This window comes from Amblyomma mixtum, chromosome 8, assembly GCF_055824585.1.
Source record: "Amblyomma mixtum isolate Tamu chromosome 8, ASM5582458v1, whole genome shotgun sequence".
In the NCBI taxonomy this organism is placed as follows: Eukaryota; Metazoa; Arthropoda; class Arachnida; order Ixodida; family Ixodidae; genus Amblyomma; species Amblyomma mixtum.
In genome coordinates, this window is record NC_143019.1 from 12,863,760 (window position 1) to 13,088,137 (window position 224,378).

At 47.2% G+C, this 224,378-nt stretch overlaps 8 protein-coding genes across 15 annotated transcripts; 3 read left to right on the forward strand and 5 right to left on the reverse strand.

Annotated features, from left to right (window-relative positions):
- Window positions 1-3,923: 3,923 nt before the first annotated feature.
- LOC149331374 (uncharacterized) lies at window positions 3,924-4,500 on the reverse strand. Its single transcript, XM_089556492.1, has 2 exons — window positions 4,253-4,500; window positions 3,924-4,197 (listed from the first exon to the last, which is right to left on the reverse strand). Exons 1-2 carry the CDS (start codon window positions 4,357-4,359, stop codon window positions 3,924-3,926), a joined length of 381 nt encoding a protein of 126 aa, XP_089412618.1. The 5' UTR covers window positions 4,360-4,500.
- A 1,461-nt stretch (window positions 4,501-5,961) lies between these two features.
- On the reverse strand, window positions 5,962-27,871 carry LOC149331375 (equilibrative nucleoside transporter 3-like). Its single transcript, XM_089556493.1, has 13 exons — window positions 26,923-27,871; window positions 22,636-22,717; window positions 21,658-21,812; window positions 19,905-19,999; window positions 18,807-18,857; window positions 15,577-15,662; window positions 15,244-15,390; window positions 14,726-14,759; window positions 13,324-13,394; window positions 11,279-11,393; window positions 9,942-10,027; window positions 9,137-9,336; window positions 5,962-7,959 (listed from the first exon to the last, which is right to left on the reverse strand). The coding sequence occupies exons 1-13, from the start codon at window positions 27,144-27,146 to the stop codon at window positions 7,848-7,850; spliced, it is 1,458 nt and encodes a 485-aa protein (XP_089412619.1). The 5' UTR covers window positions 27,147-27,871; the 3' UTR covers window positions 5,962-7,847.
- Window positions 27,872-28,199: 328 nt separating this feature from the next.
- On the forward strand, window positions 28,200-49,097 carry LOC149331376 (WD repeat-containing protein 43). 2 transcript variants are annotated; one of them, XM_089556494.1, is made up of 17 exons: window positions 28,200-28,424; window positions 28,877-29,020; window positions 29,511-29,632; window positions 30,968-31,085; window positions 31,595-31,716; window positions 31,951-32,050; window positions 34,076-34,140; window positions 34,605-34,776; window positions 35,468-35,557; window positions 35,869-35,973; window positions 40,312-40,455; window positions 43,203-43,321; window positions 44,120-44,183; window positions 44,841-44,954; window positions 45,758-45,818; window positions 46,536-46,591; window positions 48,032-49,097. In XM_089556494.1, the coding sequence occupies exons 1-17, from the start codon at window positions 28,200-28,202 to the stop codon at window positions 48,182-48,184; spliced, it is 1,974 nt and encodes a 657-aa protein (XP_089412620.1). In that variant the 3' UTR covers window positions 48,185-49,097. The 2 variants fall into 2 exon arrangements, with proteins under 2 accessions (XP_089412620.1, XP_089412621.1); XM_089556495.1 differs by having other exon boundaries at window positions 28,205-28,424; window positions 34,608-34,776.
- A 26,763-nt stretch (window positions 49,098-75,860) lies between these two features.
- Window positions 75,861-181,628, forward strand: LOC149331377 (equilibrative nucleoside transporter 2-like). Of its 4 annotated transcripts, XM_089556496.1 has the most exons (15): window positions 142,649-143,065; window positions 144,171-144,281; window positions 157,674-157,727; window positions 165,210-165,291; window positions 168,347-168,495; window positions 169,738-169,832; window positions 170,930-170,980; window positions 171,063-171,148; window positions 171,483-171,629; window positions 172,541-172,574; window positions 172,920-172,996; window positions 173,732-173,846; window positions 176,757-176,842; window positions 179,146-179,345; window positions 180,864-181,628. In XM_089556496.1, exons 1-15 carry the CDS (start codon window positions 142,836-142,838, stop codon window positions 180,973-180,975), a joined length of 1,629 nt encoding a protein of 542 aa, XP_089412622.1. In that variant the 5' UTR covers window positions 142,649-142,835; the 3' UTR covers window positions 180,976-181,628. The 4 variants fall into 4 exon arrangements, with proteins under 4 accessions (XP_089412624.1, XP_089412623.1, XP_089412625.1 ...); XM_089556498.1 differs by lacking the exons at window positions 142,649-143,065; window positions 144,171-144,281 and adding an exon at window positions 75,861-76,019; XM_089556497.1 differs by lacking the exons at window positions 142,649-143,065; window positions 144,171-144,281 and adding an exon at window positions 86,079-86,265.
- Window positions 181,629-181,791: 163 nt separating this feature from the next.
- LOC149331378 (mitochondrial import receptor subunit TOM20 homolog) lies at window positions 181,792-190,312 on the reverse strand. The gene is made up of 5 exons (XM_089556500.1): window positions 190,055-190,312; window positions 189,769-189,821; window positions 189,622-189,703; window positions 187,174-187,316; window positions 181,792-184,207 (listed from the first exon to the last, which is right to left on the reverse strand). The coding sequence occupies exons 1-5, from the start codon at window positions 190,194-190,196 to the stop codon at window positions 184,154-184,156; spliced, it is 474 nt and encodes a 157-aa protein (XP_089412626.1). The 5' UTR covers window positions 190,197-190,312; the 3' UTR covers window positions 181,792-184,153.
- Window positions 190,313-190,887: 575 nt separating this feature from the next.
- LOC149331379 (histone H2A-like) lies at window positions 190,888-191,697 on the reverse strand. The gene has a single exon (XM_089556501.1). It carries the CDS (start codon window positions 191,612-191,614, stop codon window positions 191,195-191,197), a length of 420 nt encoding a protein of 139 aa, XP_089412627.1. The 5' UTR covers window positions 191,615-191,697; the 3' UTR covers window positions 190,888-191,194.
- Window positions 191,698-193,235: 1,538 nt separating this feature from the next.
- Window positions 193,236-197,899, reverse strand: LOC149331380 (uncharacterized). Of its 2 annotated transcripts, none has more exons than XM_089556502.1 (2): window positions 197,742-197,899; window positions 193,236-196,780 (listed from the first exon to the last, which is right to left on the reverse strand). In XM_089556502.1, the coding sequence occupies exon 2, from the start codon at window positions 196,640-196,642 to the stop codon at window positions 195,131-195,133; it is 1,512 nt and encodes a 503-aa protein (XP_089412628.1). In that variant the 5' UTR covers window positions 196,643-196,780; window positions 197,742-197,899; the 3' UTR covers window positions 193,236-195,130. The 2 variants fall into 2 exon arrangements, with proteins under 2 accessions (XP_089412628.1, XP_089412629.1); XM_089556503.1 differs by lacking the exon at window positions 197,742-197,899 and adding an exon at window positions 197,235-197,432.
- A 472-nt stretch (window positions 197,900-198,371) lies between these two features.
- Window positions 198,372-209,472, forward strand: LOC149331381 (alpha-(1,6)-fucosyltransferase-like). 3 transcript variants are annotated; one of them, XM_089556504.1, is made up of 8 exons: window positions 198,372-198,642; window positions 199,079-199,191; window positions 199,421-199,615; window positions 203,452-203,504; window positions 203,574-203,745; window positions 204,741-205,514; window positions 207,229-207,379; window positions 208,926-209,472. In XM_089556504.1, the coding sequence occupies exons 2-8, from the start codon at window positions 199,172-199,174 to the stop codon at window positions 209,226-209,228; spliced, it is 1,668 nt and encodes a 555-aa protein (XP_089412630.1). In that variant the 5' UTR covers window positions 198,372-198,642; window positions 199,079-199,171; the 3' UTR covers window positions 209,229-209,472. The 3 variants fall into 3 exon arrangements, with proteins under 3 accessions (XP_089412630.1, XP_089412631.1, XP_089412632.1); XM_089556505.1 differs by having other exon boundaries at window positions 203,577-203,745; XM_089556506.1 differs by lacking the exon at window positions 199,079-199,191.
- Window positions 209,473-224,378: the final 14,906 nt, after the last annotated feature.

A 224,378-nucleotide genomic window follows, 5' to 3' on the forward strand; every position in this document is an offset into this window, starting at 1 on the left:
GTTTTCATAGGAAAATTCCATGATGCGAAGGGCGCAGAGTTCAGCATTACCAGCTGCACAGGTCCCTTGATGGCACCACAGCCGCCCTTTGCGGCAATCCGGTACTGGTGGCTTTCAGTTTGTCGACCTCGATCGGCACAGACGATTAAAGGGACTGTGAGGAGAGCTCTATTAGTATTTTTTTTTTAAAGCAAAATCCGATAGTTCGGCATTTCATGGCTTTGTTGCCACTTGGCCGGCAGTGAAAGATGCATTTATTTCGAAGGAATTTGGATTCGAAGTTGAAAAAGTTTTTCCCGCCGCTCTGACTCAAACTTGGGATTCTCTTATGACGACACAGGACTAAGTGACGTGAAACATGACGTGCACATGACGTAACGCAGACTCCATGATTTCTGGCGGCCAGCAGTGCGGCCTAGCAGCAGCCGAAAAGAAAGCTACCGCCGGCCGCACGTTGAAGGCATCTATCGGCTATTGCGGCCGTCGCTTCGTTTACGTTTGCACTGGCGTTTTGCCAGCGCTAAGCCTGTTTCACATGCAAACGAAAATGCTAGCGAATCTTGCCGCCGCGACGAAAAAAACCCGTTTCTGAGTCGTCGCGGCGATGAGCGGCGAGGTTTCAACAAGTTGGAAATTTTCGCTGCGACGCGTCGCTCAACCGCTCACACGCTTGCATGTGAACTAGCCTTTACGATGAATCCCGTTCTCGAAGTCGTCAACGAAGTTCTCGCAAATAGACACCTTTAGCATACCGTGTACCTTGTTACTGTTAGCGGGGTACCAGGAGCCCGCCTACTGCCGGTGAGCAGGCGCTGATTGGTCCCGATGCTGCAGGCGCGCGCGTAGCTGCCTACTTTAGGTCTCCTCGATTTGGCTACACTTTCTACACTAGTTTCCAAAAGTGCCGTGCTAGTGCAGCGCCAGTTCTTCCAGTGTGAGTGTAGCTCGACACTAGCGCCTTCGGTGCAGCGGTCAAATCGAGGACAAAAGTGTAGAAACGTGCAGGCCTTCGTCTGCTGCGGTAAATTCTTGTACCTATGTTGACGTTTGTTGCGTGTGTTGACATGTGAGCGGTATTGTGATATTTCAACGCTCAGCTTGACTCAGCACTGTACAGTTGGTCAAAATGGCGCATTATTTGGCAGCGGCCATGGAACTCGTTGACTCCGACAGCGATGAAGAATTTGAGTGTGCGCTTTCTGTCGCGCTGTGCAAAGTGGTGCGGGTCGACCGTCACCGAGTCAACGGCTACTTTGAGCAGGTGACAACTCAATACTTGGACTTTGAATTCAAGAGGCTGTTCAGGCTGTCGCGCGAGACATTTGACAGTTTGTGCGCGAGGTTCCTGCAGTCGCCCTTCTACCCGAAAAGTGTCTCCGGTCGTCCGCAAATCACTGCAGAAAAGAGTTGCCTTATAACTCTGACCTACCTTGGAGCGCAAACAAGCATGTACTCGGTAGCTGACAGATTTGACGTGTCTGAATCGTCGGTTGTGCTGTGCATGCAACGGGTACTGAACTTCCTGCAAGCAGTTAGCGGTGAGGTAATATGCTGGCCAAGCGCTGCCGACATGGCCCGCAGCAAAATTGCCTTCCTGAGAAAAAGCGGTAAAGGGCCCCGCAACGCCGTGGGGTGCATTGATGGCAGCCACATTGAGATCCTAAAGCCAGACGACTCCACTGCATCATATATCAACCGGAAAAAGTGGCCTTCAATAATCCTTCAAGCAGTCTGCAACGATCAGAACAGGTTTTTGGATGTCTTCATTGGCTTTCCTGGTTCTGCACATGATGCCCGGGTACTGAGAGAAAGCACCTTCTTCGAAGAGGCTGCAGACAAGTGCGGTGATAATTATATACTAGGCGATTCCGCATACCCCATGCTACCTTGGCTTTTGACGCCGTACAAAGACAATGGTTCCAGTTTTCCGGCGTGGAAAAAAGGATTCAACAAGTACCACAGCCAGCAGAGGGTGGCCATTGAAAACTGCTTTGGCCTTCTGAAGCAACGTTTCAGAAGACTTTATTTGGTCGATGCAAAGACAATTATGCAGTGTTGTCGCATTGTTATGGGAGCATGCGTGCTTCATAACATGTGCAACTCTGAAAGGGATTTCATATCGGAGCTTGCAGACCTGCCTGCTCACGACGACGTTGGCAATGATGAAGAGCCAAGGGAAAGTGACACATCCACAGCACATTGTGAAAGCCGGAGACGACACATAGCCCAGCATCAATGCTGAGCAACATGCGAAAAGAAACTATTTGAACTCATTTATTTGCCTCGGCAACGAGTACAAGAGGCTGCAGAAGGCGCATTTTTTCATCATGCTGCTTCTGCTTTGCAGCTTTGGCATCCTGCATCACTCTAATCAGGCTGCCAATGCATGTGCCTCTCTGCCGACTCTCCTCGATGCTGTCACTGCGCTGCTGCAGGGTGCTGGTGCTGCCTCACCTTGAATGTCGTCAGCAGGACCATTTTCTGGCAGCATGCAGGACACTGTGAAAGCCAAGGGAAGCTAATAGACCAGCACCAGTGCTGACCGAAAAAGAATGCACACAGGAGCAATGTGAACTTGACACTCATTTATTAGCTTCAGCAGCTCGCACTAAGCGCTCCAGGAGACGCATTTTCTCCTCGTGCTGCTGCTTCTTCTGCGCCATCGCTTCTTGCAGCACCTTTACGAGGCTGCCAATTGCAGTCCTGTCCTGCCGACGTCTGCGAGCTGGTGTTGCTTCGGTGCTGCGGGAGGGTACGGCCGGTTCCTCCGCAACATCAGCAGGCCCATTGTCGGGCAGCATGTTTTCTTCTTCCCTATTGCTTTCATTAATAAAGGTTCATTAATTTCAACACAAAAGAAATTGTTTGTTCCATGCTGTAACTATATAAGAGAAGTGGCAGAGAAATTTGCTGTTGGGTAGCTTGGTTTCTCGCCATTCCTGTAAGCAGAGCAGCGTACATAGCATATTTGAGAGCTGGAGAGGTCACTACAAAGCGAAGTAAAAAAAATGAATTGCAGATTCAATAAAGTCATTTACCTAAATTGTACAATAATAAGAATTCATTAATTAGTCAAGATTTCTCTGTATGGGGCCCCACAACAGACACAGGCATGCAAGCATGCGAAAGAAAATTAGAACCACAACTAAAACATGCCAGTTAACATTATGTGAACACAATAAGATGGCACAGCTTTAAAATATTGCATCCTAGAAAAAAAATGCCAAGTTGTAGACTTACGCAACTACTCTTCCTGGTGCAAGCAATGCCACCGGAGTAATATGGTGCTCGACCTCCAGCACCTCGGCGAGTTCGCTGTCAAGAAAATACAAGGTCAGAGATTATCTTTAGAGGATAGCTACTTGAACAAACAACTGAAATGACTACATGCAGGTTGCTCGCGAATGGCCGGATGAACCATTCTTAGATTTGACTTTTTTGTATGCTCTCTCCATTGTTTTCCACTTATTCTCCGCCTGCAGAGGCGTGACGCGGCAGCCGAATTCGGAATTGACTTGCGCCGCAAGTCTCTCCCACATGGCCTTTTTTGTCCTGAGAAAGAAAGATTTCGCCAAGCGTTAGTACCTCACTATTATATAAGTTCTTGCATAAGGATAACACAAGTTACAGCACGTTGCAAGCTTACACCACGGACCTTTGTGCTTTTGTGTAACTTTTAATAACGCTGAAGAGATGACACCGAGAAACAATGAATGATGTGCTTCTAGAAGTAGATAGTAAACATATCCGTTGCCACTACGTCGAGCCCTAACTTAAGGCTGAGAAAACGTGCATCCAAAATTCAGCAACAAAATCAAAGGGGTTAACGCCACAAAGTATGCCTATGGTGCGTTGCAGAGATCGGGCATCTGCGCTATCTGGTGTATAAGCACGCGTCATTACGGCATTTCACACGCTGCGACTTACCTAAAGCCACCCTTTCTGCCAATGCCACGTTTAGCTTCTTTATATTTTGCGATCAGGAATAGCGATTTCCTGTCGCTCCACGACTCGCGTTCACCGTCGCCGGACGGTGGTGGCGAACCACGAGACAGAGGTGACGGCGTGGCCTGCCGAAGAGGCGGCGGCGTGAGCCGACTGGCACCCTCAACGACAGCCGGTGTCGTGGGTGAAGGCGAGCTGGGTGCTGCCACATGCAGCACACTTATGCGAAGGCCGCCTGGACAAATAAAATAACTTGCAGCACATCACAAACGGCGACATAGCCCACGTGCTTAACCAACAACGTTACTCATCTTCAGTCTCGTACAGAAAACCACCATCGCTTTGCATATGCGAGCCGTACTCATCAAGCACGGCATATGCCTGTGTCTCGACGCCGTCTATAAGCACCAGCATGATGGCTGCGGAAGCGTCTGCTAGGTACTTCCTTAAGCGCTTACACGACGTGAACTCGCCGAAACGGTAGTGCAGAAGAAGAACTCGTGTAGCGCTTGGCCAAATCGAGTGCCGAAATGTAGGTGGCGCTGGCTACACTAACAAATCGAGTGCGCGAGTGTAACACTGCCTACAATAGTGTAGAAAGTGTAGCCAAATCGAGGAGACCTTTTATAGCTGCCGGGCACGTGGCGCCATCTGGCGACGTCAAGAAGATTTGCACGTGCATTGGCTGCGCCTCAGTGATTCGTGGCATCTCGTGTCCTAGTGTTTGTTGCTAGAACCATTGGTTCTAGCAACACTGTTTTGTCCTATGACGTCATCACGCTTGTACTTGCGAGTTTGGCCTGTGGCGGCGATACCTGTATTTTGGTTCCTGCTCTTTTCTACGTTACTAGAGTTTTGTTGTCAGTATGAGTGGCGTTTTTGTAATCAGGAGCTGGTATTCTGTCGATAAAAGCCAACTTCAATTTCTCCTCAGTGTCCCTTTAAAGAGTTGCATCATTCGCGGATGAATCAGGTAAGTATCGTAAAACTTGCTACGAGATAAAAGTTACCACAATGCGCAAGCTCTGTGGTCAGTTTTATCGCAAACGAGACAGCGGTTGAGGCGGGCAAATTTTTTTAAGTCTTTACGATAAAGATGCACAATACTGTATATGTGTGTGTCCGAAAAGTTATGCATTTTGACTGCATTGAGAAGTGCAGTGTGGTTCCTGCTAGACTACGCCAGAAAAATGTAACAATTCGCCTTCATTTATTTTTACCTCAGTGGTGAGGGTTGCAGAGTTTGTAGTTTGCCACTTTAATGAATTGAAAAATGGTGCACAGCAAAAAAAACTAGATTTGAAACCACGACTGGCCCTTGAACGGGTTATGGAGTGCAATGTAAGGTCCAACAACATCAGCAGGTTATTTTCAGCACTGTTACACAGAACTTATTTTTGTTCAAATGTTTTCCCTGCCGATATCTTGAATGACTGTCAGTGTATTCGCCACTTTTGCAAAGCTCTTGATGGCTTTGGCTTTCACAAAATTTTATAAACCTTGAAATACTCTTGCCGTTTTTTCCAGGTGTCGGCAGCCTAGTCTTAAAAATTGACATTTGCATCTTTCCTGCCTTTGCTGAAGTACATTACAAACTCGTACACTGACAATTAATTTAAGCATTATCCCCAGCATTACACACCAGGCTTTTGTTCGATAAACTCATTGCACTTTGTCAAACAGTTTCCCGCCTATGCTTTTGCATCTTTTTTAACTTTGACAGGAAAGCACATTTCTAATCTTTTTCATTTCCACTTGCCCACCTATGCAAACAATTGAGACGGCGTACAAAAGTGCACTTGTGGTACAAAATGAGTGCTACTTTTATACAGCAAATAAATCAGTGTCATCAAAGAAAACAAAGCATAAAAAAGCCGGGGAGATCCAAATGCACAAAGTGCACTAGTAATGAAAAGAGACCGAGAGACAGAACGATGATGATGCTGTAAGGCAGGCGGTGGGAAACAATGCAAGAACAGAAAGTCTGTGCACTGTAAAGGCTGAACGGGATTGGCATGAGCATGTGCAATAACCATAATTTATTGTCTCAACCACAGACGTTGTAATCCACATAATTACAACGCTCATCGTTTGCCAACGGTTAGGGCAAATGGCAAATATCTACTTCACATGTCAGGCCCAACATTCAAAGTTAATATACAATAAACCCAGCAAGGGCATAGTCAAAGAGGTTCAGTGGTGCGCACTGTTACATTACGCTGTGCCGTCGGTTGATTGTATATAGTATTAGAAAAGATCACTCATTCCATGATTACAGCTAAATGCACAATGATAAGTACCACAAACACGAAAAAGTGAGATAAGCAATACACGCTACATGCATGCCACCACAGACTGCTTTCAGATAAACAGCCAGCTGTTCTCCCTCGCAAAGAGGTTTTCCAACTGCAGTAAGACCCGTAATAACAAATCTGAAAATATTTTAAGACATTAACGCTGTTGAACACAACAAGGTACATAATTTGCATAGTGCATGGTAGACGCACGTGCAAAAGTAAAGACCTGACCTCTCATTTCAAACCAATTCTTTGCCGTAAAAGGCAAAGTTGCAACGGTTATACACCGCTTGGCAAGCTGTCAGGGAGCATGTAAACCACAGCACAAACTAAAAGGACTTAAAAAGCTCCATCAGTTCGTGTGGATATGCAGTTAAAGACGGGAGAACTGATATTTCACTTTTTCTAAAAACTACACACATAAACTAACCACCTTTAGCCTTCCATGAGCCAGGTAGAAGCTGGCACAAAAGAACAACAAATGCTGTGCAAACACTTTCGCTCTAATAAGAACAAGTTTTTCTAAATGCATTTTTTTGGATAAAAAAAATGGCATCAATGATAGAAAAAGAAATGAGATTCTACAACCTTTACCATAACTAAATTATGTGTTCCTATCCACTGCTTTAAGCTATTTCCACGTGTGCAGGAATCTCCAAAAAGCTTATAAATGCTTCACACCCACAAAAACGCACTCTGTGCCGAGGAAGCATTAGTTCGCACATCACTGTTTCGGCGTGCTAACACACAAGGTGGCCAGAGTGACTCCAAATAGAGTCGATTGAGCAAATAAGCAACAAATAACATGTACTAAAACCAAAATAAAAATAGACAACATAAATAACAATCTCTTAAAAGCTAATCACGTAAAATAACATAAGTGCACAAAAGTGTGCTGTGAAGTTCAATGAATGCCGACGAGTGCAGCAAGCAGCTTGCTTAGTGAACAAAGCTGCTAGAAACTAAAGTTTCAAAAATAAAAAAAAGCAACTCCACACCTATGCCGTGTTGGCGATTTGATTATTAATACGTACACAATCTCCACTTCTGGTATAAGACAAGCAACTATGAAAGTCAACGGGCAGCTCTCGACACATCCGCTCGTTATAGGTTTCATAAAAACAGATCTACGCAGTGAAACACACGTGGTAAAATCTGTCACAAGTGTCAGTGGCAAGAAATGAAAACAACATGCAGGAACAAAAGTCTCTTTTTTTCTCAACACCGTCTCCTGTGATAAAATTATAACGCAGCTAATCCAGATATCCCCACTTAGTGCACTTTGTGCACTCAAAGCAAGCACAGTACGCTACGTTGTCTCTGAACTAAAGGAAGCAAAGCACACGCAAAGAAAAAAATGGGAAGAGTATCCTGCAACTTTCGAACTTGGAATAAAACCTCGGCAAGACCCACTAGCCGTCAATGTTCCAAGATGCAGCGGGAAATGGGACTTTCCGCAGTGTGTGTAAAACTAAAGCACCATTTCCCTGGAGTGCGCACCGAGCTACCGCTGAAAGTGTTGTCCCACGTATGTAACTACAGCAGTCACGGTATCCAAACTCAAGACATGACCGGGTACAGGTGTGGCTTCTAGAGGCGCTGTTCTCAGAGTAGCTTGACCAGCAGAACAGTCAGGAAGCCCCCTATGGTAAGGCCTGTCATAATCGCCGAGCACATGAGAAATCCTGCCTTTTCCTGGAGGTAGCTCTCCACTTTCCTGAAAGAGTGAAACACAAAATGACATGAGTTAGTCGCAATAAATAACGGTATTCTGTCACCAAATGCTTTTAGAATAAGCAACTTCCTTCAAATCCACATCACAACAAGAGCATAAATATTCCAACTGTGAGTTGATGGGCAGATAAAACACAGCACAAAAAAAAGGAACAGGATGAGGCAGAGACAGATTTACAGGGTCATTCTCGGTGGGGGCAGACACATTTGAACCCTGCAATGGTTGGAATTTTTTTTTTTTTTTTGTAGGAAAAATAGGGTTAAGCATGGTTTTCCTCCTGAAAATTTCCCGCTTGGCTGGAGGGGTTGACCACCACCCTTTAAATTTGCCCCTGGGCTGTACCAAAAAAAAAATGAAGGTAGTTGAGCACTGTGGGGATTAAAACTGCAAGAAACACTGCGACACATGAACCAGGGTCCTTCAGTGACGAAAGATGTACAGCCAGCTTGTATGATGGAATACATAAGCCAGTTTGGAAAGGCAAAACACTTCTTTCACTTTAAACATCCCAAACAACTACTTAGTGAACCTGTCGTCCCCAACGCAAAAACTAGTCGCACGACAGCGCTGAGATAACTTTTTCTCTTCCCCCCCCCTTTTTTTTTCACATCGTGTTATGCTGAGTGCACTCCCCCAACTCTTGCGCCGATGTCTGATTGCATTTTAACACAATTGCTGACAGCAGTGTGCCCGGTCATTTGCCCGTTTTGCTCACACCTGTGGATTTCTGAACTGGTTGCCACCCCCAGCAACAAGAGTGCATTGTCCTGTGTCACCAATTTCGTGATGTATGCACATGATTGTAAATAAATCCTGTCATCTGAAAACAGATCTGAGTGAACGCATATTTCCCATGGTCTGACGTGGACGTCCATTTTTGGATGTTACAAATTTCGGATGACACAAACATTTTTAATGACCCCATGAGTTTGGTATCACTGAGATCCTATTCCATTACACTATGGCACCAGTTCCCAGTACACTTTACAACTGCACCATCAGCATGTCGAAGGTGCAAAACGCATTACAAATAACACTATGCATGACATTTCTAAGTTTGCAGCCAGAACTGCATGAATATCAGCAGCAGAATTTAACTGTCGTTACGAAAAAAATAACAGCAAGAACACGGCAGACATTACTGCTCACACCGACTCACCTGGAGACCTGCAGCATGGATGCACAGAGCAGGTATCCATTGGAGAAGGAAAATGTGGCTATCAGCAGCACAAAGGCGATGTCAGAGTCGAAAATGACAGGCAGGTAGTGTCGAGGATGCGCATTGCAGAGCATGAACAGGGGGATGAAAACGGTGCGTGCCAGGGAGAGGAACAACACCACCTTTTCGTGCCTTTCATCCTGGAATGTAAAACATTGCACCCATTTTAAACTTCTCGCCAGTGTACTGCCTAATGACGGCCTGACAGTGACAGTGAAAGCAAAATCAAAAAACACATTTGCATCAGACCAGGTCAAGGGCTGGGAGTTCAGCCAACTGCCCTCTCCCGAGGACTATGTTGGAAGATTGACAAACTCCACATAAAAAGGTCCGCTCCACACAGCCAAGCCACATACAAGCTATAACTGAAGGAAAGGTGGAATCTCATCCTATCCATGACGACCCTCTTTGAGGGATTAGATGTGGTTGCTTTTAAGAGCATTAGCTCTTACTCATCACATTTTGAGATTTTGTGGGGTCTACTACCACCCTGAGATCACAGCGCCATCTGTGGCAGCAACTAGAAAACAGCACATTTCGCACTGAGACTTGTAGTGCCATCTACAGTAGCACTGCAGAAACAATCACCTGCTGTGTGCAAATGATGTACCTCCCTTTAATCTCATTCATATCAATTCTAGTAAACCAAACAGCTAACGCTCGTTACTTCAATGTCTTCCAGACACGGTGGGGGGCTATTTTATTGATTCGAGTTCAAAAAAGAACAAAAAAAAGATGTCCTTACCAGTGGCAAATAGGAGCAAGCAATCCTCCCGCAGAGGTCGCCAGTGTTGAACAGCAAGTAGCAGCAAACAGGAAGGAAAAACCTCCCTGAAAGAGGCAAGAGGAGTGTTAGAACAAAGAGCTCATTTATTCAGTTTGGTATGCTCGTACATACTGCTTGCAGAGACAAAAGCCTGGCTGCTAAGCACAACAGGAACGCACAAATGCTATGTTTCCTTGCAGTGGAAATGACAAAGACACTTAAGCTGACAGAGTAAGTGAACACACTATCCCTTGCTTTCTGTATGGCCTAGACAACAGCAACATAACCTCCACTGTGCAAAGGAAAGACTGGAAGAGGAATGAACACCATATTTTCAAAAGAAAGTCAAGCAACAATATTTGCCCACATGAAAGGTAATCAATTCCCTGCACCCAGAGCAGGCAAGACAGCTCAACTATTAAGTTGAAACCAGCCTTAATGTGCACATCTTGGTGGGGTATTTTCTGCTGTGTTCATCAGGGCCAAAAGAACATAAGGGAGATTTTTTATAGAACACACAATTATGGCACTCGAACAAACTCACAGTTCCTGCAGGACAACAGGTACAAAATGCCACACTTCCACTGCCTCAAGCACAGCATTAGTTTAACATAAAGCCAGTGCCCATAGCAACTATTCAAAGTTAACTGTCAAGAGTATGTTAGATGTTTTCATTGTGCAGTAGAAGCTCAAAGCCCCAGAGCTGATTAAAATGTGAAATAGGCCCACATAATTAATGCAAGCAGCTATAAAAACCTGCAGAACATGTGTGCTTGTGCGTGCACAAGTGTGTGTTCAGAGAGTTGTCTTTTAACATTCTTAATAACATTCTTGCCATCAAGAGGTGAAGAAGTCCAGAAAATAGAAATATCCCAAGAGCTGACTGCATCAGTGCAGACAGACTGGATAACACAAGTGCTCTAGAAACCTGAATGCACAGCCTGAATGCACTCCTCTGACAACCGTGCTTCTCGAGAACCTCTGCATCATAAGCTCTGTGGTGAGTCCTCCCGTGAGGAAGCTACACATCATTATGAACACAAGTTATCCTACGCACATCCAAAACCACATTTCCCTAAAATCATGAAAGGATACAGCTACCCTGCAGGGTTCAGTACATGGGCTCAGATGAGAGAGAGACAGAGAAAGAAAAGAAGGAAGGTAGGTGAAAAGTAGAGGAGATTGTTGAACAGCACGGGGACATGCAGAGAAAATGGTGCAACCTGGCTTGCAAAACACCAAGCACCACAACCACACGCAAGCTGCTCCAGGTGGCTACCTCACCCACTGAAATGCATGCTGCCAGCTCGACCTACCAGTCCACAAGGACCCAGACTCGACGTTCGATGAGACGACGAGGACTGTGATGGCTGGGAAGACTGCCTGGGTGACGCACAAGATGTACAGGGCAGACATAGCCTGTGGCCAAACCTGAAAGCAGAAAACAACATTGTTCGTAATAAACACCGTCCTAAAAAAATCTCTGCCTCTCCCGTAATCGAGAGTAGAGTAAGCATGAAACGTTTATGGGCATAACACATTGGTTGTAGATGGTACTAGTCAAAATCTTGAAATGGGTCTAGTGTTCAACACACCACACTCTTCTTGTTGCTTCGAAGCGATCACCTGCAATAGTGCAGGCTTAGGTAGGCAGCCGCGAACCATGGCGGCCTTGTCGCTTTCGGAAGCGGCCGCATAATCATGGCGATGTCGGCAGGGGCGAGCAGTCTTCTGCTGTGGCGTATCACTCACAAAGCGATCGCTTTCCGCAAGACGTTTCCTACCTCTCCTTTCATCAGGCTCCATTGCTCGGCTTCAGCAAGCAGTTGTGACGGTGGTGGTATTGGAATGCAGGACGATGCAGAAGCGTACGTGGACACGATGAGACGCAGGCCTGACAAGAATGCATGTGCAGCGCGTTCGAATACTCCGCCAGCGTGTATACATCTGCCTGCCAAAGGGGGAAACGTCAAGAGCTGAAGGCCCAGCGGCCAGTCTTTTACATGCGTGAGTGCGGGACTGCAGCGCCATCCTTGGGGATGGCGCGGAAGCAGTTTTTCAGCCAAAAGCCCTTCTCGCCCTGGAACTCCCCTCTTGCTCTCTTCTTGTTTCGTTAAATCTCGTACGGTGCCCGGATGTTCTCGTTTCAGTGCCCGGATGTTGGCTCTTGGTCTCGGCGTGACGTCACCACACTGCCGACAGCGGGAGCTAAAAGCATTTCATGCTTAATAACACAAGAGAAAACAAATACTAGGCAGAGCAAGACAACACTCCCAGACAATTTGTACAGCAGCCACTCCAGATGTCATGGCACTCCCCCAGTGGCACACACTGCTTCTGTAAAAATATGCTACATCAAATGGCTTGTACAGCACAGCAAAACCTTTTCCATGCATTTGTATAACTCAAACACATAACTAGATATGTACTTAAGGGAGGTGTAGGTTTCTCCCTGCCTCCGGGTACGGAGATACGGGGTACGGAGATGGAGATATGAGGTAAGGAAGTGCGGAGGAAAAGTTCTGTTTTCTAAAAATCAAAGTATTCGCTCGTATGACTCGTTTCCTATGCTGTCTCGAAGTTTCACTGCTGAAATCTATTGGGCAGTATTCCAAAAAAAATTGGTTTATTAACAGTCGTGTTACTTGAAGAGGTAAAAAAGGCATTTTTTGAAGCCAGGTATCCCTGAAGTGCCGCGCAAAGATATCGTGACAGCGCGGTGCTGTCTTTGGCCCAGCAGAAAGTTGGTTTCTTCATGTTCAAAACTGGTGCCTCAGCTCGATTCAACACACAGAAGCAAACACGTGAAAAGTAAAAGTTTCAAGGTCTGAGCATGTGACATCACACGTCTCAGGGACCACTAGATACTTCAAACTGCACCACACTATTTTAAAGATAACGGCAGGTATTACACTGCACTTGGAGCTACCACAATTCTGTCCAATTCTCTTTTCATAGCCCACCACTATGCACAGATAAGACGCACTTTTTAAACAGTTTTCTCCTTCATGATTTGGTATAAGGGATGACTGGTTTTATGGAGAGTTTCGCTCACGAAACAAATTAGCCATATTAATGAGACACGACTGCGATGCAGTTCGTCTTAAAAAGACGTCACGCTTTCATACACAATAAGTTGAAATTATTTTTTTTTTCTCCCAAATAGAAAAAATTTGACACATTCAGAAAGGATGATGTCTACCGCTGCCCTCAAACTCGTGCTTCTAAATTTGGGGCGAACTTACTCAAAGATGGCATATAGAGTGCTCAGTTAGAAGACAGCTAATGAAGAACTTACACTGAGTCACCTAGCTACGGCATCGGTGGAGGGTCTAATAAGCGAAGAAAGGAAGACACTTGCCTTTCTTAACACCAAGAGAGGTGAGACTGTAATCTCAAGGTCACTTAATGAAACCAAGTTTTGAATGCTCGCTGAAAACAAAGAAAGAGGAAAGGTAGTTAAGCAGCAAAGACCATGAAATTATGATCCAGAACAGAGAAGTGTAAAAATTCACAGGGACACTTAATTACATTGTGTGTTGGCAATGCGACCACATTAAGAGGTGTTGATGCCTTTACCGAAAGCGAGATCAGGTTCAGTCTGGTGAGGTGTCTTCCCTACAGCCAACCACCGAATTTTATGTCCGATGGACACATTTTTTCCCCCAAAGAGGCTTTTAATACTATGACATCAAAAATTTTCGGCTTATGTTGCACACAGCGCCCACAAACTCCCAATCTTCACAGTTGCTGTCACTTCTATCAAAGTAAGTGGTGCCTTTTAGTGATTACTCTCAGTTTGGGGGGGGGGGGGGGGGGATCAGTCTCTTATTGAGCCTACTCTGTTACACGTTCCATATCTTTTGTTATAAAATGCTACCACTCACTCTCGCTGACACACACACCACTACACTTCCACATGCCCAGCCAATAAGTACATCAATAGAGAGTTCAGTAGATCTAAAACAATGTTGAACACATTGTTCATGTGTTAAGTGCATTTTTTAACTACAGTAGGCTAAAACACAAATAAATAAAAGAACTAAAAACATAACAGCAAAACACCAGTACACAGGATGGCACAAACCTAAGAACATGTCCTATTTACTTCAAAACTGCTTTGCAAAGAACCACCAGATATACCGTATAATCTTGTCTAAAGGCCGCACCCGTGTATGAGCCACAACCCCCGTTTTGGGACGATAATTTTTTAAAAAACATACGGTTTTACGTTCCATTTTCAATTAATGCATCAGCTGCACCTTCAAAGTTCACACACGAATTAAAAACACAAAGTGCGGCCCTTACACGAGTTTATACGGTATACCACAGCCTCTGTGAAGGAACACTATAGCTTTAAAACATACCAACACACCAGTAGTTTTATTGATGTATCATAACACAACCTACACACACAAAAAAAAAGAAATACAAAGAATGTGCAAGCACAGTAAACAATACAGTACTACGCAGTTTTCTAGCATTGCTTTTATGTTTCGGTTTCCATAAAGAAAGCATTTTTATTCTGAATTTCATGGGTGATATAGCCATTATATTACTTTATATCCCAGCGAAAAAAATAAGTGCCTTGACATGCTGTCTATATCAAGACGTCAGACATGGACTAGCAGCAGTACACTGAACAGAGCACTCCAATGTTATCCCTTTTCTCCACAGGTGGGCCAAACATATGTTGTCGCCACATATCTGTACTGTCAAAGAGGGCTACAAGTCCGTAAAGCACCGGACTCATTTCGACTCACCTTCAGGATGCTTCATGAAGTGAACAAAGAAGTCCTGCAGATGCAAAGAGAAAAAGGCGAGGAACGAGTTGGTTCTTGGTCAAGTAACCCACTTCAACAGCAGGGAACAACTGAGCACACATAAGGGCATACCTTTTACTCTGTGCAATGAACTAATAGCGAGTTCAAACAACCATGCAATCATAGATGCTCGAAGAGGGAGCCAACACTGATAGCAGGCCAATGTTCATTACGACAAATCGCATTACATAGTTCAACACGTACCTCAGCGGAATTAGGCCACACACCCACCAACCCTTACCCATCTATTCGCTCTTTTCCTTTTTTCCAATTAAGCACTCGCTGGCACTCACATTAAAATTTCTCAAGCTCAGCAGTTTTTGCTCATATATTCACACTTCTACACATTTCAACCCCCACTCACATTGACACTCATTCGCACATGTGAATGGTCCAAAGCAACAGTATAATGAGCACGAGCGTGGCTTCCTAAGCGAAGAGGTGCAAACAACACTCACCGTCGAGAGCATGGCTATGAAGCAGGCCAGTGTCACTACGAAGACAACGATTGCGCATATGAAATAGGCCAGCCCAGCTGCTATGGGATCCGTGTGACCCGTGAGGCAGATGATTTGCAAGACGGATGCGAACAGGCCACCCACAGCCTGGATTCCAAGGAAAGGGAAGCCAAAAGTGCATAGGTGTCATTTATTCCCTATTTAGTTCTGAGAATCGCGCTGTTTACAAACACACATTTAGCTTTACAAAAGAAACTCGAGGCGATACAGCAAGTGGAGATTTGTGACGAAACGTGCATAAACTCCATGGGCACTTGGCCAGTATCCACTTACCATTCCTATGACTAGATTGTGCATGTAATCCGAAGGCAAGAGGGCGGCTAAGCCCATGACTCCTCCTTGAAGCCATGACACAAATGCTAGAGAGAAAAGAAATTCACAAAATTCTTCAGTCAGAAAAGAACACATTTTGGTAGAATCAAACTGAATACAGGCTAGCATGAACAAAGAAACTAGAGCGAGATGAAATATCCTTTCTTCGAAAGCCAACTGGGGTTTGGCATACAGTTTCAAGCAATTCACCTGCAGTTAAGAGCAAGCCCCGAATCAGAGATTATGTTAAGACTAGTACTATAACAATAGGTACAAGTAACGGGAATAGGACAACTACAACAGGAAAAGAGCACTAGGAACTTCATATGTATTAAATGGACGCTGAGGATGACGCCATCTAATTATCGTTCTTAGTAAAAATTTATTCTTTCATCTTGCTGGGGATGTTCATATCTGTCCATTCATATCATAGCACACACGCATTTACAACTGACAAAACTGAATTAAAAAATTTTCCTGCCACTCGATTCCAGCTCGCAACATCTACACCGAAATGGACTTTTTACTGTATTGAAGTCCATGCCAGTCTAGCGTAGCCTACAAGATCCGTGGCCAAAATTCAGCGTCGACACATGCATTTTACTTGAGAAATCGGCCGGTGATGTCAACAACTGTGTTTCGTTTTTTTTTTGTCTTTTCTAGTTTATATAAGATCTCCAATATCAGTGCGAGTGGCCTCTTTATGATCACAATGATCACCTCATAGATCAGGCCTGTGCGAATATTTAGTATTTGATTCGATCCGAATGTTCAGTATTCGAAATCTCGAAATATTCGCTTCAAGCGAATAAAATTTCTGGAATGCACGCTTTGTGTGGTTTCGGTTCAGTGTACCTCCTCAGAGATTGCACCACGGCGCGCGCTCAGCCAAGGCCTCGACTTCACGGACACTTCCTAGGCGCACATGTCGCATGCCTGGACACCCATGTGCATGCCGAAGCTGGTCTGCACATGTGCGCATGTGTATCGCAACCTCTAGCATTCATCCAGAAGTACTTTTTGAAATCCAAAACGAAACAGGGAGGTTTAGACGCTGACAAAAACAGGACCTTAATATAAGGCCCAGACATTCCTTTTTTAAAAAGCAACAGACAGCCAATATAAACATCTTAAAATGCCTTTCAAATGTGTCTTCACAATGAAAACAACATAATGTTCACCTTCCACAGCAAGCAAACGATGGATCACCTTGTACACAAGAAAACAAACAAGAAAATATGCCTCATAAAACCACTGCAATGGATTCCTATGCAATGCACACCAATGGAGTGTAATAATACGCAAATAAACCCTCCGGTTTCGCCAATTTAAAGGGGCTGCGAAACACTGCTTGGGGGGATACCGGCTATACTTCAGGTGGGTTCTTTATGTCACACAGATGCTGATTTAAAAAGAATTACAGGAATCGATGCACAGGAACGGGAGCTATTCAGTGGAGAAATTTCAAAATACAAGCAAACAAAACGCTGCCCTCAACTCGATTTTGGCGGGGCTTCCCACTCCTATTTCTCTCTCCCAATGACGGCACCTGGCGCAACCAATCAAAACAGCCAGCCAGAGCACGTCGCGGAAGTTTGTACTCCATGGTTGCCTGCTCCCTGTAACTCGTTTTTGCTGAGACTGGCAGCGTCGTTTCCATGCCAGAGCGCCCCTGGTGGTGTATTTTTATTTTACTTGCTTTGCAGGGCTTTTATCTAAGACAGACAAGTTGTTTTTGTTGATCTAATATAAAACGCAGACAGGTGCAAAATGTGTCTATTTATTCACACAATTTGCAGTATATTTACTGTTTGTCCGATCATCAAGCTCGCGCCAGGTGATGTCATATCCGCTGCTAAAAACCCGCCACTGTGTGACGACACCATCAGAGCCATGAAGTTGTTTTTGGGAGGACATTAAAATATTAAAAAACGGAACATACGTGGTATTACCGACGCTAATAGCACCATTATAACTCACTGTATGCAATCAACAGGCAAAACAGTTAACTAAGATTGTGTTTCTGGGCCCCTTTAAGCACTCCAATATTGAATGCTTTTTGAAATCCAGATGTCTATGTGCCCCCAATTTTGGGCAGTGCCGCTGACCACTTAACAAGATATAATCTGACCCAGTCTGCCCAGCCCACGTAGGAGATAAGTGTTATCTCACACACTTGCAACACACTCTACTGTAGCATGTGTTAAAATACCCGGAGCCCCCGTCACCATCAACCAACAATGGTGATAACAAAAGCACATTTCTTTTTTTTTCTAAATCCGAAAGACAACACAGATACGCCTCATTGTTTGCACATGCAGCCTGACTATGGATGCAGTTTTCGCTTTCTGGACGACACATTTCGTAAACACGTGCACAAAGTTGCTACATTTTCAATTCAGCTAAAAACGAAACAGTGCCGGTCTTGTCTAAGCCTCCTTTCTGTACGCGTTCACTGCGCTGTAGTGAACAGTGAATATATACAAACTCGCCCAAATTTCTTCACTCATTAAAACTGAAAAAAACTGCAAAATTAGCGCTCTTGGTAAAAATTATTTCTCCTGCCCTTTCCGGGCATGTCAACATTTGACCAGTAGCGGGTTGGTTGGTTTACGGGGTTTAACGTCCCAAAGCGACTAAGGCTATGAGAGACGCCGTAGCGGAGGGCTCCAGAAATTTAGACCACCTGGGGATCTTTAACGTGCACTGACATCGCACAGTGCACGGGCCTCTAGAATTTCGCCTTCATCGAAATTCAACCGCCGCGGCCGGGATCGAACCCGCGTCTTTTGAGTCAGCAGCTGAGCACTGTGGTTATTTGACCAGTAGCAAGAAAAATTATGGGTGAGAAAACTGATTTTAAAAATTTTTCCGCCACTTGGTTCAAACTCGCGACGTCTGTAGCAAGAAGTACTGGTTGCCACTGTTTCGAAGCGAATGGCTCTGTAGCATAGCCTCTGGGATCCGCGTCAGAAATGCGGTGTTGATGCCCGGAGTTTGCTTCCTAAATCAGCCAGTGATGGCGCCACATGCCTTTTATTCCGTTTTTTTTTTTTCTAGCTTATGAAAGCGCCATTTTCAGCGAGCATGATCTCTTTGTGATTAGAAAACAGTACCACATCAACACAGATCAACTTGATTTTTTCTCAGTGTGTCTCCAAGGCACGGGCAGAAAGGATGAGCATACTCACCGTTTAGTAGGGCCACAAGGATTACTGCAACAATGAAGAACTCAACCTGCCCTGGGAACAAGAGAACAAGATGCATTACATAAGCATTACTTGTGTGCGTACAGAGCAAATGCAGTAACTGAAACAGTATAAATACCAAGGGGGAATCCTTTTAGCCCAGTGTAAGCAAGATGAAAGAACCTTGATAGAGAATTCAATACCAGTGCTAGCCATGTAATTAAATTCAGACCACTGTAAATCATTGATAGTGCAACTGCTGAAAAGCATGGATGGATTATTCGGAGAAAAACAAGAAGACGCTAGACGTTGCCATGAATGAAGTAAGACTTTATAAGGATTTCTGCAGTGAATCCCACAGGTCTTAAGGATGCTAAAAGATGAAATACTTTATGTATTATTACCACCGCTATTACCATTATCACCATCAGCCTGGTAAAGACTGCAAAACAAAAGGCTACCCATCTTTTGTCACTTCCTTTGCTCTCAGTTTCTGTGTGGGTAATGCGACATTTCATGTTTCCTTCAGTTTTTTTTTTACAAAGGTTGGCAGGTAATGACAAAAAATTTAGCAAATTATTGTATGCTTTTCATCTCAGTCGAGCATGTTCTGCACAAATAATGACAACATGATAGTATAAAAGACACTTATAACGATTACATGACATATAATTGTTTTTAAATTTTTATTTATTTACACAATACCTACAGCATCCTACTGGGGCATTGTTGGAAAGGGGAATATAAAAAAAAAAGTATACATAATGTACGATTGATTAAACAGACAATGCAATGAATAAGTTCTAAAGAAACCCAAGCACTAAGCGAGCAAGAAACATGGCAAAAAAATCTGCAGAAAAAGACACCAATCGAGGAAGAATTCTGAGAGATGGCACAAGTGTACACTATAAGAATGCATGCAGTACGAACCCACAAGATCAAAAAGATGGAAGGACCAATGTTTAGACCGTTGGCCCTTCCACTGTCCCTGTGGCTTTTGCTCTTTTCAGCACAAGAGAGCAGGAAACCCAGGCTAATCTCAATTTAATCCCAAGTTAATCTCATGACAACAAAATATTCACGAGATGCCTCAGTTCTTACAGTTGTCAGTGTCGACTTTCACAAAGGCCGTGAGTATTGTGAAGAAAGCTATGCACAGGCTGAATCCCAGAATGTTTCGAGTCTTCTGCTTGATCCTAGAAGAAAGAAAAAAACAAGAAGAGAGCATGAGGTAAGTGAAGTGAAAGGTAAGTTGAAGTAGAACTTGACAAGCACCTTTCCCTGATTCATACACAGTACGCCAAAAATAAGGCTTGCCAACAGGAACTGTTACATGTCCCACTAGCGACGCTGGGTGCATAGATTACACTCTTTTTCATGCTTATAAGTAGAGCTAGCATGTCTATACATCTACATTTTCACCCAAAGAACAGTTTGCCATCAGTGCAAAGCAGACGATCCAAAAGTGAGCTGGATCAGAGGGAACAATAATTGAATTTCTGATTAACCTGGCACAGAAAGTATAATTCATCGTAGCAATAAGCATATATACGATATGACAAATGTTTCATTTTTTTATGTCACCATGTTTAACCCTACCTCTAACTGAAGCCTTGAGAAGTAGGAGTGATTTGCATGCTTTTGCATGTGCACTAGTTTATGCACCTTCCATTTCATCCACACTGAATGTAATCTATTTCACTCTTCGCACACAACACACTGGAAGCCAGAAGGTGCATATGGCAACATGTAGTAATGAGGCACTGTAAGTGGGCACTGAAATTTGAAGAAGAAAAGAATTAAAGGTGCACTGAAGAGGATTCTGAATATGTCTTTTTGCCGCGGGAACTCGATCCACACGTTCCTAGCATTGGGGCCGATTTCCCCAATGAAAACGAATTAACGTCCGGCTCCCGCCTTTTTTTTTTAATTCTGCCTTGTACGGTGGGCGGAGTCGACCAACGCGTGAAGCGCCTTTCACCCAGTCCCGTGGAGGCTTTGCCTTCGCTTTATTTTGTTTTTTAGGTTTCCATGAATAAATAGTTTCATTCGCAGATAATATAGCCGCAAAATAAGCCCAAAGAAATAAAAATACGCGCGGACTATTTGCTACAACGGACTACTACGTATTACTCCGCCGATGGCAGAGCGGCAAGCCGCCACGGGACGGGGTGAAAGGCGCTCCACGCGTTGGTCGACTCCGCCCACCGTACGAGGCAGAATTAAAAAAAAAAAGGCGAGAGCCGGACGTTAATTCGATTTAATTGGGGAAATCGGCCACACAGGGCAGTAAATCGCAGTTTCTAAGAAAGCTCGGAACGTGTAGATCGAGTTCCCGCGCCAAAAAGACAAGTTCAGATTCCTCTTCAGTGCACCTTTAAGGGGCCTAACCCTCAACGACAAGAAATGTCAACACTGCAATCTGTCACAAAAGCCCTGGATACAGGGTACAGGATACGAATACTTTGCAATGACCCTGCCAAATCTATCCTACATGCAAGGTATCACAAAGCAACTGGACAGTTTACATGGTGTAATCTATAAGCAGAAAGCCAGCCCCCGCATACAACCCAACAAGTGATGCCTCCTACTATTCATTCGGGAAACTGAACTGGACTTCTCATGCTGACAATGGCAGTTCGTCTCATGCGGGCGCTCGTGCGCTTGAATAGGTCACAGGGCTGTACCATAAACTCTTCTCTTCAATAATTTTTTAATGCGTCGCTATGGTGGAGCAATTGCAGGAAGATTTAAAGCAAGGCTAATCCCACCTGCAGACGACAACATCCAATTCTTAACAAATTGACGGCAGCAAGTACACCCAAGGGCAAGCAATTAGGGAATCTGCTCTCACTTGTGGTTGAAGAGTGTCCCCAGGCAGACAGCTATAAGTGATGGAAACGTGCTGGCCACCGAGAAGGCGCCAAATACGTGGGCTTGCAGCGGCGTCTTGTGTGTGTAGCTGTAGTCATACGGGGCAGAGACGTTTCTGAACTTGTACATCCAGAACTGTTCACAATGAAAGGAGGACAAAACCCACAATTAGAACACTGGGACCAGCCTACACGCTGAAATGAAGACGCATTTATGTCTTTTACAAGTTCATTAAAGATGATCTTAAGTCTGAGCATTTCATTTTCTTAGAACAACTGATATCGAGGATTCTTGCAATTACCTTCTTTTTGGTATGCCATGGAGAGCTTTCTCTCCATGCAAAAAATATGCACCTTAATGAATTAATTTCATTTCTATTTTACACTACAGTTTTTGATGCCAGAATAGCAAACTTGATAACATGAATTCGCATGTCATGACTAAACCATGACTAAATGCATGTCATGACTCAGTCACATGACAACGTGACTGAGGATTTCTGTTTGGTTGATTTTATACTTCTTGTACAACTAATCTGGGTGCCAAGCACACCACTCCAAAAGAAAAATTCCAAGCCATGAAGTATGTTCATATCACAATGTTCTGCGAGTTTAATTTCTAGTCAACCATTTTAAAACTATAGCCAATGAACCTGCTTGCTGCAAAATCATTGCTACTGAGTTTTGAAAAGAATATGGTGAACCTCCACCATTGCTTGACGTTTTCACCATTTTCATCCTTGAGAAGGGTCTGTTTTTGTTGAAATGGCATTACTTGGTACCACATTTTATCACCTCCTTAAACACACACTATGTTGCTCCTATAACATAAGCCGCCAACAACTTGACAGCTTGGATATCACCGAGCAACGCAATAGCAGCAATTTTCTGGCATCTTTCACTTGTCTTAGAAATTGCCCGCATGAAAGAATGAAGCAAAAATATGAACAAAAACTTACATCACTTGCATTCGTAATGAAGTTCCAAGGGAGTATGACGACCACTCCAAGCAGTAGGAACACATTCCTCACAAAGTAATACCTAGAAAAAAAAAAGAAAATAATAGCAATAATATGCCAAGGTCCGAAGTTTATGGTATGCACATCCCAATCACAGCACACAAATAAAGAATTCATAATGAACCGACCGTTCCCTCATATAGTAGACTTGAAGGGACCAAATACTGAACTTTAGGCACCCAATTTTTTACAGCACAACAGAAAGCTTCTTGTCTGAGGTGCTGGATTCCTCCACGGTTTTGTTAGACACGCTGTAGATTTTTACCGTGAATGTTTCAATCAGTGCATGTGCACGGTTTTATGAATCCCGATGCTGGAAACCATGATCAGCGAGCACAATGGCGAACAAACGTCGGCAACAGTGCAGTAGCAAAAATTAATATAAATTTCAACTGCCATACAGTAATTAGACATTTCTAATACACAGTAGCTCAATTTAGTTTCCATACTCAACAGCTGTTACGGCACAGAGATGGATGCTTCGTTGAAGAAAGTTTTAGTTGACCGTGGTTGCTGCTCCATCTAAGAAATTCAAAACTCTGTGGCGACAAAAGCTAAAAGTGCACAGCCAGTGATGCGAAGGAAGCATCGCTTTTCAACGAATGGTGGACTGGAGAGAGCATAAACAATAATAAAAAAAATTACTAACACTCCTGAAAAAAAAAAAAACATTGAACTTAAAACAAGACAGCGATATTTTACCGAGATGTGGTCATGCGATGGGATACACCAATAATGGCAACTTTCTATATAAGATGGCTTTTTATGCTATTTTCAATGCCAAATTAAAATTATAAATCCTCGTTTCTTTGATACTGCAATGCTCAATTCTTAGTCTGAGGTACGATCTTTTCACTTCCGCCATAATCTCACGGCACGTTTTGGTCAGAGTTCGGTCCCTTGAAAGAAAAAATAAACCGGTGATTTTTATCGCAGACTTTCAGCAACAAGAAAAACCGGCCAAGGCCCAAAGCTTTGCAGAAGGGACAGAGCAAAAAAAGAAGGCTAGTAATTTGAGCACTTAAACCAAAACCAACCACAGCTCACTGATTGTTAGGCAATGGACTGCAAAACGCAATCATGGATGCGAACAGCACGAGGACAGGACAGGTCCTCTTCATGCCCATTCCTGTGTTGTGCAGTCCCTTGCCTAACAATGTACGACCGGCTCGCACAACCAATGTGCACTCTCGAACTCACTCCTGTGTGAGTAAACAGACTTCAGCAGAAATGTATTATACAGCTCCCAGTGTATGGTGGTTTTGTAAAAGATCTACTATACTGAGCATTCCCGTGCGCAAAACGCACACGGCCAAGTGTAATGTGCGTGACCAAGCGTCATGTTGATAACAACGGTCGCATAGCATTCTCAGATGATAAAACAGCAATAAACAGCCCTAAAGATAGAGAGCCATATGGAACCCCGTACCACAAAGACGAACAAATGGCTCTCTGCACTGGGAGACCGAAAATCTGGCTTGGTGACATCGTTGAATTTTGAAAGAAAGCAGAGAAAAAGAGTACATTGTTGAATGCAGAAGCTGAATCTACGGCTGCACATTTAAAGGGTTTAAAGACACTTAACCGAATTCCTTGAAATTTTTCACATTTGTTTGACATCAAAAGTGTGATTCTCGCTACACCCAACTCAATATGTGCTATTAAAAGTTGACGAGCACAAACACTTTTGTGGTACTTTTAGGTGTTGTTGTATGTATTTTGGTTAACTGGTAAGGCAGTTCCGGTTCTGTTATGCTCAGAGTTTGTTAGCAAGTAGTGGTGATTTAGCCAAGCCTTCATATATCGATCATGACCCAGACATGAGGCATTTTGATTGATCAGTCATGAGTTCATGGTTAAGATGCTTCTTCTGTGCCCCAAAATATGTGTATAAAAGCACTGACAAACATGTTTGCAAAAAAACAATGTATCAGCTGCAATCTTGTACTGAGTCAATAGGGCCTTCTTCCCCCCCTTTCGAGATTTTTAGATGTGATTACAGCACAGCCTTCGAGGTAGTAACTGTAAACGATGCACTCCACCTCCATACAAGTGGCCAACACTCACCACAGACACGTATATTCGGCTACATGCTGTCCTAGTGTTAGAGCTGGACTTTGCTCCGAGGCATGCAGACTTTGCACACCATAAACGGAGTACCGCATCAGGACATTAAACCCAACATACACTCCCGTAGGCGGAATAAACCATTTTCGTGCCCCTTACTCACCGTCCACACAAGAGAATAAGGAGTGCTGATTTCAACAGTTACAATCACCATAGACAGCGTGTACTGAAAAATACCAGTACCGCTGAAGTCGCAACATGGCACTTGCAGCCTGTTATACTACAGACGATGCATGCAGTCATCACCTGTCAGAGGTGACAGTAAAGCCAGTCTCTGAGCTATTTAATTTCAGCTAAGTCATTGCTAAACCTTCTGCTCTGGTACCTTCTGCAAGAGGTGACTTTAACTAAGGGTTTGTGTCAGGTGCCTGCACAACAACTACAGAAGAACCAATGACCACTTCTTTACAGCTAACTCTGACTAACCACAAAAAAGTAGCATATATCGTTGTAAAAGCACCACATCAAATAAGTGCAGCACGTTGTGACTAGCACAATAGGCACTGTTGCCCTATTACAAGGCACAACATATATTCTAGCTGTTTCAAACGTTGGCGAACACAGTTAACAACGAAGTCTGAACATGCTAAACACTCAGTCACACATTTTAGAAATACATAGCTGGCAATATACGACATGACTGGGTGCATGGATCTCATGTTGAATTTTCACCCTGACTGCCATATTCCCTTTATGTGCTGTGTGCACATTGTGGACGTCACCAAGACACTCAAATCCTTGTATATAAGGCTCTATATGTCCACACACGTGGGCACAATAAAAATGTGCTGAAATTTGAATAAATCTTGCACAGATCCATCTCTAGCTAGGCATGCGAAATTAATGCAAACATCGGTTTTAAGATTGATGCCTGCACATTTCACGGTAGCTTTAGTATAGCCTCGGTGAGAGCATGTTTTCGTTTGTGTGTTTTGTAAACATCAGTACTTTAAAATACTTTAAATGTGAGAAATTTTTTACATAACTTTTTACGACAGAAATAAGTCAAAAGAAAAAGGTAGGAGTTGAGACTCCAAAAGCAGTGTTCAGTCACGATGCATAATTCACCTTCTGAGAGGCTAGGAATTTTTACAGTTCAATCCTTGCACGGTCCTTCCAAAACAAGCACCGATCACATCTGAACATAGAAGCACATTTGTAATCCCCTTTTTTTGTAATGAGGACACTGTCCTGATGAATATTCATTTAATAATATTTACCCACTAAATCATTAAAACTTGCTCCTTAGAGATGGTATTTTACATTTTCGCCATCAAAATTTTGAAGTACAGATTTGGAGTTTTAAAATGAAGCCAGGCAGTTCCATAATCAGAATGTTGAAATGTGCTGAATTATTCAACTACGAGCTGGAGTTCAAAGAGTGCTTTTAAACAGCTTTAGAACCTGTTCAGGAGTAGACAAAATAAAAGGAAAGTGTATAACAACAATGCAATGGCAGAGATTCCAACAGCTGCCAGTCAGTGCGGATATGCTGCAGCTGTGAGCCACAGTTCTGCCTTTTTCCAATTAGAAACTACACGCTCAGACTGAGCGTGCCTTCAAAGCAGCAAAGCATTACTAAAACAAGAGTCATAACAGGAAACCACAACGTGGAAGTACATCACATCTGTTCATAACAACCTCTCAGAGCTTGAATAAACAGCAATATTCCAGAGTTGTGCTCCTACAGACAGAAACCTCTAAAACTACTACATTCATTGCGGCCTAGATAATGAAGCCGGAATTAAATGGCGTATACGGTGGTGAGGTTATGTAAAATTGGGCTGAATACTTAACAAAAGCCCGTTTAGATGACAGCTGTTGACGAATTTTGTGATTCAATCATTACCAGGGATGAAATCCCGAGCAGGGACGTTGCTATTTTCCATTCACTTCAAGTGGAATTTATTTAGAACTTCAAAATGTTTTCCTTTCTTTTGTTAATGTATGTGTGTTTAAGTGGGGAGAGTCTTCGCGCTTGTCAAATTCGGCTAAGAATGATCACCGCCACGACCACAGAGATCCGTCAGCTCTATCGCATCAATTAAAAACACTGCAGGGAAGCCAACGAGTGCTGTTCCGTTCCGACACCGTTCTCACCTATCGACGGGGAGCACGAACGGCGGAGGCGATCCCGGTACAAGCAACGGATCGTCCACACTGCTGTCAACGTCGTCAGCTGCTCGTAGCGTCACATTTCGAGACAGCTCTGGACCGGCGCTGGTTTCAGAAGAAGCGACACCGCGAAGTAGCGGTGCCTTGTCGCCATCAAGCGCTAAAGTGGTGCGGAAATTGCGTCTGTAAGTAGGCACGTCACCATCCATGACTGCGACCAGCACCTTGTGATCTGGTTTACAGGTTCTCCTCTAGCTAGACAAAACAGCTGTGGCAATCGCGCTGACACAAGGCACGCTGGTCACATGAACCATCGAGCTTTCACGGGCCTCTCCGCTAACTGAGCACTGACGGAGGACACAGCACCGTATACACATGCGTACGACGTTTGAGAGCCATGGTAAAAAATTCACAAGCGATCACCACTGCCGCGGACCATCATACACATTTCACCAGCGACTGCTGCGCCCATTCAACGGAGGTGATTCAACCACGCATTCAGCTTATATCCAAAAGCATCACGTGACAATGATGATGGTGATGATAATACAGCTGTTCCTTTCACTACACAGCGCCAGCCCATTAGTGACGTCATGTCCGTCTTCTTGGTTTCATAGCGGCTGGATTTTCAATCGGTGAGGTTCAAGACCACGCTCGCGCCCACCGTGGTCGTGTCACCGCACCAAGGGCATTGGCCCCTGCCATTGGCCACACGTTGAGTTCTTTGCCGCGAGAACTTGACTCGCTGAAGTAACTCAAACGGGAACTTCTCAGCGCGGTGAAGGGCGCCGGAGGCGTTTGCGCCATAACAAAATGCACGCTTCTACGCACGGCGGCCCAAGTGAAACCTGCAAAGTAATTTCACCTGGCTGTCGCCGACCATACAGTACCATACTGCGGAAGTACGGCATAGCTTCGCCAGGTACAAGTATCAAGTGTCAACTAGGTGTCGTCAACAGTATCAACGAGCACAAAAGAAGCACCAAGGCAGCACGCCGCACGTGCAGCACGCCGAATGACGAAAAACACGTCACTGAAGCTACCTTATCGACCAATCCGTGTTTTCAGCCAGTCAACTTCTAAATGCCTCATTTACAATAAAACATCGTTGTCACTAAGCCCTTGTAATAATTACTGCAGAAATTATAACGTAAAAAAATTGATAAAATAAAGGCGAGCAATCTTTGTACGAAAAAAATTTTTTTGAGTGTCGTGAGTATTGGGTGCGAGGGTACACTAAACGAGAGTAACCAATCCAACGCATGCGCAATGCCTTTTTTAGGTTCACGTGTAACGAAAACATGGCGGCTCTCGCGGACCTTGTCTCCGTCAGTAGCAACGGCCAGTATTTAGCACATTCAAGCGCTGATGGGCGCTTAAAGTTATGGGATACCTCTGCCGGCACACTAAAGCAAGAGTACACGCCAAGCGCGCACCTCTCCGCAAAGTGTACATGCCTATCGTGGGGACCTGTACGGCACAACTTCGTAAGTACGGCCCGTCGGTGCGTCACACTGAAAACGTGCTTGCTCTGCAAGTAACGCCGGTAAAGGCGCCGAAGCACTAAATGTCATTTTCAACCGAGAGTTGCATTCAGTGAACAGGGGCGATCGCGGATGCATGCGGCCAGAGATTTACGTATTTGCGCAACAGCGGGTCGATTGTCACCGAAGCCATGTGCTGTCGGCGTGAGCACGGCGCCGCACACATCGGATGCCGATTGCAAGCGTTTGTGCTAAACATCCGAACGCTTGTTCACTGCATCACTCTGATTGGCATCAAAACGGGACCTCGGAAGGCGGTCGTAGCTCTTTCTTTCAGTTTCGCGTGCATTTTGCATTCCCGCACAAGCCCGGATGTTTCCAAACATCGCCACGCAGTGCATAGCTAGCATTGTTGGTGGTACTAAACTCTGCTGTCATCTTCGATTGTTTCGCAGGCGACACCCAAGAAGAAAAAGCGGCAAAAAACGAGCGATGGAGTACCCGATGCTTTATCGGAAGCCAGCCTGCTGGCGATGGGGACCGCAGAGGGAACAGTCTTGTTGTACAGCGCAGCCAAAGGAGACCTACACAGCGAGCTTGTAAGTCTGCGTGTTTGATTGTACCATTTTTATGATTTCAGGGCTACGTTAGGTGCAGTTCAGTGCCCAGAGAAATGGTGCATAGCTACCTGCACTGTGACGCTGTAGCATACATAATTTCTATTTCTTTTCCGGATTGTGTAACAGATGCTGATTGTGTGTATCATAAATTAATTCTTTTGTGAGTCACTGTGGAATCTGCGTGCAGTACTTTCCCTAATTCTGCGCAGCTGTGTCAGTCATTTTAAACTGCACTTACAGCTGTTTGCTTCTCCTAGTTTCCATTAGTCACCTCTGTTCTAACTGGCCTCATTTTTCTGCTGAATCAGTTGTGTGCTTTCGTTTAACTCGCAGATTTTCGCGGTTCCTTTCCATCTAATTGGAATGGCGCCTTTTCAGTTTCTGTTGATTGCCTTCCAACACAAGTGCACATTAGTCTCTTGTGCTGCGTACTGGGCTTTATTCAAGTTTTTGTGCTTAAATCTTTCAGACTGGTGGCCACACAGCAACCGTCAACGGTGTCTCCTGGCATGCAGAGTCAGACTCGCTGTTCAGTGTTTCTGACGACCAACACATTGTTCACTGGAGTGTTTCCTCGTGTAAAGTCAAAAGGTAGGTTGATTGTGGCACGCACTGTTGACATGCATGTCAGTTTACAACATTCACCCTTGTTTTTGAAAATCGCAATTACAAATTCACGTAAAGAATGTGCTGCCCCTTGTGAAGAATGTAAGAATGTGTGTAACCTTTTTCTACAATAGGTAGCTTAAATACCTGTTTGTTTGTAAATTCTGTTCAATTGTGCATCAGTGCAGTGTTTGTAGGCTGTGGCAGATTTGTTATGAATGTTAACTGATACATGTATAAAATGAAAGGAAGACACATATTGAAGAAAAATGTGCACAACAACATATGCAAGGTTGTAGACAAATGCCATTTTTCACGGACAAGTGGTCTGCAGACTGTGGTACCGAGCCTACCTGTTATTTTTGGCATCAATTGTAATTCAACTCGGAATTGCTGTTTCTTTTCCACCTTATTAAGAAAACAAAAAAAATTGCGCCCTTCATTTCACTTCGGCTATCTTCTGGGAAATTTTTTATTTATGCATTATTGGGGTCTAAGAAAGGCTCTTGCACGGCCTGTTGTCGTCTTGGAGTGCATTTGATCAGAACCGAACTTGTTACTCGAGCAGTTTGTTTTTGTTCGAAATATTGTATCGTCGCTGGCAAAAAATCTATAGTTGATGTGCATAGTTAGGCCAAATCCGAAATAGGTGTGCTAGCACTGTGTGGCCATTGTTTTGATTTATTTATCGTCCATCTGCCACTTTGGTCAGGCAACCTTGTGGCATCATCACGGCCTGTCAGGTGTGTGCGCATGTGTGTAAACACACAGCTGGGCAGAGTGCCCAGAACCCGATGGGCATCTTGCCACAAAATAAGCTTCAGACAAATGAACAAACACACAATGGCTGAATGCAAAGAATGGGCACTATAAGTGGTAGTGTGCTAAAAAAAAAGGGGGGGGGGAAACGGTCTTACTTGACTGCATTGGAGGTGGACAAGGAAACAGCCCTACCTTCATCCTGCAACACATTTGTGCTGAGGAAGAAAGTATAGGAGCGCAGATCTGAGAAAGAGCGGCGTGACCGTGGGATTTGTTGAGCAGGGCTTGCTCTTGTTCTTTCAACCCACCTTTGCTGTGTCTCGCAGAGAGGCTCGGCATTCTTACTTTGCATACTTCCTCTGGCATGTTGTCAGGCTGTAAAGTTTGGTTAGGCCAACAGCAGGCAGAGTTAATTACGTAACAGAACTAATTGGTTTGCTCATCAAGACTGTATCGTGTGCATGTCTGTGCTTGCACATTTCTTTTATACTTCAGCTTAATACTCCGGAGATTGTCCTGAATGCGATTGGACTCAGTGCTGTGCTCTGAATCTTGCAGCAAATGGAAGGCCGACCGTCACAGCGTCTACGCCGTTGCCGCCGTCGATGCCAACACAGTGCTGTCGGCCAGTAGCAGCATAAAGTGGTGGAATGTAGAAACAAAAACTGTTGTCATGGTGGGTACCGCCTTTCATATGCACAGTTCAGTGGCTTTGCTGCATGCAGTAGGCTGGCACGCGCTGTGAGGCACCAGAGATGTTCATCTCATGGGCCATCTACTGCCGCATTAGTGATTGACGAGTGCTTTAGCAGTTACCACTAATTAGGCCTTGGAAAGGCATGTTACTCTTAGTGGCAAGTTTTTGTGTGTGTGTGCACATGTGTAATGATTCCATTTCGAACATACTGATTTCCTCAAACATGGCCTAAGTATATGTGCATAGACGAAGTGAAAAGCCGCATGATAGAGACATGTTGTAGCTTTTGGTTGCAAAAAAAAACTGCTCAAGAAACTACATTAGTTCCTTACACTAAATGCGAGGCTACCCTGAACATGGCATCTCCTGCGAGAATTATACAGGAAGTCGTGAAGACTGTAGTCTTTTTTTTTTTTTCTGAAAGAGATGCTCTCCACAAGCGGGTTGTGATTTGCACTGTTGATGCCGTGTTCTCTTTCTCTGTGCAGAAGTTCACAGGCCATGTGACAGAAGTGAGGCAACTTTTACCTGTGTTCGTGCCAGGCAAGACCGGTGATGAGAGGACCTACTTCCTGTCGTGTGCAGTCAACGATCGGCAAGTCAGTGCGTGGTGAGTGCGATGTCCGAATGGCATGGCTGCACGCATTTTTTGGTTTTTAATATGGGAAGCTTACAGTCTAGGCTAATAAGTTGTGTATAGTAAACTTGTGTTTTACCATATATACTCAAGTAAGGGCCGCAGCTTTACCTTGGCAGCCAGTAATTCAAAATATGTTCAAAGTATGTTCTGGCTTCATTGCTAGCATTTGGTGTTCGCCGCTGAGTCGCGATTGGACATTTGCAGGCACCTCGAGAAGGGAGCCAGCACCTCGTCGCTAGCGAACTTCATGCTCTCGGACGAAGCCGTGCACATAGGGGTCTCGGGTGCATCCGGGAATGGGAAGGTACGTGGACATCACCTCGTTCCCGCCTCTGTCTGCCGCGACGTGTGGCTGCTGGCGCTTTCATGTGAGGCAGGTGGCATGGATGGCTCGGTAGAATGCCTCAACGACGAAGGATCCGGTGGGTGAAAAGGGGCGAAAACTGTGGAGCTGCTGTGGTCGCTTTCACGAGGCCACACCTGCTGCAGCAGCAGCAAAGCCCTGAAGTACCGTAAAAACCCGCGTATGATACGAACCCGAATGTAATACGAGGTGAAGTTTTAGAGACCCGAAATGGGAAAAAAAAGTTTTAGCCGCGTATAATACGAGTGACGCGAGCTCATAAAAGACATTTATTCAAATCGCATCCCACACTCCACTTCAATCACTTTCTTCTTCAGTAGTGCTTTCTTCGGACATTTCTTTGTCCGGCAAATCATCCCAAATGTACTCATCTTCCGTGCCATCGAGGGCGTTCAAGATGCCGCGCTTCTTAAGCCCGCTTCAGCCGCCCGGTTGGCGTCACTGCAGGCTCACCTGAGCGCATCCACTCTGCGTAGCACCGCTTGACTGCATCATTGAACGGTTTGTTTACACAACCATCAAGGGGCCGCGAAAGCTTTGTCGCGTTCCGCTGCACGCAAAAAGGGCTTCTTTCTGTCGTGACCATCCACGAATGCTTCCTTCAATGACACCAAACTGCCTCCCAACCGCACCATTGCCAATGTTCTCCACAGCTAAAATCACTTTTCACTTGAAAGCAGCCGGGTACTGTTTTCGAGACCCTGACGTCGTGCTCCCCAAAACAATATCCACTTCACGAAGCATGCCTTACATGCTAGCATGTGCGTTGTCAACAGGCACATGGCACATCCCCCTGGCGCACCCAACGGATCAACAAAGAAACGACGTCGTGACGTAGTTTGTCGAGAGTAACGAAGCCAAGCCATAGCCACGCCGCAAAAACGAAACCAAAACTTCGAGCAACTTCGAAAATTTTTGTTCGGATCCGCAAATAGTACGAGGCGGAAATTTAGGACGCTAAATATGGGGAAAAAACCTCGTATTATACGCGGGTTTTTACAGTAATGAGAAACATGTGGGCTCTAAGAACAAAAAATGTGCAGCCATTTGCTCTGTGTTTGAGAGGGAATCTTAAATTTACAATTTCCATTTCTGAGCATGAATTTTGGGATCTCTTACGACATTTTTCTGGGGTGCAGTTATTACAAACATTCACGATGTGCTGGATGCTTTATGCCTGACACCAAGCTTTGTTTGTGAGTGGGCTGTGCTATAACCCTAAGGTCCTGTACCAAAAGATGTGGTTTCGACTTTATGATTTTCCTGCTGTCCAAAAGCATTCGTACTTGACGTAAGCCCTCCAGCGAAGGGCCCATAACACACTTTTATAAAACGTAGCTGCACTTGCATGGCAAGCGTGCGCTAGAGCAAACATGCAGTTCCCAGGCCTCTGACGTACACGCACGAAAAAAAGATTTCTGGTTGCTGACGTGAGGGGCATTCCTTGTCTGTAGAGTGGCACAGATCAATCGTGCACGTTAAAACCACTCCCAGATTTCTCATTTCCTGGAGTGAAGAAAGAACGGGGGTAATTCCCACTGCGAAAGAAGGGACGATACTACTTCTACAGACCGTACAAACATTACCAGCCACAGCTACCACATTGTTGGGACTGACATGCCCCCTTTATAAAGGACCCCACCGCGGTGGCTCAGTGGTTACGGCGCTCGGCTGCTGGCCCGAAAGATGCGGGTTCGATCCCGGCCGCGGTGGCTGAATTTTGATGGAGGCGAAATTCTAGAGGCCCGTGTGCTGTGTGATGTCAGTGCACGTTAAAGAACCCCAGGTGGTCGAAATTTCCGGAGCCCTTTACTACGGCGTCCCTCATAGCCTCAGTTGCTTTGGGACGTTAAACCCCAATAAACCAAACCCTTTGTAAAGGCTGGCACACTCAAGTAGGCAGGGTTTCTTCCGAGTTGTTTCTGTTTTGCTTTCCTCAAATGTTTTGCCATCGTCTTTTTGCAGATGATGTACCTCTCCGCATTGACCAAGTCCGGCACTCTGCACATATTCGAGCTGCAGCTAAATGGGTAAGCTGCAGTGAGCTCCTCTCCAACGGTGCATTTCAAGCCCCTCTCATAAACTGCAGGCTTGTGTAATGCTGTGTGATGTCGAGACTGGAACATTTTATCTGCATTTGAGTGAGTTGCGGAGCACAAAAATGTCCGTCAAGATATATTCTTCAATAGGAAAGCACTAGTACTAGTTGCTGGTAACCGGAAGTGCCTGTTAGTAGGTGCTCAGCGAAAACGTTGCCTGTTCTGCAAACGTTGAGGTTGTTTACGCAATGCCTCATGACCTCGAGCGTACCAGAAGCTTGGAAAAACGCTAAAATTATCTTAAATCATAAGAAAGGAGACGTCAAGGACTTAAAAAATTGCAGACTGATCAGCGACTGAGCTATGTGGGAGGCAGAATAAGGTTCACGTTTTGTCACAGTGCACAGCATCAAACGTGGCCCCCGCGTCTCCCCTGCATTTTTTTTTCCACACAGAAGGTGTAAGACGCCCCTGCAGCCCAAGTTCACCGTCCAGGTCGTCACGGAGAGCCAGAACGGCCGGGCGCCCAAGCCGCAACCCATCCCCATCCTGGCGGCCGCTTTCAGCCACGACGACTACCTCCTGCTCTGCTACAACAGCTTCCTCAGGCCCAGCTTCGAGCGTCTGGTCAGTGCCAGGCTATTATGTTGCTTCTGGCTCCATGTTCTGACACTGAAGAAAGCCTGCACCTTTCGTTGTGTCTGCATTGTGTGTTACTAGAGTGGGCACCAGCAATGTTACGCACCATGTGTCTAATGCTTGTGAATATTCGTGTTTTGTACAGTATACTGTATGCTTGAAAAAATTGATGATAATGGGGCTACGTGCTGGGCAGTAGACCTTTACATGGCAATATACGGTAACTACAAAGTTTTTCCAATATAGTTAGCGCATTCCTGAAACAAAATTTTTTGACCTTGGTCCATTTTTCTTGCTCTGGTTGGTCAATCTGAATATTTTTCGCGGTCCCAATGACTTCGGATTAACGAGGTTTTACTGTATGATGGTTCAGTATACAGGGACCACTCTCAGAAGTGATGATGGACTGCTTTATTACTTCTCTTTCGGTTCGCTATTTTTTGCATTTTTACGTTGACGCTTGGATGGTTGCGTTCAAATTTCATTTGAAACCGACAGCACAAGGAACGGGACAGTGCATTTTCTTGGAATGGTGCGTGAATGTCAAGGAAGGCTAACCTGCGGCCTTACTTCGGTGTTTACAGAGCCTGCTTCCCTAGTTTCCGTGCCGACTGCTTCCGTCTTTTGATAGAGGTGAAACCGAGGCAGGCACATTGAAAAGCCCTGGTTGTCATTGCAGAACATTGCATCGGAACTCCTGGAGCAGACGTGGCTGGTGCGGCAGGTCCAGCCTCCAGTCTCCTCCACTGTGGAAGACGGCGTCTCCTTGGTGAGTGCTATTGCTGGGGGGGGGGGGGGCAAGGTGTCAATTGGAAGTGAAGCCTGCACCTGCCTAGTGGTCGATCACACAGGACAGGCTTGGCTGAAGTACAGTTTTGAGTCTTTCTGGAAAATTCTGTCGAGTGTCTTCAGCGATGATTATAGCAGTATTTCTCATGCAGTGTTCAAGGCCATTGAGGTCGTTTGATTTTGCATCACATTGGTGTACTGCACATTCGTTGGTTGGCAGACATTGTGAACCTCGAAAAGTCTTGACCTGTTGCAGTTTCTTAATCGCGTGGTGCATGTGATCTCACCCAGGTCAAGCAGCCAGTGGTGCCCTCGAGGGAGGTGACATCGTTGGCGCCCGGCCACCTTGCCCCCAGCATACGAGGGCGCAAGAAGGACTCCGACTCCGTCGACCAGGTGGGCAGCACTTGATGCTTCGCATGTTCTTTCTTGCTCCTTGTGGCGAGGGGCAACACTATAAACTCATTGCTGCTGGAGCTGGCAAATCCCTGAGTGTGCGGTGGTCTAGTTTCAATTTCTTTTTCGAGGAGATATTGCGCGTATCATCAGCGTCAACTGAAACACAGGCTGACCAAAACGTGAGCACATGTATGCAGGAATATTAGGTCCCACAGAAGAAATACAGGCTGGGTTCTTTAAAGGGTCCCTGAAAAGGGTGTTTGAGGTTGCCTATAATACGCTTGCATTATGTAGAGTACAGGCCACCGAGTGGTCATGCTGCATACAGGACCTCAAAAGCGAACCGATTATTTACAAAATATTTTTTAAATTCGCGCTTCCATGCCTTGCGGCGACCTGCGGTGTTGAGCTTTCGCCCGAATCCACAGCACAACATGCAGCTCTTGGCATGTGACTGCGGATAACTCAGCTTCTGCAAAATGCACCAGGAAAATTCTTGCTGGAGGATATTTGTGAAGCGACGTCCGTTAACATCCTAGGCATACAGCAACTTTATTGAGAGCCCCTTTCAGAGCCCCTTTAAACCCCCAACAGGCACTTTTATATACACTGGTCTGTGCACTGTACAAGTGAAAATTAGGTGCACTAGTGTTCATTCTTTTTCAGCTAAAAACTTCTCACTGTTGCAGTCTTCATTTTCATTGTCTTGTTCGTATTTCATTTGAATGCTGGCATTGCATCTCATGTCTAAGATAGAGCTCTCCATGTGTTCAGAGTGGCAGAAAGTAAAACATACCGTATTTACTCGCGTAATGAACCCACCTTTTTTCCACATAGATTGACATAAATTTAGGGGGTGGGTTCATTACGCGGGAAAAAATTTTTCGAAATTTTTGAGAAGGTCGAAATTTCATGTCACATTAAGGAAAATCGCGGTCACAACCTTACCTTTATAGTACAAACACGTACGCGATGAATGTGAATAAAAATACATTTTTATTCACAAGCCTCTGGCTACTTAAGACCTCACTCGGTCTCGCTATCTGAGGAGTCACTTCGACTAATGTCGCTTGCCACATCGTCAGCATCGGCGTCGGCCCACAGTGCGTCGTCTTCAGTGCCGTCAAGGCTGTTTGAGATGCCGGTCTTTTTGAAGCTGTGGATGATGACCTCAGTGGATATCATGCTCCACGCTTCTAGGACCCATCGGCACAGCATGTCGATGGTGGGCCTCCTGATCTTGCCTGCGGGAGTCAGGTCGTGGTTCCCCGCGGCCATCCACTCAGCATAGAGCCGCCGCACGTTGTCCTTGAAGGGCTTATTCACTGACACATCAAGGGGCTGCAGCAGTGATGTAAGGCCACCTGGGATGACAGCGAGGTCCGTGCGCAACTCGGTCATTCGGCGGCGGACATTTTTTTCGAGATGACCGCGGAAGCTGTCGAGAACGAGCAGCGATGGCAGAAGCAGTGCTCCGGGCCGCCGTCCCCAGACTGTTTTCAGCCAGTCGGACATCAGATCAGCCGACATCCACCCCTTCTCATGTGCGCGAACGTGGATACCAGCCGGAAGAGCTCCCTTTGGCAGAGTTTTTCTCTTGAAGATAACGAACGGAGGCAGCTTCCTGCCGTCCGCTGTTATCGCCAACATCACGGTACACCGCTGCTTCTCAGCGCCCGTCGTCTTCACCAGCACACTTTTAGAACCTTTGGTATCGACCGTGCTGTTTCTTGGCATGTCGAAGCAGATAGGCGTCTGGTCCGCGTTCCCGATCTGCGAGAGCAGAAACTTTTTCTCCTCACGGACACGAATAACAAAGCGGTGGAAATCACGCACTTTGTCGTCGCAATCCGCCGGCAGCCGTTGGCATAACGTTGTGCGCCTTCTGAGGCACAGCCCGTTCCGTCGCATGAAACGCGTCGTCCAGCCAAAACTGGCCTTAAATTCATTTGCGGGAATGCCATGGCCTCTTGCAGTGGCCCGCGCGTGATTCTGTATGAGCTCATGGGACACGGCACATCCTTCATTGCGGAGCCGCTTGACATAATTCAAGACTTCTTCTTCCACGCGAGGAAACTTGCCCTGCTTCGGCCCTCGAAAGGCGCGGCGATCTTTCTTCGTCGCTCTCAGTTCGTCCTGCTGGTTCCTCCAGTAGCGCACACGCACGGGGTCCACACTGAAATGCCGTCCAGCCGCACGGTTTCCATGCTCTAAGGCATGCTCCACAACCTTGAGTTTGAAAGCTGCCGTGTAACTAGCGTAACGCCCCATCACACAACGCACAGCACGCACGAAATAACACCAAGGCCGTACACAACGCACAGCAAATGCAGAGGACGCACGAAATAACGCCAAGGCCGTAGCGCGCACTCAACTCCAACAGCAACAAAGCGAAGTGCTAGCGAAATGGCGACCAGCGCCGTTGAAGTGCGTTTGTCTTTACTTCGCACTGCCGCCGCCGCGCAGGCATGGCGCTATAAGCAGAGGTTTCGTTTTCGATTTCATGGAAGCCACTCGGCAACGTGCACGATCATCATCATCGCTATAAGAAAACGATGAATTAGAAAAGTTTGACAAACTGGGTCTTGAAATACAAAGAAAAAATAATAGCGTAAATAGAATAGCGTAATGGAAGCTGCGTCACCCCATTTCAATGACGATGCTCCAGTAAATCCCTTTTGCGCATCCGCCAACGAAGCACGCAGTCGATGCCCGCGTTGTTCGTGTCGCCGGTGCTCAGCATCATTCGCTTCAAAAGATGCTTATCACGGTGCGATCTGACAATTTTATGGTCGTCGACAGCGCCGGTCATTTCCGCCAAGATAACTCGAAGATGCACACACACACGACGCATGGACCCCCAGGGCGGGTGCGCGTTATTTCGGCGACGGAAAAAAAAAATTCATTTCTCGTCTAAGAAAGTGGGGGGTGGGTTCATTACGCGAGTGGGTTCATTACGCGAGTAAATACGGTATTTTACCTGGTTTCATCTGTAGCAAATGATGTCGTGCCCCCCCCCCCCCCCCTTTTTTTTTATAAAGCTGCACATTCTCTGGGCACTTGCATTGCGCTGCATTTTGCTGATAGAGAGGCTTGCTTGCAAAGATACTACTAGCCCTGCATTCGGCCTGTTGCATTGAGCTTGCCAGGCCACATGGAGACTGGAAACTCCTTAGAAAGTTCTGCTGGTATCAGAAGTCAAGGGGGGTGGAAAGAAGGTAAATTTCTGGTGAGAATGATGCTGAGTGTCGGTGATCGATCCAACTCCACGTCTACTGTAGGATGGTGTAGATTGATGCTGAGCCTAATTTTTACTCATAGAATCAGCTGTATTGTGTTAGCACAGAGGAGCTCACTGGGAACTTCTGCCAAGGATGTGAGTCACATCTCAGTACTAGTGTCATGTCAATGCAGGAGGAATGGCGCACTCTGACAAAATTCTTTTCGCATCTTACCACGGCCAATTTGTCGTCGTGTTTTGCCTGCTTTTACAGAGTTTTAACTCTTCGTGCATGTTCCGCGAAGTTCGCTGCAACATGACTGAAATCAGCAGTTGTATGTGACCAGCTAGGCAATTTTTTAAGGGGGGACACTGGTCTTTTGAGACCAAAAAATGACCAAAAGATCGATTTTTAAAAACTGACATTTGTGGAATCTACAGCGATTATTTTCCAACTGTACCAATTTTTTCCTTCAAGAAATCAGCATTTTGACCATAATATTAAATTCAGATCATCCGTGTGGGCTGAATTTATGCAGGCGCAGACAATTTAATGACATGAAAATTTTGGATATCTGGCTGTCTTAGTATGTGGATATCTCAATATCTAGGACAGTCAAAGATGTCATATTGTTTGCTAAGGGAAGCTGAAAGCACAGTGTGTGCAATAATCGAAGCAGGTTTCTTTAATCACACTTCAAAAATTTATAATTTCGCAAAGTTTATCGATGTATTACATTCACACCTTGAACATTGATATTCCAAGTGCTGTAAAATTACTAATGAGGGTAAAATGGAAAAATGGTTTTGATTATTGCACTCTTTACTCACCATACTATGTAGCCATGGATTTAAAATTATTTTTTATTGGGCAGTTTTTTTTGCACCCAGCTACTGATGAATGACTAATTAACATTAATTATCTTGGAAACCGACTAATTTATGAGGAAAGTAATTTCATTGTTGAAATCAGTGTAAAAAACTGAGCAAGGTGGTTCAGTTTCATTAGGATTGGACTAAAAATAAGGAAAATAGGTCTAAGACCAGTGGAGTGGCTGAATTGGGATATGACAAATGGTAAATGGGCATGTGTTGCTCTTTCTTCCTTCCACTAGCTCCCCATGGAGGAGCGCCTGCAGGCCATCGACACAGCAGCCATCACGCGGGCAACGGGGGACAGGCGGGAGCCCCCACGGGTCGACAACCTGTCCCAGCTGTTGCTTCAGGGCTTGCAGAGCAACGACGCCAAGCTGCTCAATGTGAGTGTCCCAAGTATCTTCTTGGCTCTAGCAAAAGAAAGGGTGGAGTAGTGGGTTAAAAGGAACATATCCTAACACCAACCGAGTCCTAATTTTTGCTTCTTCAAGCAGTCGGAATCATATTTCAGCCAGGAAATAGCGTGTGGTTCAGTCACTGAGAGGGTGTGCGTGTTGTGTGGTTGGGTGGGGCAACTTTATTTAGCTAGAGGATTCGAGGCCCGCGGTCCTCCTGGGTCTCCGCACGACCCCACTCACGGTCTAAACATTCGTGTGGGCTATTTGTCGTCGAGAATCGCAGGCTGCTGCCCTTTAGGCTCAAGGCTGCCTATGTTGAGGCAGTATAGACCTCCTCCATGTTTGCAAACAAGCGAGGTGGCGCTGCAGTCGCTGCAGGCTCGCGGTAGGCAAGAGGCCAGGGAGTGCCGTCGAGTTGAGGTGGCGCAGCGCCTGTTTTCAAGGCTTGTAGGCGCGTTTTGAGTTTCTGAGAATCATAGCAATGGTTGACGCTTTCAACTTTGTATTCCTCGAAGTACACAGACTCGCATTGGCCATGTACGGCGTATTTCGCCACAGTGTATTGTACCTAGGCATTGAATAAAATGATAAGTTTTTGACACTCTACACCAGCCTGAATAATTTTACCTCAGGACAGTAGTGAGGTAAGCACTGGCGTTTTTTCGGCAGAGCCGACGTGCGCTCACCATCTGTTGACACACGTGTCGCGCAGTGCAAAAAGTGGGGACAGGGTCGATCGTGTCCCGATCTCATATGGCTCGCGTAACCGCTGTTCTTAGCCGTCAGATCAGGCACCAGCCAGGCCGACTTCTCCCCTTCTTAAACTGGTCGATTTAGTGAAAAGTTTGAATTCCTGAAATTATATTCTTTCCTAGCCCTGGGTCTTTGGTTTTGTGATGAAAAAATATAGCAAAATATTCAGTAGAAATTCATAAAATTACGGTTTTTTGATCTGTGGTCGTAAAAAATTGTGAGGTAAGGGGGTTTCTGATGGTCCTTGCACGTCGCGAATTCTGCGGGTTTCCGACGGCGGAGTACCACAATGGTAGCATCACTACGAAGAGGGATCAGAGGTTTCGTTGATTTCAGTGCCGCATTTCTTTGACCAAAGCGAAAGCGTAGAGGCCATAACAAGGGAGTGAACTTATAGGTTTGTTTTTTGATCTACCACATTTTCAGTGATTGGCATCCCTCCCCCCTTCATAAATTTGTAAATAATGGAAATAGAATGATTATATTTGTCGCGAACGGTTCCGGATACGTAGAGAAGTGCAATAAATGTCCCGATGTTTTTCCTAGAGGAGCAGTAGTATGTTAGTTATTTTTATAACAAAAGTTTTCATGTGACTAAGCAAGCATAAGTACTGATAATCAAATAAAAAAAGAAGTAATACCGCCATCATAGAGAACAGGGCTTTGGGGACATGCTGGCATAAAAACTTTCCGCACTTTATACTTAATTATTCAAGACCCGGGGTGACTTGACGAGGGTGTTAATTGTAATTACCGAAGAACTGTACCAGGTATAGCTGAAAATAAAACGCATTACTAAAATTACCAGAGCAATTTCATATTTGCACCAAATTTGGTTACATATATCATGCATCAATAAAGAAAAAACTTTTCATTGCCTCATCCCCTGTAAATCTCGCTACGTGCTCTTTTGGTAGCCCGCCTGCGGTTGCTTCTTTCCAAACAGGCTTCGCGATGATGTACTACTTCATGAAGCAACTTATGATACATACATGATGCAATGAAAAGGATGTGGTTTTTAGCACACTTAAAGTACGCGGTTCGAAGCATGCCAACGTGACCGCGCAAGATTTTCACAACTTACCTGACTGCTTTCTACTAGAATCAAGTGATCATGTCGGTCATGTTAAGAAATAGTTTCAAGAATATAGTAAATGCCCTAAAACGCGCCATTATATTTTCGTATAACTTCTACACACGTTAAAACATGATGTGCTATCAACAAAATAACGCACTCGTTGATGGTGAATGACCTTGCCGGCGCCCGTGCACACCAGCGCTGGGTGATAAGTACGTGCGCAGCTACATGATTTTTTTTTTCCTTGCGCAGTTTTAAGCGTACCATGCTGTTGTTCATTTGAATGAGCGCAAAAATTTCCCTGCTATGAAGTACGTTGACTGGCAGCGCCTGTCGACACCCAGACTTCGCGCTTTTACTACCGCGGCCCATTTCCTAATGCGGTATTTACATGCGAGAAACCTATTAAGGCTAATCTAATTTTCCGTTTTATGATACTACGTGGATAAACAACGACACAGCTGGTCAGTACATGCTACTTCTGCAGTGCGTAGCCACGATGCAGCCGCCGGTAGCTGCGGCAGCTGCGGTAGGCACGGGCAGGCGGAACCTGTTTTGCCTACCACGCGAAAGTCGCTACTGACATCAGCGCCACCGCATCTCCGTGACGTCGCGGGGTGAAGGAGGTCTATACATGGGGCTGCCTGTAGCTTTTACTGGCAGGATTACCTTCGCCATTACAGTAGGTGTTTGCAGCAAACAAAATGGATCTTTGTTCTGCTTGTTGAGGTGAGATGCTCCTGTTCGTAGCAACAGGAGAGATCTGCTGCATGTGCTCATAAACATGTTAAGCAAGTTTACGTGGTCCCTCCTGCGAGGCGTGCAGGGCTCGTAAGTGGACCAGAAGTTCGAGCCCTTCCTTGTATCTCACAGTGTGTTTTGCTGGCACTGCCCTTTGCAGAGTGTGCTTCAGCGGACGGACGAGACGCTGCTGAGGAACACGGTGCAGCGGCTACCGGTCTCCAGCATCCTGTCGCTGCTGAAGGAGCTGCACAAGCGGATGCACAGTAGAGGATCAGGGTCAGTGCTTGTCTGCACACTTGGGGGGGGGGGAGGGGGGGGGGGGGGGCAAACACTGCTTTGACAGCGGGCGATGTTTTTACTTCTCCCTTGGTTTCATTCAACTCGGTTTTAGTGTCTCCACACAGAAAGCACTTTCCTCGTGTTTGTTAACTGGCAGCACTGCTGAGACCCACCGATAACGAACACGACAGTCATGTAGATTATTTGTTCATTGCATCTGAAGTTGGTTTCTGAAGTCAGTCGTACTCTCCTTTGGGAGCCTGTTTGAATTAACCGAAGCAAGAGTCGTAGCTCCAGGATTAGCAGGCATCTGACGCCATAGACGTGAATCGGGGTTGGCCGGAACTGAGCCATTGGTTCGGATTATTCCAATTTTTTAAAAAATGGTGGCTGAATTAACAGCTTTTTGTTCGTGCCTTTTAATGTGTGTGGACTAAAGAATTGGCTCACAAGTGCTCGCATCTCCATGCATGCTCACATCTCCTTGTGTTGCTTCACTAAATGGGGCGCCAATTGATGAGCTTTTACTGTAATCGGCTTGTGCAACCCTCTTGGATTAGCAGGGGCTTTTTCCTCTTGTTTGCAAGGCAAAAATGTGGTGTCGATAGTTTTTCGAGCTTCTCATTATTGTTGTTATCATCAACATCATAGAGGTGCCAAAAATTAACTAGCTTTGATTGTTTGAGGGCTCGAAGTTGAAAGTTAGGAACATGCTGATGCTTGTTCTAAATGGCATGTGGTGGTGTTGTAAGAAGCCCTCATCTGCAACAACTGACTGAGACCACCTATTTGCAGGGTGTACCCCTACATGAAGTGGACCAAGGCCCTGATCTCGGCACATACATGCTACCTGATGACGGTGAGTGAGTCACTGGCGTAATAAAAATGTAGGACTGCATGATTTAAGTTTGGGCTCACAACTTCAACGGGAGAAAAAATAAAGAAAGGATTCGCAAAAGCAATTGGGGAAAACGTGAACTGAGGCCCCATAATGGAAGGTTGCCGTTTCGGTTGAAGCACCCATGTTGGTGTCGGAAAAGAGCTTCAACCTTTTAACTGTTTGGTCCTAGTAATTTAGTTTCAGACCATTTGGAATGGCTAGTAGGGTAGCCAGTTTTGCTGTGCCTGGCAGCGTTTTGAATCTGCCCTCATATGAGGCTTTACGTTTTTGAGGACTCAAACATTGTGGGGGCCCTAGTAATAGGACTAAATGAAGCCACAGAAAACTGATTCCACAGTTCTACTGTTATGCTTCGTGAACACCTGACACTCGTCCAGGTGAACTGTGAGGGATGAGAAACCATAGATATGCACAGTTAAATTTTTTTAATGAGGTTGGTCTCTGCATTTGCCGACATATTTGCCTTTTCCATAACCAGGATTTATCTGAAATTTGTCTCGGCTGTGCATCTTTGCACTGCAGTTTAACCGGATGTTAAATGGCAGTTTGTTGCCCGTTCCTGTTTTTCTCCTTTGCGCTTGTGAGGCAGTTTCGATTATCTCCTCACCCTTGCAGTGCCAGGAGGCCAGCACCCTGCTTCTCCCACTGCTTGAACTACTGGAAGCTCGGACGGAGGTTTTTGAGAAAGTCTGCAAGCTAAGAGGACGAGTGGACCTCATCATGACACAGGTATGCTGCACTCTGCTTTCTCAGTGACTTCTTGCTGACAGTTGCTGCCAGTGTAGCTAACCGACTCTTATGATAGGTAGGATGACAATTGTACCCTTATTGCATTCTTTTATGTCAAGAGAACCCATAACATACATTTCAATAAGTTTCCTGCAGAAAATTTTCTTGAAAAACTTGCATAACAATTACATAAGGGCTCAAGGAATTGGTTTACATGAAACTAAATGACATATTTAGAATCGGCATTCAAAGGTACACGTTTCCTAAAGGTTTCTTAACTGGCTACATTAATAAAAAATTTCAAGCCCAGGCTCCCCCCTTAAGACGTTTTGTCTCTCTTACTTTATCTTGCATTCAAAATCTCTGATGCAGTGGAGGTGGCAAGGAATGGTTGGTGGGCCACAGGATTTTCTTTTCGTATCTTCACTGTTTGCATTGTGCACTTAGTCCATAGTCTGGCAGATGCAGAATAGGAAGCAGTTTGGTTCTGCAGTTTTTGTAGTTTACATGCATTAGTTCTGTGGGGAGAGATTATAGCACAGTGAAAGCATAACGGGATAGAGAGCACAGGCTCATCGAAGGTTGGGTGTCAAGTGCGAGTGATTCTTTTGTTCTGCTGGTTTTGTGTTCATTCTTATAAGTGTGCCTGTGAAATCTGCAATCTTGCAAGGCTATCTTTGTGTCATCTCGCATAGAATAGATGTTGATTCATGAAGCAAGCATGTGCATGCAGCATGCTAATTTCGTTACTTTCTCCCTTCTTGACGAGAAGAAACAAGTTGTGTATCTACTTTGACCTGCAGGTTGCAGCAAGGCATCGGGAGACGGAACTGCCCTCCGAACCACTGTGTGTCATTCAAGATGGTAGGTTTCTCTTCTTTTGCATCTAGCGTTGAAGCAGTAATAAAGAATGCCAATGAATTCTTCAGTAATAAGAGGATAGCAATTGCTGCAGTAACAGAGCCTTAAAAAAAAAATAATAATTAATGCGCTAGTGCTAGCATGGTGGAAGCAGCAGCAAAAGAGGTTTGCAACAGTCTAAAGAAGAGGTGTTTCAACATCATTTTTACCTGAGAGAAATGTCTCTAGGCCTGTGCACAAACATTCAGTCCTGATGAGATAGATGGTCAGGCAATTCTACTGTGAGTGGTACATCAGATCAGCCGTAACAAAAAACCCCTATGCTGTTGGGGGAAACATCATTTCAGGGACCAGAAAGGTGTACGAGATCGGTGTAATAAATCTGCCTATATACCAGGTTGCTGGCAGTAAAATTGGCGAGATTGGAGTTTCTGAAGGAGTGCCTTTATGATGAAGGGCATCCAAATCCGTTGACCGGGTTGTGGAGGCCAGCCAAATACAGTCGACTGCCAATAATTTGAACTCGAAGGGGACTGAGAACTGGTTCGAATCATATGGTGTGCTAATTAGGGGGAGTCGTTTTAATACATTTCACATTTATGGGGCCAAAGCAATCTGAGTAAACCAGTGGTTCGAGCTCGAGTTGAGGGTACATGACAGTTGCCTATACACGTCTCATTCTTGTTGATCCATAATCCCTCACTTGCCCTTTATTTGCAGAGTCATCTGATGATGAAGACATGGACGTCGACCAGGAAAGTTCTGAAGGCGAAGAGGTTTGTTTTGTTTCATTTCTTTTTGTGTATGTTTGTCCTGTGAGCTTTTGAAGTGAGACCGATGATTACCAACCCGTTGAAGAAAGGTGTAATCAAAGTCGAATCATCTATAGTCATTGGTCATCTGTTTCGGAGTGTAAATTGAGCTGCACCAAGGATTATTCACATTTCAATCACACTTTACTGCAATCACGCTGTCAGGAATGTGAACAGAGCTCCATTCCTAAATGCCAAGGGCTTCCTCTGTGTCTTTGCCAGTGAGACGCAACAGCTGTTGCCCGCCTATCATGGCTTGCATGGGCAACAATGTACCATGCAAATTGTGCTTCAGAAAGGATGTTTCGGCGGTCGCTTGCCTTGCCAGTCATACCTCGGCTCTGCTGTCTCAGAAGTACTCCCGCGGGGTCGCAAACATGATGTAACCTACCTCGGTCACTGCACTCTCGCACGCCTGGGACGGTGGATAATACAGATTTTGCGCCCAGCTCTTTGAAGGCAAATGACAGTGTTCCACAGTACTCATGGTGTTGCTTGCTCCTGCTCTTCTTCTTTATATATTCCATTCATCAACTTAATTCTTCAGTTCTGTTATATAGCTTTAGCTAACAGCTATGAGCTTGATGTAATTTTCTCTATTGCTTTTTCTTGGTTTGCAAAATGCTTGGCTGGCATTGTTTCTTTATTGATGTCCCTCAATTTCTTCTATTTAAGGGGGGAAGCTGGTCTTAGAAAAAAATTTTTGTTAATTAAGTCACAATAATGGAAACTTCAAGAAACATGTATTTTTGCGTGCTGATTCCAAATATATAATTTGATTTTATGTAAAACAGGTCCTTGTGGACTTATATAATATGTTATGTAACTTTTTACCGAGAGCTTTCAGTAAATTTTGCTGCAGGAAACTTGCTAGGATGCATGCCATTGGCTTGTCTTGACATCAAACTATGCAGTAAGGGCAAAATTATTATCCTGCCTTTCGTAGAAGTTGAGTTACAGGGTTTTGAATTTGCCACTTCACAAATGGGAAAAAACTGATGATTTCAAAATACTATAACTCACCTTCTATAGCATGCAGGATGATAATTTTACCCTTATTACATAGCTTGATGTCAAGAGAAACCAACGGCATGCAAACTAGCAAATTCCTTGCAACCCCTTGGCAAAAGTTACCTAACATATTGCATAACTGTGCAAGGACTTGTACATAAAATTAATTTACATTTTTGGAATCAGCACACAAAAATGCATATCCCCCGAAGATTTCATAGTTGTGACTTCATTAATAAAAATTTATTTCTAAGACTCTCTTCCCCCCTTAACTTAAGCAAATGACTGAGTACCACTATCTATGTAACTTCTTATTTGTCTGTTATATAGATAGTTGTAGTGATTTTGACTCGGACCTTGAATGAATTCTTAAAATGAATTATCGTTTTTCAGAAAAACATCTGGGAGTTGTCTGAAGAAGAAGGGAGCCGAAGTGAAGCGGGCGAACGTTCAGGTGCCGAAGACGAAGATGATGACGACAACGACGGGGGAGATTCGGCCATAGAGAACAGTGAAGACGAATTGGACGATTCGGACTCTGCATAACAGTAACACTTACCGTGCCATATGGGCGAAGGGAGAACAACCGTTCATGTGCATCCCGCAGTTTTCGCACCCTCTCTCAGATGGGAAGCACTCTCCACAGGTGTCCGGGGCTACCATACAAAACCACGCACATAGTCCGGCCCCTCGGAGGCAGCGTCGGAAGTTTTACTTGCGGAGCGGTGTAAAGCACAGTGCAGGTGATTGCACTGAAGGCGGATGGACTTTTCACAGGTGGCTGCTTCAGTAGCTGGTGCTGGAGGCTCTGTCACCTTTGCACTTGTTGGTGGCAACCAAAAGTTTTGTAGAAGCCAGTTTGTACATACTGGTTGACCTCTTTCCTGTTTTGTTTTTTTAAATGCTTGGAGCTGCCTTGGGTCTTTTGGCATTGCCTTAATTATGCAAGCTTTGCTGTACATTGTGGAGGCTGTGTGCAGTCTCATATCTGCTTGCCGTTTTTTCCCTAAAGGGAAAAAAAAGAAAACAACAATGGGAAACTCCTATACCCGCTAGCAGAACTTGACGGGCCGGAAGGATATTGAAATATGCCCTCGTGTACTCCTTGATGGGGCAGTGCCTGACACAAAGACCTGTGCTGCGTCATCAGGGAGTGTACAGAGCATCGTGTCATATGTTCATTCTGCCCGCTTAGTTTTGCACGCAGGTGCTAAAAACTGGCACGAGGACATCGGGCGGGGGAACTCTAATGTTTTGCGGCCACCCAGGTGGAATAATGCTTCCAATTGCGGCGTTTTTGTTTGCCTGATCAAAAGAAGAGCAAGTGAATCGCTGGTTGTCAAGCACTGATAAGGAGTGGGGGTGTGCTATGTATAGAGCAAATGCTGTATAAAAATGTTGATTGAAGACATGAACCATGAAGGTCTTTGTGCACATTAAAGACAACTCTTCATTGTCACTTGTTCTCTTTTAAATTCATTGCCATTGTTTCGTGTCATCACGTTGTTGCACTGATTTGTTGCAGCAACAAATTGGCCATCTGGATGATGGTGCGCATTGCCATTCTAGGAAATTGAAGTAGATGCGATTCTAGGAAAGTAAAGTAGGTTACGTTTTTTTTTCTGCTCGACCTCTAAGCTGTCATTGTTGCCTTGCCTGCAAGACGAATGTACTGAATTGTTCGGAACCTGGCAGATGCACATTGAAAAGTGCCTCGTGTATTGGAAATGGAAATGCAACTGACCAGTTGGTTGTGCACTGACGAGGAACTACAGGGTGAAACAGTGTACATGCTAGTGGTACAAATGCATTTCTCGCAATAAAAAATAAATTGAGCTGGGGTTTAGCATCGCTAAGCAAGAATATGTCCGAAAACAGGTTTTTGCAGGTAGACACCACTGCCACATACCTGGAAGTGCTGTTGAGGTGTCCACTGACCCAGGGAACCTGTTAAGTGCCTTTCCCTAAAATCAAGGGAGTCTGCAATGTTGTAAACGCCAGTGAACCCATAGAACGCAGGTGGCCTATTGAAATTGAAAGTGAGTTATTGGGGAAATGGTGCAGCAATTGTTGACACCGGAACCGCGCCCTAAGAGGTGCCGTAGTGGAGGGTTCCGGAATAATTTCGACGGCCTGGGGATGTTTAACGCACTGACATCGCACAGCACACGGACGCCTTTACGTTTCAACTCCATCGAAACGCGGTCGGGATCAAAACAGGATACTCCGGCTCAATAGCCGAGCGCGCTAACCACTGAGCCACCGCAGCGGGTCAAGGCCTATTGCTCCAGTGTCGCGTTTCTGCTAAAACGGCGCGCATCTCTGTCGCTACCGCCACGTAGCTCAAAGAGCGATTGAGGTGTCCACCGACCCAGCTGGTAAGCCAGTCCTGCGCGTTTCCTTTCGTGACTTGCGCAGAGATTGAAGTTGATGACGACGTGCAATGCACAGCACCAGTGTGTGATGGGCTGCGGCGATAGCATAGTGCTCTCGTGCAGTGGCCAGCGAAGCTGATCTGTCGGTGCCGTCGTGGGTTCAGGCAAGCCAAGGTCATCGGCGCCGCAATTTAACCTTCGTGGAGGTGTGGTAGCCACGGGACATACCACGTCACTAGCCGCAGCTGCAACCGCGCGCCGCCGCCTTGACAGCTCTGGCCTCGTGACTCGCCGTTTACTTGGACGGCGCCGCTCTCGCGGTATTGCATTTGCATTGCAGTTCTTGCTATGGACGGAGCGAGTCGGCCGAAGCGTCTACGTCGTCGGGACGATTTCGCTAAACTTATTTCTGCAGGTATCTAAGACTGAAAGGCTTAGACAAACCTCGCGTTTTTCAGGATTTATATAGCGTAAAAAAGCATGCGTAAAAAGTGTGTTGGGTTCCCTTCTCGTGTGTGCCTTTTCGCGACATATCTTCTCGTCAATATCTCTACGTGGCTGAATACGAAGCAAGCAGTATTTCGGGACAACGCTCGCGTCGGGCCGGCTGGCCATGAAATCATTTCATCGCCATCTGTCGTGTCCTGTTCTTCCGGCTTGCTGGCGTCGTGCATCGTTTGTTACGTGGGTTTGGAATCATGGTACGATATGTACTATCGGCAGGCAGAGTAAGTCCACGGAGGCGGATTTAAAATTATTTCTGGAGGCTTGGCATAACAGTGATGGGTTTATTTATTCGGTATATACTATAGGAGTGATCATAAACCGCGTACGCCAGGAGCTCGAGAGAGTTGAGCTATCCAGTAAGGAAACAACGGACAATTTTTCTGGCAATTGAACTTTTTCAATGCATTTACGTGGAGCAATGCAAAAGCAAAACACCCACATACTATATCGACGTCCGTGGCTGTTCCGACTTCCGTGTACTATATCGACATCCATGGCTATTTTGACATCTAAGTGTATTCGCGGTCAATGAACTAATTGCACCTCATCAACCAAATTTTTCCCACGGCATCATTCTGTAACCACTCTGTCACAATCACACTTTCACATATTTATCCTCGGAGAACGAAGTAATCGTGCGGACAAAATTTGCGGAGACTTTTTGCTGACGTGACAGAGCCAAAAATTCTCTCGCATTAATATGGAAACTCGCTGTCCGGTCAATGGACAGGGTGGAAATGTGCGGATTCTATTGGGGCTCATGTATTTCTGTCCCCCTTGGTATGGATAAAGTGTGAGAACAAAATCCCGAGTTCCTCTGACAAATGTCAGCCTTGCATTCTGGGTGCAGAACACCAGCGAAAGGCGGTGAGAAATAGGTGTGGTTTCATCCTTTATAGTGGCAAGGTGTTTCCGTAGTACATGAATGACTGTGAAAAAAAAATTGTATCTGTCAATTGTAAGCCGAATGAGCATAGAGTTCTTGGAACGCGAACAGTCGTAGTTGAAGAAACCATCACACCAAGAGGCTGACCACTATGGCGATGCAGGCGTGCTTCGCCCTGTACCACAGATCATAAAGATAATGGCTATCAAAATAATACACCTGGAGCTTCCAAGATTGCCCGATTTTCACTTGACTGTCCACCACTACGCACAAAAACAGTTAGTAATCATAAAGTCATAAAGCGCTGTTATTTCAGAATATCTGTTTTTGATTTCTTTCTTCATGATTCGTACGGACGACTCGCTTTATGGACACTTTTTCTCGGATAACCAAGGTGTCCATATTAACAAGGCACGACTGTAGATCATTTTCCTGCCGATAGTACATCTTGAGATTGGTAGCCGCATTCCAAGAAGGACAGCGAGATCGAAAGGAATTTCCTGGATTTGTAATAACGCCCCCTTGCACCAAAAAAATCCCCCATATGTTTACTCATGTAGTGCGATTTTGAGAGAAGCTCTCTTCGCTGCTCGTTTAGCAACTGCGTCTGACTCGCTTATCGCGGCAAAAGGAACTGGCCGAATATATTGCGCCACGCTTATGCCAGATTATACAGGGTGTTTCATCTAAGACGTTCTGAATTTTTTTTTTTTTTTCAGAAATAGGCTTTTTGAGTTACAAGACCGCTTTTTCCGGCATAGCACTCTCAGATGGGTGGTGCATCAGACTAAGAGCAGGCTGGTTAACTAATAATGAAAGTTAACTTCGGAACTATTGCTGTTAGGCTATTAATTTATTGAGAGGCGTTTATACCACTGTTAACAGTATCTATATCAGTGTTTAGAATTGCGAAAACGTGATTACCATCGCCGCAGTGACTCATGCCCAGGGTGTCGAACCGGCATTTTTTCGGGTTCGGTTCGGGTTCGGGTTCACGCCTTTCGGGTTCAGTTCCGGGTTCGGCTCCAGAGGGCCATTTCGTTCCGGTTCGAACCGGTTCGGACCGTCCCGAACCGGTTCGAACCGGTTCAAAGGGGTTCAGGACAAAAAAAAATTGAACGCAGATGAGTTTGTCAACCCTGCTATGCGTTTTAATTTTTCCGGCACATCGGTATACATAAAAAAATGCAAAGATTTGTTTACAAGAACATAAAACTGGGCTAGCTGGTAAGAGTTCATGCTTAAGCAGCGCAATAAACAGGACAAAGGAAGACTGGAGACGACACAGACGCTGACTAACAGCTGGTTGTTACATTCTAGGAAAAGTGTATGAAGGCGCAGGACACAGTGAAAAATGCAAAAAACAGAAGAACAAAGATTAAAACTAAAAAAACATACTGCGCATGCCCAGCATAGTCGAGTCATGACATCTTTTGAAACGAAATACGAAGACTATATTCCATAGTAGACAGCAATTCCCTATCTTCTGGACCTCACACAGTTGCCAAGAAAGCCTGACTCCTTCTCTACAAATTGACGGATGGTGAAGCAACACGCCCATCTGCTTCCTTCCTGATCATAAAGGCCTCCACCATGTCCCTACAAATTCGATCTGGGTGAATAAGCAGGAGACTTACTTGTCTTTCTAAATGGGCAAGCAATGAGCATTTGTTCGAACATCACAGATGGGTGAAAAAGTAGCGGTGTCGTACAACTTGGCTTTGCATTGCAGCGAGTGCAACGATTGCTTACCCCGTGGATAAGACAATTGTCGTGTTAATAACCCTGTTTGCATAAGTAGGGAGTTGGTCGAGGCCAATGGGATCAGGAAAGAAGCCAATGAGTGTGTTGCTTCACCATCTATAAATTTGGTAGATACGGAGTCAGGCTTTCTTGGCAACCGTGTGAGGTCCACGAGATAGCGGATTGCTGCCTATTATGGAAGATAGTTTTAGAATTTCGTTGAAAAAAAACGTCATGACTCAACTGCGGTGTGCATGCGCAGTATGGTTTTTAAGTTTTAACCTTTGTTCTTCTGTTTTTAGGGTTGTTCCTTGAGTCCTGCACCTTTATATACTTTTCCCAGAATAAAATAACCAGCTGTTAGTCAGCGCTCGTATCGTCTCCCGACTTTCTTTTGTCGTGTTTACTGCGTTAATTAAGCATGAAAAATTGTTTAATGCGAGATGTTCTCCCTTTACCCATTTTACTTATTGTCCGCAGCAAAGACAAATTTACGGCAAGAGCCGTAAAATGAAATGAATTCGAAATTGATGAAAATCGGCTATGTATACGCTATAATCCACCTTATGAGGTGTAAGGCGAAAAGCCGGTGGATTTAAATCTACAAGACCCTCCTGCTTGAGCAATTTGGGAGACCCCGTTGCGCGAGTAATAGGTCTCTTTTGAAGCTTGAGTCAGTTGGGACTTTCTCGTACGCAGTGTAATTACTGGGCCCCAAGATTGCCGACGCACGCGCGCTCTACGTTCCCGCGCACTACTGAGAAAAGAAACTGCCATGTATCGGTACCTACATACAGACGGACACCTTTCCGTCGCCCGAAACCGACTTGCCAGTCACCCCTCCTTTACTAAATGGTAAGAAAATGTGCGAGAATCCCTCCATCGCCCATCTGTCGCCCAACGAGAGCCTCGTGGGAGCACAGGCTCTCCCTAACTTGCAGAACTTACCAAACATTTTATTTAAATCACCTATTCGACATTACCTTTGTGACTCACGTTATATATCCCGAACCCATATAGCTCAGTATCTTCAAAAACACAGCTAATCGTGGCTTCTCACTATAGTACAGTAAGAAGTTACGACATTGGCTTATTATGATGACGTCAACCTCCTCTCTTCTGATAAAAATAGTATCATAAAAAACGCACGCTTGGATGGGTTGAGAACGCTTCGTTTTTGCACAGACACAAAATGTCAACAGCCACGCCGCGGTGGCTCAGTGGTTACGGCACTCGGCTCCTGACCCGAAAGACATGGGTTCGATCTCGGCCGCGGCGGACGAATTTTGATGAAGGCGAAATTCTAGAGGCTTGTGTACTGTGCGATGTCAGTGCGCGTTAAAGAACCCCAGGTGGTTGAAATTCCCGCAGCACTTCACTACGGCGTCTCTCATTGCCTGAGTCGCTTTTGGACGTTAAAATCAAATAAACCAAACCAAACCAAACCAAAGAAATTGGCAACATGTTTGTTGCGACGTTGAGCTGCAGCATTTTTGCAAGTGCAGCATTGTGCGAGGAAGGAGATATACTTGCACTACATTGAATGTTTGAGACTTTTCCTGGGGCGCTATCAAAGGGAACCTTTGCGTCAACAGAATTTTTTGCGCCCTTGATGGAGTGATAAAGAGTGGTTAATCTGGCGTGCACCATTTGTCCACCAATTTGTTTCACGCATTTAGTTTCAAAACTACAAACAACCCCTTTCTGGCAGCTATGCTTTCTGGGCGTGATCACTAACGCATGCCAGCGAGCGCATATATTTCCGCATTGCCCTTTTGATTATCCGGTATTTAATTTTTTTTTTCTTATTAGTGCATCTCCACCGTTGCCAAGAACCCGCCTTTCGTTGCTTATTTCCGTCGCTGCAAACAAGAATATGTGGATTCCAAAAAAAAAGAAGCTGCACCAATTTATACATCCTCCGTTTGGTAATACTAGTAGTAATATCGCAGGTTTAACGTGTCGAGTAGACATTGAGGCTATAGGATAGACGGTGTAGTGGAGGGCTCCAAATTAACGGAGATCAGCTGGGGATTTTCGGCGTGCGACAGAGCACGCTGGTTTTTGTATTTTTAGAATCAGCAGCCGAGCTCCACGTCATTGAGCCATTTTTTTCTTCCTTGCCCTGCATCGTGAGGGGTTTTATTTAGAACCTGCTGTCTGAGACAATGAGCGCCTACAAAAGTATATGTTGCACTACCCACTGCGGTGGCTCAGTGGTTACGGCGCTCGGTTACTTATTCTGTGTATCCGGGTTCGAACCTGGCCCCGGGGGACACGTTTCGACGGAGGCGAAGCGCAAAAGGCACCGTGTGCTGCGCGATGTCAGTGCACATTAAAGGGCAACTGCGCCACTTTTTGAGAATATCGAGATACTCAAGGATTCAAATCTATATAGGCTGCAGGTAAAACATGCTAAGTTTTTTTGCACTACCATTTAAAATAGTGACGTAATCGACGATTAAATTTTGCACTTTTCAAAACAATGGAGGAGCACGGGGAGTTTAGTGTGACGTCATGGAAGGTATGATTTCGAATTACCGCTGCCGTCAGCCACGCCCTGCCGTGCCTCGTTGGACGCGGCCAAACAACGTTCGGCGGGCTTTGCCTTCGGTGGCATTGGATTTTTCCTTCAAAGCAGGCGTTTATGCGTTGGAAATGTAGCGATACCTCCGATGACGTCATCATGTGTCCCCCACTTAGCGTTGTACGCTGCGGAGAAGCTTGAAGGCCGTCCCAATTTTAATTGGTGATTACGTCAGCGTTTCAAATGCTAGGCCAAAAGGACTTCGCATACTTTACCTGGAAATTTCACACATTCGACCCTTTTTAGCTCGTCGATTCCTAAAACCTATGCAGTTGCTCTTTATTAAGGATCCCCAGCTGGTAGAAATTATTCCGGAGGCCTCCCCTACTGCACCTGTTTCTCTTTTTAAGCATGAAATGCTTTTAGCCCCCGTTGTCGGCAGTGTGGTGACGTCACGCCGAGACCGAGAGCCATCATCCGGGCACTGAAATCCACTCATCCGGGCACTGAAATCTACTCATCCGGGCACTGAAATCCACTCATCCGGGCTCTGAAACGAGAACATCCGGGCACCGTACGAGACTTAACGAGATTTGTTGTTGTTGTTGTTGTGACTGAGAGAAGGATGAAGAGGAAATTGCACGGGCCTGCTACTGGCTCTAGGCAAGCCACCCCCGCTGCAACGTGCAGATAGAGGAGAGTTAAAAGATGAGAGGAAAGAGAAAAAGGAAAAATAAGACGCGCGTCGCAGCAACAACTGCGTCCGCCGGAGCGGACGCTGCTCATAAAGAAGCGGCCGAAGCCGCGCTCGCCGAAGCGAGAACAGCTACTCCATCCCTTTAACCAGATTTAACGAGACTCTCTAAGCCCTCCTACGCGACCGGCATGCAAGCGCCGGTCGGTCTCCAAAGGAGTCACAAAAAATAACTGCTGCCAGTGCCTTCTCAATGTTTACCAAGATATGAGTCGCTGTGCGTTTGATAATGCACGGAATTATAATTTCCCATTTCTAATAACGCGTGCAAAAAAACACATAAATGCCATGATACACTTCGTTGTCATACGTGATCTCTTAGGGGCTTCGCGCATCGAAGCAAAGCCGCGCAGGCGCACAGGGGCCCGGGGGAGAAGCGCTGCGTTCAAAGGGCAAGGCATCGCGCCGAACGGGTGGTGGCGTTCCTCCCTTCCATTACGGTGCGGTTCGGGTGTCCACCGAGATGGCAGAGAATTACTGCGCCATTTCCTTTCCTCAAAAAAACCTTGCGCTCAAATGGCAAGGCATCGCGCTGAACGGGTTGTGGCGTTCCTCCCTTCCTGTACGGTGCGGTTCGGGTGTCCACCGAGATGACATTAGGCCCATAAACATTTCATGCTTACTCTACTCTCGGTTACGGGAGAGGCAGAGATTTTTTCTTTCACTCCCACCTTCCTCCCACTCTTACGGCACGGTTGTGGTGTCCATCAAGAATTGAGACAGGTACTGCGCCATTTCCTTTCCTCAAAAACCACCATCACAACGTTGTTGGATCCTCGCTCTAATATTTCATCTATTTGTGAGAAATAACGCAAATAAAAGGAAGGCATTCTCAATAGGTGCTTAAATGACTATGATGATGATGAAAACGTTTATTTAAGCCACAATGCCTTAGTTGAAGGGAAGGCTGATCGGGTCCCTAGTCCGGCTCTGGCGACGAGGGCTCATTGTTCCTCGAGGTCCGAGCTCGACAGGGCCGCCTCCCAGCCCTCCCGCGTTAGCTGATTTATGATATCAATGCTGTCATTTTTCTGACAAGCCCATACCATGTGGTACAAGTTTGCCTTCTGGCCACAAAATTTGTACTGTGCCGAAAAGGACTCTGGCTCAATGGCGTGAAGCGTAGCTGGATTATTGAAAGACAAAGTTTGCAGCCTGCGAAGGTGACATTCCTCTGATTTACTGAGACCCTTAGCGGGCCTCGGGAGACACCCAGTTTTATTGCGTGTTTCACCTTTCAAATGACGCCATAGATATTAGAACACATGGATCACCGTGTGGTATTCGCCTACTGCCACTAAATAATCTAGAAACTAATTTTTTCTTCTATGCTGTCCCGGTCTCATCAACCGAATGATGGCTGTGATGTGAATAAAGCTAAGAAAGGCTGTGATACGAAGAAAGCTAAAAACTGCCCCAGCACACATGAAAAAATCGGCTTACGAAACTTGTGTGCGGTCTTTACTTGAATATGCTTCAGTCGTGTGGGACCCGTACACGAAAAAGGACATAATGGTCCTTGAAAAAGTCAATAGGAAAGCGGTTAGGTTTATATGCGGAAAATACAAAAGGGAAGACTCTCCCTCGCAGTTAATGATGTCAAATAACATTCCTACACTAGCAATCCGCCGAAAGATCAATAGATTGGTATTTTTGTTTAATAGTTTAACAGGTAAAAATAAACTGAAGCTTCCAGAGTGCATTAAGTGTCCTCTAGTGAGAAGGACTCGGAACGTTCATGAACATTCACTTACTCCCCTTTTCGCCAAAACTCACAGTTTTAAATACAGTTTTTTCCCTAGAACAGTGCAAGATTGGAATTCGGTACTGGAATCTGTTTATTCCTTGGAAAATTTTTCTGATGCGTTAAATCGTCTACTTACCTGCTAATATTGCTTATATGTATGTTTTGTATCCGTGTGCTGCTAATATTGTATAAGTTTATTCTTTTGGTTTTATTCTTTTGGTACCCGTGCGCTGCTAACATTGAATAATTTTATTCTTTTGGTTATGTAACAATGTAAGTTCACTCCTTCTTGGGCCAAGCAGTGGCCTGCAGTATTCTGAAATAAATAAATAAATAAATAAATAAATAAATAAATAAATAAATAAATAAATAAATAAATAAATAAATAAATAAATCAACACTAGGTCACGTCAGGCACGGGAAAACTAATACAAACACTGATGCGTTGTTTTGACTCACTCTAGCACTTAAATCAGCTGGCTTCAAGGCCTATAATCACAACGAACGACGTATCAGCAGTTGTATTGCCATTTTATTGCACCTCACGCGACCTAATTTCCTGTACACGTCACAGCCATCATTATGTCGGTGAAACCGAAACAGGGTCAAGAAGAAATTCAAATATAAATTATTTATTATCTGTTGGTGAAATACCACGCGGTGCTCCGTGTACACCAATGTCTAACGCATCGTTTGAAAGAAGAAAGCACGCAAGCAAAAATTTGGTGTCTATAGTCCTTCATTGAGTTAGAGCAGTGCTAACAATTTGATTAAAGATTTGCGCAAATATGTAAAAGGGTAGAAATAATAGTTCAAGATTTCACATAAACCTGAAGTACAAAGAATTGGCGGTAGTACATTACAAAAGCGTCAATTAGGCATCTTCCCAGGCCCCAGACTTCCTGTAAGTTTGCTATCGCATATAATGGGTACCATTATCGCACTTCCCAGCGCAGACAGCTACGGGTGGTTAAATCTATGCGCCAGATCATCTCATTTTGTCCGGAAACAAGAAGTATGCCGAGATGCAAAAAAAAAAAAAATGGGGCTGAACCGGGTACCGAACCGGTTCGGAACGGTTCCTTTGAATCGTTCCGGTTCGGGTTCAGTTCCAAGATGGCGAAAAAATTATGGGTTCGGTTCGGTTCCGGTTCCGGGCGAAAATTCGGGTTTGGTTCCGGTTTAGGGTTCGGGTTCGGTTCCGGTTCGACACCCTGCTCATGCCATTCGAAATTCGCGCGCCTGCGGAGAGCGAACGGCGGCGTTCATCAAATAGCCTCGCTCCGTGGCACACGGGACAATAGACGCTTTTAGCCACGGCCGGACTGGAGCGGCGGCGGCGCGATTTGTACGGCCTGTGCGGGTAGTACTTGAGCAGGCGCACTGCAGATTATATTGAAAAAAATTAGCCGGGGTTTAACTGCGCTTAAACCGATGTGTGACGTTCGAAAGCGCGGTGCGCCACAGGCGACACCACAGCAACGAGATGGCGCAAATCTCGAAGCTGTGATCGGGGGTGCCCAGGACCAAACTTTGGGAAATGGAGGTCGCCGTGGTGCGGCGCATGGTTAGTTATTGTCGGACATCGATTTTGGTAAAATTTCGGGGATGGCCTGGGCCAAATTCTTGCCGCTTGACATCACAGTTGCTATGGCAATGAGCGACGCACAAGGAAGATTCTTGCTCGGCTAGGACGATCGTATATGAGCGCTTTCGCACTAAATGTGAAGGCTGGCATGCCTGAGGCCGCAGCTGGCCTGCATATGTCGGATGCATTGACCAAGTCATCAAGTGCGCGTCGTATGACGCACACAGCAAGCGCCGAGCACCGCCAATTCAGACAATCCTATACATGTCGTTCGTCTATATATATATATATATATATAGTCACCATTCATGTGGTGGCATCATCATCTGCCTGACTACACCCACTGCAGGGCAAAGGCCTCTCCCATGTCTCCAATTAACTCTGTCCTTTGTCAGTTGCCGCCACTGTATCCCCGCAAACTTCTTAGTCTCATCCGCCCACCTAACTTTCTGCCGTCCCCTGCTACGTTTGCTTTCTCTTGGAATCCACTCCGTTACCCTTAAGGACCAGCGGTTATTCTGCCTTCGCATTACATGCCCTGCCCAAGCCCATTTCTTCCTGTTGATTTCAACTTAAGATGTCATTAACACGCGTTTGTTCCCTCACCCACTCCGCCCTCTTCCGATCTCTTAACGCTACACCTATCATTTTCCTTTCCATAGCTCGCTGCGTTGTTCCTAACTTAAGCTGAACCCTCTTTGTTAGCCTCCACGTTTCTGCCCCATAGGTGAGTACCGGTAGGATACAGCTGTTGTATACTTTTCTCTTCAGGGATATTGGTAAGCTACCATTCATGATCTGAGAGAACCTGCCATATGCGCCCCACCCCATTCTTATTCTTCTAGTTATTTCCCTCTCATGATCCGGATCTGCGGTCACTACCTGCCCTAAGTAGACATAGTCTCTTACTACTTCCAGCACCTAGCTACTAATTGCGAACTGCTGTTCCCTTGCTAGGCTGTTGAACATTACTTTGGTTTTCTGCATGTTAATTCTTAGCCCCACCGTTCTGCTCTGCCTGTCTAACTGATTGAGCATGCTTTGCAGTTCTTGTCCAGAGTGGCTTAGCAAGGCAATGTCATCAGCGAATCGCAAATTACTCAGGTATTCTCCATTAACTCTTATCCGCAACTGTTCCCATTCCAGTCCCCGGAATTCCTCCTGTAAGCAGGCAGTGAAGAGCATTGGGGAGATCGTGTCTCCCTGCCTGACACTTTTCCGTATTGAAATTTTATTGCTGACTTTATGGAGAACTATAGTAGCTGTGCAATCGTTATAAATATCTTCCAATATTTTCACATAACACTCTTCCACACCCTGATTCGGCAATGCCTGCATGACAGCTGAGGTTTCCACTGAGTCAAATGCTTTCTCGTAATCAATGAAGGCTATATATAGGGGTTTGTTATATTCTGCGCATTTCTCTATCACCTGATTGATAGTGTGAATGTGGTCTATTGTCGAGTATCCTTTACGAAAGCCTGCCTGATCATTTGGTTGACTGAAGTCCAAGGTTGTCCTGACTCTATTAGCGATTACCTTAGTAAACACCTTGTAGGCAACAGACAATAAGCTGATTGGTCTGTAATTCTTCAAGTCCTTGACGTCTCCTTTCTTATGAATTAAGATAATGTTAGTGTTCTTCCAAGCTTCTGGTACTCTCGAGGTCACAAGGCATTGCGTATACAGGGTGGCTAGTTTTTGTGGTGGCATATTCATACCGCAGTTGCGAGCAACCTTTTGTCGTACAGCGTTCCGGGTGGTGTCATACGATTTCTCGTTGCGTACATGTGGTAGTCAAGTTGGAGATTATAGCGTGCGACAGGGACTCGAACCGACGAGATATGCACTTTCAATTTTATGTCTTCATACACTTTCATATCGAAATTGTGGTGCAACGGTGTGGTTCAGGTGTCCAGCAAGAAGAGACAGTTACTGTGCCATTTCCTTTCCTCAAAAAACCACTAGTTGGTCCCACAGCGTACCGGATGGTGTCATACGCGCACTTATGTATATGGGTGGTGTCATCCTAAGAAAAAGAAAAAAATGGCTGAGGCTTAACTTGGTTAAGCCTGGAGAATGCGAAGCATCATCGTGTCGCGTAATTTGGAGGCGCACAACCACAGCGACGGCGCGAGGTGGGCCCCCGTTTCTCCACTGTCGTGACGTCATCAAGTCACGTGGTGTGACGTCATGTATCACGTGATTTGGAGGCGCACAACCACAGCGACGCCGCGAGGTGGGCCCCCGTTTCTGCACTGTCGTGACGTCGTCGTGTCACGTGGTGTGACGTCATGTATCACGTGATTTGGAGGCGCACAACCACAGCGACGGCGCGAGGTGGGCCCCCGTTTCTCTACTGTCGTGACGTCATCGTGTCACGTGGTGTGACGTCATGTATCACGTGATTTGGAGGCGCATAACCACGGTGAAGGGCTGAAGTGGTAGCTAAAGTAGTATGCTTCGCATAAAAGACTGATCGCCTGAAATGAACTCAGTTTGCAAACTGCAACCAAACGCGTCTTGCGTCCATGACATGCTTTCGCATTCTCACACCTGAGTAGCCTGAAGTGCCTCTGTCGAATTTTTTAATATTTTGTGTGCAGGGTTATGGCGACTATTAGGTGCATTCTCGCCAATGAGATTTATCAAACTTGAGTGCACGGAACACCGCATGATCATTTCTGCCGCTACTCGTATACAAAGGTCCCACGAGATATTATCTGTGTGCCCACATGGGATCCAGTACTCGCTGCGTAATTTAAGGCGCCTTCTCGCACAGTTAGGCATATACATCCCCCTGACACCCGAAACGCATTCCTGCATGCAACTTCAAAATAAGGCCAGGGTGCTTTTCGTTTCCTACGGAACATCCGCGAACGGAATATTGTCATTCAGCAGCCTCATTAGTCGGTTGAATGTGGTAGTAAGCTGAATAAAGGTAATCATAAATGAACAAAATCCGTCAAACGGCAAGGGTCCTGGACACCTTACCCAAATGTTGTCTAGCCCATTTTCCGCGTGCACAGAGCACAACTTGAAAGCCCACACATCGCAACCCAAACCCAAACATCGCATCTCGCTCGTACATTTTACTTTGGGGTAAACGGCGTAGGTGTATGGTGTCGTATTTACCATCGCGTTGACCTGCCTTCGAAGGCAGTGTTGCCCGCAAGGTCCAACTCTGGTTATGTAGTCCTACTGGTGCTGGGGGCGAGGAATGGGATGTAGCAGACACCTCGCATATCGCAAGTTTGCTCTAGTAGAGCATACAAAAACAGGGACACCTAATTCCATTATTTGCTAGCAATGCGACAGCATTCGAAGTTGTTGATATGTCTGCCGGGAGTGATTGATGCGGCTTGTTAGACCAAGGTTGTTTTTCCCGAGTTCTTCCCGTACAGCACCTGCCACCTGACCCGGTTGGCAGGTGGAGGCTTCACGCAGACGAACCGGTCTGGTGACGTCACTTCCCTTCAGCCAATGTACATTCTCCGGGCTGGTGACGTCAGGTCCCTACAGCCAGTGGGATTTCTCCGCTTAGTGACGTCACTGTCCGTCAGCCAATCAGGATTTGTCTAGAGAGCGCTGGACGGTCGCCGCCAGCTTTTTGCTTCGCAGGTTCGATCCCGGCCGCGGCGGCTAGAATTTCTTTGGAGGAGAAATTCTAGAGGCCCGTGTACTGTGCGATGTCAGTGCACGTTAAAGAACCCCAGGTGGTCGAAAATTTCCGGAGCCCTCCACTACGGCGTCTCTCATAGCCTTATACGCCGTGCCACACGCGCACAAGAAATGGCAGTAAACGCTTAAGGCCTTAAGTTTGTTAATGCCATTATTTTCGGAGTTGGTGCTACACGTCCACTTTTAATGCCATTATCGAAAGTGACGATGACGATAACGCTTGCAAGGTAGTCAAAAGTTTCATCTTAATATAAACATTCCTAATGAGCAGAATATATCGGCAATGATGTTGAAATGTAATGTAAAAACGATTTAATACGCCTGTTCCTGCTTTACAAGTCGAAAAAGTAGCCATAAACTCGCATGTCAGCACATAAGTCGAGAGTACCAGTCAATAAGGCTGGTTAAAATGGCGCTCTTCGCATCGAAAATGCGGTTTAGGTGCCTGATCTGGCTGAAAGTTAAGAATTAACCATTTTATAGTGAGCTAGGCAGTTGTAACTGACAAAGCTGCATGCTTTTCTGCGTGTGGAATGGGAACGAGAGTACACATTGCACGGGCGAATGAGTTGTGGCGAACTCAGTAGGTCGCGAATGGCAGTAAGGCTAATGCCATTAAATTTATGCGTGTGGCACCGCACGAATGCCATTAAAACTTAAGGCAGTAAGCACTTAATGGCATTAAATCTGTCCGTGTGGCACGGGTATTAGTCGCTTTGGGACGTTAAACCCCATAAACCAACCTTTTTGCTTCGGTGAAGCTTCTATGCTAACCCATAAAAGTTTCCTATAATTTGTTCTAGTGCAGGCAGGTGGCAAGTCCACTTCCCCAGTGCATGACGTGATGATAAAACTACAAGGCTGACTCCGGTTCGACCTTGGACTGGCGGAGGGATGGGGGAGAGGAGTGCGTATAGTTATCGCAGTCACTCCTTTCCTTGGAGGAAAAAGCAAAGCCTGGTATATTGTTTACATCCAATATCTTATCAGCACTTGACCTGGCTAGAATGTGTTCGACAGAGATCCACCGGCCGTGACGCAGCCTATTCCGATGTTAGTGAGTAGTGCTTAGGAAGTACTGCCTGAAAATGTTTTTCCAGTCAGGGGGGCAAATATTTCTACCTCATTAAGCATGCAGTCTCACTGGAAGTTTCCGCCTCGCTATGCGCTGTTCTCACACTCAACTGCCCTGTCTACTTTTACGAAGGAAGTTCCATTCCTTAACGACCCGCAATCTGCCATTTACCATACCGGAACCTCCAACACCTCCTTAAGCCCCGCAAGTGCCCCAGAAGGGCACATTAAGCTTGAGAATGCGACAAAACAAGCTGCTGGTAATGTATCTCTCCACCCGTGACGTGATAAACATTATGGCTGGTTGCAATATAACCTCCTTGTTTTTGCCATGCAGCTTCTGTTGCATCGTTGGCTGTTGTCATACACCACTGGTTTATCAGTACACAGATATGTAACTGAGGACTTTCCCCTGCTGGAGAGCAGTGGAATGTTTCCCTTGCACTCTTCCTCCCTTTTATTTTACAGGCTCAATATGCCGGGAGAGCTATGCAGCTGGCACCGTGCAGCGTTTACGAGGGATGTATACAGTAGGCCACTGATAAGCCGGACAGCCATCGCACCCCATACTGCCCCGATAATAAACGAATCGACTAACGCTGAGCCGACGAGGCGTGGACTGAAGTGGTCGGCCCAAGGATAAGACTTTACCATAGCCTAGGTCAAGTTGATTGCTAGGAAAGCTTGTCTACTTTGACACGCAGAACCAGCGCTGCCTGGACGACTTGCCATACCGGAAGTGCACGCCCAAAACCGACTGGTCGAGGGAATTGTCGTTATAAGTGACAGGCCACTATACCAGTGGCCTCGACTAGAGCTTTTAGGGCTTCTAGACAAGTTCCGAGTTGCCCCGATAACTTTGACTAAGCTTTTTGGCTGGACGGACGACGATCATTCCAAGTAGAGCAGATGAGGATAAAGTGGTTAGAATGCGTCGAGAATGAAATGCGATAAAAAATGAGATATCAAAGGAGACGAACGAACGATTCTGCGCACCGTTTATTGCTCGTTTGTGCAATCTCGCAGAAAAAAGCTAACACGGCTGCAAGCGTAAACCGAAGCCCCGTGAAAGTGGCCATGTTCAGTCTTGTTAAGCGAGGAAGCCTGTGTGAAGGTGCCGGCGTAATCAGGGTGGCAGTGGCCACATGTCGCGCATGTAATGGGCAGATCAGGAACTATATAGTCGGATACAAGTCAAGAAGATCGGCTTTTCCTCGTCAAAAGATCCCCTCCCAGAAAATGGCGTCGGCCGGTTCTCATGAAGCTGAGCGTGACAATGCAGGGAAGTGGCTATCCCCGACAATGCAGGGAGGGGAATACGTGCCCCCTTTCATCTCCCACTCCCTGTATTTTCAACGCTAGCAGGCTGATGAGAATCTGCCGACGCCATTGGCTGGAAGGGGTTCCTTTGGCGGGGAAAAGCCGATTTTTAAGGCAGGATTATGGGTGATATGGAAACAGAAACGACGCCGGGAGTGGAAAAGAGTTAGCAGGGGAGATAAAGTTAAGAGATTCGGGAGAGGGCTAATCTGTGGATGACTGAATAAATAAACAAAATTTCATGAAACAGTCCAGGACTTCGCCAGCAGTATTCCTCACGGCCGTTTTTCCACTGCTGAAGAATCCTTGGTCCTGCAGTGGTCTTTATCTGGCTGCTGCTGCTGATGATGATGATCCACTACGAGTCTTGAGGCCGCATGGGAAGTGGACGGGGACGAAATGACAAGCAAAACGCTATCACACCCCTGCACCGTAAAAAAGAAAACACTGAAGAGAAGTAAGATAAGCACCATTATGCCATCATGCACGATGACAGACGCAAGATAAGAACTGCAGAACAAGAATTCCACGCTGTCAATTTCTCAATGCGCGGTGAACGTGGCGACATATATCTTCCCTTCGCCCGGTAGAAATGCGCGGTCGGACAATGGTGTGCGACGCCTTTATCTACAGTCACGACAACTAAGGGCATCCCAGCAGCTAGTATTTTTTTCGTTTCGCCTACTTTAATAATCGTTTGACATCACTTATTTTTTTCTAAAAATTAATTGACAAATCTTAGTCAACTTTTCAAATATGGCTCTGAATATTCAGGTATAAATAGGAACGTTGTCGAGTGCCACAAAAATAGTCAGTCCGACCCAGGTGTTTCCGAACAGCACCCTTGTTTTAACTTAGCCCCGTTTATCCATGTCAGTGCACAATAAAGAACACCAGGTGGTCGAAATCATCTCGAGCCCTCCACTACGGCGGCCCTCATAGCCCGAGTCGTTTCGGGACGTTAAAAAATCTAAAACCTTTCTTTCCGGCAAAAACGGAAACAAATGAAATTTTAAAAAAAAGCAAGTGACAGCGTGTGCCATGCTCCAGAATGCACACATAAATAGTAAAAACGTAGACCAATTTTTTAAACAATTTATTGACGTTTCGGCCGAGGAACGGTCTTCGGCAGAATGTCCAATTGTCTGCCATTGATGAACACAACATATTTAAAAAGAAGACCTCCCCTATGCTCCTTGGTGTCGGTGACTGTTAGCTTCCGTCACGTATGCCATAACGAGACCCTCTTTTCCTTTATTCCCTTTATTTGTCTGCTCTATATATAATTAAAGGCTGTACTTGAATGGATGACATATTTCGTCAGCTTAAACCGACAGATGAACATGCAGCAGACATTGTATAATTACGGGCCAACTGAGCCGTGTCGCCTGCAGCCGTTCATCATCCATGTCACGGGGCCCAGGCATAAATAACTCAAGGCCGACAATTTCAGGTTCGGCTTTATTACACAAATTACAATCATTGGTAACTACACAAAAAGATTCAATCTCGTGTCAGTGGACATGTCACCAAGCCGGTAGACGGTAGGCGCGCTGTCAAACGTATTTTCATCTGTCGCACATACGCTGACACAGATTCCGTTATCAGTTGCAGCTATTATTGCATTCATTGGATTTATTGTTATGTTATCCCGATGGCATGATTGCACAGCATTCGATCGCATTTTTTTTTTTTTGCTCTTTCGGTATGCTTAACAGCAACGTAGAAGGCAACAGCTGAACGAAATGTCCTTCAGTTTTGAGGGGTAACAAAAGACTCCAGCAGGGAACTGATTACATCAAATCGAACAATAAAGCAGCGAATACGAAGTCCATAAATTATATTATTCGCTCCCAACGTCTATATCTTCTTGTCCCAGTATACTCAGTATCAGACTCGCCAATAGTGAATTCACCGCCAGAACGTTACGTGAGAGTGGGGAAGGGGGGGGGGGGGGGGCTAGGAAAGAGAGAGAGAGATAAAGAGGAAGACAAGTTCGAAAGAAAAATAGAGGTCCCTGTGAAATCATGTGAAATCGAAAACCCGCTTTCCCCAAGGCGAAGTCCGCAGCACAAATTTGACTGCCCTTTCCCCACCAATCCTTCCTCATCCTTGATGGCGCACTGCCAGAACCCCAGACCTCGATGACATGGACAGAGACGGTGCTTCTCATTGTCCACGGCAGGGGAACACGGAAATGGTGTAACAGGCACGGAATGTGGAATTTAAAGTCCCGGCTATTTAGCTGTACTATAAGAGACGCCGTAATGGAGGACTCCGGAATATTTTCGAACATATGGGGTTCCTTACCATGTCCTGACATCACGCCTCACATGTCGCTTCCATGAAAATGCGACCGCCGGGATTCGATTCCGTGACATCGTTCTCAACAACAGGACTCCTTAGCCGCTGCGCCGCCGAGACAGATGTGAACGCGGAAACGCTTTATTCTCATTGGTCAGACGGTGACCACGTGATCCTCAAATGATGCTGTCTGAGTTTTTTTAAACTGAGAAAAAACCAGTCACACAAGACGACGGACAAGAAGAGTGTACACACCACAACGACTGGACTAACAACTGAAGTTTATTGGAAAATACATGGTCCGAGCAAGGCCAGCAGAGCATGCGCAACAGCATCATCACTAATCACTGCGCAAAAGAGACAAAGACAAGAAATCTAAACTATCGTGGACGACCTAAAAAAGCAAATTCTTTTTCAAGTAAGCGCACCGAAGTTGTGCTTATACAATCAGAGCCTAACAAACCGATATGATATGCCTCCAGTATTTCCCGCTCCTGTTTTCCCTTGCCTCTACCAAGAATGGTGGCATTGCTGAACAAAGGATAACAGCCACATTCATTGCAATGGCGAGGCAAGTTTGCACCGCCACCGGACCCCAGGGAGGAGTGATGCTCACGAAGCCGGTCATTAATACACCGGCCAGTTTGGCCGATGTAAACTCTCTCGCATGTGAGGGGGAACTTATACACCACCTGTGCGACACATGTCGTGAAGCGATTCTCATGCTGCGTTGTGCAAACGTGGTTCCTTTCCCTGCCTCGAGAAATGCGCGAACACAGTCCCGACAGCTTGCAAGGAGCAGAGAACACCATGCTCACTCCCTGCTTGGCCGCCACTTTTTTCAAGTTGTGGCTCACTTTGTGCACGTACGGCATGACCTCGAACTTCTTTCGTTCAGTTGGCCCAACGTCAGTCCTCTTCGTGCGTCCTTTCTTGAGGTTCTGAAGCAGCGATTCAGCCACTGCCTTCAAAAGGGGTTTAGGGAACCCCGCGGCTTCCAAACCTTTGCATTGATTGTCAAGGCTGGTTTTGATGGTATGGTGACAGCTTTTTCCCAGTGCATTGCGGAAACAGTTCATCGCAATCCCTCTCTTTACAATCTTAGAGTGCGCAGAACCGAAAGGTAACAAAGCTTTCTTGCTTCTAGGCGAAAACATCCAGCATAAATGGCCATCGTCAAGGAATGTTAGTTGCAGTTTTTTTCTCAAGACACAGGGACTATGACGCCGCAAAGACAGTAAAGTCTACCCGATACAGCTACGATTGCGGATGTTTGCAATGGTGCAATAACTGCTGAATCTTATTAGCCCTATTCTTTTCCCAACCACAGATGAAGAGTCCGCGCCCAACAATGGCACCTAGACTAGGCTGCGTGCATGACGGCGTAACCCGTGCGCGCTGGAATGCCGACAGATGTCGCTGGCTGAATCAAATGCGTTCCCCTTGCAGCAGAAACTGAACTGCTTTCCTGGCATATGACCGTGCATACCGTCCGTGTAATACGCCACTGAATCCAGCGGAGGAATTGGACACAGCTGCGCGCGCTCAACCCGAGCGCAGCTGCACAAAAGGGTCGGCCCGTAGCAGGTGTGAATAGGCCGACGACTGTATGAATTCATCGGTACTGAAACGCAAGCGTGCCACATGTTGGTACCGTACAGGGAGCTTGCGAAAGTGGAGCACAAGCGTTTTGATGAATAAACTTCGTTGTGTGTAAGTGGCGACTAACCCCCGTATTCACAAATGTTCCTTTCCTTAAAGCGTTAAGTGGGCCTTCGGCAAGGACGGCCTAAGTTGAAACGTAAGATAAGGCTGAAGTCAGCCTCAAAAACCAACCTTACGCGATTTTAAGGGCGCCTTACGAAAAGGGGCTCCTATCCGAAAATGTTGGTGATATGGGAGCGAGGCTACTCGCGTTTTTATGTTGGAATCATCTGGAGATACACGTATAATTTATTCCTACGACAAAAAGTGAATAAAAATTTCTCCTAGCACGCTTGCAAGTAAGCATCAGAGATTTTAGGCAAACAATTTCCGATTTTGACATTTTTTCTTCTTTTGCAGGCCACCCTGTAGTGTAGCCGTCACAATAATGTGCTTGTTGATTTCACGTCGCCCGCCTCTTTTGCGAGTGTTTGCTTCTCGACGTCGGTTCGACAATCATGTTCGACAATCGAGTTACAATCCGGGAAGCTGTCGGCTGCGACACGTTTACAAGGTCTCTGGACGCTGACCAATTCCGAAGCGCCCTCAGCTGCGGCATCGATGAAAAACAGTTAGGCTTAGCGACGACTACGGCAGCCAGGGAGAAACGTTTGCCGGGGGGCAGCGCAGTTCGTCGCTCGGCAGTTCGTCGCTCGGCGTGTCCGCGGGCGGCGTCGTTGCCGAAAGCTCGACTGTCTCGCTGATTGGTTCAGCGGCTTGCGTCTCGCAGTCGCAAGGCTGGAAAATCGAGCAGGAGCAACTTGCCTGCGCGTCGTCCGCCACTTCTTTCGTGAACGGTAGGGACAGACTCACTGGCTCTCCGAAGACCGCGGCCGCATACTCGCGTGTTCACGGAGAGTGGACCATCCTGTACATACGCTTTGGTTTTGGTTTTACATTACGGCCTTCGTACTACCTCCTTTTTGTTTCGCCGAGACGGTGTCTGTCAACGCGGAGATCGCGCCTCGCGCAACTCCTGTCGCACTCGAACACGAAGCTAGCAGGGCGTCCGCTCCGGCGGCGCGCCTAGTTTCCGCGGCTCGCCGCTGCGGCGCTGGCGTCCCGCTCCCGAGGGAGCACTAGCATTCCAATCGCAAAATGGGAGGTGGCAAATCTACGCGCTCCGTATGCGATCCGACGGAGCGGTCTCGATCTGCCATTGGAATTCAGCATCACTGAAGTCGTCATCGTAGCACGCCGCCATGTTGAATTGTGGTAAGGAGCAGTTTAAGGTGCCTGGGTTGGCACCTTAAATGGCTCCCTTTACCTGAATTTTAAGTTGGGCTAAAGGGGACCGTTAAGGGTAAGGTCTGTTTCTGAAACGCGTTAAGGAGCAGAAAAGTGAAGGGGCGCTAAAGATAAGGGCAAGTGTGGTTTGTGAATACGGGGGTAAGTGTGTTCTCCTGGTTCATAGAGCCCCTATTCCGGGACCTTAAAGGTGGCACTGCAGCGTGCCGGCACTGTCCACCAGCCATTGCTGACCATTGGCCGCGCTGTCGTTCAGCCGTTCCTCCTTGTATGTCGGGGTGGGTTTATGGGTAATATGGTACGAAAGGTATAGCATTAATTGCCAGACCCCTGACTATGCTGAGAAGGAGGGAACGGTTGCGGCGGTACGCACCCTGAACTGTCCTGCTGGTTTGCGCGAAGTATGGAGGACGGAAAAATATTGGTCCGGAGTAGACGCCACAGAACTGTCTGTCGGTGAGCAAGGTTAGGATGCTAGAAACGTTGACGAGCAAGCGCAGTTCAGAAAAGTTAAGTACGGAAAAGGGGGTCGTCGAATGGTTTGGTTTGGTTTGGAGGACGGAAAAATATTGGTCCGGAGTAGACGCCACAGAACGGTCTGTCGGTGAGCAAGGTTAGGATGCTAGAAACGTTGACGAGCAAGCGCAGTTCAGAAAAGTTAAGTACGGGAAAGGGGGTCGTCGAATGGTGACGCAGTCATTCACGGATGCCCTGTGTGAGAATTTATGGCTATCGCATGAGAGCCCTCATTGTCGGGGATGACTGCATGCCGAGGAACCCACGCCTTTACTATGACGCAATGAACCGATATAATCAGAAGGTAATCAAACACGGCAGGAAATTCCCCATTGATTAAAAGGTCGACGACCAGAACTGTGACCGTGCATCCCTTTGAAACGTGGAACACGGAGTCAGCTGGGTCAGTTCAAAGAGATTCTGATTACTTGACATCGCGCGCTTGATAACAGCTTTTAACTTTTTCTTTAGTACCGCCTGGCACACTTTGGCAAATGTATGCCTGATGCAGCTTGCAACGCATGGCGAGCACTCGCACTGGCTAAATGTGTCCACAGAGAAATCGTGAAAACGCTCTCAAAAGCACGGACTGTTGGGCTATATAGTTGGCGTTGCAAATTACTTTAGACCACAATGAGCGCTCACAAACGAGGACAACGGACACAGGCCACACAACGAGGACACAAGCCACACAAACACTCACTTTCAATTGATCATTTATTGACAAGGAGTCATTCGCTGTCCTTCTGTCCCGCCTAATGCAAACTGCGCCATTACCCCCCCCCCCCCCCCCCCCCACACACATACACACACATACATGCGGTGTCGTTTCCAGTGTTGCGAAGATGACGAGTGGTAATGATTGTCTTCGTTCTGAACCTCACAGGAGAACTTCGCAAAGTCAGTGTTTAGTCAAGAGTGTTCTCGCAGATTTGCATTTTCTCCCTGTGCCTATAGATACTTCACATAGGGCAAAATGCTTATATGTATACATGCGACATTAAAGCCTCTTGAATTTTGGCTTCACCTTTCCCTTATGCAGTTGGGATTTTTTTTTTTTTTTTTGGGGGGGGGGGGGATTAAGAAATCAGAGGCTGGTTAAACATCACTTGCACAAGTCCTCTTTCAGTTAACGCAACCATATCTCACTGAGGACGAAGTCTAACCTGCCGGACTACCTTGCGTTTCGATTATCACTGGCTTAAAGCATGACACCGAAGATAGCTTTGTGTAGCTGGGTCGATGCCTTCGGCAGACTGTTCAAGAGCGTGATAACCATGTAACAAACCACTCGTCCGGCTTACTAAACTGAAGATATAACGTCGTTATAATACAACCATGAATTTCTCGATAGCGGCCAACAACGTTCTATTATTCAGGCCACGGCTTGCGTTCCTAAGGTTCTTTAATCGAAACTGTCGGCTGGCAATGTTCTTCTGATCCCATGGAGCTTCAGGAGACGCGTATGGGATGTCCTTGTCAGCAGGTTCCAGCGGAGGAGTGGAGGTAAGTAGATGTTCCCTGGCTGCTTCGTGAACGTACTGATTCCTTGTACAGACATCAGTGTTGCCCGTAGTCCATACGACACGAATATGACGGTCACGCTCTTCGAATACGGCTACAATGCGATGGAGCCTGGTCGCGACACAAGTCTAGTTTTCTCGGGCATCACTTTTAATTGTGAGGAAACAGTGGAATTTTATAAGATACTGTTGTGACCATACTGATTGGCAATGGTCTAACCTTCTGAAGAGTAGCAAAATATTGCTTTTAAAGTGCGTCCTGCACTCGTACCTAGTAAAGATTCCCACAGAAAATCACTAGGGTGAGTTTTCGACAACAAATAGAAGAAAACCATAAGGACCCGAGGGCAAATGTGCGGATATATCGATGGTTAAGGTGCCATCTTACGATATGCGAGAAGAGTTGCGTTCATAAACAACTTCTCGTTGAAAAAAGGTGAGCTTAATTGTCCAGAATTATGAATATGAGATCGGTATAGGGTTAATTTAGTTCGTGTGGCGGCATGACAATTAATCTGTGATGAGCCTATCAAGAGTGCGGTGCGGCGCGCATGGCGGGTGAATGAGTCGATTGAAGGTGTTTCAGGGCACGTGGAGCCCCAGAAGATCCACTGTCGGTCGGAGTAACCCACGAGAAGTAACGAGTACGATAACCATTGAAAGACAGGTACTCTGGGCAAGCACATGATGTCGCTATAGTACGTTATCCTTTAGAGATGAGTCTACATAATGGCCATTTCTTCATCACCTTTAGTAGAAGCTATTCGGTGCAATGCCAGACGCCGTTGTATGGGATTATCAAGGTGTAAGCCATGTGCGGGTGTTGCCAGGGGCATAGGGGCGTACTAAGGGGTGTACGGGCATAGAGCAAGCAGTCTACGCTGCCAGTGGTGGAGCACAATTCCTTGTAGAGAGCGGCGGTCGTTGCTCCATCGTCCTGTCTCACTGAGAATATCTAGGACGTGTTAATGGAGTGAATGTCTCGAGGGCCGCCAGGGGGGTGTGGCAGGCCGGTTATGGTGTGTAGAGCTGCTCGGAACATTATCTGAAGAGCAGCCTTGTCACGTCGGACGAAGAGCGGTATACCGGTGCGCTGTGGATAAGTTTGCTAATGGACGCTGCTCGAGGGAGAGTAAGACAAGCTGTCTGTTTGGCCCCACCGTAATGTCAGACATAGGTGTAATTTGATGAGGCCTAGGTCTGCATCCAGGTGGCCTTTAATCCTTTAATCTGTGCTCAAGAGCTGTTTGTGCTGAAGACGGGGACCTCAAGGAGCCGGGCAGTACCTCGCTTAGATGTGCTATATTACTTGTACGCCAAGGACTTGGAACTAATTACTATTATTTCCCCAAGCGGTTCATCATCTTCCCCATTCCCCAACTACGGTCACAGGCCTTCCTCTGGCAGTGAAAGTTGCTCGTTCATTCATGATATAGAAGCGATGCTTACTCTTCCATGGCCTGCCATAGAGCACTCGAAACCCAGCGCGCGGGCGCATGCGTTTCGATGGCATCTTAATTTTCGGCACTTTATATTTTTTTTTTACTGAAACCACAAGAAAACGACTAATCTAGGCTTCAAATCCTGCAAGCAGCTGAATCCGGTGCTTTGGAAGTCGTTGTGAACCGTACGAAAATGAGTATCATTATATTTCCAGAAAGGTGATTCAATTAGCAATTTATGCATAGTTTCGCCGGCGTCATACGGCCGCCATCTTCAGGACCAGAAAGCGGAGAAAAAGCCTGGACGTTTTGCTAATCCACTTATCGCCTACCGTTCCATCGTACAGAGGGGAATCTAGCCTGTGCACCCAAAGATGGCACCCGTGACGTCACGGGAAAACTACCTATCCCTTTGGCACGCTATGTACACAAGCTATGTATACATAGGTAGTGTCCAATTGTGTTAAGTTGTGTACACTACTGTGCACTCGTAGCTTTTCTGAGAGTAGGCTGCACCTAGCATTGATTTCTTTTGTTTCAGGTGAATCTCGCACATTTCGTCTCGCAAATAAGCTGATTTGCTTTGCCGTCGCAGTAAATAATATTTTGCGAAACAGTGAGCGAGGTATACCGCGTCGTTCACCATTTTTGTGCAGACATATATTGCCACCTGTAGGTAAATCATCTCTTTTTTTCGCATTTTGAGGCTTAATGTGAACCTTCGAAATAAAAATTATTTCTACGATCCTTCTGGCGTTTATTTGATAAGTGGCGGCATTTTTATGTTGCTATTTTCATCAGCTACGACACACTGTACGAAATTTTGCACATCTCTACACAAATTCAACCGCCAGTATTTTGCAATAGAGAACTAACCAATTGTCTTTTAAGACCTGAATGTACTGCTCAGGCGAAGTATTTCATTTGGGTGGAAACAAAACTTGGGTAGTCAAAGGGCTACACAGGAAACAAAACGTACTACTCTTCACGCCTGATGCTTTAAGATTCGTGTTTGTATCATGCACCACTTTCCTTTATACATGTATACACACCTATAGGTATATAATGGCGGTTTACTGCTAGCGATGGTTATATCCATATCGCACAATGGCATATACACAACACAATCAGTCGTAAACGCAATGTAAGCGATGACATTCGACAAAGGGCGCCAATATGACGTCACTGAAGGACTCAAGCCTTCGCCTATCAGGCCACGCACGTTTAATCAGCCCGGTGCGAAAGGTACTGATAAGATAAGACTTCAAAAGGAAGTTGCAACAAAGACACGCAAAACCCATGGCTTGTCATTTGCCCCGTGTAAAGTCCTCATCGAATGCGCGGGGCGACCAGCACAGAATCGACCGGTCACTGGGAACACCGCTGGTCCTTCTAGTCGAAGAAGCGGTTCTCTCTGTGAGGAATTACTGGAGCGTGCGTGGGTAAGTGCAGACCGCCTTCATACTTGGCACTTGTCCACCACAGCGCTCTCCAATACAGATAAACGACACATGCAGGCGATCTTGCGCAGGAGACTCTGTGTATATATGTACGCACTCCGTTGAAACCTCTATGAGACCTCTTTGCGTTCAGCTTTGCTCAGCGATCCTATACTGTGCCTGGACTGTGATCACGGGTTCTCGCTTTTATGGTCAATAACGTTTACAGCTTTACCGATTCCATACAGCGAGTTTCTTCGGTTGAAGTGCGTTTCCTCAAAGGACGTTTGATCCAGGCATTCTTTCGATGCGAGTCCTTTGTACCGCGATCGATCCCTATTGTGTTCGCGATGCAATGGCGTTGTATAGCCGTTTCGCAACACGACAGACATTGAGCTGTGTTGCGCACATTCTGAAACCACCGAGCTCAATTTATACATCCTTCTCAATGTCAAATTTCTTGCGCTCGCCTCCGCTTCTTGCGTTTACAGTTCTTCCTTTTTCCTTGTTTCCGGTTTTCGTCAGCACGTGTCGTGAAAACAAATTATTAAGCGCACAACGGCGATTTAAAATCATGACGGTATGGGAGACAACAGTAGATGATTATTAGCGGTACCAAACTGATATCGATCTACAAAGATCCTATCATGATGGGGTGTCCTACTTTCTTGCTCATCCAGAGTGTCTATACGTGTGTGTGTGTGAGAGAGAGAGAGAGAGAGAGTGAGAGAGGGAGGGTGAAGAGGGTACCGGTGGCAAAAAGCCGGACCCCGACGAATTCCGACGGAGTTACCGAAAGGCGCTGTGGTTCTACCGAATTTGGCCATTCCGACTATTTATGTGCACTGGAGGGGCTGCTTTACCTGCATGTTTTTCGAAAGCACATGTACTCGTATTCTGGCTCCGTGTAGCCAAATTTTGTCGACCCACAGCGCCAAGGGTAATCGCATTTTCGAAATTTTAAAAATTGATATAGCTATTACTAACGGCCGGCTACAAATCTCTAATTGATGTCAGATGCTTGTCTGTAATAGTTAAAAAGTTGACTATTAAAATTTAGCTAATAACTTGACCAGTTCACATGATTCGCCTGTTTATTGAAGTCCGCCAACACTGGTATTACACTATGCCGCAAAAACCTTCCCTTTGCCTCAAAAACCATATTTTTAGAAATGAGTGATAAGCTTCCTTGAAACACCCGGTATGTCCCTCCTCCGCCATGCAAACTCGTAATGTTAGCACACATACGTAAGGCGTCAATCACACGCCGCAGGCTTACTCACCGCCAAACATTTCTGAATCCTATCAGGGTTAAATCCCTTTAATTAAACGCGATGCGTCAATCATTTGCAAAACCAGCGCATTTAGGGGGCGTTCGCTCGTCGAGAACACGAGGCGAGAACTGCGGTAGGAAAAAAACATCACTCGAGCAGCTGTTTTCAACGCGCGGAACAGCTGACATCGCGCACGCCGCAACCCAGCAGTCTCGAGAGTGTAGGAGCAGCAGTTGGAGGAATCCTCCCACCAGCTGTTCTCACCGCGACGCGACGGGAGCAATGGTGAGTTGGAAAGCGCGTTCCCAACGTTTCCCTCCTTGATGGCAACAACGGAACGCGCGCGCGCAGATAGACTTCCGTTTGAAATGGCAATGCTCGATATTTTTCGCTCGTTTTACAGTTGTTCCAAGGTCGCAGCAAGCCTTTTGTATACGTCCACACGTGGACTCGTACAACAGTTGTTTCGCAGAAAACCTGCTGTACCCCCATACAGGTTTGTTTTTGATGTAGAGTTTCTTTTTTGTTTACACAAATACAATGACGGCTACAGCTGCACCGTTTCTGACATGTGTTTGTCTGTCATGCGGATATCTCGCTCAAGTATATGCGTGTATATTGTATACGATTAATTGCATAACATATTATACTTAACATTTGGATTGGATTGTAAAACGTTTATTGCCAACAGTCTGAAGGGCATATAGGCCCCCCGCCTAAACGACGGCCAGAAGGTCTTGGCTCCTGGCGGCGTCTTCGGCCAGTTGGACGACTTTTGTTTGAGTCTCCGGATCGGAGCTGAGTAGGAGAGCCTCCCATTGTTCAAGTGACTTTATTTTTTGTCCCTCCAGGGGGGCAAAAGGGCATTTCCAGAGAATATGGTTGAGATCCGCTTTGGCCTTACATTGCTTACACTCGTTTGAATATTGTCCCGGATAATAACGACTACACATAACCGGGTTCGGAAACGTATAAGTTTGGAGACGGCGCCAAGAGGTGGCCTGACTCTTTGTCAATGATTTATCAGCAGCGGGGTACTTTGTTCGATTGAGCCTATAATGTTGTGTGATTTCTCTGTAACCTACAAGACGATCCCTGTCTGCGAAGCCCTCGGTATGGCCACTGGCTCGGAAAGCAAGACCTCGAGCCAGTTCGTGAGCTGCTTCATTTCCAGCCAGGGATGCGTGTGCAGGTGTCCAGACTATGCGAATTTTGCGGTCGTCCCTTGCAGTCCGCAGGATTCCGTTCGTCAGAGGGGAGACCCTCCCCTTGGCAAAGTTCATCACTGCTACCTTTGAGTCACTGACTATCATTGACGCATCCGTGCCCACTATTGCAAGTGCGATGGCGGCTTCTTCTGCAATTTCGGGACTGTCCGTCGTGATCGAAGCGCCGGCTCGGAGATATGTCTCGGCGCTAGCTACCGCTATCACCATTCTCCCCCTCCCGCAATTAGCTGCGTCCACGTAGGCCACATCTTCTATCGGATAGTTTTTGAAACATTTGCCGAGGGCTTCAGCCCGTTTCTCTCTGCGATCCTTGTGGTGGACGGGATGCATGTTTTTCGGTAGTGGTGGGATCATCAGCCTATCGCGCACGCTCTTAAGCATGTCCACTTTCGGACCTCGCTGACTCTCGTAATTTATTCCTAGTTTCGCGAGGATTTGCCTGCCTGTAACGCTTCCCGACAGCCTTTCGTACTGCGAGACTGTCACGCCTTCCACAATTTCATCCAATGTGTTGTGAAGACCTAGTTCTAAAAGTTTTGCGGTGGGGGTCCGAATTGGTAAACCCAGCGCCTGCTTGACACTTCTGCGAATGATCCCTTCCAGCTTGGACTTCTCCGCTGCCTTGAGATTAAGGAAAGGAGCTACGTAAGCAATCTTACTTATTACAAAGGCTTGAACTAATCTGATTAGATTCGTTTCTTTCATGCCATAGCGCCTATTTGCGATTCTGCGGATGAGCCGCATAGTCTGTTGCGCGCATATCTCCAACTTCTTTATTGCTTCTCCATTGAAACCGTTGTTTTGAATGTACAGCCCTAAGACTCTAATCCTGTCCACCGTCGGGATATCGAGTCCCTGAGCCTTAAGAGATATCCGCGGGGATCCGACCGTGATTTCCTCTTTGGTTGATAAAAAAGCATTTCCGATTTTTGCGGGGAGCACCTAAGCCCCCTATCATTTACATACTTTTCAACTTCTCCTATGGCCATTTGGAGAGTCTCCTCTATTTGACCGTCAGTTCCTTTGCCAATCCACATAGTAATGTCATCCGCATACATGCAATGACTGAGACCTTCAATCGCTGCTAGTTTGCTAGGAAGCCCGATCATGGCCAAGTTGAAAAGAAGCGGGGACAGTACAGATCCCTGCGGGGTCCCCTTGCTGCCTAGCTCTATGTAGTCTGATTTACTTTCCCCGAAGTTAATTTGGGCCACTCTGTCGGAAAGGAAATTTTTAACATAGTTGTAGGTTTTCGGGCCTACTCCCAGGAGGCTGAGATTATCCAGGATCGCCTTGTGCGTGACGTTATCGAAAGCCTTCGCCAGGTCAAGACTCAGAATGACCTTCGCGTCCCGCGTTTGTGAGTCCAGAATTTCATGTTTTAGTTGCAGCATCACGTCCTGCGTTGAGAGATGAGACCTGAATCCCACCATGGAGATAGGATAAAGATGGTGGTCTTCCATGTAGTTGTTGAGACGTGTCCGCACTACATGCTCCATCAATTTCCCTGCACAGGAGGTTAGGGATATAGGCCTTAGATTCTCGATCGACAAAGGTTTCCCCGGTTTAGGAATAAGTACCACCTTAGCCGACTTCCACTGCTTAGGAATCTCACCCGCCTCCCAACATTTCTGCATGTAGGCAGTGAGTGCTGTTATAGAGTTGTCGTCGAGATTTCTGAGCAATTTGTTGCTTACCCCATCCGGTCCGGGCGCTGAATTAGTATTTAATCTAGCAAGCTCTGCTCGCACTTCGGATTCAGTAATGGGTTCGTCCAAGCGATCGTTGGGTATCCCACAGTAACCATGCAGAGGTACCTTCTCGGTGTCCCCTATGTACTTAGATCGAATCTCATCGAGCAGCTCTTGCTCTGTACCCTCATGTTTATGCTGGATCTTTTGGAGGTTTTGCCTCTGGGCCGTTTTACATCCGTCAGGGTCTAGGAGGTATCTGAGTAAACTCCATGTGCGAGCCAGACTTATATTCCCGTCCATTTTGTCGCATAGCGATTCCCAGTTTTGCCTAGAAAGTTTGAGCGCATATTCCTCTATCTCTTTGTTGTGCCTTGCTATCCTTCTGCGAAGGTTACGATTTCACTTTTGACTTTTAAGTCGCTTTTCCATACTGGTTTTGGCTTGCCACATATGGAGGAGGCGGGTGTCTATTGTTTCTAGGCCTGAGTCTTCCGCCACAGTCTGGGTCGCTTTACGAGCGTCCAATTGGAGCTGCCTTATCCACTCCTCAATGTCATCAATTTCTGTGGTGTTAGCGCTCTGTTCCCGGATTTTTCGGAAGGCGTCCCACTCAACAAGTGAGTGACGTCGGCCTGGGCGTTTATAGGGCCCAGCAGTAATTACCGTTTCCAAAATAAAGTGATCACTGCCTAAATTTTCTTGAGTGTTAACCCAGTTTGCGCTGCCGACGTTCTTAACGAGGGTGAGGTCCGGAGATGTGTCCGTACTGACGCTATTTCCCGTTCTAGTGGGAGACTGAGGGTCCGTAAGTAGGGTGAAGGCCCCTTGTTGCATAATTTGGAGAAATCTTTCCATACACACTTACGGACAGTTGCGCCGTTTCTGACGATGGTTTGTCCGTCGGGTGGTGGTGGTGAAAAAAATTTATAATGCAATAAATATTTACAGAGAGGTGATTGGGGTAGGCCCTATTGGCCCTTTCCCCTAACAACACTAGGTGGAGCCCCTATTCCGGGGCCCCATTGGCAAGCAACGCCGCCCGCGTCCGGTGAACCAAGGCCTTTTGGGTCTTTAGGTCCTGACAGCCGAGCAGGGCCGCCTCCCAGTCCTCTCTGGTGGGGTTGGGGTTGGGGGGGATAGATGGGTTTGACTGACACGCCCAAACCATGTGGAAGGTGTCAGCCACCTCCCCACAGAACTGGCACGCGCCATCAAAGGATGTATTGAAATGTTTAAGCACCGCCGGGCACAGTACAGTGTTAGTAAGAATTTTGATGAGGAGGCGCTCGTCAGCGCGATCCAGACCCTTACAAGGGGCCGGGTAGCGCCGGTGCTCCTCCTTGTAGTAATCGGTGATTTGTTTGAATGTAATGGCCAGATTGTCTGATTGGGAGTACCCTTCCAAGGACAGGGAGATAGCCCGGGGAGAGAGTGCGCGGGTGGCCTGATCGGCCTGTTCGTTTCCCTGGAGTCCCTGGTGACCGGGGGCCCAAATCAGGTTGCGTGGAGTTGGATCTTCAGATCGACAGCTATATTCCAGTATGCGCCAGGCAAGCGGGGGAGCCCAGCCCAACTCGTAGTTCCGACAGGCCCCTCGCGAGTCGGTGATGATGTGTTTCGACTTGGGAGTAGTGAGAGCAAGAGCAATGGCAATCTCCTCCGCGTGTGTTGCGCTGTAGGCTTTGAAAGTGAGCCCGTTGACTGTGTTTGTGTTGTGTACAACTGCGGCCGTGTACCACACCCCGTGGTGTGGGCCGGCAACGTCCACGTAATACACATGTTGTTGGTTACCATAGTATCGCGCCAACGCTTCCGCGCGCGCCTGGCGACGACCGCTATGGTCTTCTCTGGACATGTTGCGGGGAAGGGGTCGGACCCGGAGGGCGCGTCTCCAGGGTGCTGGCACTCTCTCCCTTTCCTCAATATGGTAGTCATGTTTGATGTGTAGCCGGTCCAAGAGGCGGCGACCGGACGTGGTCTGTGCAAGACGCGTGTATTGGTTGACTAAGTGGGCCTCTCGAAGCTCCCGAAATGTGTTCACCACGCCCAAGGCCAGAAGTCGCTGGTTGGACGTGGTGACCGGGAGGTCGAGAGCCCGCTTGATGACTTTCCGGTGGATGACCTCCAGTTGGTCATCATCATGTTTGCGCAGGTGCAAGTAGGGGGTTGAGTAGAGGATTCTACTCGTTACGAAAGCATGGGCAAGCCGCAGTGCATCCTTGCTTCGTAATCCGCCCCGCTTGTTGGAGACCCGGCGGACCATGCGGCCCACCTGGTCTCCCACCGTGCGAAGTTTGGCTAGGGTGGTGTCGACTCTGCGTTGGTGGTGTATGAAGAGACCAAGGACGCGGATCTCCTTGGACTCCCGGATCGGTCCCGAGGGGAGACTGATGCAAAGCGGGGTTGTGTCCCGAGGGGAGGGACGTATGTGCACAAATTCTGATTTCGACGGGGCGCACTGGAGTCCGCAGTAGGCCGCGTAGTCGTCGACTAGGGTCGCCGCTGCTTGCAGGCAGGATTCCATGTGGCCCAGGTTACCTTGCGTGGCCCAGATTGTAATGTCATCCGCATAAAGAGCGTGATGTATCCCGGGCAAAGAGGACAATTTGGAGGGAAGATGAAGCATTGCCAAATTGAAGAGGAGGGGAGACAGGACCGCGCCTTGAGGTGTTCCCCTCGAGCCGATGGTGTATGGCCCGTGTTCCGCATCTTGTATGCGTATGTAGGCTTGACGGTCTGTAAGAAATTGTTTTATGTAGTTGAATGTTTTGTGGCCACAGTTGGTGTTACTGAGGTGGTCCAGGATTACTTCGTATTTGACGTTGTCGAATGCGCCTTTAAGATCCAAGGCCAGGACCACCTTGTCGTTGTGGGGACATTCGACAGGATCTAAGATGTCGTGGTGAAGCTGCAGAAGTATATCCTGTGCAGACTTGTGAGGGCGAAAACCGAACATGGTGTCCGCGAAAGTGTGCTGTGTTTCTAGAAAATCGGAGAGTCTGTCGCGCACCATCGTCTCCATCAGCTTGCCGACACAAGACGTGAGGGAGATGGGGCGAAGGTTCTCCACATCAATAGGTTTGCCGGCTTTCGGAATAAAGGTCACGAGAGCCGATTTCCAATCGAGAGGGAGAGGAGTCTCTCCGTCCCAAATGCTATTGATGTATTTGAGGAGCGCGGCGTAGGCTGCGTCGGGAAGGTTGGCCAAGAGCTTGACCGTAACCTTGTCGCGCCCGGGTGCAGTGCCCCGCTTCATTTTGCTCAAGGCCGCCCGGAGGTCGTGGAGCTGGAACGGCTTGTCCAGCTCCGTGTTCTCTTCGCCTGCATACGAGTACGCCGCCTGCCGGGGGTCCTTAGTGGTGCACAGGTAGCGATCCCTGAGCGTGTGCGCTAGTTGTTTTGTCGTTCCTGTAAAGTTGTGCAAGGCCCTATGTAATTGGCGTTGGGTTTCCGTGCGTGTTTGTATTGGATCGATGAGAGCGCGGAACAGGCGCCACGTGTTGCGGCCAGACATCTGGCGAGCAGCCGCGTTGCACCGGTCCACCCAGTTAGTGTCGGCTAGCTGAGTAGCATATTCCGCTGCCTGTTGTGTGAGTTCGAGGATGCGGTTCTTTAGGCGTCTGTTATGTTTCTGTTTCTTCCATCGCTTCGTGAGGCTGCGACGGGCCTCCCAAAGGTGGAGAAGGTGGTTGTCCACGTCTGTTTGTGTTTCTGTAAGCTGTATCTGCTGTTCGTGTTGTGTGAGTGTAGAAGTGAGCGACCTGGACCAGGCGTCGTATCCCGACTGGAGGGGGTCTACAATAGGTAGAGAGGTGCGGAAAGTCGTCCAGTCAGGGATACGAGCTTGTTTTAGTGGGCGTTTCAGGGGACGCATGTAAATGGTTGTGTTGATTATACAGTGATCACTACCTAGAGTGTCCTCTGTATTCAGCCAGTCGGCATGTCGTATGTTGCGTGTAAATGTGAGGTCCGGGCAAGTATCACGTTGAATGGAATTGCCGACACGTGTTGGGTTGGCGGGGTCAGTGTGCAGGGTGAGTCCAAGTGTGGAAAGAAGTTCCGCAAGCTTCCTCCCCCGCCTGTCCTCCCGGGGGTACCCCCATAGCCTGCTCGGGGCGTTGAAATCGCCGACGATTAGGAGGGGATCCCTACCCGCCACCTGCATAGCTTGAGTGAAAATTTCATTGAACGTGACGTTGTTAAGTTTCGGTGGGCAGTAAATATTTAGAATGTGTACAGGTGGGTCAGACCGCTTTAGGGGCAGCACTGAAACCATCGTGTATGGGAAAGACGGTGTTGTGGGAAGTGTGACCTCCTGCGCAGTGTATCGCTTGTGAACAAGTATACATGTCTGCGGGTTGTGTTGAAATGTAGTGTAGTTTGTTAGTTTGGCACCGGCGCCGGGTTCCTGAAGGGCAACCACGGCGACGAGGAACTCAAAGGTCTCAAGACAGAGGCGGAGATGAGTCCGCTTCTTGTGGTCCTTGAGACCTCGGCAGTTCCACTGCGTTAGTGTAAGCGGCTGAGTTGTTCTTGCTCGCGACTTAGGGTTGGGGGCCATGGTCGGAGGCGGAGGGTGGGGTCACGTTGTTAAGACTCCCCAGTCCGCTAGTGCCCGGCGCAGACGTGCAGGAGCTATTCCCGATGAGTTTGACTTTTCGGAAGACTCCTGCACGTCCGTCGGGTGGATATCTCGCTCAAGTATATGCGCGTACGTTGTACGATTAACAGCATAACATATCCTACTCCGCAATCCGAGAAATCTCTTTCATATGCTCTTATGGAATAATCCCCCCCCCCTTCCCCTGTTTACATGCGCCACATCGGTGTCGTCTTGATTCCGGAAAGTTCTTCGGAGACGGCTCACCCCTCCCCTCCCCCCCCCCCCCCCCAAGGATGAACGGCCATCTTTACCGCGGTACAGTTGAACCTCATCATGACGAAGTTGAAGGCACCCGGCGATTGGTTCGTTATAGCCGTAGCTTCGTTATAGCCCATGTTGATCGAGCTTCCAAGGAGAATGTGGTAGCAATGTATTTTTCTCGTACCTTCGTAGCTGAAAAAAAAAAAAAATTCTTTCTGGTATAGAGCCCGTATCCGGGGCCACCGTGCGTTTGGGAAGACAAACAGAGCATCTGTAGTTGTTCGTATATGGAGAGATCCTAATAATGAACTCGAAACAGAAACTATGTTAATCCAGTGGCTTAAGAGAAGCCTAAAGGCAGTGTGAAATTTTTAATTCGACCGCGCCCCGTTCTGGTTACGTTAGCCGGTTGAGCTACTGCGCATTCATTCATTCATTCATTCATTCATTCATTCATTCATTCATTCATTCATTCATTCATTCATTCAGTGGTTACGGCATTCGGCTACTGACCCGAAAGATGCGGGTTCGATCCCGCGGGGGCGGCCGAATTTCGATGGAAGCGAAATTCTTGAGCCCCGTGTACTGTGCGATGTCAGTGCTCGTTAGAAAAATCCAGGTGGTCGAAATTTCCGGAGCCCTTCCTTCACTAGGGCGTCCCTCATAGCCTGAGTCGCTTTGGGACGTTAAACCTAATAAACTAATCTAAGCCATCATTCATTCTTGTTCGAAGGATGTGAAAGGTATCGTATCCGGGTGCTTTCGTGTGCAATGGGCTCAAAACAGAATGCTCCTCTTGCTTTCCATGAGACGCTGGGAACCACCGCTCTTGACCGCCTCACATATGTCGCGATGCGTCGGCGGAAAACCCACTCCTCCTCTCTGTAGCTCCTTGGCGAACACTCTCCCCATCGCGTCTCTGCGTGAGATGTACCGTGGCGACCCCTGGCGCGTGCTCTATGGACCCGACGAAGCGCGGTGGGGGCGAGGAGGTGGCAACGCGCAGCTCGCCACTCGCGCGGTCTCTCGCTTCGCGAAACCATCCGCGTGTCGTGAGTGGAGTGCACAGCACAGCACCGGCAACGACGTCGCCGCTCGCCACAGACCGCGTTTCGGTGCCAGCATCATGGGTGTGCAACAGCTCCATCCCAAGAGCATCCGACGGCTCCCCACTATCGACGAGTCATGGTGAGAGGATGACACTAATTGTTTTACACGGGGCTATACGAGAAACGGGGAGGAAGAATAACCTTCGCGCTCTTATCCTCGCTTTCTTTATTTTTTTTCTAATACAAGAGACAGCAGCCACGCGATTGCAAGACAGTCGAATTACACAGCGAAGAAAGAGTGGGTATGCATCTTCCACACATGACATATGTCGTTGAGGAATACAATGCTGACAGAAGTACCTTTCACGATCCAACATATGTAGTGACGACTATAGCTCAACGCACAGTGCTGAAATATCGTCGCGCAAAGCCCACTCAACTTCATCACCCATATACGCAAACACACCGTTTGTATATATGGCGTGGATTACAATGCGCATATCTGTCTGTATTTAAGAGGCTTTTAAGGAACGCATCAGTTCTGGAGCCCAATCCAGTCGAAAAGCACGTCAGAAAAGTTTCTGTCCTCACAACTGAATTTCTGTTACGCTTTTCACCAGAAACTTGTGGTAGTTACACAAATTTTTGTAGTGACAACAGAATTTTTTTGTGGTTACTGTGGAAAAGTACTACAGACTACATAAAAGTGCTACAAAAAAATACACTGCTACATAAAAATACTGCAAAACAAGGGAAAACTCCGTCGATACGACAAAACTAAAAAAACATTTTGTCGTATTTTTTGCATGATTCTGACGTTGTTTTTTTTTTCGACTGGGAAGGGTCGGAAGTCAGTGTATTAGTGCAAAGTTGACGAATCCCCCAGGGTGGTATTTAACAAATATGGGTAGTAATTACTCATTAGAATCCGCCCTAGGTCAACCATACGGCTATAAGGAAAGCTGCGCAGCTTTATAACATTCCTTTCTAACCGTGTGAATTCGTATGACTGCAGGCGTTTGAGTGCATGTTAATGAGTAATTACTCCCTTATTACCAAATCAGACTTTTCACTACGCTCCCACGTATACCAATCAGTTTTTCAATAACTGCACAACAATGAGGCTCTCTGGGCAGCCTTTCAAGTTGGTTGCTTGTTCGCCTAAATCAGCTTCCGTATCTTAGTAGCCAAATAACTCCTAATTTCTCTCTCACTATCATTGCATTATTTGTAATTTTACTTAAATATACATTATGCCGTGTATGCATATAGCTCCATATGTGTCTTAAGACATTGTTGGATGTTTTAAAGGTCTTGAGACCCGTACCGTAGAGCATCGAGAAATGTCACAGAAAAAGATCTACTGGAACTACAGCCGACTTTTTGTGCACGTTCATTAAAACCTAGTCTTTAAAAACGTATTTTGATTAACACCGACAAACTAAACTTCTGCTTGGGTCTGAGTAATCACTTATCTGATTACATGCTAATTATGCATGAATGATGCCAGTGAATAAACGAAGTAATCACGGGATCCACCGTGGACAACCTGCGCTTTCTTGCTTCCCTTTGATAAATGCGCAGAAAACTGGTATGGCTGGCTTTTTTGTTTTCTATATTGCGTCTCGCTGTCATCGCCTAGATAGAACAAAAGGCAAAAAACGAGCGATACAAAATTTCGCGACACTGTTTAATAATTTCAGTATGATTTATTGCTGTTCACGTTCCTTCACGAAGTATTTGTTTTTCTTTGTATATGTTCTCCGGAGAATGGGGTCTAGTCATGCAGAATTCCCAGAGTTTATTTTTTTTCCCTCTATAGTCCCTACATCTGTTGGACAAATATAGTTTTACAATCCAATCCAATCTCTAGTCCATCCCTTTGCAGATGCAAGTAAAAATTCTGAAGTTCTCTTACTATTAATAATAATGTCGCTATTAAGAACAGGAAAACTATACCTGGCTTCAAGTGTCTATGCTGGCCGTTGGGAATAGCACCCAGGCTGCCGATTACCATTTAACACAACGACTATTCATTGGCTTGTGACAGAATCTCTCCTCCTCAAGTTTTAGGCCCTTGTATTCGTTAATATTTTTATTCCTGCCGTCGCTTTATTTTTATTTTTGTTATTATTAAAGAAGGTAGAAAGGTTGGCAGTGAGTCCCAGCTGTTGCCGACTCAGCACAGCTCGCGCAGGTGGCTTCCACAGGACCAGTAATCACGTGATTATTCAAATGAGCAGGGCGGACCGTGGATGTTTTGCTGTGTGCGATTCCGGCAGCTACAGGTAGCAAGGGGAAAGCAACGGGGAGAGATCTCGGGGTATCTGTTGTTTCAGCCAGCGTACTGGCTTCGGCGGACGTGGTTGTTGCGACGCGCGTCTCTTCTTTGTCTCTTTCTTCTGATCTTTTAACTCTCAGCCGCCGCGGTGGCTCAGTGGCTATGGTGCTCGGCTGCTGACCCGAAAGACGCGGGTTCGATCCCGGCAGCGGCGGCTGGAATTTCTTTGAAGGAGAAATTCTTGAGGCCCGTGTACTGTGCGATGTCAGTGCACGTTAAAGAACCCCAGGTGGTCAAAATTTCCGGAGCCCTTCACTACGGCGTCTCTCATAGCCTCAGTCGCTTTGGGACGTTAAACCCCATAAACCAAACCATAAACCAAACCTTTTAACTCTCCTCTATCTGCACGTGGCAGCGGTGGTGGCTCGGCTGGAGCCAGTAGGCAGGCCCGTGCACTTTCCTTTTCATCCTTCTCTCAGTCACAACAATAACAACAACAGGTATCAGGTAGATATTAGTCTCTCTTTGTAAAGAACGCGACCGCAGCAGCGATGGCCTTAGCTCTCGAAGACGAAAGGACTTCTGCACTCCTACCCCAAACACTTCTCTTCGAAACCCGTTGAGTGCCGCATTTGGTTTGGTTTATTGGGGTTTAACGTCCCAAAGCGACTCAGGCTATGAGGGTCACCGTAGTGGAGGGATCCGGAAATTTCGACCACCTGGGGTTCTTAACGTGCATTGGCATCGCGCAGCACACGGGGGCCTCTAGAATTTCGCCTCCATCGAAATTCGACCGCCGCGGCCGGGATCGAACCCGCGTTTTCGAGTCAGCAGCCGAGTGCCGTAACCACTGAGCCACCGCGGCGGGGCCCACGTTAAAGGGATACAGACACAAAATTTCGAACACCCTAAAGAAACCATAGGATTTGTTTCATGGGGCATAAGGAGATATCTTGTAGCTAGTTCTAGTCGCAGCGGTTGAGTGGAACATATAGTTCAATATAATTTTGAATGTCGTCCGAGAAGCCGTTCGGCATTTTCAACCGCGTCGAGCGACGTCAAAGTGCACTTGCTCCAAATATTTTGGCGTCACCGAACCTAGTTGTTGCACATAGGAACAACCAGTACTTGCTCACGATGCCAACGTTATCAGGAATGTGGTAGTCCACCAGGTTAACCAGCCGACCATGATATTAAGGCGCATTTCAGGGCTGGCGCCGACTGAGACCGAAACTGCCGGTACAAAATCGCTTGTAACTAATTATTAATGCTAAACATTGATGTTGTGAACTCGTTTTAATGATTACTAGGCTCGCAGTCCTCTTTCAAGGCAAAAAAAAAAAAAACAGACGCCGTTCAGCGCCCTGGTTGGCGAAAGCCGAAAAATATTGTGCCAGATGTCGCTGCCTATCAGCTATTGGTGCTGTTGGAGGAGTGCGACACAAAAACACATGCAAGAACATGTCATACGAAAACAGCTCCGAGAGGAGGTGAAGTGACAGAGGAGAAAATATAACAACTGAACTCTCCCATAAATCACGTGACTTCAAGGCGTTTCTGTTGAAGCCCTTAATTTTTTTCGGTAGAGATCTAGAGCTCGACAAACACCGTGGGGTCTGAGTTCACAATCGACGACTTATATCAATGCTGGAAACGGCGTTAACTATGCAATGTCAGCGTCCATATAAGTGTGACGACGACTTTTGTCCAGCGCCGAAATTCCTAATTAACCTGATAATGTGCCATTTATTGCGTATCAAATACGCGAATATGACAGTCAGATCAATCAGGCTCATTGAACTGATAGTCGCGCATACCGCTGGATGTGTCGTTATCCTGACAGGTCTTTCTTCGCGCACAAATGGTGGACGTATTCCTCCTCTTTGCACTACGCGTGCTCTCCCACAGGTCTTTCATTTTCATTGCACGCTGGTCGGTCTGGTCGACTTGCTCCGATACTCAGTCCTCTTGTGAATGTATGCGGACACTATCTACACTTGGGCATCAGTGGTGACGTGTCTGAGATTTAGTGCGTGGCTTGAAAGGGCGGCAACAGTCAAGTGATCGTACCTCTGCCGGCAGAGCCCGAAAAAATTTCTACTTGGAAGCGTTGCCTGCTCGCACTTACAAGCAAAAACAATGTCACCTTGCACCATACGTCTCCATGGGCAAGATACTTCACACGGGACAAACCACAGTTCTCAGCAATATCGCGTTTATCGACATCGTTCTGAATCTCTCACGGCTCGCGCGTGAAAGGGAGTCTGGCCGTGATCGTTTATTATTGCGTAAGCAATACTGCGCCAGGTTTCGAGCCATCGCGTAGCTCCCGGCGGTGGCCGCGGTTTACCTTCAGCAGCAGCGATGTCAAACAGATGGAGCGCCGTTGCCATAGCAACCGTTTCAGCCGCGCTCCACCAGGCTGCGCGCTGCTTACGCAACTTGCCCGGCTTAACCAGAGCTAAACCTCTGCTATTTTTTTTTTATTTCTCACGGGAGGCGGCAGGGGAGGAGGGGGAGGTGCATCTTTGTGATCGATGGTGCGCGTGTACAATGCACTATTCTTGGTTTTCCTTCCGCGAAACATACCGGTGGGTTGGAACTTTCGCAAGACGAATACCCTAGCTGTTCAAAGTGCGCAAGCGCAAGTTCTCAGATGCGCCTCTACTGCGGCAACCATTGTATCATCGATGGAGAGAATCTCATCGTTACGTATATTGACGCTGACACCGTGACAGCGCGTATTTGCAGTTTTACTCGGCTTCAATCTCGGCATCTTGCAAGACTCTCCGCATCGAGGTCAGTGAGACAAGGGGGCAGTGATCCCCCTAGAACCCTAGAAGACATGGGGAAAGGGGGAGGGCGGAAATTGTAAGACATGAATGAGCGCTACCATACGCACACCTTATTGGGAGAGCTGTGCACGCCCATGCTTGAACGTGAGCGTACGCTGACTTCGTGGTATAGTATTCAGACGAATTTACGAACTCCTACCTACAGAGGACTGTCTTCTGCGACTTTAAGCGGCACTGCTGTGTTGGATGCCACTCACTGTTGCAGCGCATAAACCATTATTCATTCCTTTCTGACAATGCCGACGGTCCTGCCTCTGACTCCCGGGGTGATGACGACACGCGGCCGAGGATGCGCATTGTGTATGCCGCGTGTTTTGTATGCGGGAAAAACATGAGCTCTCAGAAGCCTGGATCATTTCTCAATGACAATGAGCAAAACTGTCGTCTGCTAGGCCAAAAGGCAGTCAGTCCGGAAAGCGCCGTGCGTGAGCGACACGTTGAGAGGTGCCGCTCGTAATTTGCGTGCTAATTATCCTTATTTTTGCTCGTTCCTTTTCTATTCCTTCTATTCCTTCTATTCCTTCTTTCCCTCGTTTTTCCTTTCTGCACTTTATCCTCGTTTAATATGGGGACTGAGTATGTGTATTAGAGCGTTAGCTCTTCTTTGCTCGTTCCTCAGCTTCGCGTCGTCGTCGGCGTCGTCCGCAGCGCCACCTGCCTCGTTTAGCAGATAGTACAGTGCAAAGAGGAAAATTCCTTCTCTACATTTAGGGTAGAGAAGGGAAAGTGGATAAGGAGGGCGGGAGGTGACGGGTGACCTAGAGGTGGTTACTCCGAAGCCTACTGCCCAATAAGGATGGGTGTCCCCAGGCCCAGCGCCCGGCTTCCTATAGTCCGAGAGCACATTCGCCATATGCCTTAAGGGAAAAGTATACATCTTACCGGTATTAATCTATGGGGCAGTAACGTGGAGGCTAACAAAGAGGGTTCAGCTTAACTTAAGGACAACGCAGCGAGCTATGGAAAGAAAAATGACAGGTGTAACATTAAGAGACCGGAAGCGGGCGGAGCGGTTGAGGGAACAAACGCGGGTTAACCCATTGAGCCCTGATGTCCGATTTTGACACCATACCTGTAAATCGATTAATACTCGCACCACAAGGTTTAAAATTTTACTGCGTGGTTATGGGGCCTTTTGCATTGTAAAAACACGCAGCAAATAAATGTACGGCTGAAATAAAAAATCCAGGGCCGAAAGGGTTAATAACATCCCAGTCGAAATCAAGAGGAATAAATGGACTCGGGCAGGGCATGCAATGCGAAGGCAGGATAACCGCTGGTCCTCAAGGGCAACGGAGTGGATTCCAAGAGAAGGTAAGCGCCGCAGGGGGCGGGAGAAAGGTGGGCGGATGAGATTAACAAGTTTGCGGGGATACGATATGGCCGCAGCTGGCAAAGGACAGGGCTAATAATGGGAGAGGCTTTTGACCAGCAGTGCGCGTAGTCATGCTAGTGATGACGATGACTATTAGCCTGCTACCCTGTAAAATTTCACTGTTTGCGTGAAGCCTCTGAGAGGATCACGAAAGGAAAGGAAAGGCGCATTTATCACTACCAGATAAAGCTAGTCCTAGATGAAGACGGCTCGACAGGGAGGCCTGGTTCCACTTGCCTAAGCGAGGCAAGTTTATATGTGTGGTAATAGCTCCTAGTTGATTTCTCTTGTTTGTAGTGCGAAAGCACCTTTAGCCATACTCCCGAGGTTTCAGCGGTGCCTGTGTGAATCCTCTGCAAGTGCAAAGTGCAACTGGCTCGCTGAGCCAGTGGACACCTCAATCGCGCTGTGAGGAGGTAGTGGCGTCCACCTCCAAATTTTGAAGAAAGGAAAGGCGCATAATTGACCCCGGAATGGGGGGGGGGGGGTCAGTGGACACCTCAAGCGCGCGTTAAGGCAGGTGGCGATGGTGTCTACCTGCAAATTACACGCTAAGCAATGCTAAAACTCCAGCCATTATTTTTTTTCCTGCCACAACACAGCTAACGCTTAAACATTCCTGTTACGTACACGTAGCTGTAATGTGATTTTTCTATCCAACTCGCAAGAGAACAACTAATCCCCGTGCGCGAACTTCATTTCCCAACGTGTTTGTCCAAGCAGAGTCGTAATGTCGGCTGTCATATAGATATGCGGTAGGCATGCTGCAAGATAATTCACTGCGAAAGGAGATCACCGGAACGAAAATAATATTCTTCAACATTGCAGAGAACTTAGTAGACGTTCTGCAGACATGCATTAGAGAGGCTTAATTCACGCCTTCTTTTAACATTCCTGCAGGACACTGATCTTGACTCTAAATGGTGACAGCAGGGACGGTCTATGGTCTTCTGTGATTTAGTGTGTGCGTATATGGTGTCTTCTGGAGTGGTCTTTGTTATTCTGTGAGTGAATGTGTGCATGAACGGTGGCTCTGCAATGAACTACGTCCTACCGTGACTGAATATGTGTATAGATGGTGACTTCTGGAGTGGATTATGTTGTGCTGTGAGAGAATGTGTGCATAGATGGTGACTGCGGGAGTGGCCTATGTTCTATTATAAGCGACTGCGTGCATTGCGGGGCAGATGTGACTGGTTTTAGGGCATTGTTGTTGTTGAAAAATTTTATTGTCCAACAGATAAGGACCTTTAGGACATTATTAACATATAAGTGACGCTACGGTGGAGCAATTGCCGGCAGAATAAGCAAGGCTAATTCCACCTCTAGCATGCAACAAATCCGCTCAACTCAGCTCAGAACGTAGTAGAAGTAGTGGTTTTATTAAAAAATAATAATAAAAGACAGGAAAATATTTTTGCTAGCCCCGGAATCTGCATCTGTCATCGCTACGGGAAACACCTGAGCTGGGGCAGCGGAAATAGGGGGATAGAAGGCAGACTGGAGAAATGAAATGCAAGAGTTGGGGGGACAGCCAGAAAGGATAGCGTGGAGAGGGGTGCAGTGTAAAAGTATTCTATTTACACTATAACGCAGAGAACGTCATTCTAGGAAAAGAGGTGGCGAAACGAATAAATTGTTAATTTTAGTCTATAACGCAGTCTGCTCAAATCAATCATGCAGGCGAACGTTGGGAATGCAATTTTCACACTGGCGTTTCAAACCACGCGCGAATGTATACGTGCGTAGAGATACATCTGTGAAGGCGAGAAAATAAGAAAATGAGCACGCTCTGCCTTGTGAAAATACACGCTTGACAGCAGAGAGGAACTGGCTGAAATATAAGAAATGCGTCAACGAACAGAGATTGTAACTGCAAACCACGTGCATGAGGGAAACGACGTACAGTCAGTGTTGTAACATAGATTGATAAGTGGAGTACAGACATTGTGGAAAGTTATTCGCAGAAAACGCTTATGAAGGCGGATCGTACTAAACTGCGCGACCGTATAACTAGCTCGAGCGCTCAGAATGTACGGGATCAGGTAGTGCGCATGACTGTCGCAGAATTTCACGCGACGTAAAATGTCATTACAATGCGCTAAAAATATAATGCCTCGCTGCTCGGCCAAATGATTAATTGTAACCCTGCTATTCTCCTTTGGAATTTCAGCATAGGAATGTTGTTTTCAAGGCTGCCGTTCTGCAGAAAATTCAGCGTCGGTGTTGTGTGCGAAAAAGCAGGTTGAACCTGCCACCTGGGTCACGTGCCCTTTTGACGTCATCACAACCTATCCAGTGTGGCAGGTGGCAACCGACGAACTGGATTGTGAGCAAACTGCCCACCGTGACAGTTAAATTAAGAGGTTGTTTGGGAAGAGCAACCTATCGGTGACTGCATTTGAAACAGCCACCGTTCGGGCCAGTGGCGCATTGCACTTACACTACTGCCCCAGGAGTGGTATGATCGAGGACTAGCCGCGATCCGTGAACGAAAAATAAAGATTGACCGTGTTTGCGAAGTGATTCACAATATATCCTCATATCCTCGTATACATGAGCCCGATGTTGCGTCTCGCGTCGGGGGTCCAGTTGAGCAAGGTCAACTCAACTCGATTGCTGTTTACATGTATTCGATACTAGCGAGTCGACTCTCGCGGCAGTACACCGGCGCCCGCTTCTGTTCTCCCCATCAGAAAATGCTTTCCCCAAGCGGGAGAGAGGATTAGTTGTAATTTACGGAAGGGGTTGCTGTCAACCCACACTCCGCAGTCGGGCTGGCCCGTCAGCCGGTTTTCAGCCCGACAGCCTACTCGACCCGACTTTTGTCGGGATCGTGTAGACGCCCAGAAGAGGACCCCTGGCAGCTGAAGGGAGGGAGGGAGGGAGGGAGGGAGGGAGGGAGGGAGGGAGGGAGGGAGGGATGAATGAATGAATGAATGAATGAATGAATGAATGAATGAATGAATGAATGAACGAACGAACGCCAATGGTTTAACTGAGCGCATGAGTCATGTAAAGCTCACCAAGGTCGGGACAACGTGATGATTCGATTCCGCAGAAGCGTGCAGTTGGGCTAGTTGATGTGAATTCATCTTGGGGAACAACGCGAAAGACGGGACAAGAACGATGAACAACACGAGCGCTGACTATCAACTTTTCTGAATTTATTTATGAACCGCTTTGCATAAGTCTGGAAGAATTTTTCTCCTGTTTGGACCTGCACCAAACTCTGACCAATCTCCCACACCGTGGGTATGTGCCATCGCCTCAGAGAACAAGAAAAACATCAACTTTCTGCTCCTCCGTTCTTCGCGCTGTTTTTTAGGCCAAATTCAATACCGATCCTAGACCATTTTTCTTTCCGACTAGCCGCCACTGGCTGAAGCGAGGCCTGCGTTCGCATTTCATTATTAGCTTAAGACCAAACGATATCGGTGCAGTCGCCTTGCTTCAGCCGGCGACAACTAAGAACACTAGAATAGAATCATAAATGATCCCTCCTGTTCTACTATATATAAGCTCATAGTGTTGCGGTAGGTACCGTTACGAGCAGGAATGCACAGACGCACGCGCGCCCCGAGGAAAGAAGAAAAAGTTGTTGTAATCACTGCGCTGATTCTCGTTGAAATGTGATGACATTTATAGACTCGAAACGGGGCTTACATTGCGCTCAGCATCCAGACGCAACAGCTAAGCGCACTGAAGCTCGCCGTGGACACGTTTTAGCGACCGTTTGCTGTGCGGCGGCTGCACTTTGCTTTTGCGTGTCGCAAGAGAACGCGACGGGGACGTGATCGCGATGTCTGGTTTTATACAGTCGAACGTTATAAGGAAACGGTTTATAAGGAAATAACGGATATAACGAAGGAATGACGGCTTCCTTTCAAAGCTCGGTCAACACGGGCTATAATGAAGCTACGGTTATAACGAAGTATTCGCCGAGCCCCTTCAACTTCGTTAAAACAAGGTTCAACTACGTATAATCTCCCGTTTTTTTTTTTTAAATACGTTTCGTGACCCACCCCGCTTCCTTGGCCACCCTAAAATTCCACGCAAACACGTCATTTCCGGTCTTCCCTCTCCCCTTTCGAGGTTGCGCTGCTCGCCGCTGTTTGCTAGGGCGCCTCGATACTGTTTGCTGTAGAGTTACTGTATACCTTTGGTAGCGTATACAGTAACTCTAGTTTGCTGCCCCCGACCTGCAGCCGTGGTGGAAGAGACGGATGATCACGTGACACACGCGTCGCTAAGCAACGTATACTGGTGGGCGTGGCTCTGCGCGCTCCATCGGCTGTCGCGTATTTTCAGTTGGCCAGAATGAGTGACGCCAAGGCGTCGACTGTAATGACAGCTTTGAAATTTCAAGAACCGATGTGCTTATTACAAACTGGTCCGCAACAAATCTCTAATTAGAACCAGGTGCGTCAGAGTAATCGTTGAAAAGTTAAGTGTCCGAAAATTTTTTTAAACAGCTTATGCGAACTACGATTTGCGTATTTCCTCACGTCCACCACTACTGCCGCAAAAGCCATCTTTATGCCTGAAAAAAAAAATCTTATTTCTAAGTATTACTGATGGGCTTCGTGCACTGAGGCACCCTACGACAGAGCAAGCAGCGAACGAGGCGAAAATCGTCGGCACTTTAGTGCGAACGATGGTAATCACGCGGCCTGTCTCGCATAAGGTTTCGATTTTACACATTCTCTGTCTCTCCTTTCTCCCAACTTCTCCCTAGCCCCTTCCTTTGTGCTGCTTTTCATTTATTTATTTATTTACAGAAGACTGCTGGCTTTATTGCAAAGCCTTAAGCAGGAGTGGGTGTAAAATACACTTTTACAAAAAGAAAACCTCCTTGAGGCACACGCAAATCAGCACACAATACCGAAAAAATGAACGACGAAAAGAAACAACATTATACAATGTTAGATGACATCTCGCGTCAAAATGAGCACTGGGTAAAAGAAAAAAAAAGAAATGTTGAATGCTGCAAAATTGTTACAAATTCCTAAGCGACGCCGTAAACGACTCCACAGTAGAAGCCTCTACAATATTCGCTTTGAGGACATTCCATTCCCGCACAGTACGGGGGAAGAAAGAATTCTTGTATGTTTCAGTGTGGCATGAGTATTCCTTCACTTTTAAAGAATGGTAGGATCGTGTCGTTCGACACGATCCTACCTGTCGCGTTACTTGGTTTTTCAGAAAGCTACTTATAACTGCTTTCACCATTCAAATGCCGTTGTACGTATGCACTTGCTAAAACAGATGTGCGCATGAACGAGTTGTCGTTAAAGGCCCCGTGCCCACCCCAGCGCAGCAGACACTCTCTACCTCTCTTTGAGCGAGCCTCCTCTCCTTCCATTCCCTCCTCGAAATTCTTCTCTCCCGCTCCTCGTCGAGTAGGCTCGGCAAGGCAAAATCACCCCTTCCTTCTCCGGTGTAAGCCGGAGGCGTGGTGTCTGTGGAGTGCGTCACAGGGCAACGTCATGGCCCCGCCTTCAATAGAATTCTTTCCTTGGTTTTTGCATTTTCTCCGCACACTGAACGATCGAGAGGCGCGATCGGCTCGACCACCTAGACTTGTTAGCGAGCGCATCCTTTCATACATCTGTTTGTCATTCCCAGCTAACGAGCCACCTTTTCATTTTCTTTTAGGCCTCCCCACCGTTTCACGAGCGGAGGGGCGGAAGTCGGTTGTGTTCGAAACACACGGCGAAGCGCGGGCCCGTTTGCTTTTCTCCATGCGTGTTTGTGTTATGTGTGTTTGTGTCTTTTCTCCGCTCGAAAGCATATGTCATTCATTGGAGTCAAGGCGTACGCAAGATGCACGAAAGATAAGCGGTGTGTGTGCGGAGCGGTGAAGTGGGCGAGCGAGGGAAAGGCTCTGCTGCACTACTAGTTAAAACCTTGTTTTGGGGGCTCGCATAGAAGAAAAGAAACTGAGAAGGGAGAGCGCACGCAGAGCGTCTCGTGACGTGATCACGGCGGGGGGGGGGGGGGGGGGGCGAACCAACTCCCTCAGTTTTACTATTTTTTTTACTTTTTATGGCTAGGGTTCAAGGCTGTCGCCGCACGCTCCCTCCGCAGTTTTTTTTTTTTTGTTCCTTCATGCGGGTTTGTAGGCATGAGCCAGAACAGAAGGCGCTGCGGAAAGCCTTGTGCAGACGACGCGACGCCAAGGCTACGCCCAACCTTCTCCCGTCAGTCAGAACGATGCACCAATGGAGTGCCTTTAGCGAAAGTAGCCCCCCTTGACGTCAGCGGGGTGCAGAGTAGTGGGCCGGGCCCGTTTTTGAAGGAAGGAAAGAACGAAAGGGCTTTGATTTGAATTTTCGCAGCTTTTTGGGGCGCGCATGGCTCTAGTATTTTGCAGAGGTTATCTTCGATGCCTCATCTATGCAGTGGGCTTGTTTTTCAAAAATGTCCGGACCCTGGGCAGTGGCCCTTTAAGCTCTACAGAAAGGTTACAGAAAAGAAACTAACACATGCGAGTCTGTAACCAACATGACAGAGGTTTTCTCTATGTCTAGCTGGTACGTCGTTAAAGAGGGTAAGCTTTATTCGTTTGTGTAGACACTTTCAGCCTACCACAGCGGTGGCCTAGTGCTTTGAGCATCCGCCTTGCATGCGGAAGGTGCTGGGTTCGATCCCCAGTGCCGCCGGGTACCCACCGGTGATACAATGGGCACAAGCTTTCTCCATGGCCTGGTGCTCGGCTTCCTCAGAGTGAGATGTTTGGAAAATGGGTATTTGACCTCACCTTCAGAAGATGAAAACGCCCTGCGCCACGGCGGTCTTTGACCCCAAAAGTCTTCGCGCCATAAAAATTCACAATCATCACCTTTATTTTTCGATGTAACAGTCTTACACAAAATAAGAGACAGTCATGACACCGCCATGACTGCCGTTGTTAACACTTATTAAGCTTATTTTGGTTAAATACAACTAAACAACAAGGCGTGTCCACGGCTTACTTACTCTTGACAGAGAAAGACTACAGGTTGAAAGTCTTCATAAATGCGAATCCACTCGCATGCTCTGGAAATGCGACAACAAATGTGAGCTACGCTGTTGCTTCTGTAAAACTGGCAACAGAGAGGAAGAAGTAATTAGTGTGATACTTACGAGCGCAATGAGCCTTTCAGCAAGTGCCGAAACCATTCGGAGCCGTTTGTCGTCTTAAGTTTGATTGGAACGGCGCCGCTCCCACAAAAAGCTATTGCTCGCTGCAAACAGGCTCTGTCAATACGCATCGCCGGGAAGTATAGATGCGTCTGCCTTCCCTGAATTCCTTCGTATTCCTCTCATTGTTGACAGAGCAGTGAACTTTCCATTCCGTCTCCTCATCTGGCTCCCTGTGTGGGCGACTCTTTTGAAATCAATAGTGTCCGAGCGTTAGCCTTGTATGGCGTACTGGTAAAGGACTTGCACCTGGAATCTGTGGCACGACCCGTAATGAGTTGGACAGCACAAGAAATGCTGTGCCCCTAACTCTACTTCTATGAGCCCCATCCTCTTGGGATGCAACAACACTTGATGCAATCCGAGGCAACGGGCGTCATAAGTGATGGAGCGGTTGACATATCATCATCATCATCATAAAAACCTGACTGCGCCCACTGCAGGGCAAAGGCCTGTCCTATCTACCTCCAGTTAACCCTCTCATTTGCCAGTTGCAGCCACCGCATCCCCGCAAACTTCTTAATCTCATCCGCCCACCTAACTTACTGCCGCCCCCTGCTACGCTTGCCTTCTCTTGGAATCCACTCCGTTACCCTTAAAGACAAAAGGAGTGGGGTAAGATAATGCGCGGACGAGTTGGAAGGGATGGCCTGCTCTTGCGACTAGTTGGATACAACTCAAGTACGAAGCGGCTTTTCCCCGTCAAAGGACCCCCTTCCAGCCAGTGCAATGAGGTGGCTATCCCCGACCATAGAGGTAGGGGACTATCCCCTTTCGTCTTCGCCCCGCCGCGGTGGCTCAGTGGCTACGGCGCTCGGCTACTGACCCGAAAGACGCGGGTTCGATCCCGGCTTCGGCAGCCGAATTTCGATGCAGGCGAAATTCTAAAGACCCGTGTGCTGTGCGATGTCAGTGCACGTTAAAGAACCCCAGGTGGTCGAAATTTCCGGAGCCCTTCACTACGGCGTCCCTCATAGCCTGAGTTGCTTTGGGACGTTAAACCCCAATAACCTAACCAATAACTTAACCTTTCATCTGCCACTTCCAGCATTGTTACGCAGGCTCATTAGAATTGGCCTAGGCCACTGGCTGGAAGGGAGTCCTTTGACGGGAAAAAGTGATAAGTGATGGAGCGTTTGATATACCATCATCATCATCATCATCATCAGCCTGACTACGCTCACTGCAGGGCAAATGCCTCTCCCATGTCTCTCTAGTTTACCCTGTCCTTTGCCAGCTGCGACCACCGTATCCCCTCAAACTTCCTAATCTCATCCGCCCACCTAACTTTCTGCCGCCCCCTGCTACACTTGCCTTCCCTTGGAATCCACTCCGTTGCCCTTAAGGCCCAGCGATTATCTTGCCTTCGCATTACATGCCACGCCCTGCGTCGTGTTTGCACCGGATGCTGCGCTGTTCGCGCCTTTTTAATCCTTTGTTCTTTTCTTTTATGTTTAACACTAGCACGTTTGGTGACAATGAATTCCAAAGAATAAAATTGTAATTCTATTCCGAAGAAAACAATCCGAACGCTCAAACCGCGTATACGGTCAATCCATCATTTACTTCTGGTGGATCGTGGTACGAGTGCATGAGCAAATAACTCCCAGTTATCGTCATTCATACATTTACCTCCTCGCTCTGTATACTCGACAATGGCTGTTAAAACCTTCGGAGAGCGCATTGTTCTCTTATTTAAACTGTGGGATTTAACGTCTCGAAGCGGCAGATGGGCTATGTTGGACGCCGTAGTGGAGGGTAATGTGCGCGACGGCCGCAGCCTGGATTGAACCCGGGTTAAAAAAAGAACTCAGCGCCTTAACAATTGAGCCAGCGCGACGCCTTTAAACGCGTTGTTCTGTTGAAAGTGGTGTACTTGTAGAAGGGGCCCGTGCACGCAGCATAAAAAGGGCTCAAAGCCTCCGCACCGCTCGGTTGTATACAAGGTGCTCTTCGATGATCGCCATGCCACAAAAACAAGAAGCAGCGACCGTACAGTTCTTCAGTCAGAGTGAAGACAAAGGCCCAGAGACCATCAGTTTCCTGCCCAAACCGTGTGAGTGATTATGTGCTCGTTCTAATGTCTTTTATGAAACTTTTTAGACATATCTATAAAGTCTATAGACTCTCTATAGACAGATCCTAGAGAACAGTCTATAGGCAATACAATTGCTATAGACAGTCTACAGACAATCTATAGATTTATAGCCATGCACATTTAGTAGACTTTTGTCCGTAGACTATGAATAGACAAAAAGAAATACCTATAGGAAGGCAATAGAGTCTGTGAGAAGTTTATAGACTTTCTATAGACCATATTTATAAAGGGTCCTCGCAAGCTTGACGCCCAATCGCAGGGTGGAAGTTTATCCCAAGCATCACAAGCAATCGGGCCAATAATGGAAGTGTATTGGCAAAGGCCGGTCATACAAAGGACCACGGTCAAACCATCCATTTGCAATATTGGGCCGGTTACACGTGCTGCTTTGCTAAATCGGCCAATGTTCCTTGTGACTCTAATGTATAGCAAATCAATCAGAAACGCCAGTTCGCGACACGCTTTCAAAATTTACCTGCCGGGACTCTGCACTGAGCGCGATATAATGGACGTTTAATTGAAGGAACTTTATTGAATCGCGCATCTTGTCGACGAGTAATCTCCAGAAACCAAACCTTTCATTCCTATATGGTTTCGTCTCCTGCAGTTATATAAAGAACTATATCATTAATGAGAGTTGATTATACGCCTGGTGATATTAAAGGCGAGGTTATGGACACGGCCATGACTTGGAATGCGGGGAGCACATAAAACACCGGCACTTTACCTTCGATTAATGAACTGGTGCGCATAGGGCTCCATTAAACTGTGCGCCCCTGCACATCGCATTGGTTTCGGGGCAACTCTGGTGCAAGTTTTTCGGAGCTGCCATTCAGATAATGGAATTGATTCCAAGAGTAGATAAGCGTTGCAGATGGCGGCTGAGATCAGGTGGTCGGACAAGATTAGGACATTTCTGCGGATGAGGTAAGGGAAAGGCCTTCGGCCCGCAATGGACGTAGACGGGCTGGCGATGATGAGGAAGATGATGATATCACGCTGCTGATGATGATATGGTGCATGTGCTACAGTAATGCCTCTGTGAAGTCTCTGTGGAAACTTTTATTCGTCTCAAATATTCTAGATCTTCGAAGCTGTTCCGCGTAGCACGAACTGTGCGGATTTTTTATTCACATTACATGATATACTCCATTATGCGGGGTTTAGATGGACGATGGAAAAGAGTAACGCTATTGATTATTGAACCTGGGTATAGCTATACTGACTGTCTACCCCCACTACTTGTGTCCACTTTCGCATTCACAGAGGTTGGAAAGTATGAACTGCACGCTGAGTTCGCTTGGCAGAAGATAAAGTAGATGCCCAAGGGCGGTCACGTGCTCGTGATGGCTACGTGAGCGGATAAACAGTGAAGCAAATTTGCATATTACTTTGCGACGCAAAAGCTTTCCGTACGCCCAACAAACAACTGCGCCAAATAGCCTCCGTTAATTCCCTGGCACTACCCGCAAAAGCAGACTCAGTTCATTGGTGGTCAACTTCGGAGTAAACGCAGCTAACGTACAAGAACAGAAGATAAAAATATATTGAAGCAGCGTGAATTACTCATAGTTTATTTTTTTCGTAATGCAGTTATTTTGCTTTCGCGAAAAAAATGACTGTATAAACGTTCACCACGAAAAAAAATTCAGATGGCCGACTCAGCACAGCGTTCGTGAGGCACGCGGCGAGAGTGTACACCCACACTTTAGCGGTCAACTATAGCGGTCGTGTTATCTTGCGCGTTTATCTTATCTGTAGCCTATATATGCTTGTTTGTGGTGGAATATGTGTATTTACACTGCAGGGATAACTTGATAACCTGATGTCCAGGTACGCAGAGGGCTGCCCTTCCATGTTTCTTTTCACACTGCGGTAAAAATTAAGAGGAAACAACAGGCAAACTCAATTGACCTTATATGCTATTCTCTAAAGAGGTGTAACCACGGAAAAATGGTGTAAGAAAACAATACGCGCGGAGACGTATGCATAGCATTCAATTCCAGGACTTAATTCCTAGTCGAAAAAGACAACCGAAAAGTTCATGTCGTCACAACAGACACTCCGTAATGTTCTTGACCAAGAATTTGCAGGAACAACAGAAATTTTTGTAGTAACAGCAGAATTCGGCGTAGTTACTGCAGAAGAGCCCTACAGACTAAGAAAAGTACTACGGAAGAAACTACAGTATCACAGAAAAGTATGTCGTCACGACAAAACTACAAAACGTTTTGTCGAATTTTTGCCAAAGTTCTGTCGTTTTTTTTTTTCTACTGTGATGGCTATCCTCCAAGCAGCAGTACAATCTTACGCGGTTCTAGGAAAAAAACTCTGAATCAAAAGCTAACGCAGACTGTACTGACAGTTCGTGTCAGAATATCCACTGCAACAGACACTTCTTTTTTAAGCCCTGAGCTTGAAAAAGAAGCGATGTAAGCAAGTGATGCAATTGAGAATTGCTTGCACAGACGGTGTTACAGCCTGTCGAGCGGCGGCTTGTAATGCAAGAAGAATCAAAATGTCGCCTCAAACAATAAGAAGCCACCGACACTGCAGTTGCCGCAAATTTTGCGTTTGGTAACGCTATGTATTTACCCTTCGTGACTGCCCTTCGAAGGGTGAGTGCCCTGAAGACAATCTAAGTCGGAATAATTCCTTATAGCTCGCTCTTATAAGTGTCATATACCACTCGGTTATGCAGACATGAATCCTTGAATTGCAAAAGTAGAATCCTCTTAGCGGAGAGCGTCCGCTGTTTGGTAATCTCGACGCGAACACTGCTCTGAGCAAGTTTGGTTTCGAACCGATAAATTTTGGTTTTTATGGCCACGCTTCTTCGAGTACGCAGAGCTGTGCAATAGATGAAATCAAAAGAGCAAGGATGGCAGCTTAAGTGCGAAGCCGAGGCAGCGGCTATAAGACACGGCTTAGTGGAGGGCTCCGGATTAATTTCGCCTACCTTCCGGTCTCCCGCGCGCACAGATGTCTTAATGTATTGGTCTTCCTGCGTTTCGCCTCCCTAAGTGCGGCTTCCGCAGCTAGGACAAAGCCCGCAACTTGGTGCTCAGTGGCGAAATGCCACAGCCAGTGAGCAACGATGGTGGGCTGATTTTATACCAACGAATGATGCAACGCCTAGTTCGGCCGCAGTAAAAAAAAAAAGACAAAAACGTTAAACCGCCAGGACGCATTGCCTAGCGTACAATAGCGCGCTGTTTTGTAGAATATCGATGCACCGAGTACCTAACCGCTAATACTTCTTTGCATATTTTCCCCATTTCTATATAGGGTGACTGTTTCTGATGAGCTCTCTCCAATTCATCTTATCATTAACCCATTATCTCTTGAGGTTGTGTGCCCTTAGATCCTCCTCCACATCCCCGCGCCACCTCTTCTTCGGTCGTCCTCAGCGCGTCTTAATTACCACCAACTTCAAGCTTCATCGCCTTCTTTCAAACGTATTCATCATCCTTTCTCATTGCATGACCAAACCATCGCAGCCTTCCTTGTTTCTTCAATTTCCTTTCAACCGCTTAACTTTGACCGCCCCTCATATGTGGTCGTTACGGGCTGTATCCTTCCCTAGGCTCTGGACATGATGCTTAGGCACTGAATATGCTTAGGTACCGAAAAAGAGGCTTAGGCACTGAACAGGAGGCCGGTAAGGGGAGCTTTGCCTTCGGAGCGTAACACGAAGCATTCGTTTTTAATACGCACAGCGAATGCTAGAATACAAACGCTGTCTGGCCGATGTACTCAACGCAGTTCTCCTCTTTAGAAGAGGAGAAGGACGCATAGTTTCGATAGCAGTGAGACAGGAGAGGTTACAAGCCAGTTGTTGGTGCCCTCGCGAGCACAGGTGTCCCTACGACGTGTACTGCCTCGACCATATGGCCTCGACATGCCGATTCGTACAGAGCATACAGCGGAAGTTGAACGAGTGTAAACCCAGAAAGAACTTGTGTGTACTAAACGGTAGCGGAGAGAGCGCTTCCGAGTAGCTGTGTACGAGCAAAGCAGTTGGGTTGTTAGGATGCGTGTACCATTGGCGGTTGGCACAAACGGGTAGCGAAGATTTAATAAATATGCTTCTGTCCCAAACTTCGCGCAAGAATGGCTGCTGCCTTGGGTACTAGGTTATAAATGCGTTCCAAGAGAACAAATTTTAGCTGGCCAGCCCAGCAGGTTTTGCTGGCGGGCGTCAATTCGTGTCTCAGCGGCGTGCTTGAGTGAGTGAGTGAGTGAGCGAGTGAGTGAGTGAGTGAGTGAGTGAGTGAGTGAGTGAGTGAGTGAGTGAGTGAGTGAGTGAGTGAGTGAGTGAGTGAGTGAGTGAGTGAGTGAGTGAGTGAGTGAGTGAATATGAAAATGACTATACATGTAGGGACATTGAGAAAGGCAGAGAGTGAGGAGTAACTGATTTTGTGATAAGTATAAGACAACGAGTGAGTGAGTGAGTGGGTGGATGAGGAGTGTGTAGCCGAATGAGTGATTGAGTAAAAGTGAATGAGCGGGCGATTTAAATTATCAGCGAATGAACAAGCTGTCGAATGAATTTCTGAATGCACGAACAAATAAATAGGTTACATTCTCCCGCTAGCAGCTATAGGAACAACCTGCGCAACAATCTCTCTTCCGCGGTGTCACGAGTCAATAGGTGCATCTTTTCATGACTCGCATTAGGTTGCAAGCGTGGTACCTGGCAATACACTGAAAGAACAATAGACTCAACAAACACCCACTCTCCAGCTTAGGAGCAATAACCACCGACAAGAACACCGCGGAAATGTTTCACAATGGGCCTCGCAAAGGAATGCCGAGCTCGTTAACTGCAGAAAAGAGAACACATCGCAGGAAGAATGGGGCACTGCCCGCACTTCCGAACCACCTCGGAAACAGCACCCGCGTGTCAGGAACGATAACTCCCGCTCGTTAAAGAGATACGCCGACTCCCAGCACGTGCCAGCTGCACCGGTTTAAACGGTCTCCCATTATCGCCTTCGCACGCTGATAACCGAATACGACTGTGTCTTTGAAGGGCGCACGTTTGTGCAGTAAGGAACCGCTTGTATGGGTTTTCCTCGGCTGTCAGGCACTCGGCTTACTGCATGGTTACCTATACGATGTTCTTACTTTCTTTTTGGCGCGTACTTTCGCGCATAGCGCCCTCTGCAAACAAGTTCTGCTCACCATACACGTGATACGGGCTCTCACGCGATCGGAACGACTGTACAAAGAATGCGATCCCGTGTGGTCACAAGCATCGTAACTCTGTGCGCGCCGCAATGAAACATTGGCTTTCGAAGGTTTATAGCTATAGCTTTCCTGTGCATGCTATCTGAAATGCGGGGAGAGGGGGGAAACCTGGCGTTGAGGAGACAGAGGGTGGATGTTAACATTACAGGCAGTGTCCTCGAGCGGCATTTTTGCATCTGCTTGAACATAAAAAGACCTTGGAAGCGACGTTGTAATGCGCAAACTGGGGCGCGAGCCAACTGTTGTAGCTGTCAGTGCCTTCTTATTGTATGTATATGCGCTTTTGGCGATATGTCTACGCTTTTAAAGGAGGGGTTTGGAGGAGACACCGACAGCGTTCGGCTGTGCAAACCTTTCGGCCGGGCGAGGAGGAGTCAGTGTTATGCTGGCGTATGCGCAGGCGAGGTGATGGCGTCCTGGGTTCAACATAAATGTGTGTGTGTGTGTGTGTGTGTATGTGTGCGTGTGTGTGTGTGTGTGTGTGTGTGCGTGTGTGTGTGTGTTGCGTGCGTGCGTGTGTGTGAGTGAGTGAGTGAGTGAGTGAGTGAGTGAGATAGGGAGTGAGTGAGTGAGTGAGATAGGGAGTGAGTGAGTGAGTGAGATAGGGAGTGAGTGAGTGAGTGAGTGAGATAGGGAGTGAGTGAGTGAGTGAGTGAGATAGGGAGTGAGTGAGTGAGTGAGTGAGATAGGGAGTGAGTGAGTGAGTGAGTGAGTGAGTGAGTGAGTGAGTGAGATAGGGAGTGAGTGAGTGAGTGAGATAGGGAATGAGTGAGTGAGTGAGTGAGTAAGTGAGTGAGTGAGTGAGTGAGATAGGGAGTGAGTGAGTGAGTGAGATAGGGAGTGAGTGAGTGAGTGAGTGAGTGAGATAGGGAGTGAGTGAGTGAGTGAGGGAGTGAGTGAGTGCGTGAGTGAGTGAGTGAGTGAGTGAGTGAGTGAGTGAGTGAGTGAGTGAGTGAGTGAGTGAGTGAGTGAGTGAGTGAGTGAGTGAGTGAGTGAGCGAGCGAGCGAGCGAGCGAGCGTGCGTGCGTGCGTGCGTGTGTGTGTGTGTGTGTCACGTAATGCGCCTTCGTCAAGTAATAGGCCCTCGTCAGGTAATGCGCAAAGCATCCGTGCTTGCTCCTTAAATACCTGTACTGCGAAAGGACATGTGACCAGAAAATAATATCTAATGACAGCGTAAAAAAATGCGCGTGAAGTCGTAAGTGAAGCTCAGTGACGAGGCTTAAAGACTTTCGGAGTTGATACGAGAGAGTACACGGGGCATAGGTGATGCAGTACAAAAGTATTCTACGAATTGACACATGTTGTGCTCGAGTAATGCGCCTTCGAGATGAAAAGGGAGTAAAGGAGAAAAACAAGCTTATTCAGACACACTAAACAGTACTGCATGGATAGCGCAGAAAATCAGGCACAGCAAACGGTAATCATCACCACGTGTTGCGTTCGTTACGGCACTGTAAGTCGTGTGATGTTTAGCGGTCGTCGAAAGATATGCTCTGCGCTAAATGCATAAACATCGGACGCCTTAAAGACGATCACGCTTCCGTGAACAGAATTATCGCTACTTTGAGAGAAAATACATTTTCCCTGTATTTTCATTTAAACCAGAAGTCAGTGCTTTGAATTTGAAAATTAGGAATGATCCTCGAACCTCTCTGTCAGGGTGAGATTTGAAGCCACATTGAAGTAGTGTGGCTGTAATGTTATCAAATGAGTAGCCAGGAGTCGCGACATGCCTCGAGAGCGGAAGATCAGGAAGGTTATTGGCATGTGATCGGAGGTTATTGAATCGCAACCTGAAGGGTTGTCCGATGTACTGCAGCTTACACACACCGCATTCGAGCAGATAGACAACATTGCTACTGTCGCAAGCGAAATTTCCTTTTATTTCACAGTAAAAGTCTGACGCAGTACTTCTTTCCAATGTGGTAGTGGTCATATGAGTGCATACCTTACAACGCGGTTTGTGGCAAGGGCGGCAGCCAGTTGGACAGGGGTTAGTTGTTTTTGATGGTCAGCATGTCGCGCAGGTTCCATGACCTACGGTATGCTACGCGGGGTGGCTGCGGAAATATTCCTCTCAGGCGGCTGCTCTGCAAAATAATATTGTGATGTTTCTTGAGGATACGGTTAACATTGGGCATTGATGCACAATGGGTTAGCACTAAAGTGGTGTTTGATTGTCGTTCCCCGTGCTTATCTGAACAAAGGATTTCCTTGCGGTCTATTGCATCTGCGCGTTTTATCGCGTCGTAAATAATTTGCGGTGGGTATCTTTGTCTTGTAAGAGCATTTCTCAGTTTTCCAGAGTTGTCAGCAAAGTCGGAATCGTATGAACCAATCTTTTTAAAACGAAGTGCTTGACTCTATGGGATACTACATGAACTGGTGGGCGAGTTGGTCTGACATAGTGAAGCAGCGCTACGGCACAGAGCCAAAGGGGAGAAAGGGACGAACACAGCGCTGAACTGACAACAAATGTTTATTCCGGATGCTAACAGCATATATATACTCTTTTGCACCTTAGAAAAAACAAAGAAACAGAGAACAGCAGAAAGTATCAATCAAGGGAAGCTACATCGATGTACACGCGATACAGCTGCATGCGCAAAGTGACTGGGATTGATACGTTCTGCTGTTCTCTGTTTCTCTGTTTTTTCCTAAGGTGCAAAAGAGTATATATATGCTGTTCGCATCCGGAATAAACATTTGTTGTCAGTTCAGCGCTGTGTTCGTTCCTTTCTCCCCTTTGGCTCTATGCCGTAGTGCTGCTTCACTAGCTATGGGATACTGGTCTTGCAGTGCCTCGTATGGCTGCTTTGGAAATGAAGGTATTGATGCCTGTCGGTCGGTTTCCTATAAAGCTTAGTTGTGAGCTTGGTACCACACAAAGAAACTGTTACGTCCAAAAAATTAATGGTTGACATCTCCGAAATGAAATTGAAGGGTGCGCGTTATTAAATGCTGCTATGAAAGATAGAAGTTCTGACTCGCCGTGCTGCCAGATGAGAAAAAATATCATCAATGTAGCACTCGTAATAAAAGGGTTTTAAGCTACAACTGCCAAGGAATTTGCCCTTAAGCAATCCCATGAGAATATTCACATAATTCGGGCCTATTTTTGTCCCCATTCAGGTACCGCTCACTTGTACAAAATGATCGCCATTGAATTCAAAATTATTTAATGGGAGAATTAGCCTCAATATGATCTCCAGAGCGGCCAGTGATCTCCAGTGGCGACCACCTCGGAGAAGCATAGATCATCGTGCGCGTAGAGTACCGCGCGAATACCATCTTCATGTGGAATGTTAGTATAAAGGGATACATCCATGGTCACAAGTAGCGAACCGCGAGAGACATCAAGGTCAATAATATCTGTTAAGAAATGATTGGTATCTTTCAGGTAAGGTGGAAATGTGGACGGAATAGTGTTGATTAAACTGTCAACATAACGGGACAAGGGCTGAGTGACCGTTCCAATGCCTGAGACTATGGGATGGCCGGGATTGTCAGGTTTATGTATTTTAGGCAAAAGATAAAATCTGCCAGCAATAAGGCTCATAGGTACTAGCAATTGTTTTGCTTTTTCAAAAAGTTTTCCTTTTTTCACAAGCTCTCCTATACTATCTGTTATCATTTCCTTAAATTTGTCCGAAGGGTCACCGTCCAATCGTTTATAAAACGTGCGTGGTGCCATTAAGCTGTCTTTCTGCCTCAGCAATATAATTGGTCTCGTCCATGATTACCACTGCGCCACTTTTGTCTGCGGGCTTGATACCTATTTCAAGGCGGTTCTGCAGTGACTCAATTGCTTTCGTTTCATCTATGGACAAGTTGTGCCTGAAATAAGAACGCTTTTCATATATTTTTAAAATATCCTGCTGCACAGCGGATATGTATAGATCGAGTTATTTGTCCCGTTGTCAGGGTGGGGTCCATTGATGATGTGATGGCATATGAGTAGACGCGGGCCGTCCATGAAAAAACTCGCGTAGCCTCATCACGCGCGCAAAGTTTTCTAAATATTTTACTAGCTGGAATTCGTTATAATCACCCGTCGCTGGACAGAAGTTCAAGCCGCGCCAGAGCACAGCAGTTTCTACTTCAGATAAAACGCATTTTGATAAGCTGACATGTTTGTTTCGAGCGGTGCAATGGCACTTCCATGACGCTGTGGAGGTAACGAGGAGATGTTATCACGTAGTAGTTTCTTACATTTTATAGCTTCAACCTCTTTACTTTTCTGCGCTTCATATTCATATTGTAGTGTAGCAGCCGTGCTCGCTCACTGTGGTGAACTGTAGTAGGGAAAGAAGACGACGATCCTGAGGTGTGACGCTCGCTCGCAGCCCGAACGCTTGGCCTGCACCTTTGCTGAACGTTGCAAAGCGACCTAGGTTCTGCTCAGCCACAACCCCATCCTACATTTGGTGGAGGTGCTGTAAGTTCCCCCTCTCGTCCTCATCCTGGAGCTCCGTAGCCGCACCTTACCTTCGCCACCAGTTATGCCTGAAGTCACCAGCCAGACAGCCCCCATCCCGTCGCCTACCATCCTGTGTTCTGGCGGGCTCCGGCAGCGAGATCCCAGCGTCTTCAGCGGTGCCGACGACCACGATGTTGACGACTGGTTGGCGACTTACGAGCGCGTCAGCGCCCACAACAAGTGGGACGATGCCACCAAGCTTGGTAACGTACTATTCTATCTCAGCGACGTTGCCAACTTGTGGTTCCGCAACCACGAGGCCGACTTGCCTACCTGGTCGTCCTTTAAGACCAGCTTCTCGGAGGTATTCGGCCGCCCAGCTGTGCGCAAACTGCGCGCCGAACAACGCCTCCGCGCTCGCGCTCAGCACGCCACTGAAACCTTCACCAGTTACATAGAAGATGTTCTAGACCTGTGCAAGCGCATCAATCCATCCATGCCGGAGGCCGAGAAAATTAGCAACATCCTGAAGGGCATCTCCGACGACGCGTTCCAAATGTTGCTCGCCAGGAATCCGCAGACGGTGGTGGATGTCATTCAGCTTTGTCAGAGCTATGACGTCCTCAGGAAGCAGAGGAATTCTACTCGCCGTTCCGGAGTCATCGACGAGTCCCTTCCTGCGCCGGCGGTCTGCAGTCTGGTCTCTGACTCGGTCTCCCTGCTTCCCCAGATCAAGGCCTTCATACGGGAAGAAGTGGCCCGCCAACTGTCCCTACTGCCTGTGTCTGGCGACCCTGCGTCACCCATAGATCCCACCCTTCGACGCACCATCCCAGAGCAGGTCGCCGACGCTTTGCCCTCTAGCCCTCGGCCTCCGCCTGTGGCTGCCCCCCTCACCTACGCTGAGGTTGCCGCCAGACCCCGACGCCCCGAAGTCTACGTTAACCACCCATCTGTCGCACCGCTACCACCTCCGCCGGCACCTGTCCGTCGTCGCCTGCCGCCTCGCCGTGCCGTCATGAACCCATGGCGTACCTACGACAACCGCCCCATATGTTACGCCTGTGGCTTGCCGGGCCACGTCGCCCGGCTTTGTCGCCAACACCCGCCGCGTTTCCGGGACGGGGCAAGCCCATTCCACTACGACCCTGCGCCTCCCTCGCAATCAGTTCCCTCCGGCACCCCTGCGGACTCCTTCCACCTTGACCGCTCTTCATATTCTTCACGCCGGTCGCCTTCTCCCCGTCGCCGATCTATCTCTCCCATGCGCCGGCGATCACCCTCTCGTCCGGAGGAAAACTAACAGCCGCAGTTCCGGAGGCAAGAACTGCGATTCCATCGAACTGCCCAAGTCCTCCGTCTTCACCTGCGAATGTTATCGAAGTATTTGTTGATGGCGTCGCCGTTCTCGCCCTTGTAGACACGGGCGCTGCTGTATCCGTTATTAGCGCAGCCCTTTGCCGTAGACTCCGTAAAGTGATGACGCCTGTTTCGAACTTTTGCCTCCGCACTGCAAGCTCGCACCGCATTCAACCTCTAGCATTATGTACAGCTCGCCTTGTTATCCGGGATGTTGTGTATATCGCCGAGTTTTTCGTGCTGTCCTCCTGTTCTCATGACGTCATTCTGGGCTGCGACTTTCTAACCCTTCATCATGCGATCATCGACTGTGCCCGTGCCAGCATTGAACTGTCTCCGCTCTGCGCTACTCTGCCGTCCGACACCTCTCTGCGCCTCGGTAAAGTGCTGGTCGCTGCAGATACTGACATCCCTGCCTTCTCTGCTGCCCTGGTTCCCCTCACTTGCGCCTGCGATCCTGATTCAACTGTTCTCTTTACTCCGACCGATGCCGCTGCCCGTCGCCACTGTTTCCTCCTTCCGTTCGCTCTTCTGACTGTCTGCGATGGCCACAGCGCAATCTATGTCACGAACCCTTTTTCTTGTCCATCAACGCTTCTCCGCGGCGAATGCCTGGGCCATGTAGAATCAGTCGATCACGCTCTTCCATACTCCGTCTCTGACGAGCCTGCCCCTCTCCAGATAGATGCCATTGGTTCGCCTCCTGCTACGCCAAACCAAGACACCGTTTCTGTTTTTTCCCGATCTATCGATGCCAGCCTTTCGCCGCACCAACGTGATCAGCTCGTCGCATTACTTCAACGTTTCCGTACGTCCTTCGACTTCCCGCACAGCTCTCTTGGCCGCACATCCGTCGTCACACACAGCATTGACACCGGAACGCATGCCCCTTTGCGCCAGCGTCCTTATCGCGTGTCGGCCCCTGAACGCACCGTCATTACCAAGGAAGTGGACGACATGCTTCAGCGCGGCGTAATCCAGCCTTCTCACAGCCCCTGGGCCTCTACCGTTGTTCTCGTGCGGAAGAAGGACGGATCGATCCGCTTTTGCGTTGATTACCGTCGCCTCAACAAGATTACGCGCAAGGATGTGTATCCACTTCCCCGTATTGACGATGCCCTCGACTGCCTGCAAGGCGCGGAATTCTTTTCCTCATTGGACCTCCGCTCCGGCTATTGGCAGGTGCCCATGGCTGCTGCTGATCGGCCAAAGACGGCCTTTGTTACGCCCGACGGCCTCTACGAATTCAATGTCATGCCGTTCGGCTTGTGCAATGCGCCGGCCACATTCGAGCGCATGATGGACACAGTTCTCAGCGGACTCAAGTGGCACACGTGTCTGTGCTATCTGGACGATATCGTCGTCTTTTCTCGAGACTTTTCGTCCCACCTGGCCCGCCTCGAGCATGTCCTGCAATGTTTGACCGACGCCGGCTTGCAACTGAATTTAAAGAAGTGCTGCTTCGCAGCCCGGCGGCTTACCATCTTGGGCCACGTCGTCTCCAAAGAAGGCGTCCTTCCCGATCCTGCAAAACTGCGCGCAGTCGCCGAGTTTCCCCGACCCACCTCCCTGAAAGAGCTGCGTAGCTTCATCGGGCTGTGCTCTTATTTTCGCCGCTTCGTACGCAATTTCGCTTCCATCCTGTCACCCCTGACTGATCTGCTTGCCGGCGACACCAGCCTCTCGTCTTGGACACCAGACTGTGACGCGGCGTTCACAACGCTTCGACGCCTGCTTGTGTCCCCGCCGATCCTCCGCCATTTCGACCCCGGCCTGCACACTGAAATTCACACTGACGCCAGCGGCGTGGGCCTCGGTGCCGTGCTGGCTCAGCGCAAGCCCGGCTGCGCCGAACATGTTGTTGCGTATGCCAGCCGCACTTTGACAAAGGCCGAGCGCAATTATTCCGTGACAGAGAAGGAGTGCTTGGCAATAATTTGGGCTATTGGAAAGTTCCGACCTTACCTATATGGTCGCCCGTTCTCTGTCGTTACCGACCACCATGCCCTCTGCTGGCTGTCGTCCCTCAAAGACCCTTCAGGCCGTCTTGCTCGTTGGGCGTTGCGCTTACAAGAATACGACATTGAAGTCATCTATCGATCTGGCCGTAAGCATTCTGATGCCGACGCACTATCGCGGTCCCCGCTACCTTGTGACTTAGACGCCACCACTGATGCGTCCTCCCTTGATATTGCCGACATGCCGTTTGAACAACAACGGGACCCCTGGATCGCTTCCCTCCTCGCTCTCCTGTCTACACCATCTCAGCGACCTGCGACCCGCACTCTCCGTCGTCAAGCCCGCCACTTCGCAATACGGGATGGCCTCCTTTACCGCCGCAACTACCTTCCCGACGGTCGCAAATGGCTCCTTGTCATTCCTCGCCACCTGCGTTCCGACATCTGCGCCTCTTTTCACGCCGACCCCCAGTGCGCTCACGCCGGTGTGGTGAAGACCTACACGCGCCTTCGACTCCGCTTCTACTGGCGGGGAATGTACCGTTTCATTCGACAGTACGTTCGCTCCTGCCCGGAATGTCAACGCCACAAAACCCCTTCTCGCCGTTCCATTGCTCCGATGCAGCCCTTGCCTTGCCCCATGCGCCCATTCGACCGCGTTGGCATCGATCTCTACGGGCCCCTTCCCATAACTCCGGCTGGACACCGCTGGGTCATAGTGGCAGTCGATCACCTTACCCGCTACGTCGAAACGTCATCTTTGCCATCCGCGTCTGCTCCCGACGTTGCGTCTTTCATCCTGCATCATCTCGTTCTACGCCATGGTTCTCCCAAGGAGCTTCTGAGTGACCGCGGCCGTGTCTTCCTCTCAGACACCGTCGAAGCCCTACTTCGCCAATGCCGCATTGTTCACCGCTCTACTACGGCCTACCACCCTCAAACGAACGGCGTTACTGAACGTTTCATTGACCGACATGATCGCCAAGTATGTTGCCTCGGACCACTCAAACTGGGACCGCATTCTCCCATTTGTGACATATGCGTACAACACTGCCACACAGAGCACAACTGGCTTCTCTCCGTTCTTTCTTCTTTACGGCCGCGAGCCTTCCTGTACCATGGATACCGTGCTTCCGTATCGCCCTGATATCTCCGAGTCTCTTACCCTTTCTCAAGCAGCGACCTATGCTGAAGAATGCCGCCAGCTTGCCCGCTCTTTTACAACGCAAGATCAGAATCGCCAGAAGCACCTTCGCGCCCCTACCAGTCCGCTTCCGTCCTATACCCCAGACTCGCTCGTGTGGCTTTGGGTTCCCTCCACCAGTCCCGGTCTCTCCACAAAACTCATTTCAAAGTACCACGGCCCGTACCGTGTCGTCTACCAGACCTCTCCAGTCAACTACATCATTGAACCGCTTTCGCCGCCGCAAGATGCGCGCCGTCGTGGCCGTGAAACAGTGCACGTTGACCGTCTCAAGCCGTACTACGATCCGCCTACCATCTGTGCGCCCTAAGTCGGCAGGATGCCTCCTTTTTCGCCGGGGGGTAATTGTAGTGTAGCAGCCGTGCTCGCTCACTGTGGTGAACTGTAGTAGTGAAAGAAGACGACGATCCTGAGGTGTGACGCTCGCTCGCAGCCCGAACGCTTGGCCTGCACCTTTGCTGAACGTTGCAAAGCGACCTAGGTTCTGCTCAGCCACAACCCCATCCTACAATATAGCAAAGTATGCTGTACAGGTGTTAGGGTAAATGTGGCGCGCATTTGTTGTTCTCTATTGGTTAAGTCTTTAACGGACGACCGGTAATGATCAATAACAATGTGCATGAGATCTAAGGATGCTTTTTCTGGAGTATCATTCCCCCTCTTTTCGGGTAGACATTTCAGAGGTAGCTGGTTGCAAAGTGAGCTTAAGGTCTTTGGGGACAATTGAATCAGCGACGTATAGAGTCGACGCGTGAAGTTGATATCGGACGCGTTTGCCAATCAACTTTCTCAGCCTAAAAAATCCAATTGACGTCTCCATACCGTTCGAAGCGGTGCCTAGTCAGCCTTGCAGAGCCATCGCAGCGTTCGCCGGCAATGTGCTGTGGCGTAGTGTTGCCTGATCTTTTGGGAAAGTCGTTTCTTGCTTGTGCCCGTTACCGCAGTGGGCAGATCATTCGAGGTAGGCTGCTTTGTGGAGGGCAGGCTTGTGGTCCCTTGGTGGGCGATGGATCGGCCCCTGGAGAGCTCTGGTTCGGTGGGTCTCGAGGGCAAGTGGTCACTCCAGGATGTAGAGGATGTGTTTCCGATTACGGAAACACAACTGTTGTATGTGGCTCGCCACTAGCGCAACACCCTCGAAGCTCGGGTGGAGACCTTAAATAAGCTTGTTTTTCTCCTTTACTCCCTTTTCACCTCGAAGGTGCATGACTCGAGTGCAACACATGTCAAAGCGTAGAATACTTGTGTACTGTATCACCTATGCCCCGTGTACTCTTTCGTGCTTAATGTTATTAAGGCGGAAACCTTTAATGCTTCATCGTTGTAAGCAGAAGTTGTCGACAGAAATGTCACGCTTTTCAATTGGTCGAAACGCTCGTGACGTCAGAGTGCGCGAATTTCAAACGGGGCCAATTGTACTTTGGCTACTAACCATGCAACCAATTAAAGGGATCGTATAGTGATGCTCCAAGTAAGTTGGTCTGAGTTTAGTTAATTGCTTACTTAACCAATTAGCCTAATTAACCTTTCTAGTCAGACCAGATGAATAAATAAAACCGAGTAGGAAACTGGTCGAGCTCGGGAATCGAACCCCGGTCTCCGGCTTGCGAGACGAGCACGCTACCACTCCGCCATGCCAGCTCGATGGTTTGGAATGAACAAAGGCGCGTATAGTGAACACGGTGTCTTCGTTCTCTCCCATCTTCCTCCCTTCCCGTTACGGCGAGGTTTAGGTGTCCACCAAGATATGAGAGACAGATATATTTCCTTTCCTCAAAAACCAATTTACCGACGAGCAAGGCGTAGAGCCGAACGGGCGATGGCGTTCAATGGACTCCCTGGCAGCGTTGCAAGACGCTGTCGCGTTCCGAAGCTCAACATCTTAACCACACATCAGTGACGCAAGCAGCCACCGCACTTTAGGTGAACAAAGTGCCCCCTCATTTTTTCTTTATAAGTTGACGAAGTGACTGGCCACGTGCTTCTGTGCCATGCCTTTAACTCCGCAATGCGTGTTGATTATTGCTTTCTAAATGCCCCAGCTCTAATTTTGTAGGCCATTTGTACTAGAGAGGAGCTCGTGTCAACTCCGAAAGTCTGTAAGCTTCGTCACTGTGCGTCACTTACGACATCACGCGCATATTTTTACGTTGGCGCTAGATATTAATTGCTGGTCACATGTCTTTTCGTAGTACAGGTACGGATGCTTTGCGCATTACCTGACGAAGGCTGGGCCCCGGCCGAAACGTCGTAAATAAACCACTGTTTTCGTTCGTGTGTCCCTCTTCTGCATTACACATTTCTGGATCCGGGAAGACTGTTGTGAAGTATATATACAGTGCATTGCCAGATGGGACGACACAGTGAGATGGCCACCGTGTTTTTCCGACCGGTTCGTAAAGTACTAAGAACCGGTCAGACTTTACTGCCGTATTGCAGTGCGTCACCTTATGCAGGTCGTAGTTCTTCCGAAGGATGCCAATGAAAGTGGCAAAAAGCTCGTGATCCAGGATAGCTTGAGCGTATGGATGGATAGATGTGAGTAGTGACCCTTTGAAGCGGTGTATTGGCAGGTGCCACCTGCTCTGTATTTCTATTTCTTTACAATGCTCTAAACCAATCTGTCGAACTGAATGGTGATATCTATAAATTCGACATTATTGCTAAAGTATAAGCTATATTCTCTTTCAAGTTTGACCAATTTTTAATCCCGAACTTGTATCCTTACGTCACCGCCCTGCTTCTGAGCCACCAATCGTTCAATCGCTTTTTTCCAATGTCTACTGGAGATTCATTCACATCTCCTGCTGCTGTCACACACGAGGATTCATCGCCATCATCATCAGCCTTACTACGCCCACTGCAGGGCAAATCCCTCTTCCATGCCTGTCCAATTAGCCCTGTCCTTCGCCAGCTATGGCCACCGTATCCCCGCAAACTCCTTAATCTCATCCGCCCACCTAACTTTCTGCCGGTTATCCTGACTTCGCATTACACGAGGATTAAGCAGCGCCATCTAGTGCTGAAATGCGGCCGCGCGCGTGTATGCTGTGCGTTGCAGCATGTAATCATAAAAAATATAACATGTCATAGATCTAACAACCGTGCAGAGCTGCTGTCACTGCCATAAACGTTGAAGCTTTCGTAAATACCCGCTGACAGCTTCATCGGAAAATGAAAAACTGTCTAAACTATGATTTATAATATCGATTTCTCCTTGAAGCGGCCGCACTGCTGCGAGCCTGCGACACGCAGCAGCACATCGAAGCACTCCAGGGCTTTCGCGTCTACTGTTCACTTTACAGCGGACATCTCTTGCCTCGTGTACGGCATCGGAGCCTTTGACATATGCGCGGGAACTGCTGCAGGCGACAAGTGGACGGTATTTAGCGACGCGGGTTGGCGACCTCTGAAAGAGGGCGGGAGAAGGAAGCGAAGAAGGAAAAAAGAAGGCGCCGAAATGTCGAGGCTTCTGAGTGAACTCGCTAGAGATGTGACGACTTTCTATTTTAACATTCAGCCAGGGATGCTTAGGATGAACTTTGCAGTCTCGAATATACCGCGAGTCCTAGCTGCGGGGCGCTGGAGTTCGAGACAGATGCACAGCTGGGACTAATCAATTGCATGGCCCACATTCTTGGAAAAAAAATTTGAATCCTCGAAAACTGCAAGGTACTGTTATATAAATGTTGAAGGTCCGATCTTTCGATGTGTAGTAAAATCTTTCTTTTAAATTGTTTCCATAACTCGCATCAAGCAGTTAAGATTGCCATAGAAAACCAGCGGGAACGCTTTTGACAATAGAAAAAACGCTAGTAGCAAAAAAAAAATGCAAGTCTGCCGACGGGAGATCTGCGGCTATATTGATTGTTGTAGCGCAGTGTTACAATATATGAAAAAAACTGCGTTCATAAAGGGGTTCCCGTTGAAAAATGCGTTTGTCCAGAATTTTTGGGTATGTGCGTGCCTGTTTTCAAACGAAATTGCTAGGACACGTCGGTTTTACACTGGAAGGAGGAATTGTACGGCAGCTCAGTAGATTTCACTACATGAATACAGGAGGGGGGGGGGGGGGGAGGTTACGTGTGCCACGACTATCTCAGCTTTATGCTACTAGTCGAGTCATCGAAATGTACAGTCGTCCACAGAGCTGCCTAGAACACTCCAATGACGCCCGGAGTTTACTGACGTCATTTCCAAGTGGTATATAGGGCTCGAAACAAAACCGCATTGCGCATGCGCATTGTCATGGGTCATGTTTAACTCCTCATGTCTTTAAGAGCTAAATCGGGCTCGCCGGGGAGCGGCGACTGTCAAAAATAAACAACAGAGGGCGCCGCTGGAGCGCTCTAGACAGTTTTGTGGATGACTGTACGGCGTTGTTCCGTACTCGTTACCAAGCTCGCGACTCCACTGAGCCGTCATTATAACGAAGCCTCTTTCTCCTCAGGAACTCATCTTCTGCTTGGATGCGGCTAAGGCAAGGTCTGCAAATGAGCTTCTATGAAAAAAAAAAGCATGCAAACAAACAAATGGGGGGGGGGGGGGGGGGGGAGCCGATAAATAGCTACAATGCTTACAGGAGCGACAGTGCCTTTTAATGACCAGCGGTGGACTATCATCAGCGCTGTTTTTTCCGTCAGCCGTGCTCTTTCCGAAGCTGTTCGTCCCCTACAGTATGCGTTTTGCAACACTCCAGTTATTATACGCGGACTCTGCCGACCCAGCTGTAGCGTGGCTCTCCCACCGCGAACACGTCAACAGGAAAATGGCAAACAGCGTTGTCACAGCAGCGAGCGAGGAGCCGGAGAAGATGAATCTGTCTTCGCGCTGCGACAGCCCGTCTTTCACACAGGAGAGACACTAACAATTCTTAAAAATGAGTAAAGTGGTACTGACTGCACCGTTCGAGCCGCTCGGGGTCGCATGCAATTCGGTCATCTCTATAGTGTAAAAGGCTATATGATGCACTAACCTCTTACAGGTTTGTCATACAGGTGCCAAGCAATTATCATTCATATATGTCACGAATGCCATACGTTCTTCGTCAAATGTTTCAGGGGAATCCCCCAGGGTGGAGTATATTTGTGATAAGGGAGTAGGATTTGTCTGTAGAGAGTCTATAGACATTACAGACAGAAGTCTATGGACAGTCTGTAGACTGTCAAAAAATTTTTGCAAGGGTCGTATGACAATCGTATGACTGTAAGAACGTTCCCACTTCGAGTGATTGATCAGTATGCTCTCGCCGTACCATACGTTACCGCCCCGATCAGCTCACTTGGAAGAGCGACTGCTCCGGTGAAGCCGTGGTCCCGGGTTCGAACCCTGGACCGGGACCAATTTTTCTTTAACTACGAAGTTTTTGTGAAAGCTGTTTCCTCTGTAGCCTTATGGCTGCGCTTGGGTGGGTGGGTGGTGATACAAACTTGGTGACAACTGTATAACAAAGCCTGTATAAGGTTATTGCATCATACAGCTTTTTTCAGTAGGGTCTATCGTCGGTTATGTAAGAGCTCCTAGAAAAACCGTAACTACCCCTTGACTGGGGAACAAAATGGCAATTACTACGTTTTTCATTGCCACCCCTAATGTGCAGCCCGCAACCTTACGTGCATGTAAGGAGGAATCGTACGGCATCTCAGTAGCTTTCACTATATATGCATACAGGAGAGCGTGAAAGAGTGTGCACTGCTGTAGGATAAAACGCAGCAGACAGGAGTCAGACAGGCCGCGTCCCAATGGAAAACATCCGGCTGACGCTTTCCGCGATAGCCGCTCCGAAACTGTCAAACTAGGCGGCCACCTGTGACTCGCGGCATCTGGAAACACGTGCCAAAACTCGTAGCGCAGTGGCCTCGACCCGCAGTTCCTATAAAACGAGCACAATCCATCGTGCTTTCGCGCGTCACACACAAGGCATGAATCCGCGAACGTTCACGTGAGTCGCTTTGTTCACTTGCTTGCGAAAAACTAGAGAGAATGTTTACTGCATTCGAATCGGAGCGAAAACACGGATTTGTGCTACGTCGAAGACGACAGTGAGCAGGCAGTGCTGCGGGACGGAGCAGATGGAAGTTGATGAAGACGACGCTCTGCAGTGCACAGCGCGAGAGTGTGGTGCAGTTTAACACGAGGCGTGATGGCTGCGGCGGGGCGACCGCCTGTAATCTGTTTCTCGCCACTAAAATATATTATGTACTGCAAATTATTCATTGCGCAAGACTTCCTATCCAGCGCTTTCACAGGGTTTTCGCTACTTTTGTGTGGGATTCGTCTTTTGAATCCATGAGGCGTGATAACCTTTTTCGGCCTGTAAGCGCTGGTGGCCTTGGTCTAGTTCACCTGTATGTCCAACAGATAGTGTCACGTTTCATGTTTTTCCGTGACACTACACACCCAATAGTACGTTCATTCCTGCAAACAAACTTAGTTCATGTTTTACCCAACCTCATTGTGTCTTCCAATGTTTGTGACCGTCCGTGTTTGTGGGGCATAATGCAAGAGGTGTATTTGGCTGTCCGTTTCCTACTTGTTCGTTTTTCTCCTGAGTTCCTTTTTTTAGTGTCGAGGAAAAAGTTGTATAAAGCTTTGATTAGTATGCTCTTCCCTCCGCCCATGTACCGCTCTCTGTATTTTGGTTTACCTGGGCATGACGTACTCAAAAGAGTACGTATGATGCCAGTCTCGCCGTGTACAAAGACCTTTTTCTTTAAGTTACACACCGGTACGTTACCCGTTAGAACATGGTTAGAGAAAAAGGGCATTTTTGTGTCTACCGTTAATTGCCGCCTTTGTGATGAACCAGAAACAATTGAGCATTGTTTCATCAGTTGCAAAGATGCAGTACTCCTCTGGGATATCCTGCAACGCACATTTAAGAAAAGAATTCATCTGACTCCACATTCTGTTCGCTATCTCACTGGGCTGCCATTTGTTGATGAACCCCTGGACATGTTCTTTCTGATTGGACTGCACAGCCTCTGGAAAACCCGCATGATGGACAGACACTGTGAACCTGTTGTGTCTACAAAGGATCACTTCAGTCGAATGGACGTGTATGCCCAGACTGATTACGAACCGGAGTGGCACTCACTATTAGTGATGTGCTCCGCATTGCCCCTTTTCTAGTGCATGGTCTTTTCAATATGTATTGTTTAACACTTTTTTCATAATTGCTTGTATATAGTTCATGTACATAGAACATTACATCACTGTACTAAATACCACGTTGAAGAAAAAAAAAGCGGCAGCGAGTCATGGATATTGATTCCATTTCTTTTTCTCTTTTTCATGGTTTGACCTCTAACTCAGCTGAATGTCAAAACTAAGCACCCGGCGATCGAAGCGCGGGGTCTCGCTGTGAAGCTTTCGCTTCAAAAACTAGGCCTGCGCACATCTTCCCGTCTCCGAACAAAAAAAAAAATGCCTTCATTAACTATCGAGACTAGAGGTGGCATGTTTGTCGCCCCAGTCTGCGGGCGGAATGCTTTGTTTTGGGCTCCAGGGCGTCTCTGCGCTCGGAGGCGAGTTAGTGGGGTTCTTCGGAGACGTTATCGATAGGGGATACTTATCAGGGCGCACACATCCGCTGCTCGACACCTTGAACTCTGTGGATAGCGAACTTCTAAACGCGCCCTTGCGTTAACAACTTTAACCCTCTTCAGACCTCGTTCTATATGCGCAGAGCGTCTCTGCGCTCGGAGGGGAACGGAAGTCATCGAAACGGAAGGCTTATCTTATCACAACTCACGACCTGGGCCCGTGGTCACACTGAACTCTGTCGATAGCTTACGGTTCGAAGCGTGCCTCTTCATTATCGGTTTTCAACTCTCATGCAGGAGATGCTTTCAGCCTGTGTTCGAGCGTTTTTATGACGGCTGCGGAGTCTGTATTTCGATGTAGATGTGCAAGGAGTGCCGTGTGCTGATATTTAGGTGCACATTAAATGGGCCCTAAGCGGACAAAGTTAATCCGGAGCCCTTCACTAATCCCTGCTCAAGTGTTGGGGTTTCGGCACGTAGAAATTTATAAATCGGGACGAACTGCTTCCAATGAACGGGTTTTAGTCAAAGGCGGAGAGAAAAACACATTCCTGAGATTTATTTATGATACTGTTATGTTTGTGATTATGTTATGTTCACGTTTATGATTTATAATACTGCTTTGCTTGAAAAGCTTATTTGATTCGTTGCGATCCCTTTTTACAGCTGTCTAGGATAGCCTCAGCCTTTCTCGATCCTCAGCATAAATTATCCCAAAGTATACAACTTCGCAATACTCATTAATACCGTTGGATAAGATAACAGAGCTGTACTGGCCAAGACTTAAAGGAAATCTCTCATTACATTACTTTTTAGTTGATGTAACTGCAAAGTCTTAATGCGTATGCTCTCTGTGAATGTCCTGTTTGCAATGCGATTATATTTATTTAAGAATACTGTAGACCTCACTTGAAGGCCATTACAGGAGAGGACTTGTCAAGGAACAAAAACGTCAAGCACCGACAATACACAATAAAAAAATATGGTCAAAGCACGAATACAGGAACAAAAGAGAGAGAGAGAAGGAATAAAAAAAATCACTGAAAAGTACACGTGAAGAACACACTACACAGTATGCATACAGTTCGCTGTTGTAAGCTCGCGTTATACTGACAGTCTTGTAACTGCGGTCGCTATGAGGGCTTCATGATTTTCCCCGCAAATATTTCCATAGCGTTCCCTCCCCCACACGTGCGTCGCGTGAGAAATAAAAAAATTTTGCATTTTAACATATACGTCAAACGAGATGGTGACGGTGGAATTCGAAATGACGGCCTCCCCCTCCTCCGCGGATAAGCAGCATGAAGGGAAGGGAAGAGAAATAGGAGAGGAAGAGCCATAGAAGAGCGCTGACGTCATCAGTGGGGAGACCGGGGCTGACATATGGTCATAGAGTACATCGAACGCCGATCCCAAGTGCAAAAAGATTATGCATTGTTAATCACCGCTTTGGCTTTGGTTAGCTGGATCAGTAAACAAGAATTCAATGAAGCTTGCAGAAGCATATTTATTTATTTATTTTTTAATTCAAGTTACCCTCTTGGTCCAGAAGGCATTAAAGAGGGGGAGTGATGCAGTACTAAAAAAAAACAGTGCAACATATACGCAACAAACAGTGCGACTAAAATGTAACAGAGGCAAATGTTATGGTACAGTATTTCTGGAGAGCGGGATAAACAAGAATAATAATAATTGTGTTTTCGAAATTGTGTTTTCGAAACGGTGTTTTAGAAATTCTAAAAACTGACATGTATATAACTTACGGCAGGCTACTCATCTCTCATTAACTAAGTAACCCAACAGTAATAGTTGGAAAGTTAACTATTCAATATTAGTTAACCAGCCTTCTGTTAGCATGTCTTAGCTGTATTCTGATATACTACACCGTTGACAATGCGATACCGACAAAAGTGGCCTTCTCAGTCAAAAAGTGAAACACCCTGTATATTACTGAATGCCCAGCCAATGCATAGTCTTGGGAGGTTTTACAGGGGCTAGACGCGTAGCATAGTTATTAATAGACGCAGGCAGGTAAAATCAAATTACTAATGTAATTTGCCTTTCACCACGTCAAGTTTTTGTTTCAAATTCAGTCTTAAAAGGTCAGCCAAACGAGGACTTTTATTAAAACTGAAAACTTTTTAGAAAAACATGCACATATATTATTACCGTCTTCTGTTTCGTCAATGCGCTTGAAATATATCAAGTAGGCGATGTAGACACGTTTCTTTTAACTACTTAACAACTTTTAACAACTGCCTTTTGGTCGGCGTTATTCTTTTCTTTTCACATAAGAATCTACTAACCGGCCAGACGAGATTTCATCAAACCTTAGATTTCATTTCTTTCTTGCTAAACTTAGTTCTAAAGGCCGTCTCCACTTCTTAAAGCTTAGCTATGTCGACTTTTTGCAAGAAAGCGGGGCTCATAGATAGCAGCATAGCATTCTGTACAGATGTACTTACGTAGATGCGTTGGATAGCTGCATCTTGATCTGAAGAGATTTTGCTCCATTTTGAGGTCTCCGAGTGAAAACTGTGAGCAGCTGAAGTTTGGGAGCTTCATGTGAACACAGCAAGTCTCTTCTTCGCACAATATTGCACTCAAACTTTCCTTCGAGGTTAAAGCAGAAGAAACTTTCAGACGCAAAATCTTGGACAGCTGTACACTCTAAAAACAAATTAGCCCATGTAGGAGTGAAAAGACACTATGATGTCCTCTAGAGGACTTCAATTTAGGGCCATAGTACGCTGCCCAAGCCCTGGAGTAAATTTCTATCACTAATCATACGGAATGCTTACAGTTCGTTCCATAAATTCCTTCTTGAACAGCTTGCGAAGTTCTAGCATTTGAGAAGATTTTGACTGAGGTTCTGATCTCCTCCCATTGCTAACTGTATCAAGTCGCCATGCTTTGCAGTGGGAATATGCCTGCGTTGCCAAGAGTACGGATTTCGTATATTCAGAGATCAAAATCTACTCCGAAACTTGGGCAGAATACTTGCGCCTAAAAGGGTTGGTGGTAGAGGGCAACTTACTCTCTTTTTAGCCCCATATATAGGCTAATTCGTGTTTAGAATGTCTGAAACAAACCATCTTGTTTCATACACTGTACTATACCATGTTTCGTTCCCTCTATGATAAAAGAAACGATAATTTTAAGACGGGCTCAGCTTTAAAAGCAGACCATTTACGCGGGTGAACTAAGAAGGTAACTTAGCTGACGAGTTAAAGGAGAGATAAAACACGCAAAAGTGAAGCGGCATGACAGGCAAGGTGTCAGGGAATTATGGGCCGTTAAAGGAAGAGCACAAGGGGGCTGCTTGCGGCCTCGGTCGGGAGGTTTCCGAGTGATCTTTTGCGCTTTACGACGCGACGCTCCTCCATGTTGTCTCATGCTTCGCTTGAAGGAGACGTCGTCTTATACCTCTGTCAAGCGAAGCCGTCAAACACTTTCCCAGCGAAGGTGTTGCACCAAATGACTAAAACGTGAAACGAGCTGCGACACACCGTGCAACTCTAAGGTCAGTCAGTTGTTTTGAACGCCACTTACAATGCGCGCCTAACGTGTCGTTAGTCGCAGCTTCAAAGTACATGCGAAGTACTTCATTAATTCATGCGCTGTGAATAGAAATTATTGTCGCTTCTTCCACAAAATAACTAGTCTGGTTTCCCCAGACAGCAGCTGTAGGAGCTTTTCATTATACACGGACGTTCGCTTTTGCCGTCACATTTCTACATAGCCTTCCAATTTTCGCGAAAAAGTAGGCTCGTACTGTCGGGAGAAAAAGTGGTGTATTATACCACTCAAGCTGCGATTGGACTTGACTGCCACGCCACTTCCGAGCAGGGTGCGCATCCCAGACAGGTGAAGGTGTCACTACTTTTTTATCTAGTCATGTCAGTTTGCTCGTTTCGACTTCTGCGGCTCCTGCATCCTTGGCGAAAACAGCGAAAGGCAAGAGCAGTGAGCCACATAACAGCTCGTGGTGTACACTACTTTATCCCACGGCAGCAGATGCAGGGAATGCTTCTTAATAGCACAGTAGATGTCCCGCGAGACAGGTCTTGAGACTGGCGACCACAGGCCTGTCGCGGACAGTTCCTGGCGCCGCGACCACAGACCTATATTGAGACCAGCGACAAGAGACTTGTCTTGAGACGGCTTTTGAGACACGCGACCACGGACCTGCCTTGGGACAGGTCTTGAGACAAGCAACGACAGGTTTTGAGTCTGGCGACCACAGGCTTGTCTTGGACAGTTCTTAGCACAAGCGACCACAGACATATATTGAGACAAGCGACAAGAGGGTTATCTTGAGACGGCTTTTGAGATACGCGACCACAGATCTGCCTTGGAAAAGGTCTTGAGACAAACGACAACAGATGTCAAGACTTTGTGTCACATATCATCCAGATGGGCCCAGAAGTGTATGGCCCTGGACTCACAAGGGAATGGGCGCGGATGGTGCAGCCATCGCTGCCATTTCTTTGGCGAAAGAGAGAGTGAAAGCTGCGAGCATTTATTTAAGAGCGAAAATGTGCCCTTCAGCATAAGAAAGTCGCATGTGCACATGCAGGCCTGTGTCGGCTATAAATGTCAAAAAGGCCCGGTGTTGGGGCCCATCACTCCAGATTTTAGTGTCTGGTGGTCGGCTGGGGTGTTCATAATGTTAATAGTGCACAATGTATTTACAAAAACGTTTTCGAACGTCTTCAGCTACACCGATTTTCTCCTGCTTTCCTGCAGCGACTGATGTTGAATGGTACAGAGATAGCGACTTCTCGGTCAACTTCTTAAGCGTTGCTGATTCGGTCTTCGAGGCTCACAGGCAGGCGTTTCCACCGGCGAGTAGTCTTCGGGCGGGACTCGCCCTCTCTCACGATCACATGGCTGTGAACTAATCGCGTTTTCCAATATGGTTACAGCCCTCAGCTGCTGAGACCGAGTACGCGGGTTCGATCCCAGCCGCGGCGGTCGCATTTCGATGGAGGCGAAATGCAAGAGAGCCCTGTGTGCTGTGTGATGTCAGCGCAAGCTAAATAACCAGAGGTGGTCCAATTAATCCGGATGCCTCCATTACGGCGCTTCTTTCTCTCTCTTCTTTTTTTTTCACTCCTCCGTCATCCATTCTCTCACGGCGCGGTTGAGGTTTACACCGAAAATTGAGGCAGTTACTGCTTTAATTTCTTCGAAACCATATTTTGTTCAAAAAAAGAGCAACGTTTGAGCGCTGTGCTGTCACCGTAGCCTTTTCGCCATTTACCGTAATGAGTGAATCAATGACTCAGTGATTCAGTCAATCAATCAGTCTCAATTAATCAATCAATTTGTTTTTGTGCCAGTCAACCAATCAAAGGACCGGGGATGCCCCTGTAAAGGAGGAATTGCACCGAAGCCAGCTTACGCTGCTAGTCTGGGTAGAGCCAGACAGTGATCGAAGGACACTGGTGTTCTATTGGAACGCGCGACGTCCCGCGGCCTCTGCGAGCAGGGTCGAAGGCCGGGGGAGAGGCGAACGGAAGGTCAAGTCCATTCAACTAGTTATGGCGCGTCGGGCCGGACGGATATGGGGTCGCCTCCCCCTCGACCTCCGCCTCTTCCATGAATCTCTGCCGCTCATTCTACCAGCGGATGTCGTCATTGTTGTCTCTTTTATTTGCTTTCGTAATCTGCACTCATCACTGTACTCGACAATCTATTCCATCTGCAACTCACGCGCATCCGCATATATTTTGCGGGGAAATACCCTATTAATTTTAACCAGCGTTAATCACTTCGGTTGCGCCGGGCTTTCTCACTAGCTTTGCTTCATTTCATTCATTACTTAAAAATTTGGTCTTGTTCAGAGGTCGGTGAGAAGAGATGTCAACACATCCAAACGCATCGGAATAAATGCCTTCCTTCACTCATTCAGTTATTTGCTGTTTCATTAATTTCATGTTTTCACGCTCGGTTGCTCTGTCAGTCGCTCGCTCACAAACTCACTCATTGATTCACTGACGGAAGAGGAAGTCAGGGTAGCCGAAGAAGAGCGCCACCGTGTAGAAAATGCATCAACTACAACTAAAATCCCTCCTCGTCTTGTTATTGTTGGTTGCCAGCTACGTCGCGTTACCATTGTGCGCTTCTGCGAGAGGGCCGCCATGATCGATCCCTGCCGCCGTCCTTATAACTGCTCGTTGCGTCATCCTGTCTGTACGATGACCCTGGGAGATTTGCATGTCAACCACTATGGCGCGTATCGGCATATCGATGGAGTGTTCAAATAGTAATGATGGCAAAATTCCGGACTGCGCCATCATCGAGAACGTCAGCAGAGTTCGATTTTCACGTGGCTTCAAAGACTGGAATTTACAAGCCAGTTGGTTGCACACCACAAAGGATACGAAGCGAGGTAGACAAAGCACTTAAACCGATGTCAGTGTGCCTAGGAAACCAGGCTGCAAATGATAATGATGCGAAGACATTCGTGACCTGATGCTGTTGTATATCGGAAGGTTTACGGTAATGTTACGGCACGGTAACGTTTTCGAGGAATAAACCTTTACCTTCAATATTTCCGTAACAGTACCATACAATACTCCAAGAATCTAAATTTTTCTCCAAAGATGCTGGGCATGTATCTTCGATACTTCCAATGCCTGCCAGCCATTTAGTGACATTTTTATTTTTGCTAACAGTGTGGTAGCAGCGGCAGCGATCTGAAATAATCAGCGATCTGGAAAGATTGATGCTGCCAGCTGTAGAACATCTGCTTCTCGAGCCTCGTCAGAGGTTGTAGCTTTATTATATTTTTTTAGAAAATAAGCAAATCGGTACACGCGAGCGTTGGCTTGCCGCGTGGATTCCTGCCTCCCAAGCATTTAAACAACAGGGCGAGCGTACTCTCTTCCGCGGTCGTTAAAAACGCAAGTCCTTCTTTCGCGCGCGACAGCGGAAGTAAGGTGATCTCTACTGAGCGGATGACAGCCTGACATAACTATAGTACACGTGTTTCACTCGGGATGATATCGCCCCTCACTTGTCCGTTCACTCAACGTACCGTCCTTGCCACGGACGCATGGCGGACTTTCTCATTGTGACGCTGCAAGATATGCTTTGCAACTGAGATGAGATGATTAGTCACAAAGCATCGAGAAACGCAGCGGCAGGGACATTACTTTGTAAACGAAATCATATTTATTGTTATTACTGGCCGCACCGGACACTGCCCGTTTAGACGAACTTTGGAGCATGCCATGTTGCTGAATAAATTATGGATATCTAATTCTCACTTTAAGATTCCTAAAATGCTCTATAATTTTCCTTTGAAAAAATCTCTGCCAGAGAAGCATCGTTGCTATATATTTAAATTTAGCATTGCTTCGTCACCAATATAGCCCTCTTCAAAAAACCTGTGGTCTGTGTGTTAGTGCGCAAGCATGCGCGCGTGTGTGTGTGTGTGTGTGTGCGTGCGTGTGTGTGTGTGTGTGTGTGTGTGCGCGTGCGTGTGTGTGTGTGTGTGTGCGTGTGTGTGTGTGTGTGTGCGTGTGTGTGTGTGCGTGCGTGCGTATGTGTATGTGTGTTAGGCGTGTGGGTGTGTTGAAGGCGTGTGTAGGCGTGGATGTCTGTATGTAGGTGTGAGTGTGTGTAGGTGTGTGTGTAGGCGTTGGTGCACGTATGTGTGTAGGCGTGGGTGTATGAACCCTCCACACTCCGCACAAAAAAGGTGCACCTCGGGACACCCACTTGTAAAAATGCATTTCCCACCTACGAGCCTCCACTGACTACCCCACCCTCCAGGCACCATTAGAACGAGCGATGGGATCGGCAAGCACGCCGCCTGCAGTTTTGCGTGCATGGACGTCCTTTAGACGTTTAGGACGTCCGCAGGACGTCCAAGAGAGTTTCAGTGCCCACTGGGCTATGTAAATACCACTAATAGTTTTCACTGTCAGAGAATCGGGCTGCCGATGCTCTTATGAATTTCGCAAAGTATAAAAGGGGGTTCCAAAGTTAAAATGTCCGGAGGAATCTGTTGTTAAGAAACTTACAAGAAAAAGGTCTGTAAAACTGGCAGATAAACGAGAACAAAACCATGTTACAATACACGCAAAATGAAAAATTACGTTTTCCAGGGTGTCATATACCTTACAGCTCCAAACTAAAAACTAAAATTTTTTTAGAAAATTGGTTTAACATATACTGGCATCGCCAGGCTCAAAGAAAGACGAATGACAAATTCTCTCATCGTTTCTTGCTGCCTCCAGACAATGCAAACGCTGCGTTGTGCCATATATCGGGGAGGGGCGGGGGCAAATGAAGCTGCAGTTTCAAAAATAAAAATAAAAGCACCAGGCGAGAGATTTTCTCACATCTATTTCATCCGTAGGGTTGAAAAACAAGTGACTCATAGACTTCATATAGTACGAGCCGTGATTTTATCGGTGAACCAGACAGGCTGACAACGACAGGCAAAGCCTCGCATGCTTACGAAAGCCGCGTTTGTGAACAGGTGACGTGTGGTTGTCAAATCACTCTGAAGGTTACATCACACTAAGCCCAGTTGGAAGCACCGCTAAGTGTGCCGCTATATTTCGCCTGTTAGCGCTATTTTGTGCGCTCACGACTACACTCGGAACGCCAACGCATCACATAGCAATGTGCACCGCCATATGCGCCGCAACGTTTCGCATGCGGCCGCATACCAAGCGATGGAGACAAGAGACGCTCTTTTATGCGATGCCGCGCTGTGGTCATGCCCGTAACTGCGCACTTTCATCAAGCAGAGCGCGGCTGGCGGCGGCGGTTGACGAGGGACGTGTGTGCAAACGTGACGGCAAAACATTTCCCGCCTCTTGCATGAAATTTCTAGTACCTTGTCTTGTGGTACGGTATGTGGCATGGTTTGTTATGGTATGGTATGGTATGGTACGGTACTTTATGGTACAGTGTGATATGGTACGATATGGTATGGTATACTATGGTACAATATTGCACGATGTGTTACGGTATGATACAGTGCGTTACGGTGTGGTATGGTAAGGTATGATGTGATATGGTAACTGGAGTTTATAACGTCCCGAAAAAAATGCATGTGGTGTAAAAGGACGTCGTAGCGGAGGGCTCCGGACCTATTTCGACCATCTCGGGTTTCTTTAACGTAAAAACGCAGCGTACGGGCGTGGGTACTTACTGATTCCATAGAAATGGCGCCGCCGCGGTCGGCCTTTGATTCCGTAATCTTAAGCAGAAAAGCTGAACGACAAAGCTGTTTGGCATTGCGGTGGGTAATGGCATTTCCCGTCCTGCCATGGCACCTTGAATCCGAAATGCGCATCTTCAAGGAGTGAACGGGTTTCGTCAAAGCACGTCAGCGATTGGCAGCATCGTCGCCCTCGTCTCATCGTTTGACGATGACCTTCACGCTACAGATATACGCCGAGCTAAGTTTTCCTCGGCCTCGAAGTTGCCTTCGAGCCCTTTCTCCATGAAGAACACTCAGTGCTTGAAGATTTGAGAAGTCGTGGCCTCAGAGGGACTGCGTGGACTGCGAACTATATAAAGCAGCGGCTACTTATGAGTACCCCAAATGGCCCAACGTCGTATCGTGCTTTGTAGAAGGCCGTGCCGCAGGGAGCTGTGCTATAGCCCTCTGGTGTTTAACGTCTCTGTTATTATGTAGGAGAGCATATATATATATATATATATATATATATATATATATATATATATATATGTGTGTGTGTGTGTGTGTGTGTGTGTGTGTGTGTGTGGTGTTTCAGTGAACACTTTCAAAAATTCTCATAAGTAGAATTTTCTTGATAAAGATATGGCTTTTGCAGCATAGTATTACCAATGTTGGCGGACACCAGAAAACCGGTGAATCGTATTAGGTAGTAAACTGGTTCACTAATTTTTAATAATTAATTTTTTAACTATTACAGTTAGGTGCCTAGTTGCAATTAGATATTTGTAGCTGGTCGTTAATAATAGCCATATCAGTTTTTAGAATTTCGAAAATGCGATTATCCTCGGGGCTGTGGCTCGACAAAATTTGGCTTTTTCGACTAGTTACGTGCACTGGAGGGGATGCTTTGCCTGCATGCTTTCGATAGCGCATGTATTTTTCGTCCGATGCAGCCAAACTTTGTCGAGCCACAGCGGTGAGGGTAATTGCGTTTTCGAAATTCTAAAAACTGATATGGCTATTACTAACGACCGGCTACAAATATCTAATTGCAATTAGGCGCCTAACTGTAATAGTTAAAAAGTTAATTATTAAAATTAGTGAACCAGTTTACTACCTAATATGATTCACCGGTTTTCTGGTGTCCACCAACATTGGTAATACTATGCTGCAAAAGCCATATCTTTACCAATAAAATTCTACTTATGAGAATTTTTGAAAGTGTTCGCTGAAACACCCGGTATATATTACACACACAGCACAAAAAGCACACCTTGCACTATGAGGCCTGAATCTGAAGCTCGTCAATATCTTTTCTTTTTCTTTATTTACAGCTCTGTACTGCAGTACACAAAATTCTCTAAAATTCACTGTGCTACATTACACAGCGGCGTCTCCAGAGAGCATCATTCAGTATCTCCATGTAGTACATACCTGGCACCTTGAGGCCTTCGCATCTTTTACGAGAAAATCGCGGCTTTTACGAGAAAATCAGTGGCTTGATGTACACTTCTGCTGTATAGACCAGCACTGCTCTGCTTGTGAACTCAAATGTTTGTCGTTATTGTTATCTATAGAACCCTCTCTTGGTTCGCTCCAGTTAATTAGCTTTGTGAGGAAATTGCTGCAGCATCACAGATGCCAGGTACAAGGCGGGAACGTGATGGGGTAGAAGCTGCCGCTCAGTGTTTCTCCTTCAAAAAGCTTGCGTTGTAGGAGCCCTGCGAATCTCCAACGAGTCTCTCTCAAGAGTAAGAATGCCCTGGAAGCAGCGCTGAACAAGTTTCCTGAGGTCTGTCCTGGCCTCCAAAAGGAATCCTCTTCCTCGGGAACCGTAGCGGAAGCCGGGTGTCTACCACAATAGATGAAGCCCTTCCATTCACCGCACTGACATATCCTTCAACAATTCTGGATTTGGCCAAGCCGTGCAACGCCGAGATATTCCTGTTTTCATGCCCAGCCGCCAAAACTACTGCCTTCGTACTTTCCTTCCTGGGCAATCTCGCTTCCTTTGTAAAGCAGCCGCACAAAACCTGTCAAGCACGTTTAGTTAAACTGATCAGCAGCGCGTTTCCTGTGACACTGGATACCCACATCACGTGACCAGTGTCGCAGGCCACTACGTACTATTCCAATGAATCCCAGCACATTTTGCAATTTTGGGCAAAGGCAAGGCTAACAAAGCAGTCAGAAAACGTCTCCAGCAGCTGAAATTCAGAAAGGTTTCCTTTAGAAAACCCCACACGTGTGTAATGGCAAAAATGTACGGTAATGAGAAAACGGATCGGCTCCCGAGCTGGCCATCTCATCATTAAGTATTTCTGTGTCCCATTAACCACAATTAAAATTTGGTCTTCCGCGTAGATTTTCGCACCATCTGGAATCTAACATTGACTCCGACTGTACGCAGGGTTCTCAAACAGCTACCGGTACAGCTGAGGACAAGCGAACAGTCCCTATTGTGACAGCTGTGGCTCAGCTAAAACACTGCAGCCCATTTTATTGAAATGCTCAGCTAGCGAACATCCCAAGAGAGTGACATGGATACTCTCATACAGCTGTCACTGGCAATGAAATGTGTTTTATGTAACTCGGCCTGCCCTTCGCAGCAGCGCAGTGCGCTCAAATTTTTATTAGCCTCTTTTCGGGACCGTGTACTTGTCGACAAATTTTACAGCATTTTCGCATCCCCCATGGATACGAATCGTGATGCATAGAATTTTCGTTTCTTTATCTGCAGGACATTGGACTCCTTCACAAGCTTTAAACATTCTTGCGTTCCCCTTTTGATATGTATTCACCCCAAATCAGTGGCCGTATATATTATTAAATAATATCTTCTGCACCATTCCCTTGCCGCGTTTCCTTATTAAAAACCTCATTACCAACGCAGAGTATAGCATGCCAGCGCTTTTCAGTGCTGTGCTATGTCAGTGTACGTTAAAAGATCCCCAGGTGGTCGAAATTATTCCGGAGACCTCCACTACGGCACCTCTTTCTCTCCTTCTTTCACTCCATCATTTTTCCCTCCCCTCATGGCGCAGCAGCAGTAGTAGTAGTAGTAACATTTATTATGCACAGTAATAAAGGTTCAAGGGTCTTGAGAGGCGGTTGGAGTCCTCAGTTCAGGACCCCTGCGGCCGTCGCTGCCGTCCCGGCCTGACGAACCAGCTGGCGTTGGTCTTGCAGGTCGGAGCTGGACAGAGAGGCCTCCCACTGTTCCTTTGTTCTATACGTTTGGAGGTGAGCTAGGTGGCCAGTGCCCGATGCACCCCCATGTCACATGGTAGGCTGCGGGCTGACCGGCGCACCATGGGCAGGTGGGGCGGTATCGATCTGGGAATACGATGTGTGTAAACTGGGGAAGGTGTTGGTCTCGAGTTGCTATAGCTTCCTGCGCCGTCAGTTGTGAGGTGGGGGTAGGAATCGGCGCATGAACCGGTGGTGGAGTCGAGTACTGTGGACATGGGTTGAGTTAGCGAATGGTAGGGGGAGATCGGGTTAAGGCCCGCTCGGTTTGTGTAACCTAGAGCTAGGCCATCCGCGACCTCATTCCTTTCCAAGCCCGAGTGTGCAGGAGTCCAAGTTATCTGATGTTTGATGGATGTGTTTGACTCGGGGTTGCTCGTGACTAGCGGGAGCAATCTTTTGTGTATACTGCCTGCAAGGAGGAGCCGACAAGCCGCCTGTGAGTCGGTCACGATGTGGTAGGATCGGCCTGCAGCATTCCCGTGCGTGTATGGCCAGGGCTATCGCGGTCACTTCTGCCTCTAATATGGTGCAGTTCTGTAGGGAGAGGCTGACGAGTTCCTGGTAGTTGGGTCCTACTGCGTTCCCATGTGGAGAGGGATGCAGGGCTCCGTCTACGTAGACTGCCCCTACCGCTCCTCCCGGTCATTCGTCTTATGTAATTTACTGTGGCTCTTCTTCGGCCTTCATGGGAGTGGGTGGACACGTTCTTGGGTTCTGGAGCTACGTGTATACGAGCTCTATTTGCCAAAGCAATGTTGGTTGACGATTGCAAAGACTACAGCAGCTTCCTCTGCTTCTTCCGGGGTACGGGAGCGGGGGGAATTTCTATGAGGTGGGCAGCTGACGATGACAAATGGTACAGTCCCCAAACGAAACCTGCGTGGCCAGTGCTAGACCTTAGGCAATATTCGCTTTCTATGACCGTTTCACTTAGCAATGCCGCCACCAAGCAGAGCCACAGACTTCACAGTACTTACACAGTACGCTTCAGACTAGAGGGGCTTTACTCGAAACCATGCTCGAGATCAGTCGAGACCATGGAGGTCTGTGGTGGTGACAGCTCGCAGACGGAAACCGAAAGCGCAGTGCTTGTGGCGACACCTTGCGGCTGTAAAGCGAAACTAGGCGGCGCGTAGGCTGGCCAGCAACATCGGCATTCGCTGCAACAAAGCCGACCCAAATTGAGCCCGTCATCGCGTAAATGCGATGATGAGCGATACAAATAAACGATGGTTGTCAAGATAAACGCCTTAGCATCGCGACAATTTCGCAACAAGCTTGTATAATTGCCGTGGGCAAACAATGTGATATCAGCCTGCCTGTTGCTAGCTCAGACGAGAGCATGATAACGCAGCTCGCCTACGAAGATAGCGCATTAACCCCTTAACATCGAGCTAATGTTACAGAGGGGGTTAAGGAGCAACAATTTCGAGGCTCTCCTTGCACTCACGACGCCTCTCAGGAGTTGTTCTCGCCGCTCTTGGAAGGTGTGCGAATGATCCCCTGCTCTGATGAGTCTGGCTGGGCAACGACGCATTGTTCGCTGGACTGTTTTTTGCACGTGGCGCTACACTAGGCGTTGGCATATTGTTCACTATGTTGCTGCGCGCACCTGTCACTGGCATGCCAGGTGAAAAATTTAGCAGTCCAGCGAGCAACATGGCGGCGCCCCGGCTGGAAAGGTTTGCACTGACTAGAAGCGCACAGCTAACTGTTGGTTCTTATACCCTCTCTGCCTTGCGACTGGATATTACGCGCCAGCCATAGGGGTTTGCTGCAGGTTGATATGACGTCATGCGCGTGAGCGCAATCGGCAGCCTCCAGTGACATAATCACAGTATTATCCCCTTCGCGTCACCCGAACAACGTGAAAACAACATGAACAACTTCCCTATAGCCATAGCTTCGTTATAGCCCGGGCTGATCGAACTTCCAAGGGGAATAGTTATTCCTTCGTTATAATAAATATTTCGTTATGGACCGTTTCGTTATAAAGAGGTTTCGTTATAGAGAGGGAGGTTGAACCTTCCTATAACGAAGTTGAAGGAACCTGGCGATTACTTCGTTATGACCATAGCTTCGTTATAGTCCGTGTTGACCGAGCTTCCATGGGGAATCATTGTTCCCGCGTTATGTCCATTATTTCGTTATAAAACGTTTCGTAAGAATGAGGTTCGACTATAGTTACCTATAGTCACGTCTATAGTCACGACTATAGTTACGTCGCTCTGAGAACATAAAAATATATAAGTAATGATGTACTTCTTCGGCTAACAACAAACTTAGAAGCATCTTTCTTCCATGCTGTTGATAGAAAGGAGAGCGGCGGTGGACGCGAGTGGCACGCGGCTAAGGTGAAGCATCGCGAAAGGCTGGTTGCGAGCGATAAGGAAGTCGTCAACACTTACCCCCAACCCCGCCTTGTCTTGTAGAAGGTGTTGTGTAGGGCACTCAGGATGCTGTTTACATGACCTCAGGAGCAACCCTAAGGCTTCACCGAAAAGCCGAGCCTATCTTCGCACTAAAAAGAAGGCAGGGGCGTGTACAAACTCGTACAAACGTGCTGCTTAAGCAGATGAGTTAGAGCATCAGGAAGTGGTGAAAGTTAATTTTGTTCACAATTCAAGCGAAGTGTGTCGCAAGACCTTCTGTAACTTCACAGGTGTCTAGGTGATGCTATGGAGCTCTCGTAGAGTGGGCTTATGTTATTGTATGGTGCGCTTTTCTGTCGCGACAAAACCAGCGCCTTCATTAAAAACTTGGGGGAATTGTCAACGCTTGCTGCGCTTAATCTTCGATTTGCTGTGTCGCTTGTTTGTCGCACTGAATTTCATAATAGAACTCCAGCTGTCCCATTATCCTATTATGAATTAACGAAGCTCTAGTTGAAAACAGGCCGGTGTGTGATGACGCGCTGATTTATATTCACTCGGATATATGGAATGGGAATAACTGTATAAGCAAGCTTTGAGGACAATACCATCTGCACGAGCCAAATCCCGCAATGAGTGCGGCACCTGAATGGATTTGGTTTGAGGGTGGGAATGTCAGCTATACGAATGACGTCCAGGCACATAATTATGGGACAGACACACGCGGCTTGCGCAGGCCGTAGAATTTCTGTGTTGGCTGTCACCCGTCACAAGGACGCTAGGACACACACGGAGTGGCAGTAAACTGTTACACTCTAGCATGTGGGAGGTGCGGGGTTCGATCCCCAGTGCCGCCAGGTACGCACCGACGATACAATGAGTACAAGCTTTCCCCTGGCCCGATGCCCCGCTCATTTAGGGTAAAATGCTTGGGAAATGGGTCTCAGACCCCACCTTGACTACAAGAAAAAAAAATTCAGGGGCACTTTGACTCTCTCAAGTGCTGCAAGGCGAAAGCCTTTCCTGGCGTACTGTTTTTTTTTTAATTTTTCATATTTCATTTTTATTTTCTTATTTTTATTTATTTTATTTTTATTTTTGTTTCTTTCCTTATTTTTGTTTTCTTATTTCTTTTATTTTGTTTATGAAACCCATGCATTCACTAGATGCGCCTTTATTCATGCTCAAACCCTGAACCTTCGTGGCGGTGTTAACGTCTCCACTTCAAATGCCAAAGGCCCTGGTTCGATTCCCAGCCTGGACACAGTTTTTGTGACGCCGAAACGCGGACACACTTGCTAACTTTCCTTGGTCACGACAGTATGAGGCATTAAAGGCTTTCGCCTTAATACCTTGTGCCATGGCGCTCTTTGGCCGCAGATGCCCTTGCGCCATAAAAATCCATCATCTTCACCAGTAAACTGTTACACGTAACCTGTGTGGCAAAAAGCGGTACTGTTGCCCCTTTCGCCATAACATGTGATGTGTAACTTCGTATATAAGAATGATACGGATCCTATAATGTATGTAAAACCGTATGTCATGTGTATAGAACTCATGTGGACCTGAGCTCCAGTGGATATCAATACATAGGTGTTACCACCGCCAGGGGCCCTTCAGGCTTCCTCTAGGCGAGATATCCTACACGCCTAGGTGACTCAACCGCTTTGGCGTCCGGCTGCTGATCCCAAGCCGCGGGTTTGATACTGGTCGCGGCGGCCGTATTTAGATGCTGGCGAAATACGAAAACGCCCGTACGTGTGCTGTGCGATGTCAGCGCATGTAGTCTGTCACAGCCTGAGTCGCTTCGAGACGTTAAGACCCCACAATCGGCAATTTACACATCCTAAGCATGGACGCCTTAGGTCAAGTATACTTAGAACTCAGAGCGAAAGTTGCCGTGAAAACTTGTTTGTGTTTGTAGACATTTCGCGTCCGTGCAGTCAACCGTGAAGGGGGAAGAGTGCAGGTACCCCGCACAACACGTGCTGGACCTTTCTGTGCGCAGTCATTATCGCAAGCCTGCAGCTAGCACCGATTTTAGGCTTTGCCATTCGTGTAATTGCCATTCGATTTTTAACTACGAACTACATAACGTATGACCTCATAAGCGACCTTTTGTCAAACTAAGCACCAGAGATAAAACTTGACACCTACTGCATCCAAGCCTTTGCCTTACTACCGTCGCAACAGTTGCCTTTACATCGTCTCAGTTGCCCACTTTGTTTTGTTTTCTCTTTTGTATATATTGCGTGTCCCAATAAATTTTTGTCAGTTGATAGAGAGCACTTGTTCTGTCTTCCCATGCCTCCGTCCTCGTTCTTGTGGTGCCTCAGTAACATGGATCGGTTCCAACTCGCCCAATTTTCCACCCTTTTGCTTTTCCACTATGTGACCCGGCCATGCTAGACGGATCTAGGCTGTTCGCTGACGGAACGAGCATTGCTCATCGGTTGAAACCGCCCCGTGGTTGAAACTCATGGTTCCTACGAGGAAGCAGGGAGGTACAGTCTTCGCCAAAAGACCTGAGGCCATAGCTTTCACCTGCTGCGAATTGGATGTCCCTAGAATGCTCCGTGTCATAGCGGATCATTCAAAATACAAGTCAACCAGGAAGCTTCTCTACACCCAGAAGAAACCTTCTGCTAGCATAAAATTCGGTCTTTAATAGTGCCGTAATGGCTCTATTGTGGGGCTGAAACGAAAAGCCTTGGCCTTGAAGACTTTTGACCAAGACTGTACCTGTTGCAAGTGTTTCACGCAAGCGGAAGCCTAGAATATTACTGGACGAGGACTGTAATCGTCAGAAAAACCTGTGAAGATCCACTTTCGAACCAAGCATCCAGATTCGAAGTAAAACCACCTTCAATCTACAGGACGCATGGTCTGCGAATAATTAAGCCATTCGTAAGAAAGTACCTCAAAATTTTCAAAAGCTCCACCTGTGGAATGACGGGGCGCGAGCAGATTAATAAAGAAATGAACAGTACAGCGCATTGGGCTGTTTTTTTTTTTTTACATAGATCTTGCAGATTTAGGGCAACAAAAAGGAAGGACAATGAAGAAAAGACGATAGACGGGCGCTGTGCTGTCGGTTGTAAACAGCTGGAACCCATATGGATCGAGTAGCTCCTGCATACGGGACGGATGCTCCATCATAACATGACGGTCCTTGTTTTCCCCTCCCTAGTTAAAGCTCGCGGAAAAGCGCACGGGCAGCACTTACCTACCAGAGGCAAAAACTCGTGCTCATCCTGGGATCACCGCTGCACATTCAACTCTGCTCACCCACGACTTAATTAAGCGTTTTGAACGCGCTGTTTACAACATTTGCATACGTAGAAACTGGCTGTCAGTAGCATTTTTTTCCTGCGACGTAACAAACCACTCCCTGGTGCAACAGAGGCATACACTGGATCCGCAGCTATGCTCGCCTCACGATCCGTAAACATTCACGTGGATCCTATAACACACCTCGGCACATCTGACTACCCGGCACCTACACCTCTTCTCCGAAATTCATTCCAGCCCCACGTATGTGAATCACAAGTTCTGCGCCAGCGAACAGGCGCTCTAATTGCTCTAATTCCTTCGTGTTCAAACGCACACTCTCCCCCGTTGTCTTGTTCGGGAGGAGGAGGGGCGACTCATACCCTTTCTGTACGTCATCGGCGGCGTAACATACTTCCACCAGTGACTGACAAGTGCCCTCACTGTGGCGCTCCGCCGGACCTGTGTGATGTGCGACACTTGAGGACGTGTCCATGGCCACGGCTTCTGAGCAAAAATGGTTTCTCAGAGAGGTCCTATGACTGAACTGCGAATCTGACTACGAAGCATAGACCATTGGGAATTGCCACACCGGCAACCTTTGCTACTATTTCGCACAACTGGTCCTCACTCTTTCTAGCTTTCTCCTATACTCTCTTCTCCCTTTCTCACTATGTGTTATGGCGCACTTCTCGAATACAAAAAAAAAATGGAAACAAAACTGACATTCCCACGGTATACAACAACGAGACTGACAGAAACACTGAAACCTGGTGGCGGCCCACTGGGCCCTTTCAAAAAAGCACGAACTGCTCCCACGCGTCCGCGCTTAACGCAGTGACGTCACTCACACCGCCAACGTGCTCCCGGGAAGCCTCAAACAGCCGCTCGCAGTCCTGCCGCGCTCCCCCCAAAACCCTGCTCTGCATGACACCTGCCAAACATTTTTCCGTTCGTAGTCCTGACGGAGACCCACAGGGCGTCGCCGCTGATAACCGATATCTCGACTCACGTATACGGCGGCGGGAGAAAAAGCCAGACGGTGAGGGGGCGCGCGGAATCGGGGCCTAGGTGCGTCTGGTCACATAAACACCGTCCGACGTGCGGAATGAGGGGGAGGATTGCCACAGCGAGAGATGGAGAGGGTGGGACCAAAGGCCGTCTCCGCTGCGCTGATGAGCGCCGTCGGCACCTCCTCGCCCCCCGGCTCGGCGCCACGCTTAATGACTGCTCCGCAATGAGGGCCCCAAAAGCCTTCTACAACGGCTCCTCCTCATTTGCCCCCTTCGCGCGGACCGGATCGTCATCCTGCTACTCCTGGGTCTACGGCATGAGGAGGTAGGTGGACAATCCCCCGCTGGAGTTCCGTTAAACTAGCTATGCTGACGCTCGGACACTGGCAGCGCTTCCGCCGGTCGGTGTGCTGCACGTAGCATCGGCTGGCGCACCGAGCATGTTTCGCTTGAAATATAGAGAGTTTTAGCATAGCAAAGAGAAACGAACATATGTGTATACCGGCCCATCCGGGTACTTGCTGCGCATGCGCCGTGACTAAATAGTGACGCGCACCCGGCACTGCGCGTGCGCAGAAAGCTCTCGGCTGATCCGGTATGTGCGTACGCTGTATGCTAAAGCTCATTATTTCCTCCTGGCAAATAGAATCTCATTTAAAGAACATGCCAGTCGTATTTACAGCGAAGTAAAGCTCATAGGGGAAGGTTGCTTTACCTGGAGAAGGTAGCTGAGAAAAAAAAATAGCAGCAGATGTACTATCTGTTCCCGACTTGATAAAAAAAAAATTGGTTCTTTCCTGCTAATAACATTAGAATTTTCCATGCTTTCCTTAACTTCAAATACTGCTGGCGTCCATCGTACATGGATTTCCACAGATTCCTCTTTCATATTGATGCATTTCAGTAAAGGTGCACGTAGCAGTAGCTAAGCCCCTATCGTTCCATTCTGTTTAGCTTAGAGTCAGTTTGACGAGTGTGCTAGAGAGAAAGTGTGTTCGTACTTGCAAACACTAACGAGTGAGGTAGATTGAAATTTGATACTAAGTGCATTCTTGGCAAAACGCAATGAAGCTCCGAAAATGATTACATACTGTGCGAGGTGTTTAGAAGAACTCCAGTCGCATGTTGACTCCGACGACGATATGCGATAATTTATTGAAAAACAAGAATAATGCCTTGCTCTAACAGTGCCGGACACAGTAGATGCGCGAGAGGAACGTACGTTAGCTTTCAGAGCAGCGAAACCATCGGTTCTAGATAGTGCAACAACCTTTAAAGGCTGGAACAGATATCAAAAGGCCCGGCAGAGAGCTTTCCGGTTACCTTAGTGCCTTCTTGTCCGCTGAAATTCAGATTGCTGCTTCGAAGCTCAGCACATATTGCTGAGTAACGTGTAGAAGAAAAAACAAACACGTGTCTTCTGATTGCAGATCTCTGGAAGCGCTCAATGGCACTCCCGAAGAGCTTCGCAGACTCAACGATGAGGGCGCCAACGACGTCCTCATACTGCCTGCTTCGGCGCTTCAACTGGAAACACAACGGTACAGGCCAGAATGGAAGCGGTATACTGCCACTGCAACCGCTAAGACAAGCTTTCCCTTTACCCCGGAAGCCCTCGGTGCTTGCTGTCTCTATTAAGGCGAAAGCCTTTAATGGCTCATACTGTCGTCTGTCCGTTAACAAAGCGTGTCACACGCGTTTAACTCGGGAACTAAAAAGGATAGAAACCAATGGTCGCTTCAGATAGAGGAGGGAAAAAATGAGCCTAGAAGCCACGTTTCATGACTGTAGAGTAATTAGTTAATTAATTATAGGCAAAATGTCGAAATTGCGTCGAAATAGCGCGGATGTCGATACAACTACAAGAACAACGTGACGTCACTTCCACCGGAAGTCGTCACGGCGTAGTGAAAATTGTCTTATAGCGGTCGGAAAAACGTCGGATTTGTGTCAAATGAGACGGAAAAATGTGTAATTAAGCGTAATTAACACTTAAGATCCCCGAAAGATGCATAATTTGGGTATCAATATATCCACGGGAACGACGTGACGTCACATCCACCGGATGTTGTCACGGCATAGTGTCCTCGGCTTTCGCCAATCAACACTCTAGTTGCCAAAGTGTCCTCGCAATTATTCTCTCGGAGCGAGGCGCTCGAGAAGTGACTGCTGTCGCTTCTAAAACCCTCTTAAAAGCGTGAAACGTTCTTCAACGATAGCTGAACTAAGACATTTAAGGAATCAAAAAAAAGCCCACCAAATTCAGTGTAATCTAATCAAATCAAGGTGGATGAAAAAAGAGATAAATAATTAACAAAAAGAAATGCGTCCGCCTCCAGTGAAAATGGAGCATGCTCATGACATGAGCCTCATCACACGAATTAGGAAGTCATGAACGCGTGATAAAGTTATCACTAAGACTGGCAAATTCAGTATAACCTGATCAAATCAAGAGGGATATCAAAAAGAGATAAATATATATATTCTTTTTTAAACGGGTCCGCCTCCAGTGAAAACGGAGCGTGCTGCCTTTTAGTCTCATGACACTGAATAGGAAGTCGTGAACGCGTGATAACGTTATCACTAAGACTGGATCCCTCGAGCGCGCCATGGTACATGCAAGAGACTGAAACGAGATAACGGAGAAAACGGGGAATATAGATGGAGACCACGCGATCTAAGAGTGGCGTAACTCGCACGTCCGTACAGCTGCCGCTCACCAAGGTGTGTAATGTAGTGTATAACACACCAGGAATGCCTGTTCGACTACGCGGTAAAGAACCGCGTCAGCGGCTTGAACGTTTCGATGGAGGCGATCATATTTCGCCACGCAAGTTCAGCAGAAAATTCAGAAAGCACGTGTTAGATTGTAACTCGGCAGCTTTGCTAAGACCTTACATGAAAAGCTCCTCCATGGAGCGAAGAATTACAGTCTGCTTTAGAGCGGAAATTCGAGAGCCAATTTACGTCCTATTTCTCTCCCTCCAATTTTTATTTTTTTGTTTTTATATTTCTATTTTATGTTTTTCTGTTATTAGGGTGAATTGAATCTAAAATAAGTGGTTTTTAGTTTACAACGATTCTTAATGTACATTAGAACGCCCTTATGTGAACACGAAGGGTTAATTAATGACAGTAAGGTCATATATGTCCAGCGACAGTCACGACCATATATTTTCGATAACTGCGTGCTGGCTTGTCTTCTAAAAGAAACAGCGAGCTCCGATTTGTTGACAACCGCATCATCATGGCATTATGTGCTACATGTCGTTGCTGCGGCAGTACACGACTGCCTGTAACAAATGCGCACATTGAGTCATAGCCATATGGTTTTGAAGGTCAGACAAGTGAGAGGTTACAAAACTGGAGCACGTACACCAGTGGGACAAGGCGCGTACTGCCCCATTTTTCGCGATAACGAAGACTGTTGGCGCCTACACAGATTTCTTTATCGCGGAGTCCAGCGGTGTCTAAACTGGAAAAGAACAAAAAAAAAAAACACCGGACATTTGGCGTTTGTTTACGCACTAAACTGTGTGTGTCGATATTTGCTTCTGCCCCCCCCCCCCCCCCCCCTCCCAATGTAAGCCACGATTAGGGGAGCGGCTGGCTTGACTGTTCAGATATTTAAATAAATCTAGACAACATGCTTTTACAAGGGGTTGAAAGCAAATTGACTGCCCATAATTATAAAAGAGTCAAGGACTGTATTATTTATATCTGTAAGCTGTGTATGTACTGCACGGAGAAAACAATTTGTTCGAAGTACAATGACAACGCAAAGTTATTCGACGGCTTTATATGCATGGCGTTAATTGTATAAGATGTAACAGATACATGGATCATATTATTATATTTGCTCTCAGTTGGTTACCTTTCGAGATGCTAACCTGAGTTTCATTCAACTAAACTCAGCATTTATCACGCGTAACTTCACCTTATTTTCAGCTGGTTTGGTTCAAAACGTAACACAACTATAATGTAACGATTTTATTACAAACGAAAGCAGCAAGGAGGCGCATTACTCGCAGCCTGCTGTCATTTTTTTTTCTTCGGTGCAGTTCTCTGTCACATTGGAAAGCAGGGTGTTTATAATCTTTATCACTCATAAAAACTGCTCAACCTGTATATGCCGCTGTGCTGAAACTGAAGAACATATCGCAAAAAGCTTTACAGAGCTACAATGGGCAGTACTTACAAATAGGACGGAAGGATTGTGACAAGCAATGTTTACAGTTACTTATCCCAGCTGCTTTGATCAAATGCAACAAATGACATATCAGTACATGACTCACGCATTAAAAAGTTCACAACTGCATTTTGCGAGTGTACATCTGTTGTCTTTTTTTCTATTGCGTGTTTTGTTTCTTATATGTCTTAGTAGGCTGTCACAATTTCGACAGCCTGCAGTCCGGCGTTCTGCCATTGCGTGGACTTGTGCGCATCCATGTTTTGATGCGTCGTGTTTATGTGTGCGTTATGAGTACGGGGTCTTGGAAACGGTGTTGGTGGTGCTAACGCACAGGCGGGATTAGCCGTACAATGACCTGTTGGCAATTGCTCCGCCAGAGTCGCTGATTTCAATTATTGTCTGTAACACTGTTCCGTAATACCAATGTCCTCTAAAAACTCGGCAATCCTGTAGGTGAATGCGCAGTGCTACTTTGTAGCCTTTTTTCTCTGCATTCTTTGTCAAATTTGTATTCCATATTAACTAATTTTCGGCGAATCTTAATAAAGGAAAACGTTTGATAAATTGTGTCTTCCTCCTGAGGCGGGGTTGATTTTGCTGCCTTGTGAATGAGGCCATGAATCATTATCTTCTCTATTCCTTTCATTTATACTGTTTCAGTAGCTCGCGGTAAATGCACCGGTTTAAAAGCCCTAAACTACGTTTAAGCAGTAGAGACACCAAATCTTTGTTGTGTGTTCTTTTGTTAGAGTGATGCGCAAGACTACCAAATATAGACAGCCACGCGGAATCCGCCAATACGCAATAAGTAATTTGTAATTTTTTCTTCTAACGTGATTTTGCGGTTTCAACAGCCGAACGGTGGCTGTGACGTAGACGAGTTGAGGCCACGCGATGCATACAAAAGATGCATGGTCGCTGTTTTCTTCGTTTTAATTCGCCCCAACTCTTACGCGAGCCTGCCCAAGAGATAGAACGGCAAAAAAAAAAAAAAATTGAACCACGTGGCCTCCAGTGCTCCTCTATATCACAGACACCGCTCTGCGGTAGAAATCGAAACACGAGATAAAAATTCTGTTACAAATTTATCCGGAAGATTCTGTATCTGAGCTAGTTGGTTCATAGCGCAACGGTATCGCCAGGCAACGGAAAACGACATACAGAGATGAGGGACTACACGAGGCTAATAGCACTAAATAAATTATTTAGCTGGCCTAGGCGAATTTCACGCCGTGATCCGTGCAGACTAATTTATTGTGCACCATTCCAAAGCGAAAAAATATGCAAGAATAATTTTTGTCTTCCTACTCCTTTAGGGTTAGTTGTAATTATCTAATTTCGTTGCACGCTCCTAAAATACGCAGGCAGGAGAACAATCAATTTTCCGCATAATGTTCGCATGATCTCTGTCTATAGATGAAAAAATGTGCACTCAATGTGCGCATTTGTACGTTTTTTTTTTTTCCTGTGCACCGTAACACGGATTTCTGAACTATTTGGAAGGCAGCTTATATTTAATTACTGATTTATGCACTGTATATCCGCTACACTTCTCAAAACAATTTCAAATACTCAGTCAACTTTCTCTTATAACTGACACCACGGTAAAAAAACAAACAAAGAAAATCTTCGGTTCCAATGACTGCTGCCTTTCTTTCGTACACAAATCCGAACGAGCTCCTCACCTCCCTACATTTTTGTTTGTCTTGACGAGAGTGAGTGAACTTTTTACTAGTGTTGTTTTGGCAAGGAACAATGTGCGTTTCCTGTTAGTAAATGGCACGTGTTGTTAATATATCTATTTATTTGAAACATGTGAAAAACACAGCGGCGCGCTTTATGCTTTTTTGCACTGTTCAGCCGGAGTATTTGATCCTAAATTTGACCCATGAAGTAGGCGCCCTGCAGGAATACTTCACGCCATTGTTTCGGCTTACACCCTTGCCAGTTTTAGTTCAGAGCAAATATAAGCAATGAATTCATCTATCCAACATTCGCTCATGCTCATTCTCCTCAAATTTCAGCATATTCTAAATGGCTGAAAATGTGCTGAAAATGTCAGTGCGCTTTCCTTTTTCTTTTTTTCATCATTTCAGCTCACATGCTCGGAAGTAAGCTTTGGAGCAATTCGCGTAAAAATGGCGCGAAAATCCTTCCTCCAGAGCGGTGCTCTGATGAACTGCAACTTTTTTCCCGCAGGCTTCCCCAGTATAGCATTCGAAACTACGCCGTCGCTGCCTGCAAGGATCGCTCTCGGGGCCTGATGTCAGTTTCCTTTTCTCCTCGTTCAGCGTGTACAACCGCTAAACTTCGCCGAGACAAACGGCGTGTTGTAGCGTTCAAAAACCTCTCCCTTACACAATAACTCAGCTCGCTTCGCCTTTCCCCCTCTCCAGTCCTATATAAACAGCAGTATCTCGTCGTAAAACCGGGCAGTCGTAGGCCCCTCGGCCGATTATAAGCGATAGAGAGACCCACCACTCGAGCTGCGTCAGCATTACAACCAGATTCTGCCAAGCAAGCAAAGAAAAACAGCCCGCAGAGTCTAAGCAGTCGCTTATCTTTCTTGAGCGCTCTCTCTCTCCTCTTTATGGCCTCGTCTCACGTTCCTTCACAGACAAACTCTAATTCACGCATGACAGTGCGAGCTGCAGTGTTTTATAGAACCCGCGCGTGGACTTACGCGACAGTGTTATCGCTAAGCAGCGCTGCACTGCTATATATGCAGAGCGCGCAGTTTGCCCTAGGCATCCGCGAGCGAACCAGAGTTGTATTGCTCAGAGATTTGCATAAGTGCGGTCAGAGGCCCAAGGCACTGAGAACACATGTATATAGCTTTACGGGGCAAAGACAGATAGCGACGTGATTGAATTGCTCGGAAGCACTGATGCCATTTCGTCACACGGAGTCGGGTGCATTCTTTTACTCAAGTCAATGAGTAATTACTCCCTTATTACAAATCTACTCCACCTTGGGGGATTCCCCTAAAAACATTTGGTCAACACTGTTCCCACTTCGAGTTATTGATCAATTCGCTCTCGCCCTACCATAAGCTTGCCGTCCCGGTTAGCTCAATTGGTAGAGCGACTGCTCCGGTGAAGCGGTGGTCCCGGGTTCGAACCCCGGACCAGGACGAATTTTTCTTTAACTACGAAGTTTCTGAGAAAGCTGTATAGCTTTCCTTTTTTCAACTTAAAACAGTGCGCAGGGACAGGACACAGTCAAGAAACACACAGACACAGCACTGACTGACAACTGAGGAATTTACTGCTTTGCTTGCAATAAATACAGAAAGTATCGTCTAAAATACAAAGAAAGCCTTGAAATCGTCATTTTGTCACTTCTGTCGTCATTGCTTGTCCAGATAACCCATTTCTTTTTTCGTCAACGTTAGTGATGGTGTGCTTACGCAGGTGGAACGATTCTTCTGAATGATGAACGCTTCGTATATCTCTCGCATGAGCTTTCGGGGGTATCTTCTCAGAATCTTGCAGCGTCGAAAGTGTGGAATGCATTCGCAGTCCGACACGTGTCCCGCTAGCTTGCTGCCATATCCTTTTTCGATGTTGCCGACGTGTTCCATGAGACGTATGTTGACGCAGCGTCCTGACTGCCCAACATATGACGCCCCGCATGACAAGGGGATCTTATAAACTACATCACTGTCGCATTCGGTCAAAAAAAGGCCTGCTACCATATTCATCGGCGCACTCGAAACTGGTAAAAAGAGCTGTGGCCACAGGCGCATTGAGGAGTGCCGTGAATAGATCCTGCATTCACCGTCAGCAGCAAAGCGTCCAGACACAGCTGACACGGTTACGTGAAGCTGGTTTCCCGGAGGACCTCATCTGTAGCCTTGGCTTCAAGTTACTGAAAGAGTTCCGGCGACCGAACCCCAAGAAGCCTCAAAAAGTAGAGCGGAAGGTAGCCGTCATGCCATATGTCCACGGTGTCAGCCACGCACTAAAGAAAGTGGTGGCGCGAGCTGGAGTGGACTTAGTTTTCAATGCGCCCAGCAAATTATCCAAGTTGTGCAAAATGGTCAACCAAGGCGCTGAAAAAACAGCACGTTGTAAAACAAAGCACAAAGACAAATTCACCGAATGCGACAGTGATGTAGTTTATAAGATCCCCTTGTCATGCGGGGCGTCATATGTTGGGCAGTCAGGACGCTGCGTCAACATACGTCTCATGGAACACGTCGGCAACATCGAAAAAGGATATGGCAGCAAGCTAGCGGGACACGTGTCGGACTGCGAATGCATTCCACACTTTCGACGCTGCAAGATTCTGAGAAGATACCCCCGAAAGCTCATGCGAGAGATACACGAAGCGTTCATCATTCAGAAGAATCGTTCCACCTGCGTAAGCACACCATCACTAACGTTGACGAAAAAAGAAATGGGTTATCTGGACAAGCAATGACGACAGAAGTGACAAAATGACGATTTCAAGGCTTTCTTTGTATTTTAGACGATACTTTCTGTATTTATTGCAAGCAAAGCAGTAAATTCCTCAGTTGTCAGTCAGTGCTGTGTCTGTGTGTTTCTTGACTGTGTCCTGTCCCTGCGCACTGTTTTAAGTTGAAAAATTAACCAACTGGCCCCGCTACTTCCCATGAAGCTTTCCTTTGTAGACGTATGGCTGCGCTCGGGTGGACGTCAATGAGTAATTACTCCCTTATTACAAATCTACTCCACCTTGGGGGATTCCCCTAAAAACATTTGGTCAAGTCAGTTTTACGACGATAATTGTGAAATAACTGTTCATTCCTATGGTTCGGAGTGTCGCTGAATGCCTTCGTAGAACTGCCTTGCTTTTACCTAGTATCCTGCACCAAGTGATAGAAGCACTGAGAAAACATGTTAGGAGACGAAAAAATATCACACTGTATTTTGATGCTGGTATTTCCTGCGCTATTATAAGTTAGGAATGGTTTTCTCAAGGCCAGCTGCGTGGTTACAGCCTCACCGTTGCAGCGTCTTCCTAGCGTAGCTGACAGACCGACAGAAAGGTGCATTACCGCCAAGGATAACAATGTTTACATGTAAAATGTGTGTGTGTGTGTGTGTGTGTGTGTGTGTGTGTGTGTGTGTGTGTGTGTGTGTGTGTGTGTGTGTGTGTGTGTGTGTGTGTGTGTGTGCGCGCGCGCGTGCGTGCGTGTGCGTGCGTGTGTGTGTGTGTGTGTGTGTGTGTGTGTGTAAAGTAATGGCTTCACACAACCAGGCGTTGTGGTTGCTATAAATGTGCTTAAACGAATGTTGATTTTCATTTCTGAACTGCGGATTAAAAATGATTATTAAGGCGAAAGCCTTTAATGTCTCATCGTTGTAAGCAGCAGTTGTCGACAGAGAATGTCACGCTTTTCAGTAGGTCGAAACGGTCGTGACGTCACAGTGCGCCAATTTCAAACGGGGCCAATTGTACTTTGGCTAGTAACCATGCAACCAATTGAAGGGACAATATAGTGATGCTCCAAGTAAGTGGGACTCGCTTAGTTAGTTGCTTAATTACCCAATTAGCCTAATTAACTTCTCTAGTCAGGCCATATAAATAAATAAAACCTAGTAAGAAATTGGTCGAGCTCGGGAATCGAACCCCGGTCTTCGGAGTGCGAGACGAGCATGCTATCCACTCCGCCATGCCAGCTCGATGGTTTGCAATGAACAAATGCACGTCTAGTGAATACGGTGTCTTCGCTCACTGCCATCCTCCTCCCTTCCCTTCCGGCGAGGTTTAGGTGTCCACCGAGATATGAGAGAGAAATACATTTCCTTTCCTCAAAAACCAATTTACCGACGAGCGAGGCGTAGAACCGAATGGGCGATGGCGTTCTATGGACTCCCTGGCAGCGTTGCAAGACGCTCTCGCGTTCCACTCTCAGAGGCGAAGCTTAACGTCTTAAACACACATCAGTGACCACACTTTAGGTCAAAAAAGTGCAACCCCCCCCCCCCCCCCTGAATTTTGACGGGTGTCCACCGAGATATGTGAGACAGTTACTGCGTAATTTTCTTTCCTCAAATACAATTTTCATTTTCTTCATTACGGGCCATCTTCGTCTTTCTTCTTTCACTCCCACTTCCTCCGTTCCTCTACGGTGCGGTACAGGTGTCCACCGAGATGACAGAGATTTACTGCGCCATTTCCTTTCCTCAAAAACCGTTGCGTTGAAACGGCAAGGCATCGCGCCGAACGGGTGGTGGCGTACCGTGGACTTCCTGGCAGCGCTACAACACGCTGTCGCGTTCCACTCCTAAAGGCGAAGCTTAAGCTTAATTAGCAGTTAATTAGTATTCACGGATTAATAAGTAATTAACCATTAATTAGTGATTTGTCATCACTTAGTAATTAGTACTCAATTACATGTGACGCCACCAGTGCCACAGAAGCACTGAAAGTGGTGCGGAAAACGCTTTCGCCTCTACGCACTTGACAGTCAAAGTGCCCCCTGAATTTTTTAGTTACTTTTCTGATAATTCTTCCTGTTTGGCATTGTTCGCCGGTGTAAATATTCGTAACTGTTCACGCTATATGCTCCGCCGTACGCTATACTCAGCGAAAGCTGTCGCCATGCTGTTGCTTTTCTTTTGCTAATGGCTAATACCTACAAAAGACTTACAAGCCCTGTGGCAACTCGGGCCACCACAACGATCGCAACGGGCTCATAGTCACGTGACATAATCGCTATGAATCCGCCTGGGAGGACTCCGTATAGCAGCTTTCGCCGGAGAAAAAAACAGTGACGGATGATCAATGCGATTCATGAGGCAGAGTATGCGTTAGCATGGGGCTCCCCCCAGACGGTAGTGTGATCCAGTCCATCAATCACCATGTGACACACCGTAACCACTCTCCACTCACCCGATCCAATCCAGCAACCGCAGTGTGGCACACCGTAACTCTCCGCCGCTCGCCCCTCCCCTCGACACTGATTGGCGACCGCGATTTTCCTCTCGCCACCCATCACCTGCCACCGACTCACCCTCTCCCTCTCTCCACTCCGCCTCTCCTCTGAGGCTTCATACGCCGGACACTTCTTCCGGTAACGGGGTTCTAATGCTAACGCATTAAAACATCGGTTTAGTCGCCGCGACAGGAAAGCAGGTAAATATTGGGTTTAACTCGCCAGCACGCCATTTGTCGATCCATGCGCGTGCGTTGTTTCAAAGATTTTAAGGTTATTGTTTCAAAGGCTGTTGAAAGGTTGTTTCAAAGATTTTCAAAGCAAGTTGTAAGTGATGAAGGCATCCGGTTCTCGTCTAGAGTATGTCATCAAGTGGCTGAAGTTACAGCGGAGAAAAGGCAAGTGGCGATGAAAGCGTCTGCTCAGAAGGATAGATCAGTTGTCGCGTTCACCCGTTATCACGTAATCAGGAGAATGTGACCTCGGGGTTAACGCCGCGTTTTCTGCCGCCGTCAGACTAAGTATCTGAGCCCGGTTGTGCTTTTTTAGAGCGAAAACTCTACTTCGCGACCGAAGCTCCAAAAGCCATTTCATCGCTGAAGCCTGACCTAATTAAATAAATAAAACAAGTATTGCCGCGACCGGGTTTCAAACCGGCGGCAGCACGAACACATCAACTTTGCTGGCCAGTGCACGACAGCTCTATGCTATCGCCGCAGGCGACCACGCCTCGTGTTGTTGTTGTCCTCTAAATAACGGCGCGTACCCACTTCGGAGGATTGGCCAAGACACAGGTTGAACTACAACACACTCTCGCGCTGTGCATTGCACATCGTCGTCTTCATGAACTTACACCTGCGGCTCGAACGGATCAGATGAGGTCAGCTAAACCTCCATCAGAGCTTCACCTGTGTCTAATATCGTCGCCAGACGTGCCGACGACCCAGCAAAGCAAAACCATGAGCCAACTAGACTAAACAAATGATTTCGCACGTCTACCCGGGTCAACTAAAACCCTGCCGACTTTTTTAAACAAAACCAGTAAGGCCACACGCCAGGCACGAGGGTTCAGGTGTTACATCGGAAATACCCACCACATGATAAGTTTACCACATTCCGTTGTCATGTGGGCTTCGGTGGCATCTAAGCCTGACGGGCACATGTTTGAACAAACGCTGGACACAGCATACACCTCACCTGAGAAAACTGTCGATTTTCTCACTTTCGCAGGTGTCGTTTTCAGCTTAATTCAGTTTGAGAACACCAATTTTCCATTTAGAAACAAATGATAGATCAGCGCCTGTACGCAGAATGGCACCAAGGCTGGCGACCGATGCGCGATTAAGGTTTCGAATATGACGTCCAACAGGGAAGTGGCCTTGATAGAAAAGGCTTCGTTTTCCGCCTTTATTGAGAAAAGGCCTGTTTGTGTGCGCGAATAAATTTATTGTTCCGTAGAAGAGGGCGAGCAGTGGTGATTTCGTCATCAGCATCCGTTTTTGTTGGCTTTGCCGCATAGCTTACGAGCACGCGGGTAATGCTGCACAGAAGGCGTTGATGACTGCCGTGTTCTGCTCAACGAAAATTGCTTTCGTTTTCCGCCATGGTTGGCTCTGTGAAACAAGCTTACGTCGATTACCGTCCAGCGCACCAAGCACACTGCGAAACGGTTTGAGCCATATACTACCACGCTGCGAAAACGGAAACTACACCGGACATGCCATGGCCACGCCACGCTACAGTGCCACAGCCAGAGTGGCATCTTTTAAGGCGAAAGCCTTTAATGGCTCATACTGTCATCCGTTAACAAAGCGTGTCACACACGTTTTACTCGGGAACTAAAAAAGGTAGAAGAGGACCAGTGATTGCTTCAGATAGAGGAAGAAAAAAATGAACCTAGAAGCCAAGTTTGATGACTGTAGATTAATTGGTTAATTAATTAGGCAAAAATGTCGAAAAGCGCGGACGTCGATATAGCCACGGGAACGGTGTGACGTCACATCCACCGGAAGTCGTCACGGCATAGTGAAAATTGTCACAGAATGGTCGGAAAAACGTCGTATTTGTGTCAAATTAGATGGAAAAATGTGTAATTAAGCGTAATAAAGATATATAATTTGGGTATCGATAAAGCCACGGGAACGGTGTGACGTGACATCCACCGGAAGTCGCCACGGCATAGTGTCCTGGGCTTTCGCCTCTCAACACTTTATGGTTGGTTTATGGGGTTTAACGTCCCAAAGCGACTAAGGCTATGAGAGACGCCGTAGTGGAGGGCTCCGGAAATTTCGACCACCTGGGGTTCTTTAACGTGCACTGACATCGCTTTAGTTGCCAAAGTGTCCTCGCAAATTTTTAATTGACCACGTACCCGATTTTGGGGGCTAAAGGAGCGCCAGCGTCAAGCTATGCGCCGAAAGCGATGAATCGTCCATCTGGACGATTCATCGGACACTGGACACACTATAAACATCAATGTGCCTATATATGGGAGTCAAAAGGGAGTAAGATGTCCTTTTATAAAAGGGAGTGCGCAAGAGGACAGTTTACGCATTTTTACTCCTTTCTGTAAGGAGTGTACCGGCCCCGCTTGTGCCGCGATATGTTTTCTGCGTGTTTTGTGCCATGCTGGACAGAGCGGGTTATGCGCGGTGATATCAATTTGCCACGTTGAATCGGTACTGAAGTGTTGGGCAGTGCTACAAATCGACATACTTAGTGCGAAATTGACAGTTGGGGTACATTGGAGGTTCGTTATATCTTGTTGTAGGAAACATTTACTTCGTTGAAACGAAATATCATGTACAGTCTTTGTCAAAAGTAAGGCTCCATGGTTTGCTTCTCATTCGTATAACAGAGCCCTCACGGCTTCCATAAACATCAAAAAGTTATTTGAAGGTGAGGGCAGGGGTTCTCCTTACCATACAGAGATTTAGACCTTGAGAGCTGGCATAATAGCTTGAATATACGTCTGATAAGAAAAACGTGCAGCCTGGTTACTTTTGACAAATACTGTGCATGGGCGTCACCGGACCTTCCAGGGGGAATGGCTATTCCTTCGTTATATCCGTTATTCCGTGATAAACCGTTTCGCTACATCGAGGTTTGAGTTATAACCTTGTCCAGCGGCGCGCGTGTTCACAACAGAACAGAACACGCGACAACAGAAGTTCACGCGATGATCGTATTATGTACCGCAGCGAAAGAAAGAAAGAAAGAAAGAAAGAAAGAAAGAAAGAAAGAAAGAAAGAAAGAAAGAAAGAAAGAAAGAAAGAAAGAAAGAAAGAAAGAAAGAAAGAAAGAAAGACAGAAAGAAAGGAGGAAAGAAAGAGAGAGAGAGAGGGCGGAATTCCGTACCTACCTACGGACGTTTTCTAGCTTTCATACAAAACTGAATTGTCACACGAAGCAGGGGGAGTTCCATGAAGTACAGATGCTCACTCCGTGTTAAGTAAAAGGGATAAAGTAACTCCGCTTTGCCTTGCACAAGAAGTCAAGGAACCACTTAGCTCGGGCTAAAGAGCGGACCTAATTTTTACTTATGCACCGAAGTTGCAAATGCATTTTAACACACCATGAGTCTAGGGAAAATCTATATATAAAAGTATACTTTCCGTTCACATCCCTTTCAGGTGAATTCGTACACGACTGTGTGCATTATGAGCTAACATTTTCTCAAGAGTGCGCTCTACCTAGCACTGATTTCTTTGTATCAGGATAAATTTTTGTCGAAGGAGAGCAAAGGTCATTGAATTGCACGGGCATACATACAGAGGGCCCGTAGGAGGAGATTCTCTCGCGTTGATTGCACCTCACTTTCTCTCTATGTCGCAGTTCGGGGGAAGTACCCGCTGCCAAGATGCCGGCGCCTCCGGGACCCAGGGACCCGTAAGTGATCTTGTTCATTTTCGAGACTAATGACCTTTCAAAGATGAAAGGTCACAAACTATAGCCCGGTTGTCCACATATGTACAGTGTTGATAGCGCTCGCTTTCACTCCTCCTCTATGGAAGAGCTTGTGACGTCACTGCACGACATTCACGGGAAGACCTCCCGGGAGTGAAAACTCCGCGCGCAGTCGCTCTAGGAAGGATAACTAGGCCTAAGGTAGGCCGAGGATACTATCACGCACGGATGACATGGCAACGTGCAAGATACTGTGCCGTGCATACCTGTGTATCTCAAAACCTGCTAGGAGGATGGAAATCTCAGCAACGCTACAATCACGGTCCTCTGATGGCTTTTTATTTTACTCGTCATGACACTGCTCGGAAGTTTCGAGCAGGGACAGAAATGGCCACTATATGTACGAGAGGCGCCACCATCCATTAGGGGTCAGCCAGGCCAGCTGCCATATATGGTGGCACCTTAGAGTGCTGAAAGTGTTTGCTGCGCCCGGCGTGTTAGAAAGAAAAGAATTAAAGTTATGCAAGCATTGGAATAGTTGTGGCGCACACATTATAATTTTCTAATTTAGACACGAGTTCTCAGTTTTTTGTAGAGCGTTTGCGCGTATTCTTAGGACAACACAGGATGTTGTCACTCAGTCTATGTACGCAGTCAATGCTGGAAGCATATACAACGTTTCCTCAACAGTGATTAAAAAAAGGGGGTATGAAAGACCCAGGAGTCAGGACCACAACCAATCATCGGTCAAACGCACTGCGAACGAGCGAACTTCGCATATGTTCTACCTGGAGGCCACAGGAGCCAGCTGGAAGCCAAAATCGCTAGCAAGTTCGTGGTAGCGATAAACGGTTCGTAGATGTTGCAACACATTACAGCCCACTACCAGTTCGCAGTGCCAAGAGAAAGGTATCCGCTAAGAATGCTTTGGTCACACTCTGAACACGAACACGCCTATATGGGAGTAAAAATGGGAGTAAGCTCTCCTCTAGCGTACCTGCTATAAAAGGGTGCGCCAGAGGACAGTTTACCCACTGTTTACTCCTTTCTGTTCAGAGTGATGCAGCTTTCATTACCGTTCGCGAACGCTGATGAACGCAGCGTTTATTACATATACGCATGAAGAGTCTGAGCTCAGCTGCCGCACCAAAGCTGCACGTGAAAGTAGCCTGCAGTGGAGGGAGGGGGGGGGGGGGGCAGAGTTTGGCCTTTCGCGAGCCCCATAAAGTGCAGTCGGCGATAAAAGGCGGCAACACTATAGAGTGGAGAAGAAGCCAAGCAGCCAAGGTCAAAGCCGTTCGGGGTGTCGAGGCAAACAAAGAGCGGAACGGTGATAGCGTGAAAAGTGCCGCAAACCCACTCTCGTGTCGGGTCACTAGAACCATATGGGCAAACATGTCTTGAGCGGAGGTTCTCACGTTTGGCGGTCATTCGTTCAAGAGCGGTAAATGAGTGGCGCCGGCACTTGAACATATAGCTTTAAGCGTGAGTTACAGCTATTGTGATGGAATCTAGTTAATTCAAACTCCCAGTTTATTCAAACTTTGGTTGCACTAACATCAAATGCATTGAAAAGGCTCCACTATTTCAAACTCCACATAACTCGAACGAATTTGCGGTCCGCTTTGAGTTCGAATTGTTCGATAGCCGTCATGTACGAGGTCTGTTAGAAAAGTATCCGACCTTTGGCCGTTGAAAAAAAACTTGCATAACTGGAGCGTTGCAAACCTAGTCATCTTTAAAGTAGTCTACTTGGGACTCCACACACTTCTCTCAGCGGTGCTGCCATTGTGCGAAGTATTCCGAAAAGGCCCTTTTCGGAATGGAGTTTAGCTCAGCTGTCGTTGCAGCCATAATGTTCTTCCTTGTCTGAAATCGCGCTCCTTTCAATGGCCTTTTGATTTTGGGAACCAGCCAGAAATCGCAGGGGCCATATCAGGACAGTAAGGAGTCTGTTGAACTACAGGAGTCTGGTTTTTCACCAAAAAATCTGATTCGAGTGCGAGGAATGTGCAGGAGCATTGGCGCGATGGGTGCGCCAATTTCCTGTTGACCTCAGCTCCGGGTTCTTGCGCCGCACAGCATCACGTAGGCAACGGAGGACATCCCTGTAGTACTCTTTGGTCATTGTTTGACCCTGTAGAGTGCGTACTCGTGGTCTGCCACACAGAGGGTGTCAAAGAAAGCAGTCAGCATCACTTTCACATTGCTGCGCAATTGGCGGGCCTTCTTAAGTCTTGGTGACGTGGAATGCTTCCACTCTGACGACTGGGATCTGGTTTCCGGGTCGTACCTGTACACCCAAGACTCGTCACTAGTGATTATGATGTTGATGAAGTCGGGGTCACTGTTTGCGGAATCCAGCATGTCCTGTGAGACTTCAACACGAAGCTGCTTTTGCTCCACCGTGAGCAGCTTCGGCACGAATTTCGCCGCAACTCTCTCCATGGCCAAATCTTCAGTGATAATGGAATGTGCGGAGAAATTGCTCATGTCCACCTCTTCCTCAATTTCTCGGATAGTCACGCGACAGTCCCGCATCACCATAGCGTTCAGTTCGGCAATGACCTGGTCATTTTGGCATGTTGATGGCTGATTGGAGTGTGACTCGTTCTCCACCGATGTGCGGCCATCTTTAAAACAATTGGTTTGGTTTGGTTTATGGGGTTTAACGTCCCAAAGCGACTAAGGCTATGAGAGACGCCGTAGTGAAGGGCTCCGGAAATTTCGACCACCTGGGGTTCTTTAACGTGCACTCACATCGCACAGTACACAGGCCTCTAGAATTTCTCCTCCAAAGAAATTCTAGCCGCCGCGGCCGGGATCGAACCCGCGTCTTTCGGGTCAGCAGCCGAGCACCATAACCGCTGAGCCACCGCGGCGGCTCAAACAATTGTAACACTGCTTAAACTGAGTGCTGCTCATAGCATCTTCACCGAAAGCCGTCTGAATATTTCGAATGGTTTCCACTCGGCTGTCGCCAAGTTTAGGGCAAAATTTGTTGCAGTAGCGCTGCTCCATTCACTCCGCCATTTTCCTTGCAATAAAAAACCGACGAGAGCACTGCACACTGCCTCACTCAAACGCTGCTTCCCAGCGACTGACGCTATCGGGAGGCGGGAAAAAATTCATGCATGCCCATGAAGGTTCAAGGTCGCCTGATGCAAGCGCGCTTGTCTCATATCCATCAGCTGTTCGCAAAAAAAAAATAAAGTCGGATACTTTTCTAACAGACCTCGTATAGTGCGATGCAGGTCAAGAAAAAGGCGGCTTTTATTCGTCAAAGAACCCAGGCCTTCCAGCCAATTCCATGAGCCGATTCTCATGAACCTGCTAGTGTGTCAATACACAGAGCGGCAGATTAAAGGGGATAGTCCCCTCAGTTCTGATCTTCCTTCCCTCTCTTCATGGGCGTCCGGAGGGGGGGGGCAAGGGGGGGCGGCTGCACCCCCCTGGAAAATCACTCACTCGAACCGTGAGTGATGGCCGCACGCCAGGGGCGGTGGTGCGCTCAGCCAAAAGGGTAAAAGCAGCCCCGCTTCGACGCTTGGTCACATCTGCGAAATGCCGCGTCCGGGCGCGCGTCGTTCCGCCGTTTCAAACCACGCCACCGCCAGCTCTGCTGAAGGACGACCTGTTGCAGACATGCAGCGGCACCGGCGAGCATGTGTTTCGAGATGGGTGTCTGTTTCTTTGATCTCTAGAGAGATAGCGACACGGAGGCAGACAGTGCACAGGGCACAGGTCGCTCGCTATAATCATGATACGTTCGTACGCCGGCCCCGATGAATTCTTGAGGGGGGAAGGACAAATCAGCCGTGTCCACCCCCGCTTTGTCGGGCTGCTCAGGGGCAAGCGGGCGACGAGTTGGCGCCGCCGCCGCGCGCTGTCTCCTCCGATCCACGGGAGAGCTCGGTGCGGTAGAAGCGCCGCTTTCAGAACCTTCGGCAAAGGGGATTAGCTGCTTTTGTTCACGGCGACGCAGTCTCCAGAGGCGCTCCCACACCAGCGTTCCTTGCGTCTTCTCCGAAAACCAGCGCCTTTGGTCAACGCAGCCCGATGGCGCCTGCCTGGCTCGCCTGTCACCTCTGGCTGGGCCTCAAATCACAACAGCGCCCATGTACTGTGCGTGTCAGTGCATGGTAAAGAGACCCAGGTGGTCGACATTATCCGAAACTCTGTACTACTCCGTCCCTCATAGCCTGAGTCGTTTTGGGGCTCTGAACCCCATAAAAGCACAAAAACAAATTTTCCGGCCGAATTAGTTGCGGGTGTCCCTTCCCCTCGGAAGTCGCGCGGCGTTCCTTACACCCCAAAAGTGCGCATTCGTGGATATTGTGGCAAGTAAGCCCTTGCACGTGTGCGCGCCTCTGTGTTTGTGCTTCGGTGTTTTTAGTGGCGGGTTGTCAACGAAGGTGAGAACAACCAAGACAGCGGACGAGAAAACGACGAGCGGCGAGCAGTGTGTGTGCGGTTGCTCGACTGTGCGGATGCGCGAGCAAGATGGAGCGAGGTGTATGAAGCTGCGAGCGTGCATTTATCTTGTAAATAAGTTTTCGTTGTATATATAGTCATCTTTTGTTTTCAACGTACTCGTTCAACCATTTTTCCAATCAATATATATGATGACTGTGCACTGAGAGCGTGTAATGAAGCACAGAAATGAATTTATCACCCGTGTAACTACGCAATTCGCCCAGAAAAATCCGAGGCGCCTACAGTTGCTGTTCAAGGAAGACTGACTGAGTGACTGTAGTTGCGTGTTTGTGAACATATTGCGCTGTGTGCTGGTCATCAATTCGGGTGAGTCGAGAACCCGTATGCAGTAAGACAGCACTTCGAGTATTGATAGTATCTTTTTGCATTTTTATTAATTTTAATTGTTTCTTTGTTGATAAACTCCAATGTATCTCTACAATCCGCGCTTTAATTTGCTGCTTGTAATTTTCTTTCATGTGTGTATTTTACTTATTTTTTATTTATATATAAATAAATAAATTTACTCCGCAAATAGTGCCTTTTCGCTACGAATATACCCCCCCCCCCCCTCCGGCGCCAACAACCAATGGGCCCCCCCCTGCAAAAAATTCTGCGGACGCCCTTGCCTCTACATCATTGAGAGGGAAAGAAATGTCGATGATGGTCAATACTGCAGAACGACTTCCATGTTCGAACTTGCTCGATCGCATTATTCGAAGTCTACTTCGGTAGAGTTAACCGTTTATTTACACTTAAAAAAAAAAAACACAAATAAAACATAACGGAAGAACAACAAGGAGAAAACTTACACAGGTGACTGCCTCGCCGATAGGCCTCACGAAACCAGCCCCGGTTCCACTAAAACAGCCTCTTTTAATCCCTATGTTCCTAGCCTCAGTGGGGACATAATTAGGCTAATTCCCAAACGTTCGATCAATCCTAGCTTGGAGAAAGGACGAAACAGCAAATCAAAGATATAGGAAAGAAGTTTTCCCCATCCAATTTTATACCGCGGTCATTCCACTCTCCACTAGTTTTTCGAACATCCTCGCGTTTCTACGTTTCAGCCTATTTGCACACTCACGGAAGAAAAGTATAGTATGTACAGTTTCGCCGGAAAACCCATTCCCAAGGCAAAACGCGTCATCGCTTAAACTGAAAACCTCGAGGACCCTTGCAGGCACAGGAAGAAAGGAGCGCTCAATGTCACTTGTGAAGCTGTCGTGCGAACCGACGTGACCAAATATACGCCATCCCGGACGCCGCAAAAAACATCCGTGAACTGCGGTGGCGCCGTCCTATGGACAAAACGGCGCAAGACGGACGGACGCTCGCTTATTGCGAACGAGTGCGGTGTTATTCGTCTCAAATACATCGAACCACTGCTGCCGCACCACTCGGTTAAAACGAAAGAGGAGGCGCCGTAAGTTCGCCCCCGAAGTTAAAAACAAAAAAAAATCGAGCACTGAAGAACGTCTCTCGGCCCCGCGATACCCCCCGGAAAGAACATGCAGAGTTAAAAACAGAAGAAAAATGGCAGTGGCTAAGCACAGCTAGGCTAGAATTGTACTTAGCGAAAGCAACTTTGTCTAATGACATTTTGGTAGCGACGTCGCATTTCGGCTGGCGAAGCGAGGAGGCGAGCGCAACGACGAGGCAAGCGGTGTGACGTCATATCAAAAGGCTGCGGCGGCTCCGCGTCGAGGCGCGCGGTGTGACGTCATGCCAGATGGCGCGGCGAGCGCCAGCTGCGGCGGTTGCTAGGCAACTGCTCAAGGTCGGTCTCTGTGCCTCCTCGGAGCACCGCCACAGCGAAATAGCAAGTTCGAATGTAGCTTTCGCTGCAAAGGGCGACATTGAAAATGTAGGTAACCGCCGGCCAAGCGCGCGCCGATGGCCTAAATCAGGTCTGATGTGCACCGGCTGGGCGAAGCATCCCAAATGGAAGCGAAGCTACTGGCATGGTCGTGGATGAACTGACAGCAGCATTTGAAAAGTTTGATCACATTGTTTTGTGTCGCCTGCTCAGTTGGCTTCACTTTTTGTGATGCAGCACTACTTTCGTCGCTGCATGGGCCCAGGAACGATAGGTGATGCTGTCGAAGAAACGATCAGGTGCATATAGATTTGTGGCAACATGTCGTTGATGCATAGTTGGCGGGAGTTGGCACGGATGAGTACATTCGTGCGGACGACATCGCAGAGCTGTGTTCGGACGAAGCCGTTGTACGCAAAGTACGAACACTGCCTGTAATGGTAGGAACCTGATTAATGCGGCCGGTATGCCACCAGCTGCCGTGGACGCTTCAACCACGCGACAACGCTGACTTGTGGGCAAGTTGTTATAACATATAGGCTACAACAGCCCGCCTTCACAGGGACGAGGGTAAAAGAGACGAAACACAGCGCTTATTTACCACAATTAGCTTCACCCCAACCCAGAGTCTGGAAAGCGCCGTGGTAGGGTCTGCTTTGTAGAAAATGACGCACATGACGCAGTTTTTAAAGAATAAATGCCACTTTTGGTGAAATTAGTATTTTTGGCTCTAATGCGGGGAGCACACTTACCGCGAAGATCGGATACAACGAACGCGATTCAAGTGGTCGTCAGGTTCGCTATGAGTGGGCTTGACTGGAAAACATCGGGAACCACGCGAGTACTGCGCGCACCTACAGTGACAGGCGTACGCGATTCGCCGTCCTTTATCTTGATCTCTTTGCTCGATGGCTAACTGCGCTCGACTTGGTACACGACTTCTTGACGTGGTATGCCCTAAGGCAGTCTCCAGGCTTGCCTACGGCAATGCGTCGCAAAGCATGGCACCGCCTACGGCTACAGAGTTTTCGATCGATCATTCGACACTTTATCGTGGCATAGATGATTCCGAGGTTAACGTCGCTGTCGGTATTGCCCTAGCGCATACTGAGAGTAGCAGGTGGGATACGAGAGTCTCATGAGCTCTGTATTTTTTTTTCCTTCCGCAGGTACCAGTTCGTGAATTTCACTATGTTCCTCTTCGGCATCGGTTCACTGCTTCCCTGGAACTTCTTCATCACGGCCGATGACGTGAGAATTCGAGAGCACTTCATGGGCTTGTTAATACACCCCGACCATTGTGCTAACACGCGCAATAAAACAAACTGCGCGGGCGCAACAAAAAGGCTTAGCAGTTGCTGCAGCGGACCCCACAGAATATAGGGCGATCCCGAGCTACATATACCAACAACGCAACGCACTTCCTGACACCTCTCTCACGTGACATTTTTTCAAGCAGAGCCACATTTTCATTAGTATTATTACCACAGACGGAGCAAATAACTTCCAGAACGGATTTATTTATTTATTTATTTCGTGTACCCTCAGGGCCAGAGGCATTATAGAGGGGAGTGGTTACAAATATTTAAGAAAAAAAAAAATGTACAGTGCAGCAAACTAATTAGTAATACAAAAATGATTGCTCCTAGTTATACATTATTAGCTGTTGGGTTCTTGGTGTGCTGGTTAATAGTATATAATACACAAAATACACAAAATACAGCGCAGCAATACAGTGAAAAACAAACAAACAAAACGCTCGTACAAAAAACAACAAGAATATAGAATTAAAAAAAAAAAGATGATGCTCCTACTTATAAAAAGTTTTCTAATGCTGTTTTGAAGCGTTGGTTGTCAGTAATGGTAGCGGTAGATGCAGGAAGGTGATTCCACTCAGCAGCTGTGCGCGGAAGAAATGACTGAAACATGGCATTGGTTTTGCAAAATGGAATTCCGACTTTGTTATTGTGATCTAGCCTTGATGAAATGTATTGGGGAGGGGAGATCAGTTCTTGGCGAAGTGAAGGATGATAAAATATCTTGTGAAAAAGTGAGAGTCTAAGGGCTTTACGGCGAGATGCTAAAGATGACAGGCTGAGATTTAATTTCATTGCAGAGATGCTGGCAGTTCGGTTATAATTACATACAATAAAACGAGCAGAATTATTCTGGACCATTTCTAATGAGTGAATTAGGTTTTGTTGAAAGGGATCCCACACTGCTGCAGCATACTCTAGCTTTGAGCGGACCAGTGTCTTATATAGAAGTAGTTTTAGGGAAGAAGGTGCCTTAGAGAAATTACGTTTTAGATATCCCAGCATGCGATTAGCATTATTAATTACGTAAGAAGTGTGAATGGACCAAGTGAGGTTGCTAGTAATATGGATACCAAGATATTTGTAAGAAGAAACAGGATCTAGAGAGACATTATTAAGGTGATAGGAAGGTAGCTGGCCGGATGTTCTTGATACACGCAGAAATTTACATTTTTTGATGTTTAATTCCATTGACCATGATTGGCACCAAATACAGATAGCGTTAAGGTCTGATTGAAGAGAAGATATGTCATCGTCGCAAATTATTTCCCTGTAGATGACGCAATCATCTGCGAATAAATGAATGTTAGAGGAAACACAAGAGGGTAGATCATTAATGTAAATTAAAAAAAGTAGAGGACCAAGTACCGACCCTTGAGGTACGCCGGACTGTACTTTACTTGGCTGCGAGGTTGAGTCATTAGCAGAAACAAATTGCGAACGGTTAAAAAGAAAGCATTCGATCCAAGCAAGCAGTTTGGGATCAATGTTAAGTTGATGTAACTTAAACATTAGAAGGTTATGGCATACTTTATCAAATGCTTTCGAGAAATCTAAAAATATACAGTCGGCAAGTGAACAGCGGTCAAGGATGACGTTTAGCTGATGCGTGAATGATACTAGTTGTGTTTCACATGAATAAGTCTTGCGGAAGCCATGTTGCGATGGTGAGAAAAATGAATTAGATTCGAGAAAGCTAGCTAGATTTGAGGCAAGGACATGTTCTAGAATTTTACATGGGATGCAAGTGAGCGAGATAGGCCGGTAGTTAAAAGGACAATGCTTGTCACCTGATTTATGGAGTGGGATCACCTTCCCTACCTTCCATTCAGCCGGCAAAGAACTTTTTTCGAGCGACTGCTGGAATATCTTTGTTAGAAAAATGGAAGAATAACAGCTCGTGTTTTTCAAAAATTTCGCGTTGATTAAATCGTGCCCAGGAGCGGAAGATGGTTTTAGAGATGAAATTATTGATTCGATGCCTTCTGCTTCAATGGTTATGGGAAACATTGCTGGATAAACACTGTTGTGCGTAGATTGGGGCGTAATATTGGTAGTTGAAGAAAAGTTGCGCAGGAAAACTTCGTTAAGTACAGACGCACATTCGTTAGCTGGAATAACATTGGAAGAGCTGTCAATCAAGGTTATCATGTCATCCGCTTTGGGGTTAATCACACGCCAGAATTTTTTTATGTCGGTTTTAAGCATTGATGGCAGGGTATTATGAAGAAAGTTATTCTTTGCTTGTTTAAGCGCGGTTAAATACTCATGGGCTGCCAGTTTGTATTTAGTCCACCGTGTTATGCTAACAGAACCTTTCGCAGATTTGTAGAGACGCTTTTTTTTATTAGACAAGCGCTTGAGACAGGTGCTGTACCATGGAGCGTTATGGTTACAGACAAGGGTGCGAAGTGGGATGTATTTGTTTGTTAATTCAGCAATTTTGGAAGAAAACATATTCCAGTTAGACTGGAATATGTTTTCTTCTAATATACTGGATGCATGCTAATTAAAGGTACCAACAAGTGGCCAAAACGTGTTCTGAAAATTCGCGCCGCCGCGGCATGCTGCATGTCTCTGCATGCACAGGATAACGTGCACAGCCTGTTAGACACCGCATTCGTTGGCTTTTAGTTAGCATTCAAAAGCCCCTTACTAGCATTGACTTTAAAAGTTGGAACGTCTTCTTTAGCTCAGAACATGCCACAACTTCCCATGTTGGCTTCTGCCTCCGTTTTCACCTAATAAACCTACCACTTAATACTGCTTGTCAGTTTAACTACAACATATATCGATTACAAAGCTTCCTACAACACGGCGAACATCACATAAGCTAGTCCTCTTCAAACTGACCCAGCTTACGTGGGTCACCCCGTACATTGTGATGCCTTTACTTCCAGTGTCTTTCGACGACGTGAAAGCGAACCAGAGGTGCGTTCAGTTCCAACAAGAATGCCTTTTTCGTTTCCCATGTTCTCGTATGCATGCAGTACTGGAGGTACAAGTTCCGCAACGTGAGCGCGCCTTCCACATCTGGCCAGAAGAGCGACATGCAGGCGGCCTTCACCAGCTACCTGGCCATCGCCAGCAAGGCGCCCTACATCCTCTCCCTAGTCCTCAACACCTACCTCAGTCACCGGTATGTGCACCCTATAGCACACGCAAAATGGCAGCTGTATTTTGTTCAAACTGTCACCTGAGGGGACGAAAAGGAATACAAAACAGATTGAACCAACTGCCTAGTCCTCGAAACGCAAGGTAGAGTACCCTGTGTCCTTGTGCCCTTACCGCACCTTCAGCTGACAGTTCAAAGCTTTGGTCAAGTCTTCAGGACACAGGGTTGAGCCTTGAGCAGTATAAGTGGACACTTGAGGCACACCCTAAATTCCGAAGGAGAAACAGCCTTGTCATCACACCTCCTGTGGCATTTTCGAGCTTTAGGGGTGCCGTACGTAAGTGCCCGACCCTACTGTAAAAGCAACTCCTGTAGCCTAATGACTTTTGACCAAGGCTGGACCAACTGGCTTAGATACAAAATATCCCAACCCTCAGCCATCGATTGCTGTCGCACCCTTGCATCGCATGAAGCTTCGTCAATGCCTCGATTCTTCCAAGATTCAGAAGGTTACCCATATGAATTTGTTCAACTCCGCTTACACACCTGTGTGAACATGCTGAGTGGCACAGTAACGAAGACAGGCTTATTCATCGCCACAAGGCGCCCTGACACACGCACAGAAACTACAGCCCGAGACAAACTCTGATGACAAACAAAAAACTAACAGACGATCAATGCGGTTCATGCGGCAGATGCATTAGCATTAGTGTTTCCCCTGAATTTCGATGGGGGCGAAATTCTAGAGGCCCGTGTACTGTGCGGTGTTAGTGCACGTTAAGGAAGCCCAGGTGGTCGAAATTTCCGGAGCCCTTCACTACGGTGTCCCTCATAGCCTGAGTCGCTTTGGGATGTTAACCTCCATAAACCAAACCCTGACGGTGGCGTGATCCAGTCCCCCAATCAGAGTGTGACACGCCGTACCCCTCTCCAGTCAGCTCATCCAATCCAGCAATCACAGTTTGCCATGCCATACCTCCTCACCACTCTTCCCACCCGTAATTAGCGGCCGCGGTTTCCTTCTCGCCACCTGTTGCCTCCCATGACTCACCCTGTCCCAACTTTACACCTGTCCTCTCCCTCCTTTCATCTCTCCTCTCCACTTTGCATCCTTTCCCTCAAGGCTTCACACGCCGCTAACACCAGCCACTTTTTGCGCTAATGGGGGTTCTAATGCTTACGCACTAAAACTTTCAGCATGCAGGTGTGTGTCCCTGCAGCGAACTGTACAATCATTAATATAACCGTGAACCATTTTATACGCAGCATCCGGCCCTCCGTGCGGATAGGCTGGCCTCTCCTGGGGTGCACGCTCTTCTTCGTTGCCACGGCAGCACTAGTCAAAGTCAACACCGACGAATGTAAGGCGCAGCTTGTCCGGAAACCTGTCGCACCTAGAAGGGTACCTGTAGCATCTAGTCAGCACCCACGCGTAATCCCAGGAAGTTTAACGCGTCAATCATTATACCGCTTCTTTCGAAGCACAAGAGCGGCGAAGTCAGATGGTGTCAATCAATTTTCCCTGGGCTGAAGGTGTACCCGGGTGAGATTTTGAAGAAGACGTATGTCAGGTTAGCCAGCAGGCGGCAAACCAGTATCCACATGGATAGGCAATGTACTCCTCCCAAGACGAAGGCAACCACGTATCACGTGAATGAAACATTATGCCTTCGAGAGGCGGCAAGGTTAAAGATGCTGGGTGCCTTAGGCTTCGGCGCCGGGGGCACAATCAATCTCCTCTCAGCTGCCCTCCCAGGGGTGAGTGGGAGTTTCTTCGCATGTCTGAGAAGCTCGCAGCTCCTGCTCTGTGGGATAGATGCAGTGGAATCCCATGGTTAGTAATTTGACAGTGACATCCCTCTTGACTTCTGGCTGCCTGCCCGTACGAATGAAGGAAAAGGGAGGGATTGTCCGTTGGCGACGTTATACATACCGCTTAAGCTGTGCTTTCTGTGACACTGCAGTGGAGGCTAGGCAGGTAAGAAAAGAATACAGGCCTTTGTTCTCATGCCATTGGAGGTGGGCTACATCAGCCCTTGCGACCCCACACCGCCTCCCCAACTCCCCCTTTCACCCCTCCGCACCCCTAGCCTGAACAAATAGCCATTCCCCACAACACAAGGACAAAGGCTCAGCTCCTTCCCTTCCCTGCCTAACCTCTGCTGTAATGCTACAGAAAGTTGACAGTAAGTATAGAGTGTGGAAACACTTGGGCCTTTCGAAGAAACCCAAAATGAAGTGCTATGGAGAATCACAAGTGGTGAAAAAGCTGTCATCAACGCCACAGTAGGAAACTCAGCCTTTGCCAAACATGACGCCAGATCACGAATGCACACAGTCTGGTTCAGTTGTTAGGAGCAGCAATGTCTTACTTACTCGTGCAGGCTAGTAAAAACCTTTGTGATTAAACTTTCTAAGAAGTGCTACATTTATCTGCATTTTTTTTTTTTCCCTACAGACCAGACTGCTTTCATGGCAGCCACATTGGTCATCGTCGTCCTCATCAACAGTAAGTGTCAGAGCTGTGCATGAGGCAGTACACAAACAGCTTATGCGTTGAGCATTACAATGTGTGTTCTGCTTCCCTGCAGTTTTCTGTGGCTTCTTGCAAGGAGGAGGCACAGGTCTGGCTGGTTGCTTTCCTGAGAAATACATGGCCTCCAACCTAAACGGACAGGTATGCTCTACCTCCAGAGGTGTTCAACTGTTTACACATATATTTACACAACACAACTATTACACAGCACTTATGGCAACACATGAATTTCTGTTGTCACGTTAGATGGGCTGGCTAGTTAAGCCGGACTATAGCACACTTATTCTATGATTAGGCAGTTCCTACTTGCTGTTCCTAGTATTTTACAAAACTCACAACTCTGCAAGCAACTGAATGCAATCAGCTTATGCTGATGCTAGCTCAGAAAATGTAGGACCTATGCAATTCTCAAAAATAGTGTTAGGTGAATACATTAGTCAGATTGCAACAGGATGGAACTTTTCATGTTTTCCAGGCAATGGGCGGCATCTTTGCAACAGTGGCACAAATCCTGTGCTTGCTAGGTGATGCATCGGCTACGACGAGTGCCTTGTTCTACTTCCTCCTCGCGGTCGTCACATTAATTTTCACCCAGATCTGCTTCGCAATATTGGTGAAGACGGTGAGTGTCTTGCAGTACAAGAAGCTGCATGTCAACTGAATTGGTGTCTCTAGAAAAGGCAATCAAACCTTGTATGAAAGAAGTGAACCCCATATCGGTGGCACCAGAATATTGCTGATGCTTCAGAAGCCACACAATGAAACCAACTAGGGCTTCCACAGTGTTAAACAATATTTAACCCAGAATGCGTTTCACATGTAAAAGAACACAAGTGTATACTCTCCTGGCTACAAAGCGGGAAAAGTTGATGCCAAATGGCTTCCACTGCTAATAGGAGATGAGGAATATGTGTCGAACAAGGAGCATTTCAGCTCGTTCCAGTGCAGCTCGCAGAGAAACATTACCAGCAGAACCTGGTCTGTGATTCACATCCTGCAATGCTCTGTGGCTGCTACAAACGGAGGTCAAAGAACGGGTGTTTGTGGCAAGTAGACCCTGAGGCTCACTCAGCACATCATATGAGTCAAACTGAAGTGAGAAATACAAACATATAAGCAGAACAAAGTAAGCTCCCCAAAATCAGGAACCAAACGTTTCCCATGTGTTTCATACCTGCTTATTAATAGTCTTATTAATTTCAGTTGTTCTTTTCCGATGCCAGCTTATGTGCCCCGCATGTAACAGCCTCTAGAAACAGTCGTTAGGGGCATTTTGATTAAATAATCAAATAGACAAAATTGCACACTGATTGATGAACACAGCAGTGTGCCGTGATTGGCGACTTGCTGCAGGGAGTACTAAATCTGTAAAAGATGTGCGAAATGAAAGGGTACATGCTTAACATCACGTTGTACTAGTTTAAGAATAATGTCTGCCCCTTATCAAAACCTGTTTGGAGCCCTCCTACAACAACTACAATCCAAGGCAAATTCAGAATAACCACAGCTGACAGTGCAACATTTCCATTGCAGGAGTTCTATCACCACTACATTTCTACACAAGCAGGTGAGTACAAACAGTGCTTTAGTGGTCACCAACTAAACAAGTTTTCAGTTAATTTTTAAAATGTGTCTTGTGTATTTTTATTGTATCATTCACGTTACTTCAGCAATACTTTATTTGGTTCTCATTAGAAAGTTATGTACAAATGTCTAGCTATGCATGCTGTTCAGTTTGTTTTTTTTTGTCTGTACTCTGCTCCTTCCACTTTATCCAGTAGGAAGGGGATGCACTCCATTGTCAAGGGAATTATAGGTTTCTTGGGTGCACCCCTAACATCACACATGATGTTGAAATAAAGATATTTGTATTAGAGTCCCAACTATACGTTGATGCCTGCCTTTCTTGCAGTTACATACAAGAGCCTTGAAAAGGTGCCACTGGATGCGCAAAGTGGCAAAGCAACACCATGGCAAATCTTCCAGGGGGTGAGTGTCAAAAAGCAGCGCTTTGGAGAACTGCCGCGGAACATGAAATGGCACACAGCTCAAGTTAGTGTTTCATGTCTGCCTCTATTTGGCAGCTTTAGGAACAGCCTTGGCAACCTTCACAGCAGCGAACCATTAAAGGACTATAGACACCTAATTTTACTGTGCGTTTTCTTCAGTCAAATGATGCATTAGACATTAAAATACATGGATTACCGAGAGGTATTTGCCTACAACCACTAAATAATTAATAATAGAATTTCTTCTCTCATCCTGTTTTGGTGTCATCGACCAAACGATGACTATGACATCAAGTTGATGTTTCGGTCACGAGATCCACTAGAAAAACTGCAATTTAATCGCTGATACGTAGTTTCAATTCACTACGACATTTAATCCAGCCTCTTCCAAGATCTGAAATGACAGAAATGACCTGTCAGCAATTGTATAGCCGTGTTTATGCCTCGTGCGACCTAAGCACCAACTACATGTCACAGTCACTGTTCGACTGATGAAACCGAAACCGAAACAGCGTAAAGAAGAAACTGAATTCTAAATAATTCAGCGGTCGCAGATAATAAAGAGCTTGCCAAGAATTTTTTTCTAACAGATATGCCTTACGAAGGGAACCTTTTGGCTGCTGTATTGCTGCTGTGTTCAAATAAGATGCTGCACGTAACAAAGGACAGACTACCGAGGCCGGCTTTGCATCAAAGCTACAAATTTTTTTTGCAGGGTTGGATGTACTTCGTATCCATTGTACTCATATTCTGGGTGACGCTGTCAATCTTCCCAGCAATCATGGTCCTGGTTGTGTCGACAAATGCGAGCAGTGGAGCTGCTATAGCAAGTAAGCATGCCCTTTAGGAGCTGAAAACACTATGGTACACTCCATCCCCCATTACTGCTATCTGTAGAGGAGCGTTGGAAATGAAATACTCTGATCAAATTAAACAATAATATTTGAAAAAGAAACCGGCTTCAAATATTTAACATTTCCTGCTCTCCAAAAGCAAGAGCAAGAGCTGTAATTAGGGTCAAAAGCAGAAACAAATCTGCTTTACATCCCCCAGAACACTGACTGCCAACAGAGTTCTATATTTCACCACAGCCTTCATAGCACTGCAAATGACTTGTGAGTATAAGAACACCCAGATGACCAGGATACAAATGAGCGAAAGAAAAAAAGTTACCAACCACATTTTATTTTTACTACAACAGGTAGCATAACTATATTCAAGATTCGCACGTAAATAAAATGTTTCTTGGTAAGCAATTTAAATTCAGTTTGAAAATATGATGTTTGATATCTTAGAAGTCCATTCCCAGGCAAATATTTAAACACAAATTGTGGCCGAACGGCTTGAAGCATTTAATTTAGCAAGGTGCTGTCATACAGATCCGAGCTCAATACCTGCTTTAGCTGTTGTTTTTGCATTACATTAGCAAATGGCTTATCAACTTCGCACGAAACAACTGATTGCCCTGATGGCTTTCCTGAATAATGCCCATTGAACAGCTTTTCACTTTAATTACTATTACAGGAACGGAGTGTCTAGCGTTCCGTCCAGACGGAATATTTACTGCAGCCAGAGTTCCGTCCATACAATAGACAGTTTTAGCTTCACGTACGTAGAAGCTTCACGTAAGTAGAGCGCTTACGGGTCACCAGTGCGCATGCGCAGAACGTGAAGTGTCTCAGTGGGTCACACGGACGTACGTGAGATTCGGATCTTTGCGTTGCGCCCTTCACGTTGCTTGCTTGCGTGCGTGGCGTTGGCAAGATGGCGGCGCCCTGCCCGCCCGCTTCACAACGATAACAGCTTCGTCGCTATTCCCTCGACGTGGTATCGTGCTGTAAACTGCTGTATTTGCCTTCAGTTGGTCTATCCTTGCTCTCACATGAAGTTTTAGGTGAGCACTAGCTTTTGTTTTCCAGATAGAAGTCAGTTTCAGCAGCTCCCTAAGCCTGACGGAGAAGCGTTTGTGGTCGTCATAGCAATGAGTGTGCCGACGGTCTCGCGAGACCACGCGAAACTCAAAACCTCGCGGGATATCGCGAGACCCTCGGCACGGTCAGCGGGAAAAGCAAAAAGGTGCACGTTTTGGCTCCATACGCGCACGTCGTCAACATGAGTGGGACACCAGCGCGCCTTCGCTTCTCGAAAAGCGATGATTTAATTATGCTGCGGGACGTGAAGGAATGCAACCCCTTTGAAGATAACATGCAACATACAGTTCAGTGGACTGAAATTGCTCAGTCAGAAGAAAGGGGGAAAGTATTTACCGCCCGCACTGTGGCTTGGCCTGGCTCCGCTCCAAGCAGCTCGACTAAATAAAATTAGTTTTCTTTATCTGTACTAGATGGCGCGGCACAACATGCTAGTGCATTTTTTAGGTTCTATGGCAGATATACACAGTTTGCGCCCCGTACGTGTAGCTAAAACTGTACGAAGCGACACGAGCGTACGCTCACGTTTACGTGCGTGAAGGTTCTACGTACGTAAAACTAGAACTGTCTAATGTCCGTATTGTCCATACTATACAAAATGGGTGATTTCTGCCCACATAAAGCATTTATTTGCCTCTGGAATAACCAGTTGACAAAGCTGCATTCAGATGTTCTCTCTATGCATTTATACGGCACCAAAATATCTGTCCGCATATTGCGTTTAGTTACATCCTCGAAGGTATAACTTCCGTGCATGCATGCAGGATCGGGAAAATGACACTGTTAGAAGCAGAGTGCAGGAACTCTTCGCGAAGTGATGTGAAGCCCTGTCGCTATTTGCGCTGCACGATGACGTAGCGCGAAAAAGACTAAGACGTACACAAACGGTCAACAAGCATTATGCAAACGCACCAACAAACCCAAGCCAAAGCTCGTTCTGTTGCCATTTCTCACTGACTGCTTGGAAAATAAAATGATGCGACAGAATATCCTGTCACACATTAGGGGGAATAGGATTGCCACTTTTTTAAATGGACATGCAAAAGTCTGCAAGCAAGCTGGTTTCCCAATCCCTAACGCCAGCTTTAATTCCGTCTTGACATAACTCATGTGGCAGATAATGCTGGACAGAACTGTATGGTGTCAGATACAGTTCTGTCTGGACGGAACCCCATCGCTACATGCAGTTCCGTCTGGACGGAACTTTAGCGCGAATTGTAGTTCCGTCTAGACGGAACTCTAGCGCAAATTGTAGTTCCGTCTGGACGGAACTCTAGCCACAGCCTTACAAGAAATCGTTTTTTTTTTTTGTTGAGCTATCCATGTTTATATTAATAGTCATATGCAGTGTTTAAGAGGTTATACCCTTCCCTTGGTTTTTAAGAGCCCCTTTCCGAGCAATATTAGTGAATCAATGAAACACTGTAATTGTATTAAGTCTAGTGCCACTGCTACATTATTTATACTCATGACAGCTGAAACTGAAGTGGCCCATCGTTTAATGCCCACTAAATTATGGCCAAGTTCATCAAACTTTTATTTATTTCCAATTGTAAACAGCATTACTGTGCTATTCACAGGCAATGACCAGCACCTCCAGTGACTAGTTTTGAACTGGCTCAAAACGACAACAAACCTTATACAGAAATGCAATTATCTTTCACATGTCAGACAACTCTGAAATCCTGGCCTTCCGGTTGTAGTGTTCAGCAATTTGATTTATACACCGAGTCAGCAATTCGATCTGAAAACTGCAGATTACTTGTATAAGCGCAAACACTAATGAAGTGACAATCGCCTTTGTTCCAGACAAATTCTTCCTCCCAGTCACTGGGTTCCTGGTGTTCAATGTAGGTGACCTGGTGGGTCGGATTATTTCCAGCTACCTTCCACTGGTGAGACACACAGCAATATTTCTGCCCTCACTACTTTCTGGCTAGATAACATCATGACCCATATTTTACCCGCGATCCCCAGGGTGGCACAAACATGCACTGCCAAAAAGAATAAGACAAAAGAAAAAGCACAGCCAATCATATGACAATAAGGGAGTAATTACTCATTGTCACCTACCCAAGTGCAACCGTACAGCTGTGAAGGACAGCTTCCATAGAAACTTCACAGTTAACAAAACATTTGTCCTGGCCTGGGGGTTTGAACCCAGGACCACCACCACAATGGGATGGTTAGCATACGGTAGGGCAAGAGCTAATCAATCAACAACTTGAAAAGGGAACAATGTTGGTCCAGTGTTTTAGGAAAATCCCCCAAGGTGGAGTTGATTTGTAACAAGGGAGTAATTACTCAGTAGCTTTTCTTTGTAATAAGGGAGTAATTCCCCTAAACATTTGACCAACACTGTTCCCACTTCGAGTTATTGATCAATTCGCTCTCGCCCTACCATAAGCTTGCCGTCCCGGTTAGCTCAATTGGTAGAGCGACTGCTCCGGTGAAGCGGTGGTCCCGGGTTCGAACCCCAGACCAGTACGAATTTTTCTTTAACTACGAAGTTTCTGAGAAAGCTGTATAGCTTTCCTTTGTAGCCGTAAGGCTGCGCTCGGGTGGATGTCAATGAGTAATTACTCCCTTATTACAAATCTCCTCCACCTTGGGGGATTCCCCTAAACATTTGACCAACCTAGCTTTTCTTTGTAGCCGTACAGTAGCACTTGGGTGGACGGCAATAATTAATCACACTAAAAAAAATTAAATCTTCTGATCTTGCTAATGGTTAATAGAGTTTTTGCACCAAAGCAACCCTATCGACTCTAAGGACTCTGAAGCATGCGGTTGTAGATTAATATCAACTGCATGGGGCTTTTCAAATTGCGTTCAAAATATCAGTAGAGGAAACTCAGGAGGTATAGGACAAAAAGGTAAAGTGGGACACTTGAATTCAGTCATCCATGACTAGATTCGACAAGATGACAAACTGCTCAGTACATGGCACTAGAATACTGGCAGCCGTTTCAAATGGACAGACATGACTGGTGCGCGAAATGTTTTCTGGGAAATAATTTGATTTTGGCACTGAAAAGTAAATGTCTGTCATGAGCTTTGCTTGTTGAGCTCAAGTCAAAACCAGCCAACGAAAGTAAGCAGTAAGTAAGTATACTCAATAATAAGAAATAGGCTCTATCAATGTGCTTCATGTCAATGGGATTTTATGCGTGCCTGCAAATGTGCTGACGGGACACAACACTGTGTTGTGCACAATGCAGTTGGGAGGAGTGATACATTGCCCCATGCAGTGTCTAGGTGTCACATGACTTCTTGTGGCCGCAGTTGAAAGTATGGATGATTTTCTAGCAACTACAAAGTTCATGAAAAAAAAGAAAACAGAAGCGGAAACACCTACTCTAAGTTGCAGGAAGATGTCAGTACCATACTGAACACAAGCATCATGCTCTTGTTACTACAACCAGAAAAAAATTCATAGGAGCAAAACAAGGCTTTACAAAACTTCAGTGCCTGTAATAAACGCTGGCAAAATATTTGCGTATTGTTATTTCAAATCAAAAATTTGTTTGTGGAAAATAATTTTTTAGGTACACTTCTCTTGTTAGGCCACCGTATGTTTTATATGTTGTGGAGGTTGCCTAACTCACATTTATACTGCTGTAGCTTTTCCATACATGCCGAATCCAGGAAAATAAAAATCCTTTAATTAAAATCTGTCCCACTCTCCCCTACATGACCGTAACCTTGTGGCCTGGAGCCAAATGACTTCAGTTACTATGGTATTCTAAGCTCTTGAATGAGGGAATAAATGCGATGTCGAAAAACCACCACTGTGTCTCAGTGGTTACGGCGCTCGGCTACTGACCCAAAGATGCGGGTTTGATCCCGGCCGCAGCGGTCGCATTTCGATGGAGGCAAATTGCTAGAGGTCCGTGTATTGTTCGATATCAGCACACGCTAATAAACCCCACGCGGTCGAAAGTATACGGAGCCCTCCACTATGGTGTCCCTCATAGCCTGAGTCACTTTGGGTTATTAAACCTCATAAACCTAACATAAATGCGACGTCGACACTGAGTGCAGTACCAACTGCACCCGTCATCTCATCCCAGTTTCTCCAGACATACCAGGAATCTCGCGTCAAGAACATGAAAAGCTGTCCTTGCATCATAATGCCGGGTTAGCCGTTTTACCAATGTCATTTTTCTCTCTTTCAACCATCTTCTCCCAATTGCAGCGAGCAACGTGGAGGAAGACGATCCTCGCCCTCTGTATTGCCAGGGTCGTGTTCATCCCCCTGTTCCTGCTTTGCAACGCCTACCCCCGCTACAACCTTCCGGTAGTGTTCGAGAGCGACACAGCCTTCATCATCCTCATGGTGCTCTTCTCCGTATCCAATGGCTACCTCGTCACACCGGCTCTCACACATGCCTCCAAGTAAGTGCTGCCTAACAGCAGAAATAGCTAATCTAGGCTCTGTGGACTACTACGTGGCAAAGCTCAACGGCTGGCACCATGGGTCACAGAAGAGTTTCAAACTCTGCTAAACGTTCCATCCTACTCGTAAAACTTCTAAACTTGAGTACCTTCAGAAGGCAACAAGCAGTAACTGTGCCCTGTGTGAGCATTTGCTTGAAACTTCCGAGTAATTGAACCATTAGTTGATGCGGAATTAAAGTGAATGTTTCAAGTCGAGGATGGCTAACTGAACCATTAGTTGATGTGGAATTAAAGTGAATGTTTTAAGTCGAGGATGGCGAATCTCCGCCTTCTGAAGAGAGTGGGTTAAAGAGGTGCGGATTTTAAAGCAAATTTGGCTTTCTTCAATCAAATCTAACAGAATTTTTGCACAGATTTCATCAGTACAAACATTTTCACGGCTGGGCAGTCAGTTCGAGCAATAAAATCAGTAACGATTTCCTGCCGATTTTCTATAACAAGAACAGCTGCCCCCCCCCCCCCCCCCAACCCAAAAAACTAAGTCACATGGACACATCACAACCACATACAACAGGCTGGCCTCTATGTACTCATGTACTCATGTGTATGCACGTACCAGCACTTTGGTTAAAGAAAAATTCTCGTGCCAAGGAACCATTGTCGGAACTTAAAGCAAGAAACTGGCTTTAGCATGCATCTCTATAGTGATGGCAGTCTTCCTCATCAAAGGTCGCCAGCCTAAACCCTCAGCCTTACAACCTGCAAAAATGAGGGTCTCCAAACTTCACACGGCTTTGGAATTGTAATAGTATTGGCTGCCTCTCAAGCCTCCAGGCTTGTACACAACATTGAGACCAACCAAAACATAATGTCGCTCCACCCACCAAACATGGCTGCACATGATGCAATGCCTAGAACAGCGCTTTTGGTCATTCCAGAAAGTCGCCTAACCAGTTCCAAAGACTCTGCATCATGAGTTAGTGAACACATTACATGGTTGTTCTGCGCAACTATGTCAATTTTGTCCCTAGAGCTGAGAATGAACAAGAGGTATTGCCTCAACAACAGAAGTAAAAGGTGTAATCGTGACTGTCTTCATCACCAAAGGATTTTAATGGAAAAGCAAAATGAAGCCGACTTTGCATGTACAAGTGTACTGCTCTTTTTGACCAAGTACTTGTGAATAGCTGAGCTCACTTAATGGCTACTTTCAAGGTTTCACATTGAATATTGAGCCCTCCAGTATTTTTGTCCACTGCTAGTTGCAGTACGATTACAGATTGACTACGCCAAGCCCTGTACTTTTCTACTGACACAAACGAAAAAACAAACCAAAGCTTTGCTGGATAAAGTCTAGCTGCTTAAAGCAAACAAAAACACAGAAGTTTGGTGCTAATGTAATCATATTTCCAGTTGAAATTTCGTAAATTTCATTATAGATCACTTCAGTAGACAAAATTTGGCTATTCATAAGGCAGAGGACTTAATTCTACTGCTTTCTTCTTCTTTTTCAAGGTCAACGTCAACAGAGAACCAGGAAATGGCTGGCTCCATGGCTGCAGTGTTTCTAGGACTTGGGCTCCTTTTAGGATCTGTGTCTTCCTACGGAACTGTGAAGCTCCTCTAAGCATGCCTCTCGCTACGCAAAGCAGAGGCCAAAGACATTTCCCCTGTGCCACCGACTTCCCAGTGCAACGCGACAACGCCCTAAGTCTGGATTGCAGTCTCCACTGGAACATTCACCTAAATATGCAGATGCCTGTGCGCGATCTTGCAGCTCAAGACACGTCAAGTGATGTGCGACGATCACGACGCAACACAAAGAATGGCAACAGGTGCACAAGCGTAACTGAAAACCTGGTTCAGTACAAACGAGCAACATCTTACTGGTCCTATCACAATGAGTTTGCATGACACACAGTCAGCCACACAAACTGAGGTTGACACCTGCTAGAAATACCGGCACAGGCAAATTTGCCCTGCTGAGCCCACAAAGCCCATACGCTGCCTTGCTGGCTGTTTTCACAGGCCTCTCATCATGGCACAGACTGGCAGCTTATACATCATCATGGGGTGATAGCACATGTAAAGCACGCTGAAATGCTATGCAGCTAGAACCCAAAAGATTTCACCTCTGACACGGCCATACAAAGCGGTCTCGAAGCAGGGTGTGCCACGACATAAGGCACAGTGCATTATCAAATGTTTGACCCTGGTTTTATTTTGGCTGCATGCTTACAATCGGTGTTGTAAATAAAACAATTTGTATGTACGCACAAACCATTGCATTCTCTGTCACAGCCAACATGCCTACTGCTCCCACAGAGGGCAGTGCAATCTGCTGCAAAGAAACTATGGAACGGTCGACTGGAGCTGTGTTTACCTGCGTGCCACGTTAGGTCACGTTTACGCAGCTGTTGTGCGCCCAGCAACATAGTGCATGCTCTGTGGAACTGTTTATTCCATGACACATGCAACAACAACAGGCTGAGCATGTGACAGAAGAAAAAATAGAGGTCACTTTGGTATTTTGTCTTTCAAGAAACGATGTCATACTGCAACAAAACAAACCCTCACTAAATAAACGCTACACAGACTCGAGAAACCGCGCTGTCAACAGAAGATGACGGAAAGGAAGAGCAGAACATCCCCAGCATGTATTGCAACTAGTATAGAGAGTAACATCAACAGCCAACATCATCATGTAGGCAGAGATAGTCTTAGCATCTGCAATGTTTAAAGGATTCCTTTTGCCAATGACACCAATTCAGGCTGACAGACATAGTCGCAGCCAGCCACGGTAAAGGCTAGCCGTGTGTGTACAAATGTCGCTGCTCGGAAGCTCTTCCACTAACACAGCAGCGGAGCGTTATAAAATCCCAAACACAAAATGGCACGAGCAATGTTGCTTTAGCACAAACAGATGAGCTTTTGCACATGATGTGCCCTTTCGAAAAACAACTTGGGCATGAAATGTGCAGAACAACATGTGCAAAAAAATGTCTGCCTGCCTGTAGGCATCACTCACTTTGTTCATGTCTATACACACATTTTCGCCCTAAGCAAAAGTATCCAATTGGATACACTTGGCTCAACTACTATTTGTGCAAAGTGGAAACCACTTTCCTTCCCAGCCTGAAAATTATACTGTGTACTACTAACTTAAGGGGGGACGAGGGTCTTAAAACTGACCTTTTTATTTGTGGCTAGAATCTCATGAAATTTTGCACACATATGCATTTTTCTCTTCTGATTCCAAAAATGTAGGCATAATTGAGCTGATGGTCATAGATCAAAAGTTATCTTAAATTCTAGAGTGTAATTAGGTCATTTCTTACGCAGCTTTAATGAACTTTCTCATAGCATTTTGTTTCTTTTAATTGCATGAATTGATAGCCAGTGAATTCCCATACCCCATGACATTCTTACTTTTTTCGTTTAGGCCATGTATAAATAGCAATTTACAATTAGCTTAACGAGCTGCAGTATTAAATACTGCGACCTTTTACTCTCGACATAGTATATCAGGATGACATGCTTTTAGAGAAAAGCGAAGAATGTCAACGGGTATGGGAACTCTCTGGCTATCAATTCATGTAAACAAAAGCAACAAAATGCAATGAGAAAGTTCATTAAAGCTGCGTAAGAAATTACCTAATTACATTCTACACTTTGTAAGATTTAAGAGCACCAGCTCAATTATGATTACATATTTGGAACCAGAAGAGAAAAATGCATCTGTGTGCAAAATTTCATGAGATTCTAGCCATAAATAAAAAAGTTAGTTTTAAGACCCTCGTCCCCCCTTAAAAACAAGAAAAAAGGCAGGTCTTGTGTAAAGCTTTTCACCATGCTTCTTTACTCAGGGCAGGCTTGATATGCAAAGAAAAAAGCGATTTTATTGCAGTATATTGCAGTATAATATCCAATCATAATTCTGGTAAGCACTTTCTTAACTTTCTTCATGCTGATTCTCACCCCGACACTAGCAGTATTTGTGCACACACAGGTCAATGGGGAGTGAAAGCACAGAGGACGCCAATGACTGAAAACAGGCTCCAGACTGATGACTGACCGCCTTCATGGTTGGCGTGCGCCTTTTCTAATGCAACTTTCCCCGTTATGTGGTTGGGAGAATGAGCACATATTCTGTGCATTCCTGCAAAGACTAATGCAATGACCAGCCCACACCCACCCTCTGGTCAAAGTGATGTGGTGTGACAACACCCCTGGAAGCTGGTCCCGAAACACCACAGCGCTTCAGGTTACTTCAACCGGGGTTCAAATCTACGTTAAGTCAACAGATGCGATTCTATAGCACTGATTCGAAATATTTAATTCCTCGGTTAACAAACAACACACCTGTCACTGCACTTATATCTTCTTGATTTTTTGTTTCCAGTTTCCTGGCTATATATTTAAAAAAAAAAAAACGCCAAACAGCATTGCTCAATGTAACAATCAGTAGCCGAGTCGTATTTACTCATAACAGGCAAGCTGCGCAAAATTAAAAAGACTGCAGAGGATGGATGTAATGAAATACGACTCGTCAAAACAGAATGCGCAAGGAAAAGCAATGCTGAAGACGCAAAGGGATCCCCTGCATTCCGACTAAAAACAGTGGACACGTCTGGGCTAAATGCACGTCAGTGCCAAACAATTTTGCAGGCCGGTGTGGCATCCAACCTGCTAATCCAAGTCACTAGCACTCGATAACAACAAAAAAAATGTTGCAGAACAAAAGGTACGAGGAGCAACAGTCAGTCGATGCAGGCAGGGTCTGTGAGCTTCAACGTTGCTGACACTTACTCAACGTCGTCCTCAACCAGCGGGGGGCCTCCAGCGCTGTCTGCCAAGCGCTGCAGCACGAAAAGGTGGCACAGAATGAGCGAGACGCAACAGAGCAGGACAGCAATGCACTAGGGCAAGAGTTTTCAATCTTTAAAAGCCTTGAAGGAAGCCTGAATGGCTTTCAAAGAAATGCTCAAGAACCCCGTGTGTCTTGACTTCCATTCCTTTCTGCCTATCTAAAATTCATGCAAAGATTAGCATAGAGATGCATGGCTCCTCAAGGAATGCTCAAAATCAGTAATGGCTAGCTGAATCAGGAAAGTAAAGCAATTACAGTACGATCAGTCTCAAAAGCAAGTAGGCAAAGGAAATGGGGGGGTTCAGGCAAGCATGGATTAAGGTGCTCCGGGAACTAAAAGAGCAATCCAAGGAACTAAAGGGTTGCGCAGAGCTCCCGTCTGAGAACCTCTGGTCTACACCAACTTCGAGCTCACAAGCTGATGCATCTCACAATCGTGTGCTAACCAAAAGGATAATAACACAAGGCTAACACTAGTAGTCTAAAATGACTGTCTATAATGAGAGGTTTTAATGCGATGCTGAGGCTAGGGCAGCACATCTAACTGCAGGTGGCAATGACAAAGCAATCAGCTGCACAACGAAGCCTTTCGCCACAACTGTGCAGAAGGGCTTCTCATGACACACATCAAAGATGCACTGGAGTACAAGTGCTAAAGTTACATTAAGAGGATTTCAAACTGGGCTAGTTGGTAGTTAACATGGTCAAACATCATTGCGCTTTTGAAAAAGACTTGGGACAACACAGGGACAACATGTCGTCCCTGTGTTGTCCCAAGTTTTTTTCAAAAGCGCAATTATGTTTGACCATGCTAAAGTTACACATTGTATCTTGCTTCTCAGAAAGGCTTACAATGCTTCTAATTTAAAAATAAGAAATCCTCATGACACTGTCTTCAGGCTGTCACCCAACTTGGTGTCTTGGATTACAGTGTACACAAAATGAAAGCCCAATTTAGCCCCTTTGTATGGTAGCTGATGCTAAATATATGCACTGCCCTTTGCTCTTTCAGATACTGGAGCTTATGATATATGCAGCACAGCAGCAACTCGACAGCATTTTAAACTGACAAATAAGACCAATGTTCGTGCATGGTACAACAATGCCTGGAAACAGGCAACTCATAAAGAAACAGCCAACTGTGAAATGTTCTGTGTGGCTAACAGCCAAGCATCCCCAGCCTTGGGATGCAAACTTTGGTGGTTCTCGCACTGAAATGTAGAAAAAGCATCCCTGCTATTATGTAATTACCTCACATTAGCAAAATCATCAGCAACAAATGGTGTAGTACACTACAAAGGCAGCTCACAGTTTCTAATGAAAGTCTTCATTAGCCAGCAAGTGGATAAGCTGAACCATTTTCCTCCCAAATGCAAGGGATACATGGGCGTGTTTACATCTGAAATTCTGCTGAATACTACCTGGCATTACAACTTAAATGCTAATACTCCAAATTTCCATCTTTCACCCCGTGCATAGCAAAGTGCTATTGATCGGGGCCGATCCTCAAGATGCATGCATGGTCTACGGCATGGTCTTCATTGCCTTTTTCATATTACAGGTGGGGAGGATAGGAAATACTCAACATTACTGCAGGGGCATACTCAGTAGGACCAAAGGCAGGTAAAAGACATTTGCTACATTTACTCGCGTAATGAACCCACTCGCATAGCAAGCCCACCCATCACTTCTGTCAAAGAATTCCCCTTTTTTTTTAACCTAACTAGCACATGACCATAAGGGTCAGTGCTTAGCATGTTTGCTTTATCTCGCCACAATTGGCCAGCACTGTCAGCAGTCACAAAATTGTCAGATCGCGCTCTTATACAGCAAACACCCATTCAAGCGAATGATGCTAAACACCGGTGACACAAACATGGGCAGTTACACATAGACACAACTTGCCAACCACGTGCTTTTGTTGATGGGTGGACGGATGGACACATGATGCGAAATTTAGACCCTTACAAAAAGACCTGTTGAACCTTTTTTTACTTCTCTGCGTTATGAATCCCATTGATGTCAACTTTTCTGGGAAAAAACAGTGATTTCATTATGTCAGTATAAATTCTGGGGGGCACTTTGTTGACCTAAAGTGTGGTGAGGCAAAAGCCTTAAGCGCGGTGTTGCTGCTTGTGTCACTGATGTGTGGTTAAGATGTTAAGCTCCGTCTCTAAGAGTGGAATGCGACAGCGTCTTGCAACGCTGCCGGGGAGTCCATAGAATGGCATCGCCTGTTCGATTGTACGCCTTGCTCGTCGGTAAATTGGTTTTTGAGGAAAGGAAATGTATCTGTCTCGCATATCTGGATGGACACCTAAACCTCGCTGTAACTAAGGGAATGGAGGAAGATGGGAGTGAACGAAGAACCCATATTGACTAGGCGCGCCTTTGTTCATTCCAAACCATCGAGCTGGCATAGCGGAGTGGTTAGCATGTTCGTTTCGCACTCCGGAGACCGGAGTTCGATTCCTGAACTCGACCAATTTACTACTCGGTTTTATTTATTTATCTGACCTGACTAGAAGGGTTAATTAGGCTAATTGGGTAATTAAGCAATTAACTAAACTCAGTCCCACTTACTTGGAGCATCACTATATCCCTTTAATTGGTTGCATGGTTACTAGCCAAAGTACAATTGGCCCCGTTTGAAATTCGCGCACTGTGACGTCACGACCGTTTTGACAAAAGTGTTGAAGAGCGTGACATTTCTGTCGACAACTCCTGCTTACAACGATGAGGCATTAAAGGCTTCCGCCTTAATACTATGATATAGGCAACAACAGAAATCAGATCGGACATTCTGAAATAACTGAAACATGAGCCACCGAGATGAACTTGACAATGCTAACAGGCTTGGTTCAAATAACAACACAGGATAATTGGAGCACTGTAAGCAAGTAAGATCTCGTTCAACTGTTGTAGTGAGCAGAGCAAAGAGCAGAGATTTCGCACCTGTGAGACCACGGGCAGGCGCTGCAGGAGCAGGTGGAACACCTGTGGGGGCAGGGTCTGCTGCAGCACCTGCAGCAGCTGCTGGGGCTGGCCGCACACAGCCACAGCACTGCTCAGGTGCTCCACACCATTCTCAATGTCACCTGCGGAGGGAGCACAGGCAAGAAACTGAAGGCAACAACATCGCACTCCATGTTCTCCCTTGTCGAGCAACAAAAATCCTTTTTGAACTTTCTAATCACGTGTAGAGACATACTTCAAAAGTTACACTGTGAGGTGGCATTGTTTGCCACACCTGTCATGTGTTACAATAAGAGAAAAATGCAGCCTCATTTCAGAGGTCACTAGCTGAAAAAAAAGGAAGCGCAAAATCATATGAAGTAAAATGAAATGGGTACAAAGAGACTGCAGTGACTGACAAAGCTTCGCTTGGATGTCTTTGTTGCACAGCGATTGCTCCGCTGGAGAAAGTACAGCTCACCAAACATTGCACAGCTTCCAATTCAAAACAAGTTAGAAGAGGTACAATCGTGTGAGGTGCAGGCTACTTCGAGATCCTCACTTTGCACTAAGTCTGTTCATGAAGACATTATTGCATTCTGGCGTTACTAAAATGAAGTGCACCTGTGGCACTGTGAAAAGCAGCTCAATAAGATAACACCTCGGCGTAGAAGTCCAAGTTTCGTCAGTAAACAACGCAGGCTCCTTGCTGTAGGCTACCAGGCAGCTAGTATTCAATGCACCAGCAGTAAAGAAAGAACATGATTTCTTGGAATCGCATACTCAAACCTAGCAAATGGATACTTATGGAAGAATAAGCTATTTTTTTCACTTATGACAATTATTAGCGTCGCATCACTAATACCCTCCTCTGCTTTGTCTGCAGGAACTTTTCTCAGCAGGATCTTGTGAAAGCATGTGAAATAATATAGTGAAAGTCTTGGGTTGTCAGGCCACCCCTGAATTAAGCAATATTCATAAAGATCCAAGAACTACAATATAATAACATGGCACAATGGCACCAATCTCGGTGGGGCTCTCTGTATACTTAAACACAGGCACAGTAATGTATCACGCAAACCAAAACATAAGACAAATGTTAAGGTACTTAGCCTCATGATGCAACTACTGCATCATAACAATCAATACGGTGATAATTTCCTGCATTCAGATTGTCTGCTGTGCAAAGACGCTATTTCTGATAAAGGTGTTCCAAGTTACGTGACATAATACACAACCAAGTACATTCTTGGTTACTGTGGCTTTGAAAACACTGTGCAGAAATACTGCGCCACAAAGAAAAGGTGCAAAAAGCAGTCAATTTTTCACATCCAGTAATGACATGTTTTTGCAATCAGTGGTTCCCCCTGCCTATCTCAAAATTGCCATAACACTTCACTGGTGCAAGAGACAACATGCCTTATCATTTAATATTCAGGCAAGCAGAAGCCATCACTTATTGGTGCCGGCAGATGTCTGTAGGGTAATGTATCGGTGAGCTACCTCCACACAAGGAAGAAACAACCAATACACAGACACACACACAACAGTAATCACAGAGAGGAGATAAGTCTTGCCTCTCAAGATATCTCCAAAGAAGCACACAATGCCCAGGTGGCACTACCCAATGGCCCAAGAGCATTAGTCAGATAGGAGGCAAGAACCGTGATACTGCATTACTGGAGCCTTTTGGCATGTTTTGCAACTATGAGCACAAAACAACTATGGACTTAAGTTTATACACGGTACAAGCCGAGAATGCTAGGACTCTGGATTCAACATTCAACATCCTGCATTCAACAGCTGGGTAGCACAGTAGTCTTAGTACCACTAGCCTTCCCGAATCCTTCACCTCGTACAAGCAGCCACTGTGGAAACGGTTGCCTCCTCTCCAGCTTGTTACTATTACAGATTATTTACGAAACATTACGTGGGAGTTATGAGCACATAGTTCACAGGGCCTCTCGTAACTGTCACAAAAGCAGCCAAATCAGAGGGCGAGACTGTCAACAACAGAGCAGTGTTAACACACTTCTGTCTTGCCCGAAATCATTTCACAGGCTCAAACAAGCACACTGAGAGCAACCTACGAAAACAAACAGATCAGGTCACATGCAGTAATACTGCTTCAGGAAGAAAAATGTAATTGGAACAGCATTTATAGACTAAATGTAAGGTACAGGCACAAGGAGCTGTTCTCTTATGGTCACAATCTAGTGCCAGGCACGAAGACAAGATATGGCTAAGGACTGAAAAGCGTCAAGCCTGCTGACAAAGTTCTAACCATGTTCCATAACGCTGTAATTCAACGCAAACCCTAACCACAAACCATTAATCGTACGTCAGCTGGGGCAGAATTCACAGCTAGCCATGTTATAACTTGAAACCGCACCGTCGCGACATACACATAAGCGTTCAAGTGAAAGGAGCATTCGAAGAGTGTTTTACCTTGCGCCAGTAGTTCTTCGCCCATCTGGACCTCGTGGATGAAGAACTTTTGCACGGCGTCATAGTCCTTCAGGTCCGGGAGCTGCGCACATGATCCATCGTCACGGGACTTGCCGAGAAAGACGACACCACACCAACATTCCTTACCTTCCCGGTGCCCCTGCGTGCTTGTTCCTTCTGTTCCTGTGCCTTGGCACGCCCTGAAAGGCAGTAACTAAATTAACAAGCTAGCTTTGTGCACTGTCAGCCTCGGTTACTGCAATCGGTGCAAATGTCTTCCCACGTGGGATCCCCGCTCTCGTCGGCGGAGACGTTTTAAATCGTTAACGTAACAGAACTTGCGCTTTACGGCCACACAGGAAGAGTACACGGTGTAAGAACGACAAGTCGCGAACAACACAGCAGCATGACGCCGTTTTGGGAAGCAACTCACGTTCCCTCAGCTTCTGCTTGAAGAGTGGATCACTTCGGCGCTTGCGGTCGAAATAGATACAGTACCCTAAGAAAAGGGTGCCACAAACTCCGGCAGCTACACTAAGCGCTGTTTTGGACACCATGACGCTCATTTCAACCATCAGGAGGAATTTTTGAACTTTCAGAACGTGTTAAACCGATCTACTTTCCCCGACGGACTGCAGCGCCCGCTCCCCAAGTAACCTCCGGCGCACGCCCGCACGCCTTGTAGAAGCCCTCTAGTGTTGAAAAATGTCACATACGTGACGATTGCAACGATACGCACAGCTGGTCTGACGGTTCAAAACGAGTGCCGCGCAATCATCTGAGATACTGAAATACAGACAAGAGGGCGGACCGCTGCACAACCGTGCTACGAATGACGGGTTTCGTTAACGAAGGTTCCTCTAGAATGGCGCAAGCTAAAAATATTCAAATCACGTAAAAATGGCGCGAACGTTTAGCAAGCAGCAGCCATTTTGATTTTTTACCGGGAAATTTTTCGGTCAAGCTAAAGCAATTTTCGCGACACTTCAGTACAATACCAACTACCCAGCCACCTAACCACGCTTAATCGAATCGGTGGTCAGAAAACGTTTGCTACTAGCAGCAGTTACGCCGAATTGCAGTATTTGGTTACATTTAAAATCATTCAAAGTATTTGCGGAATCTGAATGACAGCCGGCAGCTGAAACCGAAGCAGGCAGCAACCTTAGCTCTGTGCGGTCCAGCGCGCAAAGATACACCTTCATGCATTTCACCGCGGAGTTCAACGACACTTCCAGCAGTGGGAAGCAAAAAGATACACAAAAATAGCAGTTGAAGATGTTTATTTTCAGTCATCCATGACGCGCCAGTTTGACAACTTCCACGAGGATCCGCGTGAAAATAAAGTCTTGACAATGGACAGGAGCAATGATTCACGACGAAAGGGGGAAATCGGCGATTGTACAGTGACTACTGGCTGAAGAAAAAAAAATTGTTCGGGCTCTAGGCCTAACGTCAGAGCAAAATGACTGCTAATCATGAACATGAAATGAACAATGCGCGACAAGGAAAACGGGCCGCTAAGCAGCCGGCAAGTTTAGTGAGGAAATGCGACTAAAAACTGAGAAAGTCCTCAGAACTCCTGGCTGGAGCCGCCTTTCTTGCCGGGCTTGCCGCCTGTGCTGGTCTGGCCGGTCTTCTTCGGCAGGAGCACAGCCTGGATGTTTGGCAGGACACCGCCTTGCGAGATGGTGACGCCGGACAGCAGCTTGTTAAGCTCCTCATCGTTGCGGATGGCGAGCTGCAGGTGGCGGGGGATGATGCGGGTCTTCTTGTTGTCGCGGGCCGCGTTTCCCGCCAACTCGAGCACTTCGGCGGCCAGGTACTCGAGGACGGCGGCGAGGTAGACGGGGGCGCCGGCTCCGACTCGCTCGCTGTAGTTGCCCTTGCGCAGCAGTCGATGGATGCGGCCCACTGGGAACTGAAGACCGGCCCGTGAAGAACGAGACTTTCCCTTCGCCTTGGCCTTTCCGCCCTTGCCGCGACCAGACATGGTTTTCTTCTAGGACGCCTAACGCACACAACACAGTGAAAAGTGGGGAGAGAATGGTGCCGAAACCCCGCGAAAGCTATTTATAGGGCGGCAAAGTTGTGTCACAGTTGCCAGACGGAAGTAAGAGGTGCGCTCGCAGCGAACTGCCGACACCGTGGCGACTTCTGAAAATCTGTAAGTAAATTTTTTTGCTAAATTTTTCTGTGCACTACCTGCGTCAGAAAAGTGGTACCGAAAACAACACCGCTAAAAAGGGAGTTAGGAACAGAACAGCCAACGGCAAAGTGGGCAAAAATTCCGACGGTCCCAACCACTTTCGGTTTTGCCAAGTGATTTTAACGTTTTGCCACGATTTTGCTGGAAGAGGTCCGTTGTCAAAGATGTCGTTACCCTTGACTGTAGTGATAGGATAGCTACATCTGTGGTTTTGAAGCTTAAGCTAGGACACGGTCCATATCAAAGAGCGTTGGCCTTCAGATTCCAGCACACCTCAGAAGGCCAGTCAAGCTGGCACTCGTTTCGTGGGCTCAGGAAGTCGCCCCCACCTAGGGGCCACATTAAATCCCAACATTCTGTGGCAATAAACTTGTTTTTCTCTCTCTCTCTGCCTTCGCTTTGTAGCTCCTGACCGCGTAGCCGTCGCAAGTTGTCCCGGTCGGACGCGTATTGCTACCCGGACAGCCAGTGGCAGTGAGCACAAAGCCATCGCGACCGCGACTGCTGACTTCGTGGCTAGAACATCGAACGAGCGAGACTATAACGATACTCCATACGCTCCCGGGAAGAGCATCGATGAGTCTGGCTGAAGAAAGAAGTATATTCACGGCATATGGACACCTTTGCTAGTAATTGACTGAACAACTTCTGTGCGCCGAAATATAGCTCAACTGCGTCAGCAAAGCTGTACCGAAAACAACACCGCTAAGAATCATCAGAGCCAGATGGATGGTGGTGCCACGGCCGCTCAATGGAGAGCGCACTACCAAGTGCGCCTCCATTGAGCGGCCGTGGTGGTGCGCTGAAGCTCAAGGTCCGGGCTTCTTAGCAGGATAGGATAAGATAAACTTTTAATGTCGAACAGAAGCCGGGTAATTTCACTCTATCCCATCATGCGATCCCTGTCTGTGAAGACCACGTTGCTCGGGTGCGCCCGGAGAAAAAAAGCCTCGGGCGAACTCATGGGGAACGTGGGAGCAGGGTCTCCGAGGCTTCTCTGCTATCAATATTTTTGCCCGCCCCGGGAGCATTTGGGCACTCCCAGATTTTGTTAGTGAACAGTGCTCACCACTCCAAACACTGCCAATCAGCACCAACTTTCTTCTAGGCATGCCTCATACACAGGAAAACACTTGTAGATTTAATTCTTCCTACTACATTCCCACTGGGATACTGTGCTCTGGAAACACCTCACATAATCAGGTTTCTTTTTTCTGCCGACCACGAAAGTTTTAGCAGAGTTTTCTTTTGTATGGTCAAAAAATGGAGGATGCAAACCATAACTGTTCCAAAACTTTTTATCAGCTTTAGAGCAGCATTACAATACACTTTCTAAGTTGACCCCAATGTAACTATCCATGTTTTTGGTAGCATGTGTATTTTTTTTCAAGTATTAAAAACACTCTGCAGTGCTTTCAACTTTATTTTGCACACTGAATCATGAACAACCAACAGACGTGAGCAGTGATAATAAACGCGGAGACTGATAGGACACTAAAGACATTACTTACACTATATACAGCGGGTAAAAACAGTTCAAATACAGAGCATAATGTACAAGACAGACCGGGACAATAAATAACAAGAGCTTACACATAAAACACATTTTTTCCTACCCGATAAGACATGGAAGTGTAAGTTCAATAGCATTTCGTTTTCCTACACGTTACATGTAGCTGTAACAGTTGAAAACGATTTTTATCTTGCTTCCATAGTTGTATCCAATATCAAAACCAGTTTTTGTACTCAGTGAACACTCCATTCACTGCTGCAGCGTTGGCAGAACTGTTGGCATGAGTCAATAATAAAACCTAATAAAACTACTCCAAGATGCTGCACATTCTTCCCTTTGTTCATGTTGCTGCACGTGCCACAAATTAGACACCAGGATTTTTTTTTTTTTCATCTCTAAGGGGCCAGTAAACCTGTCATCCAGATCCAGCAAACACCACGTGGGACTGCTTGAAAGTGCCCGGATAAAACCTCGGACCGTAAGCATGTTGCCAACAATGCTGTCCGACACACAACGCTAGACACCATGGACAGTCATGAGCAGAGTGAGGCATGCTAACTCTCTTGCCCCAATTTGTATTACATCTGAAGTTACAGGTCAAAACATCAGAGAGGCTTGAGCAAAGGTGGTACTATCTCAGGATTCGTACTGACAAAACTCCGCAGTACACCACCTGCTTTAGTACCAGCAGGCCTGTCAAATGGAATCCACTCTGAAAACAAGCATTTCACTTTAAAATTAATGGGCTTTATCTTGCCATACCTGCACACATCAACCAATACTCTGTTTACTCACTACAGTGAAAAAAACATTACCATAAACTCAGGAGCTAAAAAGCAAGACAAGAGTGAAATAAATTTAACTGACATTCAATACACAGTCCAATTCCCAAGTGCGTGTTGCTCAAAGAAATAAGAGTTTGCAATACTAACCTACTGCTAAACCAACAAAAAAGTTGGAACAAAAAACAAGAATATAATACATATGTTAATTCATCTCTATTAAACAAAAATTACCATGTTGACCTATAAAAGAACTTGTAGACACTACCCAGTCAAATAAAAACAATCAATCACAAAGCACATAATAACACAGGTAAAACCATTCAAGTGCACATGGAACAGCTGATAATAAAGCTTCATTTTTCGCTATGCAGGTACTCGGCAAAGCATTAAAAAAAAAAAACACGGCTAAAATACATTCGTTCATCCGTATGATTCTTGCAGAGAGTCATGATCAGTGTTTCGCTGTAACACAAGTCAGAAGATTGACAGAGACGGGCGATTCAAGTCACTAGATGAGATAGCACGTGTTGTTCTGAAGCTCTTTTCACCGAATGCAGCGCTACTCGCGCCCCATTACCGTAACTCTACAGAGGCTCAGAAAAGTTGTTGCATGCTGCGAAAAGCACAGCATCAACAGATCTTTGAAGAACAGCACTGTAGCACCAGTCTTGCCATTCGTGGAAGTAAATGTTCAACAACTGCATGTTCACTTCTCAGCAGTCACTATATTACTGTAGGATGTTCACTGAATGAAAAGCAGCCTCCCAACCAGTGGCAATTACAGTTGACCTGACCTAACTTGCATAATGTATGGACATCTTGTTCAGACGCTCGGCATCAACAAATGCCACGCAGAGAAACTTCACTACGACGCAATAAAAATGTGAGCTTTGCATTTGCCAATGCTAATTCTGCACCACACACCGAGGAGGCCACCGATAAGCTCCTGAAACTATCCATGTGAATAAGCTGGGGCCTAGAGGGCACAGGGCCCTCTGTGTGTCACGGTCTTCCACCTGCATCCGGGCCGCCATGACACCCGCTCAGAGTGGACGCACCAAGCAGGCCATACCCTCTGCTGACACCGGGTCCAAAGCCGACGTCCACCGCTGTTCCGCCATCTTCGATCTGGCGCACCCGCACCCGCTGCTTGTAGTGGTACTCCCGCAGGTAGCTCTTGAGGCTTCGCGGCAGCGGAAGCTTCGCGGCCCCGTCGTACGCGATGCACGAGCAGATGACGGCTCGCGCCAGGTGCTGCAGGGGAAAGACGAAAGTCCGGTGCAGGGGGCGCGTCAGCATGGGCTCGAAGTACATGCAGCACGAGGGGTCCTTGTAGTGCTCGACCAGGCCACACACTGTGCGCGACGAGAACACCCCGGGGTCGTGCGAGTCGAAGCTGAACCGGTGATTCCACTGCTCCACTCGCGCGTGGAGAGACCGGCCGTACCGGCGGAAGCTGACGGAGAATAGATACTCTTCCTGAGCGGAGTCCCTGAGGAGGAACGTCCCTTCCGGCTTGTTCTCGAGCAGGCGTTCGGCCTCGTACCGGTCCATCTTTCCCCAGTAGAAGCTGCAGGAGGTGATGCCGAGCAGGTCAGGCACGAGGCAGTGCATGTAGTCGACCTGCGTGTGCACCTGCGGGGCCACGTCCCAGATCCGGCTGAGCACCTCCCACGGGACCGAGAGGCCCTCGGGGGGCCCCTGGCCCGCAGACAGGCTGAGCTGATTGCGTAGGGCGAGGGCCAGCTCTGGAAGCTGCTGCTGAACGGGCTGCTGCTGGTGAGGTGACTGGCTCTGCGAAGCCTGAGCCCTGGGCCGCTCCGAGGGGTTCGACGTCTCGCTCGCTTCACTGGAGGAGGAGGGCCGAGACCCGTCGGCACGGAAGCCCGGGGGTGGGTCGACGCCTTCTTCGATCTCCCGAGCCCGCTCTTTGCGTGCCCGCTCGTCCCAGTCGTCCATCTGGTATTCATCGCCACGAAATTTCCCGTCAGCCGCGCCACCGCAAGCGGCAGAACCCGCCGAGGTCGGCCCCTTCTTGTCACCGCGAGAAGGTTGCGTGACTTTAAAGACAACTTTCGGGCCGAGCGTGTGCTCTTCGGTGCGACGGTAGCCAGTGCATATGCATATGGGACAGCCCGTAGGAGGATCAGCGGCAACCGGGTCAGTCGCAGATGACGTGCGGCGAGACCTGCAGCCGAGCTTGAAACCCCACGTGCCTTTTCTCGGCTTGGAACTGGCGCAGTCTCGGGTCGGCTGTTGTTCTTTGGGTGGCATCGGCGAAGCGGTCGCACTCGTCGACGCCCCAGTCGTCGAGGCAGCGGCGTTGTTCTTGCGACGCCTTCCGAAAGTCAGGGTTCTTAGCTTCTGGCGAACGCCAGGCGTCTTCTCCTCCGTCTGCGTGGCTGCCGATGACGACGACCCTTCGCCGCTATCGCCAGACGTTCCGCTCGGCTGACCGGCGTCCGGAGACTGGCGGCCTCCGGCGTCCGTCGGGTCCGTGTCCGAGCTCGACATGTCGTTCCTGCCGGGCGCACCGTGATGGAGTCTCTCCTGAATGCGCGCCTAACAGCGCAGCATGGCTAGCGGCCAAAGAAACCCGACGCCGAGCCGGAGAACGCGAGTATCGTCGATCTTGCCGATCGCGGCCGTCATCTGAAACGGAAACGACGTCATACGGCAAGTGAGAACAGGACGCTCGATGGAAATCGGCACGAGGCGCAATCATGCTTACGTAGAACAGACACCCTGAAACTATCATACGCGATAACAGCGTTGGGTGAACATGCCGCGGCATCTTCGACGAAACGTGCACAAAACGGGCAATCGCGGTGAAACGGAGTTCCCAGTGACGCACTCTTAACGCAAGCGCACCAAGACTGCACAGAACTGAATCCGCAATAAATTTACACACCTCCGCTGTATACGCCCCTTTAACGCGAAGAAGACTTGAAAAACGCAGCCCCAACAATGAAGAAACGGCAGGGGTGCAAACGTCGAACGGCAGCCGTTTACAACATGATGATACACGCCATGCGAGTCACAGCGCCTCCCATTCAGGAATCACGGAGCGGAATAAAAACCGCAACAAAAGCAAAACCAAACATACGCGTAACGAGGCTTAGCAGACACCAGCTGCAGTTCGCCAGGAACGGGCGGAACGAAGGCGCCACGAAAGATGACCGCACCCTTTCATAGTCATCTCGACATGCTGATACGCGTTTCCGGACACGCCACACGATAAGAAGTGTAAGAAGCCACCGAGCCACCCCTTGTATACGTAGAACACAGCCTACCCTCGCGACCTACACAACTTCCTGAAGCGAAGATCGATAGCACAACGCAAGCGTACTGCTACGAGCAACTCGCCTCTGATGGGAAACTAAGAAACTAGGTCACGCGTGTAGTGTGAAATGCATTGAGCTTTGCTAGTCACCCAACACTTGCAGGTTAAGACTTCCAATTTTACTAAATAAAACGACTTCTTTCCTCCAAAGGCAGCTTTCATTTTTCCTCTTTAGCTACAGCGACTGCTTCGTGTCCCAAAACACGGAGCTCAACGCGAAAGCATGGGCTCAAGAAACACGAGGCGACGTTCAAAAGGTTCCGTACTTACGTTGAAACAATCGATGATTGCTTCATGGGCCACGATATGGCAAACAGTAGCGAATAAATGAGAAACTCAACCATGCGCTGCGAAAAATGGTCACACAGGAAATGACTTCTCCATTTTCTGTTTTGTGGTTTTGGCTGTGACGTCACAGCAAACTTATTTCGCTCATGGATTAACCAAAGTGGTACTAATAGAGAAATAGCAGTGCAATACGTCCTTGCATTAAAAAGTTGTGCGCGTCCTCTTTTTTTATGGTTGCCAGATAATATATTGGTACTCGACAACTTTAGGACTAGTTTTTACGGAGTTACAAACTTGCACAAAATTGTAAACCACAGAAGTCTTCTGGCAGCCGATGAGCACGAGAGCATCATCTGGTCCAAGTTCTTGAATTGAGTACTTGGTTGCGGCCTGTAGAGAGTAAAACAATAAATCACGTTAATCACAGTATGTTCGTGTCAGCTGTTTGTGACAAAGAGTAGTTTGAACGCCGATTAATTTATTAGACTGTAGCAGATGACTCGACACATTACTGATCGTCAGAGATGTTCACAGAACTCGTAGTGTTGCACAGTTAGTTTTTTATTCTAATTTGAACCATAAACTGGATTCAACTTGGATTGTTCTGGATTCTTGCTCGAGCAATGGGGGGTGATCAGATTCTCACGACGATGAGGTGTTGATCAAGACAGCTGGCCGTTTCAGCCACGGCGGCAGTAAGGAACTTGGCTGCAGATACGCGCGCCGGCCTCGAAGCATGCTTCCGCGCGCAGCATGGCCGCTCATTCCACGGGGCCCGCGGAGACCAGCGTGCTGAAATGTATCGAAGACGGCTAGACAGCAGCCTACCACATCGAAGCAAATTGCAAAGGAGGCACTGAAGCCATCGCCCACGGAAAGCCATGTGAGTGGGAAAAATAATTTATGAACCTCCTGCGCTATCGCGTGACGTGTATACGACAGCGAGAGCTAAGTGTGTCGCTACGCAATCGTCCACGTAAAGTGGTCGCGAAGTGAACGCGGGCATGAAAAGGGGGGTGGCGCGTCCGCTGCTTCTCTCGGCCGACCCTCGTACTACTTTCGTATCGAAACGACGCTCGGTCGACAGTTTATGTTACAACCGCCACGAAAGCAAACGAAACGGCGTTGTGTTTGTATATATGCGAAACTCTGCCGATCCTACGGCTACGATCATTGCCACTGTGTATAGCTGAAGTACAGCACAGTGGCTCCTCACCCCTGTACTGTACTTCATGTTCGATTTTGTGTAGGCTTCTGCATATGTTGTTGCCTCAGCGTGCATTCAAGTGCCCGTTTTCGCTTGTGCTTGCGCTCTTCAGAGGCTATCCGAACGGTCCGTGGCCTAACCGTGGTTCACAAAACTACAATCCACCGACGGCGAGGAGAGCTCGAGCGCCAGGCCGAGGGTGAGGATGACGGCGAAGGCACTAAGGTGAGGGTTCGAGGGCCGAGCGAGTCGTGACGTCACTTCGTCTAACGCGAGCGTGACGGTCACCTGTCATACGAGAACAATTGTTTCTCGAAATAATGAAGTTCATAAGGGAACAGTTGTTTCTCGAAATAATGAAGTTGATTCAGCTACGTGAACGCTGAATTCATATGCCAGCCTGTCGTTTGCTAGCTGTGCATCCAGCATGGCAAAGTAAAATGACTCTTTACAGGGCCATGGGCTTGGGCAAGCTGATTGCCTGCGTGCTCGTCATGTGGCTGCTGGTCGTGCTGATGATCAGCGGACCACTGTTCCACAGCAGTGAGCCGGACGAGCAGGTGCTGGCACGGCTCACACGGGCTGTGGGGGAGCTCGAGTCACTCAAACAGCAGAACGAGGAGCTGCGATCTTTGCTCAATTCCATCAAGTGAGTGGTTAACCCACCAGCGAAAATGTTATTATTATTTACATGTACTATCGGGGACAAAAGTGGTATAGTCCATGTGGTGGGAGGCGGAGCAATGGAAAACTGCATTGCAGCGCCATCTACCGGCAGCATCTGGGATCGAGACAGCCAATGTGTGACCTTCATTATCAGCAGGCCTGTCGCTTGGCTCGTTTCAATGTTTCTTGCTTTAGCTTGCCAAAATGCGCAGTTTTCCGTTGCCCCGGCTCCCGCCGCGTGAAGTATACAACTTTTGTCCCCGATAGTACATGTAAAGACAGGTTGATGCCCGTGTGTGGCAGTGACTACTCATTAGTGCTCTGGGGAAAAATTGGCACAAGAACGGTTGACATAACACATCGAAACGCTGCTATGTCTTGTGACAGACTGTATATATGCAACATTCACATGAAGTATATGCCTGTAATGTAATAGTTAATGGGCAATAAACAGTAAGTAATCATACTCAGAGTAAATGGAAAGTAAACAATACACACTATAAACGGACATTTAACAAGCAACAGTCATAGTCAAAGACACATGAAGGCGATACACAGATACAAAATGTAATGGTTGTGAGATAACCTTTATACAGCTTTGATTGCAATGATTTATCAGGAGGATGTGATTGGTGTTGTCTTAATGTTTGCTGAGACTGCTTCAGGGCTGGTACAAGGCTAGATTTGCATTTTCGCTTAGCAACTACAATATTGTAGCTGCTAAAGGGGTAAAAAAAGATCAGAGTTTTTCAGCTGCAGAGTTTTGTGGCACACAGTGTTCAAGACAGGAAAGAAGGATATCGTTTTTATTTAGTGGTGGCTTTTCATTGCACTTGCTTACGTCCCTTTGAAATGTGAATTAAGCATTAAGCAGACAGGTAAGTGGCTCTCTGCGAAGGATAATGAAGCAGGTGCGAAACTGTGCATAGTAAAGCCCATCTTGGTTGAACGAAAGACTTGTGGACAGCAAGAGCATCATGTTGAAGCGATTTTACGCTATCTTTACACTACACTGGACACACATGTCATGTGCACAACTTTATTATTCTCATGAAACAAGCAGAACCTACATGTGAAGTATGCGTAGCTGTGGTCATAGTAAACCACAAAACTTTAGGAACTAAAGAAAAAGCATTTCGCACGATTTTAGGCTACACCTCTTTTTGACCACAGCTTGATTCTTGGAGAAAATTCATTTGTAGGTTCTTGAGATGTGTTGAAGTTCTTAAAAAGAAAGCAAATGCTTCAAATTCAAGTAATGAATTCCTTTGACGAAAAATCAAATTTAACACTGTTTCGTGCATGCTCTCTATAGCCCCGTATATATATTTTTTTCAAGTTTATTCAGTAACGCATACAATAAGAGTGAATGCAATAAAATCAGTTCAGAAGGAGGCCCCATTGTACACGTCGGGTGCCATAGTACGTCTGCTGCATAAAACACGACACATAGCAACTTAAGTGTCCGCAGTTGTTTCGCACTGCAACACGACGTAAAAAGGCTCTAAGCATGATTGTGCCTGACTGTATGTATTGTAGCCAGTTTGGGGAGCAGCCTTTGGAGCATATGTGCACCAGAGAGACTGACAATCCATAATGGGTTACCTCCTAGTGACATGTTTAAAGAATGCTGATGGTTCGAACCCATTGAAATGCCAGCCTGCCTTTCTAGTGGCATTCACTTATGACCTTTCTTCTGCATTGGTTCAGATGAGACGCGTGATTTATAGTTTCTCCCACGCTTTCCAGGTAGAATGTGTGCCCATTTCCAAATACAGTCAACCTTTGGTAATTCAAGCTCAGAGGGGACTCAAATTTTTTTTTTTCATTTATGCTGAGTTCGAGTAATGGAGAGCTTTCAAATTTTTAAAAAACTTGTACTGGACCAGGGCATCATTACACTGGTAGATCTAATTAAGTGATCTCAATGAGATTCTGCTATGTTACCAGTTGCTTTCAAATATACATTAAATCATACACAATTAATTGAGTTCTCATGCTTACAAGAATATTGAGGAGACAGTTGACGGGCAGAGCACCAGGTTGTGTATGAGTTTAGTAGTAGCCCAAATCATTTTTTTTTTTTGGCACACCACGGTGGCATGTTATTGGCATTCGGCAAAATGCAGGTGCATCGTAAGTGTTCTGGTATTGTTGTCATGGCCTTTGCTGCACTTTCAATAGAGGTGCTTGCCTGTAGGGGCAAGCTCCTACAGATGCTGTACCTGTATGTGCTGGTGCTGTACACATGCTCGCCTGGTACCTGAAACCCCATTGCCATCTCACTTTGGTCTTGTCCTTTGTATAACACATTCACACACACACACGCACACACAAAAAAAAAAAACTGAAGAGCAGCAGAAGACTGAAGACAAAGTGACAGACACAAACAGCATGAGTGCTTCTGTTGTACTTCAGTTTTTTTTTTCATGAGCTGTGCACTTTCATGAACACAGTCACTTTTCATGAACACACAGGCAATGTAAATGCACTTTTGTTACCCGCTAGCAAGACCTACCAGAGCGTACTTGATTTGTGTCACTGCACATGTCATTGTGTGCGTCACACACTTCTGTTCTGTGACAGCACATTTCTTAAATAGTGCAAAGAACTTTGGTTTATCGTACTCTTATGTCAGCACCTTGGGTGTCACTCGTGAGAAACTTGCTCAGATCTCTGCATAGGGATCAATGAGTTCTTAGAGTTGGTTAGGTTTTTGAGTTTGGTCTTTTTCCTGACATAATTGCATCTAGATGGGGGCCTTTACCCCAACAGCTGCAAGGAGGGAAAAAAGATTTTGAGAAGGAAGTAGTCTCAACAATTGGATAGCTTTCCACCCAGCATGCCCCCTTAGGTAAACACTTGCAGAGAAGCAAGTTTCAGCTTGAATACCATTGCCAAGCACAGGTGCAAACAATAAGATGAGGAACATTTAATTTACACTCAAGGACCAAATTTACTTGTATTCCTGCATAGAATGTGAAAAAGCGTGAAGTGGATCATGCTTCCAGAGGAGTACAACTTGGAAAAAAAAAGACAGAGTAGTCTTCTCACTTGACACTAGCTGGGTAGTAATTCTTGACTGCATGCTAATAATGTGTTCCTCTCAATATCATTCTTGCCTTGACCTGTACATTGAAACAAAGCTCTAGGCAAGGATATTATATTGCTCGGGTTGTAAATTTGGTTGCCTGATGAAGTCACTAACCTGCCCACTTTTATCTCGTGTTCAAGTTTGTATTTGCAATAGACTCGAATTTGTACCTCGGGTGGTTGAAATTAATTCGAAGTTCTCCGTTACGATGCACTTCTTAATCCGTAGTGTTGCCTTGGTGCATAAAACCCATCATCTGATATGTACACATCGCTAATGCCCTCAATGTTCGCTTCGGCATAACCACCCTTATTGTATCCCAGTCATAAATCTAGCCCAGGGCCTCGAAAATGCTCGTTTAGTGCACTATAATATTAGCAAAGGAATAATTGAAAACAGTATTGTCCCACGTGCACCCACATGGTTGCAAAAAAATAAACTAGGCACCATTTTCACGTGCTTGCAGTTGAGGAAAAACTTATCCTAATCTCGGACTTGCCATCACTGCCAAACTAAGGCACTCGCTATACTACCTCAGCTAACTAAGGAAGCTAGAACGGGGAGAGACGGAATCCCTCAACAACTCAAAGTGGAAGTGACGTTATACCATCTCACGTGCTGATGTGACTAAGAGGCTTTTTACTTTGGATGTATCCTGAATGGTTTGGGTCTGAGGCCTGTGTGCTTTTTCACTGCTGCCTCTCATGTGCTGGTTTCTCTCACAGGGAGCCCAGCAAAAAGGAAGAACCCAGCAGCGCAAGGCAACAGCAGCACACAGGTAGGTGCTGAATTTTGGGAAGATATGTGCAACTGTGAGGACTACTTCCTTTCTCTCTCTCCTTCCTAGCAGGGTGTGAGCCAAGCGAGGAGTACGAGGTCCGCCGTCGGCGTGCGGCGAATGGGGTCCAGGAACTTTGGTTCTACGCTCGGGCACAGCTCAAGAAGCTGCTGCCCAACCTCAAGAAAGAGGACCAGGCAAACTTGCAACGCATTATCGACGACCTGGCTGTACACCGCCGGTGCGTTCCCGTCTTTTCATGCCTGCAGAAACGTGTGCGCCTCAGGGTGACTTGTGCAACAGTAGCCGGAATGGAGCCGGGATGCGTTATTGGAAAGTTAATTTGAAATAAGGAGGGGAGGGGGGGGGGGGAACAAAAGATGTTGAAATGAGGAATAACACAAACACGGCATGCACTCTCACTTACCTGTGCTGACTGCAAGAGTTAGTTCTTGCCTGTACACTGTCATTTATACCAGCTGCCTTGCAAAACTTTGTCCTTTGTTTAACTGTACACCAGTGCTTTATCAAAAGATGTAAGCAGGAACCGTGTCATTGGCCACTCTGTGTGCTGTGTGTGGAGTGGCTGACACTAATTATGCTCGAGAAGCGAGCCAGGTGCACTGCCCATACGCTGTACATCTACATGTTGTTGAATTGTGAGTTCATTTTTTTTGGAAGCTTGTTCTTTAATATGGCCTTGCATCTGTCATACCTATACTGCGGCAAAAGGCTCATTGCATATCTAGTAGTAATTGTTACCTGGTTGGACATTCGAACACTTGCAGAATCTCTCTGGTAACAAAGTTTTCATGTCGATCTAAGAGGGATGAAAAGATTGGAGGGGACACTTAAAGGGGTCCAGACACCTAACCTTTAGGTGCATGTTTTCTTCTTTGTAACGATGTGTAAGGCATTATTATACATGGGTTACCACGTGGTATTCTCCTGCGACCGCTGAATAATTTATAATCGAATTTCTTTCTCTTGCTGTTTTGGTTTCAACAGCTGAACGATGACTATGGTGTCAAAGTGTGGTTATAGGTTATGTGCGACATGAAGAAACTGCAGTATAATTGGTGCCTCTACATTCATTGTTTTACAACCGTAGCTTTCAGTGGGCTGTGTTTCGACGTGGGGAATATGTTAGTAGTGGCGCCACTGCGCTGAAATTAGAGCAGTTCAATTGCGGCCAGAAGCAGACCTCCTCCTTATTGGGATTCTTTCTTTGATCAGCACAATCCTGCTGGACTTGGAAGAGATGCGACGAGCAGATGGCTACGACTCGTGGCGGCAGACCGAGTCGCGGGCCCTGACCGAGCTGGTGCGGTCGCGGCTCTCCAAGCTCCAGCACCCCGCCGACTGCAGCAAGGCGCCCAAGCTGGTGTGCAGCCTCAACAAGGGGTGCGGCTACGGCTGCCAGGTGCACCACGCCACCTACTGCCTCATCACTGCCTACGCCACCCAGCGCACGCTGGTGCTCCACTCCAAGGGCTGGCGCTACTCCTCCGCCGGCTGGGAGACAGTCTTCCAGCCCGTCAGCAACAGCTGCACGCAAGTCGGCAACCAGCGTGGGGTTCCGTGGTCGGCCAACATAGCCGGCGCCCCTGTGGTCGAGCTGCCAATCATCGACAATGTGCAGCCGCGACCGGCCTTCCTGCCACTCGCCGTGCCCGCTGAGCTGGCTTCGCGGTTGACTCGGCTGCACGGCCAGCCCGCCCTGTGGTGGGTGTCGCAGGTGCTGGGATTCCTCTTGCGGCCGCAGCCCAGCCTGCAACGGTACCTGGACCAGGCAGCTCGCGACATGGGCTTCCGGGGCCCCGTGGTGGGGGTGCATGTGCGGCGCACAGACAAAGTGGGCACCGAGGCCGACTTCCACAGCCTCGAGGAGTACATGGAGTATGTGCAAGACTTTTTCGAGCGGCTCACCCTCAAGGGTGGCCCGCCCCCGACGCGACGTGTTTACCTGGCCACCGATGACCCCAAGCTGCTGTCTGAGGCCAAGACCAAGTGAGTGGGGCTGGGAACAGTGAAAAAAAGAGCCGCCACCATTTGGAAGACGAAGTAACGAGCGTTAGCTGTTTGGTTTACTAGAATTGATATGAATGAGATGCGAGATGTGCTGTTTTCTAGTTTCTGCCACAGGTGGCGCTGTGATCTCAGGGTGGTAGCAGACCCCACGAAATCTGGAAACGTGATGAGTAGTTGCTGCCACAGATGGCGCTGTTATCTCAGGGTGGTAGCAGACCCCATGAAATCTGGAAACGTGATGAGTAGTTTCTGCCACAGGTGGCGCTGTGATCTCAGGGTGGTAGCAGACCCCACGAAATCTGGAAACGTGATGAGTAGCTTCTGCCACAGGTGGCGCTGTGATCTCAGGGTGGTAGCAGACCCCACGAAATCTGGAAACGTGATGAGTAGTTGCTGCCACCGATGGCGCTGTGATCTCAGGGTGGTAGCAGACCCACGAAATCTTGAAATGCGATGAGTAAGAGCTAACGCTCTTAAAATTTTTAGGCAGGCATGAAGATGGGAAGGAATGCAGTCTGGTTTAAAATCTGTACTCAATGACTATGATGTGTACCGGCCACCCCATATCCTTTTTGTTTTTTTTATGGCTGTGCGAATATTCAGCTTTTCAAATTTAATGACAATGTTCCAAATGATGATAAAGCTTTTCAATGCCTGTCACTTTCATTCACAAATAGTGACAACTTTGAGTAATTATAAAGCAAACTATGGTTAACTCAAAGTGGTAAAAACATAATTGTCAAAGGGAACAGAAGTTTCAAGATAAGCGGGTACCAAAATTTGTGGTGTAGTTGTCTTCATTATGAAACTTTAAGGCTTCTATTCATTTCTGTGCATCGCAAATTGTAGTGCAGAATCCGAGCACATTTTGGACTTTTAGCGCAGCACGATCAGCAGCAGTTGATCCGAGTTGGCAGGCGCGCTGGTCATGTGACATAGACGAGCACGGTGGCGAGCTCAGCGGCAGTTGGCAGCTGCACTTGGTTTTGTGCAGACCTGTCTAGACAGCTCTGTGCATCAGGTTGGCAAGGATCAGGCTCAGCATATTCAGCAAGCAGCCATGACACAGGTGAAGAGGAATGCCTAGCAGAATTCACTTCAGTGCTATTGCATTCCCTGCATGTAATTTATGTGTCCCCTACATATATTTTTTTTTTCCGTGGTCTAGATTTGGAGGTGTCCAGATATTGCCCCTAAAGCTTTGATATAAGCACTAATAAACATGCAGCATGTATCGAAACTTTGCATGCAAAAATTTCAGCCTGAATATATTCAAGACATGTAAGGAATGAACACAATATAGGTGCTATGTTAAATGTTTGTCTCCGTTAGTAGTAAGATACGTCTCAGAGCAGCCACCAAGCCGGCAGCAGCAAGGTCTTGAACCATTTCACGGGTTAGCGAAATTAGGTGAGGTGAGGGTAACAGAGTGGATTCCAAGAGATGACAAGCGCAGCAGGGGGTGGCAGAAGGTTAGGTGGGCGGATGAGATTAGGAAGTTTTTGGGGATACGGTGACCGCAACTGACAAAGGACAGGGTTAATTGGAGAGACATGGGAGAGGCCTTTGCCCTGCAGTGGGCGTAGTCAGGCTGATGATGATGATGAGCTCTTTGTGGTGTGTAGCGTTCGTAGGTTTCTCAGCACAGGCTGAGTGAGAGAGTGTGTGTAATGTGTGCTGTCAAACCCTGCAGGTACCCCGATTACCACTTTTACGGGGACAGCCGCATAGCGAACACGGCTTCCCTCGGGCAGCGCTACAGTTCCGAGTCACTGCGGGGAGTCCTACTCGACATACACATGCTCTCCCGCTGCGACTACCTGGTCTGCACGTTCTCCTCCCAGGTAGGCTTCTTTGCGGTTCAACTGCTATTTCTCTAGTTGGCACTCGGAGAGGCACTGACCACTCACGCATGATGCCGATCTGTGTCTTGTCACGGGTACGCAAGCGCTGTTTTATATAATCCTCCCCTCTCCTTTCTCACTCCCTGTCTTCTCTCTTGTCTTTTTCATTTCTGCCGGCTGTAGCTCAGGTGCTTAAGGAGTTGCCGCAGCCAGCGCCCATCTTTAATTTTCGTTTTTGTTTATTGTTTTCATTTATTCTTTAGACATAAAACCACTGTTACCACCGCAGTGCTCGCCCAGTGACTCCATTTTCAGACTTCCATCCCACAGCGGAAATGGCTGCGGTAAATGTGCAGCATGACGCGGCGTTACGAGATGTTGCGAAGCTGTGGGACAGACATAGCAGTAATTAAATTACTAGCTTAAATACATTTTCTGATAATTTATAATTTCATGTGCAAGATTACCGCCTGCCACTGTTACTGCCCTTAAATGCCGAAATACTCCTGCACATAGCTACAGTCATCTAAGTGGTTTATATTTATAACAAGCTTGTCCGTGCACTAGTTTTCAAAACATAAGTTGTGGCCGTTTTCTTAGTGCTTGTTGGGAAGTTCCTGACTGAGATGTCAAGAACAAGCAGGAAATAGCAGACATTTTCAAAGGAAAAATATAGTAGTGATACAAAATGTTGCAATATTCACAAGAAAAACTTTGCTGAACAGCTTAAGCAGCGTACTTTTAAGGGGGGACATGGGTCTTAGAAAATTTTTTTTATTTACAGACCAAATGCAATGAAACTGCACAGCCTTATTCAGTTTTTTTCTGCTGATTTCAAATATGCAGTTTGTGTATTTCTAGGCCAATTAGTTCCTGAGATATTAATATATGTCATGCTATTGTCTGCTGAAACAATAGAAAAAAATGGGCTACCAGAAATTTAATTTTAATATGTGGGTAGATACTACAATGTGCGAGGAATGCAACGCTGGAAGCAGTTTTCAGTTTTTTGTCCATGTCGACAAATGGGCTTATAGTTAGTTTCATGTGTGTCGTGTGTTTTCTGGCACTGTATGTCTGGTTAACTCACTTGAAAACTAACTACTAAGCCCATTTGTCCACACAGACTCAAAAAAACTGAAAACTGCTTCCAGCGTTGCATTCCTCACACAGTGTAGCGTCTACCCACATATTAAAATTAAATTTCTGGTGGCCGATTTTTTTTCTGTTGTTTCAGCAGACAATGGCATGATATATATTAATATCTCAGAAACTAATTGGCCTAGAAATAAACAAATTGCATATTTGAAATCATCAGAAAAAACTGAATAAGTCTGTGCAGTTTCATTGTATTTGGTCTGTAAATAAAAAAAAATTCTCTAAGACCCATGTCCCCCCTTAAGCATTTTAACCTTTCTATAGGCTTTCGTATTGGTCCAGTTTACTCTTTTTTTTAGCTGAATAGTCCCAGATTATAAAAAGAAAGGAATGAGCCGTTATTAAGCAGACTGCACTTCACCTCGGGTGCCTGTATGGCTGCGTGCAGGTGTGCCGCTTGGCGTACGAGATGATGCAGTTGTCACACGTGGACGCTGCCGACCGCTTCCGTTCACTGGACGACATCTACTACTTTGGGGGCCAGAAGCCTCACAACCAGGTGGCCATATACAACCACACAGCCCGGTCAGCCAATGAGATTGACATGCGTGTCGGCGACACTCTTGGCATTGCGGGCAACCACTGGGACGGCTTCAGCAAGGGGGTCAACCGGCGCACAGGCCATTCGGGCCTATACCCGGCTTTTAAAGCCGTCGAGAAGGTGGACGTTGTGCCCTTTCCCGTGCAATGACACTCTACTTTTTACCTGTTTTTACACGTCTTTTTTTTTTTCTGTGTATATGTGTGTGCGAGTGAGTTGGAGGTGGTTTTTAGCCCTTGCTGTGGTGCGTCCCCCCAAGGCACCATTGGCAAACCAAAGGCATACAAAGGACTGCTGTGGGAAAGTGGGCGGCCCTTCTTACTTTAAGGTGTGTTTAGGTTTTTGGCAGATATTTTGTGCTTGGGAAGTAATAAAGTTTATGAATATTTGCTTATTGCACTTGTGTCCTGTGTGGTATTGTGAATGGCAAGATCGCAATTTCAGTTTGAAGCTTTGAATGTTTTTTTTTTTTTTCTGTGTATAACTTACTAGCAGTGAAACCAAACTTGATTGGGAGGTGATATGTCAACGCTGATATTTTTGCAGTGACTAGCTGCTGCAGGCCACAAGTATCCTTTTTTTTTATTTATTGCACTCTCCATGTTCAGGCACAGAATGCATGGTGTAGGGGCACAAGCACTATTTTGACAGGCAAGAAACCTCAAAAGAGGGAAGCTACCAGCCTATGCTGCCATTAGCACGCCGCTCATTCGGCTGCACGAAGCCGTGGCATGCAAGAAGTTCACAAGTGCAAGCCAAGCACAAGCTTCCAAGGTCAGTCTCGCTTCTTCGGAGCAGTGAGTCTGCCCACATTATGGTGGCGCCATCTGTTGATAAATATTGCAGCAAAGGGGTGCATCTGATTGGCAGTTGAAGTGGTTTTGATGTGTAAACGTTCAGTATGGCATGTCATTTTGAGCTCACCTATGGGACAGAAACGTGGAGGCTAACAAAGAGGGTTCAGCTTAAGTTAAGGACAACGCAGCGAGCTATGGAAAAAATGGTAGGTGTAACATTAAGAGATCGGAAGTGAGCGGAGTGGTTGAGGGAACAAACGCAGGTTAATGACATCCTATTTGAAATCAAGAGGAAGTATGGGCTTGGGCAGGGCATGTAATGCGAAGGCAAGATAACCGCTCGTCCTTGAGGGTAACGGAGTGGATACCAAGAGAAGGCAAGCGTACCAAGGAGCGGCAGAAAGTTAGGTGGGCGGATGAGATTAAGAAATTAGTGAGAATATGGTGGCCGCAAATGGCGAAGGACAGGGTTAACTGGAGAGACATGAGAGAGGCCTTTGCCCTGCAGTAGGCGTAGTCAGGCTGATGATGATGATTATGACAGGTCGTACAAGGCAAGTTTTTGCCCAAATGGAGACAATTAGGTCTTCTGCGTCAAAAATGTATAGCGTTTTCTACAAATGATGGGCACTGTTTTGACTTCTAGCTTCGAGCCAGTTGTGAAAATGAATTCTGCGATATATTTTTAAAAAATTCAGATGGGGACACTGCGTCATGCAGCCGGCCCCCACAAGCCAAGCTCTCCTGAAGCCGTTTCCATTCCTCTCCCTTATCGAGCTCCCCAAGCAACGGCTGAGGCTCGGCTCTACCCAATGAAACGCCCCACAGGGCACCCATGGCACCACCTTTCACCCCTGTGCTCTTCATGATTAGGCTCCATAATTGTCACGTGCCTTCCATCGTTTAACTCTTCAATGTCAGGCCGGCAAACGAAGCGCCGTCTGAGCTTTGGCATCAGCTACCTCTGACGTAATTTTCCTTTCTGTTACGTCCTTTATTGCTGGTGGCAGGGTACAGACTGGCGGGAAAGCCGCCAACACGTGACACATGGTAGCTCAGGGTTGCTTGGCCCTAAAGATTGTCCCGCTATAACACTCCTCCCCCCTACGTCACGAAGTCCTTCAGATACGCAGGGCGGCTGCGTTGGCGCTGTGGTCGCTGGACTTGAAGGGAAGCACTCGCTTCACGGTCCTCACCACAGGAAGCAGATTCGGTACTGGGCGCTGCAGCCTCCTCCAGTCTTTCTCCTTGGTCCCGTCTTCCAGGGTGCTCTAGGCTTGAAGGAATGCCAAGCCCGGAACACCCTGCCGGGGAAGCAACCAGCGGTTCCTCCTCTTCACACATCCCAGAAGCGAAACTGTCCAATGCGTAGCTGGCAGAACGACTTCTGAGTTGGTCAACATGACGTCTCCATCGACGACCGTCCTTGGTGACGACCAAGTACGACACTGGTCCTGTGACAGCATCCACAATGCCCGGCAACCACTTGGGCCCATAGAGATAGTTGCGCACAAACACTCGATCCCCCACATCAAACAGTCGCACTGCCTGGCTACGGCGCTGCATCACCTGCTCTTGTTTCTGCTGCACACTGGACTGCAGGTCAGGATGCAGACGCTCTAACACAGTTGAAAGTTTCCTGCCCATTAGCAATTCGGCCGGGCTCTTGCCTGTTGTAGCATGAGGCAGGATATGCTGGGTCATTAAAAACCTAGCCAGACGTGTGTCGATATCGCCTCCAACCATTCGCTTGAGTACTCCCTTGGTTTCGCGCACCATGCGTTCTGCTTGACCATTCGAAGAAGGGTGATATGGGGCAACGGTCACATGTCGGATTTGATTCCGGCACATGAAGTCTCTGAACTCCTCCGAACAAAAGGCAGTGCCATTATCAGAAACAACAGTTTCTGGAATGCCATGGGTAGCAAAAAGGAAACGAAGCTTCGCACAAACTGTAGCTGTCGACATGGAATTCATCCGGCACACTTCCAACCACTTTGAGTGAGAGTCCACCACAATGAGGAAAACTTTGCCTTGGAAGGGCCCAGCAAAATCGATGTGTAGTCTTGTCCAAGGACGCTTGGTGAATTCCCAAGGGTGAATCTTTGCAGCTGCTGGCGCAGACCTGGATTCCTGACAACGTGCACAGTCTCTCACCTTCTGCTCCACATCTCTGTCGATTCCTGGCCACCACACGGCTCCTCTGGCAAGCCCCTTCATCTTGACAATTCCTGGATGAGCTGTGTGAAGAATGTCCATGACATACGGTCGAGCTGGCTCTGGAATGACCACACGACTGCCCCACAGCAAACAACCTTGGTACACCGACAGTTCATGCTTGCGGCTCACAAACGCTGCAAACTCTTCTGGCAGCTTACCCTCTGGCCACCCATGCTGCACCCAATTGCAGACTCTAGCCAACAGCTTATCCCTTGACGTGAATCTTGCCACCTTCCTAGAGTTCCATGCTACTTCCGGCGCCATTTCCAGCATCCCTACTTCCCCAAGACGCTGCTCCTCTTCCTCTGCCCTACTGGCTCTCAGTGGTAAACGACTGAATGCATCAGCATTGGAAAGCTTCTCCGCTGGTCGATACTCAATTTCATAGTCATAAGCCGATAACATGAGGGTCCAACGCAGCATCCGTGGTGATAGCACCTGGGGAATGGGCTTGGCATGGTGCAACAGTCCTAAGAGGGGTTTGTGGTCTGTCACAATTTTGAAATGTCTCCCATATAGAAACTGATGATACTTCTTTATGCCAAAGCCGATGGCGAGCGCTTCTCGGTCTGTCTGGGCATAATTCCGTTCTGCCGCACTCATAGTTCTCGACGCATATGCAACCGGTCTCTCGCTGCCATCTTCGCACACATGACTCAACACAGCACCCAGTCCGTACGGGGATGCGTCACAGGCCAGCACTAGGGGTTTGTTGACATCATAGTGTACCAGAACATGTGATGACTGCAGCAGATCTTTCGCCTGGCGAAATGCTTCCGCCTCAGCTTCCATCCAACGCCACTCGCGACCCTTGTCCAACAGCCGGTACAGTGGCTCCAAGGCATGAGCTGCTCCTTTAAGAAACTTGTTGTAAAAGTTCAGAGCTCCTAAAAAGGCTTGAAGTTCCTTTTTGCATGTCGGCTCTGGGGCCTTGTGAATAGCACGCACCTTGTCTTCTGTCGGCTGCACACCTGCAGAGTTCACACGGAATCCCAAGTAACACACTTCCTCAACACCAAATTGACATTTGTCAAACTTTAGTCGCAGACCGTCTTCATGAATTCTTTTGAGCACTTCTTGTAAACGAGCATTGTGCTGCACCTCATCCTTTCCACCGATCAAGATGTCATCCAAGAACACAAGAACACCGTCAATTCCATGCAACAGTTCTTCCATGTACCTCTGAAAGATAGCCACTGCCACTGCCACGCCAAATTGAAGACGGGTTACGCGGAACAGTCCCCGATGTGTTGTAACCGTCAACAAGTCAGCTGTTTCTTCATCAACAGTCTTCTGTTGATACGCCTGTCCGAGGTCTAGCCTTGAAAACTTCGAGCAACCTGCCAGCCTGGCAAACAGCTGCTCCGGTGTCGGCAGGGGATACGTCTCCCACTGCACTACACGATTGACTGTGCTCTTGTAGTCCCCACAGATCCTTATCGATCCATCTTTTTTGACAACTGGAACGACAGGTGTTGCCCACTTCGAGTGCCGCACAGGCTGGAAAATGCCTTGGCTCACCAACTTGTCCAGTGCTTCGTCCACCTTCGGTCTCAATGCAAACGGTACTTGTCGTGGCTTCAGAAATCGCGGCGGAGCTGCCGGGTTCACCTCTATGCGTACAGGAGGCCCTTTACTTGTCCCAAGTCCAGGCTCAAAGACTGAAGAATACTTCTTGAGCAAGGCTGTTGTTCCCCTACTGCCAGTTCGACTCGGCTCGTACACACTGTGAACACCACTCAGACTTATTCCCAAAGACTTGAACCAGTCCCGACCGAGAAGTCCGATACTAGCACCCTTAACCACCACCAATCGCAGGCGATGTTCCTGCCCCTTGAATTCCACCTTCACGGTCAGTTCACCCAACACTCGTAGTTCCTTGTTATTGTAAGCTCGGAGATGAAGAGTACTTGGGCGCAACGCCCTTTTCGATATTCGCAGCTTCTGCATAGTCCGGTCGTTGATGACTGAACACACTGCACCAGAGTCCACCTCCATCTCTAGGGGACTTCCGTTGACGCGCACTTCCACTCTCACGGCTGGCTCTTCACCAGACAGCACGAACACGTCGTAAACGTCCGACGCAGCATTCTTGTGACGGCCTCCACTGGCCCGTTTTTTGTTCTGAGAGTTGGGTTCAGCCGAAGCGCGAGCTGCCGCCTTCCTCCTGCATGCTCTCACTATGTGCCCTCGTTGCTTGCAGAAGTGGCACTGCATATTCATGAATGGGCAACTGCTTGGCGAATGCGCACCCTTGCAGCGGAAACATACGCTTGTGCTTCCAGGCGAACCAGCCTGCTTATGGGTACCCTCCTTGGCTGTCACTGGCGCAGAGACCTTCGCAACACACGGGTCGAAACGCTGCCCGCTCACGCTGCCAACTTCACACGATGCGGCACTGCCGCGAATTTGCTCGGTCTGTCGCTGCGCAGATTCCATTGCAATGGCTTTCTCCCGAGCTGTAGCAAACGTAAGCTCCGGCTCCGCCAGCAACCGACGCTGAAGGGTCTCGCTTCGCACCCCGCACACTAGCCGGTCGCGCAACATGTCATCGAGCGACGCACCGAAATCGCAGTGTTCCGAGAGACGTCGCAATTCTGCGATGTAGTCGGCAATTGACTCACCGGGCTGCTGTTGACGTGTGCCAAACTTGAAACGCTGTACTGTCACCGACGGTCGCGGCGAGAAGTGGTTTGAGAGACGCCTGACGATCTCATCGTAGGCCACGGCCGACGGCGCATCCGGAGAACAAAGGGAGCGAACGATGGCATACGTTGCTGGGCCGCAAACGCTGCAGAGCGTTGCTCGCTTCTTCTCGTTACCGTCGATGTCGTTTGCTTGAAAGAAAAATTCGAGGCGCTCCAAATACAAGGGCCAAGACGTCGCCTCTGTTGGAACGAATTCCCCAATCGTGCCCAGCGCAGTTGCCATTTTTACCTCGTCGCCAATTATATGTTACGTCCTTTATTGCTGGTGGCAGGGTACAGACTGGCGGGAAAGCCGCCAACACGTGACACATGGTAGCTCAGGGTTGCTTGGCCCTAAAGATTGTCCCGCTATAACACTTTCTATCTGTTTTCGGAGCCTGAGTGGCAATTTGTAAAGTGAAGTGAGTTTAGAAGTTACATTTCATTCTAAAGCGGCATTGGCTGAATGTCGAGCAAAGACTGACACGGTATCCTGGTCGGCAGCCTACCTGACCAGCCAATCGTCTCGGCCGAAAGGTGGCCCATGGCCGGCCACGTACCAAGATATTGAAGGACCACGGATAATTGAAGTGTTTTTGTCCACCATTAATGCGCCCTGACGAAACTGCATAAAGTTTGGCCAGTTTTTAATATAATGACCCTAGGTAAAAAAAATTCTTGGTGGGTACAGCCGAAATAACAAGACGCAGACACAGAAAGGAACACGTAGAACGTAGACGAAGCTGACTGTCAACTAAAATTTTATTGGAAAACCCTAGGTATGCATGAATTCACAATCTGTATATTTTAAATTGCGTAAAATTCTGCTGCCTGGAATTTTTCCTGGGCATGCATGGGCAAACAGTTACCGGTGATTGGCAAAGTCGGCGATGCATTAGTTGACACTTCTGCCCAGGGTCGTTTGCCCATGAATTGCCGGTCGAAGGCCAATGTCAATCCCCGTGCTTGGGCCAGGCCAGGCGGCCAAGCTCAGCCTGAGGAGCTTTAGTTGGCCTGAATGCTTTCAGCAGTCTTCGGCCAACCATACACTAAAGTTTTGCTGCTTGAGTTCGTGCACTGTGTGTGTCTGCTGGTACGAACAAACACTGTGTTGCAGTCTTGGAGTTCGGTGGGCGAAAACGATTTGACAGCGGAGAGGCTAGCTGTGGTTATGGTGCATGATGCACGAACAACGCTCGTGGGACACGCAGGCGCGATCTGGCTCAACGAGGGGCCAGCTGCGCCTGCGAAGTGGAAAGTGTGCCCTTGGTAGCTGCCGCCATCTGTCGCATGCGCCTGTCACTAACATGAGCCGCGCATGCGCAGTAGGTGCTCGCGGTTTTGTTTTCAACCAGTGGAGGCGGAGGAGAAGAGGCGCGCGCCGGCCGGAGCGCAGAGGAAGTGCGAGGAGGACCGGAGAAGAGGGCGCGCTGCGTCAACCGCATGCCCCGGGGTGCAGCAGTGAGTCAAGACTTGTCATAGAAAGTGTCAGTAGGCAGCTTGCAAGTTTTTATAGCGCAGCTCTTAAAGGACACTGAGGACTTCTTTTAGTCTTCAGTGTCCCTATTGATAGGGATATCAATAGGGCACAGCGTTTTATTCACAAAAAGGCCGCTCGCAACGAAAACGGAGCTTTTATGGGCTATAAAGAAGACCAAGAAATGAAATATAGGTGTCGCCATTACCGACCGATGTCGCAAGTAAAATGTGTTCGTCGAAGCCGATTTTTGAGCGGATCCCGGAGGCTTTACGCTACACCGCCATTCACTTCGAAACGGTGGCAACCTGTCCTTTTCGGTAAAGACGTCAACGAGTTTGAATCGTCCGGCGGGAGGATCTTGAAATCAATTTTCTAGGCATAAAAATACGCTGTTTGCTATCGAATAAGCGTCGATTACATTGCAAAAAAAGTGGCGGATAATTGAATTCTGCTGAGTACAATATTTGGATGTTGTAAGCAGTGTCCCTGTAAGCGCCCGTTCCGGGGTTTAGCGTCGCTGTTGCCTTCGACGACGTGACTGGCAGAGCGAACGAGAGGCAAAGTGGCATCTGTCAAGCTCCGTCTGCGATCGCCTATAGTTGATATACCTCAACAGCTGAGCTCAAATTTCGGATTGACGAGTATCGTAATCGTCCAGTGAGATTTTTTCCAGAGTCTCTAACGTCATGACCGGGAGGCTGCCGCTTCTACCCAAAGGGTCACCTCCGCATAAGAAGGTATGTCACCACCTTTGAAAAAGCGTTTTTTTGGAAAAATGACATTTTTTCTTTTTTATATTTTGGGAATCCCAAAACATTCAAAAATGTTTTGCAGCAAGAATAATGTTCGTATCTTATTTTGTTAAAAAGTTATAGCCAACTTTCTAACAGGTGGTGAAGTTCTGAAGCGGAAACTAATGTGGTTTGGTAACAGAAAATGATAACTCGGCAATAATCAGCGGCGTATATTGAAAATTCTTTGTTTTGTTTTAGTCTGATATGTAAAAGATTACTCAAAGGCAATTTTTAAGGCTTCTTTTGTTTTTGAAACATTGCTTTAAATTTCCGCAAGGGGGGTGCATGACGCTACAAGCATCTCAGTTGTTTGCTTCGCGCTATTATAGTGTACTAGAATATAGCGCTATCGCTTTGAATGCTACCGGATTCGTCCTTCAGTGATGGCAACAGAAGTACAGCAGATATTTTGAGGGAAGCAGGCATCGAATCTGGCCACCACACTCTCCTAGCATATTGCACCAGTGACCATTACCATGTGATGAAGGCCCACCGTCAATCAACGGGTGAGGCAAAACATCTCCGCAAAAAGGACGGGCAACAACAAATGCCAGAAGAGAGCTCACATCAGCTAAGGAGGGCCCTAGCTATGAACCTGGAGGATTTTAACTTCCTAGGGCATGATGATCTTCTTTCTACAAGGATTGAAAAACTTTAATCTTGTTTTTCTCAAAACTTTATTTCTTGCACTTTCGTGTTGCGCAAACAGTCATAACTTCGAAATAAATAAATATTTCTGAATGAAACTTTGCACGCACTTTCCTTTATTATTAGCCTGTGCAATGAACTAGGATAAATTAAATCGAATGGTGAGTTTTAATATAATCATGTTTTATGTCAAGGAATGCAGGCAAAAATGACACATTTTTTTGTTTTCTTTGGCATTTTTGCTATAACTTTTTTCCCAATTATCGGATGGCAAAGATCCTAGTTGGTTGCACAGTATGGTTAGTTGGCTATGTCTGTGCCAAAAAGTTTAAAATTCCTGCTCTCCATTCGCTAGTTATGAATGTTTGCATAACAACCAAGTTTGGTAACTTTTTTTGTGAATAATTAATACCAGCATGGCTTTTTTCACTCTTTCTTGCTTTTGAATATCATATAAAACGGTGCTTTATAACGTAAATGTGAAATAAAAATTTAATAGTCAAAATTAAAAAAAAATTTTGAAAAAGGTGGTGACATACCTTAATGCCAGGCTGTCAGTGTCCAGCACCGGCAGACAAGTCTTTCGGGACCTCAATCTCGCGCTGCTCCCCACCACCGAACGCAGAGTCGACATCCCGGAGGCATGGAAAAATACTTTGCCTGTTAAGCCGCTCCCCAAAAATATGAATTGGGAGTATAATCAGGGGAGGCGGGAAACCAGGGCAAAATGTATTCAAAATTATTACGGAAATAAGGCAGGCATATACTACGTGGATGCATCGGGTCCAACCGAGGAGGGCGTCTGCACCATTGCGGTGGTGCACGAGGGAAAGCAGGTGAACGGGATCTCGGCAAAAAGTAGCGACGCGGTAATGATGGATGAAGTGGTGATTGCACTGGCCGCCACCCACTCCGACGCAGCGTACATAATGTCGGACTCGCAGCAGGCCTGCCGAAATTACGTGTGGGGTAGGATAGCGCCACTCGTCCGCAGAATACTATTGGCATTTGAGAGCAATATTCGAATTCGGCTATGAGTAAACGACATAGTATGGGTGCCCGGTCACCAGTGGGTTGAGGGAAACTCGAGGCCGCTCACGCGGCTGTCCGAGCGTTCCTTCCCCCCGGGTTCCGCTCAATCCCCCGGTTCTGCCGCCGCACTCATACCGATTCCGCTAATCTCTTACGCGGATATTACAAACCATTTACGCCTCCGCAGGAGGGTACTCCCCGGACCCGCCAAGGGTCTCGACAGAACCGAGGAGTGCCACCTTAGACGGCTCCAAACCGGGTCTTTTTTAAATCCCGCCGTACTGAAACACGTGGTGGACCCGACATTCACGGGCAGGTGCAAAATCTGCGGGCAGTATTCTCCAGTTAAATACAAATATAGCAGTTATAAGGCAGCCAGGGCTGGGAGGCGGCCCTATCCAGCTCGGACCTGGATGCCCAGCGGGCCCTGGTCCAGAGAGCACAACGGCGGCGGCCAATGGCGTCCAGGAATAGGGACTGCCACCCAGGTCAGCGACCATCCACAGCTCCCTTTCCCAATTCAGTGCAGTGCTACAATAAATGTTTTCTCCTCCTCCTCCTCTGTGCCTTGAGCGTCCCTCGCTGCTTCAGGAGATCGGACGCAGCCTCCGCAGAGCAAGGACGCCTGTGCTCGCCGCTAGGGTATGTTTGGGCGCTGCCGTCAGCTTAGGAAACTTCACTGCATTAAGATGTTTGGTTTATGGGGTTTAACGTCCCAAAGCGACTCAGGCTGTGAGAGACGCCGTAGTGGAGGGCTCCGGAAATTTCGAACACCTGGGGTTCTTTAGCGTGCACTGACATCGCACAGTACATGGGCCTGCAGAATTTCGCCTCCATAGAAATTCAACCGCCGCGGCCGGGATCGAACCCGCGTCTTTCGGGTCAGCAGCCGAGAACCATAACCACTGAGCCACCGCGGCGTTCAACTGCCAGTTATACCTTGCACGTCGGCGACTTCAATGAAGACGCCAAAACGCACAAGCAGTTCATAACGCAAGTTCAGTGAGATATCCTCTCCCTCCAAACCAACGCGCAGTACCCCATGACGTCTAACACAAGTATCGTCCCCATCTTCTCCGCGTGGGTGTCATGCGAGTGCAATATCTTAACGCATGGCTCCAATCATTTGGCCTCATTGTCGACAACCGATGGCCTAGTGTACCAATAATAAAGAAATCAAAATAAGCTGTGTCCTTGCTTGCTTCATCATCTGCTTGCATGTGACAATGATTCATCCATCATAACAGCGGCAGCTGGGCAACAAATCCCAAAAGCATAAATCGCAAAATTCAAAAGCACACCGGAAAACCTGCTAGCGATCATTATCCGCATTACCACGAAGATGTAATCGCCATATTATTTTTATTTTATAGCGTTACCTGTTCTTAGTTCGTCCCTAAAAAACTTACAGATGATCAATGCGATCACCCGCCGCAGTGGCTCAGTGGTTAAGGCGCTCGTCTGCCGAGCCGGAGTACCCAGGTTCGATCCCGACCGCGGCGGCCGCGTTTCAATGGATGGTGGTGGCAAACATTTATGTACGGATGCACTTAAGGAGGTTATGCATGAGCTGACCCAGAGGGGGCCAGCCCTTACAAGTACTAGGTGGAAGTCCCTAGTTCGGAACCCCAGTGGCGTCGGCCGCTGCCCGGGCTCGCGCGACCAAGGCCCGTTGGGCCTGCAGGTCAGAGCAGCCGAGCAGGGTCGCCTCCCAGTCCTCCCGGGTTGGGTTGGGGTGAGGGGGGATAGCAGGTTTGGAGGGGCAGGCCCACACCATGTGGTAGATGTCCGAAGACTTCTCCGCACAGTGCGGACAGCTGCCTAAGAAAGAATTAAGGGTCGAAGTGTTCGAGAGCTGCCGGGCACAGCAAAGTTTTAGTATAGAGGCGAAGCAGAAGCCGCTCTGCCTTTGAGAGACCTTTGCACGTGCGGCGATAAAGACCGTGGCCAGATTGATACAGTAAAACAATGTATTTGAAGGAGTAAGCTGGACAAGGGCGTCCGCAGAACTTTTTTCAAGGATGGGGCGGGGGGGGGGGGGGGGGGGGCACCCGATGGCCGGGGATGGGGGAGGCGGCAGGTTAGCACCAAAAAGGAACTGTCTGTGGTCTAAACTGCGCACATGAAAAAAAAAATTAAAAGCATCAGATTAGTGCTAGGCTTGGAGAAAAAACATTGGAATTTATTAATGAACAAAGAATTGAACTCAATAAGCAAAATCCGATAAGTTAATATCACCTAAGCGTGCTAATCAAGCTGTGTAGTTGTCTTCTACTAGTGTGTAAATAATATCCGCAAATCCAGGGGGAGGGGGGGGGGGGGGCAACCGCCCCCCCTTGCCCCCCCTTCCGTACGCCCATGAAGCTGGAGTGAATTCAAGTTCCTGATCGTCGGGGTGGGAGGGGAATGTCCGGTGAGAGAGCGCGCGGGCGGCGGCGTCAGCTGCCTCATTTCCCTCAAGGCCCATGTGAACAGGAGCCCAAACGATACGCTGGTGAGCGGGGTCCCCGGTGTAGACGCTGTTTTGGAGAAGGCGATAGGCTAGGTACGGTACCCAGCCTTGCTCGACGTTCCGACAGGCCCCTCGCGAGTAGGAAATAATTGTTTTCGAAGTGGGATCAGATGCAGCCAACGCAATGGCGACCTCCTCCGCGTGTTTTATGTCACAGGCTCGGAAAGTAAGGCCGTTCACTGTTTTGGATTGGTGGACGACTGCGGCCGTGTTCCATCCCCCGTGGTGGAGGCTGAACGCAAAAGGCGCCGGTGTGCTGTGCGATGTCATTGCACGTTAAAGATCCCCAGGTGGTCGAAATTACTCCGGAGCCCCCCACTGCGACACCTCTTTATTTCACTCCCACCTTCCTCCTTCCCTTACGGGGTGGTTCAGGTGTCCACCGAGATATGTAAGACAGATACTGTGCCCTTGAAGAGAAGTTTATTGGACTGATTATTCATACAAAGGGACCATAGTCCCTCACAAAGACAAAAACAACAAGGCAGCGACTAGTGTCGCTCGGTACAAACAAGCTATGAAACAAGAACACGACGGCGACTGCTGTCGCCGTTCACACAAAATCATTCACAGCACAGAATGTTCAAAGGGTCCATAATGTCCAGGCATCGCGGGGGGAAGCACGCTCACTAAATACGATGAACGCGCACCGACACCGCGCACCACACACTCAATACGGCAGGAGCCGCACCGTCACGCGGCCCCCGCTGGCGGCGATGAAGCGGGTGCTCCACCGCCGCAGGAACTCGTCTTCTGGGAGGGTCACATGATCTAAACACGCCTGTTGAAACAGGCGTGCCCGAACCCTCTGCAGCATGGGGAACATGGCGCGTTGAGGCCGGCCCTGCAAGGAAGCGACGCCTCTCTGGCGCCACAAAACAAAGGCCCCGACACACAGCAAGAGCCTCACAAATGCGTCGCGCGGCCTGGTGTGCGAGTCGAGGCTAACAAAAAACATGCGCGACATGAGCCTCCAAAAAGTGCGCGCTACGACGCACTCAAAAATCGCGTGTTCGAGGGTCTCTGTCGCACCGCACTGCGGACACCGAGAAGAAGGAGCGATGCCCCACGCGGCGATGCGGACCCCCGTTGGGAGGACTCTCCAGCCTCGCAGCCAGCCGAAGTCGCGGACGTCTGGTGGTATCGAGTGCGACGTCAAGTCTCGCCACCGTACCCGCCTGCTCCGCTCTAGCTGTTCAGGTGTAGCCTCCTTGATGGCAAGGAGCTCGCAAACGCGGGAGGCCTGCGTCTGAGAGACGTCGACCTCGGGCAGGGTGGCGGTGAGAGACTCGGCCGTCCGACAGACATACCGGAAGAACGCCGGCTGCCGTTCGGCTGAAGGACCTACGAGTTCACCAAAAAAGAGGCGCCGCGAAGTCCCGAGAAGGTAGGCGAGGAGCCCTCTTCCCGGGTAGTCGGTGGCGTCGACCAGGTCGCGGACGCCTCTAACAGCAAGCACGCTGCACATTGTGCGCAGGTTAGGCAGGCTGAACCCGCCCATGCGCGTGGGAAGACGGAGGAGCGCGCGAGCGACGGTCTCCGTTTTTCCCGCCCAGAAAAAACTGCCACAGAGAGTGGCCAAGCGGCGCGTAAAGGTTCGCGGCGGACAAGCGACGCGAGCTATATAATAGAGCGGCGCGCACACCGATGACCTGATGATAAACGCGCGTTCCGACAGCGACAGGCGGAAACGCGTTGCTACTGTCAGGCGTCGCTCAGCGGTCGCTCTCAACTCGGTCCACGAGTCGCGGGCTACCTCCCCCGAGGAGAGGAACACGACTCCAAGCACCTTACAAGCCGGGACCCACTCCACCTCGCCCAGCAGGTCCGACGCGAAGGCCCCGAAACGCAGAGCCTTGCTCTTGCCCCTGTTGAGGAGGGCGCCGGACAGCTCGCTGTAACTGGAAAAAAGCCGTACAAACGCTACGAAGCTGTCCGCGTCCCTCAGAAACAAGGACACGTCGTCAGCGTACGCTGACACCTTCACCTGGCCCTGGCCAGGCAAAGGGAAACCGCGAATCGATGGAGACTCTGCTACGCGACGCAAGAGCGGGTCTAAACATAACACGAAGAGCATAGGTGACAGGGGACAACCCTGGCGAATACCGCGCTCTATCCCGAAACGTGCGGACAACGCCCCGTTGAAGAGCAAGCAAGCTGTAAGATCGGAGTACAGCCGCTCCAACCGCTCTACGAACTCCGGCGGAAAGCCGAAAGCCCCGAGAACTCCAAAAAGGTATCGGTGCTCGACCCGATCGAAGGCTTTAGCCTGATCGAGAGAGACAAAACAACCCGGAATTCCTGTTCTCGAGGTGAACGTGAACAAGTCACGCGTTAGTGCGAGAGACGAGAACACCGAGCGTCCAGGCACGCTGCAGGTCTGCGCAGGGCTTACGAGCACCGATAAAACCTTACTCAACCTTTTAGCCAGCAGTGACGCCACGATCTTGCAGTCTGCGTTTAGCAGAGTGATCGGGCGCCACGCCTGCGGGTCAGATCGACACCCGCCGGGCTTCAGGATGAGCACTACGCGGCTCTCTCGAAAAGACTCCGGCCTCTCGCCGTCCCTGACGAAGGCGTTCACCATCCGAAGGAGGTGATCCTCCAGGACGGTGTAAAACCTAGCATAAAAGCTGATGGGGATGCCGTCAGGGCCTGGAGCTGAGGCGGCGTTCATGCCCTTAACGGTGGCGAAGAGCTCTTCCGCGCCTACGGGAGCGCTCAGCTGCGCGCCGAGATCGCTCGGGACCTGCGGTAGCGTAGCGCAGAAACTACGGAGGGAGGCCATTTCTTTTCCTCAAGAACCTAATAATATAAATCAATGCGATTTGTGGGGCAGAGTATGTGTTTGCGTCAGTGTGCGCCTCTGACGGTGCCGGGCGGCCTGATCCGGGCGGCCTGACGGTGCCGGGCGGCAACATTTTCGTGCGGATTTCGAAAGCGCATGACACTTGTTTTCAGTCTGCTCACGATAATATAATTTTTGTTGTACCACTTGAGTAATTTACAAATCTCTACTCGAAGATGGCTCTCTGCTTGTTCGTAATTGAAATGAGCTGTTACCAATGCCATATCATCCGCAAACTGATACATTCTAGATCTTTCGCTGTAAATTAACAATATCATTTAT

Bases quoted from the DNA above. Each gene is read 5' to 3' on its own strand.
- LOC149331374 (XM_089556492.1), bottom strand. From the start codon at position 4,359: ATGCTGGTGCTTATAGACGGCGTCGAGACACAGGCATATGCCGTGCTT. The intron at 4,198-4,252 runs GTAACGTTGTTG...ATGTGCTGCAAG, and splicing joins CTGTACGAGACTGAAGATGA to TTATTTTATTTGTCCAGGCG.
- LOC149331375 (XM_089556493.1), bottom strand. From the start codon at position 27,146: ATGGATGGTGACGTGCCTACTTACAGACGCAATTTCCGCACCACTTTA. The intron at 20,000-21,657 runs GTGAGAGCAGAT...TCTTTCTTCTAG, and splicing joins GGGACACTCTTCAACCACAA to GATCAAGCAGAAGACTCGAA. The intron at 10,028-11,278 runs GTAGGTCGAGCT...TGCCTCTTTCAG, and splicing joins GTCTGGGTCCTTGTGGACTG to GGAGGTTTTTCCTTCCTGTT.
- LOC149331376 (XM_089556494.1), top strand. From the start codon at position 28,200: ATGCGCAATGCCTTTTTTAGGTTCACGTGTAACGAAAACATGGCGGCT. The intron at 29,633-30,967 runs GTAGGTTGATTG...TGAATCTTGCAG, and splicing joins TCCTCGTGTAAAGTCAAAAG to CAAATGGAAGGCCGACCGTC. The intron at 45,819-46,535 runs GTAGGTTTCTCT...CTTTATTTGCAG, and splicing joins ACTGTGTGTCATTCAAGATG to AGTCATCTGATGATGAAGAC.
- LOC149331377 (XM_089556496.1), top strand. From the start codon at position 142,836: ATGAGGGGGAGGATTGCCACAGCGAGAGATGGAGAGGGTGGGACCAAA. The intron at 144,282-157,673 runs GTACAGGCCAGA...TCTATGTCGCAG, and splicing joins CTTCAACTGGAAACACAACG to TTCGGGGGAAGTACCCGCTG. The intron at 172,575-172,919 runs GTGAGTACAAAC...CCTTTCTTGCAG, and splicing joins CTACATTTCTACACAAGCAG to TTACATACAAGAGCCTTGAA.
- LOC149331378 (XM_089556500.1), bottom strand. From the start codon at position 190,196: ATGGTTGAAATGAGCGTCATGGTGTCCAAAACAGCGCTTAGTGTAGCT. The intron at 189,704-189,768 runs GTAAGGAATGTT...TCATGTGCGCAG, and splicing joins CACGCAGGGGCACCGGGAAG to CTCCCGGACCTGAAGGACTA. The intron at 184,208-187,173 runs GTGCGAAATCTC...TTCGTGCTGCAG, and splicing joins GCCTGCCCGTGGTCTCACAG to CGCTTGGCAGACAGCGCTGG.
- LOC149331379 (XM_089556501.1), bottom strand. From the start codon at position 191,614: ATGTCTGGTCGCGGCAAGGGCGGAAAGGCCAAGGCGAAGGGAAAGTCT.
- LOC149331380 (XM_089556502.1), bottom strand. From the start codon at position 196,642: ATGTCGAGCTCGGACACGGACCCGACGGACGCCGGAGGCCGCCAGTCT.
- LOC149331381 (XM_089556504.1), top strand. From the start codon at position 199,172: ATGACGGCGAAGGCACTAAG. The intron at 199,192-199,420 runs GTGAGGGTTCGA...GACTCTTTACAG, and splicing joins ATGACGGCGAAGGCACTAAG to GGCCATGGGCTTGGGCAAGC. The intron at 203,505-203,573 runs GTAGGTGCTGAA...TCTCCTTCCTAG, and splicing joins AAGGCAACAGCAGCACACAG to CAGGGTGTGAGCCAAGCGAG.